Raw genomic sequence first — 288,358 nt, forward strand, 5'->3', positions numbered from 1 at the left:
CTGCGTACAGAGTGTTTTAGAGTCAGTACAGCTGTTTTCCTCCTCTTCCTCCTCCTCCTCTTCTTCCTCCTCCTCCGGCTGGCTGCCGCTGTCCTTCTCTGTGTCCGACTCCCCGTCCTCCTCCAGGGTGAGCTCAAACTGGAACTTGTCCCCTCCTGGGGGCCGACTGCCGTCCTCAGGCTCATCCAAGGCAGGAGAGGGGCTTTGGGGGATGGTGCTTTGGTACCACTCCCTGTTATCTTCCAATGTGTCCAGGATGTCCTGGGCATCTGGGTGGACCAGGTCAGCCCACGTCTCCCACAAAGGGTGAACGATGTAGTCTATGAAACCGACCTACAGGATACATGGGGAGAAAGAAACGGTCTTTCAGTGAGTGTCTATGTATGGTATGCATGTGCTTGTACATTTGTGTGATTGAGTGCGTTACCTGGCTCTTTTCTACTGAGGCGTTGTGTTTGTCACACATAGGGCTGATCTCCATGCCCCTCTCCCTCTCTCGGTCACCCTGGCTGAAGAACTCCTCCATGATGCGGTCCGTCCACTGCCGGTACAGCTGCAGAGGCTTGGTGGGGTTGCTAAGGTCTGCACAGTGCACCATGTTCTGGAGAACCTGAATATAACAAAAACAAGCAATATGTCCAACAATAAAGGATAGGCTGAAGCATAAGGTCACACATTTATGAAATTTTGGACTGAAAACGGTTAATTTAAAACAAGAAGAGGCTGAGTAAAGTCAGGCAGTGGTTTCATGCAGAGTTCAACATTGGTGAACTTTGCTGCAAAATACTCCTGCCTGAGACCAACTACAACCCATCTTGACAGTGGTGACCTTTATGAGAAATGAAAGAACTGGAGAGTCTAAAATAAAGCAAGCTATTATATCAGCTGTGTTGCTCGACCCACAAGTAGTCAGTATGTCACCAAGCTTTCAGCACTGTGACAGATACTGGGGTGACCGAGCACTAATGTTACTGTTTTCTGCTGATCCAATGTAGATGTTAAAAAAAAAAAAAAAAAAAAATCATAAGTAGAAGTGTTTTTCTCTGAACGGTGTTAATGCATGAGACTGACCGAAATACAGTAAAAATGGATCTTTGTGTGCAGCTTGAGTCTGACCTGTATCCTGTCTGAGTAGTTGTCCAGCAGCAAGACACCAGAGCTGGTCACCTTTTTGGTTTCCACCATGGTTTTCAGATCAGCCAGTAGATTCATGTGCTTGGACATGTCTGTTGCTAGCACCTTGGAAAACCCAGAACAAACGGGATATATATATTATGTACAATATACATTATTTATCATTATTATAGTAGAATATTCAGCCTAACATATAATGTACAGGTAGCAGTGACTACAGGATAAATGGAAATATTAAATAACTGCTTGTAATGTGCACTATATAATGTATGATGTAAAGTATATTCCACACTTTCCACTATTACTTTCCCCACTGAACAAACTATTCACTTTGTATTGACATGTAAGAGAGGCAACTAATCTGACTATTAACTTACGATGTCAATGACCATCTTTCGCAGTGATTGTCGTTGTTTTTTGGTCAAGTTTTGGAAGATGTCACAGTTCTCTTCTTGTAGCAGTTTGAAACCCACTGCTAGATGGTGATTCTCCAACACTGACGAGTCATTGTACATCAGCGCGAGCTCTGAATCTGCATGGAAGACACAACTCTGAAAAAAACAAAATTCTATGAAAACCTAACTTGAAACAGATGAGAATTAATATAAATTTTAAAAAACAAGACATCTCTTTTGGCAATGCATATACAAGTTACATGTTTTAAACTAATTTAACTAAACAGAGCTACAAATTACGCGACTGATCGCACATCCAAACAGTTACATATACACATGTATTATACATATCTTTCTCACTGAGCGGTGGAAAGCACCAGCATGTTTTCCACTGAGAGGTTTCCCCACTCTGGGTCATTTGAAGGTCCTCTCGCTGTATTTAGATTTTCCATTAAGATGCATTAGTCTTGGCCACAGTGGAACAGAGCAGCAAAAAGGAGAAAGGGGATCCTGCTCTGTTGCTCTGTGGCTGACAGAGGATCAGTCTGGTGGCTCGTAACTAGGATGACTCACACTGCCTTTACTGCAGGGATTCCCCATTTGGGCTTATGGGAAGCACAACACATTTTGTGTGTAAAGTGCGTGAGACTGCGGAGTGTGTTTTGTCTGATAAGGCATTTATGCAACACTCACATTTGTAATGGTCTCTACAAGGGTTGTTTAAGGTAATACCCAATAGATATAAACTCTATTTGTTTGTGTTTTCCTCTAAATTGCCAAATGAAGGCGATGTTTGTGGCACCTCCAGCTAGGAGTGAGTGAGTCAGTTAAAGCAGAGAGATATCAGGGGCTCAGTGTCTTGCTTTAGGACACTCCAACCAAACACAACACCCTGAACCCTGTTAATGTGGTTAAATGGTTACTTCACCCAAATTGCAAATACTAATTACATATATCCAGCTCAGATTTCTGTCTCTCACATGAATGCTCATAGCAATAAAAATTACACCAAAAAAAAAAAAAAAAATTAACAGCAACATATCTTTCCACAGTCCCCATTACTCTGGAAAGTTCACAGGGCTCACTGTCAGGAGTTTCCTTTAGGACTATTAGAAACTGGGATATCAATTGTGGAAAGAGATGTCGCAGCTGAATCTTTTTAAAAATATTTTTTTTATTGCAAGGAAAACCCCAGATGAAATTCCATTTGCCTCCGTTGTATTGTAACTTGGTCCCAGAGTAAGATTTTTTCCAGCAATTCAAATAGCTCTGATGTCATGCTCAGTGTTTCCGTAGTTGAGAAAACAACTAGGCCAACTGTGAGCTTTATAGTTAGGATTAAGAATGAGAATGTCATCTTTCTGGGTTAAAGACTTAAAAATGGTGACATATAAAATGCAACAGAAACAGTGGCGTGAAGTGTTGATGAGATTGACGCAGCTATGCAGGCTTTTGTTAGTCAACTGCAGAAATAAAAAGTTTTAAAAGGACATATTTCTTTGATTGGCATGACATTCTAGCAGTCGACGTGTTTGTGTCAACTGGAAATGATTCCTGTCACTGCTAATTGGTTAGGGCAAAATAACACCCCTTCCAAAATGGAAAAATTTACATGCTAACTGCAACTGGCTGAGAAATCTTTGTGATTTTTTTAATTTGGGTGAATCAACCATGTGGACTCTTTGATCCATATCCATTCATCCACACAATGTGGCCTACTACATCTGCATACATGTGTTTTAGGTGGATGTTTTTTTTTCTTTCCCAGAAAACATGTTAGCTTGAGCAGAGAATGATGTTGTGTTACAGGGAAAAGGCACTATTGATCTCCTCTTTGAACTCCTCTGCCTTGGAATCACATGTCAAAGCCATCACACGTGACAAAAAAGAAAAACATGCTAGTGAAGACATGCACGTATGCATGAACATTATGTTAATATGTTTGCGCATGTGTTCTGTTTTGAATATTTCTGCCCTCTAATCATGTATCCTAGTTTGGTTTACATATGAAATTTCATTGATGAAAGAAAGGTTCATTGCTAGCGTGTGTGTGCTAGTGAGGCAGAGGCTACAGTGTGCATGTTCCCACCTGGGTATGAGACTTTGAGCGCGTGCGTGTGTGTGTGTGCGTGTGTATGTAAATGCGCACTAATGACGCTGCTGAGCCACTGACGTAGCTGCTAAGACAGCGCTGTATTTAGACTCACTGGTGTTGATGAGGAACTGGTTGGAAACTCCAGGATGGTCCACATCGTGAATAGCACTGGCAAAGATGGCAGCTAGGATCTCAAGATCTGTGAACACAGCCTGGAAGAAAGAACCGAGCAAAGAGGGGAGGAGGGCATTGATGAGAGAATCAAATCATTGGACAAAAATATCCTTGCAAGTAAAAGCCACTGATTGGACTGTGAGCTAGACTTTGATTGAAGCTGACTGTGGAGGTGTGGGCTGTGTGGTTGAGCATACGTGTATATGTCTGTGAATGTGTGTGAGCATGTTCAATTGGTTTGTGTGTATGTGTGTGTGTGTGTGTGTGTGTGTGTGTGTGTGTGTGTGGGCGTACACCTCACCTCGAGGGCGGGGGTGGATAGCAGCACGTGAGTTGACTGGGTGACGTCAGCAGCATGGATGTTGTTATGGTAGGCCACATCGCCATGATAATGGTCTTCTAAGGTCATCAGGTATGTTATAAAGGTGTCAAGTGGAATTTTAAAAGTTTTTAACAAGTCTCGCTCCTACAAACCCAAAAACACAAAAAGGAGTTTACCGTCAAAACGAACACTTCCTCAGCAGTGAAAAATCAAATCAAGACAAAAAGAAAAAGTGATGGTCGTTACCTGGAATATTGTATACATCATGACTGTCAGTGGCCGATTCCCAGAGAACTCTGAGATTTTAAAAACGTTAAGGCCCCATTTATTCACATGCTCCAGCTCCTGATGAAGGAATATAAAGAGACATTCAGAAAAAAACAAAACATTTTTAATCTTTTCCTTCTTTTGTTCCTTATTCTAACCCCATCTCCTTCTCCATCCTTCTTTTCCTTCATCGCTATCCAAAATACATTTCTGAGAGTGTGTATTTATGTGAACGTGACAAACAGCACAGCGTTTGCCAGGACACACAAACGCACCTTAGCGAGTTCATCCTCGGTCTCGGTCTTGACCCCGAAGCGAGGGATATTGGAGTTTGTGAGGCTGGAGGAGTGTTGCAGCTTTTTCACCCCGCTGATCTGAGACATTGGCTTGTTCTTCTTCTCCTTCTCCTTCTGCGTCTGAGGGGATGGCATCTCCACTTCATGTTGCTTGTCTGAAACATACATGGATATGACATATGAGGTTGATTGAAGTCTCAATAGAAATATGCTTTGGGTTTGTGTTGTAGTGGTTAAATCAGATAAAACTAGAAATATCGCCTTACAGTTGTATGACTCCGCCAACCCTTAAAATTGTAGATTACATTTTGTCTACACTCATATAATATTTGTAGTGAAGACTTTGAAGGAATTTATTAAAAGGTATAAAGTGCATTCACATGCTTGGCCAATAAAGCTGATTCTGATAGAAGACAAATTTGTAGCCATGACAGTAGACAAAGCTTCAGATATGGATGTTGCTGCAAAGAAGCTATAAATTCTAAAATGTGGATGCTTCATACACATCTTCAACCCAGCAGCACAGAAGATCTATACAATCACCACAGTTTCACGGTGGGCACCCTAGATTAGTGTCACCGATTCAGTATCCGACCAAATGTGAAATATGGTCACAATCTCCCCTTCTGTTCCTAAGTTATGGTGTTGAATAATGGCCAGATATGCGTTTTTGCAGAACATTATGATATCAGAGTGAAGTTGACCTTTGACCTTTTGGATATAAAATGTCAACACTTCATCCTTTTATCCTATCTCATTCATAAGAATGGGACTGACTGGAGGTCACAGTGACCTTGACCTTTGACCACCAAAATCTAAACAGCTTGCTTCTAGAAAGAGTGTGTGCGAATTTCATACGATGACACTTCTATATTCTGCTGTAAGTAGAAACTGGTTTATCTTGTTTATGTGAGTATAAACAGTATGAATACTGCTCGTCTGTAGCTAAGTACAACAAGGGACACCACAGACTCATTCTGAAGATTTCACCATATTAATTCTCATTGTTCAGGCGGAACAGAGATTTTTTTATTTTATTTCGAACCAGTGAGTCTATCTTCCTGTGTCATCACTCACCCAGGAAGGTGCTGGAGATGAACTCAGACACCTGGTTCCCAGAACGGCTCATCTCTGATAGGTGAGTCAGCTCCCTGTTCAACATCCTCTTGAACTGAAATGCACACACACACACACACACACACACACACACACACACACACACACACAGGGATAAGGAGTTTGACAGTGTGTAATACAGGGCAGAAAAAAAAAATCACAATTACAGTACATTTTTTAATAGAGTCATCATATACACATCTAAATATATCAGGTAACAGTTCAAAAGACAAATAAACAGTGCTCATTTGACTTCACAATTTTGACTCACAACTTTCTCTGTGATGAAAATATAGTTTCATGATGTCAGTGGAAAAATCTAATTATTTTGTCAGCTTGGAATTTTACTGGAAGACTTCACATCACAGAATCACAGAAGCTGTACCCAGGATTGTCACCATCTCTGATGAACATACGCACACATACACACACACACACACACACACACACAGGTCAGAGGGCTACTGCCTAATAATCAGTAACCCATTTTCACAGTTTTTTTCTTTCAATTGCATTTTCCTCCTCTGCCGCACCACCTGTTTATCCCTCTCTCCCCCACATCATTCTCTCTTCCTCTCCTGTGCCTAATTGGAGTGGAAGACCTAAATTTAGCTCTGGCTTTTCATTTGAAGACCAAACTAATTGATGTGGAGGACAATGCTTGAAATCAGGGATTTTCCAAAGTAGATGCAAAACAACAGAGTTACGAAACGACTCGCAAAAAACAAAACCTCTCGAACAAAGCCTCTGCATTGTCTGAATTATTCTGGCTTTGGTCTAAATGCATAATGGTATGTATATTGATTAATATTGATCACTTAAAATAGACCATTACAATACTGCAGAGTGCTTACTGCGCAATTGTGTACTGACATCCTATTGAATAACACCCATGGGTATTCACTGGGTGCCTTTTTAAAATGGAGACACAAGAGGTAAAGGACCATCTGTAGTGTAATGTCAGGTAGTAAGAGCCAGCACAGTAGCAAAACAACAGATACATGTCAGTTAAGCTGTATTTAGATCAAACTAAATTAATAAAACAAATAAATTGAATGCTAGAGATTACTACTTTTCCCTCCCTACATCCCTCATTACATCAAACAATATGGAGCAACCCACTACCCAGAGGATTACTGACCTAAAAAGGTGTTCACAGAGCTCTTAGAGTTACTGGTTTAGCCCACATCAGAGCACACTTGTGTAAAATCATGAAATGACTGAATAATGATTATAAGGTGTATAAATGCATCAAAAGATCCATGATTTTAAATCCCAACTCACTTCAAAATGTAACTACATATGTTTTTCTGTGCACCATCAGCTATCCATCAAAATGGATAATGGCTCCAGAAATGTCACACCTATGAAGCATCATTCCATGGGTGACATGTTGGCAAGTTATATACAGTCTGTACTTTCTAATTGTGGTATCATGCATCCAAATCTTTGTCAAGGATAAATCTCAGTGACAAAATTACTTCCATTCTCTGGAAATGAAATTCAACACATCACATTAAAATAGGTGTAGGGAAAAAAAAACATACCTGACTAATGATTTAAAATAAACGCATTCAAGACCACATCTTACCTTTATATATCCCCAGGACACAGAGAGCAAATAATTTGCTTCAGGCATTTTGACAAATCAACAAAAAAGATCCAGAAACGGAAAGGTATAGGTTTATAGCCCAAAATACAGTTCGGGTGATGAAAGCACTAGACAGCTAGCGAAACAAAAACAGTCCACAGCTCTGGCTACTAAAAATTCTCAACCTGAAGAGCCTTCAGAGCTCGGTTTAGTGTAAATCAGCTGTACAGAATCCATAAATGAAGCATCATGTTTATGTCCTGAGAATTTCCACAGAAACAAGCCCATGTTCCAGGAAGCAGAGAGGAAAAGCAGATTCTGAGAGAGGAGCGGATAAAAGGTGGCTCCCCAAAGATCCAATGAGAGCATATCGTGACCACACACACTGTGATACACACTGACATGTGCACGCGCACACACACACACACACACACACACATATACACTTGGATACAGGAACACACTGCTGAGGTCGTGAATAATTGATGATGGTGCGGATGCTTGGTAGATGCCAAAGCACCAGGACAGCAAAATTTTCCAGTCAACAGCTCCCAAACAGGGCTGGCTGCCTGACTGCTTGCTTCAGTGTCTATGACACAAGCTCCCATGTGAAGAGCACAGGCTGCTTCTCTCACAGTGTCACACAGTGGCAGCAAATCAGGGCCCAGATATGAAAGAAGTGTGAGCTCATCATCACCTCTGATTGGCTTGGATTGGAACAGACTTGAGGTCACCTGCTGTGTGATTGGCTGGGACTGAAGTCAGTGGAAAATCTACCCCTTCCTTTTTCCTTCAATTCCTGCAGTGTGGTGGGGGGGCAGAGGGGGGATTTTGTGTGTGTTTTTGCATGTGAGTACGTGCTTGTTTGTGTTTATGCAAGACTTATTCACATAACACGCAACAGTATGTGTGTACGTGACCTAACCTTCTGTACAGTTTGATGTGTAAGCACAGGTTACCTCACCCATCATGATACAATATTGAAAAACAGAGGTTTCATGCCAGTAAAACTGTATTCATGGGAGGTGAGTCACAGTAACATCACTGATGAGATGATGTAAATACATGAAAACCCATTAATGTTGCAAAGAGAATGAGCGTCACAGTTATCTGAAGTGGGTTCTTTAGGACAGAGACTGAAAGCAACGTGTCCACACAGGCGGCTGTGGGTGTCACAGAGGTCAGGAGGTTGCCGCTTTATATGAAAATGGGTCAAACTTTATCGAAGCGATAGTTTTAATGAAATTTTCGGAATCATTAGAAGTACAAACTGTTCGCTTATAAAATAAACTGAAACCATCTATTGCTACTGATTCAATAGCAGTCAATAACTATAATAATTATATAATTCATAATTAATAACTGTTTTACTGTTATTTTATTTAATCAAGTAGTCCCATAGAGGCCAAGATCTACTTTTCAAGAGAGACTTGAGAACAAAAAACTTTGTCTGATAACAGTAAGATCTAACATTCAACCACACAACCAGCGCTCAAAACCATGGCCATGGTTAAGAAAATATGTAGTCAAATAATAAACAATCAAGCAACAAAAAAGAATTAATAAAAACAATCACAGACTTACAAATAAATTAAAGGGGAATGAAATAATCTATCTTGAGAGCTCTTTGCAGTTCATTCTATGTAAAAAGGTGCACAGTACCTGAATCCTGCCATACATATGTAATGTCTTAGGAATTACTGTCCTGTAGTTTTCAGTGCAGACAGGTATTAAACCTCAAAAACTGTTGAGTACTGACAGTTGACATCAGAGGTCTGGTCAGATTCATGATCTTGTTTGCTTATTCTATGATCAGACAGTTCCTAATTTATATCAACATTTTGCCAGTTTTAGACTACTTTTATTAGGCAAAGTTCTTGTGTTGCTGTTCAACATTTGATGACTTTGGATTCTTTTGTCAAATCAAAAAGGGGTTTCCAAAGTGTTGATAAGAGTGTTTTGTTTTACTGAAACTCAGGTATAATAGCAACACTAATAGCAAAATATTTCAAATGATGCCCAGCATGAATTACAAGGCAATTTTTAATATCATATGTATTTTTACATCCATAACATGAGATGATCCCTCCTAGTCAATACAGCAATGCACACTGTGTTGAGGCTGATTGGGTGGCATAATAATATAGAATATAGAATTAGGTACTGGTATAAAAGTTGACTGAAAAATAGATTTACGATGTAAAAAAGACAGGCAGCCTTTAAGTCTGTAAAGAAAATATAGTTTAATCTTGAATCTTGTTGATGACAAGCAGCCTCTACGGTCTATGAACCTTTCTGACAAGAGGATGTCTGTTCTCTCTTCATCCTCAGTGTGTGTGTGTGTGTGTGCGTGCGTGTGCATACATGCGTGTGCTGTGTGTCTGTGATGGTCCAGTGGTTACATGGATTGAAAAGGGACCAAACCTGTCTCTGCTTACTTTACACCCCACTGCTACAGCCAGCCTGGCACTGTGAGTAATTTACAGCTACGCTGGAGCAGATGAGACCACTGGCTAACTGAGATCCAGCGGCTTTGATTGACTCAGAGCCAAGCAGGCCAGCACAGGCCCACACACACACACACATACACTCAGACAGTTTATTCCCTACTAAAGCATATCCACAAATATACACCCACAGACACTCCTCCCATCCACACAAACTCCCTTTCTCTGTCACGCAAATACACACATGTATTGATAGCTTAGCCGTGAGGTGTGAACACAAACTATTGGGTAAAAATTGGAAAGTGTCACACCAAGCTCAGCTGTGACTAGTGTGTAATTTGTTCTTCGACAGAGTGACCAAAAATATCCACTCCCTGCTGTATATAGCCCATGACACCTGCAGATCTCTGTTGCATTTGTTTCTTTTCTCACATTCTCATATTTATTCTGGTGGCAGACACCCCCTCTCTCCAGAATACAGAGAGAGCAGAAACACTATAATTGCCGCTACTGTTTTCAATGAATGTACCACTGACTGTGAGAAGTAAATCTGCTGTCCATTCTTGATCTGAACAAAATGTAGTGATAGAAACACATATGTGGACAGTTATCATTTTAAACCTCTGATGACCACTATGATAAAATAAATAACAGACAAAGACCAGAGAAGTGGAGAGATACAACTGATCAAATTGAGAATAGCCAAAGATTCATTCTCATGTGTGCAGCAAAGCACTGATCAACAGCCTAATGAGACGCTTTCTCAGCCAAAAATGCAAGAGACAAAACCCACCAGCAACTGAAAACCTGAAACAACATGAAAAATTTGTAGATATTAAAGTTTGACTCCTGTACATGTAAGACCAACGAGTCAGTAAAAGGATAAATCTCTGAATTTTGTCATTACTGAATAAAGACTGAACTTTTGAGATCATAGCAGTATGTAGCAGAATCGAGGTTGAGTTTCAAGTAAAAAGGGATCAACAAAACCTGAGTTCAAACATGAACTAACCCTAACCCTACAGAACCTGAGTGTGACTATGAAGTGTTTTTGCTTGTTGGAGATCTGATATTCCAAAGGATCATGAAAGCCTCCTGCACAGTATGTTAATGGTATTATTTTATCTGGATGTTATATTAATGAATAGTAAAGATGATAAGATGAGAAGGGGTCAGGCTGCAGCACAAAAGAACAATGCTCACCTTTATCCAGGATAAAGTGAAATATTCTGGACACAGTTTGGATGCTGAAATGCTAAAACCTTACTGACAGAACATGAAAGCCATTCTCCAACAAATGTGACACAAATCTGGGATTGTTGAATTACAACAACAAATCCCTAGTCAACCTATTGCCCCCCCCCCCCCTACAAATGAGTTACTATGACACAATGTTTGCTGGAAATATGGAACATCATGGACAGGCATTACAGAAATCAAAAGCACTGCTACAGTCAGTTGAGGTGATGTCATCTCACTCTGTCATGTTATGCCTCACTGTATGGCATCAGAACAATGGAGAATGGTTTGCTTAACTTCAATAGCAGCTTAAGAAGGTTTGGAATGGCTGCTTATGTTTGGAATTACAAAATTCCAGTATTTGTATGGATGTCCATTTATAATTCATACTCTTTTCACAAAAAAAGCGGATTCCCCAAGTGAAAAGGGAGATGCAATTAGCAGACTGCTTGTACCTGAAAAAGTCAGAGAAAAGGAAATAACCAAGTATTGATGAGGGATGTCCTGGATGACTCACAAGTGGATGCAATGCAGACTAGACAATGAGCAGCAAAGTGTTTACTGTTATGTCCTTATGGGATGGCTTAATAAAACTCGAATTCAGTCCATACAAACAACAAATGTTGGGAATTATTGTAAGAGATGGCTGTGTTGTGGGGATCTAGAGTTTTTGTACACCAACGGGAGAATCAAATAATTAAAATTGTTGCACCACTGACCCACTAAGGCATCTCCACAATTAAGGTTTTAGCCAGACTGGAAGTGTGGTGATCAGAGAGAGGATCCAGACATGCGTTGATTATAGAAAACACTGCAAGTGTCCACCTACGACACCACTTCAACCATGGAAATGACCATAGGTCAAGGATCCATCATAACAGCAGGACCTTTCTCTGGTAAGATGTTTTGAATCATTACTACATCTGACCGGTTACTGCCTGATAGCAGAGCCAACAGAGGCAGTCAAAGTGGATCATGACACAACCAAAAACACTAAGAAATTTTGCTCTAGGAGATCTTGTTTTCACTAAAAGCTACTCTTCCAACCCCAAAATGGTCATCAGGATTATCTCAAATCCTTTACTCTAATATGTTATCTGAGCAAGCTTGACTGGCACACACTGTTCTCAAAGCAAAGCTAGCTAGACACCAACATCCACACCAAGAGTGGAAATGCAACCACAGGAGCATCCGAAACAAGTACCTCCAGATTAATTTAACAGATTAACTCATCTCTCTCTATGAATTTCATTAGTTTGGGTGCACTATTACACTCTGAACAAAGTGTTGTAAAAAGTTGATCTTCGAGATGGAGGCGAATAGTATAGTGAACTGAAAATAAACATTGGTTTGTGCATTATGTATTTCAACTGCTTTGTGAATTCTACAGCAATAATAAGAGTGAACATGTCATCTCCCTGGTGTGAAACATTCAATATCAAACAGGTATGTCACCTTGTTTGACCTACAGTTACAGCAGCCCCTGGACTTAATAGAGTAACATTGAGAATGCTGAAATCAGAGGTGACTTGCGTTATTTTCCTAGGTTATGTCAAAATCTGATTGGGGTCATTAGTGTAGGGTGGGGGAAGCAGCAGAGGTGACTGCACTGTCTCCACAAATCAAATACAACACAATTATTTAACAGCTACTATACAAGATGACTGCTAAAGGACATTACAAACACACTGGAGTAAATGATTTTCACAGGAATGTCACAGGACACAGGAAATGGATGTGAATGCTTTGCTGTAATTTTAATTCAATTTACTTGAAGGGAATTCCATCGTATTGTTTCTTTTTAAGCTTAGACTTCCCTTCATTGATGAATTAGGCTTATGTAGAGTACTGATAAATGAAAGTCTGCAGGATGTAGACACACAGTAATGGCTATGTGTGGGAGATGTAGTGACTACATTACCTATGATGTGTGTTGCTGGAGTGAGATAACAGGCTGGTTGGGCCTGTGGCTGTTGCCATGACAACCAGAGATAGCTGTGCTGGTGAGCATTGGTGAGGCGGTGCACGTTACATGTTTTTTTTTTAAACAAATCTTTTCACTTTCAAATCAGCTAGATGTCCCGGTCATGTGTTGTGATCATGGTAACATCAGCACTGAGCATTTGTGTAATTCCTTTGTCTGTCCGTCCTCCCTGCCTCTCCTCTTGGTCCATCCCTCCTCATGTGACATCACAGTGTGTGACATCACCAGAGCCTAAAGCTGATCAGCATTCAGAGCGGCGCAGCAGCCTTCCTCCACACACACACACACACACACACACACACACACACACACACACACACACACACACACACACACACACACCCATACACACACACTGGAGGCGACTGAGCATGCTCAAAGCACAACTCCCTGTCTGCATGACGATGCTATCACTAACACTCATAGACAATACAACACAAACAGTCCAATGTGCGCTTTGATGGCTGAATGCTGGAAAAGCATTAAAGCACATAATATATTCATATGGTTGTCATATAACCCATATAACAACCAAGCAGGGATTGTACAATATCCTCAAGTCTGCATGATAACTACTATGGGTTGATAAGCATGTGACAAATGAACAAGGAGAGGCTTGGTGGCAAAGGAACAGGTCACATACAGAAGAGGTCATGTTTAGTTAATATTACACCAAAAACGATACAAATCAAATAACAACCTGTAATGTGCTGGATCAAGCAGCACCTTGTAATATTTAATACAGCCATGTTGCACATCAGCTTGGCTTGTCATTGTGCAATAAACAATGCCTCACTGCTGCTGAATGAATATCCACTGTATAGTACATCAGACTTCCCCTTATGTAGAATGAATCATTCTAAAAAAGATTTGTTTCATTAACAAGGATGTATGGAAATGCAGTTAAAGGTGTGGATTGATTAAAAAGTCTGCAGAAATTTTGCATTTATTAGCAATTGTATTAAAAAAAGCTTTCCATTATCAGAAATGAACCTACTTTAATATCAGATGTATGATCTTAGACCACAAAAAAATCTGTTACCTGTGGTAAACACTGTATATAATGATATAAGTAATACTGTAACTTTGGATTGGATATACTAAACAACAAATATACCTTTGGCACTGCACTATATTGTGTATTTGTCACACTCAAACCCAAGTTTAATAGCACATCATGTCCACATCAGCCACAAAAAACACACCAGAGTGAATCCTGGGTAGCAGCTTCTATACATGTTGCATTCATATAGTAATGCATGTGAAGTCTGAAAAATTACCAAAAACTGTTTCAGTACTTCCATCAGAGAGAAACTGATACAAGATGAAAGCACTGTTTCAACAAGTTAGTGTAAACTTTTTTATTATTCTTACCTTGTTGGAGGCCATCTCACTGACTGAGTGTCTTGTCTGTAGCGTCTCCAGCTGGTCCAGGCACCAGTCCAGCTCCTCCAGGGTCTCAGTGGCCAGTTTCTGGTAGGCCTCCTCTGCAGGAGCAAGACAGGAGGGCAAGGGGTCAGTAAGCACCCGCTTCAGAGGGCTAGTGGACGGTCCAGGCCCGGGGTCTCCCACCCCACATACAGCTAAGCTGGGATACCCCGAGTAGACACATGGGTGACTCTTCATACTGGACAAGTGAGCCAGATGTGGGGCCTGGGAGTAGGGCCTTGTTGTCCTGTATCCTAACCCACAGATGAGCAGTCAAAGGTCAGCTGTAGCAAAGCTCACTGATTCCCCTTGGAGAAAAAAAACTCCAGTGCAGTCCTACAGTTCAAATCCTGGTTTCTTCCTTGTATGAGCAAGTCAGATATAATTCCAAGGTGTACAGTGGCAGTTGATGGATGGCAAAAAGTCACCCGAGTCAGTAATGGGTGTCCAAATGAATGTTAACAGCAAGAAAGCAGAGAATAAATGTAACCCACAAAGCAAACGGATCAACAGCAAGAAACAGAAATCACACAAACACACACACACACACACACAGACAGACAGACTCACTCACTATCTCCCATACACAGCACACATATCACACTCAGTGATCTAGGTGTATAAGGTTTACTTTATCATTCATAAGAGAGGTGTAATTCCAGTCATGTAGCAGGATGAAGAGCAGTCTGTTTAGCAGGCCCATGTCTGCCATAGGAGGGATGGAGGGAAGACAGGGATGGTGGAAAAGAAGATCCAGTAAGATGCTCAGAACCAGTTTATATCCATGTCAATGCTGTCCAGCACGGAACAAACACAAGATTGTTCATAGCATCCTGACATAGTTAACAAATACAAAGACATCTCACACATACACACACACACACATACATAGATGCAAACAGACACACACACACATGCATACACGCACACACTCACACCAGACGAAATGCTAACCATAACACATCATGATTTTGTCTCCTTAGCCTGTCTGCCAATAAAAACATCCATGGTATCCAGGAAAGCAAAGGGTATAATCCGGTACTGTGTGTGTGCTGGATAGTGTTTCCTATAGATGCTGTGTGTGTATAGGGGGTGGGCTGCTGTTGCTTCGGCGTCCCTGGTAGCCAAACGTGCTGCTCTCCCCAAGCTGTACCTAAAGCCTGAGAGGACTGCACTGTGGATGGGGAAGGGAGAGTGACAAAACATGGACTGGATTGATAAAGGAGTGGAGCCAGAGCTGGGAGCTCCCTATGTTGTGTGTGCATGCATGCTAATATATGTTCAGCATACAAATACACCAAAACAGAGAGGTAAACAAATAGATGGCTGACAAGACTGTAAAGATAGTAAGACGTTAGAGTCATAAGCCCTACATTTAAGTATCCTTCACTTTCTTTTGATCTGAAATTGAAGACATGCCTCTCTCAAAGTCAGCCTATGTTAACAGAAAATGTCACCTTGTCAGAAGCCAATTAATATTGATGCCTTGACTAATTTGGGAAAGCAGGGGCTTTTAATGCTATGTGATCAGGGAGGGGGGGGAGGAGGGGGTCACTTTAGCTGTAATTCAATTACACAGACAGAGAAAACAGTGGAAGATTAAAATACACGAGGACCAAATTTAATCACAGGATGCCGTATCAGCTTAACATTTCAGTTAGCATTTAGCTTTAAGTCTTATATTGTGCTGTCCTCGTTTGGGCTATAATGATAAAAACACTGCATTTTCAATTGATTTTAAAGGTGCAATGTTGACAGCTCTGGATTTCATGTATAGATTTTTAGCCCCAGAATATTTCTAAGGGTTATTATGATTTGTAATAATGAATTGTAATATAATACTACCCTACCCTGTTTTTGTCAATGCAGGTGTTTCTAGTGAATAACACAAGCATGACAACTGACCATCTCGAAACCTCTTTTGTCACCTCCTGTTCTCTACAATATCCCCCCTCTCCTGCTTCATTGTCTTTGACAAATCTCTCCCTCCCTCCTTCCATTAGTCCCCCTTCCTCTCCCACACTCTTCGTTTCCTCCGCTGATCTCTGAACATCCTTCCTCCTCCCTCTTTTGTCTCCTCTCTGTGTCTCTCTCCTCTTCCTTTCTCTCGGTATCCCTTTCTCTCTCTGTCTCTCTCCCTGGTGTGGTGTCAGTGGCTGGGGTGCTACTCTTTCTGACAGCAACTGCACTGACGTCAATGACATTCTTCTCATGCTTAGTGCGACATCAGACACCGGCGCTCGGAGAGGCCACTCTGCTGCACAGACGCAGGGCTGCAGCCAAACTATGTACCGGAACAGCTCGACAGTGAAGTCGGACTGTGAGAGGGAGAGGGTGAGAGAGGAGGAGGAGAAGGAAGGGGAAAAAAAGGGGAAAATCCTGAGACAAGGAGAGAGGAGAGCCTGAACTACTAAGAAATAATATTGATGTGATATCAATTGTTTTGATTATTCATGTATGTTATTTTATCATGCATCATTTGGAACCCTTTGATGTTAAGCGACTTGAATTTAGTTACATTTTAAGATATAGCAATCACTTAATTACACTAATTTAGCAAAATTAACCTGTAAGATCCTATCTATTCCTTCCAATAGGATGTATTGCACTGCATGTGTAATTTCCTATTTTCTGTCTACTTTTCTGATTCCTTCATCTAGTTTCAAAAAACTTTATACACTTTATACAAGAGTTTTTTGTTTTGTTGAAGCTTGAAAATAAACTGTTGATGCCCCTGAACCATTTCAATAAAATGGATATAAAGAGGAATAAAATGGCAAAATATTCATCTTTAATAACTCCACTCTGCTCCATAAGCATAAAGGAAGAACTGTTCATATTTTGATATCCTTCTTTATACATTTGGCTGGGCCATTTAAATCAAACATCCCATGTAATGGGGACCTGATATACATACTTAAGAGCCTCATTCCATGTTGTTTCCATATATAAGATGCAATATCAAGGTGAGAAAGAAAGGTAAAATTATTTAGAGGAGTGGCTTCTTTCTTATAAAAATTGACCTCATAGCCAGAAAATGAGCCAGATGTTTCAATCACTCTCAAAACATGTTGGATTGAGTATATGGGATATTAAATGTGAATGAAATAATGTTAATTAATTTAGGTTATAACATGAGTTGTGACCCCATTCTCTCTGTTAGGGCTCATGCTGAACGCTTATGAGTTGGTGCCTCTCTCTTTAGCTTTAACAAACATCTATTCTCATCTAAAATAGGTAAAAGGTCACTGGACTTTTAGATCTTACTTCATCCTAAGAATTATTTTCCTCATCTCAAGAGTAAGTCAATGACAGATGGCAGAAAAATGCATGACAAGCAGGGCAGAGGCAGGGGCACTACGGATGAATAGGGAAGCTAAGGAAGAGCAAAGAAACCTAAATGTAATCCTTCTTTAATTCACCAGTATCTTCTCCTTGATTGATTTACTAAGTTAACATTAATTACGCTTCCTTTATTACCTGTCTCTCTGCAAGATGACTTAGTCACCGCTTCAGCAAGCCTTTGCATTACAAGTAGTCAATACTCTCAAACAATCATGACTATGACTCACAGCTGTCACCAGTTTATGGCAGGGCCCATAATGGCTGAGCACCAGTATGATTGTGTTCTAAATATAGCACAATGTCACCAGTTCCTCATATATAAGCAGGTTACGTATCAGGCATGTGATTCCTGGGAAGAATGTCTGGATGGATACCACTCAAGGTGAAAGAGAGAAAATTTGGCTCCCCATAATATTTAGGTATTTTCACCATTTTTGCACCTGTAAAAAAGCATAAATGTTTTCTGCGAGGACCCCTTGTTATCATGTGCATTAATGTGTGTGTTTGTATGACTCTATGGGTGTCTGTGCAAATGCCTTAGGGATCATTTTACTAAACAAAACACACAGAAATTATTTATTAATGGTGGAGGTTATATGGTATCTCCTGCAAACACCAGCTAGGTTACAGGCACTAATACAGCTAAAAAAGCAGAGTGGCTGTCAAGGACAAGTCTATTCTGGCCGTCTTAGACTGTCTGCACAACATCTTCTTCACAACAAAAACTCTTAAAGTGGGTCAGACAGGCTGTGCAGTAGACACTGTCTGTCTAGTCGTTACAGATATCATCAGGTATGACTATATAGAGTCTAACAATTAATTATCTAAATATTAATAAGTCTACGCTTGTGGATGAAGTGCTGAGACATGACAGAGTCCTGGCACTGAACTGGCACCTTGTATTTCAGACTAGGTGCCAGTTGAGTTTGTGTTCAGTTTTAGCCACTAAATATAATATAAGTAGAGCTCACTAACTGTCACTTTTGGTCCACACACGATAGATGTTTTAAATGCAAAATAAAAGCAAACTTTTTAAAAAAAAAAAATCACTATAACAACACCAGTGTTCCTTCTGATGGTTAAGATTAATTTTGCTTCCTGCCAGTTCTAAGTAAAACAGCGCATACCATTACTACACACACACACACACACACACACACACACACACACACAGAGGACACACATCATCAAGCTATTCAGGCTGTCCACATACCTGTAAAGGTGGTCTTGGTGATGGGTGGTGGGTTACACATGGGTGATCTCCTGTTGTGGGCGAAACAAAGACACAAGCTGACACATTTCCTTCCCAGAAACGGAGATTCAACAGTTAACTACAATTAATTTTACTCATAACTCTCTATATGACTGTTAGCAGTAAGGATCCCCCTTCACTTATTACATTGGTTACAGTACATGTAGGTAACATGATGGGAGAGGGAACCTTTATAAACTATTGTTGCTGTTGTTGTAGTACAAATAACAAACAGCAGAGGGCGAACAAAGCCAGAATGTGAATGAACTCTTCAGGCAGCACAAGCAGGTGCAGCATGAAGAATGCTGGCTTCAAGTCACTGTCACATCTTAGTCATTAAGTCACTGCCATCAAATATTGTGAGATTTTGGCCACAGTTGATCATTGTTTGCTCTTATACAATCACTCCTCCCACAAAAACAGATTTCATTCTGTTTCATAAAAACAGAACAGCTTGGCAACTTACTTATTGGATGCTCTGTCTTGCTGTAGATTGGTTAATGCACCAAAGTTGTTCCGTACAGTTCTCAAGCTGGCAAGAACCTGTAGGTAAGAGGTTAGATTAGGACTGACTCATATAGTATTTATCAATTTATGACAATATAAAAACATGAAGAAAAGCTTAGCAAAAGCGCTCACCTGTGCAAATGGCGTTACAATCATATCGTCACCATGGCTGGAAGACACAAAGAGAGCGGCTTTAATGTTAAATAAACGTCTTCAGTGTATTGACATTTGACAACAGAGGAGTGTGTTTATGTTCTGTTCTGAAAAGGTCAAGGGGGGGAGGAGCGGGGGTCATCACATCAGATTAGTTTCAGCGTCTCTGATGCATTCAATCAAAGTGACATGTTAACTCTACACATCGGCTACCAGCTGAGGCCCTACATCACAATGTATAATAGTTTCAGGATAGTTTCAGTTAGAGGACTGAGGGGCTTCATTGCTGGTCATGTCTCTGTTGAACACAAAGTAAAAAAAAGACAGTCTCACACCACTGACACTGTAAAACCTGCAAGTCGACTTTGCACTTTCTGTACAGAAAATGTCACCATTTCTTCATATCCTTTCCCTCTCTTTCAATTTGTCCCCTACTCTCCCCTGAACTATACAATCCTTATTTCAACTTTTATTAATTCAGGGGAACATCACGTAAGCATATTTGTGATTTTGTGATTATGTGAAAGCCCTTGCACATATGGCTACTGAAGTAGATCAAGAGTTGAGAGCCTTGCTAAAGGGCACATCAGCAGGCATTGTTGAGGGATCACTCACTCAATTCCAGCTCAAGGAATTTTAACCAGTAATCTGTGAGCCAAAATCCTGCTGACTTCCGAGCCCTGTTATGACTGTGAACACTGTCAACATTTGTTCAGGTGACAGAGTGGTGTTAGTGTCACGGAGCGCTCAGCCGACTGCTCAGTTCTACGATACCACAGTCGCGTCACGCACACACCCACTGGCACGTGAGCTGACATGCCTGGTGTGAAAGTCAAAGGAGACACAAGCTTGACATCTGCTCATATCACAAGACAAATAGAAGGTATTCAGAGTAAAGATGACCAGCTACACATTCTCTGAGAGAGACGCAGAGAGAGAGATAAGGAGAGGGGCAAGCAAAGGGGTTAGATGATGGCTGTTCACCTTTCACTCAACTTTAAAGCTTTGGAGAGGCTTGTTCTTTGGAGAAAAGAAAGCGTAGCATGAGCAGCACATTTAGCAGAGCAGCAGCAGCGAGTGCTCCGTCTGTGTGTCTACACTAGAGGTGTTCAGGTACAGTGTGGAGCGTAGGTCACCTGTGTTGTGGAAGCGCTCAGAGCCCAATACACAATGACTGTAGATACATGTGTAAAACTGAGGAAAATAGACTTGAAGCCTAAAAATAAGTCTTGGGTCACGGTTACGTATGTATAACGAGGCGATACGCAGGCTGTGTAGACAGCTGTATTGATAAACATAGAAGCATACTGTTCCTTCAGACGCATGTGACATGGACGACTGAAAAACATGGCTGAAATGCTTTCTGTGTAGACACGATGTTAGTTTAGGAAATAGAAATATGAAACTGTAATTTAACAAGTTAAACTTAATTGTGAGGCTGTTTTATTAGGAATTTTATAATAAGAGCTGTTGAGACTAGTTGCCTCGAGCTCGCTGACTCAAGTTTCCTTGTGTGTGACCATTGAGCAAGAAAGAAAGATGTTAATGAATGAGCCATAGAGGGATTAATAAAAACTTGTAATAATGGTTTTTACTTGGTAACTGGATAGTGGGTGGAGGTCAAGGCAGGGTCATTGGTTTAATACTACAGAGTAAAAAGCAGCAGTAGGGAGGAAGTGTAAGGTTACCGCACACCTTATTTTTCATCCTTTTGTCTATTTGTCTTTCTTTCAGGCTGGATCGAAATGCTACGTTTTCAGTCAATATTTTTATTTCCTGTGCAGTAGCACTAAGTGTACAGTACATGTAACTGGATAGCTACCACTGTGTGGGAAATGAGGAAAATGCTATCAACATACACTGAGTCACAAGATATCAGCTTGTTTGTGTGTGTTATCATCATGTATGAAATGTGTTCTTCTGCAGTTGCAAGGCAATGGGGAGATAGTAATATAAAAAACAAATGATCAAAGGCATCTGGGATGTTAACAGGTTAAATATAGTGAATAAATCCCTTCTATTATCCCCATAAGCTCTGCAGATATAATGAACAATTTCCAAAATAGTCACTATGGTTGTGGATACTTTGTTTACTGATCACCTTGTTTATGTTATGAGATATGGCTAGGAATAGATGTGACACCACACAATCAGCTGTTGGTCATGCACACTTCCCACCGGTGCGGGAGCTTTAAGACCTGCTCTAATACACATCCAGGCATGACACAGATTCAGAGAGGCAGAAAGAAAAGTGGAGATAAACACATTCAGCACAACAGGGAACACTGGGATACATTTTAGGAAGGTTTGAGTGCAATCGAAAGACATAATGCACTTACATGTCACTGGCAATGGAGGAGTTTCGAGACATAGACTTGGGCGAGAGGTCATAGTCACTGTCGGAGCGGTAGAGAAATGACTCTCTCCGTTGGCTGTGGACAAAATTGGCCTGCAGGATGAGGCCTGAGCCTGGGCTGGCCATTGGGTCCAGGGGGCTGCGACCTGATGATGTGCCATTGTCCACATCGAAACTGTGCATGAAGAGACAGAGACAAAGGGAGAATAAGACATTGATTAGAATGTAAAAATGTACAGGTGATATTAATTGGCGTTGAAAAGACAAATAATTGTCTTGCAGAATCTAAACATTATTTTGATGATAATTGACAGGTCAAACAGCATTTGTGATCATGTTAATGTCCCCAGTAACATTTCAGGATAATGAATAGGAATATAATAAAAGTTCAGAATCATGGTACAGCATGTCCAATGCTCAATGTTTGCCTGAAATGATGCAAATTACACAGACTTTTCACAAACCATTTCCTGTAAAATTCTAAAAAAGCACTGTGTGCAACAGATTGTACTTCATGGCATAGTTGAGCTATCCATGTCTAAATAAATTACACAATTTATGCAAACATTACTCACATATTGACTAAACCCACATGAATATTTTTTTCCATTGCAGCAGCATAGGTTCTGCCTGTTTCTCAATATGTTGCTGTAAACTCACTTCATGGTCATTAACACTTCACTACACATGATGTGCTTATAGTACGCATGTGGGCCAATTAAAAATTATAATCAGCCAGTCACTCATCATCCGGCTGATTATTGGAAGATTATGATCAGCAGCAGACTTAACAAACTCAAGTGATATGCTTTGTTGAAACACAGAGAAAGGGCCACAGGGAATACCTCTGCTCTAACAATGCCACTGACTCACAAAGGAAAGGCGTCTCTAAACCAGAGACACCATTTCCCACTGCGATATCACGATGAGCTCCTTAGTCTCCTAGGTGATGGTTCACCCAGGTGATGACTAACGCCTATCACCAGGGATATCTGCTTCTTCGCTAGGGTTACCAAGCAATCCCATAATCCTGTCTGCTGTAGATGCTAAGGTCAGGGGGGATTCCCCTCAGCATTATGCGTAATACGCACAGGGATGACGTCCCCTTTGCCATCATCATCGCCCTCACGATGGAAAAAGCCTTTTAATCCAGTATGATCTGTACTTTTCCCTTATAATAGTACAAGCCTGGTGGGCTGCCAGGCCAACAAGAACCCCTGCCAGGCCAAAAAATATTTTTTTAAATGCCAAAAATAACGCCAAATATCCATTCATTTGGAAATCAATAGCGTTTGGGAGCCTCTGAGCCTCCGAGACAACGTCTGTGTCATTGCCTGGGAAACTCTTGGTAGCATAACTCCTTTTAAGGAATAGGGCAGTGCGTAAGCGAGTGAGTGGTTAAGTGAGAGAGCAAGCGCACAGTCTATGAGCAAGCATCAGAAAAGTGACGGTGAATGCGAGCAGAGCAGAGGAATAGGTTAGCAGTAAGGCCATATTCAGACCAAATAAGGGGGAGGGGGTGCGGCTTTCAGCTGCAGGTCCGAGCAGAGGTGTGTGAGTGTGTGGGCTTGATTATTTTTCCTCCGAAATGCAACCACTGTGGAACAATCAGTAAATAATGTTTTATTGATCTGAGTCACCGGCATTCTTGCTACCCCTGCTCCCTCTCTTCATTCACTCCCTAGCTTGCTCAATTACTTTTGCTCTCTCTCTCCCTCACTCTCTTTCGCTGGTGCTCTCTCTCTCTGTCTCTCATCTTTTTTAAAACGAGCCAGGAAGCACACATCAAAGCCTAACTTTACTTTTAACATTAGTTGTCGTTAGTTATTAAGTTGTCAATCTGACAGTAAGTGTACAGTACGGACTACAGTGTGTCAGTTAACAAATGCTGTGTGTGTCAAATATCTGTTTCCCCAACTGCTGTAAAAAGTGAAGGGGGTTAGCTCCAAAGTTAGCAACAATGGGTTGCTAACCTCATTGTTGCTAACCCCCTCCCCTCCCCCGCCGCCAGGCCAAACCACTCAACCTAGGGGAAATATTGCAGTATGATCTGCACTTTAACCAGTATGGGACACCCTGCTCATGTCGGTGTGCCTCTATGTGTATGTATGCATAGTGCACGTGAATGATGAAAGGATGGACAGAGTGAACAGTGCTGTGCATATGTGTACGTTTCTGTTGTTTGCACAGGGTGTAGGGACCATGCTGAACTAAAACATCCAGCTAAACTCAATGAGAATTGACTAATATTGCTGTCAGTTCAGTGCACCTCTTCTTCCACTACGAGCTTGGTTTATGAATGCTTGTGAGAGAGATTTTAAAAGGAAGAAGTCATTATGCTGACTGTTCGTCCCCAGGGCCATATCGCTGACACAGTCCAAAGATCAGTCTTACACACCCAGAGCTACGGACATGTATTATGGATGGGGTCTATAGTAGCTCCCATCCATCTGTTATAGTCAATATGTCAATAGTATGCACAGTTTAGCTAGCATTATGCAAGAACCAAATTAAAGCCAGAATGCTGCACCCTATCATGAGAGTAGCTAAACTTTATATCTCCTGATAAATTGTAACATGAACAGTCCATACAAGAAAAACCTTATTCAGTGACTCGTGTCAATGACTTCAGTCCTTATGTCAATCACTTGACAATGACTACTTTTTTACACAAGTGCCCGAAAGAATGACAGTTTTTTTTTGTTTTTTTTTTACTAATATCTGGAAAACTTTCTAAAGTGCAGGTACTACTTCACCTCTGAAACAAAAGCTTATCTCTGTGTATCTGAAATGCTCAACACAGCCATAAGGGTACGCAGGACATGCCAAGCATATTTTCCACAGCAACTAAATGGCTAAATGCTGAGCTATCTCTCTGTGATCTCTCTGAGTGGCAGGAGTTAAGTGAGTGTGAGCTTTGGTTGTGGAAGCGGATAGTTTGGCTGTCTGCCTAATCACTGAGGGAAGGGCAATCGTATTGTCCTCGTCCCCGTCTCTAACTATCTCTTAGACAGACAGAGAGGTAATATGTGAGTTGCAATGACTCCAGTAACTTTTCTTCACAGTTGTGTTTGTCTAATCTTACATACATCACCTCAGTCTCTGTCCCTGAGTCCTCTCACCCTCGCTTTCTATAAAGCAATCTAAACCAGGACTAGCTTAACTTTGATCTTCCCACATACACAAGTGATCCATCTGTTTTCTTTACTACAGGTGTGAAACCACAAAGTCTCATAAATTACTTCTAAGTTATTTCAAGGCACAGGTCAGTCCGTTCTCCAGCTGTTCTGGATACGTTGTATTCTGAGATAAGTGTGCATGGGTGAGTGTATCAAGTTTGCGAACAAGACAAAGATGACAGATAGAAAGATAGCGCAAGTGCAGAAACATAACACCCAGCATATGCTTAACAACTGATTCATTATAACACTTTGACGTCACAGCCCACACAGGTTCGCATCCAAACCTTTGACACGTAACTCACATTGTGTGTGCGTGTGTCCTTGTTTGTATAGTGTGACTTTACAGGCACGCCCTCTTTGGGAATGACTGAGAGTATTACACCAGCATTGACATCACAGAGGGAATGTCTAGCTTTTTTTTCCCTACTCTGACACAAAGGAGTTGCCTCTGACGAGCAACCAAAAGTCAAAAAAAAGAAAGAAAAAGAATTACACCCCTATGACTGTGTTGTGAGAATCAACAAGCACGAGTACATCTCACAGGAGGATTATTGTGGAGAATGGAAGCAGTTCCAGCATTGTTTATAGACTGAGGCAAAAGGAAACTACAGTTTACACAGAAAGGGAGTGATCCAGAACCCAGACCTAATTGGCCAGGAAGGGAATAGTTGATGCACAAAGATTGGACAGATGACAGAAAGCAGTTTCAAGCTGCTCCAGATATCCCATCTGCTGAACATCACTGCTAACGTTTGTCCTCATCTTCTTGAACATCATCAAATAGTTTAAAGTTACACTGCGTATCGTCTCTACATATAACCAGCTCTCAAAACTAACTTTTTAGATCCCAATTAAACAGCTGACACAATTTAAAGTTAAAAGCTACTTAAAGCTACTTCCACTACATTTTGACTGACTAAAGCATGCAAGCATGGTATGTCCATAAACTGAAAAACAAACTAGATCGGCAGACTGAACCAATGAAATTACTGATCCTATACAGTAATATTTTGATTATAATAATGCTTTAGCAACAATTTAACATCTAAACACGACCAAATCTAATCTGATACAACTGTAGCCTATCACAATTAATTTTCATACCATGTTAAGGCCTGTTAATTTCAAGCCTGATTTCAAGGGTTCAAGAATAGAAGGTGTTGATTTCTCCACAGACACTAAAACTCTTTGGGACAAACTTGTGATTTGCAGCTACTAACTTCAAAAGATAACCTCAACTTTCATATGAATATTTAAATTCCTGAAAATAACATCTATGCATTTATCTCTTTCTGCAACAAATCTGGCCGAAAATAACATGCTGGAAGTGGAATGCCTGATTGGACGATTGCTTATCTTTGTTGAAAAAATGTGCAATCTACATGAGTACACTCAAAGGCAGACTATAGGGACATGGTTTCCCACAAGAGTAAAGTTTCATGCTTGAGTTTGGGTTGCGGGGAATAAAATGTTGTTGTTTGTTGCCAGAAAAACCTCAAAAATGTAAAGGAATATTGGTGGGTTAAAGCACAAGGAGCATAGTAAGAGCGCTGAGGTAGATGAGATGTGACTTTCTACTGTAGGACGCTGCTGGGTCACATATATGCCTGAGGACACTGCACAGCTCTTTTATCCTCTCTCTCTCTCTCTCTCCCTCTCTCTGGCGCACCACCACTTCTGTCTCAGTCTATTCTCCTTATCTTTCTGTCTCTCCCTCTCTCGCAAACACAAAATGCCATAGATCAATGACTCATTCATTTTCAGCCCTGGGTTACTTGAGCAATTATAAACACCACAGGAGTTGACGTGACAGAACTGTGAGGAAATGCATTGGAGAAGCAGGTCAGGGCATAAGTGCCTTTGATAAATAATCAGCTGAGGGGAGGATAGTGAAGCTCTGTTTTCCAACAATCATTCAGAGCTGGTCAGCCAATACAAACATTATGTTGTTGTCTCTTCCCAAAGTGCAAATAAGTGCACAAAGTGACATTGAGAATTAATTTTTCTATAGAGTATTTAGGAGAAAATCCTAAAACCTTCACTATGACTAATTGAAACAGAATTACAAAAATTGGGGAACAAATACAGCTACAGATGTGTTAGGGGAGTGTAGTGTTGATCAGAGCTGATATGTGTGTTGAAGCAGACAGAGGGAAGATGACACTGGACTTATTTTAGAAAGCTGTGAGGACACCAAGGGGAGCAGGCAGTGGAGGAAGGACAAGGAGAGACATGTCAGAGCTGTGTGTGTGTATATATGTGTGTGTGTGTGTGTGTGTGTGTGTGTGTGTGTGTGATAGCATTCAAGTGTCTGTATTTATCAGGATTATGAGGAGTGTGTTCCCTTGGACGCACGCAGGAGTGTCAGTATGTGAGCCTGAACATGTATGTCGTAACCTTGACCATGTACTAAATGCAAAATGAATAGGTGACACGCGCAGACTGGAGAGTGGGTGCAGATGGCACAATTGATGCAAGGATATGGCACGTAACGGAAAATCTATTTTGGTTGTGCCGTTGTAGAGCCAACACCTCTGTCTGCTTTATAAGTTTACATCCCCTATCACTTCAAACGTTTACTGTAACAATACTGTGCAGATGATTCTCACTCATGTGGATATATTAAACAAGAGATGTCAAAACCACCATACACTACCATATATAACGCTACTGTACTTTATCACCACTGACAAACACACAAGGTCATTATTATGAATGAGCAATATAGGAATAGACTTATTTTGTGATTGGGTATTCCCTGATCTAAATTATACCTTTTGATTTTATCTTCTATTGAGGCAAAGTTCTTGTACAGCTACTTGTGTTAAGACAGAATTTAACACTGAGGCATTGAAAAGTTTGGGATATTTTTGATAAAAAAGAAAATATTTTGGTACAAAGGAATGATTACATTAATTGAACTAAAAAATTATTATTTTGGGATCATTAATGAAAGTCAGGTATCATATCAGCACTGATATCGGAATATTTCAAATTATATCAAGCTTTTAGTTAGTAACATAGTCTTAAAGATCAGTAGAAAATATTTTTTTCCAACGTTACAATACACAATGACAAAAACTATATCAATATATATACTAATATATAGCCCAACTCTACTAACTTAGAATGAACTTAGAATTTTCTTTACCTCGGTTTACATGTACGACAGTGAACCTAATATTTCAGCATATGTAGACAAAGTAGCTAACCACTGTTGAATACTCTTTTTAACATTCTGGCCAAAAAAAAAAAAATCTCCATGATGCAACATACTAGGACTCACAAAACCTTAATTTTTGGCACCGTCTTCACCATCTTAAAAACAAATTGTGAAGAGGCCCACAGCACAGTAAGTCAAGCAGATAAGTGACTGCCCACTAACTGATAATCTGTCCTCATACACACCCCTTCTTCAGTCACACATGAGTGGAAGCAGCCATAAAAATACATAAATACAAGTGAAATTCACACCCACCACATTTGCTGGCTTAGTCTTTAACAGATAAATGGCCATATACCAAATAGGCCATGTTGGCTAGTAAATTTTAGAGCTAGTAATATTTTAAAAGCTTCTAATTAACATACTTGACTCTGTACAGAAAGCTGCACTGAAAAAATGTTTGCATAAAAGTTTAAGTACATTTTCTTGTTTTGTCTGCCAAAAATTATCATTGGAGATTCTCTGGAGACTCTCTCTTTCCTACTCGCTCTCCCTCTTGGTTTTTCTCGCCCTGTCAGGTAGAAGCAAAATACTGTAAGTCCTTCACTTAAGTCGTGACATTGCTTCAGTGTTCTCTGTCACTGTGCCATTCAGAAAAATCAGTCAATCATGAGAGACATACAAAGAGGTCACCATGGCAATGCAGCGTAGTCTTAGTTCACATGGTTTAAAGCAAAGCAAAGCAGTTCCATTCCTATATACATAGAAGTTCCCTTAACTATGGACCTATTTTCAGACCTATTCATCATCTCAGATCTGGATTACTAAAGGTCAGATCTGGAAAATATGTTAGATAACTTGTACATTGTAGGGCCCTATGAGAGGCCAAATAACACGTAACCTTCAACATTTATAGCCTGACTCAGATGCCCAACTGGGGACTGACAAAGGCCAGATACAAACACTTAAGTTCAAAGTCACGTGTTCCCCACTCCTCTATACCTTTTCTCAGGACACCATAACATCACTACTGGTTTTAAAGTGGGAGAGAGGCACTGAAGTAGGTGTTCATAAACATCCAATTTGCCAAAAAACCTAATCCTTCACCTCTCCCAAACTCAATCCACATTTGCTGAGCTAACACGCTGATGGATACTCAGTCTGTGTACACAAACCTGCATTTAAATGCTTGGGTGGAGTGGGGTCTGTTTGAGTTTGGACAGGCCAGGGGGCATGTCACACACCCAGCGCACGTCATTGTCTTATATACGCACACACGCAAGGAGTTAAATACACACGAATACACAAGCATTCCTAAGCAAGCATGCAGAGACACAAATGTACAGCTGAGAAACACACATACTGATACTTCACTGACTTCAGGAGATAACGCTGGACTTTCTGCATTATACGTACATCACACATATACACACCCTCCTACCACAGAAAGCTGATTTTTCACCTACACATGCAAGTGCTACTAAAAGTCACATATATACTGTAAATATTAAGCATGGTTATAACAAATATGAAAGACGCATCACTGATGAGAGACAGTAAAAGAAGCCTTGATAAAACAGTGAATAACAGATGAAAGGAAGGCAGGACAGATGGAGGGGACGGTATGATTTGTCCAGCTGAGTACTGCTTTTGGTAGCCATTCAAAAAGATGGCTCATAAGAACCTAACGCTGCCAGATTCTCAGCTTTTAACATGAGGAAAAGCCACATTCCACAGTCAGCTCTCACATTAATATCAGTTTAATGACATTATTGCTTTAACCAGTACTTGCATGGAGCTCTGCATCAAACCGCATCTTGTACTGCCTGTCATCTGCACCAGTCTGGGAACTACTACCCTCAAAGACCTAATTAATATGTCTTCATGTCACACAAGCATCATTTCCTGCTGGGGAGGTTGTAGAGCAGATTAATAAACTGACAATGTGAGAACACTGTGAACGCTACAGGGATGTCCTACAGGGATCAAACACACGCTGCTGCTGGGTGACCCCTCCCACCCCGCACACACAAATACACACACACACAAAATTAACTTTAGCCACCGGCCAAATGGCTAATGAATGTTCAAATTTTACTAGCCACTCAATACCATTATTTTTTGGCTACTGAGTGAAGCACTTGCATATTTTACCAGCATTTGGCTGGTGGCAGGTACCACAATGGAAAAGAGTGAACATTAACTTCCAATGTTAAAGCTACAGGGCAGTCTCTTAGTAGGAAATGAGTGCTGACAGGCAAGGACAAGTTGAGACAGGAAGAGGGGAGGAGACATGAGGGGAGGGCAGGGCATTTTGTGCCCCTGGCATTGCACTCTGCATCCTGGATTTATCTGGAGCCATGTGCAGACAGGAGGACCTATAGACTGCTGGAGCACCAACACACATTCCTCCATGCATGATGTGTTGTTTTTTAACCTTGTGTGTGTGAGTGTTTTAGACAGTTTAATTGACTGAATAAACAGTGAGTTCTACTAAAAGTACACGGAGGCTAAGATACACCAGGGTCATGACAGCTACAGCAGGTGTTGTGACGTTATTAAGTCGGTCTGATAAAGCGAAACATACAGCACAGCAGAGTTAAGGACAGAATTTATCTAATCAGACCAGCAAACTGTCCTCAAACAAACCCTACACTGACTGACATACATAGGGTATAGATGTTTTTTGCAGTAAACTGAGGAAGAGGCAGAGAAGTTTTGATTGAGAAGAAACATGAAACTGAGAAATCCACAGCAAACCAACACAGACGAAAACTGGAAAGGAAGGACTTGGGTCTAATCCAGTGAGGCTAAGCCAAAGTATTTCAGTAAACAACACACAGGCGGATGAAGAACAATAGAGCAAGACATAAACATAGAAACAACAGGATTGACATGTGGCAGAGGAGACAAAGTTTCCAGTCTATTTACCATATTCCCTCCGTGTTCCTCAATGAGCTGGTAGAGCGCGACCGTGGCTTAAGAATGATACTCATGGTATGGCTTTTCCTTCCACATCTGCACACACATACACATAAATCCACACACACCCCCTGGGCCACCTGGAGCCCTCTGACCAGCCTTCCGCTGTGGTCTGACCACAGTCCTCACTGGTCTTCTGAAGTGATTGAGTCCTTCCCACAGTCTGGTGGAGCTGGTTGAAGCCAAAGCTGAGTTCAGTCAGATCAAACCCTCCGTCCAACAGTATTCCACACTGCTGCTGCTCCTCCTCAAGCTCCGATCGTTTGACAGTAGGTGGTTCTTTACCCTACTCTCTCTCTCTCTCACTCACTTGCACTTATCTTTCTTGCCAGATCATCGTGTGATCTTCCTCTTTCCTAATCCATGCATGCACTCACTCTGTTACTCTTTCTCACTTTGCTTCTCTCTTTCAATGTTTTTTTTTTTTTTTTTAAATCACTGAGCAGTAGAAATAAGATCCCCTCTCCCTCACACGTTCTTCTCTCCCTCTCTCCTTACCTCTGTCTCTCTTGCTCTCTCTTTTTACGAATATGTCCCTGTCGTTGAGTTACATGACTCTCCTATTCTCTCTCTGCCCCTCTCTCTCTCTCTCTCTCTCTCTCTCTGTCTCCCTGAGCCGCAGCTTGGGTATGTCTGGAGTGGGAGGGGTTGTTTTGGTAGTAGTAATTCCTTTAAGGGTGGGACTTTATCACCCAGCAATCCTAACAAGCGTCTCGAGTGTCAATCACTCGGCTGCCTGAGTAACCTAAATCAATAGCTAAAACATGCCAATGTTGAAGGTAGTGTTGGTTGAGTTGACTGAGTATCTTTCATGTGGTTCCAATGTATGAGGAAACAAACTGAGAAAACAATGAATTAACTGAACAGCTCATTCTCTTCTTCTCAAGAATCAGAACTAGCGGAAACAGATTACGAAAGTATTGGCAGATGGTAGCATTTTTAAATTGAGAATTAAATGTGTGGGAGTGAACTGGGAAGAGGTGTGAAGGGAAATGAGCACAAAATTAATTTTTACTATCAATCACATTAAGTCCTTTTTAATAATGATACAATATGACTTGTATATGATGTATGATTATGAAATCTATATAGCTGAATGCTAAATATTTCAACTGATAAATTTACTGAACTGAATGGTTAACATATAAACAGCAATTACTGAAGCTACATTTCATTTGTCAGGTAAAACTATTTGGTTTTACTTTCCGATTTAAAAATGCTACACACCAACTACACCAATACAGAGTAAGTTATTTAAGTTTGTATGTGTTTATTTTCACACAACATCAGCAGTACCATGCTGTCTATAAACTGGAATCACCAATGTGTTGCTAATGTAAAATAAGTTTGAATTCAGAGCTCAGAGGGTATCATCTGCTGTGAGAGTTGTGAGCCAAGAAGCTAATATTAGCACTCTACCAGGCAGGTCACACAGGTGTGTCAGCTGGCTGGCATGTCAATCACATATGAATGAAGCATGTCAAGATATTATATCTTTGTATACATTGTCTGTGTGTTAGTCATGTGTGTAGCTTGTATGCTTTAAATAAACCATGAATCAATCAAGTAGCAGCAAGCAGAAAAGAAGCACAAAAAGAAGAGCAATAAGAAGTAGAGTAAGATGCTAAAGTGAACATATATGCATTTTAGCCTGATTATAAATAGTCATGTGAACGCACAGGCAAATGTTTAGATATGTTGTCATCGTGGCATTATTGCAGAAGTTGGCTCTCAAGCACTGTCCTTCATCTATTTGGCACTAGTGTTACAGACAATTACTTCTGAATTGTATGTACAGTACACATCTCTCTGCTGCAGTTATCTATTGGAGATGAAGTGAACACACAGCACTAGATCAGCAGACACAGTTAAAAAAGCAGGGCACAGCAAGTGCTACATCCCTAGTAGCTCCAAGAAGTAAAAACAAACCAACAACAAACAGAAAAAAAACAAACAACACATGTAACCAGACACACGGGAGCATGTGCATACACATTATTCCATCCCTCTCATCTTGAAAACAATGAGAATATTTCCATGGTACCATGACTGCAACTTGCTAGAGACGCAAGTAACAAGACAGTGACATCAGTCAGAGGAAGCGTCTCTTTTGTTTAGGAGAGGTATGGGGTAAAGAGACGGGAAGTGACAGAAAGGGAAATGCATCCATCTAACCCAGCTTTCATGAAGGAACAATAAATTGCTCATTGACTGATAATACTATGGTCATCCACTTCATAGCTACTGATACTTCAGAGCAAATTACGTAGATGTGCTTTTATGTCACGGAAGAAAACAGGCGGACCTGAGGAGAGAGCAAGACGGATGTCATGTGCTAGTTCTCTTGCATACGCACATGCAGATTAGCTGACATGCAGAAACGTTCACACATGACATATCAGCAAATGCATGCGCATTAGCCACACATGCAGATGCACTCCAGCACATAATAAAGCCGAGTTACCCTCAAATAATCTCAAGTAAGTGTGAAACCTTTCAATGCACAGTAACCTGGGAATCTACAGCAGCTCAACACACACACACACACACACACACACACACACACACACAAGCTCACAATAACATTAAGGGTTTTGGTAAGTTTAACCATTTAATGGATGGCTTCCCTCCACATCACCATGTGTCCATCAAATTTCATGTCATATAAGGAGTGAATTCTTATCAATGAAAGACATTTTTGAAGCCTTTCAGGAGTATGAGTGTGAAGCAGATTGGCTGCTGCCTGCATGGATGGTTGGCATCTTATGTAATTTGTGGCCATGTGTGAAGCACTTTAAGTGAGTTACAGTGAGTTGAATAGGCACATCTAATGTTTTCAGTGTAGCATGGCAGAATGATGTAGTTTATAGCCTGGTCCAAGTGGTGAAACTAATCCTATTACCACAGTCTGCACATTCCACTTGGTCAAGGAAAGAACAACGAAAGAGTCCAATTTCTAAGAAAACTGGGGCAGTCTTACCGCCACCATAAAACCACATGAATCCTAAATGAAAACAGAACAACACAATGACAAGAGCTATGCTAACACACTCTACCATTGTTACAATGTCACCCCTCTAAGTTTAATGTTTAACAAAGTTGAACACATTTAGACTTCATGAATTTACTTTAAAGAGGTAGATGTGTTCACTAAAAAAAAGCAATCTGCGCCTGACATGATTTCATTAACAAACACAGATTAGAAGTTGGATCTTGGGTTCTATTGCACATAATCAAATTATTTTAACAACAGACCCCCTATACAGTATATAAAACACTGTATTACTCTTTTGTCTTGAAACAGACTGTAGCACACATCCATTCACATAAACACACATCCATATATAGTGAGTATTTACTTTTAGCTTCACTACTGCCATCCCCAGGAAGCAGAGGTACAAGACACCAACAAAAATAATTAACCTAGTCCTGCTCAACAGGGGTTACATTTGCAGAAAGCAGGCATGTTACTGTTGGTTTGACTTCTGCTTCCAAAGATTTTTCTATTCAGAATGAATTCAATTTCAACTTTATATAGTACACTAGAAGAAATATTAAATCTGATGCAACTCCCTGAATGCCATAAAGGATCTATACCTTAAAAACAAATTGAAGCCAATGTTGTAATAATTATGTTAACATTATACATTTTCATTAATGTAAGAAATAAAAAAATAAAATAAATACTTAATGCTATACTGAATATGTCCTCATTAATGCATTTTCCTTTTCAGCATACACATTTATATAGAGTATTTATATAATGAACAGGTATAATGCAAATGTGTCTGTCTGGCAGTGTGGGACGCAAATAATTGAACTAATGATTTCTAATGATTTTGTTGACATTGTTTCTATTTTATCAGCTCAGTTTTAAGATCACATTAAATAAATAAATAATTGAATGCATAAATTAAAAAAAATATATATCTTGTCTTTTTTTACTTTTTTTTTTTTTTTTTTTTACAATGACAGCAAAACAAAACCTCAATTCATGTAATAGAAAGTACCTTCTATGGTGTCTAACAGCTGATTGCATTATGTTAATGGTAACTTATTACGTCAGTTGTAGCACAAATCTAATTAACATCACTTCATGAGAGTGTGAAACATATTCTATGCAATTCTATGAAACTTAGAGAGACACCACTGCCACCTAGTGGCCAAGTGACAGTATAATTCTTGTCATAAAAACAGATGCATAGATTAAGTGACCACAATAATTGATGAAATGATTGATTTTGTGTCAAACAAAGAACTTTTCCATGAACCAAGTACAGTATATGGTGCAGAAAAACACGCTCAGTAAATGCTGATATAAATAGCACTTAACTAAGGAGCAGGCAGTGAGCACAGATGGTTGGTCCACAGTATTGACAAGGCTCTATCCATATCTATATGTCTACAAACGCCACCAGCCATTACCTTAGGTTCATATTCAAATACTATACAGGCTCAAACACACACACATACACAACTGAACTTCATGTTCATGTACACACACACAAAAACCAGAGGTACGAAGGCACAGGAATATGTACATCAGATGATAGCACATCTTAGTTTTTTCGGGGGTCGCTGAGTGCATGTTAGTCAGACAAATGCAGTATGAAAATGGGCCTAACAAGGTCTTAATTTCTGTGCGAGCTGTAATGGACAGAGAGTGCTCTGATTATTAGCTTACTCACTGCTCTGGTTAGTGAACGGGCCTGTGCTCCTGAACACCTTGATGCTTTAGATGATGACTGGATGGAACCTGCTTATCTTTCATTTACCTTGCTCTTAACTGTGTTTTGTAAAAGCAAAATATCAGCTCGCTAGTGTGGCACAGAGAGGCACAAACATGCAGACACACACTTTCAGGTTCACACTATAGGTTCAGTAGAGTAAACAGCAGAACTAAGGCTTCGACAAAGCTCTAACAACACAAGCAGCCACCAAGCAACGAGCGTTTACACAATTGCTTGGTTGTGAGCACAGTTCCAGTTCACTGTGTTGTCCAGGTGGAGCTATTCATCAGCTAATGTTCTGATAAGAGAGAACACACACCACTTTGTGTACACTCATGTAACTCATACAAATACATAAATCCACACACATGCACATTGCATAGACACAGTTCACACACAAAGAGCAATAAGAAAGAAAGCTTTTAAGCTCCTAGAGTCCTGAGCTGTCCTATGACTTCTCACTGATTTACTCCATCTCAATTTATCATATGCAAGCAAAGGTTGGATCTTTCCTATATTAAGCAAAAAAAGAAACGGTTTTAAACCTTTCTTAAAAAGCTGTCAACATTCAAGAATGTTGACATAAAATAGTTTCACATGAAAACAAATCCTACAAATCCTAAGTACAATGCTTCAGATTTAGGTTGACTGATATGCCCTCCCCCTTCCCTCCCACAAAAGGTTTCAGTTCCAGAGAGCAGGCATACCCTCTCCTGCCACGAGGTTTGATGTCGATGGGCTTGTTCGTGGCGTAGGGTGAGCCGTTGGAGCAAGCGTGGCGGTAGCGGGCTATCCTCTCCAGAGATAGATAATCTGAGTTCACAGGCAAACTCATTTTGGCCAGGTCCTTTCACACTACCAAGCACACACTTGTGTCAAGTCAGATGAAGAAAGAGAAAGAGGGAGCATAGAAGGAGTGACAAGCCTGATAAAGGGGTGTGTGAGAGGAGGTGCATGGGAGAGGAGAGGGCTCAGGATAGGTGTGACTTGAACGTGAGAAAAAGATGGAGAGAGATGGAGAGTGAGAGAGAGATGCAGGAGAAGGAGGAGCAAAGTGCAGGCGCAGAGCAAACTATTTTATCTCTTTTCTCAAATAACTATCAAGATTCAGTATTGACAAGAAAAAAACAAATAATGACAAGAATAGAATGTTTTTAGTGATATTATAGACTTGCTGCATAGTCACATAATTATGCTATATGTTCAGTACTACTTCAGGTAAAGCTTTGTGGATATGGCCTTACTTCTTCACACACATGTCCAACAGTTGAAATTGTGCCAGAACACTTGCTCAATTATTGTACACTGGCCGGCATAAACTGGTTTATATTTGGACTGGATATATCTTGGAATGCCCTTTCTTTATCTGACAGGGCTGAGGAATGTTGCGGTACATTGGAGAAGAGCTATTTCTCCTCAGGTAACAGCAAATGTTCATATTGTCTCAAAGGTTTTGGTGAGATCCTTGGTTAATGTCTGTGTGGCATTCATTTAGACACAAATGTAAAAACAGGCTACCAAAGAAACAGTTCTATGCACTTGAAAAAGAAATTTCATCCAGGTCCTGTGTCTATGTTTCAAAATTGTATGCAGTTTCTGTGAATGATGAGCTATCATCCAAATGTAGCTTAAGCTACAGGAGTAAGCTCAAACTCTGATTTAACATGAGTTGAGCATGCAAAAACATACTGACTTTTAAAGTATTCTCTCCCAAATTACAATAAGTATTAGCAATCTTAGTTAAAACAAAAACAACAACAAAACTGTTCCATGTAGTTATACTATCTGTGGAATACAGTGGAATAATTCCAGATATTCAAGCAAGACTATTTTTGCACATTGTGCACATTTGCACAAACTGTCTTTGGTTAATAATAATAATAATAACAATAATAATAATAACAATATGGAGCACTGATGATATCATAAACAAGAGGATTAAGTTACCTCACATAAGGGTATTCATTTTGGCAGCAAATCAAATTTTATGTAGGGAAATCGAATGAGACCAATCAGACAAAACCACCAACCACAATCCTGGTGATTCCTAATTTCCACCACTAGGGTGCAGTAGAGCATAACAAAAGGTAATCTTGAACCAACAGTGCGACACCTTTAGTCATGAATACATGTCAACCGAACAACCGTAAAGGGGAATTTCAGCCAAAATGTTTACAGTGATTACTAGGGCATACATATTTATAAAATCAAACATACATCTGTGTTATTTCATAGGGTGTCATTATATTTTAAAATGAGACAGAAGAACAGGATCAATTGTAGCATTAAGATTTATGGTAATTTAATTAGGATTAATGGCATTTGTTATAATGTTCTCTTATTTTCAGACACCTCAGCAATATCAAGATGAAATCTCCCAACTGTTCTCATCTACCAGCAGGGGGCAGTCTCCTCTACAGGGAAATTGCAAGTACAAGAGCACAACTATCAGCAGCACAGAAGACACAGAGCTGTGAATCTCTGCAGAGTTACGGCTTCTGCTCAGCACTGACAGAAGCAGCCAGCATGTGACAACAGCTCCTGGGTGGACAGGGAGGCTGTCACAGTCACAGACAACACAGGCTTCCAAACGCATACTGAACATCTGAACACCATCATATGAACACAGCCACACACACACACACACACACACACACAGCCACACACACACACACACACACACACACACACACACGTACTGGCTGAGTGCAACCACTATAGTACAAAAACACAAACCACAACATGTACAGGCAGATGAAACACACACAGATCAATACAACAGCACGACCTGTTTCTCTTGCTCCCTCATTTGAACACGCAACCTGTAACACAAGCATATGTTTGCGTAGCTACAGAGTCGCCACACACTGTCAGTGCCAGCGATGAGCTGTGACAGAGTGCCAGGTGACGGGAGCGACTGTCGTCACTAAGTGTCCCTGAGGCTCACTGCCATGAAACCAGAACCACTGTATCTGAATGTTGAAACATGCACATACAAGTTGCATCACCTTTTTTGAAGACAAAGTGCAGGTAAACACAGTTGAAGTAGGTTCTTGTTTTTTATAATATAATACATATAATATTTTAAGGGACTTAAAAACATTGTGGAAATAGTTTTATATTCAGCATTCTAGTTATCTAAATATTTAAAAGACAGCAAAACAATATGATTTTCTTGTTGCATAAAAAGGTTCTAATTAAAAAATATAACACACCATTCACAAACTTGACAGAGACACCAGTAATTACAGCTATGAAGATGAACCAGTGATAGAAACAAGCAGGCAGAGATGCAGACTCTACAGGTTAAGTACGAAATTGCATAAACAGCTAATTGACTGGCGGTGTGCCAGAGAGACGGGCAGGGCTTTGTGAAGCGCTCTCCACTCATGACTGGCAGGGTCAGTGACCTCGTTAGGGGCTTAGGGACAATGTAGCCTGACAGACCGGGACTAGGACAGAGGAAGAGGGATGATGGAAAGACGAGCTCTAGCTAATTAAAAGATAGAGACATATGAGAAGCCAGCTGAATGGTAAGTTAAGTCAGTGAGAGAGATAAGCACTGAAAGAGAAAGGCAAGGGAGAGTGAAGATCAAAAAAACAAACAGAGGAGATGGCCAGAGCTGTTTTAATTTTTCATTACTAGTATTACTACTGTAATATGATACCTGAGTGTTTAATCCTACTAACAATATGACACATTTTTCAATATCTTACTAACATGTTTTCCTACAAATCTCTTTATCATAATAAAATATAAAAATATAAAAAAATAAACCAGTTTTCAAATGTTAAATGCTATCCAAACTATAGATTATGGATGCATAAAGTATCAGCGATGATGTGGCCCATCCACATAATATAAGGTTCTTTCTCAATGCCATTATAAAATGTAATGGTTTCTCTACATTTATTCAGTCATAGGCAACTCAGTTTTTAGGGGCAGAGCATGTCTAGCCTCGTATTACCTTACATAAAAATGATCCCAAAGAGTTCCGCACTGTGAGGTTTATAGATTTAAATTTTCAAATAGAGAGCACTGGTATCACATGAGTACCCAGTATACAGAAGGCTGATATCATGCTGAGGTACTGGAATGGAAAGAAAAGGCTGGATTGGTGCATTCCAAGTTTTAACACTAGCAGCTGTGCAAGAAAATTTTGATGCCAGCTTTTGGTGCTTGACAGTTTTCCATACTTGGTGTTACAGACACATTTTGGTCAGAACAAAAAAGCACTGAGGTTTGATGGTCCACAAAATTAGTCAGTAGTCTGAGATTCACCCCTACAGCATTTTAGAGACTGGTTCTTTGGGTCATAGCAGAATTACTCCTGAGCTCATACACATAGGGTTTCTCTAACATTTTAATGACATAGTTTTTCAATTTAGCATGAAGACACTGATAAACTAAACTGACTGATACAATCTGACAAAAGTAGATGACATCCATACAGCAGTAACTGTCTTTATACTGCTTCCCTCTGGAGATAAATATCCACATGGACTGTGAGGAATTAAGAGACATGACAATGGTAGCTTATTCAGTTGGCCCTCTGTTGCAAAACTCTGTCTAGAGACAAACACATTCAGTAGACAGAGAAGACAGAGAAGGGAGGGATTTGCTTTCTGCCCATCTGTCTGGTTCAGCAGCTGATTGGTCTGTCGAGAAATCAGCTGACTGAGAGCAAATTGAACTATAAAAGGACGCAACAGACTATGTTGAGATATAGCACGATGAAAAATAAGGTATAACATTCTCTGTGGCTTGGAGCTCATGTTACCGCCATGGCAACTGCGCCTCCACTGCCGATGCAAGAGAACTGAATCTGATTACAATGATTGGATATTTGTTTTCCAAGTATGTAAATTAGCAAACGTAATGTGATTAAGAAACAACAATAGAATAGCAATTGAGATTCATATGGTACTGTATTTGCGTAAATGGAGCGGCTTTCAGCTAGTCATGCTGCTTGAAAACAGCTGTTGTTATGTGTGTCAAGGAGCAATTCCTTCGCCTCACTTCCCGCCTGCCTTTACAGTCCCCTGCTAGATTCATGTTTATAATGTGGTTGCCATGGTGACCTGGCAGAATTCAAAAGGGACAGGTAGGTCCTAACAACCAATCAGCTGTCAGTTGCCAAGGACTCAAAGGCAGATTGTGTAATGAGAAAATGATAGTGACAGTGGACTTATCAGAGGGTCAAGGATGGAAGGTGATACAATTATCAACGCTGATTTGGAGTTTTAGTGATTTACATGTTAACATACCCTCAAAACGGTCAACCCAAACACTTCATCATAGGATGTGACTGTGGTTCATGCCAGGAAATTATCTATTCGCAGTAGCCACTCAATATTCACAGCAGCCATGCATGACTTACCTGTATTCTATTTATACATGCAGCTGACTCACACACCAGAGAGAGAATGGCTGAACTATTGTCTGTCTTGCACACTCATTAGAGCACAAAGGATAAAAGGGAGCACCCCCACCACCAAAAAAAAAAAAAAAAAAAAATCTAGAGATGCGTGACTGCTGAAGGTAAGACCAACAAAAGCTCCTACTTTTGTGTGTTTTTTACACTGTAGTTGCTGTGTGCTTCATGCTGCTTCCACAGACATGATGAGTGTGCTGTGATGTGTAAAGGCCAAAGTGATGCTGGACAGTATGAATGTGAGAACCGTGTACTGAGACCAGCATGTAGAAATGTGTCTCAGAGGCAAAGAAAACACTTGTGTCAGCAGAGCTCTGCAGCCTGTCTGTCAGCAATAACTGGAACAAACAGTGTGCATCACATCAACGAGAGACATCTGGCAAACCAGCCCACCACTATTATCTAGTGCTACAACTTAGAATTATTTTCATTACCGATTAATCCATCAATTCTTTTTTTGATACATCGATTAGTTGTATAGTCCAAGGGCCCAGGATGATGTCTTTAAATGGCTTGTTTTGTCTAAACAAGCATCTTGTATTTGGTTACCTTAAATCAAACCTGTTTCAAAGCTGTTGTGGTGGCTGAGGTCATGATGCATCTCAGAATTGCTGAAACTAGACGACCTGTGGTGATAGACACGAACACGGAGTCTGTGGGGGATTTGTTGTCTCAAAAATTTGTCTGGGACAGGCAAATTATGGCAGATGTGTCTGACTGCTCCTGAAATACTCCCGAAAATTGAAAAATTGTAAAAAAGAAAAAAAGAAAAGGTCATCACAATCTCCCAAAGAGGAATGTCTTTACATTGATTGCTTTTGTCCAACCAACAGTCCAAAACCCCAATATATTAAATTTTTACGTCATTTACAATGTTGTAAAATTAGATGAAATATCTCCAGAACCAAATGTAAAAAGTAAAAGCAAAAACTACATCTGTTCACTCTCATCAGGTGATATAAATGAGCCAAAGCATATCTTAATAAACTAATCATTCTTACACCAATGTCAATAAGATGCCGGTGAAATGAAAACAATATTGTTTACCTGCTGCCAGTCATGTAGCTGTTCTAAGTGTTAGCAGTCAACTGCAGTACACATACAAAATCACCAGACCACTGGCTCAAAGACCAACAAAAGCAACTGTTTACAATCCAGGCTGATGGTATTTGGTTGGTTTATAATCTGGAAAAAAACAGTATAAGTAGCGTGAGCTTGTACGAGCCAGACATGATCACAGTGTTAGCCATTAATCGCAAATGAGATTTAATAAAGGGAATATGTGGTGCCAAGTTGGGCATGGAACAGCACAACAAAACCTTCACATGAAACGTCTTTTTGATGTCCCTTCCTGTGCCTGTGCGTGCTTGTGCATCTCTAGGCAGCATGCGGGTGTGTGTTACAGTACATGTTGAGTAATAATATCATGATGTGAGAGTTAAACTGCTTCTCATTATCAGGGCTGATGTCCAGTCCTGCTAAGCTCTTTGAAGATCTGCTTTTAACTCAACACCGCACAGTACACACTCAGTTATGGACTTCATAGCAGACACTGTCTTGGCCAGCAAACTGAGACAAACGTTTTCTGATGGATGCATTGATGGAGAGATGAACGGATGGATGATAACTGGATGCAGATACCCAATAGGCTCTTAAATATCACGCACGGACACACACAGTTCTAGCTGTAGTGCACCGCAAGCACATGGTGAAGCTAATAGGTTTAACTTGGCAGCAGTCCTGGTGATGTCAGACTAATCCCTCATTAAAACCCTGATGACATCACCACACTGGTGAGAATATAATATGTGAGAGCTGAGGCCGCATGCTTGTGGAGAAGTTCGAAGAGTGTGTGTGCATGTGTGTGTGTGTGAGGGATACCCTGCCGGTGTACACCATGGGTGCCCTCACCACAGTCCAGGTAATCCAGGTTAAGCTGTTCCTCAAAACACACACACACAGGGAACACTAGCGTCACAGCGGCTACCTCAATAATACTATGTCCTCATATGCAGTTTATTGAGTACACTTCCCTGTTCACACAAACAACTTTGACCTACAGACAGCAGAGAAAGAAGATTGTAGAAAGGGTTGACATCTGTTAACCCTGTGTACAGACCTTTGGTGCATTGCTTTGAAATGACATAAAAGTCAATGACAGCCACAAGTGTCTGCATCAACAGTTAGTATTCAACAAAAGTAAATGTTTAAACAACTAAAATGTGTACAGTTGGCTGATTTTTTCACAATGCCAAATTTGCTGATTATATCATTTGAGAAACATGTGCAATCCTGGGGCTTTGGCACAATGCAGTGTCTAATTATTACCACCCGGAGTGAAATATGCAAATCCACAAAAAAATTAAAACAAAGAAAAACTTTGTTGCTCAGATGTTTGAGGAGAAATGGGTCATTCAAGCAAACAGGCGAGCCAGAAATATGCAAATACAAAAGTGCAAAGAGTGATGTGCAGACGGGCAATCAGAGCAACTTTTGCCAGTTCAGTGAATAGGGAGTTGATTAAGTAGGCACATTAAGGACACGATCAAAATGGAATAAGTGAGGAGTGAATCACCTGGTATGAAGAGGCTGATACCAGGTTCAGAATTCAGTGTGGACAGCATGAACCCATCCTGTTGAGTGTCAACATTACAGACTGATGGTGGTACTGATGTAAGTGCATAGGGGCCCTTTATACTGTATATATTAATATTGTCAAGATGCCACAAGTTCACTAATCTCAACCCAATAAAAGTATGTTTTGGAGGACGTGACACGACACAGAGTATGTGCAGCATGAATGTGCTGCTGGACAAAATAAAATCCATGTGGAACAGTTAACAAAAAGGGGGTCAGTACTGCCTATGTGTATGGAATAAAGAGCATAATAAGAGGTGTTATCACAAACACACTGTTATTGTCTGTGTGCATTCCTGTCACGCTGAGATTGTGTTATTCTACACCCTGCAATGTGAGAGTCTGTCTTACCGGATGGATGAGGTGTGTAACAGTTAGGATTGTGCAAGTGGGAATGTATTTCCTCTAAGGAAGTGCTGTACAACTGCAATCTTAATATGCCAGTGCATGCAAAAATACAGAGGAAGGAGAAATTTGTAGACTAAACATTGGTTAAAAAAAGAACTTGGATATTCAGACTTTGGATAGAAAGTCTGAGACAAAGGACCAATAAAACTAAAACAAATAAGGAATGCAGAAACAAACAGTTATCAAAGAAAACTCATTTGTTCAGTTATATTCAGAGTTTTATGTGAACTCGAACTTTACAGATCAACTAAATGACACAATGCTATACTGTAACGGAAACACGACCTGGCAAACCATTCACCTTCATATACCCCCACAGGTTTCCCAGCAAGTTATAGGATTATAATATAAGTGTGAGGTATGTGTTCACGCATGCGTGTACGTGTGTGTACGTGTTCGTGCGAGCGTGTGTGTGAGGGGACTCCCTCTCCAAGCCAAAGCCTTTCTAATCTGTTTATATGCCTCCTCATAAATGCTGTCGTCATCATGGCAATCCTAATCACCATCATCGTCACGAGCAATCCCCTCCTGGGATGAACATCGTCATCATCATGCTTTCCTGGTAATTCCCATAACGTTTGTGATGTTCCGTGTCTTAATGTCTGTAATGCAAACCACAAGTGAGATGGTTGAACTATAAAAGCTGACTAAGTGAGGTGTGCTGAGAATGAGTGTATAAATTTTCTTGGATAAATCAACATACGTTCGGAAATCAAAATCTAAAAAGGGGTTACATGTTGAATTGTGGCCTCTAACAAAAACAGCAGCCAAGAAATCAATGCCAGATGACCCCCTGCTTCTAAACACACACACACCCAGACAGAGAGAAAACTGTGACGCATAAACCCCTCAGTCTCAGTGCATCTTAAAGAAAACCCCAGGGCTAGGCCTCCGCACTGTTTACCTTGAAACACTATTCTCCACATCTTTTTGTTTCATTACAACTGTTTGTTTTTTAGCTGTGGTGGGAGTATATAACAAGCCGCTCTCAGAGAGCTCCTTTGTTCCTGCAGGAAAGGGCTTGGTCATGATAACATCTGTTGGCTAACCACAGGTTTTGTTTGGGTCAAATAGTGACGTACATGGCTGCACAGCGGCACTCTGACTCGCCATAGACTGAGTAATGAAATTTCCTAATTTCTTTGTATTTTGTCACTGAATCAGCAGTGACATTTGGCTGTTAGGAACATTGTAAAGAGTATTTGATCCCAGTTTGTATCAAGAATTTTGTATGTTACGTAGTTGAAAAGACCTTGAGAGAGTACCCTTCTCTGCTGGTCTTTATGATTTCTAATTATGGAGACACAAGAGTAAAAGTCTGCAGCTATGCTAGCATCTCTGTGAGTGTGTGCAGTAGTGTGGTGCTATAACATGCTCTCAATGACAATGCTAACATGCTGATAATAAGGTTTGATGATTGCCATGATAATGGATCTAAGTTTGATTACCAATATTTGCTCATTTACAGTAAACACAAAGTACAGCTGCTAAACCGATTTAGACACATTTTAATTTTCACCTGCAGGTAGCATTAGATGAAAAATCAGGGGATCTCCAAAATCATAAGGATACACTGTTGGGAGCCATGAATGAAAAGTTGCCAATCCATCAAGTAGATGTTGAGATATTTCAGTCAGAACCAAAGTGTTGGACGGACTGACCAACACACTGACATTTCCATCTCTAGAGCTATACTGCTAGCGTGGCTAAACATCCCAATGCACTGATGTTTTATCAAACAGCATTACCACAGTCATTCAGAACAGATACAGTTGACTATAGAGGCTCAAAATAAAATTAAGTTGTGGTTTTCCTCATTTCCATTTTACATCTACCTAACAAAGACATCAGGCATGACTGTCTGCTATTGCCCCCAGCCCAGCAGTGGTGCCAGCTCCCACAGCCCCAGCCTTTGCTTGTAACATTTCTATTTTTGATTTATGCTGAGCACACAAAAGCACTTGGAGCTATCTCCCGCCTCCAATATGTCTGGCTGCCGCGCTGTTTTCTTATTGATCTGTCCATCTTCTTCCCTCTGTCCCGGAGATGAACACAAGATTGAATGCCCTATCAAACAGCTGCTGTGTGGACAGCGGCGAGAGACAGCACAGGCTGAGATGAATAAAATTGAAATGAAATGGATATTTAAAATGAATGTGATGTCAAAGCTGCCTCAAGGCTTTGTGAGGCACTGTGGCTCCTGTGTTTTATACTCCAGTGAGCAAGTTATGCAACTATGGTGTCATATAGCCACACCTGTTGAAACCAGCGGCATGGCTATAAAACATAAAGAGGGCATTGTTCCTCTCTGTCCTATTGCTTTGCGTTTATTAATCATTACAATTCATAAAGGTTCAGGGAGAAAATACATATGTGGTCATTGGTCATTATCTGTTTGCTCCTACTATAGTTGACAACTGAGAGCTAGACACCCTGAATGCAGACAGTCAGTGATTTATGTTCACTACAGGCCAAAACATTAATGCATAGACACCAATGAGACATATTATCATATGAGATACAGTGCAGTGAGTTATTATATTATTTTAAAATACTTAAACGACTGAAATTAGTCCAAAATCAGGCGGATAGACAAGCTAAAATACACCAAGGTTGACTGGGTGTTGTGGTGAATTATTTTAATGATGCCAATAGATCTAAACTGTGTTGGCCTATTGTTGTCTGCCAGTGTGAAAGTGTGTTTTTTGGCTTTAATTTGCTGTAATGAGTAATGACAATACTGTCTCTAGATATTCCTCATTCTGGACAGCATCTCATCTGGCATAAGGGGTATGTTTGGTGTTCTGGAAGTTGTGTATATGAGCGTGGGTGTGTTCGAAAACTCACTAGGGTTTTACTGTGTAACACAAGCAAGAGGAAAAATGTTTCGACTGTAAATAAGTGGCAGAATAACACAATAAAGGATGCAAGAGGAGCAAAGTGTGATAGAGATATTGGATGATGAAGCAAGTGGAAGGTTGGAACAAAAAAAAAAGAACAGCCAACCCATCTTGGGCACAAAGAGCCTTAAGACTGCCATTATTGACTGACTCAGTGTGTGTGTGTGCACTCAGACAAACACGCACCAACAGTACGATGTCCTGCAAAATAGGTGTGAAATAATGAACTGACCGTTTTACAATTCAAAAGAAGGGGCTAATTGAAATTCCTTCAATAGAGAGAGGGTGAAACAGTGGAGTCTTTGTGAGCAACAGCAGTCCACATTACCATCCACGCAGATTAAAGCGAGGGCCTCAAACATATCAACAAGAACATGTCTGTCATGCTTCAAGTAACTTCATAATCAATTTATCACTGTGCTGCCTCGTGGGACAGCTGGAGTAACGACAGATTCCAGCTCATTCTCACTATCATAGCACTTCCTCCTACTCCGGCGCTGACTTTCATATCAACTGAAACTAAAAGTGGTAAACATAGAATAATAAGTCATCCCCTTTTTCAGAAGGTGTGTGTCACAGGATCTGCTAATCTCTTGCACAAGATTCAGATATTAGTCATGGATCTTGTGGTCAGACTGAGCTGTCACACCATGCACAGCTGTGATCTCCATAACAACTCTATGACTGAAAGTCACACTGCCTTCACAATCTACTAAGTTGTGCATCCAAAGTTCAGGGGGAATAGAAACTAAAACGGAGCTAAAAGGAGATTGAATATTAAACTTTAAAAGGATTCTGATTAAAGAAAAGCAAGCAGCTTTGTTTTCTTTTCTAATTCATTCAAAAAAATAATTTGATGTAAATAAACATTATTTGAATTGATTAATGTTACTAACTAAAACAGCAGACCTCTGCATGTGCAGTTATTTAGTTTGTAATGCCAAACATACATACAACATACACAACTCGAATTTAGGCCAAATTGTATTGCATTATTTGCTCCTTGCTTTAGCTAAATCAATGATTCTATGTCCAAAAGCTGCTCTATTACAGCATCTTTGCTTTTGTGCATGCTTTGAGTTTTCTTTTTGGGATACTCTGTTTTGCACTGTGACTTTTGAAAAATGCAGAGTTTACTGTGTAATGTGTAAAAACCTAGAGAGGTTATGTCATAACCCTTTTAACCTCACTCACACGTCTTCTTGCACTGCACGCTCTCACAAAGCAGCCAGGTTTCTGTGACAGAATGCAGTGGAGGAATAAGTGTTAAGAAAGAAGTAGTGTTAGTCTGTGTGGCCCTATCAGGGGGAGAGAGTGGAGAACATCCTTAATAAGCCTGAGTACATCAGCATCACCCTGCACAGTAGGCTGGCAAAGATTGATGCAATGGCTCTACATTCCACGTACACACACTCGCATCCACCCACACACACACACACACACACACACACATACACATTTGGTGCTGGTGGTCCTCTGGGACAACATTGAGTGATGACTTTGTCTCCACAAAACTGACAGCAGGTCTCTGCTGTCTCCAAAAAGCCCATTTTAAAAGCTCAGCCTCAGTCCCAACAAAGTAACTTGGAATGATAGAAAGTAATCTAAAGTTTGGCTGCGATTGAGCCAGCAGCACTAGAATCAATGACAATGTGCAGTGGGAGCAAACCTAAAAGAAATGAGATAACAATGCTGTGTGCCTTGTTATCTTACTAACAAAATGTGGTACGTCTGAGGAAACCACCCTTGGGGCAAACAAGAGAGAGGAACAGAGACAGGAAAGGGGGGTTGGTGAATGATAGTTGATGTCACTTTGCCAAAAACCTGAGAAAAATACACTAAAATTGTCTACTTAAACCATTTATTATCCACTGCCTATCCACACCCACCAACATTTAGGAGAGAGGGAGAGGGAAGTGATGCAGCAATGCATTTCCAATCCCTATTTTCTAAAAATAGCCTCGTCTATCCTCTCCCCCTGGTCTCTGAGGCACTGGATTCACTTAATTGGATTACTACACACACTTTTCATTTCCTTTCTGGTTAGTGTTTAATGAAGTTTAGACAATCATACATCTCAGTTTATTCATTGTGCTGCTGTAGGCGGCACCCCGCACATTTAAAAATGTAAGATGAAAACACCATGTCAATTATTAATCTCTCTCGGGTCTGTATATATTAACCGTTGTGTATGCAGACTATATAAGCCTGGTGATCAATACAGATGCTGACTGTATCAACTGTATGTGTTACACTATCTCTATAGTAATGCAGTGTGGCCTGCTGAGAGAGGGAGAGCAGTTACCGATGTTCTTCCATGGCCTCAATACACCCAGAAGTGAAATGCATGTACTGTAGACTGTGCATGCACTTTTTTGAGACCAAATGTGCTTTTAGCATTTAAAGCTTCAAAATATATATTTGAGTGTCTGTATTTGGGTAAGTGCACACGATGCATATATTTTTAGACAGAAATGTAATTATTTTTTGGTGATTCAGTACTCATATCCATGTCTTTATGCAATCTTTATAAGCCCTATTCTCTCAGTGCTTCTCTGCTTGTACACCACAGGTCTGACACAGAAAGAAGGGGACTGGTTCATTATCGAGGTACAATGAATAATACAGATCCTCCTGAAAGCTCTTCTGGACCCACACACACACACACACACACACACACACACACACACACACACACACACACACACACATGTGCACAGACTCATATATACTGCGATGGTGCATAGCTTTACTGTGTAGAGAAAGAGAAAAAGGTTTGGTTGCTTGAGGTTTAAATGGAGTCTGACAGGCTCATCACCCATTTTCAGAGACTAATGCCTAACTCTGACAACCATGACAGCCCTGAATTGTTGTTCCAACACTGTCACTAGATTTGCTACATCCATCCAATTCAACAACACAATACATTCTAGCAGACTGTGAATTACATCTTAGTCAGACTTCTCTCAAATTAATAAAGGAATTACACTAATAAGAAAAAACTTCATCCAAGCTGATGCATGTTAAAAGTACCATTATTTCTCTCTGTTACTGTTAGTTGTCTCTATAATATTTGTGACAGCATTCACTATTATTTACTTTTGATTATTCAGGGCTTATGAATTTCAGTTATAGCAACAAGAGAGTTAGTTCAGTAAGTGTGGGATACTCACAAATATTACTTTAACAACCTAAGACAAATATTTTTTCAGCTTTGAAGTGTTGAGGGGTGGTGCAGGAGGAGAGTGTTTTGTCTACTCACATCTGTCATGAACATCCTTTGATTAAAACCAGAGACTTAACAATCACAAGCTCACCTCTCTAAACTTTACACTATGGTCACCCACGCCTTTATGTTTATACAATCTGTTGCGCCGCATGTGTGTGTGTGTGTGTGTGTGTGTGTGTGTGTGTGTGTGTGAAGAGGAAAGAAAAGAACAAGGATGAACAAGGATTTTCAGCTGTGTTTCTGTTTACAGTACCTTCATGGATTACCAAGAAACTTTTAACACAGTTTTCTGATTGTGTATGTGAGTACACGAGTACATGGACACGCTGGTGCGTGTGTCTTTAATGTCTGCATAGACTTCATCTGTTTTGTCGCATTTATTCTTCTGTGTTCAATTTACTTCTCCACAGCTCTCTTTCGCTGTCTGTGCTGAAAAGGAAAGCAAAAAGGCCCTCTGTTTATGCAAGTCCCAAAACACTACTTAATTTATGACCGAATTTCCTCAAATAACAGACTGTAGTCAATTAAAAGCCAGGTCTGCGATAATGGCCAGGGGCGTTAGAGCACTGGAATTATTGTTCCAGTTGATATATCAAAATCGGAATTTATTTAGTCCCTAATATCGGTATCGGCCCCAAAAATCCAGAATCAGTCGAGCCCTAGATACTGGTAATGCAGTAACAAACATTTAACAGAGCAAATGGAAGCAGATCAGAAAAGAAGGAGGCTTTGTACTAAAATATGAGCAAATATACTTATCAAACAGAGGGAATAAGAAATAAAGGTCTCTCTCTAATATAAGCCTGCTTCCAATAAAGGCCTGGTACCCTCTGCAGTTGAGGTAAATAAAGGCACTGGCCAATACGATATGTGATGGTAAATTCAACATTAAAACCTATTTAATGGGATTATCAGGCACATCCTTGGCAATATGAGCAGATGTATCAGATGAATCAATGGTCTATTGATAAGTACAATTTGTGCCACATACTGTAGATTGCACCGACATCTGATATACAGCTCCTTTTTCCACATCCTCCTGCCTTTACATGTACCGTCACCAGTGTAAAGAAAAGAGAATGAAAATGAAAAGATTGAAATAAGGTGTACATGCCTGTGCTTAGCTTTTAAACATAATTAAATTAATTATTGAGCCATTGAGTCACAAACAGCCCTGGGCTGTTTGTGACTCAATGGAATACGGAAGTTTAAAAAGTGTAGCATGTGTGTGCATGTGTGCTGTCACACCACAGAGAAGAGTAAGACTCAAGAAAAACAGTTGACAAACTGGTCTGACAGATGGGAATATAACTAACCTTGCCACTTGTTGAATGGGTTTAATATCTGTGGCCTGATTAGCATTAAAGAGTCAGTACACTGGAAAAACATAATATGTTGGAAATATTTGTATTGTTCATATCCCAACAGCCCACTGTGATGACATCACTGACTCCTCGGTGTCCCTCCCAGCTTAGAACGTAGCTGTGAGACAACTATTCCCATAAGATACACAGCCTAAGTATGACTAATCAAAACAAGACAGCAGAGAATCCCATCAACACAGCACTTTTATCAAGATATTTTTCCATCTCTTTGCTCCTGAAAAGCAGTCTCCAGCTCACTGTTACAATACCTCTGTGTGCTTGCTATTTCTGACCAGCCCTCTCAGTTTATGGATCAACTTGAGCATTTAGTGTGGGAGAAAATGACAGGAAATGTCTGGCCCATTTAACAATAAATTTCCCTGAATACATCTGAGCTGAGCTGGGAAAAAACTACACTGGCTTAGGCTGGGCTAGCCTTAGGGGAGCCCTTACCGTACCACAAAAACAACACACACACACGCCCACAAATGAACGTGCACGCCAACTGACATTCTATGGATTTTAAAGAAACTCATGCACATCCTTTTTTTATGTACATATTAAGCAACAGCAGTAAACGCACAAAAAAAAGATTTTAAAAAAATACAAAAAGTAAACATTCACATGCACATTTACGCTAACAGAAACCATCACCACTACCAATACTCACCATATCCAGGAGTGCCTTCTAAAAGGAAAGTGGCTGAGGTGCATCATGGACTTGTCACTGGGTACACCTGGACATTGTCCAGGCTTCATACCGAGGCTGTGTTGATCCTCTGCCTTTCACCCTTTGTGCCCCTCTGTCTAGCTATCTATCTACAGACACTGCCCCACAGTATCCGTAGGCCCCAGCACAATATGTAGTGTTCCATACTGCAGTCCACTGCTGTGATGCACCCATTCAGACCTGTCTTCCAGCAAAGAACCACCTTTGAACTTCTGACTTCACTGGTTTGGTCCTAGGGCATCACAGCAAAAAGCGCTGGCTTAAATCAAACAAGGCAATCTTAAAAATCAAACTATATAGCACCATAAAATCCACTGAGTTCCAGAAGACAAATAAAAATCCCAATAAATGTGATGATTAAAAAAAAAAAAAAAAAAAAAAAAAAAAAAAACTGAACTAGAAGCAGACTTAAGCCCGGTGTGGAATTTCAGCTATAGAGTCTCAGCAGTGCGAGCACACAGGCGGCCACCCAGCAGGACCAGCTAAGCTCCCCGGTCGCTGCTCTTTTTTCCGTGGGATTCTTCCGGCAAAGGTTTGGAAATTACTGTCCCACATCCACATGGTGAACCGGTTCAGGGACTCATTCCTCCGGAAAACATTCCTTTTCCTGACAGCCAACGACGCCGGTTGGAGAGGCAGCGGTAGTCACACCAGCATGACAGAGCATGTTACACACAGAGTCACTCACACACTCACACTCGCTTTCATCCTCTCAAGCTTTGCCCCCTTTGTCTCTCTTACTTTGCGTCTCTCTCTCTCTCTGTTCTGCCCTTTCACAACCTCCCAGGGAGGGAAATAAGGAAATGGGAAGAGGAAGAAAAACAGTTAAGTGTCTCTTCAGTATCTCCCCTTCTCTCTGTCTCGCTCGTCTCTCTCACCCTCCCTCCCTCCCTCGGTGCTCTAGTCAGTGGGATGTCCTGACCCTATGTAAGAGGTGTGCCTGCTTCTTCAGTATCCAGTCAGCTAAACCTATTGATCCTCTTACCACATGCTCCTCCACTTCATTCAGAGAAGAACACGTCTACACATGTACAATTTGCATATTCATACAAGTACACTTACTCACACAGAGAGCCTGTATAGTAATGTGGGCAAAGTGTTGACATAAGTAATTCCACTCATTTCCTCCTCTTAAATCCATCTTCCGCCCCAACTTTTCTTTTCTTTTCCTAAGTAATGTGTGTTTGTCTCTATTATATCCCTCCTTCGTCATAACAACGCAAGCACTGTTGCTGCCCTGTCAGTTTGTTTTTTGTTTTTGCTACTCTAAGCACACCCTCTGTCTGTCTCTAGTGTCTGCTTGCACGCCAGTGAACCATGAAATTTCAAACCGCACAACAAATGCCATCTTATTTTTCTCTGCACTTGTGTGCATGTGTGTGACATATAGGTGGTGTGTGTGTGTGTGTGTGTGCGACTGTGAAAGCATGCAGAGGGCCTCTCAAGGCATGTTTGTTTCAAGAAACTTGTTATACAGGATGTCAATGCCCTTACTGCGGTATAATGCATTCCTCTGTTCTTACACCAGCGGCTTCAGGCTCCAGATGGAGTCTGTAATCCTGCCTATAAACCACACATCAAAAAGAGTAAATGTCATACTGTCTTTTAAATCTACTGAAGATAACAAGGAAAATCTCCTCAAAACTACAAATCATCAAACTGAATGTTATTCAGAATGCATGACAGTCTGTGTCTGCATGCATGTGTTTGAGTGACTTTGCATGTGCATATCAATTTGCGCATTTGTGTGCAAGTGGTGTTGGCAAGGAAGTTATGTGTCGAGGTTGGGGTTAGCGTACTAAGGTTGTGTGTGTGTGTGTGTATGTGTGTATGTGCGTGTGTGTGAGTGTGAGTGAGTGAGTGTGTGTGTGTGTGTTTTGCATTAAAAGCCATAGCTGTGGCTAGGCTCCAGTTGCTGCGGTCTGAAAAACAGGATCCAGCACTGCTTCTTACACACATCCTGCCCAACACACACGTCAGCAGCCTCTCAACTCCTGCCAAAAGTCAAACCACCTCACAGCCTCTGTAAGCCTGCACCTTCAGCTACAACAGGCACTCATGAATAGGGTGGAGGAGCACTGAATGTTGAGGAATCTGCTTGCGGGGAAAATGAAGACAGAAATGCAGCTCTCTAGGGGGATGTGGGTAGTTTGTGTCTATAGAGGGGCAGATTTGGCAGTTTAGGCAGCAACAGGGAGAGCATTTCAATTTAAGGTGCTTCAAAGGTTAAGCAAGACAGCAGCAGGAAAGCACTGTAGCACCTGTTATTCATTATGTACACATACAGCAGAAAAAAAATTCAACTCTCCATCTGTCTCTCAGATTTACCCTTAAAAAAATCATATCGTTTCAGACATCTCGCATACAAATGGAAAATGGGGCCAGTGCTCTAATAATAGAATATACACTGTATGTCCCTGTGTGTGTGTGTGTGTGTGTGTGTGTGTGTGTGTGCAGTATTGCATAATCTAAGTCCCTGCTTTGGGGGCTGTTGGCCCCTGCTCTACTCAACACTGGTGAGCTGTCACGACTCATCCTGCAACCCAACAGAAAGCGAGAGACTGGAGGAGAGAGGGAAAAAAGAAAGATAGAGAAAACAGGAGAGGAGGGTGACAGAGAATGAGAGAAACCCAAATGGAGCAAGGAGGTAGGGGTAGAAATGGATGTACATGACAGCATTTTTACAAAAAGGAGGTATAGGCAATGAGGGGGCTTTTTTCATCGTTTTTCTTACCATAAAAGCAGGAGAAGAAGAGGTGGAGGGGTGAATGTGCAGCTGTGACAGAACAATGTAAGATTGATGAAGATTAAACTGAAGATGAAATGCAGCCCTGCTACAGGGACACAGAGACCTTGTGACAACGCTATGTGCCCCACAGAAAGCCAACACAATAACATATTACTGCCATAAAATAATGGCACAGGATTGACCCATCATCATCCATGACCCCTGTTTGTAAGGAGACAAATATATTCTCTATCCACAAAATATTATATCATATTTGAATCAGAAGGCCCTTTTCCATTATATTAGTGGTCCAACATGGCGCTCTGTGACTGGGCATCAGGTGGAAAGGGCCGGATTACAAAGCAGAACGAGTACATATCGATTTCACAATTTCATGTTAGCAGAGTACTTTTCCTCATTTATCTCCAGATCGATAGTCCAGAGAACGAAGGCTGAGTAACCTCTACAGTCAAATTACAGAGCTGGTCCCACAGCCAGTGGCGTGACTGCTTTAGCTCCAGGTGTTTTGCAAAACAAAACAGACATTATGTAACTCTTTAGGTCATAAAACCTGGAAAAGGAATCTAAGGTAAGCTTTGGTGTAACAAGAAAATAAGTACTGTGTGGTACTGTGTATTAATGCTTAATCACATAATGGAATTACTGTTTGGCCAAATACCTTAGCCCACATTTCTATACCACAGTTAAAGTTAAGTGTTGTACAAATTAAATAAAACGTTCACACCAGCAGGCATTTGGTGGTGCAGCTGTTCAATATTTAAATTAATATAAAATTCCACAAAATTTACATTCAAATGGGAAAGCAAATCTCTCCAGAGATTGAGAGAAAAGTGGGCATTCGTGCACGTTTTGTTCCTTTGAGGTAGGCCAGCTGTCCATCACTGTGTGTCGCTGTAGAAATGCCCTGGGCCCAGTCCTCCTACTTGCCATTCACAGATGGTTATGCAGTGGCATTTCAGCAAAGGTTAACTCATTCCCCCTTCAAATCAGATATTTGTAATTAGATTCCCACATCTAATGGGGACATAGAGGCTTCAAGGGCCATTTGTAGAATGTGAAGAATGTTAAAGTGCCCAAAAAAAAATGCTCACTTGTTGAGTGGAGAGGGTTTTCTCGACTCTTTGATTTTAAGGCAGACCAAAAGGAAGGGAGGGACTTAGTTTATTAGAAAAACATGCAGAATTACAACAAAGCAGCAACTGTCAGTGGTGAAGGATGCATTTACTCACAGTAAGCTGTGTTCAAACATGAAGAGGATTTTTGAAAATGAGGCCTTAGATCAGCTTAGGGAATAATAATAGTGTCATGCTTACCACAAGTTATATTTATGTCAGTTATTTCACTTTTCAGACGATAACAGCTAGGCTGCATACATTGTTTTCAGTTAACCAAAAGTGGAATTACTCTGAAGAACATGTATTTTGCAAGACTGCAAAATTCTAATACAATTGAGGTAGTTTTAAGTATAATTATTACCAACCACCTGTTATAACAGTAAAGATTACCTTTGAATGTGTTTTATTTCATTAATCTATTTAAAATCTTTTTTACAACATTATCAACATTTGCGTTCTGTCTTAAAATACAACGTTGTACTTACTGTAAGCTCAGTATTTACCACAAAAGCACCACAGCACATGGCCACAAATGGCACTCAGTTTGCTTTGCTTAAATAACCTATATTTTACAGTCTGTGATATTATATGTGTGAGTATCAAAAGCAAAAGTGTAATGTTCCTCAGGACATTAAGATAAATTTGAGACTGATTTGATTAGACTTATATTGTTGTTTCTTACAGCAGTTTAGTTTTTGTCAATTGCAACACAGAAATGCTGAAAGGAGCCTAAATCTGAACTGAAAGGAGACTAAATCTGCCCCTCACTCATAAATTTTCTAAATCAGAATGCAGGCCAGGCACCCTGCTTAAAAGCATCATAAATGTCTGCTTAAACACCACCATTCTAAATGGTGATATCTGTTTTGACTGCTTCATGAGACTTGTTTTCTGAGAGCAGGGACAGATGGGATGGAACTGAAATATCAATGGTCCATAACCCGAGGCAATCTCCACTAACACCATCTGTGAGGATGGGACTCACTAATAGTTAGTGCAATCAACTCTGCTCTTCCCTCTAATACCTTCATTATCCAATTAAATTGACAGAGAAAATATCACTTTTACTAGTTTAAAATGCCAATACTGAAATCAGCTGTAACTCACTGCAAATACCATGTTTTGTCTACTACAATAAACACATACTGTCATTTCTGACTGGAAACCTGTCAATACACAAAAGTACTGAGGGTGTAAGTACAAAGTGTACCAGCACTTTATATGGTTATACTGCTCAAATACTACGTGGCTAACCCTAATACTTGCCTGAGAAAAATCACCAAAACAAAATGAGACCTGTCCATTTATGTGTCCTTAATGGTAATTTGAGATCAGTGAAAAAGTGAACTGCTCATGAGGTAAAAACATCAACCAGCTAGTCGTAAATATGAGCAGGATATGTAGGAATTTATTGCTGTCCTTGGTATTTCCCGTTTGACATCACAAATTGCAGAGGCATGTCCACACAATGTGATAAACACTGTAGGGAAGCCACAGATACTGGCAATACAAAGGTAAAACAAAGAAAACAGCTTACTTTAGTAAGTTAGTACTATTCATACTAACACAATCAACAGTATTTACAAAAAATATAAACATCTACATACAACATTGTACATTCATTTTTTTTTTTGTTTTGTTATGTTTTTTTTTTTTTTACAAACTATGTAGTTGGGTCCTTTCCAATGCACCTGCTTTCAATGAAGCACTAATTAAGAGTTACAAAGCTGCAGGATTTATTGCAGGCGTCGGTATTTCCCACTTGACGTCAGAGAGTGCAGGGGTGTGCCCAAACCAGTGATAAACATGGAGAAGCCACTCTTTGTTTTGGACTTTGAATGTAGGTGAGCTGATGAAATAACATTGCAAAAGCTTTACAACTGGAGCAACAACATGTCATCCTTTTCTCACCATTTTTCTGAAAAGATCTAAGTGTGTAAAACATTAAATGTGCCATCAACCCCAAACACTATCTTATTTTTGAGAGCAGTGCTCCCTGAAAACAGACAGGCATATGTATATACAGTGATTATGCAGTGAAGCTATTATAAAATTTTCTTCCCCATCAAAGGAATTCATGGAAACAAATGCACTGCAGGGACAAATGCACTGATTAGGGTCACACACTGTGCCCAAACTGACCTGCCTCATCATCCTCAAACTGTCACAGATATACCAGTATGAATGCACATGTGCAAAGGGTAAGCTCACAATAATTATCAGATGTTCTGTCAATTTCCAGCATTGTGATTTTTATCTGCTGCCATCAGAGTGTAAATAGGACCAATTAGATGCTGTATTGCACATTTCAATGAGAGCTTTGTACCCAGGGCGCACTCGCACACCCAGCGGAGGCGAATGGATCTGGAAAGCAGGTGACTCTTGGAGTATGTCAGTTAGGGTGTTATAGAATTTCGGTGCTAACAACTGAGGCCGCATTGTATCAAATCTAAAAAATCAAAGGGCTCGTTAATGCCCTCACCAATCATCACTTTAGTCACCATAGCAACAATGCTCAAAGGTGACAGCTCTTAGACTCTGTAGATAACACTGATTTTGAAGATTTTTTCGTTTTTGGTCTTTATTTGACAGTTGTTTGTGGAGAAATGGACAAGAAACACAGGGTGAGAGGGAGGTGGAAATGTTCCCCTGTGATCAATGTGGCAATTACTGACTGTATTGAAAAAATCTTCGATATACAGTGAATCTGTGTCTTACAAAAGAAATTAGCACGGTTACGTGTATTTAACATATGGTGCAGGTTGACCTTTCCAATGCACTTGATTTTAATTAATCACTAATTAAGAGTCCCTGCAGAATCTAAGAGTCTCGCTAATAGATCTTTTTCACAGCAGCCATAAAAGGAAAATCACAGGTGCCATTAATAATATTAAAGGTAGAGTCAGTCATTCTGGAGAAAGATTGTTGATATTTGAACTAAACACCCAAACAAATACACCCTTCCCTTTGTGCTCCTTTAGAAGCTCCACCCCCCAAATTCATGGACGCGCATTGCCAAGGCAACGACTAAAAGAGAAATATAGCAAAATCCAGAGCGATGCGTCAGCTGTAGAGTCACTTCTGTTCCTCTCACGCAATATCCTGAGAGGAAAAAAATTCATCTCATGTGACCACAACAGTCCATCCACACTCTCTGCAGCCTCCCCACTTCTCAGTCGACCTGCGTTCAGCGTCTCGGTCCACAGAAGCAGCTTTCTGTCAGCTGCAGCTCTTGGGGAGCTGAGAGAGGACAGCAGCCAGACAAACTACCTTCACCAGGCTGACTGACAGCAGAAATTTACTGAACCAAAATAGTTTGCATGTTGGCTCCACGGGAAGAAATCGAAATCGTGTTTGTATTTATTGATTCATTGATACGGCTAATAAGTTCAAAACACATATACAGAGGGATATTTGTGTGATTTAAACAGCTGCCTGCTCAGATTATGCTTCATTAACGTGACAGAAACAGACTCGGTATGTAAAAAATCGCGGGGGGTCTCTGTGAGACTGTCAGATTCAGTGTGGAGATTGATAAATTTAATAAAATGGAAGCGTATCTGTTCCGTGCGAAAACACTTTCTTTGTGAATTGGCCACGGCCTCTCTCTCTCTCTCTCTCTCTCTCTCTGTCTCTCTCCAGTTCACCAGCCCTCCCTCAGCATTCAACGGATAATGGAGACGGGAGACTCACACACAGAAGGGACAGCTAGCGGACCATGGGGATATATTCACAGAATTTGACAAAAAAACGTATTGGATTAGAATTGCTGACTTTACCTTTAATAAGGGTTACAATCCATTTAGCTTGATTTGTTCCAATGAACTTCTATTTTGCATGCTGGCTCATGACATGGCCTATACACATAAATGGGACAGAGCCATCATTAATGGTATTAATTACACCTTTTCCTGCTATGACAAGTCAAAATGTCTGCTGTAAAAAAGGCCCTGTTATTCAGGATTTTGGTCTTTGGTGAACACTCACATTTGACAAAATATTAGCTGTCAGGGAAAGGAAAGGATGTCCTACTGACAAATTGACTGAAATACATCTAATCACTGTGGCTTAAATCATGAAAAATATCTAAAAACTGGGAAAGTAGAATTGAAAAATAATTGTCTACTTGTCACAGTACCGGTAATCTATCACTGTTCACATTTGCAAACTTAATACGGTCCACAGATATTCCAAATATTCCACAGATATCTAGGTACAACCTTCAAGTGGTGGTGTAACTAATTCAGATTATTCAAATACATGATTCTCTTTGTTAAAACTGACTTGTGATAGATACACCATGCTCAAATTTAAAATAACATTACCTTACATTTACTGGATCTGTAATTGCCCTGGCATGTAACAGGCCAATTATTGTTCCTACAGGATGACACGAATGTAATTAGTTTTGCGTGATTAATTGTTTGGTTGTAATTGCCTGCTGTTATATTTGTTGTGGTTTCCACCTGTGAGCTGTGGAAAACATTTCTCCCGACTAAGGTTGTTAAAGATGCTGAAAAGATACATATTGTTCACAGATGTGCTCAAAACATTTCATGCTTGCTAATAGCGCATACACATTCTCACTATCGCAGCTACCTGTTTCCCAATCTTTGTTATTGGGTAGATGTACAGTTTGGGTATGGAGGTGCTGAGAGTTTTGGGTGGGATGTGTATGGATATTTAGGGAGTAAGAGTGGGAACAGCCATGGTGTCAGCTCTGTTGCTCAACCCCTCCAAAAATAGACTTTTCCTGCATTGCACCAACGTTGTGTCACTGTTGCAGCCAAGGCGCTCGGCTGGCTCCCCCTGCACTGGCTGACTAGTCGGAGCCTTAATCACAGCTCTGGATGGACTGAGTGTCTATCTGGATGTGATTAGTAATTCCGCTGAGGGATGATATGGCCTAGTGATGACCTCCGGTGATATGCTAATTACTGTAGACTCAGGGGGAAATGTATTTCTACTATATGACTGAATGAATGAAGAAGAATCTAAGTTAGATCCTACTCAATGTAGTTTATTTTTAGGCAATTTTCTCTTATTTGTAATCAACAGTTGAAAAGAATACATACATGGATCTTCACAGTGAACAGATAATCACTATTTCAGGCTTTGTCCAGCTATTGATGGCAGGTTTTAGATTTCTTATGCAGAACCGAGGCTTCCTGGAATTTCTTATTTTCCCCATCTGACCTATTTCACTTTTCTACCATATTACCATATACACACATTTCTTTTTGCATCACGGCAAAAGCAAAATATTTTTAACTTATCATTACTTTAAACTCACAAGTCAGGGATTTTCATAAGGATTTTGAAAGACATCCGATACCTTTTATCAGATGTCTAATACCTTTTAGACTCGGCTGCTTTTATCCACAATGTGTTTTAAATGAATTGTGCCCAGAAATACAGAAATCATAATTTATGAAGCCATATATAAATAGGTTTTTAAAAAGCAAACAGTACGTGCAGGTCAAACTATGAGACATTTTAAATTGGTTGAGGCATTTGGAAAAAAAAAACAAAAAAAAAAAAGGATTAAAATGTGGGACTTTCCCCACACATTTTTTCCCACAGTAAAACTTACTTTGAATACAAGACATCTTTTATCAATCAAATAATATGCTCCTCATAATATGCTACATAGGCCATTGCTGCAATGGCACTAATGTAAGTCATACAGTCAATGCACAGTCTGTGGAATAACAAGAACTTTACAAAACCGCAGAGGAGCGGATACACAACAGACATGTAGATAGGAGGACTGACATACTGTGGATAGATACATTTGATAATGTACACATAAAAATATTCATGGGTAGGAGAAGCAAGAGAGTGAATGAACAAGAGATCTGAATGGCTTATATTGAAGGAAATGTGTGTAATGGAAATTCATTGCAAGGCTTTTTTCTCTCATGTTTTTCTCGCTGCCCCAAATTCCATTAAAGGGCATGAATTATGAAGAAGGCGCAGCATGTAGGAAAGAGCATTGTGGGGGACTTGTGTGACATTAAACTGTTAAAGTAATTACAGGTTAGAAGGAGGCTTGCAGGCTGTAAAATTATCTTACTCTGAAAATGGCTCAGTCTATAACTTTCTGTCTGCAAACTGTGGGGGGAAACCACCGCACTCTGTCACACAGAACAGCACACGCCCTTCCAAATACTTGCATAATGGCCTCATATTTTAGTTTACATGCACAGTGACAGTGTAAATAGTACAAAATAAAACTGATAGAAACACACAAGAAAAAAATTATTATGTGTCATCTGCTTGGTTACAAGGCCTCATATAGTATTAAAAGGCTTTAAAGGTTTTAACTAAACTAATAAAACTCAGAGTGAAACAAAACCACTAGAGCACACTGTCATCAAACTATAAAGTAAAAACCTCCCAATAAATGGGGGATAAAATAAACGACACAAGTGTGTCGCTGCTCCATTACATATGTGAAAAGCTTTTAAAATACAAATATTATGTAAAATAAAATAAAAATGCATATAATGTGTTATAATGAGTTGTTTTCACTTTTTCCTCATATACAGGTTTACCTATATATAGATCCATTAACAGAATAAGTGGGTAGCCCATCTCAGCCAAATGGATTTCTGTGTATTTCCTGCATTGATTTAAAAGGCTGGTGATTTAAAAGGCAGGTGAACCTGCCAATTGATTTAAAAGCCTGCCAAAATGATGAATTATTGTGCAATTGAACTGGAAAATTGACTTCCCTAATCAGAAGTTAGCTTATTATTACTAAGCTGTTCTGCAAATCTGATATTCAAGGGTTGGATTTTGGAGCTTTAGACCTCTATAAATAAATTCTCAACCTGTGGGAGAGACTGACTTTATTTTATAGTGTATGTGGGTGCTACGATAGAGAACAAGACTTAATTTGTTCAAAATAACATCTTTCCAGAGACTGTTTGTCTCTTTTTATTATTATCAGAAACTATGAATTTTTTAAGGAGTCAAAGACCAAAAAAGAAGCAGGTCATGGTGTTGATTAAAAAATGATGAAAGGCTTAAATAGGCCAAGACAGGCCAGTTAAACCCTGTGGCAGTCATTGTTGCACACAAGGATGAATTCTGAAGTTCAGAATATTAAAAAACCCACTTGATTTGAATAACACACCGTTGAAGCCAAATATTTGTCCCCCATCTTTTACACTGGAATCACATAATAAAGGGACCTCTTTACAGCCAATATGGATGAGAGGAACACTGAAAACAACCAATAACTCTTACTGTATGGAAGTTTTTTGTTAGTATTCATGTTACTGAACCTGTGTTACCACCTGGCATGTGTTACTCTCCGACTATAATGGCAATTATAGCATTCTGTATTTGCTTCTTGCCTGAATGTGACAGGAACAGCTGAGGAGCAGACAGCGATGACCTTGCCACCCTTGTCTACCGTCATGGCTCCCCTGACATTTAAAAGTCAAACTTTCACCCCCCTTTCATCCACACCTCGCCATCACCAAATGAAACCTGTCAGCCCACCAGTACCCCAGGCAGGAGGTTCAAGTTAGAGATAGCCGACGAGGCGAACGGACAAATGCCAGAAGAACTGGAGAAAATGTGAAATTTTTTACTGTTTCAAGAGAGAAGAGAAGAGAAGAGAAGAGAAGAGAAGAGAAGAGAAGAGAAGAGAAGAGAAGAGAAGAGAAGAGAAGAGAAAAGAGAAGAGAAGAGAAGAGAAGAATTGAGGAACACAAAGTGGAAACAGTTCCAGTAAATGTTTTATAAGATGCAGTGTTGTACAACTGCAGATGGGATGGGAGGGGAAATGGAGTTTTACGACTTATTAAGTCTCTGTGAAAGTCGGTGTGGGGGGTTGTCGTGAGAAGCGATCTGTGTAAGGCTTATAACATTCGTGTGAAATCCATGTGAGGCTGGAGCAGGTTAAGGTTAGCTGGATGAGATCCTCTGCTGACCTCAAAGCAACTCTCTCAGTCTCTCACACTCTCTGTCTAAGAAGCAAAGACAGTTTTTTTGATTGTTCTAAATAGAGTCAGGTAATAGATGAAATAAAGAATCAACCCCAGTAAAGTAAAGTCTGCCTAATACATAAGATTGTGGGCAAAATTTGCAAATATAAATAACTATATATGTACACAAGCATATGCATTTCTGTGCATCTGTGTGTGCTTGATTTTGTTGCTGGCTTTAATAGGCAGGCGAGGGGAGAAACATTACCCACAACTCTAAATTTTTATAACATGAGATCAAAGGAAGAACCTACTGCTTTACTGGAAACCATAAACCATCTGGTGGATCATATTTGTTGAAAACAGTCACAGAAATTTGACTTCTGGGAAAACTGACACGGCGGGGAGGAGAACCCCCTGATACTGGCAGGTATTCACCCCAATGAACAGACAGGCTGTCAAGGAAAATTCCACCCTCGGATATAATTCTGTCATATAAACACCTTATTTTATAAGTGGTATACCTCTCTCTCACAACATGCATCATCTACTTCAGTTACTGGTTTCCTACATTCCCAGGAAGAATATTTAACATCTCCTCCAGAGGACATTTCTGAACATTCTGCAAATCAGTTGTGTTATATGTGTGGGTGTAGGGAGCAATGTGGCAATGACAGCATAACACGTTTTCCCAGTTGATAAAAGCATAAAGCCTTCCCGCTTCCTCTAAATGCTACTTAAGGCACTACTGAAGTTACTAGTGGGAAAATGATCTCTGTATTTTATGCCTGTATGTCCCTGTATGATAGTTGAATGTCAGTGTGGATGTGTGAGTGGTGAACAGTAAAAATACTCACTCCTGTCGTTTCAAAAATCACTTCAGCAACCTTGATTGACATTTACCCCTGATCTAGACACATTATAATAGATCCCCGGCTCTGGTAACTCTGACATTATCTGCGCTGGCAATCTTTTTAGTGACTTATGGAAACAAACATAATCAGGTGGGCATAAAGCGCCAAAAAAACAATATTTACTTCCATTCAAGGCCCTAAAAACCTATTTTCTCACTCAGTTTTTTACTGTGATGGATGGAAATCTGATCAAATCGCACCCACCTGGCCAGGTGAAGCAGATGAAGCTGAGTTTTTGAGAAACTCTTTATTGTTTATTTTCGTATTCAGTCGAATATATTGAATATTATAGAAAAATACTTTGAAACCAAGTTTTTGGGGGCTTCAAACGCAATACAAACCATGTAAAATCAAAGACGGTGCAGGATTTCTTTCTCACTCAACAATTACGCTGAGTGCTTCCACTGAACTCCAGTGTTGTTTGGAGAAAACCCTGAATTTGTGTTACTTTGCACTCACCTGACGCTGTTTTTCCCCACTTTATAAGTCGCACATTATATAGCAGCTCAGTGACTGAAATGTCAGAGTTGTGAGAGAATGCGTTCCAGGGCTGATATGTATTATGACAGTTTGGATCAATTCTAGGAAATATTGTTATGTAACTTTACATCATTAACATTTTGCCATGTATTAATGAGTTAATTCTACCACTAAATTGCAAATTAACACAGAAATGCACAGTACAGTACAGTACTGTGCATTGTAAGTGTTTTAGTGTGAAGTTTTCCTTTCCACGACTCACTGTCAGCTCCAGGTGTGCTGCTCTGTATGTAACCCTTCACAGTGACCTACTGTCAAGTATGCAAACAAATAGTGAGCTGCCACACAGAAATCAACAAAGTGTCAGATTACTGCTATCATTAAAATTGTCCACAAAGGTAATGGGTATGCCATGCTGACAAACACCTGCTCCAAATGACTGTGGGACAGCTGCTTCTCGTGGCAAAGTTAAGGACAGTAGTTCAGCTATTGTCCAAGCCTGGCCTGACGCAGACACCAGGTCGTTGTGTAAAAGGAAAGTAAAATCAACTAGTCAAATAAATTTAAATCCATTCATGTCAGAAATTATAAGGCATATAGTAGGTGTGTGAAGTGCAGATTAAATTCTCATTTAAAAATCTATTAAAAATAATTACCAGGATCATTTTTTTATAATGTACTTTTATTCATAAATGTTACAGATTTACATTTGTTCTCTCACTCCTCTCTCTCAAAAACCCTCTCTCTCAGTCTATTTTTCTGTGTAATAGGTAATAACTCTCTGGCATATAACTGAATTCTCTTATAAGTGATTGGGTATAAAGGGAGTACTCATAATAAAATCTCTTTTTTTCCCCCAACTGTGACTCCAGCTGTATCACAGGAAGGTTTGCTGCAGAGAATGAGTGGGTGGGGATGCATGCATGGATACACAGACACAGCGAATACAGTTATACTACAAGGAAGCAACAGACAGAAAGAGAGGGAGAGAACAAAGTAGAGAAAATGAGAGAATAAACAGAATACCGATTGGACACCTCTACAAGTTGCTGTCTGCTGCATTGTGGCACAGACTGCCCCGCATCAGCACAAAAGATCCCATAAATCCCACCCAAACACAACTCAAAAAAATAGCTACACTCTGCACATACACACACAAAAAAGTAAAGAGGGATGAAGAGAGAGAGAGAAAGAGAGAGAGAGAAAGAGAGAAAGGGCAATAGTGTGAGAACAGCATAGTTACATAACCGTGAGAAGCAGCATGGAAGCTACCAAACGGGAGCTCCCGGGCTTCTGCAAGTCGCAGAATGACGCATTGCACTCACACACACACACACACACTCACACATACACACATACACACACACACACACCACCCTCAATGCAGCAAATGGCACACATTCACATTGATGTGCTTCACGCAAGAGAAGCCACTTCTACACATTTATCATAATCTGGCAGCTGAAGTGATGATACATTTATTACAACGCTGTCAACCAGCAGAAGAGTAGAAATGCTACATGTACAATCAAATTTATACATCAACTATTTAATGGCCACAAGCCAGGGATGTTGAGCACCACTGTCGCAAGGCCAATACATTTAAAAGCTGATAAATGACAAGTAGCCTGCTTTCTCTATTGGCATAGATGCTTAAACTGGTATTTTAGCTTTTCCCTATGAAAAAAGTTTAGCTCAAGTTCTTGAACTTCAATGAAGAAGGATGGCTAGTCCAGCTAATTTACAAATTGAAATTTTATATTTGTTAATCTTTGGGAAAAACAAAGACTATATATCAACTTTACTATTCCTTTACTGATTACATGCATCCATGATGGCCATGAATGTCTATTCAACGTCCTTCCAAATATTAATGTAACAATATACTCTTAAAAAATAAAATATGATAAATAAAAGAGAATTTAGAGTCTCCATAGTGAAGAAAGTATATTAAGGCTATTTCCCATCAATCAGAAATGCATCAGAGCACTCATAATGATGTGTTCATAGCCTATCAAGAGGAAATGTGCTAAAACGACGCTAATAGCACAATCTTTTTCCACACCATCCATCCCTCTGTCTTTCTCCCTTGCTTGTCTCCAAACATAAAACATGTCTCTCTAGCAAACATTCTGCTTTGGTAGCTATTTTTACACCAAGGCATGACTGCAGGCAAACACACACACACACATAAACACACACAACACAGCAACCCTGAGCTGAGGCTGGATCAATTGATGAGCTACGAGCAAAGCAACCTGCATTCCTCCCATCTGGGAATGGAGAAGCGGGCTGCGGCGGAGCGCTTTGCTCTAAACACAGGAAATCAATATCCTGCAAGTTAATGAGATAGACCCCCTAGCCTCAGCATCTGATTAGATAAACAGATTAGCAGCAAAACACAACACCGCCATTAGGTAAAGGCAGCGCACATACATACTGCTCAAGCCAGTCCCATTATGCAGACTGACAACCTAATAGCTAAGTGTTATGCTGAAATTTTATTATGCGGTTGATACGACTTCATCACAACTTATCATGTTTAAAGACCTGCTTCTTACCGTTATGATAGATTTATCTGAAGAAATAGTAATGGGGTGATGGTTTAATAGTATAGGTGGAGGTGAGTTTCCAAATTAATGACCGCCATAAAAATATACTATTCAAGCCCACATCATGACACAGAATACAGAAAATCACCGAAAATTACATTACCTTTTGAGGCATCTAATGTTCACATACAATCCCAGCTGTTTTGTTTACTTACCTAGAAAGAGAAAAGAGATGGAGGGAGGGTGGGAGAGAGAGAAACAGGAGTTATCAGGGACAATCTATTGACTGCATTGAGATGTAATTTGCACTTAAACAAGCACCAGGGCACATGGTGTATGACTCCAGAGACCCGCTTCTCCCCCCACGCTGCTTAGTGGACACTCCACAAACACACACACACACACACACACACACACACCCATCGAAGTAATGAGAATGGCTGGGAGTGTTTATCAATATACTACAGTGGTGAGAAAACTGCTCTCCGTTTATCTCCCTCTCTCTCCATCCTAATGCATGCCTATTGATCTGAGTCAATCCTCCCATATTCAGCTCTCCTCTCGTCTGTCTCCACACGCGCCCGTTTGTATATCTGAGTGCAGATCCCTCAAGTCCTCTCCCCTTTACTGAAATCCCTGCAACTGATGAGGAGTGTGATGAAATTTGGGTTTCTAACAGGGAGCAATGTGACAAATATGACACTCAGATCACTTTAGATATGCAAAAAAATCACTAGGGAACTGAAATGGCTGAGGTACTTGGCCCAGATCACCTCCCTTAGGCGCTGAGAGCAGACCATTAGGGCAGATTCAGGACATGCTGGTTGGACTTCATCTCCCAGCAGGCTAATCAGCACCTGAGGATTCCCAAGGAGGAAAGTGCTACAGATAAAGGATATCTGGGCTGTGCTTCTTCGCCTGTTTCAACACCAAATGGCAAATCTTCCATTAGACAAAATTCTGATAAAAAATTCAGTACAATTGCAACATACTGAAGTCAATATTGAATTTTATAAAACTGATGATAAAACGAATTCCTGGAGCCTCATATCAAAAAATATGAACCTTGCTCAGTAACAGAGCTGATAAGAGAAACAACAAACAGTGTATTAAAACCCCTGTACAAAGGTTTGTACAAAACAGTTCAAATGATGCTTGATAACTTAAGTGAGGCTTGCGTATACCACACACCCAGGCATGTCACACATGTTACTGTACTCAAGGTAGCAGCAAGTCTGGAGAGTGATATATGTGATATAACTGATGCTTTTCTGAGGCAGCGATGTGCACTGACGCTGGGAAATACCCACCATGACGCAGCTTGTGTGTTGGCTTACAAAGGAAGCAATGGGTGCAGGTGCTTTGACGCACACATACGACACGTCATATGATGTGCATTGCCCTTTACTTCTGCTGAGTGACAAGTTTTTGCTGTGGCACATGTAGTGATATAGTTTAATAAAGATAGGAGATATGATGAACTATACTGGGAAATTATATAAATTTGAGATTTTGCCATACTTAATGTATTATTGTATTATGTATTAATACTAGGGCTACAACAAATGATTATTTTCATTATCAATTAATCTATTGCTTACTTTCTCAACTAATCAATGAATCGTCTTGTAAAATAACCATCACTATTTCCCAGATCTGAAGCTGGTATTTAAGATGCTGGTTTTACCTTGTTTTGTCAATTATTTATTTGTCAATCGACTAATCATTACAGCTCTAATCGATATGATATATAAATTACATAGAGCTTGATGGAAGATATTATCCATATCGCTTACCCCAATAGTTTTATAAAAAACTCAATATTGGTATCAAATTCTGTTGGAGTGGCAACAATTTAGCTCTCGCTTTTCACCTCCATCCATCAACTCCCTACCCTCATCCCCCACCTGTCTATATTTTCTGCATCTTTTTTGCCTTCTTTTCCTTGGTCAGACAGGTTGACAACACGTTCCGACCCAAATGTCAAGCGGGCAGACCAACCAAGGTGAACGGATGGAGTGACAATCAAAAAAGCAGAAAATGCTGTTAAAATGCAGCTTGCGAGAAGTCAGGCACACAGATATGATGATAAGCTCAGGTAGAGGCATATGGAAGATGACTCCTTTACACAATAATAACTGTCTCACAGCCAGAATAACTACATTTGGATATTAAATTTATGCTCCATACTACTCCTAAACACCGACTGTGTCAGTATGCCAAGACGGTCAGGAAGAGCCTCAAATACAATTTATATCAGGACTTTGCTTTTAAAAACATATCTATAATCATTTTGGCTGTTGATACGATTGACACAGATTCAATGATTTCACTGAGCTTTCAGGGCAGAACCAAATCAGATAAGATAAGACTTTATTGATCCCCAAGAGAAAATTCACATGTTAGAGCGGCACACAAACATACTGAGAGGTAAGCAAACAGATAAAGAACAATTTGAATGAAATAAATAAAAAATAAAATCAGGAAATTAAAGAAATTGGAAATGTGACATTAGAAAAGCTATATACAATATTACAATCAATAATACAACAATAACAATACCCAAAATATCCAAAAACTGTATTATACTGTACTGCTATTACATTGCACTATATTCAATCACAGTCTAGACAGGTTATGTCTGCATGACTGAATCTGGTGTAAAATTACTCAAAAAGATAGACATAAATGGAACCAAACGACTCTTTCATAACTCTTTCTGTCCACTCTGTCAGTCATTATTCATGAGTATCCTTTGAGTTGTCTTGTTGAAGGGGCAAAAAACCTTTTAATGGAAGAAGCTGGTGGAGATGTCACATCATCCATCTAGAAATTGTCAGTGGTGACATTTATAGAGAGGCAGCAGTTTTATGAGCAACAAAGACACCGGCTTTAAAGATATTAGGGATGCACATGTTCCAAGACCCTTTCCTCGATGTGGCAATGCGGCTGTATATGTTGCTTAAACTGGAAAATAAAATAGAAAAACAACACCTACATGTAAAGAGTCCAAAGATGTTCACGCCTAGAGCAGAGGAAAATTGCAAACTCATCTCTGTGTGTTATGAATACACGTGCGCGCTTGACTGCATCGTGAGAATAGGGGGAATGTTATGTTCTATCATGTCAGCCATGCTTAAGCCCATGCGTGACCTCTGCAAAAGCTCCATGACTCATGAAGCCGGGCATCACTGTGGCCTTTGATTGCACACATGATGAGCTCATGCTATACTTCTGCTTGCATTTGGTGCCAAAGGCTAGGCTGAAAGCTACAGTGACTAAAGCCCATTCTGCTCCAGGACTTTGAGCGCAGGGGTAAAGGACATTTCACTTCAGTTAGTTGATTCTAATGACGCCTGTTTCCGTGGTGACTAGATTCTTGGCTGGTGATTTATGGCATCAAATAGTCATCACCTCCAGAGCGTCTGGTCCTACAGTGAAGGACGACAGCTCGTGATCGGGAACAGCTGCGGAAAACAGGTGTGTGTTTCTCATTAAGGCCATAGCACGATAATGATGGCTTTTAATCACTAACCCCTGATAGGAGGGTGTGTGTATGTGTTTGTTTGAGGGTGTGAAGATTCTTCAGCTTTGTCTATGTGTATATTTTACATGTGCATGGACATGTGCATGATTGCGTTGAATCTGAATTGTTGCATCTTTCATGATGGGTTTGTATGCAGGAGATTTGCATGTTTGCATGTCTTTGAAAGTGCATTTCTGTGTGTGTGTGTGTGTGTATGTGTGTGTGTGTGTGTTTGTGTGTGTGTTTGTTTGTGTGAGAGTGGATGCATAATGAGAAGAGAGAAATCAACAGGGAAATAGGGTGTGCAAATGGGGTGTACAAGCTTCCTCTCCCTAGTAAACACACTCGTTTTATAGGCAATTGCTCAATGGATGCACAAAACAAGAAAGCGGTGATGCAAACAGTTCTAGTGCTGCATCCCTGTTTTTGCCACAAACTAAAGAACATTGCCTATGTTTTCTGGCAAGGATTAGATTCCTCTTATCATGTCTTTTACTCTCCTTTCTATGAGGCATCTGAGAAATAAAAGAAAATAAGATAGAGGGGGGAGGATGGTTTAAAGAGAAAAAAAAGACAGGAAGAGGAAAGAATGCAAGTCTGAGGCCTCACCTCTAAGCAAGTGCTCGCTTAAGAACTTAAGCTCCACAACAAACAAAGATACCAGACCGGAGCTCTACCTAATCGTAGCAGCTTATTCCTCATGACTCTGTATACAATTGGGAACCCACCAATAGCTGCTTTCCCACCATTTACAGGCATTGCTACGGCCTCCACCCTCTCTAACATACTGCAGGTTTGTACGTAAACACACACATACATGCACACACACAAACACACACACACACACCGAACCGCACGCTTTATGCTTCCGAACAAATGCAGGTACTGGCAGCCATACACTTGCACTTGTGCATACTGTGCATACTAAAAAACATGTTTGTACATGTTCATATACAGGCCAACATTTACATTTTTGTCTACCTGCTTGAACATGTCAGCACACCAAAGTCTGGCATCCTGATACAGCATATGACCACATACTGCATGTGCAATAGCTGCATGTAACAACAACAAACACACATTTGACTCAATTCAAACAGGGGATGCTACATATTCTAATTAATACAAGAGATACTGTATGTGTGAATAATAATAAATGACAAATACCTTCAATTAACTGCAAACCAAAGGAGATGTATAGAAGGTATACATTAACATCACTCTTTCTCATGATACTAATCCCTCATCACCACTGAGTGGCCAAACAAACCTTATGGTGGCTGCGAGGAACAGTATAAACTGCAATATATGTAGAAAAACAATTAATATCTTGAAAACGTAAAAGGCTATTGGAAACAACAATGATCCGTATGACGTATAAGGCTTTCTGTGGAAGATTAAATGTGGCCAGAAATTGAGCTTTCTGACACATACACAGTATGCAGTTCCACACCAGGAAGCCATGTTACACTAAACAAAGCCTAAAGGCATACAGATGCATACATAGCAGGATTTGTCTGTTTGATCAAAATGGTGAGGACTTCAAAGGATATTCTGGATGTCTGTTGAAAGCGATGTAAAAATATTTAGATTATATTACATTTCATCCAAATATGCTTATTCACTAACTAAGACCACACCATTTGTGTATGGTTTTAAATGGTTTATTTGGATTGGCAAGAAGATTCAGGAAGAATGGGATGAGGGTCGATAGCGATAGGATGTTAGGAGGGGGGGGGGGGGGGGATATAGAGGGATAGTAGGGGTCGAGGGGAGGGATGAGAGAGGGTCGGACTGGGGTAATGGAGCGGCCACGATGCATTCGGAGGCCGGATGCCAGGGCGCCCCGCACAAGATGCAAGCTAAAGAAAGGCGAGCTGCGAACACGTGGCAGTAAAGCTCGGTGTCGAGGGTGCCCCACTAGATGCCCTGGTTGAACTGGTGGAGGCGGCCTGCAGCCTGGGATGCAAAAAGAAAGTGGTAAGTGTAGAAGCCGGTGCCATCGAACCGCAGAGCCAAATCCAAGATGGTGAACAGGTAGTCACTGAGCTCGGCCCTGCGGTTGGGGAAGACTGAACAGATAGTGTCGCGGTATAAGGAAAAAGCAAAGGCGAATTCGGCTGCTGTGAGTTCCCTAGCTCGAGATGGAGAAGGGTGCCTGAGCTGTGCTGGGCTGTGGGTTGTGGAAAGCATCCTAGTACTTGTGGTAGTGAAGGCGAGAGGCTGAATGAGCTGAGCGAGGTCGACGTAGTTACCTGACAATATCATGCCGGAGGAGGGGGACGGACAGGCGGAGTGGTGGAGGCCGGAGTGAAAGTGCTTGAGGGCGCAGTGTTAATGATGAGTAGTGGACAATATTGTGCCGCAGAACGCGGACAATGGAGTGCAGACGAGATGGCTGGCTGCATCTGGACGGGAGTGACCAGGGACGGAGGAGATTCGGGAACCACTGAGTGGTCGTCAAACAGGTCGCTGTCTGAAGCGCTGAGAATCAGCTTACAGTCCATGGCAGGTGAGTGATCGAAGCTTACTCGTACTCAAAATGTTGTCGGTCTGAGCGCAAGCGAATATTCGAGAGAACTGAGACGAACAGGAGAGGAGGTGGTTAGGCACACCTATATAGGTGCGTGCAGGTATGTGGCTGGGAGAGGCGCAGGTGATTTGGATTAACAAGGCACAGGTGTTTTGGATTAGTGAGAGGGAGCGGGGCATGGTCTTGTTCCTGAACTTAGTTATAATAATAACATCATTTAATGTTCTTGCCAGGATTTGGATGAAAAGACTGATTGAAGAAATACCTTGATCTGATTGTAAAGATTGGTAAATGGCAGATGAAGGTAAATTTTAAAAGGACTGGTAGCTCAAATAAACCTGATTAGCTACCAATCCTTTCTTTACTGTCTGTCCACCACAGCCTGATAGTGTTGCACTCTTTTATGAGAGTGAATTATTAGTGTGACAATTAGAGTGTGAATGTGAAAATTTATTTGGGTGTACTGGTGTAAGTGAGTAATTTCTAACTCTTTAATATCGGTTGAAGCTACAACTGGTAGAGTCAGTGGAGTCTTGTCACCCTTGCCTTCATCTATGTTATAATGTTTGAGGAGGGCACTATTAAATTATACTGTCACCATAGTTCATCATGAATTTGACACCTTCCAGCTTGATTATCTGTATTGGCTGTGTTGACCAACATCCTGTATCCTGCTGTATTTTCAAAAGCATACACTGGGATGCTTTTTAACTTTTTTTTTTTTTCTGGTTCAATATTATAATACCATCATGGAAAAATTATAGCACATTGGGCTGACCACTGTGATAAAATAGTGGCTTGAGTTCTTCTTTGCAGGGAAGGCCCAATATGTTTGCATGAATGCTGCTGTGTTCCCTTCCCTAATCACAATAACCACAACCTCCACCCCTCAGGGAAGCACTTCCCAACTCCCCAGCTTTATTCGTTTTGAACAGACAGTGGGAGTGACTCTGTGGGTTAACGCCAGTGAAATGTTCTGATGACACAGGAATCATGAGCTTAATTCAGGAGTACAAAATTAATATCGAGGAAGGGTTGCAATTTAGAACTGAGAGAGATAAAACAATGTTGTTTTACTTCACATTTGTATAACATCCGGTCTGGTTGCATGCTTGCACTCCCTGAACAAAAATAAGATAAATAAAATTGGGATTATGGCCAGCAAAATCCCTGGGGCATGTCTCAGCACAGTGGCAACCATATGTGAGGCTTGCGCAATTATGAGGGGATTCATTAGTGACTAAGCCAGCACATCTTTTAAACAGTAAATATGAGCCACTGTAGGCAGTACAGTTAGCCTCAGCATCATAGAAATCCTGCTTGGAGATATTTTGTGCTCATCAGTGTACAGTAGCACAAGAAGTACATTGTGAGGTACTTGTACGTGTTGCTACAGCACTGTTTGTTTTGTGATGTAATATGTAATCTAACAATCTGTGACATGCAATTAATTCCTCCAAAGGGACAATAAAGGTATCATCAGCACTAGCAGCATCAAATTACCCTCACAGCTTGTTACAGCATTTTCCATCTACATTAATTATGTAGGCTTCCTCTCCTCATGTGGCATCAGTCTATGAATGCCAACATTATAAATTAGGTCCCTAGAAAGTTCAAATTTAAGTTATCTGTAATGATATTCAAATATTAAATTTTAAATAACCTCTGCATCACTTTCATATTTGGGGAATCACATTTCATGGATTATAATTCAAGAGACATTGTTAATTTAGACTATAATGTTTGCTTGTGTACTAATTATTAGCATTCTTCTTTAAGACTCAATGGATTTGAACTGAAACATCAATGAGGTTTGAGAAAATCTGGGGCTATGGCAGCACATCTGCACCTCTTAGTGCTTTTTGCTGCATGATAGCTAAACACACTGGTCAGCAACTAAGAAATTGGTCTATGGAGCTCAACTTGCTGATGCATGCTAAAATCAACCACCTGATTTATGGGGAATCTTCCATCATTTGCTGCCTCAGCCCTTATGAGAGATAAATGGGCGCGGTTATCTTATTTATGCCTCTACTCTACTTGATGGAGTAGTTTATGGGACTTTGCATAATATCAGTATTTGTGAAATTATGTCTCCTGGGAGATACAAGCACAGGCCAGATCATTGCTTCATTCTGCTCAAACAGCCCTCTAATAGACCTTATATCACCAGTTGCATCATGTGGCAGCAGATAAAAAGGCCTTCAAAGACAGATCAGACATACTCTACGCATGCCGTCTGGTCTACCCCAATCACAGAGCAACCTGGGAAATAGAGATGTGGGGGAAAATTAAATGCTGCTGTATTCTATTATAGAAAAAGAAAGAAAACAGAGAGAGAAACAGACATTTCAGCTTCAGTTTAGAAATGTGTTAGCAAATGTTCAACGAACAAGAGGACAGAAGAGTGTTAAACAAGTTTGATTTGTTTGCATGAAGATGCAAAAGAGTAGTTTGTTCAGTGTATCATTTCAAGGTCGGTACAGTCCGACAGTTAATCCATCCATCCATCATGTATTTTTGGCTGATTATCTGTGTCTGGTTTGCAGTGGCAGCAGGCCAAGCAGGGTAGCCCAGTCAATCTTCTACTCAGCTACGTCCTTCAACTCATCCTGGGGGATCCAAACATGTTCCCAGGCCAGGTGGAATATGTAATCTGCCCCGCTGTCTACTTCCATTTGGACATGCCCAGAAAACCTCTGAAGGAAGGTGTTCAGGAGATTAGAACAGATGCTCAAAACACCTGAACTGGTTCTTTCTGACACAAAGGTGAGAGAGTTCTACTCTGTGTGGCTTTGGACATCTGGCCTTCTTACTATCTTACTATCATTCTACTATCTCTGAGGATGAGACTAGCTACCCTGCAAGGTAAACTCATATCAGCCACTTGTTTTTTTCCTTATTCTTTCAGTCACTGCCTACTGCTCATAACTATAGATAAGGGTTGGAACATAGATGACTGATAAATCAAGAGCTTCACGTTTAGGCTCAGTTCCGTCTTCACCATGACAGTCTGGCACAATACCTGCAAAACTGCTCATGCTACACGAATCCATTTGGATCCATCTTACCCTCACTTGTTACCGAGAGCCTGAGATACCTGAACTCATTCATTCGTAGGGAAGGAACTTATTCCCAACTCAAAGTCAGCAATCAATCACTTTCCAATAGAGTACCAATGCCAAAGACTTGGAGGTGCTGACTCACATTTATAGGGCTCAGTGATAAAGAAAACTTCCAGTGCAGCATCACAGATGTATACTTTGATTTACACCCACATTTAAATTATGTTTTATTACTGCTTTGAGTCAAATATAAGCTTAACTTTCATCTTGAGGACCAAGATCAAAACAAGTGATGACACTGCAGTGTTTCCCACAGGATTTTGTGAGACTGTGGTGGGTGGACCTTGGACCCTCTAGGGGGATCAGGGGGCATGGTCCCCCAGAAGAAAATTTTGCAAAATTAAGAGGCTAGAGATTTATGAAGAACTTTGTGCTCTTGTAATAAATTTTGTGCTCTAGTAAACAATTTAATCATCAACACATTGGTTGTACAGATATGAATGGTGAAGACACAGCAAATATAATCAACTATCCTATTTTCTGACATTGTTTTATGTTCACTACTTATTTCTGCTGAAAACAGAAGGACAATAAATTAGAACTGCAAAGATTAATCGATTAGTCAACTGATTGGTTGTTGATTGTTGCAGCTTTGTAAATATGAGGATTTTAAGCTTTTTTGTGTCATGATAGTAAACTGAATATGTTTGGATTCAGACAAAATGTGACATTTGAAGACATCACATTAATTATAACCAACTACAACTATTTTCTGACATTGTGTTGTGTTCATTACTTGTTTTTGCTCGTTTCACAGGAGGACAAAACATCAGTTAATGCAGGTTTAATGTTTTGTGCCACTGTGCTCAGAGATATCAGTTGAGCTAACATCAAAAAATGACTGTTTAATTGCATTTACTGAGACCAGGGTATCACTGAACATGCTGTCAGCTCAGAAGCAGTAAAACCTGTCAGTCACTCAGGATATCCATGCAGTGGCCGATGTGAGAAGCCGAAGAACCAACTACACTGGTTGGCGGCAGAGGAGGCTGCACTGCCACATGGTTCAAAATGAGTCTAGCAAACTTTGCTGCACTCAGCGCCGGACCACGGGAACAGAAATCCGCAGTTTGTTTCCAATACAGCTAGTTTTGCTCTTAGATAACATTAAGAAAAGAGTAACGTTTGTAGTTGGTCATGTTATTGTCCTGCATTGCAAACCGACGTTTGAAAACAGACAATATTGAACTGTTTTTTAATTTTTTTTTCCAAATTGAATGAAATACACTGAACGTCAGCACTGAGATAAACTTGTTGCTCAATCTTCAGTAATTCCTCTCCTTATCGGTGAAATATGACATACTAAAGTTGCAGCTTTGAGCTGTGATGGTTAGCTTAGCATGCCTACAGGTAGTAGCGACTGCTAGTAGCTAAAACTACTCGTATTTAACCTGTATGCAGCCGCAGCAGTGATCCAGTGTTGGCAGCTGAGTGAAAACTCACGTGAAGCATTTCACATAAACAATTCACCTTCAGACAAACCAGACAACAAAATCGTGAGCACCACAAGCTTCAACATTGCTGAAGCAACGTCAAAGATCTTTCAAGTTATTATGAGAAGTGTAAAAATATTTTTGGTTCATTATGAAACTGTGGCGGGACAAATTAGACTGTATTGGGCCGCCACAATCTAGATAATTAATGGGAAACACTGCACTGCAGCTGTGCAGTTTGGTTTTTCTCAACCAGTCAACTCATATCTAGGCGGTTCTTTTGGGGCATTTATTCTGCAGATTACTTTTAAGAGATCCAGCTTCAATATATAGTACGCCCTTCTTTGAAATAGTGGAAGAAAAAGAACATCAGCTATCTTACAGTGTGGAGGATGGCCACTTGGTTGGCTCTTCTCCAAAAACACAGATTACCATTCTCTTGATGCTAGTCCCATACTTCATCCAGCAGAAACAAGTTAAGTCTAAACAAAGAAGTCAATGCAGAATCAGGCCACTGACGCGCAAGACACCAATCCCACTTTCATTTCTTTTTCCTCCTCTCCTTTTTTCTCTCTGCTCCACCTCCTCCTCTCTGGCTTTTGAGATAAGCTTTCTGTCGAATACCAATTTTAAAAGAAGATTAGGCAGTTCTGGCTCTCAAATCAATTTTACCCCCCACTGCAACATGAAGACAAGTGCATACACACACACACACACACACACACATACACACACACACACACACACACACACACACACACACACACACACACACACCACCAACCAAGTCATCCGTACGCACAGAGACACATTCATCAACACACATCTCATACCGCAGAGAAGACATGGTGTGGCAGCTTCTTAATCAAACACAGACCAGAAGTAATTAAGAGAAGCTGTGGCATGATAGCCATTATTTCCTTAGTCAAATATCAAGGTACATTAGATTCTAAAATTAGCTCCTTATTTCAAGCTTGTTATCAATATTACAACACAGAAAGTTTGCAGCGACTGTCTGTCTGCTGTGTGTTACAAGTTGTGCAACATTGGAAATTCAGCCCTCGACTTGGCCCTTCGGGATAGATTGGAAATTCGTGCACAGGTGAATTCAATTATCCGGATATCATACCAACAGGTCTGAAAACAAACTATGCAAAGCCTAAAACAACTAACATCTTTAGAAAACAAATACACTTTAAGTCCACAGAGTTTGAATGAGCACTGAAATTGAGGTGTAAGCATCCTGGATTAGATACTGTTGACAAGACATGCAATCAAACCTCATGCCAAGAAGACGGAAGGCACACAGCGATTCAAAAGGGTCATCCCTCCACAAGTGCAAAGAAAGCAGGGGGAGGGGGTTTGAACACAAAGCCTTCCAACATGCTTGGACACATAACAGTCTCTTAATGCTGTTGGCAGGAAGAGTTCATATCCAGGTTAGCAGCCTGTTGTCAGGGAAACCAATGTTTTTAGAGGCCAGTGGATGGAAGCACCTTTTCTTGGAAATCAATGAACAATCCAGATGTGACAAGATCTTCTGACACCTTCCTTAAAATGAACAGCTCTGCTTTCTATGAGGCTCACTGCATCCTGATGTGTACTATATGTGTGGGTGCACATGTTTTCTGTAATACCACAAACCTCAAGGGAGAGCACTCAATCAGTACCATACAATCTACCTATAGTGGATATATATAACATCATAAACACTTTAAAATGTAGGCTGCTGGAGATGCAGTAGATTTTCTGCCAGACCAGGTCATCCAGAGTGCACAGTGTGTAAATCCCCCCTCCTCACCTCTCTCTCTCATCCTATGGCAATGTTAACATAAAGGACTTGAGTCTAGAAAAGTGCAGTATTTTATCTTTACAAAACAGCATTGCTACATTAATCAATTGTGACAGTATTGAAAATAACAATATAAATTCTCTAGAAAGAGAACTCAAATTATAATTATATCATCCATTTGACACGTTTTAAATCTTAATGATGTATTTTTCCCCTACTGATGTCAGGGTTACATCAAATGCTCTGACAAAGACAGAATATAAAAACCTAAAGCCATTATCAAAAACAAAAGCTCTTATTAAAACAAATACACCATTTTAGAGGTGACTGATCATTTGTCAAGAGCCATTAATCAAATGGGGTTTTACTTATATTTAACAGCTTTTTAAATCATTGCATTGCATTTTGGGGTAAATATATGGCATGATTATTGCATCAGTCTCTGACTGATGCAATAATCTTGCAATTTTTTAAATCTTGAGTTCTTCATAGAATAATTTTAATCTAAAATAGACTCCAGAGTTATTTGAGGATAGCCCAACTCCTCCAAAGCCGGCCACCTTGAGTAATTAAAAACCAAGAGTGCAGAACCAAAGCTTTGCGTAATGAAATCTGATGGCAAAAGCCTGATGCTACATGATGATGACTATCTGTTGTCCCATTAACATTTGATTGAAAATTTGCAGTGTAACTTGTCATCACTCACTGCTAGCTGGCTGAAGCTAACAGCGACACATTCCAAGGTAAAGTAAGTTAAAAGCAGAGTCAGTGCAGTTTGGGAGAAATTGTGCTTTGGTGCATGGATGACATAAATGCAGCTGAGTAAGAGTGACACAGCCATTTTTAAAGTATGGACCTGAGGAAGATTAGCAACTGCTACGGCAGAAGCTAATGAGGATCCAATAAAATGAACAAATAAACAAACCATCAGTGAAGCATATGGGATTTCAAAAAAGACTTAAGGACCACATCATCCTATGCTCGTGCCATTGATGGATGTTTTGAACAGTTTCCTCTTCCACTGATGCAGCTGCAGTTTGTAGAACAGAGTGAGATTAATCTATACAGATAAAATTGACAGCACTTTTTTGTCCAAAATCTGTAAAATCCTTTCCTGCCTAAGAGCTGAAAATGAAGCCTGTGTTGCCAAAATTTAACTGATAAAAACCCTTTTATCTAGAGATGCACTGATCAATCAGCCACCGATCGAAAACAGACGGTTTTCAGCTGATCAGCCATGACTGGTGACCAGACCCGATCAGTCTCATATATCTGATTTTTTGCCGGTCAAATTTACACACATGTGCCGCACAATGGTTTACGTCTCGCTCACAGTGGCACAGACAGCAAGGTCACAGCCACACACACACACACACACACACACACTAGAACTGAATGATATGAACTGGTAACATTACAGCACGCCTGCTGCAGGTTTAACTTGTCTAAACATTATTTTACCCATTTTATTTACCAGCAACATGTCACACACCATCATCACAACCACCAACAGGCAGGGCTCAGGTGGCAGCCTGAACACAGGCCACACCTGGACCATCCCGGGTCTGTTGAGCTAATCTTCCTGGTGAGTCAGTGAGTTGGTCCATATATATATATAAACACAGAGTCTACATGCCAGGACGTGTACAGCTGTTTATACACAGTTTACCTGAAACCAGGTGATTTTACCTTTTAAGGAAAAGCCTGACATTAATGTTTTATATTATATTTAATTTAACATCTTTCTCATTATCTGACACACTGACATGGATCCTGCTGTGTGTTTCAATCTGTAGGGAAAAATATAAAATAGTAAATTTGAAATAATAACAGCTAATAAATATTATTAATCAAGATATGATGACCATATAAGTAGAGCAGAGTGAAAAGACTGTACACATGTTGAGTGCTACACTATTAAAATGACATGAGAGTTGATATTTGCTATATAAAGTAAAGTGCTTTTTGATTACACCAAAAAAGATCATATTTAGGAAATGACAAAATATTATAGGTGAAAAATAGGGTGGGAAAGTACTTTCTTGTACCCACCAGGGTTTTTCTGCACCACAGACAAATATTTTATCAGTATTTTACTTTGATTCGACTTCAATAATCTTAAAAGTTCATCATGTAGTTAGAAAACCAAATACTGTGTTCATGTTTTATGTTTTATATGAACAAATGTTTTATTATGAACATACAATTAAATTTTCTATTAAAAGAAAAGTTACAAAAATGTTTATGTATGTTGTCAATTATAGTTCTTAGAAAGAAAGAAAATCGGAATCGGCCAAAATCAGAATTGGCAGGAATCGGCAGACCAGACTTTTAAAAAGCCGGAAATTGGAATCTGCCAGGAAAATTGCAATCGGTGCGTTTCTACTTTTATCCACATCATGGGACAGAAACAACTCAGTGCACTGGCCATTATAATTATACTGGCCAGGCAAGCAAGACTATACAGTATTTCTTAGATTCTGTCAACAATATCAACCCACATCATAAATCTGTAACTCATAATAGTGAGATGTTTCACATATATTCCATTCCAATGACCATTACCACTACATTAACTTGGAAACACATGATTAAGCACTTGTGTGTCTGATACAAGCAGCAAAACATATTTTTGGCTATAAATCTGCACATTGTAGAGTTTGCGTTTGTACGTGATGTGGGTGATGTGTGATGTAACTGTTTTGCTGTGTGTTTCCGGTTTCCTTGTTTACACCATGTGTGGGCATTACTGCAGTGCATGTTGCCAAGCTACTGAGCCATAGGGACTGAAGAGCAGACATTGTTCAGTTTGCTGTAAAAACTCACCAAGTAATAAGATGTGTGAAAAAGCAACAATTCAAGCCCAGTTTATTAAACAAAGAAGGGTTAAAACTATGTTGACTTGTTTATTTTTTATGTGTAAAAAAAAAAATCACAGCTGAGACAACATTTCATTATGTGGCTGAACTTAAAAGCAGTGAAAACCAATTTTGATGAAAGCTTTCAGCAGGGATTATATGTGATATCTGGGGTTCAGTCAGTGTATACCACTTTAAAAAGTTCTTTTGGGGAAATATGGAGGAAAAATATCTCCAGTGCTGTGACAACCATCCAGTGGATCATGGCTTACACATAGTCACCTTCTGAACACATAACCTATCTTTACACTCTCTCGTGGTTTGATAGTCGCTGTGGCCAAGAGCATCCATTTAAAGCCATGAGAGGTGGTCTGAGGTGGTGATCTGTTTTAAGTACCTGCACTAATCCTTCCACTTCAGGTCAATATCCAGACACTCTCTGAAAGCTGGCAAAAAAAAAATCTTGCAGCCAGACATGGTGCACATGGCTGATACTGCAACACACTCATCTGTTTCTATAAATAGATATCTTCAAAGGTGCAGGAGGAGCCATAGAAAATATATCAATACAGAATACAACAGAACATGTATTATGTAGAGGACTTCAGTTCATTAAGACATTTTTTTCTTCACTGAGACAATTACAACATTCATAGTCCAAATAACATATTACATATTAATATTTTTAATAGCGTTGTGTTACTACTGCATATCAGAATAGAAACATCTATCACTTCCTCTGGGGCATGACGTACAAGAAAACAGTTTCTTTTATTGTTCCAGAAATCGAGTGTTGCCCAGTTTCCAGCGTGAATGTATTTAAAAATTAATTAAAAACTAGTGCTGAAATGACAGATTGATTGATTGATTAATCATTTATGAAGAATCAATCCAATCATTCTCTACTTTCAGGTTCTCCAGTGTTAGGCTTTGCTGCTCTATTCTCACTTTTACATCATTGTAAATTGGATATTTGGGGGTTTTGAACTGCTAACCAGACAAAACAAGCAATTTTGAGATGAATTATTGATTGAAAAAAATAATTGGCAGATTAATATGTTGTTAACTGCAGCCCTATTCAAAACATGTGTGGAATGTACACAGTAGTAAAGAATTGGGACCAAATTAAGATGTGATTGCTACCTTGGCAAGATGCTTTCCTCTGTCACAGTTGTTAAGGGCTCCTCTGATAACGAAAACACTCCGCCACTCCTAATTTTCCTGGTGCTGGGCAGCCTGACAGGAAATTACGGCATTTATCCCAACACTCCTTATACACTCAACTTTTCTTCCTCCATGACACGTAGACTTTACGTTCCTTCCTCCAAACCATCTGCTCGCTCACAGATAAACCTGCCACTCAAGCATCTGGCCTATATAGCAATGTGGCTCTGCATAACTGAATTGCTTCTTTATGATACGCATGTGGTGAAGTCACAATCTTGGTTATACTATGAATTTACCAAACCAGCTATGTAAATGCTGTTCCAAATTTCATATTAAGCAAGATTATAACATCAGATTTGATGTTGATAATCAATCTATTGTCCTATAAAGGCTCCTGCAATATACTGTATCATAACCTGACCTTAATGCATAGTGCACTGCAGATTGCTGAAGATGGGAAATCTGTAGCACTGCATGAGCACCACTGTGACTCAAAACTAGAACATGAGCAATCAGAACAGACTTGTATGTATAATTGGCTGAGATAATTTTGCAACTAACATGAAGCATAAGTATGAACATCACACTGAAGCTCTGAACGCTGTGAGCAGTCTATCATCCAAAAAACACAGCACAAACACTCTCACACGCATGCACACGCAATTGTAAACACATACAGCAATGAGTTTCACGGTCCCCACCCCACCATTTTCCTCCCTCTGTCTCACCCTATGCCTCCTGAGAACCTTGAGAAACTAGGTGCAGACCAATTACCTCATACTCAAGACAACACTGTTCATTTTTCGTCTTTCATTACTACATGCAGTGGCACTAAATCAATGCAATCAAAGACCACCCCAGTGGTCAGACAGACAGCAGACTGGTAATCAGGATAGGTACTGACACAAACAAGAACAAACACACACACACACACACTGGTAAAGAAGCACACACATACAGACTTGCGTGTATACATAATGCACAAACACAAAGGCACTGCTGAATCCACCAGATGTATTTGCAGAGTCTATATTTGCACACACATACGCACACAAATGCGAGCACATAAAAGATGAAAACGCACCCTCATAAAGAGCAGGATATTGGAAGCAGCTGTGAAAAATGATCAAGGGATGACATCAATAACAGGATGGCTCTCACAACACAGGAGGCAGCTGCATCTTAATTGGACATGCAGCTCATTAGAACTGCTAGAGGTGGACTCTGTCTCTCTGTGCTAAGGCCACATTCAGACAGACAACACAAGGTGGACTGAAGATGGTAGGCGGGTCGCAAAAGCAGAAGAGAAACAGATGAGTTGCGACTTACTGCACTGAAAAGTCAGAGGGACTGCAGATTCATTTTTCTTTGTCACTCAGTGGTTGCCTGTTGCAGTTTCAAAGGTGTTTTCTTTTACAACGATTTCTTTTCGTTTCTTTTATGACAATGAAAAAAAAGAAGCCCTGTGCTCGCCACCTAATTGCTAGGAGTCACAGGAGTCTACAAGATTTGTGTCCTTCTTCCTCTGTCTGTCTTTTATCATCTTTGCAATCGTTACATGGATGACAGGATGCAGCTTCTTACGTGTCTAGCTAAGACCACCAAAAAGTTGAGTGAAGTGAATTGGACTGAATTCAAAGGGATGAAACAGGGCCGGGACCTTGTTGAGGACAATCTGACCTCAGAGGAACCATACACCGTACAATGCCTGGCTCTTCAATATCCGGCTAAACCTTGAAAAGTTGATATAAGATGAGGACTGAACAGCTATTGTGTGAGCAGTAGCCAGAGGAAAATAGAGAGTGAGAGAGTGGTGTAGAGAAGAATGTAGAGAAAAGGCAAAACATTTTCACGACTTTCACAGCAAGGACAGATTTTTTTTTTTTCTTTCTCGGAAAAAAAGATTTCTTTAGGGCATCATTTCTTATCCAGATATCCACTGTACATTCTTTAACTGACATATCACAACATTTTTTCTCATCTTTGTGATAAACACAAGTCTGTGTCTTCTTTATGGCACTGCATTCATCTACGGAACATTAAAAAAAAAAATCAAACTCTCATATTTTTTAGGTTAATTGGTGACTCTAAAAGGTATGAATGTGAGTGTGAATGGTTGTCTGTCTCTATATATGTTAGCCCTGTGATTGACTGGCGACCTTTCCAGGGCGTACCCCGCCTCTCGCCCAATGTCAGCTGAGATTGGCTCCAGCTCCCTCACGACCCTCTAGAGGATAAGCGGTAAAGAAAATGGATGGATGGATACAAACAAACAACATGCCACTAGCCTTATATATAAATATTAAAAGTATACTTTGCATACACGTTGTTACCTTTCCTTTTATAATATGCATTTGCATATTGCAACAGCTGTGTTAAAAGAAACAAATGGACTCTGTATCTCTGTACACTATATTCCATAGCTTCTGTGCGTGCCAAATCCAAATATTGGAAAACTTTTTTCACTGAGGCCAATTATAAAGAAGAAATGCAGGTTTCATGTTTTCACATGTGTGAATTAACACTGACCTAAAAAGACCTTAAACTAATGGAGTCTAAGCACAGAAAAATAGGCATTATGACTTGAGAGGGTTATACTTTCAATTATTCTTTAATGAGTCGAGCCTGCCAACTATAATCAGACTTGACCAATGGATTTACCGCAGCCATGTATCATTAATGGATCTCACCTCAGGCTAATAAGGCTCTCTCAGGGAAAATGATAATGAAAGCTTTAGGCCACATCCAACCATCATTTTGAGTTGGGAACATTTTTTTTTTCTTTCTCTCTGTTATTACGACTGCGGTAAGAATGGATCTGTGAAAAGGGACGGAAACCTAGCTAGTGCCTCTCAACCTCTACGGTGGCCATATCAGATATGCGCAAAAGAGTGCATGGCCATCTGCAGTCCATTACGAACACACTCATAGCTATTAAAAACTTCCCCTCACATTGGCACTCATCTTCCCCAACTCTCACCGTCCTCAGGCTATTCTGTAGAGGCTCTGGTGCAGCTGCATTTATCAGAGCGACACCCTAATCAGTAACTGAATTCTCCCTAAGCAATCAAGTCAAAGTTCTGGTGGCGAAATCAGCAGAAATAAAACACAGCTGAGGATAATGAAGGTGGAAGCAAGAGAACAAAAGAAAGAGTGTGAGAAGGTGAAATGGGGGAAATGAGAAAGAAGGAATGCATAGTAAAGACAGTCAAAGTCACAAATTAGACCTCAGAAACCTTATTTACTGTATGTGGTGAAATGACTTTCTCATATTCCTCGCTGATTAAGTGAGTCATCAAACAACTCAAATATGCTGTAAAAAATAGTACCGAAATATCCCATGACCTCCTCTCATTATATCCATTTTCCATCTGTCTTTTTGTAAACCCTATTCCACTAACATCCATAACCTATTTATCTTGTGCGTTGCAGAAAAAACTAAAGCTTGTAAATGAATATAACCAATGAAATAAATATGAATTAAATATTCAAATAAAATAATTAAAAAAAAAAAATGAATGGCTGACATGTTGGAGCTAGCACTGCCAGAATCTTCTAGTCATTTTGTTGAATCAAAAAGATATCAACATATCAAAAGGCCTTTGATGAGGCCCTGCAGCTGTGGCCTCTTCAACCCAGATTCATTCCAATCATCATTTAATTAAATCTGGTAGCGCAGTAACCACTGCTAAAACACCTTCATGTGTCTGGACCTGTTGGAAGGAAATGATTATCAATATGCCTATAACCCTTTATTTCAGTTCACTGAGGACCTGCTGAACTGAACTCAGATGAACGTCACATGGATCAACATCAAATGACAATCCTATTTAGATTGGGTGGTATCATCACTTTTAACAAGTAAGAAAAAAGGATCCGCCAGCAGAACTGGAGGCAGTGTTAGTCTCCCCACTGGTTTTCAAAAGGGTTATAGAATTTGACATGTAATGGATGTGAGCCTGACTACTTCTGGCATTGCACCGGGCTTGTTGATCACGATGTGAAGAAAACGAAGAGCGGAGGAAGTGGGACCAAGCTGAAAGGCCAAGGATGCACAAATTTGGGAATATTCACTTAAAACATTTTTCTAAATCGTTGAGTGCAAGTGCTTGTAACTATTCCTTTTTCTGTCTCTCAGCACATCCAACATTCATTGTGAACACATGTACAGAATGTGTTCATACATGTTTTTCGAGCAGACCAACACGTCTGACTTGCTTTGACACTCAGAGCCCTATTTTTGTGGAGGCACAACGACCAGTGCAAGCAGCACTCCAACTTTTTGGTATTTTCTTGAAACTCACTTGGCCTGTCTGTGTGGTATTTTGGTGACGAGCGCAGAGCACACGGTGCAAAGGTGGGAGGAGATTCACAATCAGGTGGAAGGTTCATTCAAATGAAGCAGCACAAAGCCAGTTGTATTTTGGTTGAAATTTGGTCCATGACGTTGCACTGAAACCGGATGTGTCAGAACCACATCTGTTTCTGTTGCAACGTCAATCTGCTGCTGCTTTGGTGATTTTATCAACAAGAGCAATTTAAATACTTGCTGCACACATGCTGCACTAAGAGATTAATGCTTGAAATATAAAAAAGTTATTTCAATTAAACAATCTCCAACCAAAATTGGCACAGAAAATAACGTTAAATGTGGTTAAAGCAGGAAAGTCAGTAAATGAGTCTGCATTGATCTATAAATTAATATGAGTGACTCTTACAGTATCTGTTTTCCACAGCTGCTTTATACTGTAAGAAAAGCCTCTACTTCAGTTCATTAAATCTCTGCAGTATCTGAAGGTAGCAGGACAGATATGTTGTTAAACCGCAGCCTTTGACTTTCCGTTTGTTGAACTGTCGTTATCATGCGTCACTGTGATTAGCACAGCTGTTTAAGGTCTATGAGACCAGTGATGTGACTGGTTGAGAGAGTATTTAATAATCACCACATCCACAGGTCTATATTCACCTTCACCTTGGAGTGCCAAATCTACTCTAGCTGCAATCATCATTAAAAGTATCTTACAGTGTCACTCCAGTAGTGGTGTTAATTGAATACTTGTTACTAAATGAGAATTGATATAAGAGCAAAGTTAGCAGATTAAAGCTGAAACATTACACAAATGTATTTGTAGCTAGATGAATGATTTTATTTTGGTTTCATATTTGCATGCTGGGTGTTTAATGACCATAACAATGAGGGGATACATTTACATATTAGGAATATATTTTGCTAGCAAATGCAGTGTGTGGATGTTTGTTCCATTTTGACCTTTCAAATTTTCAAGAGAACTCTTTCTTTCCAAAGTAGAGTCTTTACAATGACTTAGTTCTTGATATCACTGAACTTTTATAGAAGTTTGTCAGTATCAAATAATTATATGTGGGTGAAAAAAACTGCTTCATATAAGAATCTCGATTTTTATTTCCTACGATTCTAAATCAATTCACAAATGTCAAAAATCAATTTTCTAAATGTTAGATAATAACGGAACGAAAAAAGCAGGACTCAACTGCAAGGGCAGTGCAGCACCCGGACACTCTACACACTAGAGTTATCTTTTAGTTCATCTTCAAAAATCTTTGTTTTAATGACTAAATAATTACATTTGCGAGACAAACATGAAGTATATCGTAAATACTTTCTGTGCCATCAATCAGTGACTAATGTTGGCAGAGCAGAGCAGTGAACTTCAGCAGTAACAAATGAAACCAGCTGACCAACACACACTGCAGCATTAAACAACTTAAACCAACTCTGAGGTGAAGAAAATAATTCGGTGCTCAGTCTGTTTCACCTTGAAAACCCTGCGCCCGCTCAGCTTGTTGGACAACGATGGCTTTCCCCAGAGCTAACGGTGCTGCAGCGGAGAGGCTGCTCTCCACTACTGGAGATACTATGTTAAAGATCCCCTCCAGACATGTTTTAAGATGTATATAAAATACTCTACTTTGAATATTAATTCGTGTCTGATATGTTTTTTCCACAAAAAAGTATAATTATCTCATTAAAATCCTTAAAATGACATCTAATCCTCCTCCCTAATGAAAAATTCAAGAATCTATGAATATGCAAATGTATTTCATTTCAGAAGTTTAACTGCTGGACACAAAATGTCTCCGACTTTACTGTACAGTACATTCTCAGTGTTTGTGTGCTGGATGCTTCAATTTCCACATCACACTTATCTAAGTTGAATACTGGACCAGGATTGGCTTCTGAACTATTGGTGATGTCACAAATCCTGCTCATAGGCCCACCCCTTAAAACTGGATTTTCAATGAGCACATAGAAACATTCCTCTTTCAGCAGATGAATGTGAAAACAGCCTGGTCTGGTCTGCAACCATTCAAGATCATTCAATGGCCATTACAACAACATGGTACAACAAAGTGTGGAGCATTAGAAGTTCTATTTATAATAGGGAAGTGCAGCACAGATGTATTAATCTAGTTCTGTTTTATAACCCCACATTAAATGGGATAATTGGATTTCAGCTGGAATTCCAGGGGGCTTCTATCTCTTTTTTTATTACAGTTGGTGGAATCCAAAATACCTTTCCTGAATATAAACCTTGAAAACTCTTCCTCCATCCCCTTATACCTCACTCCCCATTCGTCTCTCTTTCACAGTCTCTCTCAGTCACACAGTTATATAATCTTAGATTTCTTATTCATCTCAGCCAGCACTGACTTGGCCACTAGTACAGAATGCAAAGTCAAAGCTGAGTCATATAACCAAGGTCCTGTCTAAATCTCTGACAGGGATAGATGAAAAAAAAACAATTCACATAAGGATCTTGATTCTTAACTTCTACAATTCTGAATCAATTCACAAATGTAAAAACAAAAAAACAACCAAAAAAAACAGTTTTCTAAATGTTAGAACACAACTGCAAAGGCAGTGCAGCACCCAGACAGTCTACAGCCTGCACACACTAGAGTTATCTTGTAATCCATCTTCAAAAAAGACAGTGGTGGCAAGCATTTTTTTATTTATTGACTAAATAATTACCTTTGCGAGACAAACGTGAAGTATATTGTGAATACTTTCTACGCCATCAATCAGAGACTAACATTGGTGGAGTGGAGCAGCAAACTCCAGCAGAAACAAACAAGACTGGCTGACGAGCACACACTGCAGCATTAAACAACTTAAACCAAATCTGCTGCACCAACGAGGCTGTTCTCCACTGCTGGAGACATATTGCTAATAGCAACACAGCAGAGCACTCTGCGTCCCCCTTCATTTTGTTATTCTCATACAGGCAGGAGACTGTAAGATGCTTTCAAATTAATTAATTCATTAATTAATGCAGTTTTAAAATAAAAAGGCTGCACACCATTTATCTTAATTGCCAGTTATGTTTCATGTTGTATTTCAGTGGAATAAGGATACAGTGAATGGTTTGACACAAAGTATACTGCAGCAAGAGACTGAAAATTGTGTCACCCCCTTTTCTATTAATTTAATCGAGAATCGGTTTTGAATCGAGAATCGATTCTGAATTGAATCAGGCACCCAAGAATCGGAATTGAATCAAATCATGAAATTCCCAAAGATTCACACCCCTAATCTCTAATAGAGAGAGAGTCAGACAGTATGAATATGTATATGTCTATTAGTGTACATTTGTGTACATGTATACAAACTCGTGTGCCATATCTGCCTGTTTTTTCAACTGAAACGCCTGTACTGTGCTGATGCATCATGTCGCCAGCACTGGTGGCACAGTAGCAGCAGTACTGCTGAAATGCTCATATGTATGCAAATCACAGGCGCTCTATTCTCCTGGGTGGAGAGCAGCATTTGGGCTGATAAAACCTGGAGAATCCTCCTTGCTGCACAGCAGGATGACGGCTGCAATCAAAAGCCACCTCAGAGCAATGGAAGGTAATTACTTAGACAAAGGTATACACCCTAAAAACAAAAAACGTTAGGATGTTGATGAGCATGGACTGGGATATTGGATAGACAAAAGAACACCCAACATTGCGCTGAACAGGCTATTAATAGAAATGTCATCTAAAGCCACAACCAGAGGTAGGTGTAGAGTCCTATTGCACCTGGAAAAGCCACTTATAAATGACTGAAAACTCACTGCAGACTCACTGAGGAGGCAGTAAGAGGGCTTCAGTTTTAAGGGGTAAACACATGGATGAGCAAATCGCTGCTGTATTAAGGTACTGAGAACCAGGAACAGGTTTGTAAAAGTCAGTGCTGAATCCAACCACATGAATCACCTCATATTTAATTTGGATTAACTAGGCAAGTTGACAGAGAAGTACATCATGTGTTTGGGCCACTGGAGCATTCTGTTACAGAAATGTGTTACTTGTTAAATCATCCTAAACACATTTGCACTGCTCTTGAAAGCTTTTTTTTTTTTTAACTGTGAGGAAAATCTGCTGTTTTCACCTTCACTGTCTGTATTGACAGACTGCAACTTATAGTTATTTTCATTATCTATCATTCTGCTGGTTCGCTCATTATAATTTCTTGCAGCCCAAGGTGACATATTTAAATTGCTTTTTGTCTGCACAACAACCCACAAGCCAAAGACATTCAGCTATCATCGTGTATGACAAAGAAATGCAGCAACTCCTTGCATTTGACATGGAAAAACCAGATAATTTTTAACATTTCTGTTTTAAAAAATGACTGAAATGATTAATCTTTTATCAAATTTATGGCCCATTAATTTTCTGCCAATCAACTAACTGATTATTGTTTCAGCTCTGAAGCAATTTATCTGAGATAAATCTCAAATACAATATAGTATATCATAAGTATATAGCCTTCTTGACATATATATTCTACAACTTTGACAAACGTGAATTTCTGGCTCAAATTTTATTCAGAAGAGGAACAACTAGAAGTACTTGGAAACAACTGTGAGACCCTGACAATTAGTGTAGGAAGTCCATCACTTGTCTTAAAGAGAAAGCGGGAAAGACATACAGAGAGAGAGAGAGATGATAAAACAAAGTGAGAAGCAGAAAGAGTCATGCTCTGCCTAGATTAGCACCACTGCGTTTAGCTTGACGTCCTCCACTCCTACACTCTCCCTCGCTTCTGCCCTGCCGCCTTCCCTCCATACCACTCTTTCTGCATGTACCCACCCATCAATCATTAATAATTTATCCAGCTATCCATCATTCATCATGTCTACAACCCTCCAGCCATCCTCACCAAAACTCGCCGGTTGGCCAGAGAAGAAGCACTGGCATCAGCACCACCAGTCGAAGCCACCTGTTCTCCCTTCGATGAAATCCCCCTCTCCTGTTACATAAAGTAGACACTTGCACTGTTGCAATGCAGCATCAGACAGTGTTGTGCAACAGCATTAAAAATACCTCAGGGTCAGTGAGGAGGAAAGTTGAAAACAGGATATCAACATAGTTATTCTGGTGGAGAGAGTACACAAACTGAATCGTGCGTGTCAGTCTGTCTGTCGCTTCAAGGTGAGCATACACCGTTCAACCCTTGCTGTATATGTGCTGTGCTTTTGTTATGCTGAGAGCAATCAATGATCAACTTTGTGTGAGGGTATTTTTTCGATCACATCTTCTCACATGTGCACATGCAGAGGCATTTATTCAATAAAAGCTATCTCAGGCACTATCAACACAATCATTTTGGAGCAGACATGGCTCTTGAAAGCAATTAACTCTCCTTTATACTGTGTCACAAGTCCGAACATGTAAGCATGTTACAGAAGTTGCGGTACACTGGTAATGAATGTGTCAGTATGAAAGACAGTTGCGCACTGCACACATACAAAAAAAGAGTCACTTACATTTAAGGTGAAGGAATTATTAGCAACCGCTGTGTCTCTAGCAGTTAGCTGAAAACCAATTTGCACATAGCACTTTACCATCAGCTCCGGTCCCAATCAAATAATGATAATATACATTAGCTATTGTTAAAAAAACAACTCAAATCCTAAAATATCTCTTTATAGCGAGGCACCATGTAATACTGAGTCTTAAGTCTGTTGTCAACACACCCAGGTCTGCAGATACCGACTTTAATTCCATACAGAAGCCTCACTAATGCTGCTGCTGGAGGTAGTTGCGCAGCTTAGGGTGCAATAATACTGGCAACAATTGAATAAGAACTACCACACTCTACTTAAAATCCTCTCAGACAAATTAAGCCCCAGCTCAAATATTTACAGCTTTAAAAAATCCATTATAGCATCATCACATTTTGTCAACAACTGGAACTGTCTGTCGTGTTATGAGACGAAACCCTTTTGCTTTGAACTCTGCAAATCATTATATTCCATTAAATCCCCCAAAAGTACCTCCTTTGCAGTATGTTTCTGCAAATAATTACAGCCAATCAGAGTCCTTAGTAGTAGAGAAGCCAATCAACTCTTGGTATGCATTTTCTGAAGCGTTCTCAGAGTGATCATAAAACAATTTGTATATGGTTTTCATGGTATCACGTCTGTAAGAACAGCAAAGCAGTATATCAGGCCAATCGGTCCATGGAGAAGGATTGTCTTGTTAATGAAGTGTGGAGTGGAGCCACTGAGGGCTGTGTATGTCACCAGATTTACAGCGCAGCAGACTTGCGATTCCCTGCAGCTGTAAAACAATGAGGAGGTGATTGAAGTAAATTACACTGCAGTTGTCAACCTCCCGACCGCTTACAGCCATTTGATGGTGTGTCTCTCTCTTACAAATAGTCTCTCTCCCTTTCCCTTGCTCACACATGTACACGCAAACACAACAATTTTTCTGCTAACCTCCCACACTCTGATATTCTGTCTGCCACTTATTTTCTCAAATGTCAAGAAGCAACAAAAGGTACATGACCAACAAGTTACAATGATTAAGTGGTCATTGTTCTTTCTTATCAGTCTTTTCCTACTTTGGCTCTCCTGTCACACCAACAGTCAAAGTCAGGATGCATCGACTTGTTTCTAATAAAATGTACATTTCATGCTCAGATTCACAAACATCTTATGTACAGAGATGTTTTCTCGGGTGAAGGCCAGACAGCATGAAACACTGACTGTGAAGAATGTGTGAGCGGAAACCAGGGAAGTGTAGCCAAGGATAAACACCACAGTGAGTGTTAACTACTGGCATTTTTGAAACTTTGAGATATCTAAATCCACAATTTTAAAAGGAAAATGGTGGTGTTATTTCACCCCTTGATTTTTATCAAGCAATCACTTGAAAAGAGCAATATCAACATTGAACCAGACCTGCCACATACAGAAATTCTCAGATGACTCTGCAGTTGTTGGATGCAGAGTACAAGAGGTAAGTGGACAGTTTTGTGGACTGGTGTGAGCTGAACCACTTGCAGCTCAACATCAGCAAAACAAAGGAGCTGGTGGTAGACTTCAGGAGACTCCAGGACTCCTGCTACTCCTCTTTCCATTAAGGGACGGATGGTGGAGATGGTACAGGTGTACAAATACCTGGGTGTCCATTGGACAGCAAACTGGACTGGACCAGGAACTCTGCGGCTCTCTACAGGAAGGGCCAGAGTCAGCTCTTTTTCCTGCAGAGGCTCCGGTCCTTCAACGTCTGTGGCACCATGCATGAGTCTGTGGTGGCTAGCACCATCTTCTACACTATGGTCTGCTGACACCAACAGACTCAACAAACTGATTCAGAAGGCTGGCTCAGTCCTTGGGGCGGGGCTGGATCCTCTGCATGTAGTCGCAGAGAGGAGGATGATGCCATAACTCCTCTCCATCATGGACGTCTCCGACCCTCTACACAGTGTTCTGATTAGCCAGAGGAGCACGTTCCTCAAGAGACTCAGAATGACTATGTGCTCCACTAAACGCCACAGGAGGTCTTTCCTTCCTGTGGCCATCCAGATATACAATTCGTCACCTTTCTGCTGAAGTTGAACAGTTTTTACAACTCACACAATCTACTGCCACTATTGCACATTATGGTTAATTCACTTTTAAATTATTGTTAATTATTATTATTGCATGTTTCCATTTTTGCACTTTTAACTGCAATTCTACCCAGCACATTACTTTTTGCATATTGGCATTTATACATTTTTCTATTTACTTACTGTGTATTTATTATTATTACTGTTTCATCTTATAGTCATTCTTATCTTTTTACTTATTTACTTCCTCTTTCCTAACTGTGTTGTGCAATCGAGCAATTTACCTTTTACACATTTGCATTTGTACATTTTTCTATTTACTTCTGTGTATTTTATCATTATTACTATTTTATTTTATAGTAGTTTTTACCTTTTTACTTAGCAATGGAGCAATGGTAACAAAGCAATTTCCCTCCAGGAATCAATAAAGTTTTTCTGATTCTGATACTGAAATGATCCTACTTGCAGTCTATGGAGCCACTATCTAATTATTCTAATTTAATTGGCTCTGCACCACAAACTCAATTTTCATCCCAAAACTAATTAAAAAAACATTTTAAAAAAAAGCTAGGGTGGCTGGTGTAGTTTATTCTAAAACAATTCTGCGACTGCATTTTCAATCTCTGGTGAGTAGTTCTGGTTTAGGAAGTCTCTAAACATATTTCAGGGTGCAGTTCCAATATGGCTATTTTATGTGTTTTTAATCTTTTATTGAACTGCAGTAGCATTCTATGGCCCGGGGACATCATCTCTGACAGGATTTGGCTGCACAGACAATACTTGTTAGCAGAATAAATTCTCTGTAGGTTTGGTATCTTCATGCTGATTCTTTTGATAACCATATAAAAGACAAAATAATGCCTACATTGTTCTTTCTTTACTAAGAGTATTTAATTGCATGTATACTATATATAGCACAGGTGTGCAGGAGTACATGAAAGGACAAGGAGAGCAACTCCAACATACATGGAAGGTGCTTAGAAGTCCATGAAACAACTGGATATTACAATTCATGCTAAAGAGCGCGTCAACAGTAGATCTCCAAGATGGAGCGGGTGTGAATCTATGGTTTAGCAGTAATCCAAAGTTGTAGTTGGGTACTATTTTAAATGATTCAACCCATAAAAGAATGACCTGAATATCCCCAATATGTGCAAATGTGCCATGTGAATATCATGACAGAATTTGCTGAGAAATGTATTTTTTCTTTAAATCATGGCTATTTTCTGATCTCTGATGAATGCATTGTCATGCTACCAGTGTCACTTGCTCTTTTCCACATCTGCTGTTTTCATCAGTTGCAGATATTTAACAAGTGTGACTTCTTGAAAACCAGACTCACTTGCCCCACTGTTGTGCTGATGACAAGGTTCAGTGTCATAACAGGGAAGAGGGAAAATCCATTCAAAGAATGAAAGTATTTCTGCTTCTTAATATGGAACTGTGACAAATTGCTTTTTGCTTAAAGCAGCACACACATTTCTACTTAAAGCTGCACAACGACGGTGGTGGTGTGTCAAATTACATAATCGGAATTAACAACCACGTAAAAATCATCTCATTTGCACATACACACACAGGCACACTATGATTCTGCACACAGATAATTAATTCATAAAATGTAAATTATAGACACAAAGGAAGCAGTGTGGCTTTAAAATAGCAAAAAGCTATAGGAGCCAAAAGATGTACTGTATATCTCCCTGCGCTATTAGTCCCATCAGTTATAAGAAGCAAAGGGAAAAGAAAAGAAGTGGGGAAGAGAGATGATAAATCTAAAAGAGCGGAGGAAAGAGAGATAACACAAAAAGGGACACTGGGGAATTAAAAGAAAAAGTGAAGCGAGACTGAAATTAGAATATCTCATGAAACAAGGGAGCAACTGTATTAAATCAAAAATGGAGCTACAACACACCTTAAGGTAGAGGGAAAAGAACTGGGAAGTAGCAGTTAAAGAATTTCTGATATGTGAATGTCTGTGTGGATATGTGCATTTTTCAATTACATCATCAGCCCGATCCAGATGCCAGAAGGGAGGTGTGCAATGGCAGAGATTGGGAGCAGAGGAAGTGGGACACAAGAAATGTGGAGAGGGAAGAGAAAGAGAGATGAGTCGTAAAAAATGGAGAAGGAGATTAGAATGCAGGGTGCTGGGAGGGAAGGAGGTAGTGGGAAAAAAATAAATTGGTTAAAGGGGAGGGGAAAAAATGAGAGTGGGAAGGACACAAGAGTTGCAGGGGGGAGAGCGAATGGGGAATAGCTATGAGACGAAGGGAGGGGATGAGGCGTGGGCAAGTGCAACAGAGGCTGATAGACAGCCAGGAATAGAAGACTAATTAATAGTCAAAAACTGCAGGCAGGCAGGCAGGTGTAGAGAGAAAACCACAGCAGGAGGGAAGAAATATAGTGATGGATGGATTCCTACTCTGCCTACCTAACAAGACAGGCAGCTTTGGGGTATATCTCAAGGTATCTTCAGATATGCTCTATTGTATATCACACAGAGGTAAAAGCAGAGACAGAACAGGAGGAGGGAGGGCAGAGGAAGATAGGGGGATTGAGAGGAGTAAGAATGGGTAACAGACACACGGAGGGAGAGGAGGGAGAAAGACAGAAATAGAGATTAAGCTGGACAGAGAGAGCGAGAGCGAAACTCATTATCTAAGGTGAAAAAAAGGGTTTCCTAGGAGATTTGACATGAATAACCTACAAGGGAAATTTGCACATGCTCACTGCCATTTCTCTGTGACAGGAAAGCATTCGAGTTAAACGGCAAACAAAGTTTAATTGCTCAAATGGCTTATCACACTCCCTTGCACCCACAGCATTCAACGAACACGGTCCTGACCTTGAAAGTTTGCCAAAGGTGCGGTTTAGACCACATGTTGTCTGACAAAAGACAAACAAGCATATGCACTTTATATGCCTTTTCAGCTCCGTATTCATCCATACACCCACTTACACAAACATCACTGACAATAGTAAACCTTCTTGTCACTACCTGTCCATCTAAGTCTCACCATGTGTGTGCAACAGTGAAGCGCCTCTGTTTGTGGATGTTGTTGTTGAGCAGCATGCGGCGAAGCAGTCGCGGCGAGTTGCGGGGGGAAAGGCGGGGGGAGATGGAGGAGGGTGACCGCCGGTGTCCTCGTGGCCTCTCTGGCTGCAGCAGGTTCTCCCGCAGGATCTTCACCAGGTCTTCATTCAAGCCGGAGTGTTTGGGCATGGGGGGCACTGCCAGGGTGTCTTGGTGGGTCACCCCCATGCCTGCCTGCTGGGCCATGCCTGCCCCGGCTTCACCACCACCACCACCAGCACCAATAAATGAACAGTAAAGGCAGCCAAGATATGTCAAAATTTAAGCAATACACACACTTAATGTATGCTTCTTTTCTTTGCAAGTCCAAGGATTTCCTCGAAATTTAGGAATCTGTGAAAAAAGCAAATATCCAAAAATCCTCTGGATGATGAACTGCACAAAAAAAAGCTTGGGTGGTAATTCCTCACACCAGCAGCTCCCTCTTTACAAAAGCAGGGAATATAAAAGAAAAGAAAAATCCCCGTTCTTTCTCTCCCTTTCCGTCTTTTAAGGAGCCAGCAGATGAACAGAAGCACTGAGGGCTGCTGCCTTTGTCTGCTCCGCAACACTGGATGTCTGCTGTGAAAGAGCAAAGGAGAAGATGAGGGGAGGATGGAAGAAGGAGAGAGGGCGGGATGCAAAGAAAAAAAAACAGGGAATTCCGTCTATCACAGCCCTTTTTCCCGAAGGCCTGCAGGCGAACTCAACACAGTCCACCCATATCGAGCCCAGCAAGAGTTTAGCTGAACTAAATCAGTCCATTCGAGCCCCAAACAGCCCAGTTCTGTCTGGTAAAAGCCAACAGGGAACATGTGTTGGTTCACCAGTAAAATGTCCCAGCCCAATATGACTCAATCCAGTAAGGCTTGTTTGAGTTCTGTTCCATCCAGTCGAAGCAATATATCCTTCCTTCCACTCCCCACACAGAGAGACTGACTGCTGACTGCAGCCAGTTTATAAGCTACTGATCCTTTAGAGCTGAGCAGAGCGTGAGCATGTGTGAGAGAGTGTTTGAGTGTGTGTGTGTGTATGTGTGTGTGTGTGTGTGTGTGTGTGTGTGTGTGTGTGTGTGTGTGTACACAATAGAGAGGAGAAAAAGAGGGACGTATGAAGAGAGATATGGTAAGCTTGAGTAACTCTGTGCAAAAATGTATACATGCATGTGTCTGACAGTTGAGCCACATACATCTTTGAGGGTGTATTTCCTGATGCAGCACACTCCTCTAAAAGCACACATTAGTTATTGAGTAACCCTCAATCCTGCTTGAGAGGATGAGTGGACCAGCATAGGATGCAGTGTATATACCTACATGTATGTGGGTACACACATTTGCATCTGTATTTTCCTAACATTTGCAAATATGCAAGGAATACAAGGGGAGAGGAACAAGCTTCATTTATCCAATGTCATCTTGCCTTAAGCATTAGCCACTCCCTTTCACTGTATTTGTTATTTAAATTAGTGTAGACATGTGGGTATACACATAAACAGTGCGCTGAATCTAATATGCTGCCCCATAGCCTTTATTCTTCTCATCCTAGCAACCAGTAGCCAATCTCTAACCGGCTTTTACACCCTATTTTTGTTCATACATCATAGTTGATGATGACCATGGCACAGCTCATTATGTTGGGTTTTGGCGAGTGTGCAGATGGCTGAACAGACCAATCTGAGCCTGTGGCACACTGGACAGGTCAGAGAGGATGTAGAGTTCTGAGGTGCAGCCACAAGTCTTTTCTTGGCAGCTACCTCATCAACATAGCACAGGAGCTTCTCCTGCTCTCAAAAAGGACTGCACCTTCCTGGACTTTTGTTCTCCAGGCAGGTCAGTCCTGAGCTGGGGGTTCCAAGCTTTTCAGGTCAAATCCAAAGCTCTTCAAGGAGGTTTTCAGGGTATCCTTGTAGCACTTTTTGGGGCCAACTTGTGCTTGCTTGCCATTTTTCAGCTTGCCAAAGAAGACTTGTTTTGGCAATCTCGTGCAGGGCATTCTGGTCACCTGGCCAGTCCATCTGTGCTGTGCCTTTGCAAGCAGGGTGGGGATGCTGGGAATATTGGCTTTGCTGAGGACTACAGTGTCAGGGATTCTGTCCTGCCACTTGATCCTCAGCAGTTTCCTCAGACAGCTCAGGTGGAGACGGTTCAATTTCCTGACATGGCGCTGGTAGACTATCCAGGCATCGCACCCATACAGAGGAGTGGGTATTATGACTCCTTCAGTTATGAGACCTTATGAGACCTTATTATGAGACCTTCAGTTTTGTCTCTTGCTTGATGCCACTCCTTTCCCATACCAAGTCACGCAGACGTCCAAAGGCTGCACTGGCCTTGATAATCCTGATGTTAACTTCATCATCTATGTGCACAGCATGAGACAGAATACTACCAAGGCAAGTAAACTTGGCAATAACTAAAAACTTTTGGTCATTCAAAAAGATGGTGGGCTCAGTGTAGAGTTTCCCAGGGGCAGGTTGATACAGGACTACTTCTTTGTTGTTGTTGCAAGCTGAGGAGGTGGTCCATACTGGCCTGTAGTTCTTCATTTGAGCCAGCAGCCCAGGCACAGTCATCAGCAAACAAAATTTTTTAAACAATGACTTTCTCCACTTTGGTTTTGGCTTGCATCAAATAGCCCACCATCAAAATGGTAGATGAAGCTAGTCCCAGTGTTGTTGTTCTGGAATGAGTCTTGCAGCATGGCAGAAAACACCATGCTGAAGAGCATTGGCACTATGATGCAGCCTTACTTCAACTTGTTTGTGAGTGGGAATGGACCCAAGAGTTCTTGCTTATCTCTGACGCTGGCCATAATGCCATCATTGAGTTTGCACACTATGTCAATAAACTTGTCTGGACACCCATACTTGGACATGATCTCCAATAGGCCCTCCTGGATGACTTGTGTCATGAACGCCATATATAGATCAGAATTTTGTTCTGGGCATTTCTGCTGTAGCTGCCGGGCAGTAAATACCATGTCAGAGGTTCTGCTGTCTTTTCTGAAACCACATTGACTCCCAGGCAGCAGACCCTGGTCTAGGTGGACAATTAGATGGTTCAAAAGGACTCTTACCAAGATTTTCCCAGCAATTGACAGTAGGGAGATGCCTCCGCAGTTGTTGCAGGCCTGCTGATTGCCTTTTCTCGTATACAGATGAATTATAGAGGCATCCTTAAACTCCTGGGGAATGGCTTCTAATTTCCACAGAGACTGGAAGAGGTCGGTCAGTTTCTCAACTAAGTGAGGCCCTCCAGCCTTGTAGATTTCAGTCTCACACTTGCCTCTTCATTTATGCATGATGGCTGGTTGAGGACTGTGCTTAAGTGTTCAGCCCATCTTGCAAGTATTTTGTCCTTCTTTGTGAGGAGTGTTGTTCCATCTGCATTCAGGAGAGGTGAAGTTCCTGAGTGTGGTGGACCATAGACCTGCTTGAGTGCATCATGGAAGTACTTGGTGTTATAACTGTCAGCGTAGGACTGAATCTCCTCAGCTTTTGCACACAGCCAGGTGTCTTGCATGACTGTTGGTGTTGGTTATGAGCAGGTCAAACTCGGAGCATGTTTTCAGCAGAGGGCTGTTGCAGTTACATTTTCCAATGCCATGTGCACCTATGCCTCCATTCCATGATTGATGGTGTCTTAAATGCCAGGGTTGTAAATGATCATCAGTATCAGGTGTTTGTCAGAGCTGGCTGTGGCAGCAATGATGACTTCCAGGTTACCACAGAACTTGGAACTCTCTTGTCAGAGTTGGTCATGGTAGGGGCATAGGCACTAATGATGGTGGCCTCCTTTTTACTCGATAGGAGGAGCTTTAGGGTCATTAAATGGTCATTTATACCCTTGGTTAGGCTTACCAGGTGGTTTTTACTGCAAAACCAACACCCACATCACATCTCTCCTCCTGCCCTCATCCACTCTAGAGGAAAGTGTAGTCTCCACCCACTTCAGTATTGGCCAGCCAGGTCTCACTACAGGCAGCAATATCCACGCTGTATCTAGCTAGCTCTCTGCCCATGAGGGCAGTGCGTCTCTCAGGTCTTTTTGATCCAGATGCGTCCATCAAAGTGCACACATTCCAGGTGCCAGCAGCGAGTGGTATCACTTTGGTCTTTTTCATTTTTATATGTTTTTCAACCGCAGGTATGGGATTCCGCCAGCTGCAGTAGGCTGGTCAGGATGTTTTGAAGCAGACAATGTTTAGGGTACCTTTTCTAAACCACTATTCACTACAGAGGTGAGCAATATGATCCTGAATAGGGCTGCTCACTCACTCAGGGTGCTGCAGGACTTCACTGCTGCTTCGGTCCAATGAGGGAACGACCAATATCCTGAGCCGCCTGTGTGCAGGTTGGCGGCTACAGCCTCCAGTATATCTGTGCCTGCTGGTCCGTCGCTTGCCCATCACCACACCCTTAAAAAAGGGTGTTTAGTCAACCACTAAACACTCAGGGTGTGCTATGTACTATGTTTATATACCCAGTTTCTACAAGTACCCTGCAGCACACACACTCTCCTAATTCTTCAGCCCTCAACAGGAATAGCTTTAACATAGCACAGGAGCAGCTCTAAAGTAACACAGGTGTTTATTTTTAAGCATTTTTTTAGGACTAGTGGTTGGTTGAAACATTCCGATACAAATGCAAAAATATAGTCAAATTAATTATCTGTTTGGCTGTTCTCTAGCATAACATAAGCTTAATATAAGCTGCTCCCTGTCAAGGCATTCCAGATATGCAGTACAAAAAAAGTGAAAATTATTATCAAAATATAATCTGAGGATCTCCCTTTGGCTACAACATCAGCAGGTGATACCCTGAACACCAATACTCTATAGATATTGAATACAGTATCTGTATCTTTTAAGGAATCCATCCGACAGTTGTTGACCAAAAATGTCAACTTCATGGTGGCGCTAGATGAAAAGTGGAGTGATCAACAAAAGCAATATGCTTCATCCTGCAGTGACCACAGTGGAAGACTGGCTGACTGACCAACATTACCAGCATAGCATCACAGGTTTTTACCCATTTTGGGGTTATACTTTTGTCATGTAACTTGATATCATATGTTAAATGTCAAATTGCTAGAAATATTATGTAGAAATATGCCTTAACTTAACTTATTGGCATCTTCTATACTTGATGAGGTTTTTTTAATTTATTATTTACTATTATTTATTTACTTATTTTTTATTTTGTAGTTTATTACGTCAAGTAAGTCATTTTTAAAATAAAATGCAAATATAGTATCAGTCATTGTAAAGAACAAACCTCAAACAAATTTCAAAATGTTCAGTATGGAGTCTCAAAGTGCACATACATTTACACCCAAGCAGTCACTTAACACACAAGCAACCACCTTCAGTACCCTAGCAACCAACAAGCAACACCAGAGTAATCATACCGCACACTCCAGCAATCACCTAATAACACCCTAGCAACCTAAAATGTCCTAAAAACACTGGTTAAACCATGACAACACCTGGAATACATCCTCCAACTTTGCAACATCCTAATAACCACATAGCAACACACTACTTACCACCTGTGCTACCTATGCAACACCCAGGCAACAATCTTGCAACACTGTTGCAACCACCCAGCAACACCCCAAGACACCCTAGTAAAAACCCTGGCAACTACTTAGCAGCAACTAAACAGCACCCCTACATCCACCCTGTATGACAATGACAATGCAACCACTTGGCCACCATCTAACAACAGCATTGCAACCACTTAGCAACCAACACCTATCCACTCACCTAAAAACAAAACAAACATATTTTTTATTATATAGTGGGGTCTGATAAACAACCAGTAACACTTTGGCAACTTCATAATAACAGCATTTACAACTTACAAATGAAAGAATACTTTAAAATCAACACATCATTGAATGTTTGCAGTGTTGCACCAATTATAGTTGATAAGCATGAAAGCTTGCGACTATCACATACAACTTTAGAAAAAATGTCCTAGTTAAGTCTGTTAATGTACTGTACAAATTTCAGTACAATGGACATTTTCTTACTGGTTTTATTGTGTCTTATCTATTAACCTTGAAGTTTAGTATTAACCTGCTGAGTTTAGTGTCAGCGGGTAAATAAACTGTTTATGTCACTGTTCAACAGGCTCCAGACTTGGCATTTACAGCTGCAGAAATATGGTGACATAGGGCAGAAGACTCATGTCTTACAAGTCAAGTCAAGACTCTCTATTAAGAAAAAAGGCTAGGTTACCATAATGATTATTGTAGATGACATTTGACTCTTATGACATGGGCTTATTATTATTGTTCCACTAACATATATGCTGGACAAAAATAATGCCCATGAAAAAGATAAGTACATTGATCCCTGCCGCTTGTCGTGCACTCTAACACACGATTGTGTCTGTTGCAACAGCATATCCTATTGGCTGGTTTACAGAGAATGATGGATTTGGGATTGAGGACGTATTTGAACCTCCAATTACGTTACCCCCACCCAGTGATGCTTCTCACTGGCAGGTGATTACAGAGGAAGCAAATGTCCACTTCCTACTCCCTACTCACATCCGTGGTAATTGAATGATTACATGCTCCTCGATGATCTGGAAAATTATATAAAATTTAGGTTTATGAAATCCTTTTCAAAATGAATTATGAAATCTGTTAGTTACTAAAATGTGGCATTTTTTGAATCTGCAATGATCGGTGCATTTGTTATGTCAGCATCATCAAAATGCAACCCTCATTCAAAGGCAAGCTGTGGCAGTCAGTCAGATGCATTCAGCCATGACAGCGATGGAGAGCAGTTGGCCTTCATTTGACAGCTTGTATTGTATCATCACCTTAAAAAATCAAAAGAGATGAATGTCATTCCTTGTTTTATTTGTTTTTCTCTCACATGATAAAACACATCATTCTTTCCCACTCCTTGTCCTCTCCTCTACTTCTTTCTTCGCTTTCCTCTCGTCTGCTATCTTTCTTCCTACTTATCTCTTTTTCTCCTTTTCTTTGTGAAACATTTTTCTTAACCCCTCCCCATTGCTGCACATGACGTCTATGTGCATTTCCCCCTGGTTACCAGGGGCAACATAGATGGAGACGGACAAGTGGATTTGTCAAGAACTAAGGGCTGGAGGACCAAAAGCTGGAAAAGGGAAACCAATCTTCAGGACAAGACTCATACGTGCAGACACTCAAACAAACCGGCACCGCACAAACACTGCAACGCATACAGACACACAGGCACACAACTCTGGCCCACACGGAGGACTCAAATGAAAGCAAGGCATGCACACAATGGTATGACAATTGCTACTAGAGCCCAACCAATATATTGGTCAGCTGACATTATCGGCTGATATTGGCATATCACAGATATATCGGTATCTATGTATATGCGATATGCACTAATATTTTTTTTTTATTTTTAAAGTTATATAGGCAGGATTTAATGTATATTTGATCCTTTTTCTTGATTCAAGTTTAATATATACGTACATATGTTCTTTTTGTTCTGTTTTTTTATTTATAGTTATTTATAATCATTAAATTCCCAGTGAAGTTTACTGTTTCAGTGCACTGTCATTTTATACAATAAAGTTTATTGTTAAACTTTAAAATATCATGCTTCCATTACATATCTTTGTCATAAGTGTTTGATAACCACATTTGAGGGATCATTGCAAAAAATGTGTCTTTATGTATATGTTCTGTATGTATAAGATTATCAGTCGATATATCAGTATTTGATTTTTTTTACTCCCTAATATCATGTTGGCAACTGCCCCAAAAATCCAGTATCAGTTGGGCCCTAATTGCTACACAGAAAATATACAGTAGTTGGGATGACTTTCACTTTAGTCTCCAACAAAATTCTGATAGTTCATCACTGGAGTCAAAAACAGTGGGAATCAGACACCAATTTTGCCCACCTTCATTCATACACAAGGAGTGGACACAATAGTGTATACATAAAATGCAATCCAATAGCCCTCCAAAAACACTACATCCATTAAAATGCAGTCAAATCTGACAAAAACTCATGCCGAGGCTGACAGACTCAACAAAAGGAACATTACAAGCTTCACAAATGCAGCTTTTTGCGTAGGTGTTGATGATATTGTATCAAACCTCCTGTACATTATGTACTAGCCTACAGGATATATAACAGATGTATGATTCATACCAAATCGACAGACAAGAATAGAGCAGTTACTGCATATTGCAACTTCACTATGCACATAAAGAAACTGAATATTAGCATATTTAGTGTTGTCTGTGTTCTCCTTCATACATAATTTAGCTCTGAATCAGTTTTGACAAATGTTTTTCCCAAATGCTTCCATTTCCCAATTATCTTCTTTGTAAAACAAAACCCTAAGTGAAAAATGAGAGGCACACTGTTCACTCAAATAATACATCAGATCAATGTGCTCATTGCCCACAAGCTTCTTGCAGAATATTGTTTAATCTTGACAGATTGAATGGCTTTCTTCTGGCAGTACACAGCATGCCGTCACCTCACAGAGCACAGTCTGGAGTCTGGGTTGTTATTGGCGAAGGATTCTCTGTGTGACACATGACTCCCAAATCAGTACAATTAATTTCATATTATGTTTAAAGATGTCTAATTTGACTAAGACTGAATACATGTACCCATTGCTACAGGTACAGAAATTGGTCTATCAGTCATGAATGGGGAGGGGACAATGCTGAGATAGTATTGTATACTGCTCAATTCAACCTGGATTGCGGTGGTTACCAGTTAAAGAACTAACAAGAGGACCTGAAATGGTGATTTAAAAGAGAAGTCCTCTGCAGTTCAATGTAAATCCAAGTCTTTACAAATTACACTAAAAGACTACTTACTAACTACTACTACTAACAGACACAATGCAGCCAAAACCTTAATGCAACTCTGCCTCCCTCAAGTGGACGTTTTATCACTGTGAGAATCAGTGACTGCTCGAGGAAGCAGACAGACTGTGGTTAGAAATAAAGACGTGGCCGAAAATATAAATTTTCACTGTATTAAGTTGAAACTGACAGAAGTATATGGTATCCATCATTCTTTATTTCATATTGAATATAACTGAAACTTTACTTTTGATTTACAACTTAAAATATTATTTAATACAATAAAAAATATTGGTACCCTTAACTTAATATTTTCTAGCATAGACTTTGGAGGCAATAGCTGTAGTCAAGCACTTGCTGTAACTGTGAATAAGATTTCTACACTTCTCCACTGGTAGTTCAGCCCACTCTTCTTGAGCAAACTGCTCAAGAAGAGTGGGCAGTTTGCCCACTGGACAAACTGCTCCAGTTCTCTCAGGTTTGATGGGGGCCGTCTCTCAACTGCAAGTTTCAACTCTTTCCACAGATGTTCAGTGGGATCAGGACTAATAGCAGGCCACTTCAGAACAGTTCAACGTTTTCGTCTCATCCACTCTTGGGTGCTTTTTGATGTATGTTTGGGGTCATTATCCTGCTGGAAAACCCATGACCTGCTACTAAGACACAGTTTCCTTGATAGTCTTCTGATTTCATTGTGCCCTGCACAGATTCAAGGCACCCAGTGCCTGAGGCAGCAAAGCAACCCTAAAACATTACTGAGCTTCCCCCATGTTTCATAGTAGGCATGGTGTTCTTTTCTTTGAAGGCTTCAATTTTTCTTCTGTAAACAAACAGGGTTGCTGTGATTTACCAAAAAGCTCTAATTTTGTTTCATCTGTCTAAAGCACATTCTCCCAGAAGGACTGTGGCTTGTCAACATGCATTTTGGCAAAGTCTAGTCTGGCTTTTTTGTGTCTCCCTCTTAGAAGTGGGGTCTTCCTGGGTCTTCTACCATGGAGCCCATTTTCATTCAGACAGCAGCAGATGGTGCAACTTGAAACTAATGTACCTTGAACTTGAAGATCAGCTTGGATCTGTACTAAGTTTTCCTCAGTTGTTTCTCAACCATTTGAGCAATCCTTCTGTTCAATCTCGGGCCAAGTTTCCTCTTGTGACCATGTCCAGAGATGTTGGCTACAGTTCCATGGGCCTTAAACTTCTTAATAATATTGGCAATAATGGTCACAGGAACATCAAGCTCTTTGGAGATGGTCTTGTAACCTTTACGTTGATCATGCTTGGCTATTACCTTTTTTCTAATGTCTTCAGCCCATTCTCTAGTTTTCCTTTCTGTTTTCAATGTTCAATGTGATGCACACAGTGGCACAAATCAGCATAGTGAGTAATTTTTTCCTTTTAAAGTGGCTGTATGAGTGATTATAAGACTGAAAACACCAGTGATACTAATTAAAACACAATAGTCTGCTTAAATTATCACTACAAATCAATTATTTCTTACAACTTCTAAAGGGCACCGATAATTTTGTCCAACCTATTTTAGAATGTCTTTGTAGAATAAGCATGAATTCAGTTATTTTAACAACTTTTTTGTTTTGTTCCACTACAAACCAAACACAGACATGCACTGATTATAAAATAGCTTTTAATTTCAACACTTTTCAGGGCAAACGGTACATTATTTTAATAAAATGCAAGGGTACCAATAATTTTGGCCAGAGCTGCATGTTTTGCTCAGTTTCTCTTTTTTCTTTCTTCACTGTTTTACATTTATGACATTTGGCAGATGCTTAAATGAACATAAGCAATCAAACATCCCAATGTTTAGCTGACCATACATTTAAAAAAGGTACTGCAGGAAGAAAAACATGACCAACAAGATTCAGCTCACTGTGGTGTACAGATTGCCATTAAAAAGGCACAGTTAGTTCAAGGCTAACTATGCATTACATGGAGACATTTTATAGCATCTCTGACTCCTTACAAATGAATTGGTATGTGTAGAAAGTATTCATGCATATGTATCAGTAAATTTTAAATCACCAGGAGAAAATGTATTTCCTTGTACAAACAATTTATCACAATCACCTTCTCAAATCTTTGATTGCAGCCCCTCAGATCATGTGCTACATATCACAAACGGTGCTGTAGCACCAGCTCAAAACATACTTTGATGAAAAGTCAAAGATAACATCTGCACTTGTGCAGTTCAGCATTTAAAAATATGCATTTGGAGTAGCAAATCTGTGGAATATTTTCTCACATATTTTTCCTCTGCAAAAAATATTCCAATGCAGCTGCCAAGACAGGGTCTGCTTCAACTACTCTATCCCTGACACACAGGGGCCATCCTTATTTTACTGCTGCTCAAGATTCACATGTGTGAATATTTTCTACAAACAAATCTACAAATTCATGTGTAGGCATGCCCAGATATTTTGTTACAGATGCAGAATTCACCTTTTTAACATTCCATTGCTTTCTTCCTTACTATGAAAAAATGCATGACTCATTTGGGGACTCCACTTACAGCAACTTTTAGCCTTTGCAAACTAATTTTGCATTTTTGTTCAAATTGACAATAGTACAGGAACATGTCTATCATTCACACTGAAACTATTGACATTGACATCACTATTGACATTATTATCTATATCTTGGTCAATTCAGATGAGTATAGATGTGCCTTCAGTGTTAATTTGTACATTATTTGGAAAAGGGCCAGATGTGAATGCTCAACATGCTCTTCTAGGTAACAGATATGTACCAAATATCTACACATCATAAAAGCAGATTCTGGTAGAGAATCCAATATCAAGCACAAAGTTAATTTCATACACTTGACCAATAGATGGCAGCATTTGTTCAGAAAGGTTTTCTAGTAAACAGAGTTTTTAGAAAGATGCAGACCATGACTAAATACCGGTTGATATAAAAACCATTTACAGGGAAGTTGGTGTGCTACTAATCTTCTGTAGCCAACAGTGATGTGAACAGTTTATGCATTTGTACATATTCTCTTTGATTTGACATCTACTTTGCTGAGGGCTCATCTCCATCATGGGCCATGTAGGGTCAGTACAGCTAAAATTTCTTAAAAATTGGCATTATTCTATATCAACAGTCATTTTAACATAATGCAGTGCTGTTAAGAAATGCTGTGATTGCTTCTGCATGGGCAGTGAATTTTTTCTTTATAGTTTCAGCATTTAAGGAGCTCCTGCTTTGAATGACTCACAGCCCAAGGTGAAAGCAATCAGCCTTGTGAATGTAAAATGGAGCCATTCCATCTTTTGAAGAAATAAAAAAGTGGGAAACAAACTAAAGGTTGAGTGTGAATTATCAGTGCCTCTCAGGTTTTTGCAAAGGACAGTTTGGTGCAGTGAGTGGAACAAAACAAACCCTCTGAAACACACTTGAAGAGAACTGAATCTGGAGATGAAGTACGCCTTTTTATAGTGACCTGTTTTTGGTTTTTTCATTATTATTATTTTTATTCAAGCACTTGAGGGATTTCAAGTCTCAATCTCTCCCTCATTCTCCCTCTACCTGAGTGAAACACAGATTTTTTTTAACCTACTTTTCCTTTTTGTTTCAGTCTTTACATTTCTCCTCTCCCCATTATCAAGGTACACCATCCTATTGTCCTGAACAGCCAGTCTCTCAGCCACTGTGAGGTTATCTCGTGGACAGTCACAGCTGTCATAGTGACCCTGACAGAGACTGGTGACAGAGACTGGTCTAAGTCCCTCCCTCCAACTGCTGGTTAAAGGTCCCCCTCCCCACCCCCCCAGCTTTAAAGCACACAGACATGCACACATACACTGGCACATACGCAGAGATGATTTATAATTGACAGGATGGCTGTGGTAGAACTGGGTTATTCTGTAAATAATAAGCAGCAGATGTTACAGTCGAAATGTGTAGATCTGAGCATCAGACTGCAATTAGGTTCCCTCTGCCTGTAGGCACTAAATAAGGTATGTGTTGTGTTTTCACATTCATTATTACAAAATCAAGAGTGTTGACGCTCTCTAATGCAAGCAACAATGTTTTAAATATCTGTGATCCAACGAGAACCCCAAATGGCTCAAACAACCTCAAAACCAGTTTATAAAAAGAAAAAACCATGAGAAACGGAAAAAATTGAGCAAATAAAAAATGAAAGGGCATCTATTATTGTTACAGTTCATTTGACACTGTCCTGATCAGCGGTGCAATTCTCAATGCATTATGAATATGGAACGAATATGCGTCAAGACTGAATAATGACCTAGTAAGCTAAACTTTGGGGAGTCTTCGTTTATTACTAGGTTCACTGCCAAGGAAAGAAGTAATAGAGACCCTGGCAAGGATCCTTTACAATACTCATTACATTTCATTAAATGCAAGCATTCGCGCATGCAGTTGAACGACAGCCTTTGTGTACATGTCTTATGTTCAGTTGCATTTTTTTTGGAGCATGGCAATAGTTATTTATTGAGTGGCACTCTGGCATTCTGGCATGCACGTACTCTGCCGTGATGAGAGGAAATGGGCAGAGGGATGCAGAACAGAGGGATGGAGAGGAGTGAGGGAGGAAAGCGAGCGGAGCAGCTTGCCAAGCGAGAGAGGAGCTCAGAGCAGGCTGTAACGGACACTGGGTGACAGTAAATGAAAGTGGATGAATACAAATGACCACAGGGATAAGGAAGAGGGGTTGACAGGGGACGAGGGGAGAGAGGAGGACAGGAAGATCAGGGTAGCTCCAGAAATAGCCCATGGTCGTAAACATGGTGGTCACCGGAAGGCTGAACACGTGGTCCTCTGTGTGTGTGTGTGTGTGTGTCTATTTGTATGTGTTTCCTATGGGGAAACATTATATATATATATATATATATATATATATATATATATATATGCATGCAACGTTGTGTTTAAATGTGCATGTGCTTCTATGTATTAGCAGAAAATACTATGGCTTTATTTTTTCTGAGGGATGAGGGAGTGGAGGCTTTGTTTATGTATGTATGTGAGATATATGGAGGGATGGAGAGAGGGGTCAAGGTACTCCGGAGGTTAAGATGATGTACTATGAATTCCCTTCAGTGGTTTTATGATGGTGGTACACAACAATGCAAGTAGCCTATTTGCCTTATTATCTAGAGTTCCTATATGATTGCTACAAGTTTAGTAAGGGAAATTCAATAAGGAATAGAAACATTGGTGCTACTTCATAAAAGGAGTAAGATCTGTAAATGGCACAATGCACATGTCCAATCCATACACACGTACATCCAAGAGAACATTTCAGGTCAACACGAACAAAAAAATGACTAAGCCCAAAACAAATAATCTACTAAATGAGATAAGAGTGTATTGTATGGATCATTTAGGAGGGGAATAGTGGAGGATGATGCAGGGATTTATAGATATGGGTGTTGTGTAACCACTGATGCATGACAAGAGGGGAATTACTCCTCAAAATTGCCACTGAATAATGACTGAGAAATGAATACTCATCTTCACTTCACTCAAAAAAAAAACACCACCTGAGTGATGATTCAAAGAGTTTTTTGAAGTTAGTTGTTGTTGAATGTTATTAAGCAAGAGGTGTAAAAAGTAGACTTTTTGGCTGATTTGGGTCCCACTAAGTCTGATCATTCTAAACACTGGAATCAACTAGAAACCTCATAACAAAGGCCAAACAAGGTGGCAATTACATCATTATTAACCGGAAGAAACACAGATACAATGACAAGCCATGAGTGCGTAGGGGCATTGGTTGGCCATAGGTGGGCCAAAATGAAATTCAGAAAAGTGTTGGCCAATGTGATCAAAATGTCTAATGCAGCTTTTATTACAAAGGACATTTTGACGTTTCCACAGTAGGAAAAGCACAGGTATAAATTATAACATTAATAATGGCTTAATTCCATTTTGCTGCTTTATTTTCAGTCTCCTGGTATCGTGCATGTTGGCTTTCCGTCACACTGTCATGGCTTACTGAAACACCTGAACTGAACAGAGCCATCATTAATGTTCTTAGTCACAACCGTGCTTCTCTTAGTCAAAATGTCTGCTGTGAAAAAGACCTATTATATTTAAAGTTTTAAACAACTGAATAGTGTATGACAAGGTGGCTCACCCTTCATGTCTTGATTTACAATTTTTTTACCCTTTAATTTATTCTACATTACTAATATAACATGTTTATATAATTACATAATAGACTGATTTATATAATAAATTCATATTGCAAAACAGCAAGTGTTGTACCAAAAATAATGATGGAAACTTGTTTGGAGCTGGTGGAGTAATCTATGAGAACATATCGCTGCAACCCAGCTGACATTTCCCATAGCCACAGGCACAGTCTGAGAAGAAGCAAGACTTACACATGCATTTTAATATTATTCTATATTAACAATAATGGTTTGGAAAAGGTACAATATTATCATCCTCCAGAAACACTGGTTGTCACTTCTCTGACTGGAAAAAGGGATGACGAGTGGCAATTGGACATTATGACCAATTAATCTGTCTTATGCTGAGTGGAAATGCAGCAGTTATGATAGAAAGAGAAGGAGGAAAAATTGAGGGAAAGGTTATTTTAAAATTAGATTAAAAAATAATTAAACCCAATAAGAGCAATGGTGTATCAAAACAGGACAGAAATAGCAAAAATTATACAAGACGTGTTACTATCCGACCACATCTCCCTTGCACAGAGGTTTCTCACCTCAACAGGACATGCTGATTAAATAAAGGTTAAATAAATTAACTAGTCATTTCAAAAATTTAACTTTTAAACTGTGCTGAAAAACATATTTTATAGAAAATGTCAAGCCTAGAACTCCAGTTTAGTCACACAAAATGTATGCTGTTAATGCAACAAACAACTCTAATGATTCTTTTACTATGAGTTAGTCATTTGTTAATTTCAATGTGTACTAGGACCCATGACCATTTTCTCATATACTTTCGTTTGCGTCATTTTTCAGTGGACCTTCTTATTCTTTTATGTATCTCTCTCTTCCATGGATGATGGGTCTTGACATAAAGTAATCTGACTCTCAACAAGTAGGCTATTACGTTTGTATTTCGTATTTCATACTTTCGTATTATTCATGTTTGCACCTGGGCTGGACTGATGATACATCAGGCTGGTTTGGCACAAAACACTTGAACTGGCCAGTTCCGGCAGAAGCTTTTTATTATTTCTTATATCTCCAGCACTGACAGAGAGAGAGACAGAGAGAAAACCTTGAATCTCAAGCAAACATATTAATCCTTCACACACCCACGCAATGGTGTGGCACATGTTTTCACACCAGCCAAAAGCAATGCACTTCCATTAACAGTTTCCAAGCCATGCTGACATAACAACGAGCACACTGGAAGACCATGGGAACAGCAAAGTGATGGGAATAAAAGTGATGCAAACGGGAAAATAAAAGTTCAGAGGTATTTTATTTCTGCTGATCTCATCACTTCAGGGAAAAAGAGGGCAGTCAAAGAGTCTAACTCCAATTTACTGTTATTCCCATTCTTATTACTCATTTTTATTACATAAAGCCATTACTTACAGGATTTCTTCATTGCTTCATTTTTCACATTGTGTCTACTTCTAAAAGGGCAAAGATACCAAATTTGCAATTAACCATCTATTCTTGTCATTTCAGTCAGCCAATGATTGTATGTGAATGTTAAATATGTACAGCATAGCAGGTTTACCATATAGGCTCTGACCATGCTGCTTCTCACAAGTAAACATCAAGCTCAGCACCACAGGGAGTGGGGAGCGACGATACTAACTGCCTCCCCGGGGAGAAGGCAGATTGGGAGGCTACAGGTGGATGCTGGGGTGGAGGTGGGCCTTTTGAAATGCTATATGAACAGCAGCAGCACTGGTGGTGGTGACAGTATAGCTTTCAGGAGAGCAGTGGGGCAGCAGGCATGCAGAAAGAGTGATCAGAGAAATGACAGTTTAAGTACATGATTAAAAGGATGTGTTGGATATGCTGTATGTTGCAGTGAGAGGAGTATGCCATATGAGTGTGGCAGCAGGCTCATGTTGGACTGCCTGAACTAGCTTCCAAGCTTTGCTACATTTATTTTATGTCTATAAAAAAACCCCATTATCATCTGATTATTGAAATTCCAAATCCAGATTAGCATGAACATGTAATCACTTCTTTATTCCCCTCAGTTTGCTCTGTACAATTTATAAACGATATAACATGGATGAAAAATGGTTAAGGTAATATCTGGCTCTATACAAGACTACAGTACTTTACCATTCACATTTCTATTTTTATTACAAATAACTTGTTATTAATGTTACTAATTTCCTGCGATAGATGATGTGCTTGGAAGACGAAACCTCTCTGATGAGTGGGTTTAGAATTATGAAAGCTAACGGGAATCTCTGGCTACTGTTTAATTTTTATGACATTTACATGCCACAGTTTAGTATTTGAAGCCACAGCCCTCATAAATCAAAATGCAGGCATACCTGATTATAAGTTTCCATTGTGTAAATGTACAAACAGGGTACTCAGGAAGCTGGTATAAATGGGAACATGTGAGTGTAGATGTAATCAGTGAAAGGTTTGTATGAAACGTGTTCATTTAGTTTATTTTCGGTATAAGTCCTGTGGCACTGTAATTATACTGAATGCAATTCTACAAAGCACCATTGGTCTCCGGCACTGTCACTAATGATGCAAGGACCACTGAGGAAGCTAGATGGCGAAATATATTTTTCCAATAATTCCTGACAATTTTTTTTTCTTTGTTCATTAGCTTCCATTACTGAATGAGTATGTGTCATTATCTTATGCCAGCTGACACTTTTATCTTTTTTTTCTCTTGCCAAATGAGCCAAACACAAAGACACAATTTTCTACACCGTATGAACATTCTTAACAGAGATCCAGCACATAATATATGAAAACTATATGACAGCTAGGATGCCTGTCATGCATGAGTATGCACAGCTGCACTATATAACGATGAAATTACATGTTGTGCTTCTGAATATCTAGAATATGGTCATGTACACTGGCCACTGATGCAGGCATCATTTGGGTTTACATTACAGACACATAGCAAGACATCATCAGCATAGCAGTGAAACGTGTCACTACACAGCTGTCTCATTTACATATAACTTTGCAGAGTACTTGCATGTACACCAATTCTAAACTTCAAATGTTCTTTAACATAGAGGAGGTGAAAATGTTACAATCCCAGAAGGATCTTTGGTTGGTAAAACAACAAAAAAAAAAGACCCAAAGGTTAAATCAAAGCTGTGGATTAAAAGCTGTGTGCATGTGTGACTCTAAAAATAAATTTTAAGGAAAAAAAATAGTGTACAGTATAGACAGATCATAGTAATGGTCCACAAAAAATCTTTAGGGGGCACCAAATCTGAACTAACATAACTGTTTAGCATTGGCTGTATATAAACACGTAAACAACACGTCGCTCTCCTGAAATATGAAGCCAAAATATCTCCTTTACAGGAGCTGCGTCATGCTTGTGTGACATCATTTGGAGCCAGAGTCTAGGCAGTAGAGCCGTCCTTCCGTCTGATGGAGGTTTGAGGCTGTCACAGCGGCTGTCACACCCCCTTTTTATATCATTAAATAACTAATTAAAAACAAACTTATCTTAAAAATGAACTCTTGAACAAATAAAATGAGAGAAACCATCTTTGGGAAAAATTCATTTGACGTGTACTTTGATTTTTTAGTCTAGCTACTGTCCCATCGTTATGACCTATTCTGCAGCCAGCAACCAGGGGATGATCAAGATGTTTTGGCTTTACTTTTGGCGAGCTGTCATGACGTCCATCTCTGTATACAGTCAATGGTTTTTATCATTTTATATCTTGCAAACAGGAGAAAAAAGCAAATAATTCATACAAATACTGATTAATTTTTTGAAATTGTTTGAAAGAAGCTCATACCGATATTTTAACTCCACAAAAACTGCGCTGAAATCAGGTTTCACATGGGGTTGTCTCACATCTCAGCAAATAATTACCTTGATAAAAGGTGTCTCAGTCTCAATGCAAAACATTGAGATTTCGAAAAGAAACCAATGTAGTTATTGTCCACAGTCATAGTTGGGCTGTTCTGGCCACACTTAAAAGGATGCGGACTTTGGCAATATATTGAACCCTAGGGCAACATATGGCACTGTGCATATAGCCCAGCCCAACAATAAAAATAAAAAGATGATTAAATATAAATACTTCTACCTGCTGTCTGAGATGTTTGACATAAGACCTACAGAGACAGCTACACTTGAAAAATGTATAGTTATTTATTTACTGAATTAGCACATTGGGCGCAAGATTGTTTTTTGCAACTTAAGTTAAAATTCAATTTGACAGTCGCAGTTCATGGCTTATAATCAGTGTTTAAATATTAACAAATGGGTTGCTCAGTGGAGACAGGAGTTTATTTACTATTAACAGCAATGAGGGAACTAATGCAGGTGGCATGTGCTGATACAGGTAGCAAATTAAGCATACAGTGTTTCCAGCTAATTAATGTTCCACATGTCTAGTGGCTGCATATAAATTGGAATGTTTGTTTGCTGGGAGAGAGATGTAGTGGTGAGGCACTGGTTTATCATAAAGGACAGCCATACAGAGGTGTTTCAATTATGAATTGTTACAATTATGTATTTTTTAAAAAAAAAAAAGTTTCAGATGGGCTTGCTGTTTGAAAGTTCACAGCTATCACCACAGCTCCAATGTATTTCCTGTTACATTCTGAAGGTGATTTCATACTCACATATAATTGTATTCATTTTTTAAAATAAACAAAGACAACTTGTTCTCTGTGTTATTATTTCAGCTCTACTCACTTCCATGCTCTGGTAAGTATTTGTGCATGTGAGAAAGATGAAAAAGACCCACAGCATGAAGAGTGGGGGGTGTCACATTATAGTTAATAGTGTGTGTTATGCCTGCTACCATGAGAGGATCATCCATAAAATGAATGGGTCACCTGGGATGCCTAGAGGATAACAGGTTTTCTTCCACCCAACTTTAGATCATTATATTTCTTCTGAGGCAGAAATATGAGAAAGTCTATGATGATTATCTACTGCAAGATTGAGAATCATCAACTCTCCTAGGATACTCTATACTGGATTCCACATACGATAACATCTTTGTGTCAGCATAGAGATTTTAATCAAATTTAAACCACACATATGCTCACTTCAGTAATAGCTTTGTATCAGTTATCCTCACATCATCATGTTACTTTTCTAGACGCAGCTGTCCTGCTCTTTGCTTTTCCATGGAGCACTACAATATCTGCTGCAGACCCCTGACTCCTTGGAGCCTCGGAGCCTTGGAGCCTCAGAGCCTCAGAGCCTCAGAGCACAGCGTCATCCACTCTACCTCCCACTGTTCCTCTCCTCTTTACTCCCCCCCAACATTGCCTCTGTCGTTCCTGTGGCCCCAGCGGACATGCTTTGTGTGACCCTGTCGAAGCTTGATGGTGGTTGTGGTGGTGGTAGTGGAGGAGGAGGAGGAGGAGTGGGGGTGTGGGGTTCTTTGTCCTCTCCACTGTTGTCCCTTTCACTCTTCTGTGCCCTCTTTAGGCAGAAACATGCTCAATGCTTTCATGCATGTGCCATCTCTCGAACACTGAGTTATTTCTGTACATACCTGCTATGCTCTTGTCCCTTTGCTTTAGAGTCAGACTAGTGTTAGCAGTACTAGGCTTTTTCAAAGGTAACAAAAATGTCTGGTAAAATTCACTTTTTGTCTTTATAAAATATTCATTTTATTTTAAATGCTGCTGAAACAAAAAAATGAGTCGACTTCTGAGTGTGTGCCTTTAAAGATGTACTGAAAATATACTGAAGGAAGGAAGGAAGGAAATAAATAAACACTAATAGTTTGTTGCATGTGGGTGGCATGTCTGTGAACTGCAATGTTTTAGGTTGCAAGCACCGGCCTGATATATCAGCCAGGTAGGTATATCTGTCGATATTAGTTTATGGTAGATACTGTATATCAGTATAATTTATATTTGACTAGAAATTTCAGTACAGAAATACAAAAGACATGTTTGAGGTAGTTTGGAAATGGTGACACTGGCAAGTTTATTTTCTAACTGTTAAGTGTACAGCTCAGTAGATATCTTGGTCACAATTCTTTAAAACAAACTTATTTCAGGGATCTTTATCAAAAATGTTTGTGTTAAATAAAAAGACTATGGGCCGATATATTGTTATCAGATTTTTCAAACTCTAAAATATCAATATCAACCTCAAAAATCCAGTGTCAGTCAGGCTTTAGTGCACAGTCTTTCTTTTTTTTTTTTGAGGGGGGGGGGGGACAAGCTGGAGTATGCAGGGGTCTTCACTATACATATGTCTCCTGTTGTTCTGAGGCTCCCTTGTCAAACCAAAGGCCCTCTCAAGGTTTTCTGCCAAACACACTCATGAGAGCTGTCTCACTTGACCCCTGAAAGGCTGTATTGTACCACTTGTAAAACCTCTCTTTTCCTTCTCTAGAGAAGTTTGAGCAGTCACCCAGAGATACAAAAGGTTCAAAGAAAACAGTTAAGAGCTGTGCTCTGAATGACTGAACATTTCATCTGAGCTTCCAAAATCCCAAATCAAAACTACTTTTCCAACTCTTTTGACAATCACAGACGAATTTAAACAAAAAGTAGTGACAGTAAAGTGGCTTAGAAGAGAGGAAATAAAAGTAAAAAAGAGTGAGGAAGAAAGTCAGAGATTGTAACTTTACAGACAGGCGAAGTCGAGTGCTCACACTCATGTTGTATAGAGAAACACTACAGATCCTCTCTGCCTGCTCAAATTCACCCTGCTCTTTTTCTTTGCTTGTTACTGAAGAGTCACTTAAGGCTCTGAGCTCTGCTCCACTTTCATCTCTTCTGGTATAAAGCTATCAGGCATTTTAGCTGTCTCTCACCACTTCAAATAACAACCGCATCTCTCAATGGGCCTCTCCATGCCACTCTGATGTATAGCCTATTAGTGAATCCATGTACAGTCGGCAAGTTGTGGATGGGTCATAACTTATTCAGATGATTTGCTATTAGCCTCTTTTGTGAGTATTCCACGCCAGCGGACATCTCCCACACTAACACTAATGTTGCTTCTGACTGATTCTTTTATAATTTCATTCCTTTTAGCCTTGGGTGATTATATTAAACATGGCAAATCAAATTTACATGGATCAGGTTAAAGTCTAAAATGCTGCTTGAGTTTCAGAGACAGATAACCCCAGTCGGGCAATTTCCATATTTCAACAAGTGCATCTGCAATAATCATTTGTCTAATTTGCTTCACCCAAGAGAGAACGACTTGAACAGCCTAAGCCTCCACTGTTGACCACTGAGAAGCAACCCTTAAAACTGGCTAAGTACCTTGCCTAAAGGTGTGTCAGGGATATCTAATAAGAAAAGACAAGACATTCACCGTTCATTGTTCTCCATTCAGATTGTGTAAACGTGTCTGGGATTCAAACCAGTCACAAATATATTTGTTCAATCTCTCAGCTAGACTCTGGGCCGTGCCCCCGGTCATGCCCACACATCAAAAGCGATACAAACAAGAGCAGAGACAGAAGCATAAAAGCTCCTTCCTCTATATGTATGGCACTGGGAGAATAGGAAAGAGGGCTTTAGCATGCATGGACATGAACACTGGCTGGTGAGCGGAAGAAAGAATACCACAGTGTCTCCTCGTTTGAGTTGAGTGTTTAATATATTTAACTCCATATCAACAAAAGGAAATATTTATTTCATCATCCACTGAAAGGACACTGTTTAGCTGGCTGAATGTCTTGGTGCTTGGCAGATGGTGAATCACCTGACTGGCAGCTTGCTTGCTGAATACACGTTTGGTTGGGTGGTTGGTTGGATGTTGTTTTTCTCTCTTTGTGGCAGGGGTATTGGTTATATGGTCGCCTGCCTTATTGGCTGACTGGTTGGCTGGCCCACCTTCTGTTTCCAAGAGGACAGATCCACAGAACATACACAGACACTGTCACGTACACATTTAACCTTCTTTCTCCTTTAGTATGCTCTTGTGTATACATCAGCTCCCCAGGGTGCTGTTATTAATGAGCACCCAAGAGAGATGTTGCAGTAGATATATTCACTCTCTGTACCATATGCACTTTTACACCAATGTCAGTGCCTTTCACATTGCAGTTTGCTGTATTAAACGACATCTGATAAAGAAAATTCCAAATCTGTGCTATATGTGTGATCGCATTTTGTCATTGTCTTCATGTTGCTGTCTAGATTACACTTTAGATTGCTGTTTTCAGCAATAAAACATCCATTTAGCTGGAATCAACATAGAAGTCTAAGTGCTCAAAGAGCCCTAACACTATCAATGACCACAATTGATCTGTGTTGGTCAGGAAAACACTAGCCTATTACATCTCACACAACTTTGATGTACATCACCTCTAAGCAAAGAGCTGCATGACCTCTATGAAATGACCTCAACTGACCTCCATACCACATGCCATCTCTGCACAATATCCCCTTTGTGTAGAAAAGACATGCACATTTTCACCTTCAGGCTGACCCTCACAGGATAAGCTCTACACAGCTATTCTTTCCCTACGTGAATCCACATCCTTCTATTCATCCTTTACCATTTAACATTTGAGAATGTCACCATCTCCCCAAGAAACGAGCTAATACAAAGCAAAGAAAAGCTGGTATGTGTGAATACGGTGACTAAGTATTGCTTCTCCTAACAAGATTATGTTTTGTCCCTGTCAGAGCCTGGATTTATGTGTATCTCAAAAAATATGTAATATTTAATATGAAATAAGCTATGAGATAAGAGACAGCTGATCACAGCGAGGCAGTGATCCAGATCTGAGATTCCCCTGATTATAGAAGATTATCGGTTTAGCATTTTACAGTATATGAACCAATGGTAGACTGAGACTTCAACAAGTTGGGTGATTGTCTGGAGAAGTTTTGCATTATTTAAATGCCTTATCATTCAAATAAATTAGCAACCTTTCAGAAGAAAGTTTGATACAGTTGCGTAATGTCTTTCACTGAGATGCATATAATCTAATTACTGATTTTAATGCATTTCTTTCCTCAATAATGGCTGAAGGAAACAGAAGACTAATTACACTGCTGTGTTTGTTAGTAAAGCACCAGCTTTCAGACAACCCAACAAGCTTTCAGCTCCACAGCTGCTTCTGATGACAACATTTAACAACTATCCCAGAGGAGTTTTAATCTATAACTGCAGCCCCCAAGGTATCCATCAGGCTCCCAGCAAAATCAACAATAACAATCTGTAACAAAGCAATGACAGCTGAGGTCACCAGCAGAGGGAAAGCTGGCATGTGATTGGCTGCTCATTTACTGTTTGTGGGCCTAAAATTAAATCAGGAACCCACTTTGTATCTGTACTGTTACAGTAAACAAATTCATCCTACATTACACAAGTACAGTGTTATGCTGGACTTTCCACAATTTAACTGTCTAGTGAAGAAAGAATGAACTTACTGTATGTGATATCAAAGAACAGTGCAATAATTGTGCTGCACTTTCCAGTTTAAAAACTTTAACTCATTAGAGTGAAATCCTTATCCATGTGACTTAGAGCCACGTGGAACAAAGAGATTTGGTGCTGTATATCATTTCCGCTCGTTCCATATGTCTCACTAGTCACAGGACAAAGCAGGTCTTTGGTGCTTTCGTTAGCCAGCTTTGGGAGGATCCAGAGAGGCTGCTAATTTAGGAAGCCCTCTCATTAAAGCAGCACAAATCAGGTAACAGACATCTGCCGAGGAGTGAGCCTTGTAATACTTCAACTGATAAAACCAGATGGTCCAGACAGGTTGAACACCACAGACACCATTTACAAAACAGCAAAATATGTCACACATTAAGAGACAAAACTGAGACAAACAGGATTTACTCCTCCCCCTGTGAACTTAAACACTAAATGTTTACCAGTGCAATTTCCAAATTTTGAGAGCAATGCATTCAGTTAAACTCCTGCCATACAAGTCGCACTGCTGAAAAACATTTCACTGTAAATTACATTAGAATACCAAATGCATTTAATAAGTTGTTCAACTAACCACATTAGCATCAAATTATATGAAAACATACTAATCATAATAATCCCACCCTGCTCTACAGCCTATTTCAAAGGCACTAGAAAATTGCTGAATAATGTGCCGGGAGGTTTTTGTGACATTTTAAATGGCAGGAGGCTGTTTGTCACTACAACGTGTACAATTAAACCTTAAGATCTCAGCCTTTAAGTCTGGAAACTAAATCTAAAATTAAGCTTTTATGGGGAAAAAAAACAACAGTCAATCATGAGTAATTTGACAGTTTTCTGGCTCTTTTAACATCCCTTGCTGCATACAAACAGCTGCAGATACGCAGTGACCACTGTCTGCTGAATGCATTAAGCAGAGAGAGACACCAGCTTCTTGTGTGAGGCGAACAAAGCACCAAGCTGTGCTTGGAATTCAATCTATGTCACCTGATGCACATTGATCAAAAAAACAACAATGAGGGATTTTGGTAAAACAAATATATAAATAAATGTCTGTTCAGCAAACAGTCACATTTAGACTGATTTAAATGACTGAAATTAAACAAAAATCTAACAGAAATTCTAACAATTACCTGTGGTTTATTTCTGAGTTAGCTGATATTGCTCTCAACTATCTATATGTCTGGTCTATGATTACTAGAAGATCATTTGGGTTTTGCTGAAACTTATTGATAAGATATTTAGTCAGTTAGGACTGATTGGGATTTCTGGTGCTTTTCATGATTTTCAAGGACAGTTTTGTTCATATTTAAATGAAAAAAAAATGATTGTGCATTATGACATAGCCTCACGACACACACATATGTTGTGGCATGAAATATGCTTTTTAGTTAACATTTTACAAAATTTTAGTAAGAAAGATCTTCCCTCTCTCATTTCCTCAATTTTTCCTTCATTTATTTGTAAGTTTCCATCTCTTTCCCCACACTCGTCATTTATGCATTTCCAGCTCCTCGATCATTTCTGCTTTCCCACGCTGTCAAGATCAATCCCAATGTCACACTTTACAACCAAGATAGGAGTATGCACTCACATCCAAACTGAAGAGGGCAGGTGCTGGGCTGAAAGTGAGCAAAAATAAACCACACAGATAAACAACTCACACACTGCAGGGCTCCAATGTCCACTTATAATTTATTGCACCAAGGTGATGTTTCAAGCACTACTGCTCTTCATCAAACTAACACTTTACAACCAATCAAATGTGTTTAGTCAACTAAAAGATTTTTTTCACAACAGACGTTTTGACTTGTCATTGCAGGAAAAGCACAGATGGAACTGAAAACATTAACGACGGCTCACTTCCATTCAGGTGTCCAACTGCTTTGCATCTGCTTTGACAAAACATCTGCTGTGAAAAAGGTCTATTGTGTGGTACATTCTGATCTTTCAACTACTGTCAAGACTCAAAGGGGGAATCTTGAACAAACTGCCAAAGCTTTTGCATCTTATTATTATAATATTACTTTTCATCATAACCTAGTATGCCCACTGACTTGTGGCGGTCTAAGGGAGGATTTGAGGCCACAGTACTTAGGAATTATGGTGTAAAGCAGTGAGAAAATGTGCAGCAGACAAAACACTATCAAAAGATTTCAACATTGGTACCATCTGAATGAGACAAAGCACTGGCCTCTGCCTGTGAGCCAAATCTGAAACAAGTGCACCCCAAAGAGCTTGAAGATGTGTGTGTCATTTGTCACAGAAAAGTTTGGACATTTAAAAACAAATCTGAGAATGAGAGAATTTATACACATCTACAGGAATACTGACCCGTGTGTAAAAACATTATGGAGACACTGCTCTAGTGTCAGTGACAGTGATGGCACAATAGTGGAGTAAAGGCACATGTTCTAATATCCTTGCTAATAATGTTCACTTCACTCCATATTAATTTATACAAACTTCTCATGACGACATACTGTACCTTGTCATAAGAAACATCCACGTTCTTTTCTTTATGTCAGAAGCCACACTCGAATTACCAAGTAGCTTTGAGAAGTGCCCAAGTCCTCTTTCCACACATGAAATCAACGACTCACTGACAGCAGCTTTATCCATTGCCAGGTCTGTGTCTAATTCCTTCAGTGGAACATCACCACTGACAAGGCAGTTTCCAATTACAGAAGCCAGACACTCATCAAGAAGAGTAAGTTTCACTGTTCCCTGAAGCCATCCAGTGGCACCTACACTTTGCCAGCATGAAGCAACACATTTATTGGTGTCAACTTTAATATCCGACCACTTCCTTCTTGATTTCCAGAACGATTTGGCTCTCGGAGGTTGAGAACATTCATTGCTGCTCAGACATGCTGCCGCTTATCTCTAACTGAATCAAACAGTGCAGTATGGTGACCTCAGATTTGCAATAATCACCTCTATTTTACTTTTTTACTGCTTTGTCTTTTTTTCCCTTTTCATTATTTATATTGGATATATTGCCATGAAATTTGGTGCACAAATCTATGATGCCCAAAGGATGTTTCTTAATTACTTTGGTGATCGTTGGTTGGTAAAAGTCTCAGACAGGATTTTACAACACTGGAAGGTTATTGAGGCAGCAGCTAATATATCTTTCATCACAATAATCGTAAAGTTAACAATAGGAATATGCATCTCTCACAAAAGAGATCTTTGATGGAACTCTCATTGATATTGTATTAATATGGAATGTGTGTGCATGCAGCTTGAAATGAAGCAAAAATGTAGAAAGCAAGTTTTACAAAATACTGATGATGTTTCACAGGGATTTATTAAGATACCTGCATTGTTTGACCCCTGCATAATTATTCACAGCACATTCCTGAAATTGGAGACTGCAGTTGGGATTTAAGCCAAAAGGGAAAGACCTCATACTGCACATCCTGCAAGCAGTAGTGGATGACATCCATATTCATCAGCTATTAGTAAAAACAAGTCCAGACTCTGCCTTAACTGCCATAAAAGTTGTACTTTGATGTGCATTTAACTCCATGCTAGATGATATAATATAAATCAAAGTAAAACAAGCAAAACTCAATATACATGAGGGGATTTTGGAGGGTTTTGGAGAGGTCTTTGTGTTGGCCCTCACTAACCTGCCCTGCAAAATTGCTCACTGCAGTTGATTTTACGGTAAGAGAGTATTATGAGATGGTGGAAACACAATTTCAAGCCAAAGTGGGTACCCAAACTGCACTACACCCCCAGATTAGCATATACACAACCTCAGCTGTGCCACTCCCACTCCTCCGACCTCAGCGCAAGTTCATTTGAAGACAGAAATTACCGAACAGACGCTCAAAATAGAGCCATAAATGTATAATGTATTTCTTCAGAGTCTGTTTGAAATATTCCATATGCATAGCCAAGCCGGGTAAACTCCTCATATTCATTCAGGCCCACATTGCTATTCAATACGGCATCAGAAGACAAATTGTTAACCTTCAGTTTGGCTTCAATTGATCTTGGTAATGTGGCAGCATAGGGACAGTGGTTTATAGCCACTGTGTATTTGGTGCAGTTTAAATCCTGACTTCTTTCAGATCTGTGGAGCTCAATTCATCACCAAAGAGTGCCAAGAGACACCAGGGAGCAGAGCCACAAGGATACAGGGGAAAAGTTATATACACAAATCCTCTCTGGGGAGGACATGAGAAAGTAAGAGGAAGAGAAAGAGGAAGAGACAGGGGAGAAAGAGAAGTTAGTCATTTGAAGAGAAAGCAAGAGCGTCAGCAAGTCAGTAAATATTAGTGAGTGAAACAGAAACTGTGATTTACACCGACAGAGGTGGTACGCAGACAGATTAAGTCACCTCAGTTCAGAGTCAGAGAGAGTTGGCTTTTAACAGATTGTGCTGGTCTGCCATTCTCCACTTCAAGAAAGCAACACACTCAGCACACTGCACTTTCTGAACCAATAAAATAAACAGCAGGGAATGACTATCAACAGAAATATCAAAATCATAAAATGTGCACATTACTCCTAGAACAGAGTCAAGGCTAAAACTGAAAGGCTCGGAACTGAAACCTTGCTCATGTGATATTCAAATCGTCATCATCAGACTGTGTGCACAAGCTAAAACCTAATGCCCACTTCAGCAATCAACCATGAAAATACTTCTAGAAAAATGCACACTGCATGTGTCTGCAGAAACACTTTGCTGTATAATGACAAGATACACAAAATATACATTGCTACTAGTTTGAACAAAGATGCCCTTTAAAAAGACTGTATTTCTCTGCAATATTTTACTTTGCGACAAAGTGAGTCAAGCAGCCTTATGTGTTACGTCTTGATGCACTCCTAACATCTCTACTTTTTATATGACTGCTAGGTTTTATCGACTGAGTAAAGGGAATAAAATAAGAGGCAATCCCCTCATGGTCATGGCTACTCATTGCAATAAAGACGGTGAAAGGTTCATATTTTCAATTTGTGATTTATAGTTACTGCCCACACACTTATAGAAAGCTGAAGTCTAGACGAGCCTTTCTTCTATTTGCTTCAGTAATTCCATGCAATCTCTCACTGAGCATTTCTTTCATTTGCAATTTAAACAATGATTTTTTAGCACACAAAAAACTACAGCTCCTATGATTTTTTTCCAGCTCTTTAACTTAGCCCTGTCCTCTCTGTCCTGTTGTTATTACAGGCATGTCTGAACTAACCATGTCCCCTCACCTAACCCATTAGTTTAGTCAACCAACAGACTCTTTTTCACATCAGATATTTTGACTTGTCATAGCAGGAAAAGCACCGATGGAACTGAAAACATTCGTGATGACTCAGTTCCATTCAGGTGTCCAAGGAAGCCATACAGTGAGCCATCATGCACTATATCAGGGTTGTTAATTTAGAAAAACTAAATGGGCTTCAGCCATTATTAATGTTATTATTTGCAACTGTGCTTTTCCTGCTTTAACATGACAAAACGTCTGCTTTGAAAAAGGTCTATTGTGTGGTACATTTGAATCTTTCAACTGCCGTCAAGACTCCACAGGGAATCTTGCACTAACTGACAAAGCTTTTGCATCTTATTGTTATAATATTACTTTTCATCATAACCTGGTATGTCCACTGAGATGTGGCCATCTAAGGGAAAATTGAGGCCACAGCACTTAGAAACTATGGTGTAAAGCAGTGAGAACTAACCATGCCTCCTCACCTAACCCATTAGCAAACCTCTTTTATCAAGCCATAATGTTTAAAGGCCTAGTCATGCTTTCCGCATCCACGTTGCTGCAAGAATCTGCATTGGTAGATGTGACGTAAATTTCGTCATCAGCCCATGTCTCTCTGTGGATGTCTGCATGTAGCCCGGACTTTGTCACTGCACAGAATGCACTGTACACCAACTGTGCACACATACATACATCTACTGTATGTATGTACTGTATTCCTATTCTCATTAAGCTGTTGCTTTTCTTTTTTCAACACCTTTCTTGCTGTTCAGCAACATTCACGAACTCCTGAGCTGCATTCAGACTGAAAAAAGCCCTGTGTGAAACACTTAATGGGGCTGTGTTGGTGTGGGCATGTTGTTTAAAGTGCTGATGAGACAATGAAATACAATCCAGCAAGTCCGGTTGGAGTAATAGATTATTGCGTTGAAAGGCTCATCAGAAAAACACTGCATAACGGTTTGTAATACTAATACTATAAATAATACAAACAAACAAAACAGGAATATTGAATAAAAAATGATATCAGATTGTTGTTTCTTTTAATTATCGTTCTTATCTTAATGTATGGTGTGAACAACATGACATACTGTTGAGAAAGACTATGTTCCAAGGTTGGATTTTAAGTTATTTGCATTATAACAAAGGTCAGTGTGATTTTAAATGAACTTTTAGTACTTCCATAAAAGTGTTGTTCCGGTTTCACTTCAGCTCATTAAATATGTTATAACAAGCTCAAACAGACAAGAAAAAACTCCAGAACAAAACATTTAATGGGAGAAAAGTGTGTTATGCATCTATGTTCTTCATACACACCATATAAAAAACATCACATTCTAGATGACTTTCACAATACAGTTTTTAAGATGGTCAGTAGATACTGAAAGAAAGTCCTGGAGCATGGCCCAGTCCGCAGTGTATATAACATCATAGAAAGGACTGGCTTAGGACCAGAAGACAAACAGTGATTCAATATGATGGACTGACCTGCAGTCTCATTAAATGCCGACTCAGGGGAAATATGCTAGAGGGCATACCTCACTCATTATGGCACACACACTTTATGTCATGCTTGTGTACTGTGCAGCTCACAACTTTAGAGCCACTCTTTCAAAAAACAGTGCATAGTGGATAAGTGGTTCTTCCACTGCATTAGATATCAAATATAGAAGGACCCCGAAAGCTTCAAATGCCACATAACTGCAACGTCCCTGATTTGATTTCATCTCTTTCTCCCCATATTTCCTGTCTGCCTCTTCACTGCCCACTATCTAACAAAGGCATAAATACCAAAATAATAATCTTTAAAAAAAATATATCAAATATATCCAAGTCTCCTGTTGGTTAGATATATTTTAATAAATTATGTGAAAATAGGTGTTCTGAATTCAAATGTACTTTATCTTGTAACAGTGTGACGGAAATCAAACTCATTTCCTCACTCTCTGTCCATTACTTCCCCTGTCATTTCAACACTCCCCATTTGTAGCTAGCGCAAGCCCTGGACAGTGGGTGTGTATGATAGATGGAGCAAGACAAGAGAAGACAAATGGGTTAAGATGTCGATGAGATCTCAGTCCCCTGGAAATATTTCAGTGCATCCACTCCATGGGGATGGTATGGTTTCAAATTGTCAGATGAGGCTGAAACCACAGCTGGATGTAAAATTTTCCAGAGAGTCAATGAAGACAAAGAACAATTACAGCAATTCTATAAACTTCTTCAACTACCTCAAACAGAGGTTTGTTGCCGAGTATGACTTGAGCAAACTGCAAGGAGAGACTCGTTGTGTGGAATTTTCAAGTCATATCACCTTATACTTTTTCAGAATGATGATTAGTGGCATTGGTATTTGTCACCATCATTGTCAGTGCCTAAACACAATATTTTCAAACAATTTGAGTGTCATGTTTGACTTTATAGCACTCAAGCATGATGACATATAAAGTCTTTCCAACTTGTTTTTTTTTGTTTTATATCCCAAAACCCTGCAGCCTTTGAAATATGAATTTCTGATATGTTACAGTTGAGCCTTGAGTCATGTTGCATGAAATGATGCAGATGCACTGAGGCAGGTGGGGCATTCCAGTGGGAAGGGATGGAGGTGGGGCACAGTCATTCAGTGCTCCAAGATGCCCTGCAGACACATCACCTTGTTTTTTTCTTTTTTTCTTTTTTTAATAATTGCTACCACATCTAAAATAATTAGATCGAATTAGATAGATTAGAAGTGTGACACACTAAAGTTAGCAGAGCAGAGCAGCAATCAGCAGTAACAAACAAGACTGACTGACCAACACACACTGCAGCATTAAACAACTTAAACCAACTCTGAGGTGAAGAAAATAACTCAGTGCTCAGCCTGTTTCACCTCAAAAACCCGCTCAGCATGTTGGACATCGATGGCTTTCCTCAGAGCAAACAGTTCAGCAGAGAGGCTGCTCTCCACTGCTGGAGACATGGCATTAATAACAAAACAGCAGAGCACTCCGCCTCCCCCTCAGTTTGTTATTCTCATACAGGCAGGAGATTGTAAGACGCTTACAATTTAATTAATTCATTAATTAATGCAGTTATCTTTTTAAAATAAAAAGGCTGCGGACCATTTATCTTATCTGCCAGTCATGTTTTATATTGTATTTCAGTGGAATAAGGACATCAGTGAATGTTTTGGCACAGAGTATACTGAAGCAAGAGACTGAAAATAGTGCCCCTTTTCTATTCATTCAATGGAGAACTGGTTTTGAATTGAGAATTGATTCTGAATCGAATCGAATCGGCAACCAAGTATCGTGATACTATGGAATCGGGAGATAAGCGTATGGTCCCAGGCCTACAAAATCAACACCATCATCTGTCACAACCTTTGTTTTTCATCTTTTTGTTCCATCTTGGTATAAAATTGAAATCCCTATGGACACTTTTATCTGTCAAATCATGACTGTTTTCAATTGAGCACATTGCGCACACAAATTGTGTACACAGCACCATGCACGTTCTTCAGTCTTCACCACCTTTGTCTCAAAAAAAAGCCAGGGAAAACCCTGACATAATAAAACAGATCGAGGACCCTCTCATAAAAACATTGCTCCATAGCTTTACTAGCTATCCAGAACCAAAGTTATATCAGAAATAACATCCATCCATTTTGTAGACAAGTCCCAAGTAGGCCACATACTTTAAAAAATACATAAATTTTGAAGACAGCTACCACTCCAACAGGCCTTAAAGTTTGAAAAAGTATGTCAAGCATTTTCAAAAATCTGAGCATTTCATTAGAGTTTGATGAAAAGTGCTTTAGACAAGAAACTCCCCCATCTTCTCCTCCTCTCCTCAAATAATTTCCCTATACTCTTCTTTCCTGCACTCTGCTCACTGTCCTCAAAGCATCCTCATGAGATCTCATCACTAATGAAATCACTAATGTAGCCATGGCGACTATTTCCCAAATGAGCAAGGTGACCTTCTGAGAATGCATTCAGGGAAAATGCAAGCCGATTATGATTCACCTCAAACAGGACGCATCTATTTCATACTTAATAAATCTAATTTAATGTACAATGGGCCATCAAGTGGTGCCATGCAAATTAACAGTACAAGTCAAAGCATGGATGGAATCATTAAAGGGAACCAATTGCCAACATTATCTCTAATGTGGGCTTCAGATTTTCCAATAATCTTCTTATTACAGTGCCTCCTTTCTAGTAAGGTTGACCGATATGGACTAGTCTTCTGTAAATGCTATTCAAGATGTGTAGTCAAGTGTCCAAGACTGTAGAAGTTGAAAGCTACAGTACTTGTGGTCTTTAGCCACTGCCCTCTGTGGGAGTGACATTTTCAGATGTTTATTGTATGACAAAATATCTTCTTCAGAAAGTATGGGTCAGACTGAGGTAATGGTTGTCATAGCCACGGCCAGATGTCAAGTCATAGCCAAGATGTACTTTAAACAGGTATTCATACAAATGCCCAATATTACATTAACCAAAAAAAATTAAGAATTGCAGGGAGACACAGTGACAGCAGCAGAAACATTTGCAGACAGTCAGTCTGTTTGCCACAACTGGGCTGAGAGAAGCACTTCTTATTTTGAACCAACAGTACAGCTAGACTTAATAGTAAAGATGGATCTGTACAACAGCAAAACTGATGGAATAGGCAATAAAGAGCAATCAATAGAACCAAAACACTATGCTGCAGACTTCTGAATGTGCTTGACAAAAGGGGAGAAAAGCAAAACTGAAAAAAAAAACCCACCAATGCCATACCTGAACAAGGAGAGCAGTTGACAACTGTTTATTTAAAGGCAACAGTTATTTTCTTTGCTTTTGACTGCTTTAAGGGATAGATACGCCACCAAAAATCTGTCTTTTTTGTATCAAATACTCACATGTGACTGAACATGTCATGTAAAGCACTTGCTCCAACAAAAACATTAGCATCATGATGTAACTCCAAAGAGTGCTACACCATCTGAAGAGATCTACTAATGGCTCTGTAATAGTAACCAATATGACCAGCCTCTCCATTCTTTCTCATGGGTGTCCTGTGAAATTCATCTCATTCTCATTTCATTCAAGCAAATGGCCCTGTCAAATCCCAATGTGACGTGCTAATCAACTCACGAGTCACAGCCTTTAACTTCTACTCTAGCTAAAGTCTTTTCAATATCAAATACTCACATCATGTTAGCTCGTAAATAAGCTGTAAAAGTTAGTTAATATCTAGCTTGCCATGGTTGATTTGAATTCATGTCAGTTACAGTGGATTACAACAGATAAAGAGTGTCACAGTGTCAATAGAAACTTCTCAAATCACTCCCTCAGCACAATCCCCTTCTCCGTGTTTGACTTAATATCTTCCTAAACCTCAGTTTCACCAAAATATGCTAAAATCTGGCTAAGTAGGCTACTTCCATTTGTAACCTGCAGTCATTTATTTCTCATGAGCTTAAAGATGAATGGATTATTTCTGCTGTCAACCTTTCAAGCTCAAATGGGGGTGAGTACTTGGAATTAAATCATCACTTTTGGGTAGAATATCACTTTAATTTTTACACGTTCAAAATAAAAACAGACTAACTAACTGACTGATTTCAATAACAAAAAAAAGAAATAAGGATATTTTAAGTTGATGTTTAGATTGTATGAAGCAAGTTACATTTCTTTCTTCACATGGCAATTCTACAACAACACTGATGAACTATGAATTATGCATGCATGTCTTCACACGGGCTTTTTCTTTTTCATCATGTCTCAAGGAAACAGAAATGCAAATTACACATGACCTTGTGTTTCTGCATGGAAGTTTTACTGTATACCACAGAAATCCTGGCATAACTATTGGCAAGTCTTGGTATTCAATTATTTATTAATGCTGTGTCATCATAATCCCATTTGAGTATTAAATGTTTTCCCTTTATTACAGTTTTGATCCCATTTACTTTATGACTTTAATACTAAAGCTGTGTTTTACACAAGCGACTGCATGACATAAATTTTGTCATCTGCCCATATCCGCAATTTATGACCATGTGGATGGTGCAATAGGACAGTATGTGCCGACAAAAATTTGCAAACATGTCCCCGTATGCAGATACCCAAGGTAATATAAACAGAATCATGTGCACATCAGCTTCTCTTTTAATCTATATTAGTGCCTTTATGAGTGGCGCAAATAAAAGCCTACTTAAACATCTAGCAGAAAACCAGCAATGAGTATCCATGTCCAAGCTCAATATTGGGGAACTCACTATGAACCACAACACCCCAGGTTCAAGTCCAGCTAAGGACCTTTGTTGCATGTCACTCCTCATCTCTCTCTTCCTTCATTTCCTGTCATCTCTTCACTTTCAAAATCTCTTATGACGGCATAAAAACAGCCCAAACATAATAATAATAATTGTTGTAAAATTTATCAATATTAATGGGGTTTTTAGCTTTGGCTTGGTCTACCCACTCCAAAGAAAATTATCAGGATGTTAATCTTAACCTTGCTAAATTTTTGACATTCTTCACAATGAAAGTAATGTACCTCAGAGTGGCTGCCTACAGTTTTATATTAACCACCATGGTTTGAATTTGTTGGACTTGCAAACCAAACAAATGAGCTGAAAGCGGCTTAAATTCTGCACTGACCTGCAGTCAGGGGCATGCTTTCTCAGTGTGATCAGCAGTACAAGTCACCCATTCATATTACAGGATTTGATTCAATGTTAACGGAAAAATATACTATTTAATGCAGAAAGAAATCGTACTACTGTGGTAATATGTAAGGAAAACTACTCAAGGTATTCAGGGCTCATTTTAGCTCAACTTTAACACTGATGGAAAGCTAAAGGATTGTTTAAGTATTGGACGTGCATTCTACTGTAGGATTACTTTCATGTTTCATGACCAGAGCAGGCTTGGTTCATATGTATGTGTGGCAGGTCTTCAGATGAGAGCTGACAGATGTGGCAGGAGACATGTGGGCCTAAGAGGAAAATCATTCAGGACCAAGATGCTGAGGGAGGAAGAGGAATCGATAGATATAAACAGTATGTGTGAGAAGGATGGAAGGAAAAGATGACGACAGGGGAAAAACTATATGTCATGAGCCTATGTGCACAAACCAATATTGTTATTTATGAGTGTGCCTGTGTATGCAGTGAATCAAGAGATGGAGAAAATATAGGTCTCCAGAGAACACACTGATTGAAAGACAAAGAAAGGAAATTTTGCAAAGGGAAAAACCGACAATCAAAAGCTAAGCGAAATCAAGGACTATGTATAGGGTATTGAAGCATGGCATGACTGACAGATCCCACGACAGTTCCCTTCATTACAGTGCAGTATACAAAACCCTATTCATGTTCAAGGAGCCCTGCAACTTGCTGTCAGGTTGTTTATCAATCCATTTCTTCCAGCAGGTGGTACATAATGGCTGTCACCCTACTATTAATTGCAACCCAACAGCCCTGCTTCATCATGGCCATTAGGTGAAAACATGTTTTCATTGTGATGTCACTGGATGTGGGAGAATGTGTTGCTTCTCAATGTTTCCTTCTTAATCAGCATGCTACTGAAAAAAAGTAGGTCTGCATAAGACTGGTTTTTCCAATCTCACTCCTGCCTGCTCCCACAGATCAGCAATCCCACTACCAACCACTCCCAGAGAGAACCTGATCACTACCACTTGAAATTAGAGCCCGACCGATACTGGATTTTTGGGGTTGATGCCGATACCAATATTAGGCAGTAAGAAAATTCTGATATTGATATATAGGCCGATATTTTTACTCCTTTTATTTATTCATTTTTCAAAGAAATGTTAAAATGCATACTTGGCTATTTAGTAAGCCACTTCTCAAGGAGGTAAACAGAATATAAGAGCTTTATTACATAACTTGAAAAAGAAATAAAAAACAAACATGTTAAGCTTTCAGCAGTGGCGCATAAATGGGAATTACAGATTGTGTCTTTGTTTCTCTGACAATTTGTCATTTCCCAACAATGCAAACCACAAGCTAGAACGTCAGACAGGAGATAACGTTAATGACAAATGATAAAGTCACTGTTTACAAATCTGACTGGATAAGAGAAGGAAACTGCTAATGTTACTGTTGATTTAACAACAAATTAAACAGAAACTGAACTTTGCCATATTCATGCAGTACATGCATGGTTATAACCTCATAATCAAAAATTTCATCCAGTGCTCATCCCACATTGTTGCTCCCACCATCCATGCAGTCCATGCTGACACTTGACCTCAGCTTTCTGACCTAAGATTTCAAAATATAAATAGCCGACAAAAAAAAGCTGAGAAAAAAAAACACTTTTTGAAGGTCTGATAATATCTGAGGCTAAAACTAGTCCATTCAGTCACTGAATACAGATTTACAACGGTTTGTTTAAAAGACTGAGTGATGAATTTGTGAGTTATGAAAACGGGTCACAGTCATGCTGGGTACCCACTCCACTTTACTGCGTTGTCGGCAGAATGTATTGTATCACTGCTTCCTTATAGCATACATATGTCACCCCCTCATTGGGAAAGGTCAAAAGTACCATCATTGGCAACATCTCCGATGGGATAATTTCCTTTAGAAGCAAATAAACGTTCACCATTGTCTGCATTGCATTTGTATTGTGTTCATGTTGCATCTGTGCTGCATTTGCGTTATTGCTATTAAAAACTATGTTTTTTATGATTAAAAATGTCATTTAGGCACATTTTTCAAGTTGAGGTTATTTGTCTCAATTCAGATCTATGTTCAAAAGACAAAACAAGCAACAACACAAAAATGCTCTTGGCCTACTCATATACTATATAGCAGAGACAGTGACAGAGTGTTTTACTTTGCAATCAGCTTTCAAGTGGTACAAATATTTAATTAATTCTTTGGAGCAGGTGTGGTGTCGTCCATGTGCCTTTTTAAAGTGTAATACAAGTAATTTCTGTTTTCATAGTTCTCTCCACAGCTTTGATACACGTATCCTGACAGAAATCATCAATAATTCATAATACTCTACAGTCTCTCTCAAAGGTATCAGCAGAACCTAGACCAGCCAGTCACTAGCCCAGCTAGAGTCTTTATCATCCTGTTGAGAGTAATATGATCAGTACAACCCAGCCAGCCAAGAACTCAGGGAATCACCCAGCATCAAGCAGACAGGCTAGAGAGGCTTTGGCTTGTAGCCCTTTATAAGGCTGGTCCTTCAAAAATGGTTTTCATGCATTTTATTAGCCTAGCAGATGACCAGTGAAGAAAAGGGAGCCAGGCAAAGGCTGTGAAAAACAAATGCCTTTTCCTTGTGGTGAGGATTGGATGACAAATCCTCTCTGTTTCACGTACACTGTTGGAGCTCTGTTTCTATTTGAGATATCACAAATTCAGCACAACTCCTCTCTGTTTTGATACAATAATATTTTCCTAGAGCCAGTCACACACACTGGCTGGTAGTTCCTGCTGGACATTGTCCAATTTTCACATTGAACAAATATGTTCCCTAAGTAGGTTCCCACTCAACCTGTCTAACAGGAGTTCTGTACCGCAACGCCTGTTAATCAAATATTAATTTTCCCAGATGTTAATTTCAAAGTACTTGCTTTGGTAGAGGTGTGCAATTCCACTTTCCTACAAAATTGTATTTTGTGGCAGTTTTATGCAGTTTTGGCGGGGCATAGCAATTATGTAATGATCACAGAAAACTGTCCTATCTAAAGCTCAAAACAATGAAAGCAACTCCTGCAACCAACTTTGTTTTGTCGTAACACAAAAATTGCTGGCAATCAATTAAACATAGTTGTGTTGTCACATCATGCTCCACAAAAGAGCAGCAGAGGCTACCAAATGGTTTCTGCATTTAGGGGTGTGCAATATGACGATATTAGATCATGAATGATTAAAATGTCTCCATGATCTGTCTGTACAGAGAGATTGGTAGTGTCGTGCTACAGTGCACATTGTATCAGTTCAGCTCTGTGATGGAGTGCAGTCTGCTAGCAGGGGGCTCCGAGTGGAGGATCTCCAATCTGTTGGAGAAAATGACCTCTAGTGACAAGGATCTTGGGTAAAAACAAGCTAACAGCAGAGTAAACTAACTGCATGGTTCACATCAGGAGCCCAAACATTGTTTTTAAAGATAAACGCTGAGCATTGTCATGTCGCCTGCTCACCAGTTAGCTCATTGATTTGATGCTTGGTAGCGTGTTTGTGAAATATACAGCAGTTTTAATGTCCTGCTAGTAAGCTCACCTGCTGAACATCATGTTAAACTGACAACTGGGCTGCAGGTAAACGCCACCGTTTAGCAGTTAGCTCGCATGCTAACTAGTAGCACTAACCTCTGTCATGCCACAAGGTAGCATGATGCCAGCTCAGGGGTATTGTGTTAGTGCCTTTTTTTAACAGTGCACATCCTGCTAGTTATCAGAAACGATAAACTAACACTTGAACACAACCTCAACTGTTTGCTTTTCAGCTGTGAAAAGTTTGGCTGTACTGTTAGTTTGGTTTCCCACTGCAATATCCATTTTAAACAAGGCCAAATAGACTGTCACTACTTTTTAATGCAGCTTTGCACACTTGCTCTTTATTTATGGAATTGTTTGTGTTTTAATGTAATTTTATGTGAGTCTTTCATGGATGTATGTTTTTATGCAGTGTTTGAACCCTTAACCTAAGCCAAATTTCTATCATTATGTGATAGACAGTAAAGTTTTTTGAACTTTGAATCTTGAGTACTGTCAGTAACTTTCAAAATAGTCTTAAAAACCAACATGAAGAAGAATCGTTATAAGATCGTGGATCATGATCCTGCCTTAAAAAATATGATATATAATCAATATATTTTTGCCATATCGTCCACCCCATCTGCATTTGTATGTTCAAGTGTGCCAGGTTGTAAAATACACAGAGCTCCATACAGCACCTACTGCACTGTATGCACTACAGTGCCAGTACCAAAGCACAGCAATCATCACCACACAAGTAACCAACATATTTAAAATATTAAAACCCTGAAAATTAAGGATAACCACTAAAAGCCACTAAATACTCCAACTAGATGATGACATCTGTGTGTAGTGCTAGACTATAGGGAATTAATGACAACAAGGACAGTCCTGTTTATAGACCCTGTTATCCTTCATAGTTTATAAATATGTCCCACATAAATAGGATGACATGCTCCTTTAACCCAGGAATCACATGAATGCATTGATTTCCTGGAAATTCAACACAAAACAACAGAGAAGTGTGTCTGAGGTCAGTGCGCAAGAGGTTAGGTAACTGTTCAACTGAATTACAGTTTAAGGATGTCACTTCATAATTGTCTTACAGACAAGGCTCACAGACAGACTGACATACAGATATCGTAAATACTATAGACCTGCTAATGGATTCAGAGTGGCTGTCAAATGGCAAGTACTTTTATAGTTCCCTGTGAGTGTTTTTGGTTATATTCTACCCGCTTACCGAATGGAATACGACCACATTTCACATAATTTTATGCATGCATGTGAATGCTTGGGAGGACTATTCTATATGCATAAAGTGGTCTTTGATAGATTGCTGTCTCCGCATGTAGCTGAGGTAGGAAAAAATATGATCCTTTTTTTGCATAGAAATACGATATCTGTAGCTGTATTATAAGACAATAAAGTTCCTCAATCGAATTGAAGACATGTCTTAACCCACCTCATTACTTATATTTACTGCATAGCTATTACCATGATATTTTCTAAAGTATCAGGACAGCTATGACTAGAATCAGACCTGATATACAATCATCTGCAAATCTAACACATCCTGTATGATTAGTGACCTTTTGATTTCTCTTAAGTAGCTGTTGCTTTACTCCATATGTGACTGACTAAAATTGACTTCCCATCTAATATGTCTGCATCAGTAACTTCCTAATGCACGTGCTCAACTTTCAAAGCCCAGTTAAATCACAGAGCTCATCTGAGGAACATACTCAATACACCATCCATCTCTGAATGAACAGGTCAATAAGACCTAGACACGGGGCTGGCATTCACTCAATTATCAGTTCTGCCTGCCTTTCACTCTGCGACACTAAACGCAGGAGAAAATCTTCACTTCATGGCCCAATTCATTATCCAAGCTACATGTTGTTTGATGCTGATCTGTGCTAATGGAAAATTTAGTACCATATCCGCAATGTGTTCATTAGCACGTTCCAGACATCTCTCATGCCTGGGAGTACAGCCATACAGTAGATGTGTAATGTGCCAGTAATGTAACAGTCTATGCAATATGACTGTGATTATGGTCGTGACTAGGTTTATATATAGCCTTGTACCTAATAGCAGTTCCTGCCTCGCTCACTAACACCCTTGGGATCTAATGACATAGCCAGGGGGTTACGCTTCATACTGGCTAAAAATCTCACTCTGGCAATGGCAGTCACAGTAGGAGGAAGAGGGCTGGCTGGAGAAAAATCAACGACCGTTAAATACAATGTAGAGTGAGAGGGCAAGGGTACGATTTTCAATCTGCTGCTGCTGAGGGAACAAAATGTCCAGATGGAGCACCTTCCATCTCCTCTCTCACTTTAGATGTTTCATCTTTTTTTGTTTTGACATTTCCTTTTTCACACGCTGAATCGCCAATCTTGATTGCAATTGGACAGAAAGAAGAGAAATCATGATCTTCCTCTTCACTGACATCTCCACAGATAAAGAAACCCTGCAACATCCCCATGGCAGGGACAAGCAAGCAGCAGGAGAGAAACGGGAGAAATGCCATCTTCTCATCAAAGGGTGCTCCAGATTCTTCCTGAGGTCTCTCGGAAGCCTTGAGCAACATCCAGGCACAGCCTAGATTGTGACACATTTGGGTGATGTGTTTTACCTTGGGGCTGCTGGACCTTGTGCCAAACCAGCCGCTCAGGCACACACAGCAATATCCAAAGGAAAAGGGTCGCTGTCTCTCCACAGACATCTAAAGGAAAGGGTTGCTGTCTCTCCACATATACGTGAGATTGATATCAACTGCATCACATGTTGAGCAAGTGGCTGGCTCTTCTTATTAATTTCCTACAGGGACAATGCCTCAGACGTTGTTTATGTCTGTCTGTTATAATCAGGAAATGTGTCTTGTTTATCTGACTTGCAGGAAGAACTTGATTGCTGAGGTTTTCATGTGAAGATATGTGGCCTACAGCTGCCTTGTTAATTGGAAAAGTAAATCAAATGCATGACTCAAATGTAAACAACACGTGCATCACGCACCAGTTATGTATAGGCAGGAGTATCTGGGAAGCCTGACTATATATGCTAAAAAGCTTTTGAGCATGGAGGAGGAGTTAGTTGTCTTTCTTGTCAGGCAGCCATGGCTTAGCTGCATGTTCGCAAAGGATGTCAAAAGGCTTTCAAATGTAACGCTGCAAGTAAATGCCAGGACGCCATACTCACTGATGATACAATCAGTAAGGCAATATACCAAGAAATGTTGTTTTTATGAAACAGTGGATCAAGGATTTTACATATTTGCCATTTTTGCATTAATGTGGTATTCTTAGTTTTCAATTAAACGTAATTTACACAGAATGAATAGACCTGTATGACTGCGATGCAGAAGTGGATCCATCCTTTACTACACACATTTTAACTGCAGCTGTTCTGCTTTCGCGCAACAGCTGCTGTTCTGATTATCCTGCAATATGTTGTGCATCAGATAATCACCCGCATTGTTATTGTTGGCAATTTGTCAGGATATTATTGTATACTGTATAAGGATGGGAAATGATAAGAGTTTATTGATACCAATGCCATTATCTATTGTGCTTATTGGTCCAATTCTTTATCAATTCCATTTTCGATTCCTGATCAATTTTCTGTGTGCAAAAAAGTAGGCCTATACAGGCTTTCCGCGTCAAGGAAACTGTTTTATTATCTCTGAGTCTGAAAACAGTGTAGAAACAGAATAGAAAAAAGGCATGCATGCTGCAGCAGGGAGGAGGAATTGTTTGGAGATCAACCTCAAGTTCCCTCAGTATAACTGTACAGTGTGATGAGCATGTGGCCCATCAGCTAACCAATTAGCACCGGTTGGTAACAGCTGATGGTCCATTGTATGTTAGTTAGCTGTGTTAGCCCTGTTAGCTCCAGCAGCAGACCGACAGAACAGCAGCTCTCCCTTTTATTTGCTGTCTCGGTCCTATCACCATGACTCCTTCTTGTTGCAAGTTTCCAATAGCATAGACACATGAGTTTGATGTCATTCTTTTGCAACGCACAACTGTTATAAAAAAAAAAAAAAAAAAGGAATCAATATGCTCTGAGGCACACAATTCTGATGGATCGGACAATTTGGAGCCGGTTCTCAACTGGAACTGGTTCTCAATTCCCATCCCTAATAATGTATTATGATTCCTACCTCTAATTTAAGGTGTGTTCATTTACTGTGCTTGTGAGTCACAGTGGGAGAATAAAATGAAATAAGGATTACTGAAATATGCAACCCAAAGAACACACATATAAACACAACATATCTAAAAGCACTATTGACCAACTGCCAACAATGGTGTGCTGGGCTGTACTATACAAAGAGCCAAATTTGATTTAGCCTGGTGTTAGTGTTCCTGTATCTGTGCTGGAGTGTAATGTGCGTCTTACGTAATTCGCCTCCAGTGTGAAATTTGATTTGTTTGGGTTAATCTACATGTCATTAACCTCCTGTAGTGTATGAGAAAAGTCCTTCAATGATCTTCAATTCTACAAAGTTGAACTGCACACCTCCTGTTATATCTCACTTTGCTAGAATAAAGTATGACTTTAATGCAATATTGTTACATCACATGGGTGTTTTAGTCCAGCACACCACTTTGCAATGTCACTTCCATCTGTGCTCTCATCTCTGTCTCGCCCTCCCTCCCTCCCTCCCTCTCTCCCTGGCTTCTCCTCCATGTGACTGTTCTGCCACTATGACAGGGACCATTCGGTCTGTCGGCCAGACAAGCCAGTATGCTTCCTATACTTGACTGGTGACTGGACCTGCAGGCAAGTATCACTCATATCTAAAACTAAATTTTTTAAAGGACAAAGAAAGAAAGGAAACAGCAAGCAGTTTGACAGAAATGTGCATCCGCAACAGTCACTTAAGCCATGGAGCTGAAGTGACCTTCTCAGATTTCATTTCAGTTGGTCTTTTTTTCTCTCTCTCCTTCCCAGAACAAGTGAGTAATTAGAGCAGAAACATTTCCCCTCACACCCGGGCCGTCTGAGTGCAGAGCTGCTTTTGTGTCTGCCTGTACGCAAGCAGGCTTCACCGAAAAACTGTTGTTCCTGCAAAACACATTTTACAATAGCTGCTCTGGTTAAATGCTTATGTGTAAGGAACATCTGGGGACCATAACACTTATCATACATGCGCTAAAATGATCCATGCTGTCATGTGCAGTGAGTCAGATTATTGTGAGTGTCATTTCAGAGAATGTGGTCATCATGTATTAGTGATGATGCAAAGTCTCCCTACTGTATCTCTTTCTCTCTCACACAGAGAACAGAGTGTAATTTCACTTATGAACATAAGCGCTAGAATACACAGAGATCTTAAAGATATGTGGTAAGATCACAACATCTTACAGATACAAAGAGGAAGTCTGTATGTGATGTTTTCAGGGCAAAGTACAAATTAATATTTCCTGTGACTTGCCTTTGGTTAACGCCTACCTTTTATTTACATCTGTCTCGTTTGTCACCTCGCACTACATCTCTAACTGCTCAGTGATTTATCCTTACTATGAGCATAAACATAAAAGATAACTGTGTATCACTCACTCTCTTTTAGATTTGTCCTCGTTTTTTTTTTCTTTTTTGAGTAATTAACCCATATTCTTATCAAGCTGACACATCTTTCTGACCTGTATTAAATAGCCTACTGTAAGCTGATTTATTGTAATAAATATTAAACACATCTAAGTTATGGGATAGGATGTTTTTAAGTGTGTGATAAGGGACATAAATATATTATTAATAATATATATTTTTTCTCTTTTTGCCTATTAGCTATTGAATGACGTGTATATAGTTTATCCGTCATTTCTTTACCATTACAGCAGTGTGCATATATGTATATATATAAAATGAATGCTTTCGACAGTGTGATAGAAAAAGTGATGTAAAACAAATGTCGAGCACAGGCTAAGCCCAAAATGTAGTATAACCTCTTCAAAGTTAGGACTAAATACGAGCCAAAACACTTCTCCGCTCAGTCACACACACAACGCCCATCTTCATCGAGGGAAATTAAAAAGAGACAGAAGATGAAGGAAACAGTTTCCCTTTCGCTCTTACCGTCGAAGACCTTGAAACGACGACGGCCACGACATCCTAGATTTCTTCAGTCCGGGTCGGTGCCCCGTGTCCACCGCGTAAGTCCGGTCCATGTTCCTCGGGTTGAGGTATCTCTCGGTGTCCGAAAAGCCTCTTTGTCTCACTCGGTCGTTCTTGCGCACTACCAGCGCGTGGTGGAGCGGAGAGAGCGCTGCCTGGTTCTGCTGCCTCCACAGATGTTTGGGCGCCTTCGCGCTCACGCCGGTTCCGCCGCCGGCGACCAAAGACGCCGACCCCACTTTCCCGCATGCAGGTTCCATCCTCCTTGCCACAAATAATAATTTAAAGAAATAAACACTTTATGGGCATTCAGATTGAATGACCCGGGGGGAAAAGGTGGTGAGAGGGGGGCTTGACACCACTGCGAGGCAATTAGGTGTTTTGAGAAACCAAAAAACGAAAACAAAAAATTCGAAATTATAGCTATTCTAGAGTAAATGAGATAACTTTTTTAGTTACTCTGGGTGCTTCACGTCCAGTTTGTTTTTTGAAGCTTGCGTAATGAGTTTAACTCCATCAACTTTTCCTTGCTGCCCTGCAGAAATACACTGGACAGAACCAAAAATGAACCCATTTACGCATCACGAGGTAGACCTCTATGACTGCGATTTTCTATGGGGAAGTGTTCCTGAGTGAGACTTTACGAAGAGGAACTCTCTCAGTTGAGACTAGTTTCCAAGTGCTCCCCGCTTTCTCCATACACGCCCATTTCAGCAAGGTGCTTGTTTGGCTGCGGCAATGAGAGATGTTCAGTACAGGACAGTCCACACGGGCAGATGGGTCTCTCCACAATATCTTGTAAACTTCAGTAAACCACTGCGACAGTAGTTAACTTGACGCACGGTATGCGTAAAAACCATCCACACTTGTCAACAGTGTTCGTCTCCCTTCAAGTCCCCTGCAGAAACAAGCGGCGACGGGATATAGGGAACAGGATCATACATTAAACATGAGGGACCCACCCAAAGCACCTCCCCTGAAATCCTCCATGAGTGAAAAGCAAGGGGTGGGAGTGGGCAGAGAGCCAGGTGGCCAAACCATATAACACTGAACCAATTTTATGATCCAGCACTCCAAATAAGATTTGGGCGTATTGCAAAAATATGAACTTTTGTAACATGTTGTACTACTAGTACACTACATTACTAGCAAAGAAAGTGGACATAAAATGGGACAAGATATACCAAGATAGCCCACTGCAAATAAAAAGCTGGCCTCCACAGTAATTAATTAAACTAAGGGTTATTACAGGATGTGTGTCTGTGCCTGTGGTGACCACAGTGTACAGAGGAGTGCAAACATCCAGCCACCTTGTTAAATCTCCTCTGTTTTGTTTGTCATCATTTCCAGAGAAAGGGGACTTTCAGGGCAGACTGCTTTCTTTCCCTCCTCGTCAACACACTTGCAACTCAAGCCCATTCCTCGGGAAACTAACAGTGTGGGGAATGCAATCTCTCCTGCTTTAACAGCAGAAATGTAATCTCAGAAACAAGGTGACTGAAAACAGTAGTGGCAGGTAAGTGTAATGGCGAGATAGTACACATAGCAAAGAGAATAGGAGCACACACATGCATGCACACATGAGCAGCTCATGTTTGGGCTTTGTGTCGGTTCGTCTTTACCTACTGAAGTTAACCATACTCCCTACAGGGTCATTCTGATTCAGCACGTGCAGCGGAACTGAATAGTGCACACGCTGAGACCTGACGTGAACCTTCATTTGTATATTAATTTCACTCATTTCCATTCTTTAGTTCCTACTCGAGGTCATGGGGGAGATTATATTCCAGCATGCAGTGGGAGTCACCTTCACCAAACAATGCACCAGATGGGCAACCTTTTACGTTAGCACACCTTGCATGAATGTTTGTCCCTGGACTCAGTAACTTTGTAAACATTACACATCTTTTGACATGTAAATCTGTCAGTAATCAATATGACAAGAGCGCTTTAATCCAGTCACCATGATAAAAATAAAAAAAAATAATTTTATATGCCATTTTAATTCTACACTTAATAATGGTATAATGATTCAGATAACTATTAGTGAGGTTGAGAATCAGTGATTCCAAAATGCTGGATTGGTATTGGTGCTGATACCTTATTAAACAGAGGAGATATCAACCAGATGTGACCAGTTCACATTAAATACTGTTTTAGTTACTTAAATACAATTTCAAAACCCTAACAAATAATTAAAAAACCAAAAAGGTGTATGAATGTCTCCGATTATACTTAAGAAGTACCATCTAATTACAGCTTCATGTCATCTTACACATAAAAATGAACTCAATCAGTTCCACACAGTGAGCTGTACAGATTTGTAATTAAAAAAGAAAAGAACAACACTGGTATCGGATCGGTACCAACCAACATCCTCAGTTTTGGTGTCGGACTCGGTATCAAGAGAGAAACAGTGAGATCACTACATCTGTGTCGACAATCTGTGTATATGTATAATTGTAAAAAGAAGACATATAATACATATCACTAACATTTCAGTGATTGGGAAATTATTGTGCTGATAGCATGTTTTGGTCCAGTATTGAGCCAATATCCAATGCTATTATTGATACTGGCACAGTCTTTGTCAATATAAACTTATATCTAAACAATTATAAAGGTACTGTAATTTAAAAAAACTGCACTCAAAAGTTGCAGTTGTAATATTTCTTGCAGCACGTCTTCCATCCTTAATGCTTCGCAACTGTATATTTCTTCCTCGTCGCTGTACTGAATTATAAATGAATCAAGCTTGAAGCAAAGTTAAGATGTATGGCCTTTGTTAAAATTCTCCGCATTACCCATTTTCCTCCCTACAGTCCATTTTTTTCATAAATTGCTACTTCTTAGAATGTTCTGCTGTGAAAGCTGCCAACTTTCCTTGATGTTGCAGTAACATGATGGGACATGACTAACTGTTTAGGTAGACTTCGCAGCCAGAAAGGGCTAAAGTACAATAAAACAAAACAGTTATATAATCAAAGCCAAAGATTTTGTCAAGCACATATTATATTACATACCAAAACACTTTGATTTGACATGTTTTTTGGTGCTGCAGGGGGATGATTCGAAAAGTATGATGACAAAAAATGCGCGCTCTTAAAGTTCTGCTCCAAGAAAAAGAGAAGACAAGAAAAAGCAGTGACATCATCCAAAATAGTCGATACAACCATCTGAAGTAGAGGAGGAGTACAGGCGTGTCCCACGTCTTCCATCAAATAATCGTCTGACCCTTTTTCTAATCACTCAATCCCTCTCAAGCCTGTGTAACTTGATTTTCAAAGAGTGTCCAGTTATACACACTTGAGAACAGTTTGCCCTTTTCTGAAGTTCACATAAAACTTTGCTTCCAATTACTCTGAGAGGATAGGCTGTCTCTACATCTCTTCCCTGACACCTTTTGGCATTATCACATTAACTGCAAGTAAAATTATTCAGTATTGAATATGGTTCTTCATCGTGAGTGGCAGCTTCTGTCAGTGACACAGTAGACAATGTTGTGAACAATGTGGATGAGTGACGCTCCTGGCTACAGACAAAAATGTCAGAAACAAAGACAAAAATAGACTCAAATACTGTATTTCCTGGAATCAAGATGTTCCTGATATTGAAGCAGTAATTCTGAATCTCAGGAAACTATTTCGGCTTTGATGTATGTCTGAGTTGCCATGAAAATTGCTCTGCCTGACTGATAATGAAGGCTAATTTACACCCAGGTGACACCAGTTTCTTGTTTCCATATAAATAAGTATACAAGTCAATAACATTGTTTTTGTTTGAATTATGTCCATGACATCTTATAACATATCCTCTAATTAAGGGCTTTTTAACAAGCTTAGGTCTGATTAATAAGCTGTATCTCACTGCTCACATCACTGTTGTTTATTCACTTTGAGAGACACTGCTGCTTCATCCTTGGCGAAGAGATGGAGAGAGAGACAGAGAGAGAGAGAGAGAGAGAGAAAGAGGGAGGAGGACAATACAGGGACAAGTAGAGAAAAAAGGGTAAACTGATGTGTTTTTTTTCTCAGCTGGCATATGACACACCACTGAGCAGCATTATGCAGGTAGCACGTGGCTGATGAGTGAGATACAGAGCCTGTTGAAGCATGTCATCAGAATCAAAGGTAAGAGAGGACACCCACTTTCTCTTTGATTGATGAGTGAACTCTGTCATCTGTTCCCATTACCAACACAGGACAATGGGGATTTTCCGCTGACAGATAGTCAGTCTGAATTTATTCTGGACCCTTCACTAAGTAAAATTATGCCTCCCCCAACTCTCTTTGATACCGAATGCTGTTTGGTATGTTTTTTTTCTGTCTCTCTTCAGAGAATCGAGCTGGTGGGAGACTTGGTGTCTGTCTCTGCCAAACCTCATTTCATCTAAACCACCATGATACTGTACATTCTCCAACATTTTCCGGATAGGGTGTGATTCTTTTCTCAGTTGTTGTATGGTCATGTTTTCCAAGTGCAGAGAGACTATAAATGCACACTAAAAGTATTGCTGAAGATTTCTTATGTATTTGTTTGTACTCTTACTGTAGAACAAGTGGAAAACCTAAATAGTTGCCATAACCTCTAAGATGAAGACTTTAAGCCCTGCAGTTTGCATGTTGTTTTACACAAAATGTCACACAAAGCATGGCTAATTGCACAGTGTATCAGACTACTGTGTTGTTTAATACTGTAGACTAATCAATCCACAGTGCCAAATGGGATGAATATGCACTGTAATTTTCTGCGAGAGTCCGCTTTTATTTTGTTTATCATATTTGAAATGGTAAATTACATTCCCTGTTTTAAGATTAGTAAGTGACAAACAAATCTATCAGGCCTAGTTATGCGATGAGTCACACTCCTTAGAGTATGCAGTCAGTCAGGGATGTTTTAAATCAGAATCATCTTTATTGGCCAAGTATGTTTACACATACAATGAATTTGACTCCAGCTTCGTGGCTCTGTGTACTTAGACAGAATAACAACACAACAATCTTCAGAAATATACACAAGGAATGACAGGTGAAACCATTTCTGAGGACTGTAAACAGGATACAAATAGTGCAAAGAAGTAAAGAGTGCAATGAGATAAATATCAAATGGTAAAAAAAAAAAGTTGTTACTCTATATGCATACTGTATAGTAGGTCGTTATGTACAGTGTATACAGCCCGTTCAGATATACAGCAGTGAGTGTGATGTATTACACAATTTGTATTTCAGAATAAAATAAATATATATAATTCATAGGTACAGTATACTCACTTTATAGTGTTCCAGGGTTATTGCACAGTGCCACAGTGAGTTAACTGTTCATAAGCCTGATAGAGAGGGAGAAGAAACTGTTCCTGTGTCTGGTGGTTTTTGTCTACAGTGTTCTGTAGTGCCTACCAGAGCAGAGAAGTTGGAACATGTTATGTCCAGGGTGTGAGGGGTCTGCAGTGATTTTCCCTGCCAATTTCCTGACTCTGGAGGTGTAAAGATCCTGGATTGTAGGCAGGTCAGTATCAATGATCTTTTCTGCAGACCTGACTTTCCATTGTAGTCTGTTCCTGTCCAAACCAGACAATGATGGAAGTGCAGAGAAGAGACTTGATGACTGCAGTGTAAAACTGGATCAGCAGCTCCTGAGAAGAGGCATTATGTTCAAAATAAAGAAAATAGTGTTTATTCATATTAGAACTGCATATTTATATATAAAAACTGACCTATTGTTATTATGATTCCTGTCCCATCCCAGTCACATGATGAATAGTGAAAATGACTCCAATCCCATGGGAATCTCACATGAATCCTGTGACCTACAGGATTCACGAAAAAATGTCAGCCTCTACAACTGAGGCAGGTTGTATTTCCAGAGCTGGTGCAGGAGGTACATCCTCTGCTGGGCCTTTCTGGTAACTGTGTTGATGTTGCACTCTCACTTCAGGTCCTGGGAGAATGTAGATCCCAGAAACCTAAAGGATTCCACAGCTGACACAGTGCTGTTGGTGATGGGGCCTCGGATGAGGCCGATGACTGTTGTGTCGTCTGCAAATTTCAGGAGTTGAACAGACAGGTCCCCTGAGGTGCAGTCGCTGGTGTACAGGGGGGTGGGTGGACACGCCAGTCTCTCAACTTCATGACCACAGATGTCAGGGCAATGGGCCAGTAGTCGTTCAGTCCAGTGATGGAGGGTTTCTTGAGGACCGGGATGACTGTGGAGCATTTGAAACATGAGGGGACTTCACAGAGCTCCAGTGATCTGTTGAAGATCCATATGAAGATGTGGGCCAGCTCATCAGCGCAGACTTTCAGACAGGAGGGTGACACGCTGTCTGGGCCTTGTGCTTTCCTGATCTTCTGTCTCTGAAAGAGCTGACACACATCCCCTTCACAGACCATCAGTGCTGGTGGGAAGTCTGGGTACATGTAGGTGATAGCAGGGGGTGCAGTTGGTTGTGGGATGTCTGAATTGGAGCGAGTGACAGGTGTGAAAGTGGGCTGATCAAACCTGTGGTAAATCACATTCCGGTTGTCAGCTAGTTGAAGGTTCTCTGCAGTGTGGGTGAAGGCTTTCCTGTAGTTGGAGATCTCTTTTGTCAGTGTGTTTCTGACATGGTTGTACAAGATCCTGTATCCACTCCTGTAGGCCTCCTCCTTGGCCTGACGAAGCTGCCTGAGATTTGCTGTGAACCAGGACTTATTGTTATTGATGGTGCAGAGAGTTTTGGTGAGTGCACATATGTCCTTGTGGGTCCATCTCTTCACAGTTTTAACCACAGGCTTTGCAGATTTTAGTTTCTGCCTGTAGGTTGGGAGAAGATGAACCAGACCATGATCAGAGAGTCCCAAAGCTGCACGGGGAACAGAGCAATATGTGTCCATTAATATTGTGTAGCAGTGGTGTGTTTTTATCCCTGGTGAGACTCTTAATATGCTGTCAGTATTTTGGCAGTTCATAGCTGAGGTTTGCTCTGTTAAAATCTCCAAGGATAATGAGAAAGGAGTCTGGATGTTTTCGTTCCATGCTGGTTTTCTGGTCAGCCAGGTGTTGTAAGGTCTCACTAATGCGGGCCTGAGGTAGAATGTAAACACCAACCAGAATAAAGGAGGAAAACTCCCGCTGTGAATAAAACGGTTGGCATTTGATGAAAATAGTCTCTAGGTGAGGAGTGCATATTTTCCTTACCACTGTAACATCTGTATGCCAAACTTCATTTATGTAGAAGCAGATTCCTCCTCCCCTTGTTTTCCCCGTTAACTCCGTACATGGTCCGCTTGATGGATGTAGAATGCTGTCAGGGATAGACTCACCCAGACAGGTCTCAGTGAAACACAGGGCACCAGATCCTGAAAAATCCCTGTTTGTTCTGTTTATGAACAGCAGTTCATCCATTTTGTTGAAAAGAGAGTGGACATCTGTCAGATGTAATGACGAGAGCGGTGTTTGGTGAAAAAGTTTGTGGAGTGAGCTGTCAAATATTCAACAGTTCTTCCCTGGTGAATGTGCTATGAAAGGGAGTACCGTACCAATAAACAAAAACACAATAAAGACTACAGAGCTCAACACTGTGGCAGCCATCTGTGGTGCCATCTTAATCTTTTTGTTTCCAGTGGTTTACATGTTATTTGTCCTCTACACATCAAGCATGCTTTGCATTACTGCCAACCGTTTTCCAAATTATACTGTAATTGATTTCCTACCTGTCAGGCTTGTCTTAACTTCACTACCATATGAAACTCAATTTGCAGACTTGAAAGTTGCTTGGGCAAGGTAATCGATCACAATGAACATTCTGTTGCCTGCACATGTATTTTCATTTATCTAACATTATGATCATATGGCAGCTGCAAACCAGGATTGATGTGGAAGCTATCTTTGTTGTTGTGTTCCAAACACGCTCAGACATCAAAATTAGAGCTGACTGTTCATTAACAACCTTTTTTTTTTTTTTTAACATTAGATTACATTCATTTGGCAGATGCTTGATGCCTGGGATAGCTAGTTCACCTTTTTACTTCAAGAAATGCCAAAATGTCACATTTTAAGGACAGCTATGTTACCTTATTGTTTGTCCACTTTGTTTTATTTCAGATAAAAACATGGTGACTGCTGAATGCAATGGCTTTCAGCAGCAGGCTGTCACATCTTGGATATTAGAACAGCCTTGACCTTACTTCAATTTTCTAATGGTCTCTGCTCACAGTCAGATAGTATATGGTAGTCATATGGTATATATCTAAGAATATGTGGTATGCCTTTGAAAATGATTGCAATCATGTAAGCTATGCATAAATTATAGTTGATGTACTTTAAAAAATATTTAAAAATGTGTTGATTTCCACCTGTGTGCACAGTGTCAGGTACTTAATGGGTGATGTGGTCTCAGACACTTCAGAAAGCTCATGTATTGATCCACCAAACCACTTTACTCACTCTTACTCCAATTACTCATTCCACTGAAAGACATATGTAAGTAAAAACACATGTCCACATCGTCCTACCTGCTAGTGTCAGCGGAGGTGATGGCGATGAGTGGCGGGGTACGTAGTGGCAGTGTGGTGGGCCGTGGTGGAACTGTGACTGTGTCTGATTCTGGCTTACGATCACAGTAGTACTGCTCGGCCTGTCTGAAGGCCAAAGGGGGCAACTGCACTGTCCGGCAAGACAGCCTCCGCACCATGAAAGGCTCCATGCAGGTGACAGGCCCCGGCTCTGGGGAGTCAGATGAATCATCAGACACCTGAGTGAGGAGAAAAAGAGAAGACAGAAAGTAAAATCAACAGCAGATTGTTAGAATCAGAATAAGAAAGTATGCAGAGATCCTCATGGCAGACAGAAATTCTACAAACAGGGATTTAATAGAAGATGCAAAATGAATTGAAATGAAAAGACAATGGCAAGAGGAGGACATCAAAGCTGGGGTTTTAGGGTCAGAAAGAGAGGACAGTGAGGGTCCATGCAGAATCAAACTATTAGCTGAGTTCAAGGTGTGCAAAGTTTGGGTTAGTGAAAATGTTAAAGGGTAAGTGAGTGTAATTATTTTTTTTGCTATTGCCATTAATGGACATGAAAGGTCTAAAAAACGCAGTCAGGCATCCCTACTGACTGCTCTAGCACAATTTACCCTTATCTGCCCAAAGTCAAAAGCTCTTCTTGTTTTGAAAAGCCCATTAAAAATTCAGTGTGCTGCTTCCCAGACCTAATGCATTATGTTGAGCAGCACATGCAAGATGGATGGAGGAGGATGATTTGTAATAATTTCACCAGATGTTTAATCTAACCCAACCCTCAGGTTTCATCAAAGTTTAAAAAAGTAACTTGTAACTGTGGAAAAAAACAATTACTTTGTGTTTTAAGAAATAAGTCGGATTATTTTTCTCCCAATTAATTTAAGCCATCTCTTGTGATATCTAGTGCATCATTAATGTTGTGTAGAAAATATATTATTGTCTACAGTGGGAAAAAGCCACAGTGCAGATGCTAAATAGAGAAGATTTATCTTTGGATTCCTTTAGGTATGTTGTTGGATTTTCCAGATGGGTGACGTGCTGCTTCCAGCCAGCTTTCTCCAGTGGAGCTTAAAATGAGTTGAAGAAACCACTAATGCAAACATTTGCTTATTGTACTGTAATGTTTATTTCAGTGTAGCATGTCCTACACTTGAAGGTACTTGAAGGTATAATATGTAATTATTCCACATTAAAATGTCTAAAAACAACTAGACCTATCTTATATATTTACTTACATTATGTACTTACATTATCCCAAATGTTTACAACAATTTTCAAACCCAGAGAAATCTGTAATTTAATCAACGTAACGGACCGTTTCATCTGGTTACATGTCAATGGCGTCATACCTCCTCTACCAAAGAGTAAACACGCACAAGATGCATACGGCGGCGCTGTGTTTGTCCGCTACAATGGCGTCTACCAAAGAGTAACTTACACACACACAAGATAATACATTGGTGTTGTGGTTGTTCCACAGAAAATGTTATAAATTGACTTTTATTTAGTTTTAAGCCACATTTTCGTGATAAATTTTGGTTGCTTTTAACTATATCTTCTAGCCGGAAGAGGGATTTTAGGCATTGGACGTCTGGATCTTAAGTTATCAGAGAAATAAACTGGGCAAACGTCAGCAGCAGCTCGGCTAACAGCCCCTCCAGGAAGTCCGGTGGTCACCGAACATCGTCGGAGAAATATTGATTTTTTTTTAGGTGAAACAGCTTTAATTAGTATTTTTAAATATCTTAATCTGCGTGTACGTTTGTTTTTGGAGAGGAGGAGACCTCTGTGGATAATTCGGCTCCCGGGAGAAACCGGCTGAATGTCTGGATCTAAAGTTATAAGAGAAATAAACTGAACAAGCGTTAGCAGCAGCTCGGCTAACAGCCCGTACCGGACGTCCGGTGGTCGCCGTACATCGTCGGAGAAACACTGATTTTTTTAGGTGAAACAGCTTTATTCAGTGTTTTTACCTGTAATCACTGGTTCCGTTTGTACTGGAGAGGAGGAGACCTCTGCGGGTAATTCGGCTCCCGGTAAAAACATCCTGAATGATTATCACTGGAGTAATCCTATCCCGGTGAAGCTGGTTATTTAACAACGAAGACAACAACTCCCATGATCCCTTGCTACTTCACACCGTCATCACACTCCGTCTTTTGTTATTGTTTTGATTGAGAGACCCCTAACGGTTGAAATTACATATTGTGCGTTTAATGCTTAATGCTGCTTTTAGCCTTTTATCATTTTAATCATTTGACATTTTTCTAAAGATAAGCCCCCATTTTCATGCATCATTGCATCTTTGAACGGTGGAAATGATGGTGGCTTGTCCATAATGCCTCTCCAAAATAAGGATGCAGTGTCTATATGAGGTTTCCATTTTATTTTACACTATGAATACACTTTTTTTTTTACACGTTTTATAAACCTAGAATGTAACTGCCTCACCACAAGGCAGTGTCAGTTGTTTTCTTTCTTTTTAGCATAATAACAATTAGCGCTGACACGCAAATGCACTAAAAATACTGACATGTTTTCATACAGCACACAAATATGATATTTTACAACACAGCTTGTTTTCTAATTTGAGTTCATACATTTTAGTTAACATTTTGCTGTTGTAGTGGCATTTACCATGTGTACCTTGTGCCGAGGGCCCCCATTAAATTACATACCTTTGGACTTACACATTATGTTTTCCCATTTCAAATCACCTTTCCTCACTTGAGTGAATAAATTGTTTATTTTTGGCTTCTACTCCTGGAATCTTGAGTCCCATTCTTACAAATTATATGGTTTGGTTTTGTATATATTTTGGCATATTCGCATTTAAGAAAGTCCTCAGGTCTCAAAGAAATTCACTTGGGGAGAAGAAGAAGCTCAAGTTTAAATGATACAGCACACCAGGTCAGGAGAGGAGAAAAAAACTCAAATGATAAGAATGTCAGCAGGAGGCAAGAGACATCTGAAAGCCGAGACTATGTATGTCTGAGGTGAGACCAGTGTGAGAAGAGAGAAACTCATTCTGCAGTAGCAAGTTAACCTGGAAGAAACACATCAGGTGGTCAATGTACCATTAAGTGGTTATCAGAAAAGTTGATTCTGCTGCAGTGATGGCGGCAGCAGCAGAGCCCCTTCTTTAAGGCAAGGTTTCTTACATTACAGTAAAAACCTTTCCTGAATTTACCATTCAAAATTCATTAGCAGATATCAAATTTTGAGAGAGACCAAACAAATTAGTGAATACAAATTACTAGCTAATTCTAATATGCAAATTGCTATTTTAATTGCTTTGTATTGGCCTCCAGCACAAGAAGCTATTTTTTTCTTTTACTGAACACACAATATACCCAAGGCTCTGCTGGACAGAAGTGCATAGAAGAAGTTCAATTGTGTGTCGTTTCTTCAGTACACTGTCCTTAGGGACAGCAGAAAAGTAATCAGTTATTTGCTTATTGAGTTGTTCCAGGAGTATCTTTGATTCAGGATACACTTGAATACACAAGCGCACACACATACTGTATGAGGAGGGCTGCTGGGACAGCATGATAAATTGAGGCAGATACAGTGCCATTAATCTTGCAACAAACCATGAGGAGTTTTAATTTATTCTGCATGAATAAAAAGGTTTCCCTTAACGATTGAACCTTGCAGTTGACAGTAAGTGTCAACTGTCAACATTTACATTTCACATTGCTCTTTTGCAGGTGATACTGCGAAATTATATACCTTTTCAATGTGGGTAACCAGGGCCTCCCCTTTCTGAAAATCCACACAACACAATCTCAGATATACTGTAGGTAGTTCAGTTGTGGCTGGATGGGGGATCCTGAAACATAAATTTGGGGCCAGAACCTTCCAAATAAGGAGTGCAGGGTGTTGCCTTTAACGCTCTGGAAATACACCCCTCGAAGTGCAGCGGTGCACTAGCTTCCTGGTAACACCAAGTTGTGCACACTTGGGATAACATTAGTTACTTTGTGCTAACACAGCAGGTATTGTAATTAAGTATCAATAAATGTACCAAAACATTGCGATTGAACTGTCAATCACAGCCAACACCCACATGGCAGATATCATAAGTCTTCAAATGTTATTAAAGGAGCAATAATTTACAAAATGACCACCTGCACACTTATTTGAGGGCCACATTTTAGAAATTGAGACCATAATGACTTGTTGAAAAAAATTATTGACTTAATATTTTGAGAGGGTTGACACTTTTTGAATAAGAGTCAATTGGAGCCAGGTATTTTTTTAGAGCCAGTAGTCGGTGGCATTGCACTTTAAAGTACTTCCACATTGGCTTCAGCATCAAGCCATGGAAGTTCCTGCTTGGTATGTACCGTGTTGCCTCAAATTTCCCATTAAGTCCAATGTAACCAGTGCTCTTATGCTGGAATAATATTTAATTTGTTTTAGCTTGTGGTAATATGAATTAAATACAACATATAAGGAATATAGATAATATAGGAAAATATAAATGTAAAGATAATAAAGCTTTTATATCTACATTTTGAAACAGGGTCCCCCCATAAGACCACAACATTAGCTAATAATGCAGGAGCTGCATTAGATTATATTGTACTTTAGTGGTGAAAATTCTACAAATTTGCAAGTAATCAAATTACCAAAACCATTTGATATATACAGTAGTGAACCTGTTTCTTTTTGGGGATCCTTTGGGGTCTCAGGGCAGTTGTGCCTACTTTGCCTGGTCTTTAGCCTTACTTATAATAATGTCATAACAATAGCAAGCTTAAATTAATCTCCAATTTATTATTGTTTTTGTTTCATAAAGTGTGTTACAGGTTTTCATACAGTAGATTGATTAGCTGTGGAAAAGGTGCTTAATGGTGCATGTATGGCCGGGGGCAGCCTGCTGGATACCTATTCACCTTCCAAGTGCAAAACCAATGAATTATCCTGGCAGTTAGCTCTATACGCTGCACCTTACAGCATTATACATCTCCATTAGTCCAGAGGGACCTCTCAGAGCACTAACTTGTGTGTATGTGTATTTTTGTTTCCCTTCTCCCTCTTTGTCATTACTACTCTGCCTCACCTTCTATTGTACCGCTGAAACACCTCACCCAACACCCTTCCACCTCTGCATCCATCAAGATGCCAATCCTCATCCTGGAAGCCATCGAGCCTTTCATTCCTACATAATTAGCTGTATTACACTCATTCCCATAGACAGTGGTTTACAGAGGGGAATAGCGGAGCCAACATCATTAACTCTCACTTTTCAGCAGGCTAAAGGTAAAACAGATGGATGATGGATCTAATGACTCAAATTAAGTTAAGTCTGTATTAACCATGAACTTGTTTACCAAACAATTTATGTAATGGCATTTTATTCTTTTTGCTGCTGTGATACAGGATGTGATACAGGACATTGCTGTTATATTTGCACTTGCACTTTACTTGATGCACTTTACTTTAGCCCCGTTGAATCTCTCTATGAATGATTTATGAACCTAAATTCATTCATGTCCATACATTTAGCAGCAAATGTGTTAAAGGTGCAATGTGTAGAATTTAGTGGAAACTAGAGGAATGGACAGAAATGGAATATAATATTCTAATTAGGGTATGGTCACCTGAAAATAAGAATTGATGTGTTTGTTACCTTAGAATGAGCCCTTTATATCTACATAGGGAGCAGGTCCTCTTCCGCGGAGCCCACTATGTTGCCCCACAATGTTTCTACAGCAGCCAGAACAGACAAACCAAACACTGGCTCTAGAGAGGGCTTTTCACATTTTTCAGCCACCGTAGATTCTCCTCCACACTTGGAAGGAGAGGGGGAGGGGCATTCTGCAACCTCACCACTAGATGCCACTAAATCCTACACACTGCACCTTTAAGTCTAAAATATTCACAATAAATTAGCAAAAAGTGTGTATATGTGTGTGTGTGTGTGTGTGTGTGTGTGTGTGTGTGTGTGTGTGTGTGTGTGTGTGTGTGCGTGTGTGTGTGTGTGTGTGTGTGTTTCCCCACTGTAGATTATACACACAATCCTTCATATTCACTCACTTGTGCTGTCTCTCCTAGTGTCTGAAGTGGCTCTTTATGATAAGTGGGATCAGTTAAAGGTTAATTGGTCTGCTGTGACTATTCTGTGCTCTCTGTGTATTTCATGTGCCAATCCATTGGTAGTCAGGTTGAACTGTTCAGGCGTGGGAGGTCAAATTTGAGTGACAATGCCTTCTAGTAAACATGTTGTGAATAATAAATTTATTTTCTTATTTTGTAGGGAACTATAAAGGCAAATAAAGAGGGAGATTAATTAATACAGTAGCATTTAAAACAGAAAATTGTCACAATCGCCCCTTGGATAAGCACTAGCCCTGTTAGGCACATATAACTGCATACAGTGATAGCAGTGGCAGATTTACCACTTGAAATTCATAGTGATTTTTTTAAACAATGGGATTTCAAGAAGTAGACAAAGGCAAGTAGCTGGCAACCGTCAATTTTTCTGGTGGAAATAACAACTGTCACTGGTAGATTTTAATGATATAGCTTGCTAGCTACTTAACGTTAGCTCTTTGAGTCGGTTGTAAACTCTGTCTCCAGCTGACTCCTTTTAAAGTGAGAACCTTGTAAAAAAGGGTCTCAAATATCCACTTGATATCTACAACATCGTCATGCAAAAAGATGGCTAACGGATTCAAGATAAAAAGTGAAAATCTTCACCAGTTGTTGATCCATGTAGAAGACATTGAAATAAAGGAACAGCATTGTTTTTGTATTGCAGCTAGTTAGCCATAATATTATAGTGGTATTATAAGAAAAATGAAAAATATAATTTCTATCTAATATAACTGTTTGAATGCTTACTCTACATATCAGATAAGCAGCACAGAGGTTAGATTTATTCTTCATTGTTTATATTTTCAGACAGTATGTTTAACGTTAACAATTGACCTAGTAGGGCTACACGTGTGCAAAATCTAACACCATCTTGGATAACTAATTTGGCTTAGGTTGCTGAAGGGTAAACTTGGTCATATCCAACAATGAGCAGAACAAATTAAGCCACTAACATTAGCTCATACTCTTTTAGCATCCAAGACAATGTACACAGTGGACGTTCCAGTCCTGAACAGGACTTTTTTCTAACATAAGCTGTAACCCCACAAAATACTGTAGTTAGCTAATGATATGCACCCTGGCCAAAAAACACTTGTTTAGTACTGTAAGCATGCTAACATTTTCAGCTTACAGTATGTTAAAGCCTTTCCTTACACTTGTGCTGTTGTGTTTTTGGTTTTTAAAGGCCTCCTCAAAACTGTTCTACTGTTCTGAGTATTTCTCTTGCTTGTATCTCTCTGTTCTGAGTATCTCTCTTGCTAGAGGTGTAAATTACAAACTACTTTTCCCATTCAAATGGGAAAATCATCTATCTCAGTTCAGTCTAAAGATTCATAGCCACTGACTATGCAGTTTGTTCACTGTTTTTCAAAGCGTATGTGACCGTCACCGTTCAGATCATCATGTCATTCAGTGCTGATTCTGTCAGTTGGGTAGTATGTTCAGTTTGTTTCTACATACCTAAAGGCAGAAGGTATACCTGTTTTTTCTGTAGATAAAGCAACACTTCAGAGGTATATTTCAGCCTTGAGGCACTCTCTTTGTCATGGTGAAAATCTACTTTATTCACTTCAGAGTTATTGTAAAGACAGAGAAGCAGAGCACTATGTGAAGGGAAAAAAGTTAGTTTAAACAGCCTGAGGACACTTTGATCATGTCAGCACATCAGTATGTACTACCATCTGAAATATTTGCGCCCATTATTGGTATTTGACAGGGTGGGGTCTAACCAATACACAGCAGCTGAGAAAACACAGCTCACATTCTGCTTTGATTTGTGCTTTTATTATGGAGATGGTTAAAAATGTATGTGAATTGGAATTTATTTGAAAAAAAAATCACCAACTTTTCTGCAGGGGGTTGTAGTCTTTGATGAAGATTGTTGATGTGTGGCTGCTCAGATATGCAGGTGGTTCAATATTGACATGCAGATCTCATTTATTCATGTAAAGACTGAGAGGCGGCCACATTTTCTTTCATTTTATCATTTTATCTCTTCATCCTAATTCAGTCCTCTTCTTGCCTTCTCCTCTGACTTTGTGAGTAAGCCGAATGATCTGGACACCTTTTCACTATTCCACCTGTGTAATGGTCCTGCTGCACCTCAAATATGAGGCATCTTTGTTTACCATCTATCTCCGTTTTCAAGTTACATCACTGGGGATCCAACTGTATCACATGTGGATCTGCTATTAAAGGTTTTAAAGTTACTCCCTCCCTCATGCATGATTTATGAATTAATTCATATCAATTAGACTATTCTGTCAGCAAACAGGAAGCGATCCCTTTTTCACAAACTGAATTTTTCATTAGCAACCTTTTTTCTGTTGACCTTTTGGGAGATTAAGATGACACCAAACATTGGTTGGGTGTTGCTTGGCCTTTCAATTTTTGCAGTGGTTTACAGTGGAAATAGCATCTGGACAAGACCTCATCCCTGTTTTATTTAATGATTATGCTCATATAGAAATGAGTTCATAGAGAAATAATGGTATGAAATCATCAGTATGCAGTACATGTGTCAACGTCTGGAAGAGCTCTCTTCCTTAATGCACCTTTCTTATCTTTCTGCAGCTTATCCTACCAACACCATCTGCCGCGAGTGTCAGAGCATTACCTGAGGCGAGCCGAGAGGCATTCCCTCACTTCTTCTCTTAGAAAAAATATCATTACCATTTCAATTTCTTATAACATAATATTAATGTATTTTGCATAATTTTACATTCCAAGACTAGAGAGAACGAATCTGGCTGCATATTGACACAATGTTCCAAGAAACAAAGGACCACACCAACACTGGTGACACTTCAGAATCAAACTCAGCAGAGAGGTTTTGCTATTAGATACTTAACAAGACAGCTGCGATCAGAAAAAGCTTAAAGGGTTAGATTAAAATCCGGGAATACACCATGAACACTTCAAGCTACGGGGCAACCTGCACTATACTCAGTATGTGCAACCTTTCATCTTCAGTGCCATCATTCATCTCTGTGCTCTGAATTTAGCAATTGATTTTTATCAGAGAATGAATCTTAAATGGATTCTGGGTAAAGCCTGGGAGCGATGAGAGGAGAAGTGACTGGCAAAGAAGTTAACACAGACAAAGGAGGAGGAGAGGGAGAGAGGAGATGAAAAAGATAGATTGCGATTGGAGGAGATGCAGTAAATCACCAGGTTGAAAAAACTATTTAGTCCTCCCATTTATCTGTCAGTATATAGGCAACACTTGGCTTTCTGGAAGCCAACACTATATTTGAAACAAAGGAGAGAGTAGGAGGTTTTATCTACAGAGACTCACTTTATTGATGGCTTCCTTTTCTGTCTCGTTGCCCCGCTCTGCCTGAATAGCATTTGGCTCTGAGGAGAACACATACAGTACTGTAGCAATGAATCCTAATTTATTTATGTAAATTTGATATCCATGGGTCAGCTTACCCTACAATCTGAACGTCTCCAATAGACACAGGTTTGCTTGGCACATGCTGTCTTAGTGAACTGGTTTCTACAACAACACAGGTTTAGCTGTCGCTCCATGGTGAGAGTAACTGGTATTTACAACCAGTGTGAGCGTTTTTACTGCTTGATCTAGTGATTTTGCTTAGCTGTAAAACACGGTATCCTGTAGAGTAATAAAAATTAACTCAGTTCATCTCCTATATTACATAGTGTCCACAGAGCTTCACAACAGATTTCACATGTCTCAGGGATGAGGAACTGAAGGGTGGGTTGGGATTGGTATTATAGAGAATAAAACTCCTTTTGCCTTGGATCCATGTTATGAATAATTCCACTGACATAGGTTGATATCATGGTCCATGGTGTCCATACATTGGAACCGTGTTTTGCACTGGGGAAATACAACATACAAATAAAACATAGGGGAGCTCCTTTTGGACCTGGAAATGACATAGCAAAGCAATGATTTCATGTAAAGTTTATGTTTTACACCTATATGTAACATCTAAGGGTTTTCGATGGATTTAAGGCGTGGTGAAAATAAAGAAAATTATCCAGTGAGATGATTTCTTGATGGTTTTTTTTTTATTGCATTCTACATACAACAGAGAGGTTTTTACATTTTTCCTTTTTTACTGAAAGCCACAGTAAATTGCTTAGACCTTTATTGGTTCTCTAAAGGTCTTGATTCTCCATCAATCATCGCAAAACCTCAGCTCTTCATCACCCATTTACTGTGTGAAATACAGAGAGCGCATGCAGCTGCACCACATATGGCATTAATGGTGAATCAGACATTCTTCCTGTTATTTACCTTCAGTTTATATCAAATGCCTCCTTGACTCTGCTAGGTATCTGCTGCTACTGTTATATGCAAATTGCCTTTCTATTCTTAGACATTCACAGCAGATTTTTTTCTCCACCTTGTCTATCTCAAGTAACAGTGTCTTATATTTCTAGTCATTTTTGCATCACTCCCTGGGAAGCCAAATTTGAATAAACATGTTTATTTTCATTTCAATGTGACACAGCATGCCTTGAATAAAATATATGTGCTTCTAACAAGGTTATAAAAAGCATAGTGTTGCGGAAGGATATAGTGGGCTGCAAAGATAAAACAAACACAGAGGACAATATAGTGGCACATACTCTCTTGTTTCCTATTTATCTCAGCAGCAAAAGTGAGAAAAATGAGACGTGAGAAAAGATTAAGTGCGAGAAAACTAGCGTGACAGGTGATAAAGCAGTAACAGCAGTGTGCTGAAGTGTCATATTGGAAGTAAGGGAGATGAATCCATTTGTTTCAAGGACCACCCCTCTAGTAGCCTGAGGTAGGAGGAAAATGTCTGATAGGGACAAAACCTAGAGTCTTCCTCAGCTTCAGGTGGCATGGCTTTGTGATGCTCTAGTCTGTGCATGATAGTATGAAATGAAATACCCTGGAAGTGCCCCAAACCTACAGGGAGGCGAAAACTGCAGCAGATGCAGAAAGAAATGCTATATAACGCTGATAGATAGCTGATAGGTTGAAGTTACTTAAATCTCACAGCACATTTTCTGTATTTCCTCATCTGTGCAAAGGGTCAGGGTCACTGTGCTATAATATAGAGAGATAAAGAACAAACCACGTGTAGCGTTTTGTATTCTCACACACTAAAGCTGTTTTGAAGATAAAGCATTAGTGTCTAGATTGTTTTATAATAGGAAAGTGAGAAGAAAACATATTGCATGTGTCATCTGTGAATTGAATCTGGATAAACTTTGACACTAACAGGGTGGCAGACTCATCACTCCATGAATCCTCAGCGTCGACCTTCCCAGGCAGAGTTCACACACCACTCGTAATGCATCAATACCACATCAGCGCTGAGCACGAACGCCGCCAAACACCTTATGCAAGATTAATCACACTTTAAACACAGTCAACAGGCTGTGAAATGAGAACGGTGAGCAGGTGGCAATGTTTCTTTACACAAGGTGTAAAGGAATAAATAAATATCGAATCTGCCTACCTCTCCACCTATATGTACGTGGCTGCCTTTAAGTGCAGGACCTATACAGACAACAAATCAGGCAGACGGATATACAATTACAAACTTATAAGTATGTGTAGACCAGATTGATAAAAACAAATTTGCCCCAGTTGAGTTTTGGCAGGCTTGAGGGGAAAAACACATATAATTTCCCTGAGTGCCTGAGATTGTCTCCATTGTATGGAGCTGGCTGCTAATCTAATTACATGTTTCAAATATGCAGCAGATTGCTCCACTTTCTCATAAATAAATAAGCAGGTAGATAAGCAGTGGTTCAAAAACAATTAACCATGTTTGCACTCGGTCTGGCAAATCAGTGATAAGAAGACTACTATTATCAGGTTCATCCTAACAACGACCTCTGCTGTGTATGATGGAGTAAAATGTTTATTTTAGTGAAACATTAGAGAAAGGTGGTTTAAGAGGAAAGATAAAGAGCCCTTTGCTGTCTGAGCTGAGATATTAAAAAATATTGCTTGGCATTATTGTTTGCGATAAGTGGCATCCATCTGTTTTAGGTCTCTTAAATCCTGAAGGGGATTCCAACAAGTGTTAAGAGCTAGAGCTTTTCAGAAATTGATCATCTCATAAAACTGACCTTCAGTTCTGTTGCTCTTAAGATGTCTGTAAAGGAGGCTGGGAAATTATATAAATCATGATGTCTTGTCGCAGCCCTTTATTTCATTGTCACATGTCCTTTTTCTTTATTTTATCCCCCACAGCTGCCGCTTGTCATGCTCATATGATGTTCCCCTCTTCTGATCCTGTTCAATCTAATTTCCCAGCTCTTTTTATTTAATATCTTGTCATCCACTTCCCCTCTCCTCCTCCTGCCTGCCCTCACCTGTATGTACTGTGTATCAACTGGCTTTACTGGCGATTAATGTGATTTTAAGTCATCAAAAAATTCAAATCCTCATCCTCCTCCTCCTCCTCCCTCTTTGCACTCTTCCCACGCTTCAAATCCCTGACCATCATCTTCACCGTCTCCCCTTGTTCTTTCACCTCACTCAAAATCTCCTCATCCTCAAGGCCGGAGAGGCCCAAACACATGGCCTGGATGCTCCCCTGCTGAGCTCTAATTGGTGATCAAGATGTGCGCGGGAAGGAGACAGAGCAGCGTTTGGCCCATTTCTATTCCCTCATCACATTCACAGGGCCACAGTCACATCTGCGTAACCATGGTGACGCTGATAAGGTGACTCATGACTATTCATCAATGGCGCTGCCTGATTGGACAGCCCCCGAGAGCCTTGCAAAACGTATTCATCAGCGGAGCCTGTGTCCCCGCTCTACCTCAATATGCCCCTCAGGATGATGAGTGAGCATCTCTGCTGCTCTCAGTTTGTTTTTCACATTCACTTCTTGTCTTAACCTCAGCTCCTATCTCTCCTCTCCTCTCTGTAATTACCTGTCCTCTCTTGATGTCCCACCCATTTCTCTCCCAACACTTGCCACACTTCTCTACCCCCGTGCCCTGCACTCTTCACTCTTTCTTAATTGATGAAGGCATTAATCACAGGCACATCTGACATGAACTATTGCTCTCCTCCACCGCCAAATCTCTTACTGCTACTCGGTAACAAATCTTGCTCATATCTTAGAGTTGTTCTTAAAGCGTTTTCATAGGAAGGTGAATTGTAGCACTCACTTCAGAGTCTTTTCCCTCTAAGGAGAAAAAAATTAAAATTCAATCATTTTTCCCCAGGACATATTTTTAGTAATTTACAGTTGTATAATTTTAAAATTCATTGCATCTTCAGAGACACAAAATGTGAATCATCAATCAGTTTTTGTTCCATTAGTAGCGGTTTTATTCCAATTTAAAGGTCATTTGTTCCTGCCGCTGTCAGTTTTTTTAATAACCATTTATATTTATGCAGCTCTTCTTTTTAATATTATGCCAGTGGGACTACATGCTTTTTGTTCTAATGTAATATTATGCATCAATTTGAATAACCTTTCTTGCAGGCAATCATGTCTTCGGACTGATTTTTCATTGGTGACCTCTGGTTTTAGTGTTTCCCCATAGGTGATTACATAGTGTTCATCAACATCATGAATGTGAAAATTACAGTTTACTATGTTTAATACAGGAGCACCTGTAGACCATATTTATATTCCTTGGAGCTACAGCACAGCTCATATGGACTGTGGAGCAGATAAGAATATAGTTTCCACACACATCAAGACAAATTGGAAATGTGTGGAGACCTCAGCACCAGACTGCAATTCTCAGTTTGAAATTTCTGTCTCATTCTTCACTATGATTCACTTAGAAATGTGGCAAACTTACAGCAGAAACGGAAATCTTTTTTTCTTTTTTTTGTCTCCGTTTAAATCTGCTATTTATATTTTGGCTGATATTCCCACTGCAGCCTTTTCAAGGGAAATGCACCATCTGCATACCCAATGTATTTCCTCTCTGATGTCAGCCCATTATAAAGACTCACATACTGGCCCTAGTTTGAACTTCACCTCAAGGTCAACAGCTGTAGAGTACGATTGAATATCTTATACGTGAACATTTTTGTAACTGCTGTACAGAATGGCAAAATGAGAGTCAAGATCAGCAGATGTCATGAAATCTTTTTTTATACCAAAAACAAAATATCTTTGTACTACATTGTGTACCACATTGATAAATATCAAATATTGGACTCTACTAAAATGCATATTTATTGGGTTATTTTATGGAAATCTTGCTCTGTACCAACAATTAGCAGCAAGCATCATAAATATTACACTGTAACCTGTTTTGAAAAATAACAAACAATTCACACAAAATGATTTCACCTCGGTAATCCAGGAATGTCCATACAAAATGTCCCATTTAAAGATCTTTCTAGTGAACTGCTGGTGAGGTTTTTTCACAAGTCTGTTACAAAGTTGAATCTAGAGGTGCTATTATTAGTTGATTAATCGATTAGTCAATCGGCAGAATCTTAATTGGTGACTATGTTGATAATCAGTTGTTTAAAAGTTTTTTTTAAAGCAAAAAAGCCAAACATTGTAGCTTCCTCAGTGTTAGGATTTGCTGGTTTGCACTGTATATCATTGTAAACTGAATATCCTTTGATTTTGGACTGTTGGTAGGATTTTTCACTATTTTCTGACATTTTGTAGACCAAACAATTAATTGCTTAATCTGGAAAATGGCAAGCAGATTAATCGGTAATGAAAATAATCATTAGTTGCAGCTCTACGGTAGTTGAATCATTTCACACCTATGTTTGACATTTAAGAGATTCCGTCCCACATCAACACTGAATGCTGAATAGCTTTGCAATGAACTGTGTTACAATTAATATGTTCACAGAACCCCCAAATGTCAGAAACATAAATTGAAACACACTAAAGACTTAAATACACTTAAATATAAGAAAGCTATCTCAGACCCTTACATAGTTACATGTATAATGGTGTACAGTGCAAAAGAAGATGTCAGAATACTTTTGCCAGATTTAGAGGGAAGATGAAGAATATCAAGATATAGAGATATGTAAAAATGAAAGATAAAGGGAAAAATTTAAAAAAGTGCTAAAAATGCAAAAACACAAAGCTAGGGTTCACTCACACTGTCCCGCTGGCTGTCGTCCCCGGACCGGTCATTCTTTTGCATGGTGTGCCACCTCTGAAAACAGGCAGGCCTCAGTTCACACAGAGTTAATCAGAAAGGGGGGCTAGCAAGAAAAACAGGAAAAACATTTTTTTTAACCGGCAGCCCACTCAAATCACCCCCCATCAACCTCTCATGTAAGCTTTAAAAAGTAAATCATAAGTTTTGTTGTTGTTGTTGTTTGTTTGTTTTTTAATGGCTGTTGCAGTAACTTCATGTAAAGAAATAACTTGTACAAATCTGTGAATCATTTATATGCAGTGTCTTTTGAGAATTGTTGGCCAGTATTTCCAAGTACGATAGCACCATCTCAATGGGCAGAGGTAAGTTTATAACACCTCCCAAAGGTTTTGTGGTTTGAGAATATAAAAGCTTTGATATCCTAGACAACCAAGTACTTGTAGGTACGTGTGTGTGTTTATGTCTCTGTGTGTGTGGGTGTGTGTGTGTGTGTGTGTGTGTGTGTGGAGGGGGGAACATAATGCATGTCTGTGTGTTGGTGAAAAAGGAGCCATGCTGGCCTATTAGAATGCATTAGAGTGTAAAGGTAAAGGTCAGTGAATTAACAGCCAGAGTTACACAACCCTGTTCTGTTTACCTGGCCTAATAACCCGGAGCCTACACCTGCCTCTCTCTCCCGTCTCTCTTTTGTCTCTCTCTCTCTCACACACACACACACACACACACATCACAAACACACTCGGCCAAGACCAATTGCACTGAACTGGATATCCAAGACCATTCACAGAGTGTCATGTATTGTGACACATGCGGAAAATCCTGTAGAACTTCAAAGATGAATAAATAATCAAGTTCTGGTGTGATTTGATTAGAGCATATAGAGAGTGTATTTGTGTTTTGGCATTCCAGTCACGTCTGACTCTCTCTTGTTGTTATCAACCTGCAAGAAATATCACGAAAATAAGCAGCCGGTTCAGGACTCCTCATTGTGTTCTGCTCAACTCTCCCTGTCCTCTGTGTATTATATGTATATATATTTATATAAGTTTTGTGTGAATACATATATGCAGCCCCATCATCAGCCTATCTAGTGCAAAGTAAAGCGTATACCTGCATGTCACTTGCCATTTACAACATAAGCCTTCATTTCCATGGTCCATGGGCTTAGAAACAACAGCAACTCCACTCTGTCCCTGTCTACCGGGACTCATCAGCAACACTGGATGTACTTTGAATGAGAGTTCAGCCAAACTGGTCACACATTACCCGCCACTCTGGTCCTTTAGCTCAGGCCCATCTCCACTAAACAGATGTGGAGTGACAGGATGGCTGGGTAATTACCACAGACAGAAAAACAGACAGGGCCTGCTGGACAGTCTCCATCGATTGAGCTCTGAGGAGAGGAGAGGAGAGGAGAGGAGAGGAGAGTAGAGGAGAGGAGAGGAGAGGAGCGGAGCGGAGAGGAGAGGAGAGGAGAGGAGAGGAGAGGAGAGGAGAGGAGAGGTGAGGAGAGGAGAGAATAGGAGAGGAGAGGAGAGGAGAGGAGACGGATTGGTCATGGCATGCTGCACAGGCTTTGTATGATATTGCCTTTTGGATACATACAACTGTCTTGCATCATAAAATAATATTTTGTACTAAAGAGCACCATGTGTATAACCCCATTCACAAACCAGAACATATGCACTGCACCAAACATGCACATGCACACATAATATACACACATCTCAGACACTGGTGCAAGAAATAACACCTCTGTTCCTTGTTACTGTATTTGAGTTTCTGAGCATAATTCACTCTATCTTCTTCACACTGTATCCAACAGGGAGTGTTTTTTTTCTTCTTTCACACCAATCATGTTTGAAGCAGTTGATTAAAATCTGAAGTATTTGCACGTTTAGTTTGGTTCATTTGGGCTGGTGAGAACAGTGCCATTTGGACTGAGGGGTGCAACAAATATTCACAGTTAGACTATGTGAAAATATAGATTTTTAATGTAAGATTCCTCTTCCAAGTGAACCGCAGTTGAGAATTTAATCTAATCAAGCTACAGGAAACCAACCTTAAACATGAGGTTTTATGGCATAAGGCACAAAAGGCAGATAATCATGCACACAGAGCATAAGATAACCTTGGGGCAAACCATAGCCTTGACCTATGCTCATATCCAGCTATGTCTCCAAGTGTGAACTGCTATGAGTCATCACGCTTAACACAGTTACAGGGTCTGAAATCATAACAGATTTGTCTCAACATAGCCACCAAAATCTCCAAACGTAACAGCAGTGCAAGATATTTTCTCTCCATCGTATGTTCTTTTACTATCCCTTTGCAATCATAAAGTGCTTCAATAATGCAGTTTCTTATGATTATGCTGTCTGCAAAGCCTTAATCTTAATGGTTACATTGTACCAGACACATCCTACACAGTGGCACTTCTATTGTGCTGGTGTCTGGCTGGAAAACCCAGTCAATTATTTTGAATTTGTCAAGACTGCAGTTTTAAAACAGTAAACAGCTATTTATCAGTCGATGCTGCTCCTCTCTGTTTGTATCTGGCACTAGGCACAGGCTGACAATGCTGAGAAAACTCTCATTAAAAGACAGAGGAAAACAAACTTTCCTATACATGTTGGAGCAGTTGACATTTTGCATCTGTCTAGAACTTTATGCCTTAGTGCACACCATGTTATCTTTATAAGCCACTAATGAAAAATTCATAGTGTCATGATCAACTTTGCAAATTATTCTTGATAGCTCTAAGTCAACTAAAGGTCTATCATGGCATGAATTAAACAGAAGGAGCTGTTAAAACAGCTGAAATAAACTCTCTCTCTTTCCACCCTCCTCTGTCAGTTCAGGGCACGCCTAAAGCAAAAATATGATGATTCTCCAAAATAATATGAGGGATTTTAACCTTGAAAGCACAAGGCTAATTTAGCAAAAACTGAATCAGCAGGAGACATGGCTCAGACACAAAGTGCACAGAGTGAGAAACAGATGGGTAAACAACATCACACTCTTCATCTCAGACATTATTATTCACCTTGTTACACATGCTCCTGAAAGCTGCTCTAAGAGGATAAAGGTATTTTGACATGCAAATTCTTAATTAAAACAGCAGCTAATGACTGGTCAGGCTTTCTAAATCTTCACTGCCACTGTGATCTGAATTGGGATGTGAAGATTGTTCATGCATGCTTGCAGTTTCTGTGACACAAATGCTTCCTCCTTGAAAGACCTGTCAGTCAGCAACACCAGTGTTTGTGCCTTAAAAACAAACAGATCACATCTTTTTTTTGTTTTGCTGGCAGGAAGCTTTTTTTGTTTGTGTGTGATGGGGGTTGATTTCTGTGTGGGCTCAAGCATTAGATATGTGGATAGACCTAAAGATCCCCACCAGAGAGATCCAGATATGAAAACTGTCCTCTGCAGATGCTATTTCTCCCCCTGTCCCTTTGATACATCCTCTGTTGGCTTTTTCAATTAACTTTCTGCCATCTTTTAGGAGAGCAATGAGAGTTTATCCTGTGTGATCACATTAGGCGAGTGAGCAAAAATGAGCTGAGCTATGGCTTCTCCTCACCCAGCAGGAGAAGGTCACGGCTGTCTAATGTGGTCTAAATTTCAGTTGCTGTGTGAAACGTCTCTTTTCTCTTGTTGAGCTCCCCCAGCTGCTTATTGAATAATCACTCAAAAGTATCTCTGCCTTTTATTGTAGCCATTCAATCAGCTGAGATGAGCAGGCGCTGTGGCTTTGTTGAAATAGCCAGTCACTTTTATTCCCTTTGTAGGCTGATCTACATAGACCACATTAATCAAGTACGGTTTTTTGTTCTATTTGTTGAGCTAATATTTCAGAGAAAAGCCTCTGGAAGATTATACATTACAGTCATTAATAGTCAAGCTTAGATGGTAAATACTAAAATGAAGTCAACGAATCAGCCAAAGCTGTTGTAAAGCTCCATTTTTGATTTTTCAGATTGAAATTAATTACAATCCATTATAAGGTGTATAACAGTGTTTTCACAGTAAACAGGCAGTAACACTTGTTTGATGCTCACTAAAAGCTTCACATGCACCATCCAATTAGTCTCAATCCTATTGACTCAGCTATTGACTGAAGTGGATTTTCCTCCTTATGGAGTTCCTTCACTTATTTAAGATTTAGATGGCAGCGCAAATTATTATCCTATTGATTTAATAATCGTATTTTGGTCACTGATTGCAGCTTTAAGATAAGCGCTGAACCACTTTTGAAGTAAGATGGGCTCTTGTAGAGAGGAATAAATGAATAGAAATGAAGCTCCAGTCCTCAGTGTAGAGCAGCAGCAGCAGCAGCAGCAGGCTGCCTGCCCACTGACTGAAAGCATGAGCTTTGACATAGCAGTGGCTCCTCCAAGTGGTGCTGAACCCACTAGACATAGAAGTAAAAATAGGAAAGATGGGCGTCAGCTTCATTTGATTGTTTCTTATCTGGAGAGACACCACTAAGGACCAGATCCTCAGTAGCTGCTGCCTTTGTTTGCCTGACCTTGTCCTGTCCTTTACACTGAGGACAACCATTAACTGCCACAGCAATTCCTCAATCCATACATCACATAAATCAGCTACAATCAAACCACTGGAGGGCTGTCACCTCACCTCACTCACACACACCCCTATGCACTAAAACTTAGAGGCATGCCAACGTATGTATTTGCACAACCGCCCTTGAAACAAAGCCTGCAGATGATTGATGTGGGCTGTCACTTGGTACAGACCCTCTATTTCAGGAGGGATTATGACAGCCCTTATTCTATACTCAAAACTATACACTTGATCATATGCAGGGCCTGTAGGAGCTCCAATTCACTCTCAAGTATGGACAAATTGAAAGAAGCCGTTATAAAGCCATATCTGGCCAAACAGCTCAATTTCCTTACTACTCATTCCCGTAGCACTTTGTTGACAGTGATGAGCCCTTTGTAGCAGCTCAAAACAATTTCACAGCAAGTGGACCAGGGATGAAAACACAATAACATTTATCTGAAATGTAAATTAGCTCTCACATCTCAAGCTCCTTGAAAATAATTGTCTTATATTCCACCTATTGTCTGGCAGACCCAAGTATGAGTCACACATTTTATTGTTTGCTGTTTGTGCTGTGAAATTGGGGTCATGAGACGTGGGAGTATTTTGAAAACAGTATGGTGTTCGACTGCGAATTGATAGTCTATCTGATTGAAATTAGTTCTATTCCAGGCCCTTCTGACAATTTATCGGATTACTCACTACTTAAAGATCGAATGCTTTTCTGTCATTTTCGATAGAGGCTAAAAAAAAAAAAAACATAAAAGAAAAATCGTTATTTTGCTGAGGAATCCATAGATCTCCTGAGCATCGCTGGGACTCAGTTTGACAACCACTTGTGGTTTTCACAAAAAAAAAAAAAAAAAAAAAAAATTAACAAGGAAGCATGTGGGGTTAAAAAAAAGTGCTATTATATTACCTGATACTGAATGATAGTTAGGTAAAGAAGACTCTATTGAGCACTGCAGGAAAGATGGTAAAGCTACACCAGGCAGGATTTTATGCAAAAATGTATGCATCATCAACCTGATGGAAGCTGCAACAGAGGAAAGCATCACATCTCCACTATTTTAGGGATAAGTTCCTCTTCTCTATTTGTCTTCACTTGAATTCATGAATAAAGTCATTGGTAAAAAAATTTTTTTTACTCCATCTGGTGTGATATGATACATAAAATGAAAGAGTTACATGTTGTTGCACGTACTGTATATGTACGCGCAAGCAGTCAGAAGCATTCTGGATGTTGACTCACCAATGAAGACTAAAACCTGCCGTCTAACATCTCTTTTCCCACCTCTCGCACTGACTAATAAGTTGAAATGTTGCTCAACAGTGTGTAGTTTGTGACATCATGAGGCATGATTTTCTGGATAATCACGTCCTTCAACGTTTAGAAAAAAACACTTATCTCTACCACTTAACCACAATAATGAAGCACTAACATTTGTATCCAATTTGCTCTCATTAAAGGGGCATTCCATCAATTTCACACATGTAGATAAGTTTATTAGTCATGGAGAGTACTACTCAGCCTGTGAAAGCAGTTATGTAATGTCTTCTGAGGCCCTGAAGAGGTTGTTGTTTTTTTTTAAGTCCAACAAAATAACCCTGATGATGTTTTCATAGTCATCTCACTTCGGGTTTGGAGACAGATTTTTAACAGAAAGCCAAACTGGGGGTGTGCAGACAGAGAGGCTCTAACAAATTATACTATTAAGTTGCATTATGGGAAGCGTAGGATCAAGTATTTTTGGAGCTTGGGACTAAAAGTAAGCATTTCCTGTCCTCTGCTTCATGATTATGACCATTCTTCTTTTTTTTTAAAAAAAAAATCTCTTTCACAAAGTGTCAATGTTTGTAAGAGTGCAGCAGTAAATTTCTCTTGTTTCTCTTGAGTGTAAAGAAAATATCAAATGATTGTTATTCAAAGTCATATTGCTTTTCTGGTCCTGAAACACATGAGAATAACATTTTTCAAACTCTAACTTCAGTGAATGCCACCATAAATGGTGCTGCAAGATGTTATGAGAGGCCATTCAAGCATGCCCATGAACTGTGCCAACGATATGATAATGAAATTCTTTCAAAGCTGTTTAAGGCTGAGTGAGCTGCCAAACCTGTCAGTGATAATTAATTTATCTTTAACAAAAATTAAGAGATTAAGAAAGAAGAAGACACATAAAACGCAAAAAAAAACATTCGTCTGTGACATCATCATTTACCAACTAAAATTACCAACTGCTCAATATTTAGCTAATGTTTTGTGAACATAGCGGAGCATTTTCAGAGCCAGATATTTCATCGACAGAGTTGATGGAGATCAAAACAGAGCTTGAAAAAGAGTGAATATTTGACTGAATGCGAATGTTGCTCCACATCGAGTGGATGTGTGAATAGGAAACTTTTTGATAACACTTTTGCCAAAACAACTTTACAAGGTGGGAGAAAGTAAGTCGACAAAGTGGCTTGTTTTGCCCCCAGGTAGTCAAAAAAATCAATCACTGAACTCACAACAGATTGGCTGATTATACTAAACCACTTTTTAATCCTACTGTAATTTAATTACTTGGCCATAACCTTTAGTCTATCAAGTAAGAATAAAAACCTTATTTTACGTTTTTAAGTGTTTTAAGAGCAACTTTAGATGCTTACTGGTTGAAACACTGTTGTCTGTGACCTTTGAAGCTAGGCTATATTCTGTATTCTGTATTCTCTCTTACTTCTTACTGCTGACTGATAATTAAGGAAGTCTTTGTGTCAGCACCAGTTCATAGCTCACTGTGGACCGGTTAAACAGAAAAAAAGGGTTGTGAAAGACTTTGGTATGTTACCCACAACAGTCATATTAACTATGCAGATAAATCAACATTCAGCATAAACTTAAGAAACTCCAATCCTGCTACTTAGGAAAAAAAGCTCCCTGCAGTTAAATTCAAAACACAGATGCATGCAAACAGTGTGCTGCTCTGCTTCAAAGTGCCACCAGATGTCCCCAGAGAGCTATAGTTGTCTTGAGTCTCACATCAAGTTTTCAGTCCTGGTACCTTACTGTCCTCTGATTAAAAAACACCCAGAACAAACTTCACACAACTCTGAAAATTCACACTTTCCATTTTTACAAAGCAACTGGCAATATGTTATACATAAACCAATTATATTTGATATTCTACCGCTATTAATTTACACAATTTTAAGCCTGTCTGTTGTGTTTCTCTGTTTGTGTGATAAAAGGCTGTTTTTCATCTCTCGTTGCACACACAGGGCATTGTCTACTATTCCATTTCTCTCATGCACATGGCCCACTATAGCCTAATGACATCACTGACCCAAGGCAGTAGTAAGCTTTGCAGAGCTTGGGATGAGTCACTCCTATCTGAACAGCCCAGCAGAAAACAGCAGGCATGCAGTGGTGAATCGAATCTCAGCCTGCATCTCTCTCATCAGATATGATTCAATATGGATGCTGTTGACTGACTGAACACAGAAATATTGCTTAATGTCAAGGTCACAAACCCACTCCTAGTGGTTTGTTCCCATCCAGTGACCCCGCTAGTACAGAATGACTGACAGGGTAATTAGTGCTGGGTGCCTCACAGTCCCTTTCCATATGTTAACATGGACTTGGGTAAACATATTTAACAAAGCAATGACAAGACAGATGCATGCTGGAGGCTGGCATTGTTTAGCCATTTCAAAGATGATGATAAGCAGCCATACTTATTTAATAAACCATAAATCAAAGTTGAAAGTTTAATGATGGCAATGCAGTATCATCATATATATAATAATCCAGACCAAATTTCGATTTATCTTCCAATTTATTTTATTGTGAAGCTACTCTCAGAGGTTTGCTACACATACACACACACAGAAGAAGAAAAAAAACCCTGATGCTACGTCCAAGCACATTAAAACATTTTCACCCAAGGCACATTTTTTCCCTTGGCACAATAACTCCTATGACTGTGTCTGCTGTGTCAGTGTTACACTTTTTTTTTCTCACACAATATTCTAAGTGGCAGAATTTTTTTTTTCATGTGAATGCACACACAGAGTTGTAAATAATCCAGACTTTTACAAAATATCATACATTTATTTTAAATATAGGAGGAAAAAAAACTATGTAGGCTATGTATTTGTACTTTGTAACTGTCTAACAATTGTATTTCCACAGTCATTTCGTTGCTTCATCCTCTCTGTCCTTATTCTGCCACCAGCAGTTGATTTCAGTTGAGCTCTCTGTTGCTAGTAGCAACCTCTACTGGCACAGTTCAATAGCAGTTGCAGATAAACTGATGTTGTTAACACTAAAGCCGGACTCGGACTACAGGAGTTTCAAGATCCTAACCGATTCTGAAATCACGTTGCATTACACAAAAGAGGAGAAACGTTTCTTGGCAATACTGTCAGCTCTCTCTCATTGGCTATTGTGGTCCCGCTTGGAAATTTGTGATATAATCATCCAGACTTTAACTCCTAAATATCAAACATGTTTGAAATTATCGGGGCGGCCCCGATGAGTCTGTGAGCAGTTCTGGAGCTTTAAGATTGGATCTGTAAGCCCCTCACTTTACCAGATAATCTGGGCCAAACATCAGTACCGACCAAGGTCCCAGACCAGATTTCTCCTGCAATTGTTGGGAGGGGTCAGTCAGGGATAAATTGGCCCAAAACTCCTACATCTAGCCTTTTGTCAAACTGTTACCAAGACATCTTTCATCTACTCCCTAGATACCCTTGTTGGAGCATTATCGGTAGGTACTCTTTTTTTATCATCTCTGTTTTGTGATTGTTAATTTGTGATTTGTTGATTTAATTTTCTGCTAACCAAGCTAGCCTTCTTGTGTCTTTGCATTGACTTTGTATGAAATTGCGCCACGCAAAAAATTGGCTTTTAGTTCTGTCAACAACATAAGTTAATTTACTGTTGGGATATATGTATGTATTTTTCGATTCTCTTTTTACCTTTACTGTTGTGTGTGTGTACTTCCTATGGATTTAGTGTTGATCTTTCACTAGTGATACTTTGTTTCTTCGTGGCATGAGAGGGACATAACAAATTTGAAGTTTGATGTTTTGTACAGATATTCATGTCCTAGTCAGTAAATGTCATCCCCACCGGATGACATTTACTGACTTTGGTGATCCCCTAGTGGCTCCAGCAGGTCAAAGTTTTCACATATTCAGTAAAATATCTAAAATTATGTTCAGACATTCCTGGTATCCAGACGATGAATCTTAATTACTCTGGTGATCCCCCGGATATTCCTCTAACGCAACCATAACATTAATAGTTTTGGGTGAAGTATCTGAACCGCTGTTGGATGGACTGCCATGAAATTCGGTTCAAACATTAACTTTTCCATGATGTATTGTGGTAAATTTGTAATAACTTTGATAAGTCTAATAATGCTTTGGCTTATGACCAAATACCTCAAAACTAAAATGACACCCTCGTCAGCCTCAGCTGTACTATCTGTTTATTGCTAATTAGCAAATAATATAAAAACAAAAATAATTACAAAGTAAAATTCCTTAAGTGTGCAAGAAAACAGTTATGAAACAAAACTAATACTTCAAGCTGGCCCCGTAACCCGATCCTCATGCTCCACCCTACCCCACCCCAAAATGTATCTCTTCCAGTAATATGATGTAATGACTATCATTTGATTTACTGTCAACTACTGTTTTTTACAGTTTAACAGTTGCTGCCAGTAAAGATTTCAAATGCCTGCTGCATAGATGTGCACCTACACTCACACTGAGGCTCCTCTCTTGCCATGTTTTTGATTAACATCCACCTTCCTATTTGGAAAAAGAAACCATGACTCCATAATCTTTTTCATTTTAAAGGAGATGATATAAAACCTATTGCAAACTTGATAGAATCGTATTCCAGCATGAAGGCACAAATTTGCGGTTAAAATCAGCTGAGCTGTCCTGAAACATATGGCTAACAGAAATGATGGTGCATGTAGTGAATGTTTTTACCAGTGGACGAGCCTCCTCCCCTGGGCGGGTTATGTGACCATAACACTGGGTTGAGGTAAGCAAAGCAGACAAACCAATCAGTTGAGCAAATGACTGCCAAAACTTTTATGCTCTGAGGTGATTTGTTCTCTCTGACTTCTTGTCATGTTATATAAGGAAGGCCCACCCTCTGAGGCACACTTTGGTCTCAGATTATTTGAGGAGAGCAAGAAAGCTGATTACATATTTGTAATCTTATTTTTATATAAACATTTCTAGTGGCAGAAATTCAAAGAGAGTAAGGCTGATTCCTCCAGTCAACCCCTGCGATGACCAGATCTGCCTGTTTGAAATAACAGCAAACCGCAGTGAAACGTTGGCATCTTGTCTACATAATAACAGACGACCATAAAACCAAATATTTTCCAGCAGATATGCTTACCCAATTTGTGCATCTAGAGAAAATATTTCCCATTAATTAGGGCTGAGCAAGATAGTGAGTCAAAGTAAAATAGCAGAACAGATTCATCATAAATTCTTGATTCCCCTCAGTTATTTAAACTATGGTATTGGTGCATATAATGAAAAGATAGCCATTATTTTACTCTGGGTTTTGTCAACAAGTCAGTGCTATAGTGCACTAGATCTCACAAAAGCTCATTCAGTAGAAATGTCCATTACAGATGATTTTAGTATGCAGCAAAGAACACAGTTCATATGCAGTCAGTAAAATAATGTATGTAATATATCCATTAAATTAGATTCGGTACAAAGCGTTGCAATTGTGTAACTCAAAAATTTGTTTAATCGATTTATGAGACAGCCGAGTGCAAAGCCATTTTTATACTACAGATCAACATGTTATGAGATATGAGATTAATTTAGGTCTGCCCGAGGCTTGTGAGACAAAATCCTTCGATGGTCACGTGGAATTAGACCCTGAGACTTCACTGAATATTCTTCCACCCACTGTGGTGAGAGAAACAGAGTAGGAGTGAGAAAGCAAAATAGGGAGTGACGTTTTACTAAATAAGGCAAAAATGAGCAAACAAATGAAACCTTGAATAAGAGTAAAGTAATAACTGCACATATGACCGGAACATATAGTGTTTCTGTGTGCAGTCTCGTCTCTCATCTGTGTATGGATAAATAACAGAGAAATGGGATTATGAGGAGGATAAGAATGTGATGAGAAATGGAGATAACAGTAAGTGATAATGAGCTATTATTTGGACTGTACTATAACAACAAGATTGTGTTGCATTTGTATTTCGTCTCCCTAATTTAAAAATGATTGTGTACAAAACATTTTGATAGCAAATTGAATATAAATTATACTTTATTATTTCAGTCAGCCACTTGTATGGAATGGATTTATTATGTGAATAAAGAGTACAAATAGAGTTGATATTTGGCGTCTAGGCTCTGATCTCATCACTCCTCCCATACACCACCGCCAGAATTTGGGGAGTGACCATAATTAACTTCGCCTCAAAACCTGTATTAGATACAGAGCCAGATGTTAGCTGTTTCATAGGATTTACTATTTGTCGACCCGGCACCAGGCACCATATATCAACTCCTCAACAAAGCATCGTAGAGCATATACTATCTAGTTAAGGCTGGATTACCAACTAGGTTACTACTCTGGGGCCTCAGACTGTCAGGGGCCCTGAAGGCTCCAGGTTGTGGTGTTTGTGGTAATTTGAATAATTGTAAAGTTGCTTGATAATACTCTATGCACCATTAAAACAACAATATAAACTGAAATGACAGCAGGCTTAGAGTGACGCCTGCATTATTTCATAATCTTGTAGCCCCGTCTTCTGGAGAGGCCTTGAGCTTAAATGAAGTTTTAAAGCCTCCATATTATCTCTGTTTATCCCATGTCAGCATACATATTCCTAAATATATGTGTGTTTAATAAAGTTACCACACACTAATTACTAATTTACAAAATGCACAGAAAGGGGAGAAATGGGGGGGTTTATGAGGGCCCACAGCTCATTTTTGCCCTGGTGCTCCCTTGAGAGTAATTTCTGCCATGTGTCAGATGAATTGAGATGGATTGAACCAAAAATTGACCTAGTATGCAACATCTGGCTAAGACACATTATCTATACAGCAGATAATTCTTAACATGTGTTGTAAACCCACAAAAATGCATGGCTCAGAGCATACGGTCACTTCATATGAAATATTATAGTATTAATAAGTTGGAAGACCTTCACTGCATAAAATCTAAGTTTCAATTATGAGTTCAACTGGGTGTAGCAGCAACATAATCCATAAAACTGAGCAGTTTGGGTATAAATGATGTAATAAAATGATGTAAAACTCTTGCTTTTGAGTTGACTATATTTCTTTAATGACAAGCTGAATATTGTGGAGGAAACATGAACGTAACTTTGTTTGACAAAAGCCATGTTGTGTTTCCTATGAACCCAATATAACAGGGAAATAATCATGTGAATGGACTGGAGCCTATATACAATATTAGCTTCATTGTAGACCCATTTCTGCAGTGAGTCAACAGGAAACCCCCCAAAACAAGACAACAACCCTTGGAGAAATATGCTCCAAAACCAAATTAACATTTGTACAGTGATACTGCATGTTTGTTTGTTTTTGCTTTTTTTTTTTTTTTTTACCCATAAGCCATGTCAAGGACAAATTCCCATTACCTTGTGTATAAATGAATCAATGCACATACTACAAATAGGTAGACGTCATCATTAAAAAGCAGTATCTAGCAGCTGTTTTTCTTTACCTTAACCCCGACCCCATGTCATCTCTGTGATGCTAATCATAACCTAAGACTTAATACTAACAATGGAGGGTGGCACTATTGGCAACAGTAAGGCCACTGGTATACACTAACAGAAGTTCTTATTGGATGGGCAAACCATGTCTGAAGCCCCCCTGCCTTTTCCAACGTCTACATATGAAAATTGTAATTTTAACTCTGTAACTTTCCAAAACCAAAATCTGGTATTCATGCAGTTATTGGCCAGGTGTATGGAGGTGAGAAAGTAAGTAGCAGTTTGAAATTTGTGTGTACACTCTTCGTGTGTACAAATAAGTGCAACACTATGAATGCCTTCCAAAAGAGACCTTTTTTAAAGGCATATGCCATTATTCCCATATTTAAACAATTATTGCATCTTTTTCCTTTCTATGACAGCATGCTATTAAAATTTTTGTTATTGACCTGGTCAGACAACACATCATACAAGCTAGTTCTTTATGAGCATACCCCAGCCTTCATTCAAGAGAAATAGAATTCAAGACAGCAACAACAATGGAAAGCATATTGAAAACAGAGTTATTTTTCCAAAAGACTGTCCTGATGCAACGGGATTTGACTTTGGCAAGGCCAGTTTGGCAGAATAACACAGTGGATGGATCATGGCAGACAGCCTTATTGCAAAAGGTCTCAGTGAGTAGAGTACTTTACAGGTGAGTCTAGCAGAACAAGCAAAGTCTGCCTTATCAAAATATACCTGACTGAAATGCCCTTGTATTAATATATCTCAAGCCTACTGGCAAGCTGCCTCTACTGGCAAGATGCGATATACGTAGTAGATATCACTCAGAGGAAGGTGGAGGCTCAGTGTAAATATCAAGAGTTATTCCAAGCAAGTCCTTTTTGGCCCTGCTGCAGGAAAAAAGTCAAATAAACCATGTGCCACCCCTGATGTTTATTCATTTCTTCCTTGCACAAACACTAGCTGTCAAAGGCACTTAAGTCCAATTACTCTGTGGTGTGTGCTCATGCCAAGCAATGCAATCAGTTCCCAGTGAGGGACAAGTTGATATGTTACTATGCAACTCTAACCTACCGTTGGAGAAGTTGTGGTGGGACTGGAATGGTCATTAAATGCTGAATACACCTATTTTACTGTGCTACTCAATTCCTTAACAGATGGAACTTGTGCTGTTTTTTCACTATTGTATGTGTTGTACTGTCCTATTTTAATGGTAATAAGGGTAGTGTCGGACTGACATTCTGGGTGTTGTGTGTGTGTGTGTGTGTGTGTGTGTGTGTGAGAGAGAGAGAGAGAGACAGAGAGAGAGAGCATATGTGAAAAGAAGGAGTTGGGTTTCATGGAAAACATTGCCCAAGTCTGAAGAAGCACAAAGCTTTTTTGGTCTTTTGTCTATGTTTTTAAGAACAACATTACTGTGACCCAATCCAAACACAGAAAATGTCAACAGTTGTTTATGGAAAGTTTTCTGCAGCGCAGGAAAATAAAGTATTTTCTATTTGTTAAACAATGCGCCAGGATGTGCCGCATGAGAGATGACCAAAAGATGACCAGCACATACCATCACTCTCATGAGACATTATCAAACCCCCCACCCATCCCTTCCACAATCCAGCCCACGGCAGTTACAAAAACCCTAAATGTGCACCTCTAATAGTAGTGTAAACTCTTATACTCTGTTTTTTTTTTTTAAAAATGACAAACACAATGACAGGACTTCCAGTGTAACAAGGGGAAACGGAAGTACAAGTGAACACCATGTCCCAGCTGTTTCTCTCTTCTCTATTTCATCTACTCTCTCGTGTCCCTTGGAGGTCATTCTTCCTGCCTAACGCAACAAGCCATCAGTGCTGCCGCTGAGGCAGATATCCTCTCATGTATCATCATCAGCTTTGTCAGTGCCTGCTTATGTTGGTCTACATGACATCAATTAAAGGCCAAATCTGCTGCACTGCTGACCATAACAGTGTAGCTTAATAGTAAGGTGCTGTGGTGGTTCCCCGATACCATCCAGCTGTGCTGAAGGTCAGTGTTTATTGGGTTGGTTTATGGGCTCTACTGCATGGAGAGAATGTGACAAATTTTTCTTTTTTCTCTATGCTGTGTTGGACATGTCTGTGTAACTCATTTAGTATCATAGTATCATGGGATGGTCTCAAGGCATGCCTATAATACTATACTACTGCCTTTTAAGGACATGCAAAGGGAAAAGACTCCATTATAGGTTCAAAAGTCATACTTGTCCTCGGATTTAATATCAAACAGCACATCCATCACTGGATTGATGACAATACTGCCAAACATCTGGAGGCAGGGAACATCTTTTACCTAAGCAACAAACTGTTCTTGATTCCAAAAGCCTGTTTCCTGTCACTTTTAAGTTAAAAACAGATGTAAAAGTAATTGGTGAAAATAAGTTTTCTCTTTAAAAGGGCTGCACTGTTGCAATTAATCAACCAACCCAGTAAATGTAACCCAAGTTCAATAGACCAGCAAAGTCCCCAAATGACCTCCAAGAGCCCTGAGCACATAGACCTTCCTGTTCATTGTTATGAGAAAAGAGTTTCCAATAAAAAGATACTTAAATGCTTCTGGCATTGCTTGCTTATACATGTTTTTGTGTGCATCTTGTCTTTGTGTATGTATGCATATTGTGGTGCCTCTGCACAAGAGCTTTGGAGGGCTTTTGCATGCTTTTCCTTGCCAGAAAAACAGAGGAAAACAAACACTGCCTTTATTACAGTAATGAATATGCTTTGGGAAGCAAATTATATAATCTTCCATTAACTCCCACTCATAAAATGCCAAGAACGGCTCAGGGAAACCTATGACATTTGACTTTATTGGCACCAAACACAGGAGCCCCCCGCTGTTACTTGACTCCCAACCCTTCACCTCTGGAAACTTACAATAGCTTCATCACTCACTATATTACTCACATCCACTGTTGCTAACAGAACCATCAGAATACAACAAATTCTGATAAACACTTGAGTCAACATAGGCACTTCCAGTTAAGGTCTTACAGATCAGTGAAATAAATGGAAGATATGCACACACAAATACATACATATACACAACTGCTTTTATCTGCTTTCCTTCCTCTATTAATACATCAACAGCAGTGCAGATGCTTGCAGATGTCCCAGTAGGCACATAGTACATTGAGCCAAGCTCATTACTCTGCACTCCCATTCACTCACACTGGCAAAAAGCAACACTCATTCACAAAAGACACCTAGGATACAAGCACAGGTTTGTAAGCATAAAAATTTCATGCTTGCACCATAATCATTTTCTCTCATGCTGTGTGGTTTTAGAGTAGTCACTGTTGAGTCAGTGCGGCCATCCATTATTCAGCCTAATCTGACTTGCTCTGATCTCTGCACAATAGATGCTTTATCACAGAGCTCGGACTAAAGGAGGAGAGAGCGGACACCCCTATGATATAGGTCAGAGTGTCAGCTTGTGACTGCAGCCTCTATCTAAGCACTCAGGTGATGCACAGGTGAAACAATGGCCTTAGTGTGCTGCTGTCATCTCCCAGATTCATCCACGTGGAGGTGGAGTGCAGCACTGGCTGGTATATATTTGCATAGTAGAGGTCAGGTACAACACAAGGCTCCCTGTGTTTCACACTGCAATAAAAGAGTTCTGAGACAAGCAGGCTGACAGACAGGTAGGTATTTGAAACTGTAGGCTATTTCCCCTGCTTTGAAGCAACAAAGGACATGAGAGAGCAGCGTGTTCGGATACATTTTTTGTTGATGTGATATGCACAACCTTTAATGTTATGTCTTAATATCTCTTTATGAAATAAACCTCATAGCAATGCCATTTCAGTCATGGTCTCCACCTATCAGGGGTGCTGGGATGTAAGACATTAACTAGTCTTTATGTTTGTTAGCCGGTCAGCTGGCGCAACATTAAACTCTCCTGGGTTTAATTTATGAGTAATTACATGATGTAACTGTTTTGCTCACCCTTCATGTGTTCATACAAGTGAGAACACACTATAAGACAAAGCTTCCCTCCATTTATGGACTGCAACATTTGCAAAGCTTCATGCTATAGCAAGGTGCTTTGACTAGTAATTTGATAAGCATGTCTATGGAAATCAAGGGAGTTGTTCTTTGACTAAGAGGCGGAGATGATATCCGTCTTACAGGGAACTGTGGAGAGTTTCTGAGTATCGCTCTGCCACATGTGGCAGTTTAACAAGGGAAACTCTGACACATGCAAACACTTTTTCACACCCTCACATCTACACGTACAGTACATCCTCACAAACTGACAGACACATGCTAACACCTTCTGTCTACTTCTATTGTCCATTTCTGTTTTTCCCTGTTTGTCTTTCTTTCACTCTACACTTAGTGTTAGGGCTGTGGTTGTAATAACACTGAAGTAAAACACAAGGGTATTTGGTATACCTTGATTAATCTGTGTTTGCACTGGAGTTCAATATTTTGTGCCAAGAAGACATTGTAACTGCTAAGAAGATCGAAATGCTCCTGACTCTAATACGAAAAATGACTGTGTCATTTCTCGTTCCCTCTGAATTTATGTGTGACTGCAGCGCAATTTGGAGCAGGCCTATTTATAGCCGACTACCGCCACTACCACCACCACCACCCTGCAGCCTGAAAGTCACACCAGGAGATTTTGGGAGGGGAGTCCTTGAGCTCCTCTGTCAATGTGAAGCATTGCAGTGACAAGTTTGCTGATGAGGTTGGTCACTGTGAAGTCGCACTGCACCGTTCCCTCCCCTAAAGCACAAGGCTGCTGTCTGTGCATCCTTCAGACACAGAATGTAAGTACATACACTCAGTAATCCAGTGCACATACACATGTGAGTGCATGCATGCCCATGCACAAATGCATAAACACACTCATGCACACTGTATGCACACACTTGCACATGCACAAACAGAACTTCTCATTTCTGAATAAAAACTAGGGAAGTGTTGGTGATATTTTTCTGTGTGTTCACTGTATTTGTTGCTGATGTCATACTACAATGTGTTACTTTAGATTCACTAGTAACCCCACAGCTACAGCTACTGTACTACAGTTACAGTTATGAATATAGAGTCACAAGGAGAAAAAATGATAATATAAAAACTTACTTTATATATTTTTGAGAAACTTCCAGAAAGAGTTTATTTATCCACTCGTGGCTACCGTACAGTGTCGCCTGTCTCTGCTCTCTGAGAGTCCCAGTCAGCGAAACCAAAATAAACAAAAGTATCTGGTGTGCATCTCTAACACAGCAAGTCGCACTCTGCTGCTTACTGATGCTCTCTGGAATAAGGAGGGAACTCTGCTCTGAGCTCCCAGGCTCACAGCCAATCATGTCAGAGTGGTTCCTGCCTCTTGGCCAATCACGTGGCTCCCGTGCTCTGGCCTCCACCCCTCCTTCTCGTGCTGAAAGTTCCCATGGTTGTGGACAAACTCAAGACGAGAGGGAAGGGGAGGGGAGGGGAGGAGAGGAGAGGAGAGGAGAGGAGAGGAGAGGAGAGGAGAGGAGAAGAGAGGAGAGGAGAAGAGAGGTAATAAGAGTGGTTTTAAAGCAGGAAGTAGAAGGGAGAGGAGTATGACAGAGTGAGAGAAATGCTGTAGTATTTACAGTATGAGGGAATAAGAATAGAATAGTCATGGAAACATTTTCATTAGGAAAGAGAACATCAGGACTGAGGAAATTGTTATGTAAGCTTCATGGGCGCCAAATATTTTTACCCTGGTTATAGAGCTAAACAGGTTTACTCTGTTGATTTTTCAAGTAGGTTTTGCAATGGTATAAAATAGTAAAATTGTGCTTTTGCTTCATTCTTTAAGTAGAAGCCCATACCACTGATATTGATATCAGATAGGAGACATTAGGAGATTCCTTTTTGAGATGCCTAAAGACCAGAAGATGAATGACAGGTCAATGAATCTTCACAGTCATCTTCATAACTTTTTAGAATATTTTCAGGAGGAGAAATAAAGAGTGTGACATAAAAAGAAATAAAAAGCAGGAATCTGTCTTTTGCTAAGTGGCACGCTCACAGACACACTTGCAGCTTCCAGAGATGATGTGACTCTATTGCCTCAGCAACCACGGGGAATAAAACATACCCTGAGAGTAATATGAATTGCAAATGTTCTTTGTATGTGACAACACACTGACAAGACAGATATGCCTTGTATTGCAGAGCCAATGAGACTGCTGAATGTCTGCTCCCCCATGTGGCCTGACTGAAAAAACCTCTATTCATGCCTTCGTGGCAGATGATCTGTGGTGATGTATGTGAGGCCCCACCTGCACATATATACATGCATCACCACGGTCATCCCTCAGTTCAATAGCTGCTCTTCACCGAGCCCAGCCGTGCATGGGGGCAACCAAGTGTTGTACCTCGGTCCTCTCCTTCAAGTAACAGAAGTTATAGTCATAACATTTCATTCCCTCTCAGTCGATCCACTTGGTGCAACGTAGTGTGGGACATGTATTCACGCCCCACTGAGCAGCCATCGAACCAGAATCAAACCTCCAGCACTCTAGTGCATCATAGACCCAGCAGAAAGGACAGAATGAGCCACCAAAGGGGCTGTCACATCCAAATGGTAAAACCGAACAAAAGTGTTAGGTGATGACCAACTGGCAGCAGCACAGATATCACTCACAGATACCCCTTTAAACAAAGCCCATGATGTTGCCATGCCCCTGGTCAAATGTGCCCTCACACCGTGAGACAACGAAAGACCTCTGCTGTTGTAAGCTAGGGAGATAGCAATCCAGTGAGAAAGCTGCTGTTTAGACAGGGCTTTGCCCCTGGCCAGATTAGCAAAACAGACAAACAACTGGTCACACAAATGCACACTCTGAGTGTGGTCTATGTAGGTGCGTAGCACACACACAGGATACTCTGCTCCTCAGATGCAAAAGGAGGGGGACAAAAGTTCAAGAGTTCAAAAGCCATAGAGCTATAGGCTGCAGGGATAATCTTAGGCAAATACACTACATTTGGATGCAATGTAACTGTGGAGGCATCCGAAGCGAACTGGGTACAAGAGGGATGCACAGATAAAGCATGAAGGTCGCCCAATGGCTTTGAAGAAGTCAAAGCGAAAAGCAGTGCAGTCTAGTATGAGAGAAATTTCATATCTGCTGACTCAATGGGCTCAAATGACTCCCAGACTCCCTCTAAGAAGTGCATAGCAAGAGGGTGAATGCCTGGTGTCACTCCATTAAAGCCAACATGACAGGCAGATATAGCTGCCAAATAGACCTTAATCATGGAAAAGGAGAGATTCTTATCCAGCAGCTCCTGAAGGAACATCAAAACATCCACAGTAGAGTACTGAAATGGGACTACATTTTGGTCCTGACACCACTGCTTGAACGCCTGCCATTTATAGGCATATAGGCCCCTAGTGGATGATGCCCTCGCACTTTGAATCGTTGCCACCACACTTAGGGGCAGACCCTTAGCTATGAAATTGGACCTCTCAACAGGTAGGTATGCAGCTGCCACAGTTCTGGAGCATGGTGACGGAGCTCAGTGCACAAGTGGTGTCTGTCAGCACTTGGTAAATCTTCTCAAACTGAGATGCAGATAACCTGCAGTGTTTGGATGGGAGAGCTATAGGGCCATCCACACCAAGCGGCCATCCCAAGCTACAGCTGGCTAGTGCTCACGGAGGGCTCTGGCGCAAACTTGGCTAACCCCTCAACATACTCCAAGTGGTCAGCACAGTTACCATGGGGGATTTCAACCATAAGCTCTTCACCGTCGGACTGGGTCCCTCGCCTCAGAGAGGAGGGGGTCTTGCCGTGCAACGGTAGTCTTTCCCAGCACTTTCTCCACAGACGTGACCCACCGCTCCAGGGTTACAATGCCTAGACAGAGGGGACAAGACTTGTGCTGGTCCTTGTCATGCAAAGAGAAGTTGCACTCCTGAGGACAGGGGTGGACAGAAGACTTCCTCTTTGCCTGTTTAGGCTTGGTGATCATTCTTAGACACAGAGCTTGGACAAAACAAACTTAAAATTAGTGCTTGGTGGGTAGCCACACTCACCAACTGAGACTACATCCACCTAAATATGTTTTCATTTTAAAACGCTGTTTTCTCCCACCATATGAGCATTTAAGCTCATATGGTGGGCTCATATGGTTTATGATTGGGAATCGTGAGAAAGTTTCAGAGATACAGAGCATCCCCGTAACCATAGTAACAGGCTAAGCTAACTGTGTCAGTGGCTTTGTACTAGCAGCAGTCTGGATGGAGGAGCCGCTAACCAGCCTGAGAAAACTACAACTGTGGATCCCAAAAAGAAGTAAAACTACAACAGATCGATGTCTTCAGTCAGGCCATGTGGGGGTGTGATAACCCATACTATATGTGTTGTTCCAAGTAAATCAAATGAAAGTGAACAGGTTCTCTCATATTTATTTAGGCTCCAAAGCTATCAGTGGCACATACTGACGCACAAAAGCACACTCTCAGACACCTTTCTTTTTGCCCTGCAGGAAGGGACTGGAACCATGGTGCTTGGTCAAGAGAGATTCTCACCTCAGTCAAGAGGTGAATTTCATCAGCCAGGACTTTGAGCTCTTGCCTGGTTATCTAGAACATTTGGTTTTTATCTGAGATAAAAAGCAGCATGCGTAAAGCTTTGTGTGCATATTTTATTTGGACCATGATGATGGCATATGATGTATGTGTATGAGTGCAATGTGTGCTCTTTTGCGTATGGGGTAGCCAAAACTCAGAAGTGCTCATATACTTAAAGGGGCACGTCACCAATTTTATACATGATGATCAGTTTACTTATCACATGGAGTGCTACTCAGCCTCTGAAAACAGTTGTGTAATATCAAGTACTAGTTTACTCTTGATCTTGAAAAAAGTAGAAAAAAATCTCAAGGTCCACTTACTCACTTTTTTCAAGCAGTCTTTCTTAGTAGATTGAGACTGTGACAAAGTATGATTAAGTGAACCTTGAGTTAAGATTGTTCTTCATCAGACTGTTGTATCATATCTTCTGTGGGAGTTTACTAAAGTCTTGAAATTAATGTGATGATGTCATAGTGATGTCATCAGGATTACCTCAGCGTGGGGTCGAAGACTTTAGTCTTATAAGAGAAAGTCTGGATTACAACCTGGGGGCGTAGATTGAAAAACGTACAGTTTTCACAGGCAGTAAGGGTCTAATGAAAAGTCACAAGAGAATTGCATTATGGGAGATGAAGGACCCAGTGGGACGGACTAAAAGGGTATATTATGACATCTGCTGCATCCTTTTTACCCATTCTTTTTGTTTTTAGCTTTTTCTCATAAGTCCCCCAATTTAATGGAAGTGCAGCACTAAATCAGTGGAGTACCCCTTTAATGTGAATTGGACTGCAGGTCAAAGTTAGTTTAATTCAATCTATATGTGAATCTCCTCAGACATAAGGACTTGTAGGTTACAGCGCTGCTGCTTTTCTGTTTTCAAAATTTGATCACATGTTCCACAAAAAGACCATGAACAGCTTGGAGGAAAGGTAATACAGAGTGCAAAGCAGCACCTCTGTACAACACTTTGTATGGTAAACATCAGCAGTCATCAAATCAAATCAAATTACAGTGTGTACATTATGAGAGGCCCCTCTGGACAAGTGTTGCCAATTCAGCCATTTTGCCTCCCATGCTTTCTTAAATGTCTGGAACATGTTCACCTCAGGGCTCTCATTCTGACAAACAGCTGAAAACACCATATTACTCACATGGTATTTGTGTTGTTGATTCCTGTGGCTGTACACTATCCAACAGTATGTTCATGTTCATGCTGTCAAACTAAAAACGATGGCAAATAACTATAATAAAAAGGATGAACAAAGCTAAGAGAGTCCATAAAACCTCACAAAAACACTGAGGGAGATGAGATAATAGGAACTGGCATCCAGCAAATGTAACAGTGCTGTTGTTACTTTTTAGAAAAACACATGGTAATGTTCCCATTGCTTCACGAGTGAAGAGACTCGCTCGTATAAATACACTCTGAATGTAATGTACCACTTCCATCATCCAAATATTGACTAAGACCATGAACAGCTGTAGCAGCAGTCCGTTTTCACACAGTGAGTAATAGTGATAATATCTGAATCAGACTACTTTGTCAGCCCATCTCATACATGTCTGATAAAGATGGAACTGCAGATTTTAAAAGCATCCTGCATGAATGACATTACACATACACATGTATGTCCATTGAATATGAAGCCGGAGTCATGAGATGATTAGCTTAGCTTAGTTTAAAGACTGGAAACAGTGGTTAGCAGCCAGTCAAAGGTAACAAAACTTGCCTTCTATCACCGCTAAAGCTCAATAATTAACGTTACATCTTGTTTGTTTGTTACATACAAAACACAAAGTGTAGCTGAAGTTTATGTGCTAGAGGACTATTTCTTGGCTTCTCCTGTAAAATTGCATTGTCATTTTTGCTCGTTGATGTTTGTATGGATTAAACAAACGAGATATAATATGTTAATGAGTTACATTTAGAAGTGCTGGTAGGTGGACATTTTAACATTTGGACAGAACAGGCTACTTGATTCCCCCCTGTTCCCAGTCTTCATGCTATGCTAAGGTAACTGGCTGCTGGCTCCAGCTTCACATTTAACAAACAGATATGTGAGTATGGTATGATCTTCTCATCTAATGCTTGGTGATTAGCCTATTTCCTAAAATTTCAAATTATTTCTTTAACTGCTTACCAATCTTTGGCTACTTTAAACCAGCAAGCAGCCTTGATTGATAAACTAAGCTAACTGGCTTCCGGCTCCAGCTTCATATTATCCTTTAAAGTCCAACTTAGTAATGACTGTCTAAATGGTAAATTCAGTTTTATGACATGAATACAAGCAAGCAAAAGCAAGACAAGCAGGCAGGGGTACAGACAGGATAGCAGGCATGCCCTTAGGGAACATCCAGGCAAACAGGCATGCAGACAGGGATTCAGCAAAGCAAGTAAGCAGAGTGCTACTGTATGAGGCTTTCTGGCCCTAAGGCTTGTCATACTCACAGGAGTGGAAGGGTTATGCTAATACTATGCAAAGGGTGTACGCTTTATTTCCCTTTCAAATATTGGCATCAAAACATCATGCAATGGGTAAACAGCAGGAATCAGATACAGAGAACGAGTACAAATTTACATCTGTAATTTGTCAGAGCAAAGGGAACAGTTTAGAGTTTAATCCGTAAACCCTGAAGGATGTGTGGCTGAAAATCCCTTGAACACATGAAAAGTCTGAAAGCGGGCTACATAAATAGCCGTTCTTTGCTGGCTGTCCTTAAGCAGATATGACAGCTTACAGCCACAGAAACAGCAGCTGACACACACAGCAGCCAGACTCATTCTACTGAAGCCATATTGGAAGACAAGACGGTGATCAATAAGTCGGCTTTTGGACAGATGATACACTGCTGCGGGGTAGATAAGTACCTGGAAAACATCCTTTCAGCCCAGAAAGCACTGTATTTGTTCCAGTGCTGTGCACCTGGAGTTACTGCAAAAGCTGTTGACAGCAACCATCACAGAGAGGTAGAGAGATGTTCTTCATTGTGGCAAGGTGTGGAGACTTTGTGCTCTGTTAAGTTTTGCCCAAAGGGACAAACACCCAGTTACAATTGTTCATCTAGAGCTTGGTTAAATTCTAGAAGTCTTCTGCAGGTGCACAGAAAAAACACACGACCAAATATAATTCTTAATTGCAAAATTAAATGCTTTTTATCACTAACCAAAGAGGTAACACTTTACTCTCCCTACACCAGGCTTTTATAAACAGTATAAATTATTTACAATACATTAAAATGTAGTAGGACATTTATAAGCCTTTATTGATGTATTTGTCTACAACTATAACATCCATGTGGCATCCAGGGCCTTATTAACTGGTGTATAATTACAACTGCATTAAATTATATTGTCAATCATTCATTAACTGTTTAATCACCAATTACAGATACTTAAATAGCATCACCATGCTTAAAAGTGACCATATCTGCTTAAAACTATATCATAGTGTTTTATACAGCATTTATTAATTGTTCATATACAGCTTAAGTGCTATGGTAAGTTATAAAGTGTTACCTAAAAACAAACGTGGCATCACAAAGGATTATTCTATCTCAGCTGGTCCTGACACTGAAATATAGGTCTGCTCTGCCTCAGGACCAGCCTGATCAAAACTACTCAGTTTCAACCAAATTATGAGACAGCGAATAAAAAAAGCTGAAATTTTACAGTAACACAGGGGCCTGAAGCAAATGCAGTACTATCTGATCTCTAAAGAGATAACACATCATGGCAGATTATCTGTTCATGGTGACTGACATTAAACACAAAAACATAATAACAAATAGAGACTCACAAAAACCTGCCATCCCATAGGCCATCGGCTCTGCCAGCTGTACCAGCGAGGAAAAATAGAGACGGAGCTCCACTCTTAGTTACCGTACAAAGCTCTAATCAGTTCAATTTCACACACAAATATAATCAAATTGATGGCTTTGTAATGAAAGCAGAAACAGACTCTGTTAAGGTGGTACAATAAGAGCACATCACTTTTCTGCCAGCAACTAAGATTGTGGTGTCTGTTATTTCACCTTTAATAAGCCAAATCATACTTATTCTAATTTTTTTCCATTGAAAAAGATCTTAAAAAGAGGCAAATGAGAGACAGAGAAAGGGACAGAAGAAGATTTGGTTATTATTAGGGCAACCAAATACCCACAATTATCTAAAATACCAATAATTATTCTCAAAGAGCCATCTGCACTCTGCTGACTGACTCAGCAGTACACACACAGAGACAGTGCCCTGGCTCTGCTTTGCTTTTGTTAATAACAAGGACTCATTGAAAGCTCAGGGTAAATTCACTGTGCATAATCACCAGTTAAGAAGTTCAAGAGACATGACCAAGAAAAATTAAATTCACCTTCATCAACTGAGCCACTACACGTCTCATATTGCATGAGAAGTGTGTCATACAGACACAATTAGAGTCTGAAGACTCTTTTGTTTGTCCTCTTGTACTTTTTGTGACCTCTTTTCCCCTCCAGCACCTCTCATCTCTCACGTACAGTCTGTGCTTTTCTTTCTTCATTATTGTCCCTCACTGGAAAGTTTCAAGATGCTGTTACACCTCTGCAAGACAAGAGGATCAGCAGAAACATGATGTACTCTTTCCAAACTGCGGTCACGACTAGTACTGGTGAGAAAACGGAGCTGCTCAAACCTTGACGCTGATGGTGCCTGGAGGGGTCGTGATCTGGTGAATTACAGAGTCCATGAAGAAAGCAATTACAATCTAGCTGTCTTTCTTTCTCTTATCTGCAATCAGTTCCTCCTGTGCACCGTGACTCTGCCATTTTAAAAGCCTCACAATTCCTCTTGACAGTCACTACTGAGGTGGACAGCACACATTGCGTGATGTAGTTTCATAGTATGTCAGCTTTGATTGTGGCAAAGTGCGATGACTGTTGTGTCCAGGAGAATCACCATTACAGCTTTGGAAAACTTGGCTTCAAAAGTTTAATATGTATCTACATTAAATCTGCTGTAATCAATTTACTATGACTAGCATGGCTACTTTTATGTGAAAGATGAAAATCCATTGATAATTATCACCTGACTCAGCAGGTCCCCTCAGCTCTATGTTGCGTTTTAGCATCTTTCAGCTTGTTGTTTTGGTTTTACAGCTTGCAATTTAACTGTTTTGGTTAACTCTCAACTCTGTTCAGCTGTTAACTGCAAAAAAAAAAAGCTTTAAAAACTGACTATATGCTAGCTGCCCAGCACCAAACAGCAGACAGACAAAGTTAGCGTCTAGCTAGCAGCTAAAGAGTTGGTGGAGAGCAAAGCGGAGCTAACTGCAGAGTAAATATTGGACTTACATTCACCAGGCGGCCAGAAACGTGATTTCAATGAATGCTAATATTGCTAGAGGTGAAAATAGGTAACCATTTGCTAATCATTAAGTGAAAAGGCCATATCAGTATTATGTCTACAGCTTGTTTCTGCTGACCTCAAGTGTCAGTTATCACAGGTTTAGAACTCGATAAGCAACAATCTAAGTTAAAGTTGGAAAAATGCATCCTTAAGTATTATTTATTAAGAGTTTAACTTTCAAAAACTGAGCTTATTTGCTTCACCTGAACTGTGTGGGTGTGGTATGATCAGATTTGATTGACAGTGCTCTGGCAACATAAGCAAACAACCCCATAACTGTCCTCACATTTTGATTCAAATGTTGCCAAATCGTAATTAGTGCACAGAGATGAGTGACGCCTTTTTCCAACTGAGCCCCACCCAACTAGTGAGAAAATCAAAGACATTGACAAAAATACACAAATCTCTCCTGTGAAATTACCAAAACACTTTTTTATTCGTCTGAAAACCTTGTTTCTCGTAGTAAGATACTGATTAAGGAAAGAGATTTTCAAGGACTTTAAGGTACAGTAGATGCAGCAAGTTAGTTTCTATAATCAGTTTCTACATTTTTTTGCAGAATTTTGATGACATAAAAAAATTTATTTTAATTGACTTCATTTCATTTGTATCCATCACAATAGTTTTTCAAAAATGGTTTCTGGGTGACTAATATAGATGAAATGCTGTAAATCAAATTAGACTGCACTTCAACACCACACTCACTCACTGGCCCATTTAAATAGATTAGAATGAAGAAAAAATGTCACTGCACAAATACAATTAGAGCCTGTTGAACTTATTCAAGGAATCACTCTGACAGACACAGAAACTGTTTACTTCCACTTTTTAGACCTAAATTAGTCTCTAAAATATGGGGACAGCAGATGTTGACAATTACTCTGATTATCATTTCGCCACTTTTGCACTTCCTCATTAAGCAAATTTTACTAAAACGTTCTGTGCAATGGCAAATATGAAAAAAAAAAAAAAAAATTAAATACTGACTCACCTCATTTGTGTTACACATATTTGCAGTGATGAATCGTCTTACACATTCTGCCCGATTATGACCTACTTATCCCAGCCTCTCCCACACTGAAACTGGGGAAGGACCTGCGAGGGTGGCTTGGAGACAGACAGGGGTTGTTGGAACTCATCATGATGGAGAGCGATCATCCATGCCCTGAATGTCCTGCTTGCCTGTTCTCATCTCTCCATTCAACCGCTTGGTTTTTAGCACTTACATACCACAGTGTATTTATATGGCGAGCAAAACAGACTTTAAATGATATTTGTACTTAGGTAGTTGTATCTTGCATCGACGTCAGCTTCCTGTTGTGTTTGAAAACCTCTCATAATTGCTATATCACAGTTGAGTGTCATTAAATAAAAAGCTCAGAGGCTGCTGGTTGGTGGTGATATCATTATGTACCACTTAAGTGCAGAAGGAGGTACTGATACCAAATAGGTCAATGTGCCCTCCTGTTTCCTGGGTGTGACTGTGTGTATGTGTGTTGACAAAATAAATTTAATCTGGAAACGTTGACTACATATCAGCCATTCGTTGTGTTGTGTTGGATGTGATTGTTGTAAATTAATGTGTGTTTATGTAACTTTGTGAAATCTATTGTACACTGCTGTTTTTGGCAAGGTCTCCCATGTAAGAGATGTTAGAGATAATGTATCTCAAGAGACTTCCTGGTCAAATAAAGGTTAAATAAAAAGTTTTCATGTTTTATCGTCTTACAACATCGAATCAAAGTAGGTTTAATGGGGCTATTTTGATGCTGATCAACAGAAAATAAGCTTCAATGTCAAAGTGAAAGCATATTGAAAGTGATCTAAATTTACTAAAAATACAAAATACTTATTTCATCCCCTCCAAGTCAATATTTTGTAGATGCACTTTTGGCAGCGGTTACAGCTTTGAGACTGAGTGGATAGATCTCTGTCAGGTTTGCACCTCTGGACACTGCAGTTTTTCCACTTTCTTTTTGGCAAAACTGTTCAGTCTCTGTCACGTTGAATGGGGATTGTGAGAGAACACACACTGTAAACTGGATGGATATTTCTCTCCAGGACGTTTACATAGTTGTTTTTAAGCTCTCCATTGCTTTGGCATTATGCTTGGAATCATTGTCTTGCTGGAAAACAAACCCTCTTCCAAGTTGCAGGTTTCACATTTAAATTCATTTTCATTTTTTAACCTTAAATTAAATGAATATAAGCCTCCACTGGTTGACAAAATGCATTTGAACTCATGAAAATCCTCTCTGAAGCACAATATTCAACCACAAAAGAGGTTGAATATTGTATGGTTGATGGATAAAAAAGCTATTCCTGTTTTCTGAAACACTAAGTTTTGTTTGGTTTTTTTTTGGATGAAAGCTTTTCACCTGACAACCACAAAATACAATTTACTGTTCATTACCCTATAAAACACAAAGAACCTCATAGAGTCAATGTTTTGAAATTATGGAGCACTGTTCAATAATACATTCAATCAGATGACTTCTAACCTTTTTCAATGAATTTGAAATTAATTGCATTACTTATAACTACGCCATAAGCCTTCTCTATTTTAAGTTTAATAGCATCTCCTAGTGGTGAAAAAAAAGCTCACAGTCCAGGCATCACCCACCAGGAACCTCTAAATCAATTAAAATAGGAATTTCAAAAAGCTGGAGGCTCCGGGCAGGAGTTTGAGCTTCTTTCAACCTTGTTTCATAAATGTTGATAAACCTAATGAAACAGATTCAATGTCAGCCAAGTTTTGAATTGAAACCTGCATGTGTGGTTTCCAGTTTCTGTTTAATCAAACAGCCCCTCTTTTAAAAACATGTCTGCAAAGAGGCTGCATTTTGATCTACTGTAACATGTGTAAGACTACACTTAAAATACTCCAGTAGCCTACATTTTCCAAACACGAAATGTTGCTTAACCATTCAAAGTTGTTTAACACAAATTAAGGCTAAGCAAGTCACTCAACAGAAGGCTCAGTCTATCAACACTGACGTATAAACTCATTTAGCAGTTTTATTTTCAAGTTTTAATCTAGTCATTTATGATGCTCTGCCATGAAGTTGTTTTAAAAAACAAAAACCAACCTAGTTTTACACTTCTTACACCACTTTAAATGAGGCGCTCAGTTTTCACAATTCAAAAGAACCATAACAAAGACAATTCTCAATGTACATTGATCATTTATTTTTATATAAATACATATAAAATACAATATAAACAACATTTCAGGTCACATAATTTCTTACAGTATTAACTATTGGTATAAGAACGGATCTGACAAGGAACTGAACAATGGGGGAAAAAAAAAAAAAAAAAAAAAAAGTTGACCTACATTTCAATGCATATCTGTAAATCTTTTAGTGTTAACATGGGCCTCTTCTACACCGTCACCAAGCTTGATCCTGTGTCCTTAGTCACCAAAGAAGCAGAGCGTTACTTTCACTTTTAAACTTAAGATCATCATAACGATATATAAAAACTACTCCACAGACCTCAGCCCAAAGGCACTGCCTGACTCCAGCTGTCTGAAGACCTTGTTAGCTACAGAGCTTCAACACACGAAGCAAAATACTCAAGCAGGCAAGCGAGGCTGCTCATGTTTTCTGGCTGGTTTGGCTAAAATTGTGAATAACTTTTTACTGCGGTCCTGTAATACAGTGTTAATTCAGTGAGGAACTAGTAAAAAACTGTTCTGGATCCTACAAGAATCATAGTGGCCCATCGGAGTTCCTCTCTGGTATCTGTCACATCAACGCTTCATAGGAGAATTATAAAGTCAGGAGAATAGATTGTTGCCACTGTATACAAATAGCTCTTTTCACTGAAGTCTGTACCATCAGCAGCTGTGACTCAAGCCACAGAGAGGGGGCATGTGTATGTGATCAAAAATGTAAAAAAACAAAACAAAAAAAACAAAAAACAAAAACCACCCTGTTCTGCATGCATGTAACGATTTAACAATGACCTCAACAGGACGTGTGTAGCCTAAACAACCATTTTAAAAAACACTGACTCAGAACAGTCAACATCAGTTTAGGTCTAGTGAAATAAACAACCCTCAACTTTTCAGTGCGCCAACTTCAAAAAACCTAAACTGGATTTCCCAAGTCTTCTGAGAAGTAAGATCAAGTCACTCAGGTTTAAAAAAAAAAAAAAAAAGAAAAAAAAAGCTTTTTGAGGAGGTCCAGTATGACTGTACAGCTGCAGCCTGCAGGGTCCTGCAGCCTTACCATAGGTGAAGCCCTGTATGTGGTCGGTGTGAATAACAGTCAATTTCTTATAGACTTAAAAATTCACTGTACTCTAGCGGAAAGAGGAGTGATATTTGGACATTTCCGTGGCAGAATTTAGGCTTTATCTTCAGTGTAAACAAAAAAAATAAAACAAAACCCTTCAGCTTGGGGTCAATAAACCTCTTAAATATAGCTTTGGTTGTAATTTAAAGATTGTCTTTCGCAGTTGCGAGTAGAAAAGCAATCCAAAAATACAGTCCAAACAAATTGGAGTTGAATCTCAAGACTACCACAGTGGTTTGCTTACGTAAATGAGGTCAACCCCGAGCCACCCCGATGAGCCAAGTCCCGAATCACTCGTCTTTTTCATGACTGGCGTTTCCGTTCATGACGCCGTTGGTGTGGTGTGCCCATGTCTGAGCCTGCAGTACTTTAGGCAGCCTCTTGCCTTTGGTGTAGGCGTGGTACCAAAAGTTGAGGAAGAGGAACAGGAAAATCAGGCCGTACAGGCCGATGATGTAGATGAAGATGGGGAACTGGTAGGGGCAGTCCTTCATGAAGAAATACTGGGAGATGTGGCTGGTCACCATAACAAACTGGATCTAAGGAGCAACAAGGAAAAGGATTAACTTCTTTTGCCATGTTTCACTACATGTCTTAGAGGATACACACAAAAAAAAAAAAAAAAAAAAAAAAAGGACAGCAGTCTTTTAACAGACTACTTAACATACCAGCTGAATAGTAGTGAGGTATTTCTTCCACCACAGGTACTTCTGGTAGCTGGGGCCCATGGCAGTCAGGCCATAGTACGAGTACATGATGACATGGACGACACAGTTAAGCAGGGCGTGGAATGTCCCCAGACCACCTGAAAACCAGAGTGTATAAGAAAGGGCATGAGAAAGCAGAAAGAAATGTACATGATGTCATGGAAAAATACTGCCTGTACATTTTAAGGAAAAGGAAAAACACAAGGAAATTTTACCTGGAGCAAAACGAACACCAAACCACCAGGTGAAGGGCATGATCGAGTGATGGTAGACATGAAGAAATGTCACCTGGCTGTTCTTCTTCCTCAAGACAAAGAAAATCTGAAAAAAAAAAAAGGGTACACAAAGGTTTATTAGTTTATAGGAAGGACATTGTTGCTATGATTTGACAATGACAAATGTAACACGAGACTAGTGAAACCCAATAAATGAGGAAATGTATTTAACTCCATGTGTGCGTGCCACTGATTTTATTACTTACTGTGTCCAACATCTCAATGAACTTTGAGAAGTAGTAAAGCCAGCATACTGCTGCCATCTAGGGGAGACAATAAATTACATTTAATTACTGGCTCAAACACATCCAGATCTTAAACTTTATACTGTATATATTGCCAAATTTAAAAAGCTAATATGATGCACCAATCCAGCTAAATGTGTACAAGAGTGCCTTACCCTCATGGCCTGTGGCGAATCTGAGTAGTCCACCAGGTCACAGCGAAACGAGTATCCCGTTCCCCATCCCGACATCACAAACTAAGAAGAAACAGTGAAAAACAGTTAACAAATCAGTCCTTGAAAACAGCTTGGAAGGACAATTCATCTCAATCACCAGTCAGTCCTACTTGCATGTTTTAATGCATCTAGAAATGTTGCAGTTATTAAAATTATGTTTGACTACAATACAATGTGCATCCTTAAGCCACACAGTGATTCGGAGGACTATTTCACAGCATAATTAATCATTCTACTGGCAAAAAAAGGTTGGGCTGGGATAACAGATTTGTATCTGACTGTAAATATACCATCCTCTGTCAGTTCAGATTACTACAACACACATGCAGGACAAAGTCGTGTTGAAAGTTATGCCGTTATGGAGGAGATATTTGCAGAAAAGAAGTTACACCTGCTGGTCTGGTTTCACCTCAGTGATCAATAGTCAGTTCAAGTATAAAGTATTTCAGAACTTAGTACACGAACAAGAGTATTTCGCAAGACTGCCTATGGCATGTGTAATGGCTCTATTCTTAACAATGTGCTCAACAGAGAAATACTGATGTTTGCTTCGCAGACGCTCTGGGCCTGTGGTATGCATTACTGTGTTACACTAAAGACTGATTTCAACAGCTCAAGTTTTATGTCAACTCTGCACTGCTGAAGCAAAAGATCATCATGACCCACCTCGTAGCACATGTAGAGTGAGAGGGCCACCACGCTGAAGTTGTAGACTATAAGAATTCCTTTGAGGTCAAAGGCTTTGCGGTTCTCCATTATCCGAGGCCCCAGTGACGTGACAAAGTAGATGTACGCCAGGATGATGATCGTTTGGGGGACAGGAGAGGACATGAGAAACCAGTTCCCCGTCCGCGAGTCTGTAACACAAGTATTTGACATGTTTGTGAGCTCAATGCTCAGATACAGAGAAAAGTCAGACGTACCATGTAAACTACTTTTTAAAAAATGTCAAAAACAACCCATACCATAGCATGTTTGAGTGGCCAAAGGACTCACCTGCATTTTGGAAGAACTCGTCATAAATGAGTGCTGCCGAGGACTTTATATTATCCAATTCCATTTTCAGACAAGATGCTTGCAATTCACCTAAAAAAGCAAAAAGGCAAAAAAGATTAAGTCAGTTTGGAGTGGATACTACTTCACTGGCATTTACATAAGTAGTATTGTTTACTGAAATGTTCATAAATATTTAAAACCTTCCAAGTATACTGAATAGTGAAAACAATGCATTCAAGTGATTTCTTTGGTATTAAAATTACTAGTTCTTTAACTTTCATCATGAACTCCAAGAGGAAGTAAGTCTCACCCAAACAACTGTTGCATAACTTGTAAAAGAAACACACAAGTGTGACCTGTGCTATTCACCGAAACAGGCTGCACAGTTTCATGTCCTCCACATGAAACTAAGATGTCATTTCAAAAGAGGAATCTTCACATTTGATCTGAAGCCATTTGTAGTTGTAACAGCACAGTAGGGTGGCTGAAAGACTAGACTGTATGTGGGGGGAGGAAAAAAAAAAAAAAAAAAAAAAAAAAGGCCATTCAGCCATTCTTTGCTGTGCCTCTAAGCTTCTGAGGCAGACAAAGCAAAGAGTGTATGAGGAGTACAATGAGTGGCTGTCTCTTCATTCTCAGAGAAAGATCCAACAGTGTGACAAGCAATCATTTACGAATGGGACAGACACATGTACACTTGGTTAAAAAAATAATTTGTCACCCTGTTACAAATACCCATGTTTTAAGGACTCTTGTGCCATGATAAAACCATGCCACCTTGACTCTTGCCCAGCCTGTTTCATGATGATACAAACATCTATAAAAGTTTGGCTTTACAATGTTCTCAATTGAAACCACTCTTTGGCAAAGTACTCTGACAACTTCAAGGGATGTTGACTGGAATGCTCAGTCAATTTTTTTAAGATGAATTCTCACAATGTAACATCAAAATCACATTCAGCTTAAACTGGACATTTTCAAATTACGTTAAAAGGGGAAGAAGTTCTTATTGATCCTGGTGTCAGCTGCTGAAGGCATTAACCATGACCAAGAGGTCTTAATGGTTGATAATAAAGCTGTTCTATGAAATGCTATATATCTCTAAAAAGGTGTTACAGGGTCGGTGTTGGCCCCAGTGAGGCAAAGGTTCTTGCTGACTGGCCTGACTGGTTTAGGAAACGTGCCAGTAGTATGGGAACTATGCCAAGTGGAACTTCTCAGACACGTTACTTTGCTGAGATTTAGTTAAACCATGGGTCCTCTGGTTTGCTAATTTTCTGTTAAAACTGACATGACATATATGACAGGGCTGTGGGTAAATGTAAAGAAAAAAAAATAGATTTAAAAAAAAACAAACAAACAAAAAACACATCAATCACCACCCCATGTCTGCCAGGTGTATATTGGACTTAACCCTACATGACAGGTTTTAAAAAGGTGTGTCTACTTGAGAACAGGAACTTGAGCAGGGCACAGATAAGTCATTAGGTTAACTGAAAAAGGCATGGCTGTCTGGAGTGTCTACACTAAGCAAAGCATGGCAAGCCTTGACACGCCAATTATCGTTATAGTCATGTAAAGGCAGCTACTCCCATATGGCACAAGTCCTCATTCTGTGTATCTGAAAATGTCTGCTATGTCAACTCCCACAGTCTACTGTAGACAGCTAGATATTAATCTGAGCGATTTTTGGTCCTAGAGGCCACCCTAATCTGGTCAAAACTCAAGTAATTCAATAACCAAGGCAAAGTAGTAATGTGTTGCATTTAAAACAGGATAAATACACAAAACACACCTTTAATTTAGCAACCAATGTATAAAGTTAACACATTATCCGGGCCTACCCTGTCACAAAATGGGCATTAAAGTTACTTAAAAGCACAGCATTTAAGGCATCGAAAGGAGGGATTCATCATTACTTTCAAATTTTTCCAAACCAGTATCGCTGTAATCCTCAGCAGGTCACTGAGTTGATGAGGAACAGGTGATGCAATTGATGAAAAACAAGTCCAACAGCTATTGTCCAACTCACAATGACAGGAAATGTTTCAGTAATCACAGGCACGCTTTCGGGTCGACATACACACACACACCCTGATACTCTCAGATTTTATCTCGATAATCTTCGCAGTAAACTTGGATGTTTCATCTCAGATTATACGAAAATTTAAATAAAAAGTCAAATTTCTAACCTTTAGTGCTGCTACAACCGACACCCGATGAAAATCCTCGTGGCTCTGCAAATTGTATCCAAACTCCCGGCCTGCTCACCTGCCGCTCCTGTACAGGTGCACCTCCTGCTCTACTCACGCGCTGCTGAAGCGCGAGCTCATCGCTCATTTAGCCAGCACCCGGAGGGCGGAGTCTTGACGCCAGCCTGGCCTTCTCGTTCGCTGATTGGCCAATTTGTTGCCCGACACTACATTCATTCTTAAGTGATACCTCATCGAAAACTATGTAAAGATTTTCTAACAATACAGCACATCCTCTCAGACGTCACTAATAATTGGTTTCAATAAAAAAAAAAAAAAAAACATAAGCAGCTTTACTATAAATGCTGTTTTTTTCCATAACCTCTCAAAACCCACTAAGATTACAGAAGCCAGTGAAGGAAATAAGGCAACATTCCCAGTTTCATATTACATTTATTATGATAATAGCAACAAACAAATTTAAAAAACTGTACAATTCAAGACACTTGGCGGAATTTGGGAAAAAAAAGAAGTGACTTCAAGTAAATTATGATGATATAGACAGAAACAGTATCCTTGATATACAACCTCTCTAAATGTTTCATGCTCTAAATAGTATTTTCTCTATTTAAAACAATTTTGATTTGACAGTAGCTCAATCACATTCAAAAACTAATGGTATATTTCACAATTATATGAAGCCCCTGAAGTCCCAGAAGATATATTATTTACCTTGTGTGTACAAGACAAAAAATATATAATCTTTAGGGACCTTGGGACACTGGTTTGGTTCTTCAACTGAGAGCTAATAGTCTTACAGTGATTCATCCTGTGTCAAAGACACAAAACATTTGAAAAAAAGAAATATGGTCACTGTTTCACATTTTTATTATTATTTGTGTTTTTTGAAACCTCATTTGGGTTCTGAGTGTTGGTAACATGATAACAAAGCAAAGACGCAAAACTGGGAGGGGGGGAGAGAGGGAGGGGTTTCAGTATCACTAGTTTCAGCAAGCTGTAAGCTAGAGCTGACAACGGAACTTATAAACAAATGCAAATTTTCCCAGGAATGACAACAAGACAATGTGCGTTTTAGAATGCCAGGTACTCCCATGTGAGGATTATGGGTAGTTTCTTCTCAACTAGGTGCAGAAACACACATACTGAAAGACTGACACAGCACTTCTTCGAACACTTAAAGCTCTCTCTCCCCCTCCCTACAACCCTACAATGCCCCTTTAATCAAAATCTTATATAAATATTCATGTCTGAACATAATCTGGTGTCAGCATCCTAACAGGTGTGTGAATGATGTGATATGACACAAAAGATGTATTCTACTTGTGTCAAAACCTCACAATCTGTAAACAGTCAACAAATTATAATTCGTACAAATAACAGCAGATGTCACGCAGGACTACAATGAATTATTGTACAGAACTGTTTTTTTTTAAACAGGTTAACAGAAATTAGAAACATGAAACTTCTTCTCCATACCAAGAGACACAGACTTTCAATTCTAAAAAAAAAAAAAGAAGTGAAACAACAAAATGCTATATAAAACGTACAAACATTATATATGACACTGTACATGTTTGTAAAGTAAGACACAATTATTTACACAACTCAGTTGAATTCTAAGGCCTTTGTCTTTGACTGCAATGATAACCCAGGAAAAATTTCCCTAAACCTGAAATTATCTTGAATGCAGTTACTGAACTTGTCAGTTAATTTTGAAGGATGTGTGTTCATTTGCATTTGGTCAAGACACCTGTATGTCCACTTTGCCCACACATGCAAATAACCGGCTTTAGTCTTCATCACTGCTCCATGCATCCTGAAAAGCAGGGTTCACTGAGGACTGGCTAGTAGCACCCTGTAAGAGGTCAACAAATAAAGCTCAATATCACGTCTAAAATAAAAATTTTCCGTTTCTTTGAATAGATCCATTGCAAAAACATCCACACAAATCATAACCATATATGGATTAATAGTATATAGGAAAAAAACCGCTGATGACTCATGACAGCTATTCCTGAGTAAATCCATGTTCATCTGATAAATAAACAAACTTGTGAAACTGGATAGACAGGCAGGAAATGTAGCCATTTGTAACTTAAAAAGCAAAGCATGAAAGAGCTGAGTGGTGGTGACTGAGTGTTCCTGTGAGTGTTTGCATAACTCCATGTGCTGGGTAACACTGAAGTGTCATTTAAATTCCTTAAAAGACGCATTGCTTATCTGTTATCTAATTTCTGTCATGAAGACAAAATAATAAGATTAAAGATCAAAGTTGATTAAGTGTTCAGAGTGTCATTAAATAAATTGTTATCGTGGGCCTTGCAACACAACATAAAAAAACATGTATAATTAGTTAGTTATATGAGTTATGAGTTATATATAACTAATAAGTATATGAGTTAGTTATAATGAGTTATATCTGTTGTTATTTGATTCCACAATTGTTCCTAATATTCCTTTTCCCTATCTTATTTCCTGTTGTTAGGGCTTGTACCTTATTTTCACGATTAGACTCTTCTTCCTCATCTGAGGCACGAAGGACAGGAACCCATGCCAGGATGTTACAGTCTTTACCGCCACTATACAGTTCCTGCAAAGAGAAGAACAAGGACACCGCAGCGCTGACACTTTTGTTCACAAACTGCGACAGGAAATAAAAGAACAGCTGATGTTGTGGTGTAACCTTCACCTTAAAGCACTTCCAAACAATGACATCAGCACCAGGGGAAAACTGGCGTTAACAAGCATGATCGGGACCAAGAGTAAAGTCATTAATAAGCTGAAAACTGTCAATGCAACAAACGAACTTGGGTGACACATTCTCAGGGCCATGGGACTAATCAGCGTCATTACAACAGACAAGAGGCGTCAAAAACAAGTAAAACACATTTTCAAGAGTAGGTGTCTGTCTACATTGTTATGTCCTTTACAACTACAGAACGTGTAAACACAAGATACTGAAAAGAGCGTGGGTTAGACGTCCATCTTCATTTATGTATACCTAAAGTTACCTAATAATTAAAGTGTTTCTCTACACTAAAGATGAAGACAGATAACTACCATATTAGCTTATTATTAGATGACACTTGAGTAGAAATACATGACTGAGGGTATATAACAAGTATATTAATAAACAAGAAAGAACTGTGATGCTTTACATTGCCAGTTTCACTTATACTGCAAGTATAGTGATATGATTACATGCATACACCTGGTTGAATAAAATATAATATAGGTATTAGTCAGATTTTACTGTGTACTACTAATTGTGGAATTGGCAACAAAACAAAGCAAATACAGTCTTTAAATATGTGTAACTCTGACTTGTAATAATTATCTTATCTTAATTATCTGGTATTATGTCATTATAGCAGCAGCTGCCTAAAATCAATCTGTTCATTCTTACTAATTAGCCCTGTGCTGTATTAGGTAAACATGTGTTCAAGCTTCATTTGGGTACTTTCATTGTAAAACAGCAAATCAAGTTTAGAATATAAATGACTGATTTTGTTTACTTTTTTCAAATTAATTAAAAAACTAAAGTAGTGAAATGAAAAGAAAGTTGAAGGGTTGTCAATTAACGACAATGCAACCCAGAAAGGCTATAATAACGCACCGGTGTCACACTCCTGTTCTTCTGGCTTCTTCAAATTCCCATCCTTCAGTCCTAAAATAGCAACATGTGTTGTCACAGGTAATGCTGAAACTTAAAGATCCCCTCCAGACATATTTTAAGATGTAATGTATATAAAATACTCTTAATACTTTGAATAATAATTTGTGTCTAATATGGCGTTTCCACAAAAAAAGTTCGACTATCTCTTTATAATCCTTAAAATGACATCTAATCCTCCAGAATCTATGAATGTGTAAATATTTTTCATTTCAAAAGTTGAACTGCTGGATACAAGATGTCTGCTACTTCACTGTAAAGTCCGTTCTCGGTGTATGTACACTGGAGGATTCGATTTTCCACATCACACTTGTGTAAGTTGCGCACTTGACCACAATTGGCTCCAAACTAGCTGTGATGTCGTAAATCATGCTCATAGGTACACACCTTAAACTCTGATTTTTGGTGAGCATAGAGAAACTTTCCTCCTTCAGCAGATGATTGTGAAAACAGCCGTCTAGTGTCAAACTCGGCACATACAGTTCATCATTCTGCACAGTGAAGCTCAAACATACATCTGTAGCAACAATAAGCAAAACACTTTTTTTTTTTTTTTTTTTTAATGGAGGGGGATTTTAAGTGACACCTATATTACCTTCTATATATACATAAACGATGCTGTTAGCAATCGACAAAGACTGTGAGCACCAACTGGTGTCACACAGAGGGGAAGCCTGTATTTGCATTTATAGTAGTTCAGTATAGTTCATGAAATGTTGACTTTACCATGTTATCTGTCAGGATGATGTAGCTCATTTGAGACTGCCATGGTGATTGCAAATTTCTTATGGCACTTACTGCAGGGACAACACTTCCACAGTTGAAGAGATAAGACAAAGGAGGCAGCAGAAAGACAGAAGCTGACCTGAATTCTCAAAGTATACAGGAGACCAACTAGATCTGATCGGCAAAGCAAACAGAAATAGATAGATGGAAATACAAACAAAGCCAGTAGTGCAGATAGATGGGTATATTCGCCTGGTGCAGAAAACAGTCACCACCTGGGCCTTCGGTGTGTCTCACCTGGTAGTCTGGGTGAAACTCGCAGCAGTCGACGTTGTTGTAGTGACCCCTGAGCATAGTGACCAGCTCTCCCGTATGGAGGGCATACACAGCTACTGAGCTGCCGCATGGCACAAACACAAACTCTGGGCTGCAGCCACGTGACACTGTGAACTGTAGCCTTTTACGACTCTCGTTGCAGACCTTCCCATAATTCACCTGAGGGAAAAACAGTGAAGGCACACAAGATTCAGAAAATGTGTAAAGGTCCAAACATATACTTCTTATTACTCTTAACAATGTGAGATGATTTCCTGGATGAATATGAAGCTTTTTCATTTAATATTACGCTGTGGTGTGAAGCAGACAATATACTGACACAATTTGTTAGCACAATATGGTGTGCCATTTAGTGTACAAGAGCAAAACAACTGCTTATCCAAATAGGTGTTGCTAAGAAGTTTCCTCCACTTCTATTCAGGACTTCAAGACTTTTTAATGCTACCGAGACAGATTTCAAATGCAGAAGAAAAGGAACATTAGGGCAACTATAGACCTACAGTAGTAGAAAAATTCAATTAAGGTTTAAGTAACACACTGAAATTAAGATACACAAGTATCTTGCAAATTAGTTCCCTTTGTACAAATACTAGGCTTAATCTATGTCTCTGAAACAGGTTTGACTTGTGTAACACATTACTTTTACATCTCCTAATGTGCACCAGAAATTTTCACAGCTTCTATGAACCAACTCTGGTCTGGTTTCTGATCCCTAAAGAAAAGATCATCTACCCTTCAAGTCGCTAGTTGTCTTGTGCAACAGCATGAAGATGGAAAAAAATGCCAACCATGGCAACCACAGCTCAAGGCAGCGGAGCAGGAAATTAGAACAGGAGAGTGTACAAGAGCCCAGGGCAATAACAGTTTCCCCAGACTTTAAGGTAAGGTTATGTTTCTGTGGTGTAGGGTTGTATATTGGGGTGGATATGCAAATATTACATTTTATATGGATCCAAGGCTATAAAATAAAGTTCATGCTATACTGTCATTTTGTTCAGGTCAGATTTCTTGTCACCTCTTCTCTTTTATCATGTCAAAACAAAAATAGTCAGATGGTGGATTGCTCACTCTGTCCTGAAGAACCTGTAATAGTATCAATGTAAACAAGAATTCCCGAGTTGGCCTATTGCTGGTTAGGGGTGGGTGATTGTTAACCAAAACGTATTCTTGTTTCACATGTTTACATACTAAAACCACCACTTCACCATTCCAGGCAGGGTTATTCTTAAGAGAAAAAGTTAATTCATTTAGTCACTCCACATGTTTGCTTGATCCTATCACAACCAGAAGAATATCTTACTGTTTATAAAAGAAAGTGCCTGCAATTATGAACCACTCCCTTAGTACTTAAAGTAAATATCTTCCATGTGCTCCTGAAAACTGAAATGTCAATCTGCCTTTAATGCTCACCACAGCCCCAGTACATCAAAACAACACATTAAAACTATTCAGAATAAAATCAACATTATTTCAATGACAATCAACACTCAACTCTGGAGTTTAATTCTGAGTCATTTCTAGCAAAAGCTCTGATAAACCAACTGTACACTACCTGCTCAGCACCAAATGGCAGACAAAGTTGAACATGGTGAATATATTTAGAGATATATATATATATATAATATATTTGACCTATTTTACTAGGCAGCAAGGGACCAAATTAATGCTAATGTTTCTTAGTTTCTGAATGTATAATTAGGTTATGGTTTGCTAACACGTTAGCCATAACAACTCTATAGACCTGTGATTAAGTGATGTCTATATCTGTCAGCTTATCTCAGTGTTTTTCATAACAACATCAAACGTAGGCATATGTAAATTGCACTAAAAGAGGACTTGCGGAACTCCATGTGTTGTATTTGTCAAAAACAAACTTTTTCAATGACGCAAAGACATTGCTAATATCCAAATAGACCCTGAAAGAGGGATAAGTGGTAATATGTAATTGAAAACCAGTGTCAAAAAGAGCACCGAGATTCAGGATAGACAGCTGGACTGAATCTGTAATTCATACAAAGATCATTGATGACCCTTCCAGCAACAGTTTCTCTCCAAAAAGCATATAGATATCAAGCAGGGGTTTTGGGGTATTTATACAATTAGTTGTTTACACTTATTTCAAGAATGTGGTTTGGAAAAGGCAAATGAAATAGGTCTGTCACTGCTGCATTTACATTTTCCAAAGTCTTTACCCAAGTGGGATACGAGGACAGAGCACACACACGTTTTTCCATCATTTCAAGCCTTCACCCTAAAATTAATGATTTACGTTCCGGTGACTTGCTTTTTGTCTCCCCATAAGGGAGGTGAGTCCCCACAACATGACTGTGTAAACAGATTTATGTCCCCACAACATGAGGAATACCTGATCCACCTTACCAGTGTGTTTTCCCCCGTGGCACTATTCCATAGTCGCATACGGTCATCAGTTCCAGTAGTGAGGAGGTAGAGGCCATCGCCAGTGAAGCACAAGCCATTCACTCTGCCATTATGGGCTGTATTTACTGTTTAGAGACAGGTAAGACATGGGGCATGGTAACAATGTATTTGTCATCATTTACCTCTTCCATCATTGTCAAATTCCTACAGTGAATATTTTTTCTACCTTATCACATCTCACTCCTATCCATCAATGACATGCTCTTAGTGTGTCGTGTGCTCTTAGTGAGGTTTACATTTAATTGCAAACCGGTTTCCTCTAGGCTTCTGCCCCCTTGGCTTGAACACAAACAGAATCTCAGGCAGGAAAAGCTGATACTGTATGTGCAGAATGTTGACCTCTTCCCCAGAGACACAAACTCAGTTCTGTTAACCTGAATAACTTGAAAGGCATTAGACATCACAGCTAAGAGGAAGAACATGTTGTTGTCAAACTGACTTTATTTTCTACTACCTATAGCTTTTAAATGTATGCCTTAATATAAGGGCAGTGTCAGTTACCAGGAAGGTTAATTTTGTAGCTCTAAAGCGGCTTGGTGTATTCAGTTTGTTCTTTAAGATATTTGCATAGTTTCATACATCTCTACTCCTATTATTCCTCTCTATAGTATGTATGTATAGCATCTCTATAAAGGTATAAGCCATCCAGTGGGGTGGATAAATGGACATCTTGGACAGTGAGTGGCACACTGATGTGGTTGTGAAAGGGGAAAATGTGACAGGTTAATGCCCTCCCATCAGCTTTCACGCTAAATCCCAAATTATTACCCTGCCATTTACACATCAGGGGGCCGTCTGACAATAATTTCTGTTCTGATTCCCTTCAATGTCTGTATGCCTGTTTTTCCTACACTAAATAAATGTTAAAACTTCTATCAGGAGTCCTGCCAACACAGGGTAAATGAGAAAAAAAGATACTGGCAAAGAAAGTACAGGGGAGAGATATCAGTACCTGCTTCAGAGGAGGCTTTTGACTTGTCGCCATTGTGCTGGTCCAGAGTGAAGAGACTACCCGACGCTCGTCGCACATCCCATACTTTCACCTTGCTGTCTGCACTTGGAGGGAAAATTTGATAATTATTTGTTTGTTTTATTCTATCCTGGTTATTTTATGAAGGCATAGTCATATAAAGAAGCAAAAGTAAGCTACCGGTTTTATCACCCCACTAAGTGTAATACAGGGACTTACAGGTACAACACATGCTCAGACTGATGAGCTTCATATACACCAGTGTGTGCACACCAGTGTTTGTCTGTAAAGGTCAGTTTTCTGTTGATATTTAACATGCTGCTCCATAATAGAATATCAAACAAACTTCTCTGTGTGCCTCTTTGTGCCAGTTGTTTTCAAAAATCACTTACAGTCCAAAGGGACAGCAGCACAGTGATCCCAATGGGTTAATTAGAGGGTCCAATGTAGCATAAAACAGGTGGGGACTGTATCTACCATATGCTATACTGACAGGACTACTAGACTGCCACAGTGAATATCTACTAAAGACATGGTGCCATTATCCTTGACTCAGGGTTGCGATGTGGCCAGATGGCTGGGAACTGAGATGACAAGAACTGCTGGGATACAACATGGTGGGGACTGTCCAGTGCCCAGCATTATTCTTTGATGAGGCTTTGAGGGCAAACTAGGTGATGGTTTCAGAGACTGAAGCTCCACATAAAGAACAGCGGTTAACAATGCCTACCTGGCAGTGGCTAAGATGTACTCATATCTGGGCGACCATCGCACAGACAAGACCTCCGCTCTGTGACCTGAAGCAGGAAAAAAGTTATTGTTTATCACTAATTTGTGTGCAACTGTGCATATGTGTGTGAGGGAAATATAGGAGGAAAAGTAGGTGTGTTGGTTTGTGGTTTTGTACACTAACCCTGAAGAACGTGAATCCGTGAACCAGACTTCAGGTCACATAGCTGGATTTTAGGGTTTTTGGTGCCAACTGAAAACACAGAGACAAAGACAGTTAAAGGAGAACGGTAACAAGGCTGCCGTTATATATTTGTTTAAAAACACTAAAATGTGGGAATTACAAGAATCATTTAAAGGTTGAAAATCCCATTCACTTATACAGTTTCAGGAACGCATGCCTACATATCAATATCGTCAAATTTTAAAGCTCTTGATAAATGTGTGAACACAATCTGCAACAGAGAGTATAAGGGAGAGGTACTTCAGGGAGCTAAAAACTGGAGTACCAGGTTCTCACAGATAAGGTGTGGTAAATCCGAAAACTTGCCGATTCTAACTTCTGATAAACATGAGCTAACACACCCAGCATATATACATGGGAGGAAGACATGGTAGCTGGGGAAATTAAACATGACAAAAAAGATGATTAGGCTGCTGATAAAAATCAAAATAGCCCTAATTATACCAAATTAATGAGCAACTGTGGCTTTTAAGGAACAGATTCCCTTAAAGGATCTTTCTAGATAAAATGTTTGCAACCTGTTCGGCAAGCGTCTGTAACACCACTGAGAAGGAAAAACACATTACGGGAAAAAAAGACAGACACTGTGATTGTCTCTGGCTTAGAAATAGGCGTGTCAAAGAGAGAGTATGTATGTGACAGGGAACACCTGGGTGCACCTTTATGAGTAAATACTCAGTGGGTATGAGTAACCTGTTGGTCCTGCTTGGTGAGGTTGTGAAGTAGCACCTGGATTTCTACGATGTTTCTCCAGAGAAAACTGTTTCTGAACCTGAGTGCATGTGTAACGAGCTACTGACCCAACTCTGTCCCCTTCAGACACGTCACTTTATAACCTGCGGCCAAAAACTGGGGTACAAGGTATAGGCGGTGGGGGAAGTATGTAGTATATTGCTCGGAAAAACAAACTGATGACAGACAGGATAACTAGAGGTTCAATTCTTTATAGCATATACTGAGAGAAAGGTAGTCTTGGGCCAGCGGGTACTCTTGCTGATTTGTTCTACATCACTAAGATCAACAAAAGCTGTGGCTGTATTCACACACACCTGCAATGAGACCATGCTTCCTGGCGATGGGGGACAGGTGATGGCTGTAGACATTGCACTCAAACTCAAAAACTTCAGCGGGCTGAAGAATCAGAGGGAAAGAGAGGGAGACAAACAAAGAGAGAGTGAGGGTCAAACAGCTGCAGTCAAGATTAAACTAGAGTTGAACTGCATTTAAGTGTGCATGTATGCCTAATGAAAAACTTAATTCTATGATAAAATACACAGCCATGACCTTAAATAAAAACATGGCCTTAAATTTTAACTGTAGTATAAATTCAGCACATTGCAGTAAAGGAGTTCAGAGACTGAATTAGGTAAAAATAAAAGTCTGTGGAGAGGGAGGGCACAGCAGCTGAGAGCTCAGAAGGCAGCTCACCCGAGCAGCAGTGGCGGTTACAATGCAAATTCTTCAGCAAATATAAAAAGCCTCTCTGTGCCCCATCTGTCACTGAGTGCCAGCACCGGCATGGACTCAGCCAATGGGAACACACACACAGAGGAGGCTCTGTTTGCATAAAAATACCCCACATACACAAACAGCGTGCGCACACCAGTGCAAAGCACACACTAATGTGCAAATACACAACCACAATAAATAATTTAATAGGTATGTGTGTGTGTGTTTGTGTTTGTGTGAGACAGAGAGACAGAAACACAGAGTAAAACAAATGAAAGGTCGGAGGGTTCTTTTCTGTCCTTTCCCTGACCTTTTGAGGTAAACGCGATGCCAGTGTAACTCTAGCACAGCGCAGGGCCTGCCATATGGGACTATGTGGCATAGAAAGGTAGAGAGCATGAAGCAGAAAATAAAAAAGACAGCGGAAGAGATAGGGAAAAGAATAAAAACAGAGAACAGGGTGGTGGAACTATAAAAAAATCAACGTCAGCTAGTTACTGATTAAACCAACCAATATGCACTGAATCAACAATTTATTAGGAACATCTGTATCTAACACGATGCAATCCATTAGCTCTGCAATAAAATCCTATCTTTGTGAGGGTTACAAGCTTGAATGTTTGTTGACACTGTGTCAGAGAGGTGTTGTTTCAGCTCTACGCCAATTTAGTTTATACTGACTAGATTGTGTTGAAGTGTCTTTCAAATTTTATCCATCCTAGTTTCCATACTGTACACAGGGAAATTAATTGTACACGTGTGCCTCACAAACCGGTAACTTAATGTACATCACATTTAACATGGAATAACCTGGTCTGCAGGTAACATTCCTTACCTTCAGTGTCTCAGTGTCCCATACTTTCATGGTCTTGTCAAAGGAACTTGAGACAAACATGCCTGTGTCGTAAGGATACCACTGGACTGTCTCTACACTGAATTTGTGGACATACTGGCTAGACCTAAAATACAAAATGAAATGTAAAAAAAAAAAGATCAAGATATCATCAGGATAATATAATGTACATCCTATCAATACAATATAGCTTTCCCCTAATACATTCAAAATACAAAAATACAATACTGTACGAGCATATTAACATAGTGTTACATGTGTTGACTACAAGGCTATTGACTAGTCACACTGAAAACCTTAATGCTACATTCCCATATAGCCCCGTTCAGCAATGTTGGTGTATATGTTCATAACAAATGGTGCATGAAGCAGCAGCAAATACAATCTGTTAGGATTGTTCAGACTGAAGACACTCATTAAATACACATCAGGTATATTGTATGGTCATGTACGGAAACAGATTTAATAGGATTTTTCTGTTCACACTGTCATTAACAAAAAACAACGTGTAACTAACGAGTGAAGAAAAACAATCTGATTAAGGCCACTTCACTTGTATGCACTTCACAAAGCCTAGAAGACATTGTTTGTTACTGTGAGATCGACATAAAATGCTGCTCTCTAGTGGACAAAATGAGTAAATGTTAATTCACCTGCCCACTGTGCACACTGCCTTACAGGTGTACTGCGGTTTCCCACTGTAGTTCTCCAGGTCATAGATGACGATCACACCGTCTGCACCTCCAGACAACATACTACAGAAAACAAAGGGTTGATTTCACTCTTTCTTTTACACAGCTTCCAAAACTACCAAAGCATTACTGCCAACAGTAAAACTGTTTAGAGGAAGGTCTGTGGATTACCCCGATTGATTGGAATATTGATTCTGGAAAAAAAAAAAAATACTGCTGTTGTGTTTTCTGATGCTTTAAGAGCTGCAATCAAATGTCATGCTGGGCTGGTGGCAGAATTCTCAGATACAGAAATCTTTAAACCTTGATAAGTAAGACTGAAAAAAATGTGCATGAATACACATAATTACAAGTAACTTATGTTTTGTGTGATTTTGTCGGGCTAAAGAAACCAGCTGCTACAACATTTAGCCAATTTAATGTAGGATAGAGAAGTGCTGGGTATCGAACAATATTTGTCAGGAATATTACAACTGTCAAGACCCAACAGCACCAAATGCATGGTCAGATTCATATTCTTGTATACTTATTTTTGGATAAAATATTTAAACTGAAGTTCTTGTTTGGCTGTTGATGTATTAAAGATTTTGAGACTTAAACTACAGCAGCTGTTTGGCAAAATTATTATAATTTCAGAGGAAACAGTAATAATAATAATAATGATAATAACAATAATAATAATAATAACAACATAGTAATTGATAGAACAGTAATAGTAAATTCAGACTAAGTAGACTCACTATCTGCCCTCTATTGCATCAATGTCAATGGTGTTGATGCCATTTCCATGGATCCTGTCCAAATCTCTGTCAGGATTCAACTTCAGACAAAGGACCCTTTAAAAATACAGAGAGAGAAAGAGCTATGCATTACTGAATACCCCATTATTTCATTAATGTCTTTAAAGACCTAGTACATTTTCAAAATACAATAACAGAAAAAACAGAATAGAAAAACAGATTATAAAATACATATGTTGCAAATGAAACAATAATGATTATTAGACTAATCAGTTCAATGTCAAATTAACTGAGGAAAATTTTGATATTTGAATTATTATTTGTAATTTCTCAAAAGAATCAACAAATAGGCCTATTGGTCTATCTGTATTTATCTTTTTATAAGGCTGTAAATGGAACAACTTTGGATTTTGGCTATTTGTCAACAAAATTAGCAATCTGTATATTTAGAACAATCATGGGCTAACATTAGTAATATTCAAGACGAATATATGAATCATAATTGTATTACCAGATGTGCAGAAGGTAATTTTTGTAGAGTTTGTGTGTGTGAGTGTTATATACCCATTATACTGCATCATCCAGTTTACATGTAAACAATCAATTCAGAGGATGTACAGATTTATAAATGTACTGTAAGTTGTTATACTAAAAAAAATAACTACCTCTATATAACACTGTATTGCATGTAAGTTAACTACATAATTTCTATATAGTTAACATCAGTATTTAAAATCTATTGCTCTTTGAGTCAATCACACTTCCCCAATGAGATGAAGGTTCTTGATTAAAGTATAGGTTCACAATTTTTCATGTTTGTCTTAAAACAACAGTCAGGTGCCCATATAAACACTAAAAGAGATTTTCCTCGCTGTAATCATTCCTCCTGTTTATACTAGCTGTTGAAATATTGCCTTCAAATGCACTTTCAATTTAAGTAATGGGGGCCAAAATTCACAGTGTATCCACACAATCATTTTGTGCAAAAAAAAATGCATTTAAAAGTTTCTTTTCTGAAGCTTATATGAAGTGTCAGCAGTCTGAGTTAGTCTTTTAAGCATACTCTCTTTAACACTTGGGCACTAAAAAAGACTGTAATGTTGAAAGATATCTACTTGATTTGACTAATTTGGATAGCTGAAGCTTCATATTTGCTTCAGAGAAACATTTAAATACATTTTTGCACAGAAGAAGGCTTGACGATTTTGGCCCCCCATCACTTAGATTGTAAGTGCATTATGAAGGGATCTTATAATGATCAGTATGAACAAGAGGAATGATTATGGCAAAAAAAACCCAAACATGTTTCAATATTCACTTGGGCACCTGACTGTTGTTTTAAAAAAGACTTGTGAGAAAAACTGTGAACTCTTCCTTTGATGTTTTGGTTGCAGTAACAACTTTACTAAATCTATTCTACAATGAGAATGAGAATGAGATTTTAGTCTTGTGTTATTGTTTAGGTATGAGTTCAGAATTAGTATTAGTAGTATTTATTGTCTTTTATGACTAACGTTAAGAATAAGATAGCTGTATTAATTATTTCTCACCTTCTCGTTGACTCTGCACGTCTTAGTCGCAGAGGGTCATCCAGACCTGCCTGTCTTGCTGTCAAAAACCCCAACATTGTTTCAAACTGAGAAGAAACTGCCTTTAATTTAAAGTATTAGAGCAAGATTAGCTCATTCAATGCTACCATTGGCTAACCTAGCTCAAAGGCTAGCATGCTATCTACAATGAAGTAACAGTTTAATCCAAATAGAGACTTTGTTCCTCCAATAAGGCATGATATTGTATCTTAAGCTGCGTGATAGCAAAACGCGCTATTTAAATCCATTAGAACACAATTTCTAATAATTTTTTTTGCTTATATTACATTGAATTCAACTAGCTTCGCAGTGGCTCAGACACAATAAGACGCCATGTTGAAACGTAATGTCCTTTTAATAACAAATGCGATCATTGGCTGGTCGAGTATCTCCAACCAATCACGAAGCAGGTTATAAATCCTATCCCAAACCCACGAACACTTACATAAACAACGCAGTGAAAGGGCAGCCAGCTTACAAGGGCCACGAAACACACTTAAACCTTCGTGTTATCGTGAAAACATGAATAGGGTTGCAGGCGCTTTACGCCGGACGTTTGGAATAATGCGTGAGCACGTCGGGACAGATCATCTGGGGAATAAATATTACTTTGTCCCTGAACAGAAGACATGGACAGGTAAGTTAAACCTTGCTGTGCTAAAAATAAGCTAGTTTGTTTATAGTCTTAATCCCTATATACTGGTGAGGATAGCTTCAAAACGCAGATATTACGGTTATTTCTGCCCCTTGTTCTCTCCTTGACACCTCAATATCTCTACAGGATGAGGCTCAATTCATAAACTTAGCTGCTCTCATGTCTTAGGTTTTTACCAGTTACTGTTAGTGAATTATTGTTGAAAAACCTTAAAGATCCCCTCCAGACATGTTTTAATATGTATACAAAATACTATACTATGAATAATAATTTGTGTCCGATATGCTTTTCCCTTAAAAAACGTTCAATGATCTTGTTAAAATCCTTAAAATGGCATCTACTTCTTCCCTCTCATTGAAAAATCCAGAATATATAAATATGCAAGTATATTTCATTTCAGAAGTTGGACACAAGATGTCTGGTTCATTCTCAGTGTATGCACACTGGAGGTTTCAAGTTTCCACATCACACTTGTGTAAATTGAATATTGGACCAGGATTGGCTTCCAAACTATTTGTGATTTCACAAACCATACTTGTATATCCATCCTTTAAAATTGGATTGTCAGTGGGCACAGAGAAACTGTCCACTTTCCGCAGATGAATGTGAAAACAACCTTCTAGTGTCAAACTTTGCACATACATGATTCTGCACTGTGAAGCTCAAACATCCAACTGTAGGAAGCAATGGAACAAGTAGAAAAATGTATTTTTGAGTGAGAGGTGGGGTATTTTAACATAATATCTGTGTATTTTGCATTTGCACACTGTTTGTGCTAAAATGTGCTTCCCTGGATATGACATTACCTTTACCCTTTCACCCTTGTAGTATTATAAGCTTGCCACTAGATGGAGCAACCGGCTCATTAAGAACATTGTCATTTTGAGGTTTTTAATCAGATTTCTTATTCTGCATTTCATGCAACTCACTGCAGTTAAGATTTTACTGATTTTGGAAGCAGAATAATGTGGTTGTAATTATCGCAGCTCCACTGTCACTGGCCAGCAAAGAGGAGAGGCTCCTCCACTCCTGCAGATGAAATGATTACTTGTCTGTGATGAGGATTTAGAAGGAGGTCATATATCCCTACTGAGACATGGCAGTGCTACAGTATGTAATGCTCAAGCCAAGCAGCAGAACTGTGTCATCGGGGCTAATCCAGGGTGGGATGCCAATGGTGTCCTTCACACCGACTCTGACAGTTAGAAGGCCAAGGACACGCTCACTGGCCTTGCATACTCAACACGCGGGCTGACTGTGAGTCCTTCTCCAGCTGTACTGTCATTCCCAGAGAGTGTCTCAGAGAAATATGTATAGGACAGACAAATGGTGAGGTGAAGGTTTGATAATGACCCACCTCAGCAAGAGAAAGGAGGTTTGATGGCATCCTAGTACAGGGGCCCTTCTTAATTTGGGGAGATGCCGACATAACTGTTCACTTTTATCATATAACAACAAAAATACATTGTGGAATTTTCCACTGATCATGTATCAGACCCATACCTGCACATGAACTTGTTTTGGGTGAAACATAGTGATGCACTAACTGTATTTCAGTCCTGTCTTGCCTAGTTTAACTCATTAGCAGAAGGCTATGGCTAGTAACTCCTGTTCCCTTTACCTCCTTAAATCAGCTGGGGTCCTCCTCAGACTACAGGCCACAGGTCAGGGGTCACAGGTCAAAGGGTACGGCCTTTGGCTACCCCAGACATGGTACTGCTAGTTAACCAGTTATCGACTTTTGGCTTATTGGTGACAAAGGATCAAGTCTCGTGATATTTGCCAAAATTATTATGCCTAACTTTAGATCCAAATACTGTATTTGTCTAATCTAGGAGCTACACCACACAGCAGTCTTTTTTTTTTATTTATTAAACCTTTATTTAACCAAGAAATCCCTTGAGATTAAAATCAGTTTTTCAAGGAACAATTAAGGAACATAGAGAACGTTAAAAACAGACAATGGACAACAGATACATAATACAAAATCCAGTTTAGAAATAGCAATTGCACTCTTCAGGCACACAGTTCTCTAATCAGGGCTTTGAACCCTCCAAGGGAGGCAAGATTAAGCTGTAGTATGTTCTGGAAGTTATTCCATGACCAGGGCGCAAAATAGGAGAAAGCTGCTCTACCAAGTTCTGAGTAAATCCTGGGTAACTGGTAGAGCAGCCATGTAGTGGAGTGAAAATCATAACAACTACTGGAGAGTGATAGATTACACAGATATGAAGGGAGTTTTCCCAGTATGGCTTTGTAAATAAAAATCTACCAATGCTGTTGTCTCCTTAGGGTTAATGAAGACCAGGAAACCAGATCATAAAGTACACAGTGATGTGTTCGGGACAATGAGTTCATCTGGGGATTATTTTATCCCACCCACAAGTACTTGCTTTTGTCTCCCTCTCTTGGTACCACATTATACAAGCTAGAATAGTCATCATTTCCAAGCACAGGCTGAACTGAAATCATACTGTACATTGCCTACATTCATTGGTACTTTACTCCAAGGATGTAACCAAGTTGTTTTGTGTTTTGTTTTTGTTTTTTTGTTTTACTGGTGAAGGACCCACCACTGGCAGGTTGCAAGCCAAGTTTCCTTCTGACTGAACTTGACTTTGTGCTTCACCTTTTCTCAGCAGTTTGTGGGCGAAACAAGCGCCCACCTCATATTTATAATTCATTACAAGGCTGCTCCTCCACCCCTGGCTGTCAGACTATTCAAATGAGACATCACAGAAGCCCATTTTCTAGCACGCTACAGGCTACCATCTTCACTGTCCAATCACAATGACTGACACTGTGAAGAGGCTAGTTGGCCTGTGGAAAAACTGGTTCCGCACAAACACACTCATAAATGCCAGACAGACTCTGACAGACACATACACACACTAATACAGTGATTATAAACAAATAGAAATATATGGCACACACATTTGCCTCTTTTTTTTTTTCCTGCCTCTCACCCCGTCCAGCCTTGTGGAAATAAAGCAGATGCATTATTCAGTCCATATGTCTTGCTAAAGCGAGCTCTTTTTGATCTTAAACTGATAGGCCAAGCGTGGGCTCAGGGCCTTAAGGCATGGACCGCAGGGCTTTCCACTGCAGCACATGAGTAGTGGTTAAAGTAGGATGAGGAGTCTCTCTCCTCTCTCTCTCTCTCTGCTCTGCCTACTTCTTCTATTCATTTGTCCATTCCTAGTGCTCGGTCCACCCCTCTCTACCTTTATCCATGCTTTGCTGATCCCATTTTCTACCTCTTTCAATCTGTTAACTTTAGGAAACTGGGGCGTAAGCAATTCTGTGTAGGCTATGTATGAGGATGTTAGTCGCTAAGACAGAAAAATAAAGGCAAAGCAACTCCTTGTTTTGTGTGATTCTGCCCTGCCTCATTTTAAATACCTCTCCTTACATTGACCTCTTTATTTGCCTCCAGTTAGTCCTTCCTCCCCTTGCCCCTCCCCTTCATTGCTGCCTCTCGATTTTCCTCCTTTGAAGCCAGTCCAGTGAAGATTTCTATTCAGAACATTAGAGTAGTTCAGTAGTTTGGAGGGTTAGGCCCAGCAGAGAGCTTTCTATCCCCCCATCTCCTCAGATGCTGCTGCTCTTGTGCCTGCACATCAAAATGAATAGGCCTCGGTCTGAAGTACACGCCTAGAGAGGGAGAATCTCTGTCTCTGCCTTTAGAAAAGGTCCAGCTATAGAGGGCCTACTGTGTGCTGCCGTCCCATAGAGAGAACTGCGCTGTAGGCTGTGGAGCCCCACTGATTGTTGTCTATGGCAGGGCTACAAGAGAAAGCCACTGGCAATCTGGCCACTGGTCTTTAGAGGGTCTTTGCCTTGGTGTTGGCTCCATAAAGCTAAGTAGAGAATCTATATTCTTCTCTCTTTCTGTGTGCGTCTGTCCCCCAGGCCCAGCTCTGCCTTACACTGCATGGGGCGCCATGTCATGCTGCCCAGATGAAAGCAAAGCATTCTGCGGATGGGCTCATTCGTCTTCAGCAGCGGGCCTGCAGCTTTGACGCCTGCCTTCCCTCCCTTTATTTAGGAAGAGAGGCGCGCTGACATTATCGGCCGCTGCAGGCACATTTGAAAATAATTGCCTGTATGATTGCTATTTTTCTTACCTCTTTGAGGAGGTGTAGCCTTTGTCTTGGAATCAATGGCTGCTCAATACTGGACAGGGGAAAGGCAGTTTCCTTTCATGTCTTAGTGAAAAGGATGTATTTTTAGCACTATTCATTTTAGCAGTGTGTGCCATGCAGTTTTAATCTATTGGTCCTCTCCACTGTGTGGAGAATGGAAGAGATTCAGAGGTTCTTCAGAGGTGCGCCACGCTGTTGCAGAGAAAAGACGCATTGACTTGTCGTCCTATCACTATCCCTCTCTCTTTGTCTATTATTTATTTGATTCCCCAGCTCTGTTCTATGAAGTGAAAAAATGAAAAGGCCTCAGTTCTGCTATTTCAGGATGGGCGACTCTAGGGACTGAGGGAGGAGGTGTGTGTGTGCGTGCTGTTGCATTAGTTTGTGCATCTGTGATTGAGTACATGTGTCTGTGTGGCATAACACATTTGTATCTGCTTTTTTTATTTTTTAAAAAAAGGAAGGGGAAAAAAAATTCTGCGATTGTGTGTGTTTTCTCTCCACTTCATGCCCTAACACACTTAACACAACAACAGATGGCTGTGTGTCATCAGAGCGTTGATTCAAGCCGCATATTTCCATGGAAAGAGTCACCGCGGAGAGAGAAGAGGGTCCAAATGGCTGTTTATTCTGCCACAAGTCATCCCCAGGGTGTGATGAAGGAAGGTCTATCCTACAGTAGGACACCAAGTCAGTGTTTACCATGGAACGGCAATGTCCAGAGCTGCTACACTAAATCATGTTAATTGATCAGCAGCTTTGCAATGCACAGGGTTTAAATGAAGGTTGTTAGTCATTATGGGGAAACAAGTGTGTTCAGCTCATCTTGCTGTATACTGGTTGCCAAGTGTGTGTTTGTGTGTATGTGATGGAACATCATGGAGTGGCTTAACTACTTCATTAAAAAGGCATTTAAAAAGATAGACGCCCGAAAATTAGATACAGGCACTTTTATATATGGTAGAACATTACAAATGGGCCTAGCTCCAATATGAGTAGCTTACGCCTTTGACAAGTCTATTAAACATTGCCCTATACAGTAGACCTGCATCTGAATACATTTCAGACTCCACTCGTCTCACAACCTATAAATTCTACATGAATATGATTGTTTCTACCTCCTGCAAACTTATTTGCTGTTTGGCAAGCAATGACAGACCGTCAATGGCGCCAACAGAAGGAAGAAGGCAAATTAATCAAATTAATTTTTACATTTTGCCTAGATGTGAATCACTGTCCGATGCACTCATGTCTCTCTCTCTGGTCAGATGGCCAGCGAGATGTTTTGACACCTGAGGGCTCCCTGTCAGAAACTCAGCCAGGAAGACTGACAGACAGACCGACACACATGCAGACATCTCTGGGAGCCTGCCGCTGCTTATTCAATTCAGAATATTTTAATAAAGCAGACAGGCAGAGAGAAATAAGGCTAGGAGTAAGGGAGGAAAGATAAGGCCGAGGGAGACTCGCAGAGGGTGGAAAAGAAGGTGGGGTATAGAAAGTGAGTGACAAAGAACAAGGGGGATGCTGACATATGGGGTGAAATTATAGAGTGGGGGAAGAATGGAGAGAAAGAAAGTGAATGGAGGGTTTCTGACAGAAAGAGGGTGAAATGAGTGGGTGGAACAGGCAGACAGATAGAAGGGGAGAGAGAGAAGGTGGAGGTAGGTTAATGGAGGGAGAGAGCGGGGGGAACTGAAGGTGGAATGGAAGGAAAAAGAAGGGGGTTGGATGAGAGTGATGGAGGTGAATAGAAAGGGGTGGACAGCTTGGTGTATGGACATCACACACATGGGCCTCAGAGGAGCTGAGGTGGGAGGAGGGGGTCCACACCGCTCCACAGCCTCACAAAGGACACTGACTTCCTGGCTCACCATAGTTTTTTTTTATAACCCGTTGGGCCAGGAAGAGACTTCAAGAGGATGGGTGGTCTTAAGTGAGGAGGGGTATAGCATCCCTTCCGCCCTCAAGTATGCCCGCGTTTAGTTAAAAGTAACACACAGGGGAAATCAGAGTATTCTTTTCAGCATGTTGTTACTTCTATATGAATTATTCTCCGCTGTTCTGCCGTGAGTCGCTCAAGCCTCAGAGGGATCGACGGCAACAGGGACAAACAGAATGAGGGCTGAATAAAAAAAAAAAAAAAAACGAACAGTAGCAGCAGCAGCAGCAGGCCTACTTTACGCTTAAGCTCCTCCTCTCACCAGAACTGATGCAAAACAACGGCTGGCCTTTTCCCTGTAAACCTCATCCCACGTCACAAGGCTCAGGGCTAATGGGTAACCATGGTTACAGGCCTCACACATCCCCTCCATTTTTTTTTTCAGGGAAAGAGATTGGAAGGAGAGAGGGAGAGAGAGAGAGAGAGGGTGTCAGTATTGGTACCTGGTTGCCCTTGTATCACTGATGCTTATCGGATCACTCCATCTTCATAAAGCTGTCCATTACCATGCACGGATTGGTCCCCATCCCTCTCCTGCACACAGCTCAGCTGGAAAGGAATAAACTAGGTTCAGTCCAGGCTGATGGGCTTGCTGCTTCAGGATGGCTTTTTGTTCCACCTTGGTGTCAGGCCTAAAACTCGCTGCTTCATCTTGTGCAATTGTCAAGACTGAGAGAGCTGCTCTTTCCGCTGTCTATTGAGAGGAAGAGCTGGAATTGAACGCTGTGCTGTTTCAAGTGGGTGCTTTTGTCTGCACAGGTGAATGTCGTGTTTCTCAGGATAGATGTTGATGTTGTTGGTGAGGTGTTGGTCCACCAGTTGGAGTCAGATTTTTGTCTTAAGTTTTTAGGGCTCTCTATACCTGGATGTCGCCCTGACATCTGCTTCTGTAATCAAAGACAGGGTGCAAGAGAATGGCTCACAGCGAGAGAGACAGCACAAGACGCCCGCAATGACATTGTGGAGGTGAAAAACCTCTCAGGTTGCCCCCAGCAGTACTCACCTGGGAGCCGATGTGTGAAGTTGAGGGTTTTGTGTGTGTGTGTGTGTGTGTGTGTGTGTGTGTGTTGAAGCAGGTGATAGAGTTTAGCAGGGTGTGTTCAGGGTTCAAAGAGCAGCCCTCGGAGCGCATCACGTCTTATTCTAACGAACGGGAAGGTTAGGCGTACCTGCCGTTTGATTGGCTCCCGATCCGGCTGCCACGGCAACCCCTCACCCATCTTGCCTCCCTGTCTCCTCCCTTCCTCCTTCCCCCACCCCCCCGGTTCCACAGCTAGGCTCACAGATGAGTCGCGCTCAGACAGGTGAGATGGGTTATGAATATTTATGCAGTGGGATTTCATTCCTCCTGCCGCTGGCCCCTCCCCCTCTCCAACGCAGTGCTGCGTTTGTCCTTCACGGTAAGAGGCAGTGTCCTCGCTCCTGTCCCTCAGGTTAATCTGCCTGCTCTCTAGCCAGTTGTGTGTGTGTGTGTGTGTGTGTGTGTGTGTGTGTGTGTGTATGTGTATATGTGTGTGTGTGTGGGTGTGTATTTGACTGGTAAGTAGGTTCCCCCTAGTGAGTGATGAGAAGGCAGACCTGTCACAGGGGGGCCCACTGAGATCGAGAGCTCCTAACACCTCTCTCTCTCTGTCTCTCTGTCTATTTCTCTCTCTCTCTCTCTCTCTCTGTCTCTCTCTCTCCCTCTCTCTCTCTCTCTCAGTGAAAGTAGCAAACTGAAAGCACTCAGCTCTGAACTGTGGAGCAGAAAGATAGCTTACACCCATTTTGACTGTCTGTGTCAAGGATAAAAACATTGTGATGCTAACATTAAGGCTTTATTCACCTATTATTCGATCAACAGTAAAGTTAATCTGTGAGTATTTATAATCAATTCATGTTGAATTATATATCCAGCAAGAACACCAAGCATTTACTCCTTACTGCTTTTTAATGTTAAGATTTATCACTTTTCTCACATCACTTCAGATTGACATTTGTCATTATTATTATTATTTGTGTTTCTTAGTATTTTGTTGTGTGATTTGAATAGTGGTAACAATTACTGGTTGAAGCTTTGTTATGTGAAGATATTTATTTGCATTTTTGCATTTCATATAATTTTAAAAACTTTTTGACTGTTAGACAGACAAAGTAAGCAATTTTAAGATTTTACTTTGGGCTCTGGTAACTTATAAATAATAACCTGGTTATTTTTTGTCATTTCAAAGTAGGGCTGCAACCACTGATTGTTTGCTATCAATTAACTGGCAATTCTCTCGATTAACTAATTGTTTGGTCAACAGATTGTCAGAAAATCGTTAAAAGTGCCCATCGCCACTTCCTAATAGCCCACGGTTGATCAAAAAATGAAAAAAAAAAAAAATCTGTAGATTAATTGTTAGCGACAGCAGTTGTTAGTTGCAGGCAGCCCCTTGGGCTGAGAAATCACTATGCAAACAATGTGCCAGGCTGGCCAATTCTGTTATGCTTCATTAGGTTAAGAGCAGGCTTATGCACAGTGATCTCATTAGTTAATAAACCCAATGTCCACAAGTAACAACCTTACCAAACTTAGCAACAATCTTATTTCATATTGCACAGTTTTTTCCTAATTCTTACATCAGCTACTGTGAGGTAATAAGATTTACAGAGAAGTGGTGTCTTTCTTTTGAACCTTTCTAGTAAAAATACATATAGCCATGGCCTGTTTGTGTGTGTGTGTGTGTTTTTATTTTCTGCAGTTGTCCCAGATCAGAGATTACCAAGAGAGCGAGATTCACCCCAATGAGACTGACAAGCCTCCTCCCAATGTGTATGTGGTGGGAGGATCAGCCGTGTTTCATAAATATATGTACATACCGTATTTGTTATTCAAATCCAAGGATAAAAGCCGTGGTGGAAGGGGTTTAGTCATGCTGCAAAAGCAACAAGACAAGAAGAGAGCCATGTTGGAGTGTGACAGAGAGTAGAGGGGGAGATGCAACCTAGCGGAGAGAGATATAGACAGAGAAAAAAGTGGGTGCCTCTCTTTATGCTTATTAGTTAGGCATTAGCTGTAGCTAAGCACATTGCTTGTAGGGACTGTATCATAATTGTACCATTTCATTCTGCTGCCACCCACACCCAATGCAAATATGGATAGGATCTGTTTATAATTAGCATACCTGTTAAATGTATTTGTTAGTATTGCCTAGAGAAAACCGCCTTTTGTTTACTGGCAGTTGTTTTTGTTCTGCTATCACAGGGGGGGTTTTCTAGGAAACTATTTCTCAGAAGGCATTTTAAGGCATACATGCAAACAAATTGCAAGGATCATAGAATGCATTTTACACACCGGTAGGCCTGCTCCGCTGATAAGACGAGAGAATGCAGTGTTTTCGTCAGACCTGGATATGAGGAAAATTGAAGCTGCAGACCTGGAGCCTGTGAGGCCCTATAGTGACAATCTAGTGGGAACCAAAGCAGAACCAAAGCAATACTAGCCTAATTAGCTGACCTGATTACTATATAGGCTGGATAAAGTATGGAACGGAATCATCCTCATAAGACATAATTACAGAACAGCACATGCATGAGGAATGTTTTTTTCTCGTCATGGCTGTTAGCTTAAAACCGAACAAACAGACTGAGAAAGACACAAGCGCAGCAACTACACAGCTCACACTTCAGCACGCTACTTTTTGTTAGAGCCATCATTCATCCATCCCCGTGCCATAGCTATCTGTTATGGCTGAGGTAAACATTAAGGCCATCAGTCTGCGGCGTGCATGGAGGTGGTTGCCTCCATTTGTCCGTGTCCAGTCAGCTGCAGAGAAACGGTGATGGAATCCTGACAGATTGTCTGTGTTTTGGAGCGTGTTGTTTTCCTTGCCCATCCATTTCTCTCCTCCTAGCCATGTTTGCCATGCATCATCACTCTCTCTCCCTCTCTTCTGTCTTCCCTCCTTCTACCTCCTCCCTCCTTGCCTCATCATTTCTCAGAGGGGATGAGAGCGTTGGATGGACGTCCGGCTACCTGCGAGGAGAAACTACGGAAACAAAAGCACTCGTTATTAGTGAACACTTTATGAAGCTTTGAAACGCCACACAAAGACACCACTCTCTCTTTTCTCTGTCTCCTTTTAATTCTCTTGCTCTCCCTTTTCTTTCTCCATCTCTCAATTGCGCCCCTTCTACCTCCGTCTCCATGTCATTGTGTGCCAGCCAAACTTGTCTAATCAGCAGATTCAACCAAAATAATTGGCGGTGGCCTTGCTGCTAGCGAGCATCGTGCTGTATACAGATAGGGAAAGGAGCACTTAATATTCCACGCAGCTCGTGCCTCTCCTGTTCTCTGTGATATCTGACCTCTTTTGTCTCCTGCTCAGCTTGATGTTGATTTTGGAGGGCATTGTTAGCCAGAGCGCTGTGATTGGAAGAGGTTGTCAGCGAGGGGGGCTGTGGTTGGTTGGGTTAAAGGGAGGCTGATTTGCATAAAGGCTTAGCCCAGATTTGGAGCCACTCAGCGAGATCTGAGGAGAAGGGCCCGAGGGCCACGAGGTAATCATCCATGGCCTGTCACAGCGCTGTCATCCCTCTGTGTATTATTTTTTGTGTGTCTGTGAGTCTGTCTGTATCTGTGTGTCTGTGAGAGAGGGAGACAGAGAGCATTGTGTCTGCGCCTCTTTGTGTTTGTTTGTATTCCTTTGCGTTTTGTATGCATCATTGTCGAGCATCTCTATCTCACTCATGCTCCCTTTTTTTTTTGTTGTTGTTGTTGTTGTTTTGTTTCCCAGGAAGGCTCGTCCGTGCCAAGCGGATGGTAGAGGCAGCCAATCCTACAGAATATGAATATATAGAAGGAAGCATACCGATAGAGTGGGACGGTAAGTGTGGACTGCAGCATCACTGTTACATACTTAAACTATCACTAACATGGATAAATGACAATGTTAACAAAAGAGCTACCCAACAGAGTACACAAAGTGCTGCACAAATAAAATGGAATAACAAATTCACGGCTGCAACTATTGGGGTCTAGGCTAATCCATTGATTTTCTTTTTTTCTTTTTTCATAGTGCGAGATGGGGGTTGGGAAAAGCGTATTCATGAGTTTATCAAAGACGCCTTCTGCTGGTGTTATACAACCGTACCATAAAATAGTGTTTCAAATTTCTTACAACTGGATACAAACTGTTCCCTCTGTCTCAGCCTGGCTTTATCCACCTTAAACCCCTCATCCTGCTTCGCCCCATCCCTCATGCATTTTCATCAGCATGCAAATAAGAAAGGGATAAAAGAGGCCCAGAATCCCTGCGCTAGCTGGAGGAAGAGTTAGAAAATCTCTCTCTCTCTCTCTCTCTCTCGTTCTGGCTCCCTTTAACCTGCTCTGCTGTGCAGCCAGCTCAGCCAAAATAGAGCTCCTTAAAAAGGAAAAAAAAAAAAAAAAAAAAAAAAGATGACAGACAGACACAGTTCTACTCAGGAGGAGAAAGAAGGACAGAGGTATTGATGGAGAATGACAGAGTGTGTACTTTCAAATTCAAAGATCAGAGCGGATCCGCACTTTCTCTTCTGAGACGCAGTATTCAGTGCCCCTGCTCTGCCTACACTAGAGCGGTATTAGTCTTTTTTTGCGTTTATCGTGTGTGCAGCTCGGATGTTTTACCGTTCTCCATCTTTTCCCCGTAGTTCACTAAGCGAAATGAAACAAAACAAACGCCGGATAAAGTCCCCCAACTAGCTCGGTTACCTGAGCTGCTGTGATGCCCTGAAAGTCTGTGATGCTATAGCAGCAGCCTTTAAATATGACTGCAGGTTTTGTTTGTGCAGCGTATGTTTGTGTGGGTGTTCTCACTCACTCTCTCTCTCTCTCTCTCTCTCTCTCTCTCTCCCTCTTTTTTTTTTTCTTCTTCTTCTCTCTCCTCCTCCTCCAGCTTGGATCCGAGGCAGACGGAAGGAGCCCCCCTCCGTCGAGGTACGTCTCCCCCCAGCCTCCCCGCTGTGCTGATGGTTGGACTCTAGGGGACTGGTTACAAGGGAGGGAAGAAGCAAAGATAGAAGGAAAAGGCTTTGATTTGTTTCATCTTACACTTTCGAACTGAATCCAGGAACTTTGGGGGACAGGTGTTAAAATAAACAGCAACTGAAGCGCATTGATGGCGAGACGGAGAGCAAAGACAGCCTCTGAACAAGGGGCTCACTGACACCACGTCCTAGTTAACTTTCTGTTTTTTTTTCCAAGCAGAAGCCTGCATCTCGGCTTTTTGTGTTTTATTTCTGGCAGTCTCCGAGATGGGAATGGTGGTGAAGGAGTGTAGTTTTTCCCCTCGTGTACCTCTCACTGGGTTTATTGCTCTTTAAAAGTGAGAATGCTGGAAATTATTTGGCCAGTGAAATGTGGGTCTATAGGAAATCCCTTGGAAGGCCAATACCCAGGCAGCTCTCCCTCACTCTTTCTGTCCTCTCTGCCTGCGAGTGGCCAATGCCATCCCCTGCCTCTATTGCCAGAACATTCTATTCCAATTTTCTGCCTTGCGTCTGCCCAATAGCTGCCATCGACAGCTGGACAGTGTTGATGTGGCCAAGGCTTCACTCCCAGCACATTACCCTACCCCTTGTCACGCTCCCTCTCTTCCCGGTCCAAGCCGACATAAATTGATTGGATTAAATCCTGTCATTAACAGGCTGGAAAAGCAGCTCAGTATGTTTGTCTCCCTCCCCAAAGCGGGGCTTTTTGGCCACGGCTCTCCCCTCTCTTTTCCAGTCCTTCACTTCTGCCAACACACAACAGCATTATGCCCAGTCCTCCCTTCCTTTTTGGCTCCCCATACAAGGGAGAGACTAACATCACTGGACACTAGCTGTGGCTCAAGTGGGTAACTATTCCACTGGTGGACTATGTCCGGGTTATAATTGTTTCCATGAGTTGGAATGGTTGTTTATACTGCGAATGCCTCCTGTCACGTTAGTTTACCAACCCTTTCCAAGCACTACATCTTTAACCAGGGTTTATTGGAGCAATATAGGTTAACTGAGCACGCTTGTTCTTTTTCTAGTAAATGCCCTACTTCATTCTCTGCGGATACACACATTTGTTCCTGGAAGCTCCCCAATGCAACTTTGTGTCTCTTCTACTTTTGACTAGTGAGCAGATGATGTTCTTTTCTTTTTGCTTTAAGACAAAACAGAGGTAGTTGATTAAGGAGGGGAAATGATCACTGGTTCAGTTTTGCAGGACAGCTTAGAGGTTCCAATAAGTAATCTTGTAGTCACAGTTGTTTTTCTCGAATCTTAAGGAAACTGCCACCTCAGCACTTCTACCACAGATCCTGATAGGTGATGTCTGGTAGGGGTGGGCGATATGATGATATATACAATGAGATGATTTATGATATGATCAATATGATGAAGTATTGAATTTACTGGATTGGCCAAAGCACACACATTCCTGCCTGGTTATTCCTGTATAGATTGTTTTATTGATTAACAATGTCTCAAGTCATTTTCCAGAAAAATGATCATATCACAAAACAAATTGATATCATAATATGAAAATTAATAGTTTTTTAACCATGTTGCACATTACCTATAATGCCTGGTAGTTATATATGAACTCACAGACTACAACATGTAACGCATGTGTTTATGTCCCCTCAGGAGCTGCTGAAGAATGAGACCTATAGGGAGCAAATAAAGCTGAAGGCCAAGGAGGTAGAGGAAAACGATCTGGCCCTACAGGCAAAGGAGTACGAGGAAGGTCTGGTGGCAACACCTTTAAAGACTGTCGCCAAGGGCCATGCGGCCGCCACCAGCTTCGGCAAGCAAGAGATCAGCGAGGACCCCTCAAGCACTGCAAACACATTCCAGCCTGGCTCCTGGATACCCAGTCCCAAGAAATAGACTGACTCATCCACACACACACACTGAGATCATCCTACAGTGTTATACAATCCAATAGAAAAGCCCTATATTTACTTTTTGTTGAGACTTTGAAATTCAATAGTAGAAACATCTTTCAGTATAATGCAATCCAATACAACACCACAACACCACAGATTAATAAATTACCAGAGAGAAGACTCAGCTCCTCTCTGGCCCAGTCTCAAAATACACATTTTAAGTTCCACAAAGGAAGTATTATTGCAAGGCTGCATTAGATTATAAAGGGGTTTCAAATCAAGACAATATAATTACTCATCTTGAACCTGACTCCATAAATGGCCACAATAATTTAATAGGGCAGTAAGGTTTGTTAATAAAGCAAAGAAAAACTGAAATGGTTGAACTTCAGAAGTCACTGGGTACACACCAACTGTAAATACACTGTATCATGTTTGAGGTATTTTGTAAGAAATACTTTCTAATAAATTGTGGCTATTTAATTACATTGATATTGACTCCCTATCAGTTAATACATTTTACAGAAGAACTTTCCACTTTCAGCACATGAATGTGAAAACAGCCTTCTAGTGTCAAACTCTGCACAGTGAAGTTCAAACATTCAACTGTAGGAACAAGAGGAAAGATATTTGAGTGGAGGGAGACTTTAAATATTAAAAACTCAAACCGATCAGAAGTACAGACCTCAAGCATTCAGCTATGACCAATGAAATTGTACATTTTATTGAAAAATCCCTCAGTGAACATTTTTTGACAGTGTAAAGACGGAAAGTATTACTTATTGCGGAAGTATGCGGAAAAGCATATGTGTAATGCTATGGGAAACGCTAATATGTCGATAAGATCTCTTAACTCTAAATTGAACTCTGAAATCAGTTCAGGGCTGAACATGGTGCAATGAAACTCTTCACATGAAATACTGTGTTAATATTATTTCTGTTTATGATGGAGGTGGTGTCCACTGCCTGCGAATCACAACTGATGTATGTGATATTGATCTCAAGAGCAAAGTTCTTTCACTTGAGGCCTGAGTGCACGTTGGGCACAGAGTAGCGTTCCTGGAGGTGGTGGAGGTTCTGCAAGAAACGTTCAGCAGGAAAAACTAATATGCAGAAGTGTGTCTATGTCTACCTTTTTTTTCCAAATCATTTTAACCACTTCTTTACAAGATCTCAGGTACTGAGAATACAGTATCTTTAAAAAGTATTCAAACCCCTTGGACTTTTTAATACTGAATCACAGTGGATATATTTTATACTGATAAAAAAAGAAAGATTTAAAATACATCATTGCAATTAGAACATACAATATATAAACACAGAATTATTGCAGAAGTATTCACTTCCTTCAAGCCAATATTTAATAAAGGCACTTGTGGAAAGGTGGTGTTTTCCATTTTTATGGAAAGATAGAGAGATGGGGAATGACATGCAACAAAGGTCCCTTGCCAGAGGTGAACCAGGGACATTGCACTTCATGGTCAGCACTTTGACCCCTAGGCCACCAGGGTGCCCTGATAATGCAGTTTTGAAAGGAAATGAAGCAGCAGTTGACTTAAACTCATGTGATACACAATGCTACACGAGTGCAATTTTTCAGGTCTATTATTGTAAAAGAAAGTTTTGTCTTTTATGTTTTGATCACCTTGAGGAGATGTTTTCTGTTGATCAGCGTAATGACAGGCACTCTGAGTCAGTGTTGTTAAACAATAAACCATTAGGGGGTGAGTGCTTTTCCTATGTGCTTAATTTGACAAAAAAAAAAATACTCGTAATACTTTTCCCAACAGTCCAATATTGAATCCACAAAGAGCAAATTATATTTTCTTATCAACCATCAAAACTTTATTGATTAGAAAGTAATAATTTGGATATTTTGCAAGTGACTTGGAAGAAAAGTTCCAGTATACACATTACATATCAATTCAGCAGAACAGGGATGCTAACAATGGAATGCAAGGTGTTGCAACAGTTGCACAATTTTATCAGAGGATCTCTGTATATATATGTATATATTTGTATATATCATACAGATTACCACTGTGCTCTTGCTGACCAAGTCTCACTGAGACGAGCCTCCTCTGGGCAGTACTGTCCGTCTCACACTGTTCGGCCTGTTGGGGCCAAGTGTCCCTCCTCCTACCCCGGACGTGCGGAGTAGTGGCCCTGTGCTGACAGTAGGGCTGGGACAAGGAAGGGCACCATGTCATTATTCGGAATAAGGAGGGCTGTGAGCGTGGTGGTTGCCTGTTTCATGCCCTCATCCTACCCTCGCAAGCTCAGTCTTTCTTGGTCCTCTTGGCCTTGGCTATGTTTTCCTGACGTTTCTGCTTTTTCTTCTGTTCCCGGTCACGTGCCTCAATCATCTTGGCCAGTTTCCAGGACAGCAGCGCACTGGCAATGAAGAGAGGCGTCAGAGCCAGTATGACTGTGGTCAGGAAACCGTAGGGATCTTTGGCAGCCCACTCCACCACATATTCTGCCCAAGCCTGAATGTCAATCATCCTGCTCAACAATGATGAAGCTGATCAAACCTGAGAGTGGGCACAAGGAAAGAAAGCAGTGAATAGCCAGAGCTGTGTGATAGGAAAGAAACAAGAGTCTGCAGTCATGCTAGCGGCACAGTGAGGCTGTGCTAAAGTACAGCTGTGCTTTGAGTTAAATGTTAACGTGAACATGCTGATGTCTAGCAGGTACAATGTTCACCATCTTAGTTTAGCATGTGAGCATGCTAATATTGGCTTTTTAGCACTAAACACAAAGTACAGGTGAGGCTGATATGCATGTCATTAGTTTTGCAGGTGTTTGGTCATTAACCAAGGTATTGAACAAATTGGAATTTTGACCTGATGGTGGTGCTAGAGGAAAAGTCAGGTGATCACAAAACTGATTAGGACTTATCAGTCTGGGACCTAGGATGGCTAACATGGCTAAAATAAATGTAGCAAGTGCAGAAAAACAAAGCAGTGAAGAGCTAAAGCTGTATGCAATAAAGGTAACAATAACTAAAGGATCCTCTCCCAATACTGATGTTACTGAGTGGGCAACGTGGATTACAGCGTATGTACATTCATAATCATATCATCTATATATATATATATATATATATATATATATATATATATATATATATATATATATATATATATATATATATGCCATGATGTCATACATTTTCTGGAAAATAACTGGAGAAACTGTTAATGGATATATGGTTGTAAAATAACCAGACTAGTGATAGAATGATTAGTCAATTAGTTGACTGTCAACAATTTCGATAAACCAATCATTGTTCAAGCCATTTAACAAGGAGAGAGACCAAACATTTGCCAGTTCAAGATTCTCAAACGTGAGGCTTGGTTGTTCTTCTCTCTTTTATATCATTGTAAAATCTTTGGGGTTTTGGACTGCTGGTTGCACATAATAATCAATCTGACAACATTAAATTGGGCTCTGCAAACCTGTAATTGAGAAGACTTACAGATCACACAAATTGATCAATATAATAGTTACTTGCAGCCGTAAACCAGACACACACAACCTTTCTGGCAAATTAAATACCTGACAAATTATTGCATTTTCTCACACTGATGCCAGAAGAAAACAACATAAAAATCCAACATTGCCATAGAGTCATCCTGCTCATTTATTTGCAAAATTGCCCAAAATGATCTAATACACTCAGAGATATTAAAAGAATAGCAACCATTGAATAAACGGTATGGCAAAGTCTCTGACAGTCAGCTATATTATAGTCTGGGTATATTTAATCATATTTCCAATCCAAACTGATATTCACAAGGACAATTGCTCAGTTGCTCATCACATTGAACTGCACTGTAACAGGGAGCTAAACTTAACTCATGTATGAAGTTTCTCAGTCATCTAGGTCAAAGAATACCCATCACTGGTATGTAGAAGGCTACTGGACTTATTGTAATATTGGAGGTTTTCCAACACTGATGAAAAACTGATGAAGCATCTTGGATGAGTCATAAAACATCCTCAAAACCTTTTAAGAGTGTAATGGAGAGTCTGAGGAAAGTCCCGCTACTTTGCCTCAAAAAAACCTCTACAATTTGATTCTTGGTTTGATATTAGGCATCGCACAGGGGCAAACATTTTGAGATAGTCCTCTCAAGTATTTCAGAGCTCAGTCTGGAAAAAAATAGGCTACCTAACTGAGTTTTGTGCAATTTGTCATAACAGTGTCAAAACCAACAATATTACGATGTTAGATTATACATCATATCTATCTGGTGCCAAGTCCAGTGATTATACAAACAAAGATATCAGCTGGGCTTGTAAATAGCTTTAATTCATTCCAGACTGTGGTGCTAATTAAATGAACTTGCAGCTAATCTAACGTAGACACCATATAACTCAGAGGGAGTACATTACATATTTACAACGGGATTTCGTCTTAAGTCAGTTATCAAAACTTTGTCTAGACGCATCACTTTTATGACGAATCGAGCCACCAATGTGGTTTCGTTGAGTCATGTGAAGTAATCGTAACTTGTTGAGCGCTCCGACCAATCAGTCCCTCACACAACCGCTAACTGTTAATGACCCGACACGTAGCTAACTAGCTTACATTAGCATTCAGAGACAAACCCGTAACAAACCCTCTACTCTGCCGTCACTCACCTACAGTCAAGTTTAGTTGCTCCTCGCCTGCCGTTAATATTACATCAGAATATTTAAGATGAACATGTAAAATTTAGCTACAGTTCTACTAACGTTAGCACCGCTAGCTAACCCGCCCATCCATAACGGCCTAACTTTGAGCAGCAAGACCACTGGCTCCCGGCTCGGACAATGCATGTGAATCTGACGAACCAACGAATCTATATTCCTCAATGGTTAGTTAAGATTAAAAAAAACGAACTAAATACAGCATAAACTTACCAAAAAATGTAGTGATTTTTGTTTATGCCCACGATAATCAGCCGCAGCTCCTCCCTGTTCCGGGAAGTATGACTGGTGTGGCCCGGACAAGCTGCTCGCTCACGATTGGCTATCACGCTTTCCTTTGAAGATGGGAATTGCAGTCCTTTAGCCAGAAACAGGGCTGATGAACACGTCAAAACACAGGAACTGCAATAAAAGCATTTTAAATTAAAGCGCACGGAGTGTCTACCTTTGGTGAGTTTGACATAGTCTCAGAGATTAACTGTTTAGACATTAGACAATGTATAAAAGCCTACTTAGGACTGTTATTTATAAGAATCACAAGGCCCTGTGTGATTCATACTCTTTAGCAATGTGCCATATTTCCTGTAAACACTGCAATTTAAAAATTAATTATTAATACAATAAGTAGATGTGCTGATGAGTGGGTGACACTTACAGTAATAATCATATACAGAGAGGTAATATATAGCCTACAGAGGGGCAACAACAGCATTTTTAATATGAATGCTGTTCTCATTATTCTTTCATTCTTAAAAAAGTAATTTAGGAACAGGACCATGTGGCATAATGTGAGTTGAAATAATGTAGGAGGGGGTGGCATATACTCTGAATCACTCTGAAATCAAAGCCTTATTTATTGATTACAGGTGCAGAATTTAAAATGTGAATTTCACTGACATGAAATCAAACATGAGTGTTGAGATGTGTTTGATGTGTTAAGATCAGTTTTGATACTAAGAAGAGAACAGTCCTGTTACCAGGCAGCTGCTGGTTCAAATCCCCAGATTGTCTGTAAAAGTTTGGGTATGATACTCTCTTGTCTATCTGCATTCTGTAGGGGTTCTTTATAGAAAGATATGCATATGTGTAACAAAAACATGCTATAAGAGTGTCGGCTCAGCGTTGAATAGCGATATAGACAAATATTACATAGATATGAACAATGCAAACCCCTTGGAACACATATAGTCAACTTTGTGGCAGGATAAAGAAACATATGACTCCTAGCTGTTGTAGAAACTTCTGATCATGTGTAAAACCGCTGTACCTGAACTACAAAGTAAATGATAAGGCAATAACTTCACTCTGTAAAAAAAATAAATAAATAAAGCCAAAGGCTCCACTGGCTCTCTGAGAAAGATGACTAACATAACAAAGGAGGACCTGCTGGCTTTGTGAACTTCCTGTGGGGAAGTATTGAAACCAAATCAGGTTAGGCCACATCTGCTCTGTCCATACGGCATGGATCACTTTCAGAGCAGTTCAAAGGCCAGCCTTTTAGTCCTACTCACAGAGGAAGAAGAGGGGCAGCTGGGAACACATGCAGAGGACAGACACATTGCAAACACACATTCTGGTTTACCAGCATAGTTTAGGCCAAGTTTTATAGACAATCTAGAAAAAAACATCCACAATCTGGTCGCTTTTTTTTTCTGAAATGGTTATAATTATTAGTTCCTGCATGTCTCATCAGGCAGGGAGATCCAGGGGGTGGGCATTGCATCCACACCCTAACCCCTGATGACTATTTTACTCCTACAGACGTTGCCCCCCCTTCTTGAAACAGCTACAGTATGCAGCTAACATTATCAACAGACAGGAAGGGGGACCATAAAATGACTGCACCACAATTTATAGTTAACCAGCTCCACTATGGTGTGTGTCATAACCGTTGCGAGAAAAACCACTGGTCTGGTCAGACCTTGAGGAATTTCCAAAATCCTTTGATTTTTCAATTTTTGGTGAAAGGTTGATAGACTTACTGGAGTGAGGTCTTAAAGGGCTATTCCAGCAATTTAGTCACACTTTCATAAAGTTTGGAAACTTGTGAGAAAGATTTAAGAAAGGATGATTAAAATCATTATAGCAAAGGCGTAGGGTCAGGACTTTTAGTCATTATGGGTGAAGCCCCCAAAACACTGGATCCACACATAATGCAACTCAATAGCGTTTAAACCCTGCCTGGTAAATGCCCACCTCTTTGTAACAGGCCTTCTGTTTAAACGTTAAATGTCCCAATCCAAGCTAACCCTGATGACATCAACAACGTTTTTTTCTCAGACTTCAGAAAGCTCCCTCCCAAGCCACAGAAGACATACAACTAGCTGTTTTCACAGGCTGAGCAGGCCTACTCCCCCCATGACGATTATAGTGATCCTCCTGTGTAAAATCAGTGCAGTGCCCCTTAAAGATAAATATTCAGCGCGTGTGTGAGTCTTCCAGTGTGTTTGTAATTAATTGTCCATAGACTGCTGTCTCGTGAACTCAATACCAAACAGCTGACCAAAATGACTGATTAATGACTACAGAGGACAACTATGTCCAGCTCAATATCTTTATGTTCCTCCTCCCACGCCCTCTCTATCTTTGACAGCTGAAAGTCCTTTGGACTAAAGCCTTGAAAACAACCATCATATTATTGAGAGAGCTCAGGGCCCGCGGTGGTAGCACAGGCTCCAAAGGAAAAAAGTCAGCTTTCTTGCCCTCTTTTACCCCTGTGGGAAACTGCGAGACCGCCCCTGGATTAAGTCCCCGCCTTTAAACTCAAATAAGAAGGAAACTTCAAAGGCCGTCGGCCGCCGGGGCTCCGCCCTCGTGCTCCCGGACGGCTTCACAAAGGATTTGCCGACGTTCGGGAATTCCGCCTCCAGTTCCTTTTATAGCGCCACTCGTGCGCTGGCAGCGCTCCAGGATCCCGCCCATCCCGGTTACTTTGACAACACAAAGGACTTCACGGAACTCGCAAGCGCCGCCTACCTTTCCAAATAAGGACAGTCTCTCCATGTACGGCAAACAATCGGTGCGAGATTGCCCTTTTCTCTTCCTTATCCCGTTTATATGATCGGAGAGGAACTGCGCTTCAGGTTGGAAGCGGTGCGATCATGGCCGAGCGAGTCCAGCAGCCCCCAGCCAAGCGGCTCTGCTGCCGGCCCGGCTACAACCCGGCATGCAGGCAGGGGCAGCGGGCTGGAGGAGTCCTGTGTGGCGGCGCGGGGTCCGCTCCGGGAGGGTCGGGGAATGGAAAAACGCACAACCCCGAGTCGTTGCTCGACATCGCGGCGCGCAGAGTCGCGGAGAAGTGGCCGTTCCAGCGGGTGGAGGAGCGATTCGAGAGGATCCCGGAGCCCGTCCAGCGGAGGATCGTATACTGGTCATTCCCGAGAAGCGAGAAGGAGATCTGTATGTATTCCTCTTTCAACGCCGGAGCAGAGGAAAGTGGAACTAGCGGGGACAATAATGACGAGACCCAGCTGCCTTTCCTACGGGGTGTCACTCTGCTAGAGGGTGGCTGGGTGGACAACGTATTACAAGTCGGTGAGTGGACTATAACGTTAGAATAATAGAGGAAAACAGCCTATAATAAACAAAACATCTATCTCGCACTGTTTGCCTTTGTCCATGGAACCATGCCAGACTTTTAAAGGGCTTGTGTGTTGCCTTCCATAGCCTCGTCTATTATAAACAATGCAGGGTATTTCCACACCAGTCTACCCTATAGCTGTGTGAGAATAGCCTATTTTCAGATAAGCCCGTAATAGTAGCCCACTTCTCCTTGTTTTTGCCCACTGAGCTGCGCGCATTGAATTGCCCAGAGCCATCCCAATTGGAAGCTTAGCACTTTGTTCCTATTTTTGTGTCTTTCCAGCTCTCCATGCCCCCACCAATGGGTACGCAGACAAAAGCCCCCTATATCTTTTCACCGCTGGCTAAATAGACGATATTTAGAAAGGGTGGGAGGGACGGTGATTTAAAGCCACAGTGCTTCTATTTTGTTTGCCAAACACCTTTGTGAGACAGACTAAAGCTTTTCTGCTGCCTTCCCAATATTCACTCAAGCACAGGCAATATGCAGCTGCATATGCATATAAGATGCATTTTTCTCTCCTCGAAGCTGCATTATTTGTGGTAAAGAGAGGAGTAAACAGAGGTGCTTTGGGCTCAGCAACCCCCTGCCTGCCTGCCTGCCTGCCTGCTTGCCTGCCTGCCTGGATGGCTGCCTTTGCCAGAGCCACAATATTTCACTGCATTCGTCAGTGCAATAGACTCAGCTGTCAATCCGACTCCCCACCCTTGGAAACGGTTCAGGATTCTAATCCCATTACCCTCCCCAGTTCATCTGAATCTTAATGCATTCTGCAAACAAGATTTTATGCATGATCTTCTTCCTCCTCCCTCCCTCCTTCCCTCACCCTCTCTATCTCTCTCCCCTTGCTCCCTCTCCCTCTTTCACTTCTTGGCTTACTATCCCTCCAAAGAATCTGTGTGGAGATGGCTTCAGCTCTTGTGGGCTCAGAGAATGTGCAGTGCACAATAGTAGCCATGGAGCAGGCAGACAGGCAGGCAGCTCTCCCTCCCTCTCTGGCCTGTTTACCAGATTCCCCAGCATTAGGCTCATTTACGTGCTCACTCTTTTGGGGCTCTAGGAAGCTAAAAACCACTCGGCTCTGGGTGAAATAGAAAGTGTGAGGCATCAGCGAGGAGATATGCGTGTGTCAGAAATAGTGACAAAGAGTCAAATGGGGCCATTTTCTGTGGCCACACATGTGTTTTTGTGTGTGTGAAAGCGAGAGAGAGAGAGAGAGAGAGAGAGAGAGAGAGTATGTGTGTCAGTGTGTGTGGGGGTTTGATAAACACAGAGAGGGATTGTGCATGTGTCTGTGTGTGTCTTCGTCTGCACGGGCTGTCAGTCTCATCCTGCATGCTCACAGAGAGTGGAGGATGACAGGCGAGTACACAGCAGGAGGAGGGCATGTTATGCTGATTGCAATTTTCGCCCCAGAATTTTCTTTTTTTTTTTGCTGAGGAAAATAAAGCCAAGGAAGAGAAAATGATAAATAAAAGATGCAATCTACTCCAGGGGACAGGCAGCCACTGGAGGATGAGGGCTTAAAAGCAGGGCAGCATGGGAGGGGGCTGTCAGCCACATCACACACCACATGTATTGGCCCATCAAACACATACAGTGGGTCTGGCCTGGAAAAAAAAAAAAAAAAAGTGCAGGGTGGTTGTGTGGGTGTGTATGTGTGTGTGTGTGTGTTCACACAAGCGTGCATGGCTTTGTGTGCTGTCAGAGGGATGGGATTCAGTGTTGATGATGAAAGACAGTAGAGCAATAGAATAGATGCGGAGGTTATTGTGTATGGGGGGAAAAGCTAATATACTTGAATGGATCTGCTGTCGCTGTATTCCTCTCCTCCCCCTCTCATCTCCTCCTCCACCTCCCTCTCTCCCAAGTGAGCAGCTATAAAACTCTCCATATTTACTCCCCTAAGGCCAACTACCAGCCCCCAGTCTCCTGTGATTATTTATCTTTTTCTCAAAGACATTAATCACAGGCTTTTTCCTTTTTTTTCCTCCATCTCTTTCCATACATCAGTGCTGCGGAGGGAACGGATAGGGGGACGAGCAATAGATGGGGTGATATCAAGAAAAAGAGGGGAAGCCTGGAGGGGGAAAAAGTGGGTGGAAAATGCAAAAGAGAAGAGAGGCATTGAAATGGTGATCGCAAGAGAAGGGGATGTATGAAAGTAAAGAATGAAGCGCAGAGAAGGGGAGAGAGTGAGATGGATGGGTTGTTCTTTCTCCCATGCGAGCTCATCGGTTCCAATGCCATCCTTCGAGATAAATATTCATATATGAATGCGAGTGTTATCCAACAGTCCACTGCTTCTCAGTTATAGCAGTGTTATAATAGCCCGGCGCCGGCCCTCTTGCACTCTTTCATCCATCGAATCACTGATGAATGTGTCAGCCAGCGAACAGGCAGTGGAACCTCAACCTGTATTGAAAAAAGGGGTCAGTGTGTAATAATACATTAAAAAAAAACTGCAACATGAAATACTGTATGCACGATGCTCTAAAGAACCGGGGCCCTGTAACTGCTGTCTGCCGTCTGTCACAAAAATTACATTGTCATGAGCCGATCACAGAAATATCAGAAAGTCTCACCAGTGTGCCGAGTTTCAATTTTTTTTTTTTTAGCTTGTCAATCAGAGCGTGCCATGCCGTAACAGAGCATCATTTACCGGTATAGAAAACTTCCAGAGCTGCCTGTTCTGATCATAGCATCTGTTCTCCGGCCCCCTTGTGTAATTTAGCCTCGGCAGCTCATCACGCTGAAAGGAAGGCTAGTGTTATGGTGCTCCGTCCTCTAATTATAGAATTCTAATCCTATGGCTCTAACATGGCATGACAAAGCATGTTTGCACTTCATTACCCTCCTTCCTGTTCTCGTCCTCCAGCAGTCTGGGTCAAGTTCATCCCCTCTTCCCTCATTCATTTATGACATGTACTGTCCTGCTCCTCCTCCTCCTCCCTTTGACCCCTCATGTCAGTATTTCTAAACCCCCCCCCCCCCCCACACACACACACACACACAATCTCCCAGCCTCCCCCCCACCCCCCCAGTCTGCCTTCAGGGCTTTGTGCCAGGAGGTAAAAAAAACCCAAACAAAACCCCCACCACACACACACACACACATACACACACCACCACCACCACCTCATTCTTACTATCCTGTTACCGTAAGCCCCATGTCCCTAAGGAGTGACATACTGATGCCTGGCATATGTCGCTCCCTGCAATGTCATTAGCGGAGGCTACATGCTACAGCTTATTTATCCAGTTCTCCTTGTTAGGCTAATTTCTCACATGAAGCTACATGTCATTGTATCATGCTGCTGCCCCAAATCTGAGTGATGAGGTGGACACTTTGTAGAGCATGAAAGTAGAATTGCATAACATCTAACCTATTTTGGTGTATTTTCCATGGCGATATAGTTGGATAGCCTATAATATTTTACCTTTCACTTGCCTAAAATATCACTGAATGTTCATGGCAGTCATGCCTGTTTGAGTGTGAATGTCATCCTCCTCTGCTCCACCTATTTCGGAGACAAATCAGTGTGTGTGTTTGTGCGTGCGTGCATGCGTGTGTGTGTCTGTCTTGTGCTTCTGCATGCTCATAACTCAGGTTAATTTGTTCACGCTCTGGAGAATCTTAATTAGGTTTCTGCATCATCTACTCTCTCTCTCTCTCTCTCTCTCTCTCACCCTCTTTTTATCATGATGTCAGTGAAACGGTGAAATAGCAACCAGGCTGGTGGTTCCCTGTTTTTTTTTTTGTTTTTTTTAACCTGTTCCTTTTTGTAACACAGATGGTGAAAATCATTACACGGGCTCTCCTAAAACTTAATGTTTTGCTCCTAAAATGCACGTTTTAGGTGTGTGAGTAGAGAAGCTGTGGAACCATATGCCATTTTCTTGTTGACTTTAAATCATGTGCTTAGGATTCAGGCAACCCAGTATCAGACGTAATTCACAACAATACAACACATAGACGCAGCCAACACCCACAAAACAAAGGGGCTGATAAAACAACAAAGAATATTTGCACATGCCGGTAGGTTATTGTTTGTGTGACAAAGCAGTAAGCCAAATGCCAAGGAGAAATCTGTGCCACTTACAAAAGTGGAGTAACACTCAGCATGTTTGTGCAGGAGCACACTCATGTTCATGCGCACACACACAGTTTTTTACTCACTCACTTTTTTTCCAACTAAGAATTCACAAGGCCTTTCAAAGGGCTCTTGGAGGACCTACACCAACATTTCAAGCATTTTGTCCACGAAGGTGCAGAATTTACGATGCGAAACGTAAATCTTGCATGAGCATGTCGTCTGCGAGACGCTATCAGGCTGAGCTGGGGGTTTTTCGGTGGGTGAGGGCTTATTCTTTCTGTTTGTGTGTGGGCTGTTTCTTTTCATGTGGGTGGATCTGGTTTTATTTTCCTGTTAGGTTTGAGAGTTCCTTTATCTTTTTACAATGCCCGTCGAGAATGAGCCCACATGCGCACACCAAAGACACAGAGAGACAGAATGCTTCCGAATACGCCGTTTATCTGCATGAAACTAATATGTTAAAGTGGGGGTCAACTTATGACGCAGGACTTAAAAAAGATGCCAACACAATATGTCTCAGATCTTTAGAAAAACATTTCCCCCTAAAAAGCTTTCATGTTATTCTAAATTATAAGCTAAGGTCCTTAGGAGGAATCTGGGAAAGTAAACCTCACAGTCAGATGATCAGACGTCATGGACCGAGGCTCTAAGGTGAGCGTGTTGGAAGGAGCAGTGATCCTGGATCCGGTGCCTCAGGTCTACCCCCTGCCATGTGACTAACCCTTGGCTTGTATCGTCATGGAAACATGGCTGAGCTTAGAGCTAGTGTAAACATCTGGCTGTCCAAGAGGGAGAGCGAGGGGCAGCAACTGCATCCATGTGTAGAGTCTTTAGGGAAAGTGCTTTCTCTCCGACCGTGTGTATCTGAGAGACGGGAGGGAAGCAGATTCCACACCTTTGTCCCATTATGTTGGTTGAATGGAAAGAAGATAGGATACATTTCAGCTGTCGTGTAATGGAGAGTGTGTGTGTGTGTAGCTGTGCAAGATGTGCTTGTTTGTATAGACAAAGGCGTTTTTTTGTTTTCGGTGTAATATCGTGATCAGGGCTGCAACTAACTATTATTTACGTTATCGATTAACCTGCCAGTTTTCTTGATTAATCACCCACAGTGATGTCGCCAATGTGCTTGTCAAACCAAAATATATTTTCAATTTACTGTCATATATGACCAAAAAAAAGCAGAAAATCATCACATTTGAGAAGCTGAAACCAGAGAATATTTAGCATTTTTGCTTGGAAAAGGACTGAAACAATTAATTCATCAAAATAGTTGAGACTGATAATCGCAGCTCTAATCAGTATCATTTATTATATAATATTGCTGGATGTTAGACAATATCTGGATTTACAAATAGTCCAGGTAATGAAGTTTTTGTCCGTCTCCACTTGCGTAGAATATTCTCCATATAGATACTCTGTAAATCAGAAATGTGTTTATGTGCTAATTACTTTCATTCAGCTCATAATGAGTTTCAGCACAGCAATTTCCATCTTCGAATTCTTACAGGCAATCAGCCACACTCAGTTTTCAGTCTGGGTGGCCTCCTTAAGGGTTGAATCCAGTAAGTAAATTCTGACAGTGTTGTGTTGTTCCCATGTAGTGATGGATGACCACTAGTTCTTCTGCTAGCTTTGTTATGTTCCCAGCACATTAGAAGTTTCCAGAAGGTCCCAATGCGTGTCATGGCTAGTCCCAACTCCAGACTAACCAACCCCATTCCCGAACCCAGATGTGCCCCTAGATAGATTATTCCCACCACAGACCATAACTTCCTCTAGCCAGCCATGTTCCGTCCTCTACACCCAGCCATAACTGCTCTTCACATTTCCAAGACTGTACCCAAGATGTACCATTGGACAGTCCTTCTGCCATCTGAAGCTAGGCCTAATGTCTGCCTTCTTTCCAGTCCTTCCACCTGACTGGAGCCAGCCTCCCTCCCTGTCCCATTCCTGGTCCCAGACATAGCCGTTTCCTCCCTGCCCCTCTTAAATCACCATTCCCAATTCCAGCCCTATCCGTCTTGCATCTGCCACACTCCCAGGCCTACTACCAAATTGCCCAAAGACCATGCTTGAAAATTACCTGCATCCTAAAACTGGCACATTTTCAGAGACTCAATGTACAAGATCAGCGTGTGTTGCCCCTGTTAAAATAAACCAGCTAAAGTAATAAAGTTCCAGCATGAGCTCTCTAACGTCTGCTCCAGTCCCTGTTCCAGCTTGAGTTGTCTCCTGTCCCAGACTGTGGCTGCTGGGTGTGCGTCAGCACAGCTCCTCGGCTGGTTGACTCTGTCTAGGAATCCAGTCCTCCTTCCACAGAGCTCCTGCCCCTCTGTGAGCAGAGCGAGCAGGCGATAGAAAGGCTACTAAATCCACAATGACAAGGCCCTATTAAAAGCTGTTTTTTCTATTTCATTTAATGACTTTTATTACCAGCCGCCCTTCTCTCTTCGATTTGGCAATAATAACAGGGGAATGCAGCACTCGGCGTTTTCCTATCTGATGCTCCCTTTCACTTTTTTTTTTTTCTTTTTAATGAATTCCTCTTTGCACCAATGGGCTGCTGAAATAAGCACAAAGTAGTCTAAGACTCTGCTTACTGCAGTGGAAGGTTCAATGTATACAGTACCACCACACCTTCCCATTCACTTGAATGAGAAAGTGTGTCCAAACTTTTGACTGGCACTGTGTACTGTGTGTGTGCCTTTACTGTATGAGAATACGTGTTAAAGGCTACACATACTTTCACTGTTGCCACAGAACAGAGCTTCTCTATGCAGAGAAGCTCAGCTCAGCTGTTTCTCCCCAGAAACCAAACAGCTTTGAATCAGCCCAAAGGCTACAAACAATTTTTGTGTATGTGTGTGCACATAAACTGTATACTTAACTTAAAGAGAAGAGAGTTACCTGCTGTTTTTCCAAATGAAGGGGCAACCTGTACCAGACCAAAATGAGAGTAGAGAAGTTAGTTCAATTTTGGCTTCTGGTGCTTAAATATTTCTTTATATTCTGTTGGTCTACAGTTATGTAATTTTTACCATTGGCAATGGCAGCTAAAAAGAAGACACCAAGGCCAGCAGGTTGTTTTTTTGTGCCTGATACAGTTGTCAAGTATACAAATTGACTTTTAACCTTGATAGTATTGTAAATGATTGTTGGGTTGAGAGTGGAGTGTAGATTTACCCGTTCAAGCTTCTCTCTATGGGAAAAAAAAGCCCCACCAAATACTTAGACAGCATTGTAAGCGAAGGTATGTTTTTATCTATGTGTGTGAATACGAGCGTGTGCATGTATGGCTTTGTGTTAATGTCTCACTGAGCGTGTTTATGGCTGTGTGTGCCAGACTGAATAAAGGTGAGGCATGCTAATGATAAGAGGGTGGATGACATTCCCGTCTGTCATCATTCCCACCCTATCTCATTTCCACTCTTGCACGCACACACACTTGCGTGAGCGCATGCTTTAAGACACACACTTACCTCACGGTGCTGGGGCGCCAGTGACTAGGCGCCTTAGAATAAACAAGCGCAGAGGATGAGGGTTTACCTGCCACTGACCCCTATCGCACAAACACACTGACACACAGCGACAGAGGTGTTCACTCATCGACTGGTCCCTCCCCTAGCATCGAGCTGGCCCAATGCTGACCTCTTCACTTGACCCCCAGGGATTAACTAAAGCCAAAGGTCAACATGGTCAGACTGTCCCTCCAGTGGCTGATTGCCCTGCTTGAAAGACGGGCCCATGCTCACATTATTGTTTTCCAATAAACACCACCTGACCAAAGGGAAAGATTGCTTGCTTGATTGAATGTGTGCATGTGTCTTTTACATTCCCCAATGAGCAATTTCTCACCTGAGAGATCAGACTGAGAGGTGGCAAGGTATGCAGCCAGTTTTTTTTTTTTTTTTTCTTTGTCCTTTTGTGGAACAATTGGGAATCTGAGCCAGGCTGAGAGGGGGAGTTTACCCCCTTCTCTCGTCTTGCCCGGCAGGCTCAAGTGCCGTGTGAGCTATGTGGAGGAGGAGGTCCTGAGAGTGTGAGGTGCCTCTGGCTGTGCATGGTCCAACGATGTCGTGGCTGTGTGGCATGTGAGACATGCATTCACTGCTCTCTGGCAGAGCAGTGCTGAATAGAGCTGGGAAGGCTCTCCGGGCATGAGAGACAGAAAGACAGACAAAGAAAGAGAATGAGACAGATTCAAAGGGAAAGAGAGGAAGGCTTTCAACTGACTATGGAATTTATTTTGCCCCTCCAAAGAGTTTTTTCCTTCTCTTTCTTGCTCACTTCCTCGCAGGCTTAGTTTTTTCTTACCTCAGTCCCGCCCCTCATCTTCCTGTTGTCTTACTTTCTTGCTCTGTTACTCCTAATCATTCCATACCTGTGCCTATCCTCCTTCTCTTTCATGCATTCCTTCCTTGTGTTTATAAGCTCTCAGGATCTCTCTGTCCCCCCTTCTCAATTTTCCAGTTTCATTTCCCAAGCCAGGCAATAGAAACTCATATCTTATTTACACTGCCCCTATCTAGATACAGCATGTTTCCATAGTGCTTCCTGTGTCTAAACTCCCAGAGGAAGGCTAGCCGGCTAGCTAGCTCCTGCTCTCTGTGCTGGTCTCAGAGCTAGCAGTCTGCATCCAGACCTCAGGGGCTATCGCTTTTTCTACATTTAGAAGCTCTCTGTTTACCACTGTCTGGAATTAGGAAAGGAACAAGACTTAGCCTATTTGCTGTGCTGTCTCTTTCTGAAGTTTTTAAATGATCCCCATACCCTGAAGGATCATCCTGTACCTTTTCAGTGTTGTGCATGCTCTGCTCTTCAGACATACTTCTGGTGTTAATAGTTTTTATGTTAGTCATTTAGATACACTGAATGCTTATTTGAACAGGTCAGGTCTCACTGATTACTGGGTATACTTTTTTGGTTGTCGGGGGTGGAAATGTGTTTGTAGCACTAAGTAACAAAGACTTTTAAGTATAGAAAGCTGGCATTGAATGCCCGATCGGTCCAATTTGTAATCTTGTTTATTTATTCTTTGGTCAGATAGTTCCTGAGTTATACAGGCAAACCCTTATACGGCGGCTTGTGTTTAGACAATGTTTAACATCTGTGAACTATGACTTCCTTTGTAAACAGAAAAGTGGGTTTTGTAGAAGAAGCATGCTTATATTTCCCAAAGTAAAGTATTGAAAAAAGTATTGCTTTCATATCAGTACTGAAGCTGGGCTATTAGCACTAGTATGGAAACATTTTTAAATGATACCCAGCCCTTTTTTGCACTACATCAGCACTACTGGGTTTGAGTATTTCAGGATTCATCCTTTGTTGGAAGCCTTTGCTGGATAAAAGCTGTGACCTTTCTATCATTAGTGGCTATAGTGGGAATTAACACCATGAATTGTGTTGTCTGTGCCATGCCCTGTCCACAGACCCATACAGGATTTGAGTGTAGGTGGAGTACAGATGTACCATTGTTGTTACTTGGCATGTTTGAGGATGACTGTCTGCCACTGTCTGTTATTGCCATCCTGTCTGTCTGCATTCTTGCCCCAAACCTACTATCTGGCTGCCTGTCTGTCTGTCTGCCTGGCTGTCTGGCTAGCTGTTAGCTGGCTAGCTGTCCCTCCTGGGTGGCTACATCACCTCACCTCCTACCCCCCTCACAGCCAGTGACAGCCCAGCCCAGGGAGACATGGGTAATGGTCCTCTCTGATGTACAACCTGACTCAATTGGACTGGATGGCAGACACACGCCTAAAATAACAAAAGGAGGGGAGAGAAAGAGAGGGGTGGAGAGGGAGGAGGGGAGGGAAGGAGCGAAGCGATCGATAAAGCAGGGACACATCGCCTAATAAAGATTTATTCCTTTTTTCCCCCTCGCAATCCGCCTTGGCAGGGCCGAGAGGGGGAGGAGAGAATGTGATTAGTGGACTTCTTCTCCCAGGGTGCCTCTGATAGCATGTGCGTACGCGTGCACAGCAGTATGTATACCCCGATGTGTTGTGTGTATTTTTGCATCTCTTGTGTGTTTATCGCATGTGTCTCTCCTTCTCCCGAGAGCAAAAGGGGTTAAAAACAGTCTCTATCGTTTGTTCTGCTGGCAGTGGCACTAGCAGCTGCAGCTGTGTCCCTGCCTCTCTCTCTTCCTGTCAGCTAATATTTAGTTAATCTTTGGTCTGGGACCTACGGGACTGGCCGGAGCTCCTGGTGCCCCATCCATCTCGCACTGATCTATATTCCACGCTGGATGCCTGTGCCATTAACCACCACCGAGGGGAGGAGAGAAGGGGATGGAGAGGCACAGAGGTAGAACGAAGAAGAAAGGGCAGATGGGTGGAGGGAGAGCCGTAGAGAGACAAGAGAGTGATGGAGAGAAAGCAATAGAGAAAGGGGGGTGGGGGTGGGAGGGGGGGGGGGGAGCTTTCTACCGTCTCAGCACTAGATGAGTGGAAAAGGGAGGAGAAGAGGTGGGTCAGCTATTCCAGCCATGCACAGAAATTTGAGGAAAAGTCGAATAAAAAGTGCACTGCAAGAAATGTGCGCGGGGATGCATTTGTCAGGCTTTTTGTTTATTTTTGGAACACACCGCTCCCATTCATCCCCTCCCACCTCCTCCTGTTTCCTGCCTTATTGGATGCTGCCCCGATCAAGTCTTTTATAAAGAAGAGCAGGTGGAATTACCTCAGTCCAGTTGAAAAGAGAATAAACAACAGTGTTTCCACCAGGAGGTGTGAAAGGTTGAGGAGGAAAAAGGTGGCGTAGGTGGACGAGGAGGAGAAGGAAGAAAAAAGAGAGGCAGAGGTGTGGGAGTGAGTGATCCATATGCAGTGAGTGGGCCACTTCATTGATATGCATTGTGTAGTTATGAGGGGGTCCACCTGCGAAGGCTCCAAGTGCTGAGTCACTCGCTAACGCACAGACTAAATGCTTTTATCCCCGACGCCTGGTCCATCTGAATGGAATATAATAGGCCATAAAGTGCTTTGCTAGCAGCGGCTGCTTGCCCCCTGGCAAACCCTCGCCCCTCACTCCCCTACTCCAAATCTCATTTCACCACTTTTATGGAAACAAAGCATGTACGCGCTCTGCTTTAATTACACGGTTTGTTTTTTCTTTCTCATTTCACTGTTTTCTCTTCTCTCCATCCCTCTTTCCTTGTTGTTCCTCCTGCACTGCTCCTCACAGAGAGCTCTCTCTCTTCTCACTTCAGCTCTTCTGTCTTCACTCCCTACGTACACCCCCCCCCCCCTTTCAGTCATGTGTGATCCCTTCGCTGCTGCTGTGTCTGCATATGTGTGTGCATGTGTGTGTGTGTGGGGCACCTGTTTGAGATCTCGGTGTGTGTTTAGGGTCATGCTTGCAGGTCGTGCGTAATGAATAGCAGGGCTGTTGCCGAAGCACAACTGGTTGAGAAGGAGTTAGCCAGAGAATAGCGCACCAGTGACGGAAGGAGAGGAGGAGGAGGAGGAGGAAGGAGGGATGGATGGATGGAGGGAGGGAAGAGAGGAATGAGGGAGCAGGAGGACCAGGGAGGGAGGAAGGGAAGAGTGGTTGCAAAGCCAGTGAGCCTTAACCACCTTCTGTCAGTCTGTCTGCTCTCAGCGCTGTTTTCTCTCTCATAGGAATCTAATGGCTTTTCCACTGTCCTCTTTCCAAACCTCCACCACCACCTCCGCCTCCATCCCTCTCCTCCCTCTCTATATCACCATGCTATTTTCCCCCCTTTCTTCCTCCTCTCCATCTTCTCTCACTTTCCGTTTCCCTGTTAAATTTCTCCCCCAAAGTCTCTGTGCTGTCTTCCCCTGCTATAGCTCCCCTCCCTCTCTCTCTCTCTCTCTCTCCCTACGTCCTTCCAGCTGCTGGCCAGGGGAACAGCTGACTAAATCTAAAGCTGGGGCCCCTGGCTCTGGCCCCGGCCCCAGCTCTGCCACAGCCTCCTCCTATTCCCAGCCCCCCCTCCCTCCCTCCCTCCCTCTCCCTCCTCTGGCCTCTAGCCCTGGCTCCTCTCTCAGCAGCCCCAGCTCAGCCCTGGCCCTGCCTCTGAGCCTTCGACTCCAGCTCTGCCTGACTCTCAGCGGTTCCCTCAAACCATCCCCCTCCATCCCACTTTGGAGCTGAAAAGCCTCAAAACCCCTCTCTCGCTCTCTCTCTCTCTCTCTCTCTCTCTCTCTCTCTGTTTTGCCTATAAGCCTGCCCTCTCTCTTTCTCTTTTTCTGTTTTTTCACTCTGTATTTCTTGTTAATTCACTTGCTCCCCCTCTCCTCCCTCCTCCCTCTTCTGACGGTCTGTAGCTGGGCCCCTGGTACTGTCCCAACTTATCTGGACTGAGACCTCATCCAGGTTGGCCGCAGTTCAGTTCTCTGGCTCCCATACCCAGCCTCTCTAGCCAGGCAGCTTTCTCTCTCTGGCTAGTAACGCTACTCACTGTAACTCATTGTGGCTCGCTTCACTCCAAGCCACGTTCAGCTTGTACATTCGGTCGTTTCTGGCTCAACACTTCCTGCGAAGCTCTTTGACTCCTCATGTGTCTCTTTGTCTGTTCGTCTCTCGCTTCTCTACATCCCTTTAACTTATGTAGACAGGCTCGGCCCCGGCTCAAACACATACGCTCACCACACAAACGCGCGCATCGTGCGAGAGTGTGAAGCATATGACACATGATTGGCAGCGGGGGGAGGATGGGGGGGGGGGGGAAGCAGTGAAAGGGGAAGTGGGCCTTGTCACATTTCCAGGCACGCCGGGGGCTCGAGTTTGATCGCTGCCCAGGGAAGGGAGCCTTTGTCCCCCCCCCCCCCCCACTCTTCCTCCCCTCCCCAACCTCTGTGGCTGTCAGAGCGAGGCTGCGGGCTTGTGTGATTAGGTGCAGGCCCAGGTTCCGCCATCTCTCTGCAGTAACAGATGTTGCCCACAGAAGACACCTGTCAATGGTTTTCCTCCTCTCTGACACCCAACTGCGTGGAGATGAGCGACAGAGAGCTGACAGAATAAAGTTCAGGGAGCACCCCCCATAGCTACAGTGGGATCCACACACAACTTTCCCTATGTGTGGAAGTGGGCAGGAAGAAGCAGGAAGAGTCAGTCTGCACCAGTCGAAGCATCATCAGAACGTTCTGGTACACCTCGCGGTTCCTCATGGATTATTATTCAGCCCACTCCCTGTCTGTCTAATGCCCAATGCAGCTTTTGTCATTCTCGCTGTCTTTGTTGTCATTTTTTTGTTGTTTTGTTTCGAGTGTGTGTACACATGGAGAGGAAATTGGTGAGGGGGAAGAAGAAGTGGAGGGGGGGGGGCAAAAGTTTCCTTTGGAGTCATGTTTGCTCTTGTTGTCACAACGTGCCACACACTTCAAAGGTTCCTGTGTTCCGCCATTTATTGGCAACAACACGCAACAACCTCTTTTCCCGATGTGGATTCTTCAAAAATAGGGGAGAGGGGGGAAAAAAACTCCACGAAACAGAGGCAGATGACAAAGAAGCAACCATCCAAACAGCTAGAGGGGGTAGAGGGAGGAGGAGGGGTGCTAAATAATCAGACCTAAGCACTGTAACTGAATTGGACTGCTTTTCAAAAGCGTTTTCAATCAAAACGGGCTTTTGATGCGCACTGATTCTGATACCAGGGATGTTTGAGTAGAGAAAAAGTGATGGCTTGAAGTTGTAAAGAAGTCTGTCTGCTTTGGGGGGAGTTTTGATTCCTCACTCTGAGGCTTTTTTTTGGTATGTGTGTGTGTGTGTGTGTGTGTTTTGTATGGATCAGCACAACAGTAATTAACAAAGTGTAAAAGCTAAGATGAAGTAAGCTGCTTGGTTCTGCTTCCCTAACCTTATAGACCTCTCTCTCTCTCTGTGTCTGTCTGTCTGTGTCTGTCTCTCTCCCTTTATTCTTTCTGTGGTCCAGGATGGCACCCATTGACTGCCACTGACCTAATTTGGGCAAATTTCACTGACCTACTTCATGGGTGAATGCTGACTTGCCCACGGGAGGGGATTCTCACACATACACACACGCACATACACACATATTCTTTTCTATCCTTATGATTAATATGCACACCCTCAACCTCCTTTACGGTTGCCATGGCGCTGGGCATGTACCCCCTTAGTGGTACCCTACACCCCCCCCCTTCGACCCCCCTTTTAAACCCCCCCTCTCACTGCCTCCTTTAGCACTCTGGCAACCCAAATGAACATAATGAGGATCTCAAAGTACAGACACATGGTAAAAGATAAACAAAGCAGTTGGCCTTTGTTTCATGTGGTCTCAGAGGTGAGATAGTCCTTCACTTCGTAAGTCTCTGAAGAGACATAATCAGCGTAATTGCATATGGATATGATTACTCTTCTGTCATCTGTGAAAATGCAAATTTGACCAAACAATGTGGCGACGCTTTGAGTGTACAGTCACAGTAATTCCTTTGCAAAGTTGATAGAGACTACTGTCCACGGAGCATAGGAGGATTAATCTCTAACCTATATGTGTGTATTGAAATGAAGCATCATACTAACCAATTAACTCCCTGTCGACCAGACACACATGATACTCTGGAGGGTTTTGGAAAAGGTTGTCACGGTTGGATTAGTTTTGCCCTTTTTAACGTGAAGATAAGTAATAAACTTCTCTGCCTGCAGCCTCCCACGAGGACATGGTAGTTGGAAGCAAGTCTAACCTGATTCAGTGTTTTGGTCACACTCATGTATTATTCTTTGAAAGCTTTTGTGCGGTGTGTTTTGTGTTTGTATTTGAGAGAGAATGAGAGAGAGGTATTTGCATTTTTGTTTCTGTGTGTGTGTGTGTGTGTGTGGACCTGCCCTGCTTTCCCCCCCTGTGTGCTTCTCTGTGTTTGCCCACATGTATGCGGGCCGTGTGCCCCCTACAAATACAACCCATGAATGCAAACACATACACGTACATACACGCTCGCATCGAGCAGACATGAGTTGTCATGGCAACACATACAGATGTCAACAAAAGAGGCTCCAGGGTGAACATTGTCTCCCTCTTGTCCAGCAGGGTGCAATTTATCTCAATGTAGCCATGAAAGGCAGCTATTTACATGAAACGAGAGCTGTTTCTGGGAAATAGGGGTCTCTGAAGGTTTTGATGTCAGCTGCCTGCTTTTAGCTTGAGAGTGGAAACCTAAACCATCGAGAGAGGGAGAGGAGCAAGCTGTAAACCTACTGAGAGAGCTCAGTTCCCTCATGTGGTTGCAGCTCTTCACCCGGTGAAAGTCTCTCGCCGATTCCTCTCAACACACTTGCAGAAGGCCAAGTGTAGCGTGTAATTTCAGATGCTTACAGTTTGCACAGAGTAAATCTAACCCCCTTGCTTTATAGCTTATCCTTAAGAGAGTGGTCCTAACATCAACATCAATATTTACAGGAATAGCCCGCAGGCAAGAGAATCGACCACCACGATTCAGCAGAGACGTATTCAACCTTTCTCTTGCTCCCCCTCCCTGCCTCCCTGCCTCACTCCCTCCTCTCTTCCCTCACTTGTCTTCATCCCAGTTATTCCCCTACTCTGCAGCAGCCCGTTGATCACAGCGCCAGGTAGCTGAGATATTTGTCTTTGGGTTGCCTTTGTTTTATACTTCGGCGTGTGTGTGTGTGTACACACACACACAAGGTGCACCCCGTATATGCGCGCGTGCGGCGTCTTCGCCAGGGCCGTGGCTTTGACACAGACTCAGCGGCTGTTTGAGAGATGCTGGATGACGCGTGTCAAGTGATATTAAATTTGAGAGAACCTCTCCTCCTCTTTCGTTCACTCTCCCCCCCCACCCTCTGCTCTGCCCATCCCTCTGCCGTGGACTGTGTCTGGTGTGGTTAGCGTGAGCAATGACACTTTACATTGGGGTTTTTAGGGAGAGGCGCCACATCTGATGTACGAGGCCTCACAGCTTTGTGGGTAGAATGGACACTTTGGCCTACATAAGCTCTTGGTAGGTCAGCGGATATACAGCTAAACAGATACAGCGCACACATACTATACCTGCGCCGTATCACACGCACTTTGCTCTGTAATTTCCTAATCCAAACAAATCTGTGTTAACGTGGTTAGTGTGTTAGCTTCATATATGTCTGTGGCTGTGATAATAGCTTGGTAATTGCTAATTAATGGGTGTGTGTTTCAGTGGTTTTCTGCAGCCTTTTTTGTCTTCAAAGAGAGATGACGCACTAAATCCAGGTCACTCTCAAACAGGTTTGCTAGCATTTAAGATTTTTACACAAGCTTATGTTAATTGTTCAGTGATTATTTTAGGAGAGGAACAAAGGTATAGGTAGGTCAACTCAATGCCAGCACACTGAAAAAAAAAGAAAATGGCATGTAAAAGGTTAACCAATTTCCTGGCAAATGTATCGTTTCTCTGTTGTGTGTACATGTGTGTGTGTGTGTGTGTGTATCAGCTTCCATCTGTGTCAGGTAATAATGTAGAAGTATGAGTATAGGGCCGGTGTGCTCAATGCTATAATGGGACAGCGTGAGCCAGGGGATGTTGGGGGGATGTTGGCAGGGGCGGGTTTACGCCAGGATGTGGCATGCACCGCCAAACAGAGAACAGCAAGCGTGACCTCAGTGACTCCAGGAAGGAAGGGGTTAAGCACGAGCCGGCAGGCCTGCATGGGCTGCGTTACGCAAACTGGCGGCTGGCTGGAGCTGAAAGGGGAAGTGCTGAGCTCAGAGGAACACTGGCTCAGAGCCATTGCTCCCTCCTCCCTCCTCTGAAACCACCCCACCCCCTCTTCGCCTCCCCTGCACCCCCCCACCCCCCCCCCCCCCCCCTCCTTCCCGCCTCCCCGCTACAGCTGAGCGCTCCCCATGCTTCCCACCGCCAGGCGTGGTGATGTGTGTTTGTGTGTCTGTGTGCATGTGCTGGAATGCAGCTTCCCCCTTGGCTGGGGCCTGTGTGTGCGTGTGTGTATGTGTGTGTGTGTGTACACGTGTGTGTGTGTGTGTATGTGTGTGTGTGTGCATGTACACGTGTGTGTGTGTGTCTGTCTGGAATGATGCCTCCCCTTGTCTAGTATGTGACGTCAGTACACACAACGGGTCAGCTTAGGGCTAGGCAACATTTTGTGTGTGTGTGTGTGTGTGCGCGTGTCATGGATGGGAGGGGGGGAACAGGGGAGGAGTTAGTTATTGGAGAGAGAAAAAGGAAAGAGGAGGGGCTGTTTGTGAGCAGAAGGAGGTTGACTGCAGGGAGTCACTGAAGCAAGTATGTGTGCATGCATGAAGGCATCATGAGTTGTGTGTCAAAGGGTGGGGTAGTGTGTGTGTATGTGTGTGTGTGTGTGTGTGTGTGTGGTGGAGTGTGTAGGGTGACTTTCCAAATGAAATGGGAAGGGTAAAGAGTGTAAGGTTATTTCCTGGTGTGGACTAGTGAACTAAAAAACACACTGATACTTGTACATGTGCACACACAGTCATGCTGCAGTCGTGTTACTGCCCTGCTATTTCCATATGCAAATGAATTCTCCTCACTTTCCAGCCATGTTAGCTTGCACAGTAGTGGCTTTTTGTCTGTGTACAGTGCTAGCTTTACGGAGGCTTTTTGCTACAATTAGTTCTGTTTTTGCCTTTTTTTTTTTTTTTTGTTTTACCTTTTTTTGTTGCCGAGCTTTCATGTCAGGATGAATTTTTGAAAGCTGTTTTATCAAAAGAATTAATCACAAAAGGATTTATAGGGCAAAGTTCAAATTAAGCGAGAGAAACACATCTGTAATCAATCCTGACAAGCACAGCAAATGCCGTTTTGGCACACTTCTGCGTGCAAATCATGCATATGGTCTACACAAACACAGCTTCCGCCTCACAAACACACATTCCAAACCAATGAGCATCATGTATTTTCATATTCTTCGTTTACTCTTGTTGTATTGTCCTCTCGAGCGACACAGACCAGCTCATCTCAACTCGCCACCTTCGTACGAAGAAGGACGCTAGCGCTATAATGTCTCGACTGTATAGGTTTGCCATTAAAAAGACACTCAAGCCCTGAAGTAGCAGACAATGGCTTTTCAATGGATCCCATTGCCTCCGTCTATAGCTTGCGTGGCTCTACTGGGACAGACCTCTGCTAATTACATACATTCATTTCCAGCCAGCTGTAATTTCATTCACACTAATGAACCTTGCACATGGATTGGGATAATGTATAGTTAATGTACAGCCAGGAGACAGAATTAGCAGGCTACTGGCTTCTCCAGTGACAGAGATTCGTTGAATAGCGGCTAAAGGGACCATCCACCCAATACCACCCAGGTGTCATTCTGAAATTACACCTAATAGTAATTTTAGACTAATGTGTTTAATCATTAACTACAACAAACATGGCCTACTTTGTTAAAAAAATATAATTTTATACAACCAAAAACATATTATCCGTACAATAAATTGTTTTTTTTTTTAAATTCTATCATTTTTTTACTGCTATCAGTAGCTGCAACATTGTGGTTTACATTCTATCTTACCTGCGTTTAAAGGAATAGTTTGATATTTTGGGAAATATGCTTTCTTGCCGAGATTTAGGTGAGAAGATTGACAACACTTTAATGGCGGTACGGTAAATATGTAGCTACCACCAGCAGCCGGTTAGCTTAGCTTAGCACAAAGACAGCAAACAGAGGAACAGCAGCTAGCTAGCCTGGTTTTGTCCACAGGTAAGGAAATTCACCTACCAGCACCTCCAAAAGCCTTATAGACATAAAAGTAGTATCATATTTCTCATCTTACACTCGGCAAGAAAGGAAAAAGCGTATTTCCAAAAAACATTAGCAGTTAGCAGCATCTAGGCCAAGCTAATGCTCCAAAAAAAAAGACCATGAGTCTGTGTCACTGTGAATTGTAAGGATCTTTTCCCCAGATTACTTTCTTCCATTTGTTACCATCTCATTTTCTGATCACTTTTTCCTTTTTTTTTTTTTTTTTGGTCTTGTCTTGATCTCATCCCTGAACAGAGGCTCCACTGTCTGTCTGCACTGGTCAGCCTTCTGAACAGCAGCCTTTGGGATCAGTCAGCAGAGCAGTAACACCAGCTCTGCCTGACAGGCCCAATCCAGCAAAATTAGAATCCATTTTGAAAGTGATAGTTAGAAAATTGCGAGTCATTCCTGATGTACCGCATGGCAACTAAGTGGCAGCAGCCCAGTAGTTGACTGTCATTTCAACCGCCAGCTGATGACAACTCCAATCACCCACACATCCGTCAACGCACACACACACAAAGATATTCTTTTCCATCCATCCCTATGATTAGTATGCAGATTTTCCTGTCAGAATCTCAAGCGGAAGTAAAAGCATTGAAATTCATAGAATATCTCAAAACATTAATTTATGCTTGTTTGTGTCTGTCAGCACACGCGTTCAGACCATAAGAGAAAGAGAGAGAGAGAGAGAGAGAGAGGGAACGTGTGTGTCGGTGCACATGTGTGTGTGTGGAAGTGCAGGTGATGAAAACACACCCGCGGAGAAAAAGGCTTTTCGGTCTACCAGAGGGTTTAAGGCGTAAATATGGCCGCCCCTGGAGCTCAGCTGTGTTATTCCAGCCCGTCCCACACCTAGGACACACACACATGCACACACACACACGCCTGGAGCAAGGTCTCCTGCAGAATAGCATTGATCTCTGTTTATAGTCTCTGTATGGGTGCTTCCTTATAGGACCACACACACGCATGTGCTGATTGTTACTCACACAGACCTACCCTCTAAGATGCTGAAAGGCCTTGTATTTGTCTTTGTAGCCTTATTAATTGGGCCAGTTCATGGAGCAGCAATGAAGGGAAGGCTCCTTTGGCTGTGGGTGGGATAGAAGCGGCGTTAGAGGTGGGGGTTGCCCAACATTTCTCGACCCCTCTTCGACCTGCTGCAGGGCCTTGCTTTTCTTCGGTCGTGGTTCAGATCTCCTTTCAGTAGGGCCTCTCGGTTCAATCCAACCAAACGGATTGGATTCCAGTCCGGTAGCCTTTTTCTCTGTGAGGCTATCTTTGGTCAACATGGAGTAGGACTCAAACTACTGCAGGTGGTCCCGCCTGGATCATAGAGGCTCTAGCAGGGCAGAGCCGGATTTTTGGTGTTGCTCTCTGTTTGTCTGCAGCTCATGAGGTAATTTGATTAATGTCCAAGGCTAAAGTGAATCGGCGCAGGCGAATGGGCCTTAAATATCTATTTGCTTTCTCTGCTTCCCCCTCTTAGCTTTTGTTGACTCACTTTCACACCAGGCCATTTGTTTTATCTCATTTTTTTGTACTGAAATCAATCATGTATTCAGAATCTCTACTCTCTCACGGACACGAATACAACGGATGAGCCCTGTCTGAACTGCATGGTGCCATATTAGATTTAGGTGACAGTCACTCATGAACCAGTTCAGCCAATAAACTTAATGACCTTCCCACTACTGGGCCTGAATTTTCTCCATTGACTTGGAATCTTAATTTGATTGCGGAAATATATGTATGTTGCTCAATCTAATTTACTCAGTGATTTTGGAACACTGAGCACTTTTGTGCTTAGGCAAGCATACCTTTCAGGCCCGGCCCCGATCCCTGCCGACTGCCTTCATGTGGGAAGCTAAATCCTGTTTTATAGGGAGCGTATAAAGGCGGCATTCTTCCGTCGCAGTAGATGTATGTTGAGGGAGCTGCAGGTCTTAGTCTGGGCCTTTCCTCCCTGAAATAAGAGCAGGAGTCCGGTATTTCTGGGGCCCCTTGTTGTTGAATAGACAGAAGTGGTCCTAGCTGGTCAAGAGAGCGCACGCTGGCTTATCGGCACTTATACAATTTCAAAACGAGAGAAAAAGATAGAGCGAAGGGCTATTTGGGGGAATGCTTTGATGTGGGTCCCCCAAAGAGTGTGGGTGGTCTGCAGACCTTTTGTGGGATTTGAACATATATATACATACGCTCATTCTCGCTCGCTCTTTCACACACTGTTCTCGCTCCCTTACACAGCGCTTCGGGCCAAGTGTGATTTCACCAGGGCGGTCAGAAGGGGTTTCTAGGGCAACCTCACAGAGGCCTTGTTCTAAAAATGGCCGCCATGGTTACTTTGAAAGCCAACCCTGGCCTCTTGAACATGCACAGAAAAGAGCCCTGAGCACCACTCGGGGAGGGGAGCTGGGTGGACTGGGTGAGGGGGAAACCAGGCTCTTTAATAGCTAGCACATGAGACATTGAAGGTTTCATACCCACCCAACCAGGAGTCATGGGAGGTGTGTGTGTGTGTGTGTGCATGCATGTGTCTGTGTGTGTGTGTGTATGTACCTAAACAGTAATATCCCTGTACTCAGCGCTTGGCTAAATTAAAAGGGCATATTTGGCGTGGGGGGCAGTTTTTGGTGCCCAGACGATTGGACGGGGAAAGGCGAAACTCATTACCTACCCATCTGTCAGAGAGTGAGAGAGAAAGAGCTGTGGGAATGCGGACGGAGGGAGGGACGGATGAAAAGGGCTTGGAAGGCGAGAGAGAGAGAGTGTCCATTAAAGCGAGGGAAACACAACAGACCTTTGCTTTCGAACAAGTCTTTTATCACTATTTAGTTTTTCATACACCATGTGTTTTGAATTTTAAAAAAAAGTATCCCTGTTAATTTTCCCTATGGGAAAAAGGAAAACATTTGAAAAAGAAAGTGCAGCTGTTTTTATGACAGGCTGATAAGTGTGTGTGTGTGTGTGTGTATAAGAGCGTGTGTGTGTGTGTGTGTGTGTGTCTGTTTGTATCAGAGGTTGATTTTTCTTTGAGCTCTCTCAGCTCCACATGTTTTTGATGTTCTCCTTTTCTCTCCACTCTCTGGACCAGGGGCTACTCTTGAAACACAAGCTCATGTCGCGTGTGCACACAAAACACACACACACACAAACACACACACACATACTAAATGTATTAAAAGCCATTCCTCATTTGTATGTTGTTACACAGCTAAATCAGTTAGCTCTCCATTCGACAAGCAGCTGCACCATGTAAACCTTTTTGTCTCGTTTAAGAGTGACTCAGTATATCTCTCTCTCTCTCTCCCTCTCTCTCTCTCTCTCTCTCTCTCTCTCTCTCACACACACACACTCTCTCTCACAGCTGTAGACGTATAGGCTTTGATCACCGCAGATGCAAGTGGCTGCCACATTCGATCCACACCCGTCTTCTGTGGATATTGTTAACGAACATGTACTTCCTGTGCCAGCTGGCTTTTAGAATGGAAAAGCATATCTCCATGGCAATGTTCTGCAGTTCTGCACTGTCGGATATTTGCAGCCAACACTTCTTAGTTTTGCAGATAATGCTGAGCAAAAGGGCACATATAGGAAAAAACATGGTAATTTCCGTTCTCATGCTCATTTGCAACATCCATGATAATGGAGCTTTTTTTGAATTTTGGATTGATAAAGTGTTTGCTGAAGGCCTCAGTCATAACTCATGTAAGAGGGTATTTAAACAGAGAGGCTGCAGAGAATAAACATAAGCCTTCGTGACCCTGTTTATGTCCTTCTCCCTTTTTCCTCCTATTCACCTGCATTCTTACCGCAACCCGCAACTATCAGAGTAGAAGGAAAGCTGACCACCTGACCTCTGTTCTGCCTGCTTGTGTGCACCTCACCCCATTACCCTCTACAGCATATGCTATGAAATATTCAACTTTCTACCCCCTCTCCCTTTTTTTTTACCTAATGTAGAGGCCCGGAGAACGCTTTGATATCTGCGTTAATACATGCCTGATATCACAGCGATGCATGCATTCAGCCCTTTGATAAACATATTGAAGAGATGTATGTCTTTGCCCCGGTCCACATGCATTTCAGACATCTCTCCTGAACACATAAATGCATTCATAAGCTCCTCTCCATCTCTCCTAACCACTCCCATTATTAATAAATGCATGATCTCACGCTGCGACTCAGTGTGTGCACACAGGTTTGTCTCTTTCATATGCTCATCAGTGTGTGTTTTAGGCCTCTGCCGGAGACCCGCCCTGCTCATTCATATTCATACTCGCATAATGACCAGCCGCGCCTCCGGATAGCGCAGTCAGGATAAGATCAAACGTTATATTCAAACAAGAGGCTGTATTATTCATACTGTAACAGCCGCCCCGACTGCTCACTTCCTCATCTCTTTCTCAGTTCCTCCATCCGAGTTCCTGCATTTGGATTTCTGTCATGCTCATTCACTCTCACTCAGAGTCGCAACAGTGGACTGCAGCTGGTTCTGATCATGCTCTCATGATAAGAGAACATGGGGCCTTTGGCAGGTGCCTGTGGCCAGCTAAGTCTGTTTCATATAATTGGTGAACTCCATCCTCACTGTGTTCATTCTCAGAGAGATTGCTTCCATAATGTCATTTACTAAAGGGCACATTCAACGAGTTGATCGAGTCATCCAGTTCTCATGCGTTTACTTAATAGATGTTTAGGCAAAACATCCAGTTGTTGGTTCTGTGGGAAACACAATAGTTGCCTGATCTCATCTCTATCGTACTGACTGACAGTTTATTCTGATCTTGTCTTGTTGCTCGGGTTAAAACTGATCATTTTTTTATGGGACAAACTTCCCAAAACCCAAACATATTCCATGAACTACCAAAGAAAAGAAGGAAATGTTCAAATTCGAGCAGCTGCAGCTTGAGAAATGTAGCCGTTTTTGCTTGAGAAATCATTTAAAACTTTTCCCTCATCGATTAATCGGTTAATCGATGAAACGTTTCAGCAGAAAGGAAGCTATAACGGAGGCCTTTTACGTACATTGTACTTAACTTTTTCTTTTATTTCTCACCCTCTCAGGTTTCCATCTGAGCGGCACAGTGACGGACCCCGCCACACCCTCGTCCCCGGAGCTAGTATGCAGCGTCAGCGTCAGCTTCGACCGCTGCAAGATCACGGCGGTAACGTGCACCTGCGGCAACAAAGACATCTTCTACTGCGCCCATGTGGTGGCGCTGTCGCTTTACAGAGTACGGAAGCCCGAGCAGGTCAAACTGCACCTGCCCATCTCAGAAACCCTGTTCCAGATGAGCAGAGACCAGCTGCAGAAGTTCGTCCAGTATCTGATTTCGGTCCACCACACCGAAGTCTTGCCTACTGCGCAGAAACTGGCTGATGAGATTTTGTCACAGAACTCGGAGATCAACCAGGTCCACGGTGAGGAAAATTGTGTGTGTGTGTGTGTCAGTGAGTGCGAAGAGGGTCATGTGATCTTGTTAGTTTTTGTGTCTTCCTTACTCTACATGCATGCGTGTATTGACTGCGTGATGAAGGTAAAGTGTGGCAGGATCAATGTTACTCATTAGTGAGATCCAGGCAGTAAAGGAGAGACTGTGTGCCTCTAATCAACACTATAGACCCGTTATTTACCTCTGAGAGAGAGAGAGAGCGATACAGAGACAGAGACGAAGAGGCTAGTAGAGAGATAAAGAAAGGTGCATATCTCTTGTTATCAATACTGTATTTGCTGCTTACCTTAATAAGAGGGAGAAACTCAAGGGCAAACAATACACAGCAAGAGACACCAGTGAGAACACGGAACAGAAGAAGCCATGAAAAAGCATATATGTGTGTTTGCTAGAGAGAAAATAATGAAATAAGGGCATGAAGACGAGGAAGAATGAAGACATACTGGACTTGGAGGAAGGAAGACTATGAGGAAACTGAGAAACAGGGACGAAAAGAAGAACAATGCGAGAGATTTACCTAGAAAGAAGGAAGAACCATGTATGAACATCTTAGAATGCAGGATGGAAATAAATAAAAAAGTCAGATAAAGGGCGATAAAGAGACAAACTGTTGTGATTGAGCGATTTTTTTTTTTTGACAGCCTATTGATTTGTTGCCCCTCCATCAATAATTCTTTAAAATTGAAACATGTCATCTGAATCAAAGCATCTAACTGAATGGCTCCTGTTCATTTAATCTGTTTGAGATTTATGTGTACATACAGTATATTTTTTCAGTCTTTATGTCTTTTACTTTTTCCTTCCGGGAAACAACATTACTTTAGTTTTGAGGGATACAGAAACTGGATTACTGTTTACAATGTTGGGGAAAATTACGTTCACAATACAAAGTGTTATTACAAAATCAATGTGTTGTTGAAACTGTGAGTCAGTATGTTCAAAGGTACATTACAATCTAACTTTTTATGACGAGTAATAGATTCATAAATTCAGTTTTGCTTTGGGGTTGTTTCTATAAAATACACTTGAATAAAGTGCCAAATAACTGGGGTACAGGAGGTAGCATTAATGGAAGAAGGCAGACTACATGAAAATATTCCACATTCATATTATTCACGTTGAATTATAGTTGCAGCTTTTCTCTTCTTCTCTACAGCGTCATGGTGAAAAGTCTTGGAAGCTTTGGTTCAGAAGTAACAATGTGTTAGGGCTGCAGCTTTTTTTCGTTATTAAGTAACCTGAAGACTTATTTCTTGATTAATTGACCTATAAAATGTTAAACAATAGTGAAAAATGCCTGTTTATAATTTCCTACAGTAAAGCTCAGGGTGACATCTTGACTTTTCGTGCTTTGTCTGACCAACACTCTTAACCTTGAAGATATTCAGTTTACTATCATACAGTAAAAGACAAATAATAGCGGCAAATCCTCACAATTGAGAAGCTGGAAGCAGAAGGTTTGGCATTTTTGCTTGACTATCAAAGTAATTGAGGTTAGAATTGTGGTTAAATTGTGGTTGTTGTTGGTCTACTTTTTGAATAGTGACTATTTTTGTGTTTTCCAAAGATATAATATCATAACTAAAGTGTAGAGTTCACATTAACATTATTTAAGTCTATAGTTGCCTATAAAAATATTAATATATCACTCTGTAATAGTAGTACAGTATTTTTATCAGGACAAAAATGATGAAAACATAGTGGCCTAATCCACATATTATATTTATGTATGTGTGTAGGGGCCCCGGACCCCACGGCAGGAGCCAGCGTGGACGACGAGAACTGCTGGCATCTGGATGAGGAGCAGGTTCAGGAGCAAGTTAAGCTCTTCCTGTCCCAGGGAGGATACCACGGCTCGGGCAAGCAGCTCAACCTGCTCTTCAGCAAGGTCAGGAGCCAGTAGCATTCATTCACATACAGAACATAACAACACACATACAACACATACCAACCCTGACTGCCACAGCAACAAGCACACAGTTCATTCTAACCTCTCTCTCTCTCTTTTTTTTTTTTTTTTAAAGTTTCCTTTCCTCTTTACAAGAACACGAAAAATGCAGTCTCACCCTTATCCTTCCCTCTGTATCCTGTTGATAAATATTTTCTCTCTGTCTCTCTCTCTCTAGTGCACTTGTATTCTCTTCAATTCCCTTCTGAAAAGAGGCCTTCCTCTGTTCAAAGTAATCCCAGACAAAACAACTTACATATATTGGCACATACATTAAAAAGTGGCACGCCGCCTCTTAGCTGGAGCTAATTGCAGGATGGAGGGAGAGAAAGAGATATAGAAAGAGGGAAAGCTTGCACTGTATACTACTCTGTACCCACGATTAAACGATTACATGAGAGATGTGTGCGTGTCCGCTCTGTTGCCTGGTATTACGGTGGCAAAGCGAGGCCAGCATTAATGTGCTGTGTGCTATGTAAAGACCGCAAGGCAAGGCCATTATCATCTACCCTGCCCGGCTTTTAGAATGTCTCTCGGCTTCACGCTCTTTGATGCCTGTTCTATCTTTTTCAGCACACACACACACGCACGCACATATACACATACTGACAGACACATACATGCTTGCACAGACACATACACACTCACACCCACGTTTAGAGTACACCGACATGCCCTCAAATCACAAAAACACATGTACTGCGTATGCGTTTGTGTATATACGTAATCCTGTGTCTGTGGCTTTTTCTTGGTGTGTGTTTGTGGATAGAAATGTTTGTTTTGTTTTGTTTTTTTTACAGATTTTTAGCCAAAAAATACAGAGAACTTCTAACAGTATTTCTGTTTCAACCAATTTTACTTGAATTTTATATCTCCCACTCACTGAAGTGGTTGTTTTTTCCCTGTTGCAAGAAGTTGCTGACCACCGTAGTTTACAATAAATTGGGTCCTCTTGCGATTAGCGCAGCTCAGAAGATGCGGTTCGAGAAAGCGAGGAGAAAAGAAGGAGAGAACAGAGCTGCCGGTTTTCCTCCAGTGCCCCTCTTAGAGAAAAAAGAAAGTTGTGTGTTTGCATTGAAAAGTGTTTTTAAAATCATATTTTCACTCAGATTTTTGTAATTTTTTTTCATTTTCACAATACTAGAAAAACAGAAAAAAATCCTGGATTTTACAGTATATTTTCATGCGTTCGTCTGTTTCCTCACAGTCCTCTTTTTACATGTGTTTGTATAAACCACATGTGTGTGTGTGTGCGGGCCTGTATGTAACCGTCCCTCCCTGTCTCCTCCTCTCTCCTCCTCTAGGTGAGGGAGATGTTGAAGATGCGTGACTCCAACGGAGCGAGGATGTTAACACTGATCACAGAACAGTTCATGGCCGACCCTCGGCTGGCGCTGTGGAGACAGCAGGGCACCACCATGACCGACAAGTACAGACAGCTCTGGGACGAGCTGGGTGAGTGGGAAACACACACGCACACAAATTGTCCTACTTAAGTGCACACGTAGAGACAGACACACACACACACACACACACATCTTTCACAGTATGCACAGGCACGGAGAGATTTAGCAAGGTGGGTGATCGAACGCAGACATCGACACAAAGGCACACACGCGCATATTTTTTTTCCCTGTTTGTTTATTTGTCCTTTGTTTCCAAGACAGCCCACACACACACATACACACACACACACACACACACACACACACACTCATCACTGACAGCCCAGTCTTCTCCCCCTGACTGTGAATGCAGGTTTGGCAGCTCAGCAAGAGTGTCTTTGTGAATTACAAGCCGTTTAAGGCAGCACATCGCGCCTCATCAAAACCCCAAATATTATGACCTCCGTAATGTTTTCAAACGCTTCGCATTATATATTTAGTTAATGTGACAGAGTGCTGCTTGCCATGCAGTTGTTTGGTTTGATACAGTGTGTAGTTCCTTTGACAGATGTACTGTACCTACAGCGAAACACTTCCTCACAAACCACAAAACCAACAAGCCCGTCACCAGGACAGCAGTCGTGTTGTCTCCTTCCTTTGTTGTTTCCCTCTAATGTCTTGGTTGATGCTGCTGTTGTTGGCGATGATGATTTTCATTTTCTCCCTTTGGTCTTGTTCTGCACTCTGTGAGGACAGCGCAGTGATCTCATCTGTTTCAATCCCACGTATTTTTGGAAGTGTGTGTACGGTCTCTTTGAAGTCCACACTTCAAACCCTTCTTCCCAAGTCCTTATCACTCCCCCTGATGTGTGGTGAATGCTGCCTCTCGGCACCGCTCTCTCTCTCTCTCTCTCTCTCTCTCTCTCCTTCTCTCTCTCTCTCTCTCTCTCTCTCTCTCCCCCTCTTTTGTCTTTCTCCTTTGAGCTGCAACTACTCCTCTCCTCCAGACACAAAGCCGAGCCTCATTCACTTGTCCTCAGCCATGTCTCCTCGTCCAAATCATCTCCGCTCCCATTTCATTTTCTATTTCCCCCTTTTTTTTTTTCCTGCTCTCCCTCTGTTCTGCACCTTTTGTGTTCTTTTTTCGCTCTTCATGTTCTGTCTTCGTCCTTGTCTTCGTCCTTCCTCCCAAACTCTCTCCGCCTTTTGCATGCATGCATAAAAACAACACAATAACACACAAACACATGCTGAGGAGTGTACATATCTCCAGCAGTCTTGAGAGTAAAAATCCCTGAATGTGCTCGTATCCCAAGAGACTTAGCCACTTTTCATATTCTGTTTGTTCCAATTTACTCCAAAATGATGTGTGTGCAGTCCACGTTGCCTGGGGACTAGTTAAGTTCTCTGTTTTCACAGAGTTTTGTATTCCAGTGCAAGAGGGCGGCAGCATACAAAATGTGCTCTAAAAGAAAAAGGAACGATGTTATGACTGCTGCACATCTTTGAAAACTGCCTCGAGCTTTCAATCTTGCCAGATAGCTGTGTTTAGGAGTTTTTAATCTCAAAAGATACACCTTCCTGCATTGTATGACTCATTGCTTACATCACTGGGAAGTAGGGTAGGTGACTCAAGTGTGTTTGTGTGTGTGTGTGTTTATGTTCGTGTGTGTCCAGGTGCCCTGTGGATGTGCATCGTACTGAACCCCCACTGCAAGCCAGAGCAGAAGTCATCATGGCTGCGCCAGCTGCGCAGATGGAACAGCGTGGATGTCTGCCCCTGGGAGGACGGTAACCACGGCAACGAGCTGCCCAACCTCACCCACTCACTGCCTCAGGGTGCCCATGGCAACCAAGGTCAGAGATTGACAAGTTTTGTATGTTTGTCAATAACATATTTACTTTGTAATAAAGTATCTCACAGTGGAAAAGGTGAGAAGTGCTAAATGTAGCATTTGTACATCAATAGAGGAGCCTCCATCTTATGCATATTGAAGGTTACTGTTTGCATCATTCTGCATGTGTTTGTGTTTCTTCTACCTTACGAAAGATGATCAACCCTTTGGAGATGATTTTTCCATGAAGCTCATTCGCGCTGAAAGCTTCACTTCAGTTCAGATGAAAACAGTGGCAGATTTTCTGCCGTGTAGAAGCTGCTACAGGCTGCCAATCTTCTAGGTTATGGTTATGTTTGTTTACAGTAATTATGCTAATGCGCAAAAATTAACATATTATTAATATTAATATGATAATGCATGGACTTTTCAGCCAAAAGGCAACCAAATGACCATGCAAGTGGGCTAGCTGATGATCATTACCTGCCTTTCTCTCAGCATGTGAAGGTGATCGAGCATTAAATCCTTCCTCCGCCTGTCTTCCACCTCTTTTTCCTGCAGAGATGCGCCCCCACAGGACTGTGTTCACACGGGCTATTGAGGCCTGTGACCTGCACTGGCAGGACCGACACCTCCAGCACATTATCGCCAGTGACCTCTATGCCAACTACTGTTACCATGACAACCAGGAGGGCTCCCTCTTTGACACACGCGGCTCACCCCTGTGGCATGGTGAGTCTGTGTTTACTGTATGTGGGTGTAGGAGTGTCGGATCGGTTGTTTACATCCAGTAAGTTGGTCCGGGAACATGCAGACACAGTGAGAGATGATGAGAGTTAAAACTTTGCCGTTTTCTCAGAACATGTCCCAACGGCCTGTGCCAGGGTGGACGCCCTGCGTTCACACGGTTACCCCAGAGAAGCCCTCAGACTGGCCATCGCTGTGGTAAACACGTTACGACGGCAGCAGCAGAGGCAACTGGAGCACTTCCGACGGCACAAGAAAGGTGAAGCCTCTTTTTAAGGTGTCCATTTTTTGAAGTAATTAACAGAGAGGGAGGTCGTGTTGTTGTTAAATAACATTTTGCTCGAATTCTTTGTCCTTATTAATTTAGTTTAATTTGATGTAAGAACTTGTTCATTTATCTAGTGCAGGTCAAGTTGTTTATTTAGTTTATTGTTATCTTTTCATTTGGTCTATTTGGTGGAGGTCATTGAATAATTTTGGTAATTTCAGTTCAGAAAATATGTGCATGGTTTTACAAGACATCGCGTTAACAGCATACTTCTGTCTGCACTCTCCTTTAACTGCGTCACTGTCTGCTCCGCTTTGTCTCAGAGTTGCTCCATAAAGGCCATACTTCCATCACCAACATGGAGGGCTGGGTGGGACATCCCCTGGATCCCATCGGCACCTTGTTCAGCACCCTGACAGAGTCGGGACGAGCGGGAGAGGAGGGCTCGAATACCTGTTTAGACCTCTCAGGTACTGCTGATTTAACTGGCGTCCCCAATGAAAAGAAATTTACACATATACTTAATATAGCCCTGGTGCTATGGCAACATATGAAACAAAAAAAAGCCAAGAAGATTAAACAGTATGTTGTGTCACATACTTGTGTATCATATGATTTGAATATAACATACTGTATACATGGCGTACATAATTACCACATATAAAACAATACTATAAGTAAAGCATTGTATAAAATGAGCAGGGCTACAATCATGAAAGTACGCAAAGGTTTGTATATTTATACACAGATTTTTATACATTTTTCATTTTTGCACATTCTGTATATTATTCCCAATGTTTTATTTGTGACATTAGATGGCAAAGAGATTTTTTTCAGCCTCATACTTTTCATGTCTTTTTGTATTTCTTGGCTTACATTAGAATGCAGATGTTATAAAGCACAGTTAAAGCGCAGATTCAACTTCAGTCTCTTTGGCTCATCTTATCATGCCTCCTCTCATGTTTTTTAAATTCTCTTCCCCCACGCTCCTCGATCTCTCCGTCCCTCATCGCCTCCTCTGCTCACCGAAATAGCCCTCTCCTCTGAGGTAGAGCAGTGAACAGAGGAATGCTCCTGAGGCGTTAATCTTTATTTTGGATGGTCGCTGGGTTCAGACATCTACTGTGTGACTGACACAGCGGTTTTCCATAAGAGACAGACTCATCTAGCGTCCAGACCTCAGAGAATAACACTGACTACCACCTCACGCCAGCTCACTTCCTTTGATCTACCTCTCATCTTTGTCTTCTTCACAGACTGCTCCAGTGTAGTTAGTCGCGCAGACCTCCAGCGGATGCCCGTGCAGCGATTGCTGGGAGACGGTGAATCCTACGTGGCGCTGGCAGTGGAGACGGCTCTGATTGGCTTAGGCCAGCAGCGGGTGATGCCAGACGGGCTGTACGCGCAAGAAAAGGTGTGCCGCAACGAAGAGCAGCTATTGGCCAAGCTGCAGGAAGTGGAACTGGACGACTCCCTGGTCAAAATCTTCCGAAAACAAGCTGTCTTTCTGCTAGAGGGTGAGAGAGATAACATTTCACCCTTATTCTGCTTCTGCTTTTATTCTCCCAGCAGTCCCCACACATGTACACACGTACACACACGTACACACACACACACACACACACATACATATAAATATATATATATATATATATATGTATATACTGTCTATATACAGTATATATACACGCACAACTCCTCTCTGTCTTGTCTCTCCTCCCACACACCAGCCTACACATTCTTGCTTAAACAGGAAAAAACACATTGGACTCTGTCTCACTATTTATTGTCCTTTCATTTTGTGGTGCAAATAGAGGCTGAGCTGCCCCGGGCCAGACCAAAATGAGCTCTTTACACAGTAACACCAGGGGTATTGTGTCAGCACACATGCGTGCACACACAACAGTGTGTACATTTACAGGACTGAACTGGAACAGAATGCAACGGCTGGGGTTTGGTTATGGGAAAGGGAGAAGGAGGAGGGGGGGTGACACATCCTGGCTGGCCCAACCCAGTCAAGATTTTACTCCAGACCCCACCCAAACCCCAGCCCAGCCCTGCCCGGCCCGACGCGACCACCCACCTCTGGCTCCGTTACTAATAGAGCACCCGGCTCTGAGGCCTCTGCGGGCCCCTGGAGGCTGCAGCCGCGCCACTGTGTGATGTGGTCTGTGGCTTAGGAGCCTGTTGGGGTTTAAAATAACCCACTAGAGACGAGGGGAAGTGGAGGAAGAGGGGGAGAGAAGGGAGAGAGCGCAGGGCCAAGTCTACACACGACCATATGGTTTTTGACGTCACAGTTTGTTTAAATGCCGCGTGGCTTTGACTCTCCCGGGCTGGGAGGGATAGACCAGATAAGTCTCTCCTAAGTGTATTACAGCATAAAAAAGCACAACTCACAGTACAACAGAATGAAAAAACAGTTGTTTTTCTTGTCTGTTTTTACTGTAGATACTATAAAATTCAATACCATACCATAAAATTCATGGATCCAATGAGTCACATAATTGTTAATTTCTTCCCCCTTTTTCATCTGTCACTAATAACCGTTCCCCTTGTCTGTGTTTGTGTGTTTTTTGCACAGCTGGCCCGTACGCTGGCCTGGGGGAGATTGTCCACAGAGAGAGTGTTCCCATGCACACCTTCGCCCGCTATCTCTTCACCTCTCTCCTACCTCACGACGCTGAACTAGCGTACAAAATTGCACTGAGAGCCATGAGGTAGGTACCCTAAAGTTGTGTGTGTGTGTGGCTATAATCATGACAAAATCTTGTTGATCAGATTTCATTGACTTTAATTTGAAGAATTTCATTCTGATCCTTGGATTAAGAAAATCCTCCCAAGTTTGGTCTTATGGAGCCTTTTAAAAATTCCAACTCTTAAATGTACGGCGGTCAGCTCCAAAACATGGCTGTTTTTGTGAAGCCTGTTCGGTACAAACAAATCCTCAAACTGAACTGACTGTACTCAATCACCTCCGACCAAATCAGTAGCTTTTAGCAGTGGAGCTCCCCTCACTGGTGACAAAGAGCACCTTTTCAGCTCAGCAGTGATTCACAGTATGTTACTAAAAGGCATCGAAAACCACAGAAACCATCATGATGTGATAACTGTTGCAAATACTCTGCTGCTGAGCTATTACGCCTAATTTTGTATTGAATTGAACATAACAGCTTGAACCAGCAACATACTGAATGTACTACTGAACTGAAGACAGTCAGACGGTGACGCGTTCACTTACTGACGTGCGTACTAAAGTGCGTACATAGTCAGTGTCTACAAATCTTTGAATTGAATTGAATGAAACAGTTCAAATCAGCAAAGTTACACCTCTATTAAGACCAACCAACTGCATCACTTGCTTAACAACTTATTTTTGCAGATTGCAATCAAGCACACGGCATTCAGGTTTCAGATTCCAGCTGTAAAACTCTGCCATATTTTGTCATCATGGCCAAATCTGAGTTATAAACAGAAGATTTAAGAGGTTTTTACCAGACAGGAACTTTATAGAGGATTGTGTCTGTGTGTGGCTCTGTCCTGTTTGTGGGACTGACTGTGCGTTGTCCATGTGATCTCTCTATATTAAGCTCCTGTGTGTATTCATCTGTGGACAATGTGTACATGTGTATGTGTGTTAATCAGTCTGCGCTGCTGTGTTTTGATGTTGTGACTAGTGGGAGCTGGATCAGTGAATATTAATTACATTAATGAGAGTGTAATTAGTGTGGCTGTAATGAGGAGGAAGCACACATACACACACACACACACACACATGCACACACACAGGGCCAACAGGGACAGGGCAGTGTGGGGAAGATGTTTGTTGTGTTTCTACAAAGCGAGGCCTCTGAGTCCATCACTGGAAAACTGGCAAATGTTCAGTGAATGAATGGGAAGTGAGTTCTTTTTTTTTTTTTTTTTTTTCTTACACCGTCAAGTCTCACAGTTGGACAATTGCAGAACAAAAGGACAGCAAACACAGCGCTCACACCTTCCTGCTGTTAACCAGTTAGGAGGCGGCAGGAATTGAAATAATATGCTTACGAAACCAAAACAATATGGTCGGAGTTTTCATTCAGGAGCCGTGCGGTTTCAAGGTTGCACATCCAGCCGCTGCCTCTAACCCGTGTCCCAAACCTGTTTTCCCTGAGTCAGCCTCTCCCTTCCCTCCCTTGCTACTTCCCTTCACCTTCCCCTGTTTCCTCCCCTCACCTCCTCCATCCTCACTCCTGTGGTGTGAAACCGGCGATTTAGAATAATATGGCCACTTATGGGTGCTCCTGGGAGCCAGGGGTGTCTACTCAGCACATAATGAATGTGTGTAATGTAGCGTAGTGTAATATGATAGCATATACCTCCTCGCTCCCACGGGACGGCGAACAGTTAAATATAGAGGAGGAGGTAAAGGAACCAGGGCTATTTTAATGGACCCATTATAACACTATCATTGATACAAGGAGAGAGAAAAAGTCTAGCTCTCTCGCTCATTTACACACACACACACTTTTTCACTTTCCACTTGCTTTCCCTATTTGTCTTGTACTCTTTCACAGTTTCTCTCAGCTTTTTTTTTAAATGAGAGGAAGTCAGGCTGGCTCCATGCACAAATGCATATCCAGTGAAGTATTTTAAAGCGTGTTTGTGTGTGTGTGTGTGCACTGTGGATGAGGTTAATTAAAGCATGGGAGAGCAGCATATGCTGTGCGATGGCTTGGTGTGAGCGGCCAATACACAAAAAAAAAAAAAAAACACTGCCTATTGGTTCACGAGCTGCCCAGATTTTGAATTCTGCAGCCACAGAAGAAGCAACTCGCTCCCTCTCAGGAGACGGTTCTTATCTCGATTCTTTGGAAGCCAAGGAGACAAATCCCAACCGCTTGTTATCATATAAGATTTCCATATAAGATACCAGTCTTCCAATGCTAATGAATCTAGATCCTCACTATAATCCACAACCTTTGATCCTCCGCATAATCCATAATCTTTGAATATACAGCATTGTTTATCATAACTGCAGCGTTAGGACAAACTGAGTCAATGATATAGCAATGACACGTGCAGGTAGCTGACGTCCCCGTTTCTTTAAGTGAGGTCAGACCGTGTAGTCTGTTACAATTACACGTAGCGCCGTTGAAAACACACAAAACATTTCTGAATGTTTTCCTCTTTCGATCATGCATATATTCATGTGAAAAAGACAGACAGACATAAAAAAAGATGCTCAGAATTCAAGTCGCCATCAGTATTCACTCGTTTTTTTTAGACACATGCTATAACACATGCACACGCACATAATCATAATACTAACAGGTAAATAGACCACTTGAAAACAATAGAGCAAGCAGGTATCAGTAAAAGGGTTCAACTACATTCTTTGTTTTTCATGTTTTAAATTCAGTTATATGCTTACCTATGAGTCAGATAAAATTCTATTGTCGGTGCTCTTTTGACATTTCTTAAAAACAAAAAAAAAAAGCACAAAGATTAAGCTCAAATTAAGGCAAATTTCTTATAACACTGAGAAATTGATCACCGTTTTGATGCTGTGCAGAAAACAGTGCCTCACTCAAAGCAGATGTCACTTTCACGCATACTAGGCACTTAAGAGCTGCGAGCTGAATTTCGGGGGGTTACCTCTCGTCACTCCTGTCAAGACAGCAGAGCGGTCGCGCTGACGGTTTCCAACTTTGAGTTTGTGTATAGAGTGGAGGTCTTCCAGCGGATGTGTAGCTTAGCTGATAGATGTGTGCTTGATAAATTATGAAAGTGAAGGGTGTTTACAGTCAGAAAGGGAAAGGACCACGAGGTAGAGAGGTCAGTAGTCATGGTGATGCTGACCAGCTGACTGGACTGCTTTTTATCAATGTCATACTTCCTTCTTTTTCACTTCTCGGTCTGCATCTCATTCTTCCTGTGTATAAATACGCAATTAAGTGTGTGTTACTATTCCGTAAATAATCCCCCTGATCTACTGAAACTGCAACCCATCAGCTGTTTCTACATATCCGTGTCTCCTCACTATATGGCGTCTGTCTTCTGTGCTCCCTTGCAGACTCACTTCACTCAGTCGCCCTTGAATATTTCTGGTGCGATACGTATTGCTGTGTCCCTTTTTTCAGATGTGACAGGGTGCTACAGTGCCACAGGACCCGTTTGACACCAGAGCTGCTGCTGCCCACCACCACCCCCCCAACCCTCACCCACCCCTCCTCCTCCTCCTCTCACTGCCTTGCACAGGGAATTGATTGCCTCTTACAGCTCACTCTGTTCGTGTTTTATATATCATTGATGCACATTTATATCCGGACGATAAGGCTGTTCTGTAAAGAAATATGAGTTTAATTTGATGTTTTAAGCACACTTGACGTCGAGTTGAGAGTTTGTGTAGTGTTATTGCGCAGAGAAGATGATCATGTTTACAGCCAGTGTGCACCATTTTGTTGTAGTTTACAAGGTGCTCGATGAGAACGCACCTGCGGCAGCAAATTTACTGTACTTGTGCTCAGACTGAATGCTTCACAGCAATCCATGAGGATTTTTTTTTTTTTTTTTTCATCATTTGTTTTTTTTTTTTTTTCTCATGGAACAATAGCCCAGTATGGATTTTCCTCCCAACATTTTGAAGAGGTTATTTTTCAGCAAGCCAGGCCTCTCAAGCTCCCATCCAATGGAGGCCTCTGGCTCTCTGGTGAAAACCAAACAAAGACAGGAATGTTGATGAGGCCTCCATCTTTACCCAGGGCCCTTTTTTTTTTTTTTGCTTTGCTACACCCCAGGAATCTTCCAGAAGTCCCCAGTGTGGTGGGAGCTTTTAGCAGCTCTTTAGATGTGTGTGGAAGGAACCTGGCTGTTGCTAAGGCTTCCAAACATCTCCATTTTACACCAAGTGTCAGTGTTCACACTCTGGCGTATCTCGACCGGGTTTTTGTCACCTTCTCTCTCCAAGTGACGAGCCCCCATTTGTGCCCTCTTGGGCAAAACCGAGTGACGAAGAGGCTGTTTTTGTACATGCCTTCACTCAGGTGGCAACAGTATCACATGCACTTTGCTCTGAAATTGAAACTGGCATTTAGCATCACATTGCTTTTACCGGGCTGCTTTGATGTGTTTTCAAAAGGGCAGGTGTGTGTGTCTGTCTGAGCGTATGCGTGTGTGTGTGTGTGTGTGTGTGCTGGCTCTTTTCATTCATGTGTGTCGGTATTTGTTTGATGTGTGTCCAGCCTTACGGGGCTGGAAGGTGAATTCCTTAATTTCCCCGTGGACTCAATTAGCTTTGTGATTGGCTGAGAGAAGGCCAGGTTGTGCTGTCTTCTGAAGGAAAGAAGACCTTTGAAACTGAGGTGGGAGCGGAGGGAAGAGAAGTGAAGCAGAATAGGAGATGAGCTGGTCACAGTGGTAATGGTGGTTTTGCTCATGGTGCTGGTGAGGACCTGGCCCTGTCAGTGTTATTATAATGAGAGAGAGAGAGAGAGAGAGGGGAACTAGAGAAGCTTCTTCATCCACTAGCAGGTGTTGCACGGCTCTGACTTCATTATGACCAATTAGAGTGAAGAAAATACTAATTATACCTTGGTTTCTAGGTGATTAAATACTAGGTTGGAAGTAAATTGCAGGGATAGGATAACTGTAATCCCCCTGTGATCACTGAAGTCATTTTCATTTTGAAGTCACTTTCAAACCACTCATAATGAAGACTTTCTCTGTCTTTACAGTATTTCTGTCTGTCTTCTTGTTACTGTATGAAGAAAGTGTGATTTTGATCATTCATGGACTCTTGGTGTCTCTCTGATTATCATTCTCTCCATCTCTGTCTTTCTTATTCTGAAGCATCATTCGTTATATGATATATTTAACTGAAGTAAATTGTTTTCTGCAGAGTATCATCTTCTCTTTCTGTCTCTCCATCAGGTTGCCGGTGTTGGAATCGACGGCCTCGTCCGGTGACCTGTCACGACCTCACCACATCGTGTCCGTGGTGCCCAACCGCTACCCACGCTGGTTCACCCTGAGCCACATAGAGTCTCAGCAGTGTGAGCTGGCCTCCACCATGCTCACTGCTGCCAAAGGTGCCGACATATTCTCAAATACACGCTGACATAAACATATATAGTACACGGAAAAAAGCTATGCCGCTAACATATCCTGTTCTAAAACATTCCTGTCCTGTTCCCTATCTCTTCCAGGTGACAGTCGCAGGCTGGAGACAGTCCTGGAGTCCATCCAGAAAAACATTCACTCATCGTCTCACATCTTCAAACTGGCACAGGATGCATTCAAGATCGCCACTCTGATGGACACCCTGCCTGACATCACACTTCTCAAAGTCTCTCTGGAGCTCGGACTGCAGGTATGCAGACACGCCCACGTAGTGTGGGTACTATGTTCAATATACTTATATCTATTTTTAATATTTCAAATTAATATCAACCAATATTCATTCATTTGCAATACTCTACTAATACTGAGTCACTATAAGGCCACTGTTTATTTTTTAAACTGTTAAAACCCTGAATTCTGTCACACTGATTATTACTGAGTTTTAGTTTTTGTTGTGTCAGTGATAACCTAACCCTAACCCTAAATTTCTAGTGAAAAAAGTGAACAGCTCTTGAGCCTGCCATAATGGTTCACTTATGTTTAGATCTGTTGAATTGAGAGGTTGTAAACAGAATTTGACTTCATAATTGTGTTCATGAAACCTTGATACTGTAAAACTAGTTTTTAAAAAAAAATGTGTGATGGCCTTGTCATCGTGGAATATGGGATCATCATGAGGGAACAGTATTTGCACTATAGGGTGCACTTACCGTCCTGTGAAATGGCTTCATATTGCATGGCCATTATACGACTATGCAGAACAATCACCAGACTTCATGTCTCCCTTGAGTTGTCTACTATACCATCACAGATCCACCTCTGTGTATCCTTTAGCTTTCTGCAAATCTAAACATGTCTGAATGTTGGGAAAAGGGTTAAAGATGACTCAGAGGACCTTATTACTGTGTTCCCTCCTTATAGCGTCTACATTTTGTGCACCTTAGACTGGAATATGAGTGCTGGTGTTGGATTCTAGTGCTTTCTGAATGTTAGCACCACCAGAAGGACCGGCCTTGTGTTGAGCTCAGTTTTTTATTTTTCAGATTGTCACAGAAATTTCCCTTAAATTCTTAACTACAGACACCGGAACATAATTTTTGTTTTATTCAGCAGTATATACTGTACCTTTTAGCTGGCTGATACATGTTTGACATATATACTGTATGTCATGATGACCCTTTTTTCTTACTAAATTAAATACAGTATATTTATTAAGTTTTTTATAAGGCTTTTGCAGATCAGGCAAGAGCTCTTTATTGCCTTTGAACCTGGAGCAATTAATTTTGCTTCAAAAACTCAAAAATTAAAATGATGCTTATCAGTTCTGTTTTGAAGCTCGCTCCACAGTAGAACTGTGTAGCCTCCCTTTGTCACTATGTTTTAGTTACTTCACTTATTTTTATGCGATAACAAAACTACTTTAATTTAATGCTAAATTTTCCTTGGATATATTCTTAAATTAGATTTTCTACTTTGTATCATTTGAATGCCAAGTTGGATTTTTTTATTATAACTCTGTTAGGTTGTATTGTGCTGTGTATAGCTGCCGTGTGCCTCAGCTAGTATAAAATACAATTGCAAAGGGAAACAGTAAAAAAGGATTGATGGAAATGAAATAAAATCTTTTCCCATATAGTTCCTTAGCTACGGCGTTGAACAAGACCTATTCAAAATAAATATTTCAGCCTTATTGTACAGTTTGTTGCAAGGTAGAGTTTCATTGTTGAAGCATTTTTTTCTACAACTCACCTGACGTCTTTTCTTTTCCATCTTGCTCAGGTGATGAGAATAACTCTGTCCACATTAAACTGGAGGAGGAGAGAAATGGTGCGCTGGTTAGTCACATGTGCCACTGAAGTTGGTAAGTGACCCAGACTACTTAGTCGTTTATCTTTGGTTGTTTTAAAATGTGCATCAGGTGCAGATTGTGCTGCTTTCGCTCCCAACTTTCTCTTCATTCTCTCCTGTTTGTGTGTGTGTCAGGAGTGTACGCCCTGGACAGCATCATGCAGAGCTGGTTCACCCTCTTCACCCCCACAGAAGCCACCAGTATCGTGGCCACCACTGTCATGTCCAACAGCACTATCGTACGCCTCCACCTGGACTGCCACCAGCAGGAGAACCTGGCTTCATCCGCCCGCACCCTCGCCCTGCAGTGTGCCATGAAGGACCCCCAGAACTGCGCCCTCTCCGCTCTCACACTCTGTGAAAAGGACCACATTGCCTTCGAGACAGCCTACCAGATTGTACTGGACGCGGCGGCGACAGGGATGAGCTACACACAGCTCTTCACTATAGCGCGCTACATGGAACACCGCGGTTACCCCATGAGGGCCTACAAGCTGGCGACGTTAGCCATGGCTCATCTGAACCTCAGTTACAACCAGGACACGCACCCCGCCATCAACGACGTACTGTGGGCCTGCGCGCTCAGCCACTCGCTAGGGAAAAACGAGCTGGCCGCCGTTATCCCCCTGGTGGTGAAGAGCGTGAAGTGTGCCACCGTGCTATCTGACATTTTGCGGCGGTGCACACTGACCACGCCGGGCATGGTGTCGGCACTGCACAGCCGCAGAAACTCTGGGAAGCTGATGTCCCTGGACAAGGCGCCGCTCAGGCAGCTGCTGGACGCAACCATCGGGGCCTACATCAACACCACACACTCACGGCTCACACACATCAGCCCGCGTCACTACAGCGAGTTCATAGAGTTCCTTGGGAAGGCCCGGGAGACTTTCATGATGGCTCACGACGGACACATTCAGTTCACGCAGTTCATAGACAACCTGAAACAGATCTACAAGGGCAAAAAGAAACTAATGATGCTGGTGAGGGAGCGGTTTGGCTGAGGGTGAGGCTGGGGGTTTGCCAAAAGCCCCCTTTCCCACTCTAGTACTTTTCTATTAACTTGAGTCTGCCTTTTGAACTTCTTTTGGACTTATACAATAGACAAGTGAAAAGAGGGATGTGACTTGTACAATGAAGCAAAAAGAGAAAGGAAAAGATGACAAAAAAATCAACAGAGCCACACGCGGTATTATTGTTCTTGCTGTTGTTATTGTTATAAACATTATTACTATTATTATTATTAATAATATTATTACTACTATGTGTACAGAAGTGTTTTTATTTTTCAGAAGAGAGGAAATTTGTCACGTTGTGAATGTTGTGTGTATTTCTCTACATGTGTGCGAAAGGAAAATGAAAAGTGAAATGGCTTTTTTTTTTTTTGTTCCTTTTATTTTTTATGATTTAAAACATCTTTTTTCCCTTTTTCAGTGTATATTGAGTTATATGTTGTCAAGTGGCTGAAGCCCTTCTACAATAGCGCTCATGTAAAAACAAAAAAGAAGAAGAAGAAGAAGAAGAAGAAGAAAAAAAAAACCGTCTCGGCATCCTCAAAGAGAAACTAAGGCTTTAAACCACACAGAGCACCTCCCTTTGTCCAGGCCCTCACCTGTGGGTGCTGGGCAGCACTGCACAGCTTAACTCGGCTCGGCTCGGCTCGGCTTGGCTCGGCACAGCTTGGGTTAGCACTGACAGAAAGCCGCCATCAGCATTTCTCCAGACAGCAGTAGCAGCAGCAGCAGCACTTCAGCAGCCATTAGTTTTCTCTGGGTCCCAGGCATTTGCTTCATTACACACAACGATGCTAACTCTTGTTGTTGTTAGTGTTGTAATCTCACCCACCTCTATAATGAGGACCTGTTTTAGACAGAGGACAGTATACAGGCTCTACAGTGATGGCACATTAAGCAAAGATAATGAGTATTATTGCTACATTAATGTAATGTAGCACAGCTGTGATTTTTTAACAGCCCAAATTGGACTTAATCACTGATATAGTTGAGTTTTCTAGTTGAAACAGATACCCAGAGGGAGACGACTACCTCATGATACGGTATTGAACCTGCTCCCAGTTTATTTATGCTATCATGATATTTATCATGTATGATAGCTGACAGTGTTAATTAAACAGGAGTTTCACTAGCGAGACCAAGGTTATGAGGAGATACGGAGTCAGATTCCTGCTGAGTGCTCCTGCGCTCAGCTCTGCTGTACGTCACCGCCCCTCGCAATGAACGGTACTTTCACCCCAAAAATTGGCGACAACGCACTCAGACGACGTGTCAGTATGTCAGTCCCCCCCCCCCCCCCCTCTCATCTCTACAGTATAGCCACCATTGTTCGGTATCTTCGGAACAGGCCAGTGTCATTTCCCTCTGTGCATGTGAATCATAGAAATGAGACTTTCTACTGTTATAGTTCATTGTGTGGAACCTTCAGTAATTGTCAACCAGAACGTTCTCAGGGATTTCTCTACACAGGAAAAAGGTGGAACAAATGAACGACTGACTACAGGAAGAAGAAGAAAAAAAAAAAGACAAAAACATGACACAACATGAGCGAGCATTTATTGTACTCTGTATATATGCCATAGTATATGTCTGAATATGGAGGATCTGAAAGTATATGTTAACTAATTTATACAGAGTATTCTATGTAATGTGAAATACTTGAAGCCGCTGTAGTTTGCTCTCTCTCGCTCTCCTTCTCTTTCTCTCTTTTGTCTTCTCTTTATTCTTTTTCTTTTTGTCGAAAAACAGAACATATCAGAATGACTAGACTGAGCTTGTTGACGGGCTTTTTGGACTCACGGGGCCGCACGTGTTCATACTTGAGACGCTGGATCCCGTCAGAAAAACGCAGGTTGAGTCAAATTGGTGATGACGGAGAGAAACGTTGTTGTCTTACTTCATTCCTGCTGACTAAAGCATAGAGAGAGAAGGAGGCCATTGGTCGATAAATGTTTGAAAACACAATACAAGAGTTCTTGAAGTACTTAATTATGCATGTAAGCTGTTGTCCTAGCATATTTTTCCATGGAATCCTATGGGAAATAACTATAATGTGCTTTATACAGGAGCTAATTGGGGATGAATCTGGCTTCAAAAAAAAAAAAAATCATGTATTATGTGTCCAGCCTTACATGCATTTAAGGACATTTCTTGGCTGAAGTCTGCCTCATTCTGCAGTAATATAAACCTTATCAGAGTAACTTAATAGTAAAAGACAATTATGCACAGGTTCAGTCTAGCTAAGACAAACACAATGAGTCTCCTCACTTCCTCCCCTCAGTACACGTAACACCAGTGTCTCCTCTGCAATGTTCAGCTGTCCTATCATTACTTGCCTTTTTTTTTTTTTTTTTTTTTTACCTTCTTTATATCAGATTTTTTTTTTCTTTTCTGTGCATCTTTTTCTATCTTGCGTTCATTAAAGATAAAAGCAGCCTTTTCTCTTGCCTTGTCTTAACGCTTTAAAGTAACCAAACAGGAGATCTATCTAACAACCAAACGCGTTCTAAGAGGTGAGAGACAACCCACCTTGGTCCCAGCTTTAGTGTCCTTAATTAGTAAGTGAATGGCTGTGTAACTCATGCTTTAACAAAGCAATTCCTCACGTGTGTTTGGTGAAAAATACGTTGTCCAGTGTCTCTTGTTCTCTTCAGAAACAATTTCCTCTGAGTCTTTCTAGCTGTTTTTATTTTAGTTTTTTTTTTTTTTGTTTGTTTGTTTGTGTAGGAATCTTCTGCTCTCCCATTTTATTTATTACAATGACCCATGTATACATGCTTATGAAATTAAGATTTGATACACCGATATCAATTTATTTATGTAACTAAATCACTGTTTTATAATCTTGTTATTAATGAGTCAATAATTGATTTTTTTTTTTGTTTTTCGTTTTTGTTTTAATAAAAGTTAGTTTTTTGAAATGTACGTTTATGTCCTCTCAACGCTGTTTTTTGCACCCTGACACACAAAAAAAAACAGGAAGAAGTCTTTTTTTTTTTCTTCTTTTTTTTAATTTTTTTTTACAGCTTCTCTTTTGTCTCAGAGAGTCTGTCATGGATCATTATGGGACGCGGTCTGTGAGCTAGAAGGCGTGCGTTGGTCGGCGTGTCAGTGAGCGCCAATCAGTCAGGACGGTTCAGATCTCCATCAAATGGTGGTGTCAGGAGAAGGCAGAGAGGGATCACTCTCGCTGGCAGCAGCTTTCACGCTGTCATCCCGGCGAGCTGACGAGGAATATGAAATGTATCAATTGATATTCCCATGGTCTTTGTAGCTTCTGTCAGGCAGCCAGGCTCAGCCAACCACAATAACCTGTTTACATGCATCCAACACTGACAGTGGTGCCACAGGATGACTAAATCAGTGTATGTAGTTTGTCAGGTGTGTGTGTGTGTGTGTGTGGACATGTTTTTGTGCATGCTGCTTCTTGTTTGCATGCTTTTGTGTGTCTTTCCTGTGAATGTGTGTGTGTGTGTGTGTTAAAGCCTTTAGGGAGTGAATGGGAACAGGTGGTAGCTCCAGACTACAGGAGCTCCTGACAGCAGTAAGGTCCCCCGACTCCCAGCCCCTCATTAAACATTGACACAAAAACACTGCAACTGTCTGTGTGTGAACAGTAATGAAGCGCAGACTGCTACACCAGTATACACATGGCAACTTAGCACAGCACGAGCCCTCAGCCCGCGCACGTGTGTGTGTGTGCGTCGTCCATCTGTGTGCGCTCATTAATGAGGCACATTTGTCCATAGAGGTGTCCA

At 40.8% G+C, this 288,358-nt stretch overlaps 8 protein-coding genes across 12 annotated transcripts in view; 2 read left to right on the plus strand and 6 right to left on the minus strand.

Moving 5' to 3' along the window:
• LOC137171618 (3',5'-cyclic-AMP phosphodiesterase 4D-like) overlaps positions 1 to 5,845 on the minus strand; it is a 6,532-nt gene extending 687 nt beyond the window's left edge. The window contains exons 1-9 of the mRNA XM_067575653.1: positions 5,761 to 5,845; positions 4,663 to 4,838; positions 4,367 to 4,465; positions 4,100 to 4,264; positions 3,737 to 3,836; positions 1,512 to 1,666; positions 1,117 to 1,239; positions 428 to 610; positions 1 to 333 (exon numbers count right to left, since the gene is read on the minus strand). The exon at positions 1 to 333 is cut by the window's left edge and continues 63 nt beyond it. Of these exons, the coding sequence (XP_067431754.1) occupies positions 1 to 333; positions 428 to 610; positions 1,117 to 1,239; positions 1,512 to 1,666; positions 3,737 to 3,836; positions 4,100 to 4,264; positions 4,367 to 4,465; positions 4,663 to 4,838; positions 5,761 to 5,845 (1,419 nt within the window). The remainder of the gene's footprint in view (positions 334 to 427; positions 611 to 1,116; positions 1,240 to 1,511; positions 1,667 to 3,736; positions 3,837 to 4,099; positions 4,265 to 4,366; positions 4,466 to 4,662; positions 4,839 to 5,760) is intronic.
• Positions 5,846 to 22,080: 16,235 nt separating this feature from the next.
• Positions 22,081 to 100,200, minus strand: LOC137198593 (3',5'-cyclic-AMP phosphodiesterase 4C-like). The gene is made up of 2 exons (XM_067612445.1): positions 99,938 to 100,200; positions 22,081 to 22,276 (listed from the first exon to the last, which is right to left on the minus strand). The coding sequence occupies exons 1-2, from the start codon at positions 100,198 to 100,200 to the stop codon at positions 22,081 to 22,083; spliced, it is 459 nt and encodes a 152-aa protein (XP_067468546.1).
• Positions 100,201 to 100,292: 92 nt separating this feature from the next.
• LOC137198573 (3',5'-cyclic-AMP phosphodiesterase 4D) lies at positions 100,293 to 188,218 on the minus strand. Of its 3 annotated transcripts, none has more exons than XM_067612435.1 (4): positions 188,069 to 188,218; positions 169,627 to 169,732; positions 154,447 to 154,685; positions 100,293 to 100,575 (listed from the first exon to the last, which is right to left on the minus strand). In XM_067612435.1, the coding sequence occupies exons 2-4, from the start codon at positions 169,669 to 169,671 to the stop codon at positions 100,293 to 100,295; spliced, it is 567 nt and encodes a 188-aa protein (XP_067468536.1). In that variant the 5' UTR covers positions 169,672 to 169,732; positions 188,069 to 188,218. The 3 variants fall into 3 exon arrangements, 2 of the variants coding, with proteins under 2 accessions (XP_067468536.1, XP_067468540.1); XM_067612439.1 differs by lacking the exon at positions 100,293 to 100,575 and adding an exon at positions 150,702 to 151,586; XR_010931655.1 differs by lacking the exons at positions 100,293 to 100,575; positions 154,447 to 154,685; positions 169,627 to 169,732; positions 188,069 to 188,218 and adding exons at positions 150,700 to 151,586; positions 151,668 to 154,440.
• An 11,710-nt stretch (positions 188,219 to 199,928) lies between these two features.
• Positions 199,929 to 206,014, minus strand: elovl7a (ELOVL fatty acid elongase 7a). The gene is made up of 8 exons (XM_067612494.1): positions 205,852 to 206,014; positions 203,660 to 203,749; positions 203,330 to 203,520; positions 202,604 to 202,684; positions 202,410 to 202,466; positions 202,144 to 202,249; positions 201,890 to 202,026; positions 199,929 to 201,760 (listed from the first exon to the last, which is right to left on the minus strand). Exons 1-8 carry the CDS (start codon positions 205,997 to 205,999, stop codon positions 201,512 to 201,514), a joined length of 1,059 nt encoding a protein of 352 aa, XP_067468595.1. The 5' UTR covers positions 206,000 to 206,014; the 3' UTR covers positions 199,929 to 201,511.
• Positions 206,015 to 206,284: 270 nt separating this feature from the next.
• ercc8 (excision repair cross-complementation group 8) lies at positions 206,285 to 220,646 on the minus strand. 3 transcript variants are annotated; one of them, XM_067612467.1, is made up of 12 exons: positions 220,274 to 220,646; positions 218,724 to 218,819; positions 217,945 to 218,046; positions 217,274 to 217,397; positions 216,039 to 216,120; positions 214,930 to 214,998; positions 214,747 to 214,813; positions 213,999 to 214,102; positions 212,987 to 213,111; positions 210,569 to 210,766; positions 208,367 to 208,462; positions 206,285 to 207,727 (listed from the first exon to the last, which is right to left on the minus strand). In XM_067612467.1, the coding sequence occupies exons 1-12, from the start codon at positions 220,348 to 220,350 to the stop codon at positions 207,662 to 207,664; spliced, it is 1,206 nt and encodes a 401-aa protein (XP_067468568.1). In that variant the 5' UTR covers positions 220,351 to 220,646; the 3' UTR covers positions 206,285 to 207,661. The 3 variants fall into 3 exon arrangements, with proteins under 3 accessions (XP_067468568.1, XP_067468585.1, XP_067468575.1); XM_067612484.1 differs by lacking the exon at positions 206,285 to 207,727 and adding an exon at positions 209,489 to 209,539 and having other exon boundaries at positions 208,366 to 208,462; XM_067612474.1 differs by lacking the exon at positions 206,285 to 207,727 and having other exon boundaries at positions 208,367 to 208,493.
• Positions 220,647 to 220,744: 98 nt separating this feature from the next.
• Positions 220,745 to 235,408, plus strand: ndufaf2 (NADH:ubiquinone oxidoreductase complex assembly factor 2). The gene is made up of 4 exons (XM_067612507.1): positions 220,745 to 220,949; positions 231,812 to 231,901; positions 232,952 to 232,992; positions 234,675 to 235,408. The coding sequence occupies exons 1-4, from the start codon at positions 220,835 to 220,837 to the stop codon at positions 234,915 to 234,917; spliced, it is 489 nt and encodes a 162-aa protein (XP_067468608.1). The 5' UTR covers positions 220,745 to 220,834; the 3' UTR covers positions 234,918 to 235,408.
• A 1,325-nt stretch (positions 235,409 to 236,733) lies between these two features.
• Positions 236,734 to 239,962, minus strand: smim15 (small integral membrane protein 15). The gene is made up of 2 exons (XM_067612519.1): positions 239,828 to 239,962; positions 236,734 to 237,450 (listed from the first exon to the last, which is right to left on the minus strand). Exon 2 carries the CDS (start codon positions 237,418 to 237,420, stop codon positions 237,196 to 237,198), a length of 225 nt encoding a protein of 74 aa, XP_067468620.1. The 5' UTR covers positions 237,421 to 237,450; positions 239,828 to 239,962; the 3' UTR covers positions 236,734 to 237,195.
• A 2,577-nt stretch (positions 239,963 to 242,539) lies between these two features.
• LOC137198603 (zinc finger SWIM domain-containing protein 6-like) lies at positions 242,540 to 287,206 on the plus strand. The gene is made up of 14 exons (XM_067612456.1): positions 242,540 to 243,148; positions 267,071 to 267,427; positions 269,199 to 269,347; positions 270,712 to 270,862; positions 272,470 to 272,649; positions 273,189 to 273,359; positions 273,487 to 273,633; positions 273,966 to 274,112; positions 274,899 to 275,159; positions 276,227 to 276,362; positions 281,554 to 281,711; positions 281,829 to 281,992; positions 283,522 to 283,603; positions 283,726 to 287,206. Exons 1-14 carry the CDS (start codon positions 242,716 to 242,718, stop codon positions 284,589 to 284,591), a joined length of 3,402 nt encoding a protein of 1,133 aa, XP_067468557.1. The 5' UTR covers positions 242,540 to 242,715; the 3' UTR covers positions 284,592 to 287,206.
• The last annotated feature ends 1,152 nt before the right edge of the window (positions 287,207 to 288,358 follow it).

This window comes from Thunnus thynnus, chromosome 2 (assembly GCF_963924715.1).
Source record: "Thunnus thynnus chromosome 2, fThuThy2.1, whole genome shotgun sequence".
Lineage (NCBI taxonomy): Eukaryota > Metazoa > Chordata > Actinopteri > Scombriformes > Scombridae > Thunnus > Thunnus thynnus.

Coding starts and splice junctions, on each gene's coding strand:
- LOC137198593 (XM_067612445.1), bottom strand. CDS start 100,200: ATGGCCCAGCAGGCAGGCATGGGGGTGACCCACCAAGACACCCTGGCA. Junction 22,277..99,937: donor TTCACTGTTGCACACACATG/GTGAGACTTAGA, acceptor CTTCATGCACAG/TTTCGATGTGGACAATGGCA.
- LOC137198573 (XM_067612435.1), bottom strand. CDS start 169,671: ATGCAAAAGAATGACCGGTCCGGGGACGACAGCCAGCGGGACAGT. Junction 154,686..169,626: donor ACGACAGCCAGCGGGACAGT/GTGAGTGAACCC, acceptor CTCCTCACTCAG/GTGTCTGATGATTCATCTGA. Junction 100,576..154,446: donor ACCTCCGCTGACACTAGCAG/GTAGGACGATGT, acceptor GCTCTTTCACAG/CAGACATCCAGTGTTGCGGA.
- elovl7a (XM_067612494.1), bottom strand. CDS start 205,999: ATGAGCGATGAGCTCGCGCTTCAGCAGCGCGTGAGTAGAGCAGGAGGT. Junction 203,750..205,851: donor CGGTTGTAGCAGCACTAAAG/GTTAGAAATTTG, acceptor TTGCTTTTTTAG/GTGAATTGCAAGCATCTTGT. Junction 202,685..203,329: donor CACTCTACATGTGCTACGAG/GTGGGTCATGAT, acceptor GTTTCTTCTTAG/TTTGTGATGTCGGGATGGGG.
- ercc8 (XM_067612467.1), bottom strand. CDS start 220,350: ATGTTGGGGTTTTTGACAGCAAGACAGGCAGGTCTGGATGACCCTCTG. Junction 216,121..217,273: donor GGGACACTGAGACACTGAAG/GTAAGGAATGTT, acceptor CTGATTCTTCAG/CCCGCTGAAGTTTTTGAGTT. Junction 207,728..208,366: donor AGTCTAATCGTGAAAATAAG/GTACAAGCCCTA, acceptor GACCTCTTACAG/GGTGCTACTAGCCAGTCCTC.
- ndufaf2 (XM_067612507.1), top strand. CDS start 220,835: ATGAATAGGGTTGCAGGCGCTTTACGCCGGACGTTTGGAATAATGCGT. Junction 220,950..231,811: donor TGAACAGAAGACATGGACAG/GTAAGTTAAACC, acceptor TTTGTTTCCCAG/GAAGGCTCGTCCGTGCCAAG. Junction 232,993..234,674: donor AGGAGCCCCCCTCCGTCGAG/GTACGTCTCCCC, acceptor ATGTCCCCTCAG/GAGCTGCTGAAGAATGAGAC.
- smim15 (XM_067612519.1), bottom strand. CDS start 237,420: ATGATTGACATTCAGGCTTGGGCAGAATATGTGGTGGAGTGGGCTGCC.
- LOC137198603 (XM_067612456.1), top strand. CDS start 242,716: ATGGCCGAGCGAGTCCAGCAGCCCCCAGCCAAGCGGCTCTGCTGCCGG. Junction 276,363..281,553: donor ATTGCACTGAGAGCCATGAG/GTAGGTACCCTA, acceptor TCTCTCCATCAG/GTTGCCGGTGTTGGAATCGA. Junction 283,604..283,725: donor CACATGTGCCACTGAAGTTG/GTAAGTGACCCA, acceptor TGTGTGTGTCAG/GAGTGTACGCCCTGGACAGC.